This window comes from Macrotis lagotis, chromosome 1 (assembly GCF_037893015.1).
Source record: "Macrotis lagotis isolate mMagLag1 chromosome 1, bilby.v1.9.chrom.fasta, whole genome shotgun sequence".
NCBI lineage: Eukaryota > Metazoa > Chordata > Mammalia > Peramelemorphia > Peramelidae > Macrotis > Macrotis lagotis.
Window position 1 is genome coordinate 497,481,816 of NC_133658.1, and position 288,358 is coordinate 497,770,173.

Sequence of the window (288,358 nt, forward strand, 5' to 3'; positions counted from 1 at the left end):
TGTGCTACCTCAAAGGTTTTCTAATTTTCTCAAGAACAGTAAGCATCTCAGTTTCTTTTATAACTTCTTAGAGCATATGATTCTGTGCTCTGTACTAATGGAGTCTTGATAAATGTTGGCTGACTGATTTCTTTGTTCAACAATGTTTTTAATTCCACCCATATGTATTCAATAAATATTAGCTGACAATTTGGACAAGTTTCTTAAAACTTTTAAAGTAAGATATGATACAAGTACTTTATGTGTGGGGGTTATAATTATGCAATTAGAAACGTGGCTATATGACCTCTTGCAATCTAGTATTTGTAACAAAGTGATTATAAATATTTCTGTGGGCACCTTTTTAATCAAAAAATCTTTGTGGAGGTTTCTTAGGAGGAAATGGTCTTTGTGATTTTATTTGATTGTTCATGGCAGAAGTAATTATTTAGGATTGTTTTCCCTGATAATTTAAATATTTAACAAGTTAAATGTTGCAATAATAAAACATCCTTTGAAATACTGGTGAACTTAGACTAGAGAAAAAGTGTCAGTGATGATGCAACATATTGTAAAAAAATGTCCACACAGGATCCAAACAGCATATTACATTTCAATTCAACAGCTATTAAGAGCATACTATGGGGAAAGCACTAGATATAATTCCTGATCTCGAGAAAATTAACATCTAATGGGGAGCAGAGGTGGAGCAGATAAGATTTGTAGTTGTGAGCATATGAATAAGATACAAACAGAATGTTATAAAGGCAAAGGAAAATCAGGTAAAATGCCATGGGAAATTTGTGAAGGTAGAATACAATGAAATGTATATAGATTATCTGAAGAAATAACAATGATTCAATTGAACAAGCATTTACCAAACTCCTACTGTGTGTAAAAGCACTGTGGTGGACACCAGTTTTTAATTTAGAAGAGAAGATAGCCTATGATACAAGACTAACTAGGGTACCTAGGTGGTTTGGTGGTTGGAATCAGGAAGATCTGACTTCCTGGAGTTGGGAAGAACTGAATTCAAATCCAGTTTCAGATACTTACTGGCTGTGTGACTCTGGATGAGTCACTTAACCCTGTTTGCCTCTGCTCCATATTTGTAAAGGAGTTGTAGAAGGAGATGACAAAATGCTTAAAATCCAATATGGGATCCTGAAGTGTCAGCCACAACTGAAACTGCTAAACAACAACATAGCCAACTTCAATACAAAATTTAGCCTGATAAGTGCACAGGAGATACAAACAATGCTTTCATTGTTTGAAATGAGGAATGAAAGATTATTTTGACTGGAGGGAGTTAGGATAGATTTCATGGAGCACATGGCATTTGAGTTGGTTGGTATGGTTCTTGTCCTTCATTATCAAAGAACACCAAAATGACAACTCCATGAGACAAATTACAGTGTGTACAACTGTGGCTGATCAGATCAATATAAGCTCAGAATGCTCAACCACAAGTTGGGCACAAATAGTTCATGTGAATACCTGGTGTGGGTACTCTAAACTTATGAATTCACATTTCCTTTGAGCTGCTTCAAATCTGCCTTCCTCATATACTGCAGCACCCTCACTGAGGAGGGCATGCCATGATGGGTGGTCCTGTGCCAGTGTCTCCTAGGCTGTATAAACATTTCTAAAGTTCTTCAATGAGACCTTCAAGATGTTCTGGTATCACTTCTTCTTCTGACTCCATTGTGAACACATTTGGCCATGTGAGTTCTTCATAAAATAGTATTTTTGGTAAGTGCATGTCTGGCATCTAACAACTGTCCAGTCCATCATAGCAATCCTCTGTAGCATGTCCATCCTCTGAAGCAATGTTGGAATGCTAAGCAGTTTAGCTTGAGAAAGTGTCTGATATCTTCTTCTGCCAGGAGACCTTCAGAATCTTCCTAAGACAATTTAAATGGAAGCAATTCAGTTTCCTAACATGGTACTGATAGACTGTCCAGGTTTCACAAGCACATAAGCAATGAGGTCAGCACAACAGTTCTGTAGACTTTCAGTTTGGTAGTCAATCTAATACCTCTTTCTCTCCCACACTTTCTTTCAGAGTCTCCCAAATACTGAGTTAGCTCTGGCAATGCAAGTGTTTCTGGAACAGACACTGCCAAGGTAAGTGAACTTGTCCACAGTAGTCAAAACTTCTCCATTTGTTGTAATCGATGGTTCCTCTCATATGAATGGTATGGTGCTGGCTGATGGAGCACCTGTGTTTTCTTGTTAAACCAAGATTAGCACAAGCAGCAGAGAATCGATCCATACTTTGTTGCATCTCAGCTTGAGAGGCTGCATTGAGTGCACAATCATCTGCAGACACAAGATCATACACCAACATTCTCTGTACTTTGGTCTTGCCTTGTAGCCTTTTCAAGTTGAAGAATTTGCCATCAGTGCAGTAGCTGGCCTTGAGGCCATGTTCATCCTCACTGAAGGTGATAACATGGCTGAAAACATTATGCTATAAAGTATGAGAGCAAGGACACATCCTTGATTTACTCTGTTGGTGACTGGGAAATCTTGAGAGTATCGACCACTATCCAGAAGCCGGGCTTGCATACTGTCATGAAATTGATGTACAATACTGATGAACTTCTCTGGGCAGTCAAATTTTAATATAATTTTCCATAAACCCTTGTGAATGTTGGTATCAAAGGCCAGATCTACAAGAGTTGTTTACAGATGTCTATTCTTATCCTGGCATTTTTCCTGTAATTGTCAGGCAGCAAACACCATATTGATTGTTCCTCTACCCATTCTGAAGCCAGAATGGCTCTCAGAGAGGTGACCAACTTCCAGGCGAAGGATCAGCCTGTTGAGAAAGATTCTGGCAGAATCTTACCAGCAATGACTAAAAGAGAAATATCCCTGTGATTGTCACAGGACAATCTATTCACTTTACCTTTATAGAGATGGATGATGGGGGGCATCCTTGAATTCTTGTGGGATAAACTTCTTCATGCTGTATTACCTGGAAATTTTCAGTCAGTTTTTGTATGGATCTAGCTGGAATAAAATAAGCACCGGGTGCTTTGCCACTTGAAAGGAGTCTAATAGCATTCAAAACTCTTCTTCAGGGGTGGCTAGGTGGCACAGTGGATAAAGCACCAGCCCTGGAGTCAGGAGTACCTGGGTTCAAATCCAGTCTCAGACACTTAATAATTACCTAGCTGTGTGGCCTTGGGCAAGCCACTTAACCCCATTTGCCTTGCAAAAAAACCTAAAAACAAACAAACAACAACAACCAAAAAAACTCTTCTTCAGTTGAAATTTCAACTAGCGACTGTCTGACTTCAGCTTGAGGCATATGGTCAGTGACTTCTATATTCATTGTTGATGTAAGTGTTCAGCCCATCTCTCTAGGATCATGTCCCTATAGTTTATCATTGTGGATCCATCAGCACTGAGTTCTTGGTGTGCACCATATGTCTTTGGCCTGTAAATAGTCTTCAGGGCATCATAAAAGCATTTTGGTTTGTTACTGTCTGCATAAAATTGAATTTAATCAGATTTCTTACTGAGCCAGGAGTCCTCATCTCTCTAAATTTCTCTTGGACTTTACTTTTGATGGAATTAAATCCTACCTACTAAGAAATGGATGAACTATCCTGTTGGTAAGTCTTGTGGAGTTCTTGTTTTTCATTTAGCAGCTTCTGTATTTCCCCATCATTTTCATCAAACTAGTCTTGGTGTTTGTGAGTATTTTGACCCAAATGCAGTGCTGTACACCAGATCTCTAAAAGCGACCCACTCATTTTCTGCTCCACTGCTGCCAACTAAGTGTTGGCTCAGTTTTCCCTCCAAGTTAGCAACAAACTGTTCCCTCTCAGAGAAACACTAATCTCTTGACATTAATTCATCTAGTATTCATTTTGCCTTGGGGCCACCACTGAGGTTGAATATGAAAATTTAGCTTAGAGAGGATGAGTGTATGATCAATCCAGCACTCTGCACCACACATTGCCTTTGTCACTCTCATATCTTGATATCTCTCTTCTCCTTACAGTCACATAGCCAAATAGATGCCAACATTTGCTATGAGGGTGCATCAAGAAAGTTTTATTGCATTTAGGTAAATGGAAATCGGTGTTTGGGATGAGAAGGTCACAGGATGCATAAGTCTTCAGTAGTAGGTGACTATCCCTGCTGCTGTTTCCAACTCCATTCCTCCCAAGGACTCCCTGCTGTGTCTGGTAATCTGAGCCTACTCTAGCATTAAAGACAGCCAGAATTATAAACTTGTCCTCTTTTGGTACATTGATGATAAGGGTCTCTGTTCTTCATAAGATTTTTCTTTAACTTCATCAGTGTTTATCATTGTGGGAGCATAGCATAGCACTAATGATGGTGGCATGGCATTTTTCTGAAAATTACAGTCTCATTGTCATGAGACTGTCATTTACTCCTTTTGGTAGGCATTCAAGAATGTTGACCAGATTAGTTTTGATTGCAAAATCTACCCACTTCACGGCTATCCTTTTTCACAGTGACCAATCTAGGAAAATGTGTATCTCATCAGTGAAGAGAATATGGAAATGCCTCCTGTTCAAGCTGAGTAACACCTCATCTGTAACATATCAGAAAGTTGTTTGGAGGTCCTCAAATGCTAAGTGACTTGCCTATGACACTTAAGAGGTAGAGTTTGAATCAAAGGCCATTCTGCAATCCATTAAATTACAATGTGTTTCTATATATCATAAACCTGAACTTTTCATTACTGAATAAGGCTTGAGTGCCAATATAAGATGGTTGGGGATTTTGTTGTAATTTAAAAAAAAATTACAGCAGTTGGAGTTCAACAGTCTTTTACTTTTACTGGTTAATTGTTAGCTCATGGAGGGCAAGGACCATACTTTAAATTCCTCCTGTTTCCTCTCAAGCCATAAGCTTTCTAACTCAAAGCCATACACAGTGTGTGTTACAAAAATTGAAGTATTAATTTGAAACCTATTAACCAAATTATAATAAAACTATGGAGTTAAATTTTCTGGAGAAATAGCATGGTACAATGGGAAGATTTAAGTAAGAGATTCCGGTTTCTACTTTGGTTCTGCCACTTACTAAGTGATTTTTATTTAATTCCCATAATCTTTCTGGGTTTCAGTTATCCTGCTGGCAAAATGACAAGTTTGAAATAGATGATCTTTAAGATTCCTTTCAACTCTAATATTCTAAAAGATTCAATCACATCCTTATATAGTTTAAATTGTATTTCATTTTCCAATTGCCAACCATTTATTTTTCTCCTTATCATCCCCAACCTCACTTGAAAAAGAAATTAAATAACTAATATGGTTTGTCAAAGCAAATATTCATATCGATCATGATCACAAATGTCTGCTTCAATCTGTGTATTTAATCCTTCATGTTTCTGTTATGTCTATAAATAACATTTTTCATTCATCCTCTGTAACTGTGGTTGATAGTTGCATTGATCAGATTCTCTCCATTTCTATTTTGCTCTCTAGAATATTTTGCTCTAGAATATCAGGGCAATTTTCCTGTAGTAATTCTTTGAAAATGATGTCAAGGCTCTTTTCCTGATCATGACTTTCAGGTATTCCAATAATTTTTAAATTATCTTTCCTAAGTCTGTTTTCCCGATCAGTTGTTTTTTCAATGAGATATTTCATATTTTCTTCTAATTTTTCATTTTTTTGGTTTTGCAGTATTGATTCCTGATTTCTGGTATTCATCAATCTCCCTGAGTTCTATTCTTTGTCTGAAGGATTTGTTTTCCTCAGAGTTTTCTTATCTCTTTTTCCATCTGGCCAATTTTGCTTTTTAAGGCATTCTTCTCCTCAATAACTTTTTGAACTGTTTTATCCATTTGACCTAAGCTGGTTTTTAGCATGCAATTTTCTTCAGCATTTTTTTGGATTTCCTTGACTAGGCTGCTGACTTCATTTTCATGTTTTTCCTGCATCTCTCTCCTTTCTTTTCCCAGTTTTTCTTCCAACTCCCTCATTTGATTTTCAAAGTCTTTTTTGAGCTCTGTAATAGCCTGAGCCCAATTTCTGTTTTTCTTGGAGTCTTTAGATGCAGGAGCTTGTGCTTCCTCATCTTCAGACTGAGTATTTTGATCCTTCTTTGGCTCATATGCAAAATATTTCTCAATGGTCTTCCTCTTGTTTCTCTGTCTGCTCATTTTTCCAGCCTGGACCTGGTTTTGGGGTGCTTCCTGAGCTTTTGGGACACTCCCACAAGGGTCTCAGTGTGTGAGGCTCTGTCCTCCCTCCTGGTCTGTGAATGACCATAAGCGCCCCCCTCTGCCACAGGGCTGAGGTGGGGGGGGGCATTGCTGTTCTGTGGAGGGGCCTAGACTGTGATCAGGATCTGAATGTGGTCAGAGCCCCAGAGTCCTGTTCCAGGGGCAGAGGACAGAACTCTGCAGTCTCTCTTCACTCCCCTCCCTCAGCTCAATGGGCTCATGCCCTGGGGGCTCCTGCTTACCGGCTCCGCCTGCTTCTGTTTCCTGGATTTGGGCTGGGAAAGTCCAAGCTGCTGGCTGTGTGCCCTGAGGGCTGGGCTCCACGTGCTTGCTCTGGCAGAGGTCACTCGTTGTTCCCCGACTTTGTGCTTGGTGCTCCCTGGCGTGCAGCTCAGGAGACTCCCCCGCTGCTGTGAGCTGAGGCTCCCAGTGCCCTGCGGCTGCCTCCGGGAGGCTGAAGTTCTTTTGCTCTGGCGGGTCATCCCTCTGGCGCCACCCCTCCGACGCTGGGGGAGCAGAGCCTTTCTGCTCTTTTCCAGGTTACCTTGGGTAGGAGAACTACCTCATTGGGTCCCTTTGTGTGTTCTGTCTCTTGAAAGTTTAGTTAGAGTACTTAGTTTCAAGTTTTATCAGAGAGCACCTAAGACTGGATCCCTTCTTGTCGCCATCTTGGCTCCACCCCCGAGAATTTTCAATTTCTTTTGACAAAACAGCTTACTTTTAACAATAGAGAATAATACAAATATTTAATAATACAGAAATAATTACTTAGGACACAGAGTAAAATAAAACAACTTTTGCTCTATCAAATTTGACATACCTTTGAGAAGACATGTTCTTATGACAAGAAAAGCAAAATTCTTTTCAGTCATTTGAGGGATATTATTAATATTTCAAAATAATTCTTTTTTCCTCATATTGCAAATTTCTTTATACATGCCCCATGTTACTCATGAACAGAGAATGAAATTCACATTCAAGTAGAATGTTTAAGATCTCCATTTAAACTTAGAAAGTTGAACTTTTAGTGAATATGTTAGATAATCTAAAACTGATCATCAAGCAAGAATGAATTAAGGAAGAGAATATGATCTTCTGACCTTGAAATTAGAACTCTAGTTGCTAGATCCATTTTATTGCTTTAAGTATTATATCACTAAGCATAATCTACAATTCAGTCACATGAACAACTTTTAGGAAAAGTTTGACATCTGAATACAGACATGGAGAATATAATAATGCAATGTTTACACCAAGTGAATTTTAATGTTCAAAGCTCATATGCCATTATAGACAAACAACATTAATTATTATTAATCAATTAATATTATTAATTAGTATTAAATTAAATATCAATAATTAATTATTAATTCATTAATTAATGGATACTTAATCATTAACTACATTGCAAAAGTGATTTTTTTTCTAGAAATTAAAGATGCAAATGGTACTCCAGGAAATGAAATATATAGTGTTTAAGAATTTTGCTCTTAAAATTGCAATTAGTACTATATTAAAAAAAAACCCCAGTAAAGTTAATGTTTGAGTTCATTAGTTTAAATTTATATTTTTAATAAAAGATTCAAAGGTCCTGTAATATCAAACGTACATGAAGTTTTAGACAGAGAGCCAATCTGCACCATTAGGAGATTGCCCTGTCATCCATGGAGGAACATAGTAATATAGAAAGTGAAATGAAAATATTTTTAGTAGCATCCTGGTGGTACAATGGAAAGAGCATTGGGCCTGGAGTCAAGAAGACCTGAGTTCAAATTTGACCTAAGACATTTACTAGATGTTTTTTCCTGTGGCCAAGGAAGGCATGGAAAGGGCTGAAGAGAATTTGCTAGAATTATGTTAAAAAATAGTTCATATTTATCAGATAAGCCTTTATGGATTTAAGATCCAAGAAGCTACTGGTTGAGAGACCTTACTCTTCATTGGGTGGCATTGATTTTTCACAGATATAGCTTCAAAAAGATTGGATACTTGACATGGACAGTTAGATAAATAATGATGTAGCCATTTATCAGTAGGGGCAAATATCTTACCCTGAGACAAGAAAGTGCCATATTGCTAGTTGGGAACAGGTTGAGAGCCACTTGGATTATCCCAAAGGAGGGGGATCATATGACTCTGTGTCTGGTAAAACATAGTATCACCACCCAAATGTCCACATTGACAATTAAACCACTTCCTAACCTCTATTTTTTTTGAAACCAGCTTGAACCTGGTTGTTTATCATATATATCATTAATGAGTCCTGATGTGCCCCACAAATAACTATGTACAATGGGAAGCATCAGAAAAATTTCTTCATTGATCATTACCCCAAAGGGTATGTATGATCCTGATTCACAAGAGAGGAAACTGAGGAAGACAGTAGCTAAGTGGTCAGCGTAACATGACTAAATCTTTGAAATCAGGTCTTTGTGATTCCAGATCCAGTGCTCTATCCACTGTGCTATTAAACATTCATATTTCAATCTATGATGAACAAAAATTGACCATGTACTAGGACATAAAAACCTAATGATCAACTGCAGAAAGGCAGAAATAGTGAATACATCTTTCTCAGATCACAATGCAATAAAAGTTATATGCAATATTGGGCCAGGTAGATATAGACCCAGAACCAATTGGAAACTGAATAACATCATTTTAAAGAATGAGTGGATCAAAAAAACAAATTATAAAAAGACTTAATTATTTTATCCTAGATAATGACAATAATGAAACAATAGACCAAAACCTATGGGATTCACTCAAAGCAGCTGTCAGGGGATATATTATATCTTTAAATGCTTACATGAATAAATTAGAGAAAGAGGAAATCAATGAACTAAATATACAACTAAAAAATTAGAGAAAGAACAAATTAAAAATCCCCAATTAAATACCAAATTAGAAATTCTAAAAATTAAAGGAGAAATTAATAAAAGCAAAAGCCAAAAGCTGTTGGAATTAATAAATAAAGCAAAAGTTGGTTTTATGAAAAAACCAATAAAATTGATAAACCTCTGGTCAATTTGATTTAAAAAAAAAGGAAGAAGGAAACCAAATTGCTAGTATCATAAATGAAAAAGGTGAACTCACCACCAATGAGGAGGAAATTAAAGTAATAATTTGAAATTATTTTGCCCAATTCTATGCCAATAAATTTGACAATCTAAGTGAAATGGATGAATATTTACAAAAATATAAGCTGCCCAGGTTAAATGAAGAGGAGATTAAATACCTAAACAACCCTATCTCAGAAAAAAAATTCAACAAGCCATCATTGAACTCACTAAGAAAAAATTTCCAGGGCCTGATGGATTCACAAGTGAATTCTACCAAACATTCTATATAAACTCTTTGGAAAAAATATGGGAAGATGGAACTCTGCCCAACTCTTTCTATGAAACCAATATGGTGCTGATACCTAAACCAGGAAGAGTTAAAGCAGAGAAAGAAAATTATAGACATCTCTCCCTGATGAATATAGATGCAAAAAATCTTAAATAAAATCTTAGCAAAATGATTATAACAAGTTATCACTGGGATAATACATTTTGACCAAGTAGGATCCATCTCATGAACTCAGGGTTGGCTCAATATTAGGAAAACTGTTAGTACAATCAATTATATCAATCTATGATGAGAAAATGTCATCTCACAAAGACAACCCTTATTATGAGTATTCATATGCCTCCCTTATCAAATTCTGCAATAGATTTCCCATTTACAAAATGATATGCCAAATCTTGTAATTTCTACCTCTTATTATAGTTGACATATATGTCACTTTTTCTCACATACATAACCACTGTCCTTAACGGTTCTCCTTTCCTTTTTTCTAGATTACTTCTAAATGTGCTCACTGTTTCAAATCTCTCCTTCTTCTACTCTTTCACTCAACCACCAAAGGAATTATCCTAAATCAAATCTGACAACACTCTTCTCCATAATCTCCATTCTATTTTTCTATCTTTATTACACATTATTGCTCTTCAAGTACTGTATTTTATTGCCAACCTGGCCTTTTTCCTGTTCTTACATATGACTTTCTATCATTGTTTGCACACTTTTGCATTCCATTTCTTGGCATTCACTCCCCATTTCTGCCTCTTGGAATCCCTGGTTTCCTTAGGTTGTTATTTGGTCATTTTTCAGTCATGTTAAACTCTTCCTTCATGACCCCATTTGGGGTTTTCTTGGCAAAGATACTGGAGTGGTTTGCCATTTCCTTCTCCAGCTCATTTTACTCACCTTAAGTTTCATCTTGTACATGAAGCTTTCTCTGCAACCTGTTCTCCAACTCTACCTCATCAGCTTTTGCAGTTGCCTTCTCCATGTTACAATGCATCTGTTTCACATGTGGGTTAAATATACACCGGCATATGGTATCTATTTTGTATGTGCATTGCAGATATCTTTATGTAATGTATATATCACACACACACACACACACAAACACATATATATATTTATATTATATATAAAATTTCCCATGTTAGAATGTAATTTCCTTGAAGGTAGAGAATGTTTTTCTCTTGTCCTTATATATTAGTAAACATTGCCTCTCATGGTGCCTGGCATATAGAAAATATTTAATAAATGTTTACTAATTAATCAGTAAGGAAATTGAGGCTCACAGGGAGCAAGTGACTTGCCTAAGACCATTCTGCTGATTTTTATTCAGTACTGCAATTATTATCCCCATTTTATAGAAGAGATTGTGCTGACTTCACAGAAAGTAAGTGTCAGAACTAGGATTTGAATCAGATCATTAGACTCCAAGTTTAAACCCAGAAATATAGAGACCTGTGCTTTAGTTTTGGTCCTGCAACTTTACTACTATAACATATTGAACAAATCACTTAATTTGACTGATCATCAAGGACAATATTTACAAAAGTAAGATAATAATAATAATGGCCCTTTACTGCTACACAGAGTTTTTTCCTTCCTTTTTTTCCCTTTTTGAGTTTTTTTCTAAATAAAATGAGACAGCATATGGGAAATTGCTTTGTAAACTGAGAAGTGCTATAAACATATGAGGTGGAGTTAGAATGTCAGAATTAGAAGTTATCTAGTCCATGCTATACTTTGTTTCATTTATAAGGTGTATAGTCTGTGTGATTGTGTATGTTTGTGTGTGTGTGTGTGTATGTGTTGCCAATGTATGTTGTATACACATGCACATGGGTTTTTTTTTTCCTAAATGCAGCTTAGAAGGAGGTATGGATAGATGTCTCTGAAATATCATCCACCCCTCTCCAAGGAAGATTTTGATTCTTGATTAGAGAGAAACTGAAGGAAAAAAGTTACAAGCTCCTCTGCTCTTCTCAGAGAGTGTATTCTATCTGTCTACACCTCCCCCTAAATGATTTGATTCTGAGTTTCATGTTGCATTTTTGGTCATTGTTCCTTAAAGGAGAAGTATTGAAAGTTATGCAGCCTCAATGATCCACTCTTTCCAGTCCTATAAATCAATGTTGAGGAAGGCTCTGTCGAAGATGTCTCCCAATCTGCAGCTTTTGTATTACCTGTATTACCTTACTGCCATCATATTGCTCTTACCTGTTAGCTGTCACATACAAGCAATTGGGAAGGTGCTGAAGTTCAATGACGCATTCTCTTTTGCTACTTGGACCTATCCAATTGTCTTTGTCTAATTATGAAAATTATCAGTAAAACTAGTTCCATCTTGAATCCCTTACTGATCTCTCGTGATCTGCCCTTTAACATGTTGCTATCTTGATATATATTTTTAATAAATTCCTTTTAGTTCTCTGTCTCTCAAATTTTGCCTCATTAATAAAGGTGAAAACCTAGCAAATAATTTTCATTTTCTGGAGTGATTCAAGCTTGTATCCAAAAGGCTTAACTCCCTTCCTTACTGAATGTTACAGAACACTATTATAAAAATTAATAAATCGATACATTTATCCAAGCAAATAGCAAACAAAAACCATAAAAATTACTTAAATAAGAATATGCCAGACATTCTATAAGAAGCTATAAATGTGGCCTTGGGCAAGCCACTTAACCCTATTTGCCTTGCAAAAACCTAAAAAAAGGGGCGGCTAGGTGGTGCAGTGGATAGAGCACTGGTTTTTGGAGTCAGGAGTATCTGAGTTCAAATCCGGCCTCAGACACTTAATAATTGCCTAGCTGTGTGGCCTTGGGCAAGCCACTTAACCCCATTGCCTTGCAAAAACTAAAAAAAAAACAAACCTAAAAAAAAGAAACTATAAATGGTTGAACTCTAGAGAAACATGGAATGAATTACAGGATCTGATGCTGAGTGAAGGGAACAGAACCAAAAGAACAATGTACACATTAACAACATTGTGAGATGATCAACCTTGATGGAAGTAGTTCAGAGAACTAGGATAATCATAATAGACTAGCTATGACCAATATTATCCCCATCCAGAGGAAGAAAAACAAATCAAAATAAACACCAAAATAAAAAAAAACCCTTCATAATCTGATGAACACTTTATAAAAATTATCTCTTATGTATCTCTTTCCCTTAATCGTAATTTCTCATACTGAAAATGACTAATCTGTAAACATGTTTATCAAAAATATGTATGTACAATGTTAACCTGACTGTTCACCATTGGGGGGGGGTAGGAAGGGAAGGTGGAAGAAAATTTTGTAACTTAAAAATGTACATATGCATATATATATATGGATGAATATTAAAATAGATGAACTTAAAAAAAGAGAAAATTCATTGGAATTGTAAGTGGAATTTTTGGAAATTTGAAAAAAAGAATATTCCAGTCAATGCACATAGTGAATGAATTGTCCCACTAGATCAGCAGAGAGAAAAGGAGGAAGATACCCCAGGTTTGCCAAAATGGGGAAAGATTGTTCTATAATTTTCTTTGCCTGTTTTGGCTCTTTCTTATTGAAGTATCAGCACATTGGTATCATAAAAGGAATTTGGCAAAACTTCTATCTTATTTTTTTCAATAAGCTATGTAGAAGTGGAATTAATTGTTCCATAAATGTTTAGTGCAATTCACTTGCAAATCCATCTGGGTCTGGAGATTTTTTTTTCTTAGGGAATTTATTGATTGTTACTTCAATTTCTTTTTTTCTGATATGGGGTTATCTAAATATTTGATCTTTGGTTAATATATTTCTGTAAATATTCATCCATTTCACTTAGATTGTAAAATTTGTTGACTTACTGTTATGCAAAATAAACCCAAATTATTTACTTTAAAAAAGTAAATGTATGCTACTTTTAAAAGTCTTTTCTGTCTCTTTCTCTAGGAGTTTCACTTTGAAGTGGATTTGAACTGGATTCACATATATCCTTTCTTAAAGCCAAAAGCAAGAAGATCTCTTTTCTGCCAAATTCTCACCAACTTTGCTTCTCATGTATGCAATACAATCTCCTATAATTATTCTTTACACAAATGAGTAGTCTTATTTGAACAGGCAAAACTTGAACCCCAGGATAACCGGTAAAATGATTCTAGATAATTAAGATTAAAGGCCTTGTTAAGAGATAGCTACTAGTTGACTGATAATTCAGAGAAAAATCTTTGCTCCCTTTCCTGTAGTTCATATTATACATAATTGCAAATAGGTCACATTTAACCTTATAAGATTCTTGTTAAGAAAAATAGCTGTAACATACTTAAAATTTCTATCAAAAGATAAATTCCATATACATTTTAAAATGTTTCAACATCATGTTAGATTTTTAAAAAGATTTTGGAGGTAGTGGGAGATGATTGCTTGAGAGACAATGTGGCAACTTTGACCAAAGATAGCTCTGTATCCCAGAGACAAGTAATTTACTTTCAGTGCCCCAGGTAATTCTTTAAGACTACTATTTACAGAGACATTTGAGATCTTCCCCTCAAAATGATTTCTTATTAACTAAAACTAAGGAAAATTACTTAATCATGGATTGATATGAATCTAGGTGTGTGTGTGGGGGGGAGCAGCAGTATTGTTACTTATTAAAAAAATTTAAAAAGGACTCTAACCTGACTTTGCTATGATTGTTGATTATAGAGTGAAAGACAATGTTATATGTGTTTGATCTCTAATACTAAATCTCTTCTCATGGCATTCCTCCTATCATCTTACTCTAGCTTCCCCTTCTGTCTGGAGAAGGAGATACAACATAATAATATTGGAATATTTACCTTTCTGACTGACCTTCAAGAGAGGGACTTTTTGACCAATGAAAAGTATACTGTAATGGAATTTCCCCCAAACTCCAAATGCAATGTTAATCTAATTTTCTTTAGAGTGAGCTTTTCTAAAATACTTTCCTTAGCCCCATATTCCTGAAATCATAGCTAGAATTTTGGAGCTTCTTTGACAGATATTAAAAAGGAATCTAATTTATGGCATAGGAACATCTTGTTATGGAACCAAAAATGTGCATTTTAGTTAGTTGGTGAGGTATTTTAAATGATTGGATCCTAAATTCCTAGAACTCAGAACCCCACAATATTAAGAATATTTGAAATTTGCTTGTTCTGTTCAAAGCATCCCTATTGCCTGGAACTTAAGGGAAGAGGTCAACAAAAGGGAGGGAAGGAGGAAAATAGGCACCAGAGTTCAATTCACCAAACATTCATTAAATATCTACTTTGTGTAGAATATTGTGTTAACTCCTGGGGGTGATTAATGGCTTAATCCCTCACAGAGTTTATATACTAATAAAAGAACTTGACACTTCTTTCAAAATAAATATAATAAATATTAATGATAACTGATGAAAGCTATAAAATACTATTGGAGGCTTAAGGGATCAACAAAGAACCCTTTATCAGAGGTAGCATGTGATTTGAAATGTACAGGTCCTAGAGAAATTCAATAAACAAAAAGGTGGGTGGGGTGCAAATTTCGGTCAAAAAAGAACAATGTGATCAAAGTTATGGAGCTGGGAAAGTGCAGGACATATTCAGGGACTAGTAAATAGCTGTCTCCCTGGAGCATAAAGTATTAAGGAGGAAGTAATAAGAAATAATATTGAATAAGTAGAATGGCACCAATTTGTAGTGGATTTTAAATTCCCAGCAAAGGAATATGAAATTAGTAGGCAATGGAGAGTCACTGAAGTATATGACATGTTCAATTCTATGATTTAAAGAAAATTAAGAGGGGAGAAAATAGAAGTGGGAAAATTATAGATAAGACAGAAGTTAAAGGGAACACAGTTAAATATTCTGCCTCAAACACTGCAATTTGGTTGAATATTTTATCTTCCTGATGGATAAAAGTATATCTTCTGTAAGACTCAGAAAATTCAGAGTTCTGTTTTCTTGGGCTTTCACCTGCCAGTGGATTTCTTCATATAGTAATAATAAATTAAACAGTATGGACTTTCACTTGCCTAGAAAGATAAACTGGTATCTTATGGGTGGGCAGAAAGGAGAAATCTATTAATATTTTCCATAAGATTTTTTATGACGCCAAGTGCTAAAAAGCATGAATTCAAATGCTCTGATTACAAAATAATGAGACCATATATAAATCATTGTTATTGCTTTATATTCACACTTTGTACAGGGTTAGATTAAACAAACATTTAGTGAATTAATGAATGAATTATAAAGTATTTAATTGCTTCCTATACGCAAAGCATTGCGCTAAGGGCTGGGGGAAAAAATAGAAAAACAAGACAGACTGTTCTCATAGAGATCGCCTTCTAATGGGGAAGAAACCTAAGGAATGTTTTTAGATGAAATGCCTCAATAATTCTTAAGATGCATTAGCAAAACAGATGGTAATACATATTCTTTAATGTATGTTATTTTGATAATAATAATCTTTTTAAAAGTTCTGAACCATTTGGAAATGTCAAGAAATTTGGTCACAAGACCTCTCTTTTTCTACCTCTTAAGTAGTTGCTGAGGTAGAAGGTGCTGAGGTGGGAGCTGCAGAACCTGCAGAGGCCATGTTGCTAGGCCATATTTGCACAAAGGTATTTCCTTGGACAATGTCCCTGGGCAATGGTTGTGAGTGTCCTGACTTAAAACAGAAGACCCAGGACTAATCCTGGGTCTCTTGGGCTTAAGAGTCCTGGGTTATGTCCACAAGAGCAGAGGGAAAGTAGCATTCAAGGTGGTGATGGTGGTCTGCCCAATCTAGCACATGATAACTTCCATTTCTTTCTCAGGACACTTACTATAGTTTGCCTTATTGCTTGTGTGTGACCATCTGTTAGCAGGATTTGGCATCCATTATGAACAAAACACTGTGGCAGGCAGGTCAGAAAGGTCAGAAAGAAGCTTTTAATCTAAGGGTAAAAATAAGAAATATGTACCTGTTAGAATAATTATCAATATAACTTCAGGTAGAATCTCATTTATAGCTTTAAATGGTTTTAAAAAAATAGAATTATTATATTCAAAGTCCATTAGTTACTTTTATAGATGAGCAATAGAGATTTTAAATTTTAGGAAAATCACACAAGTAACAAACTGGAGTTTGAACTCATAACTTTGATTCTAAATCCAATACTCTTTTCATTATCTCATGCTGACTTCTATTCATTATCTCATTTTATTCCCATTATGACCTTGTGCAGTATATGAGAATTCTGTCTGACAAGATGAGGAAACTTAGGCTCAGGCTTAATTAGTTAAGATCTTAGACCTAGTAAATAATAGAGAAGGCTCTCAGGTCCTCCAGTTCTAAAACTAATGCTCATTTTCCATACCATAATGACACAATGTTATTAATGAAATGAGAGAAATCTTTATGTGTTGGGTGTATTTTGGAGGATCAAGGATAATTTTATGAAATAGATGATATTTGAGATTGGCAGAGATATGGAATAGAATATTCTGGATGTGAATGGATGTCAGATTGGGTGGAGAGGGGAAAGGCAAAACTATGAAAGTAGAAAATCATGAAATAATCATAGAATCACAGAAATCTAGAGTTAAAAGGGGCATCATTATCCCTGATCCCCCAAAATACACATTGCACATAAGAATTCACCCAGATCCAAAAGAAATCCCAACTCCATATTCTAGATTGATCCATCATCCTTGGCATAAAAAAAAGGAAAAAAGGAAATTATAGAGATTTTAAATATATCTTTCTTAAAAAGGGCAGCAACTCCAGAAAACAAGAGATTCCCATTGTACTGGAAGGGAATTTTGATTCATGACTTTATTCAAAGAAGAGAATGATGCTAGTGGCAAAAATACCTAAATCATTTTCTTTATCTTTTATGATCCAATTCCTTAATTTGTCTGGTCGTAATAATTCATAAGTTCTATGTACAGGGTAGCATGGGAATTTTTGGTTATCTGATAAGTTGAATCAGTTTAAATATAAACATGGGACTTCTCTGGAAGGGAATGAAAAGGGTTGGTATGTTGCAGTTACACCTGGCAAAGTCATCTGATATAGCAGTCTATAAAACAATTTATGTTCTTTTCAAGATCCTGGTTCCAGTGTGATAATTGGATGGAAATAAAATTTTATTATTGCAATATCATATATACCTGATACTATAATCTACTCAGTCGATAACTCTGTACTATTTAGGTGATGCTTTTTGATGTGACATAATAAACTGGATAGATGGCATAGCAGAGCGGATAGAGAACTAGTCTCACAGCCAGGCTCACTTCTGATGCAGACTGGTTGTGACCCCAGACAAATCATGTAAGTCATCAATTCGCAATGGTATCAAATTCAAATAGAAATGAATGCATATTGACTTAGAACAATTATGAACTAATATTATCTGTTATATATTATTCCTATTTATTTTGTTAAATATTTACCAATTATATTATATTCTAATGTGATTCTGGTGGCACTGAAGAGTTTTGCTGGCTTCAAATTTTCACCTAGTCAACTCTCTAAGATTATAAGGTATAGAGAAGATTTTTACCTACCTTGATAGAAAGAATTTCCTCACCAGAGAATACCCCTTTATTAGTGTTATCACATGCCTAGTCCCTATTTTTTATTGCTGATGTAGCAAATATTAGAGGATAAAACCACATAAATTCTATCTTGATCGAACCTATTTGTTCTGATATTTAAAGATGTGACCTAAACACTGTCCTAAGTTTCAATTTTATTTTACCAAATGACTGATAGACATTTCCATAAGGATACCCTTTTAGACATTCAAACTCAAATTGCACATAACAGAACTTAGATATTACCTTCCTAAATACAATTCTCCTTTAACCTTCCCCATTTCATTAGTGGCAGTACCATTATTCAAGTTACCTATATTTGCAATATTGATATCATCTTTTACTCTTCTTTCTTTTTCATTTCCATATTCAGTCACTTGCAAGATATTATCAGAGTACCTCTCTGACATCTCTAAAATTTCTCATTTTCTTTCTGCTCTCACTGAGGATACCTCTATCACCTTTTATTTTAATTATTACATTAAATTCTGAATTTATCTCCCTACTTCCAGACTCACCTATCTCCAAACTATTCTTTTCACAGATGCCAAATTAATATTTATAAATATTTCTAAATTAATTTCTAAAATTAATACTTCTAAATATTTCTATAATCAGTTATATAGATCTGACTATATAACTCTTACTCAAAAATCTCTGATGACAATCTTTTGCCTTTAGTTAAAAATGTATTTAAAACTCTCTACTATCTAGTACTGATTTATGATTATGATTCAAAACTCTCTGTTCTAATCAAACTGACCTTCAGGCTGGCTGTCCCTGATATCCTATATTATATATATATATACATATATATATATATTTGTCCAGGTGATCTTCCATGCCTAAAATGTACTTCCTTCTCACCTCTTACTCAAAGAGTCTCTAAAATTTCCTTTAATACACAGCTTATGGCCTTCATGAAACCTGCACTTATTTCTTTACCCTAATCAATATTTTCTTCCTATTTAAATTAATTCCTATTATTTTATATTTCTTTGCTGTCTACATATTTTATCCTTCCAGCCGATTGTAAGTTTTTTCAGGGTAGGGAATGTTTTGTTTACATCTTTGAAACATAGAGAGTGGGGGTGGCTAGGTGGTGTAGTGGATAAAGCACTGGCCTTGGAGTCAGGAGTACATGGGTTCAAATCCGGTCTCAGACACTTAATAATTACCCAGCTGTGTGGCCTAGGCCAAGCCACTTAACCACATTTGCCTTGCAAAAACCTAAAAAAAACATAGAGAGTGAGGAAATGTAGAACCTAACAGAGTAACTTTACATAGTAGGTAATTAATATTTGTTGAATTAACAAAGACTGAGATAGAAGACAATAATTGTTGGTGACTTCAATGCACTTCTTTATGATAGACAGATTTCACATACTCTACTCATCACTTTTCATTTGAACTATAGTAGTAATCTCCTCATTGGTGGCCCTGTTCCCATTCTCTTCCCTTCACAACCCCTGTACTTCCTATTGTAAAGTTGATATTCTAAATGCATGGGAAAGGTTTTAGTCACCTGTCACTCATCTACTCAAAAATCTTTGTGGCTCCCTATTATCTCTAGGATAAAATACATAATCTTCATTGTGGAGCTTAAAGTGCAACTAAACGAATTCCCATCTCCCTTTCTGGTCTTAAATCTTTCATATGTTCTCTATCCCAATCAAACCAGATAAGCATCCAAATGAAAGCGAAATTTTCAAATAGATTTCTCAAATTTAAGAAGTGCTTTCTTATGTAAAGAAAAGTAAATTACTAAAGTTTCTCCCAGTTGTTACCTTTGACATGTTTTTTTTTGGCGGGGGGAAAGGCAGAAAATTGCTTATGTTTGGAGCATATCCCTTCCTCTCCTGTTTCTTTTATCTTTCCTGATCTGCTCATTTGTTCAGACTCTATCTTACTTGAAATTGTTTTAAATTTTTATTGTATATACTTTGTTCATGAGGTTACATTTTACCTTCTATTTCAACTGATACTTCCACACCCTCCCCTCATCCTCATCTCCCACCTGTGGAATATAAATTATTTCATATCAAATATTGCTTCAATGTGTTGTCTTTGTATCCTAAACATCTGGAACATTGCCTTCTATATTGTAAGTACTGAATAAATGAATTGATCTGAATTTTCTCAAAGATTTTCATATATATATATATATTCTCATTTGTCTTATTCTTTCAGTGGTAGGAATAAGAACAGATCACTAGATAGATGTGCAAATTGAAACAGGGCAAGTTCAGTGATTTATCAAAGATTCTAAGTCCTTCAGTGGTGAAACAAATTGGTTTTCAAGTAGTATAACTACTTCTCTTGCTTTGTTAATTAGATAAAGAGTTGTAGTTTGAACAGCACCCTTGTTTCTTCCACTAAACTATTGGCTAATTTATTTTTAAAAATGGGCAATCTGCCAACTCACTCTATATTGTTTTGCCAAGGCAAACTATATATATATATATATATTTATGTCTTAATTGTCTGCAAAGTTTTTGGAAGCCATTCAACAGCTGGGATGCAGTCACTGTTCTATAGGAAATTATATTGCTAGGTATAGCAGAAATCTTAAAACAACTTAAAAGCATAGCAGATGATTGGCAGGGAATTTGCTTCACCCAGATCAACAGATAATTTATGATTATCTTTATCTTTATTATTATCCATATCCATATAGTCCTCCATTGACAGAATAATAATTCTATTATATAGACTTAATATAGTCTATATTGACTATATTAAGAATGAAAAACAACATGCTTTATTAAAATTAAGTGTCATATATACTGCAAATAAACTTATTTCTTTGTTGGATGGATAATTTATGCACCAGTACTGTGTAGAAATATAATTGCTCTGGGGGTGGCTAGGTGGCATAGTGGATAAAGCACCGGCCCTGGAGTCAGGAGTACCTGAGTTCAAATCTGGTCTCAGACACTTAATAATTACCTAGCTGTGTGGCCTCGGGCAAGCCACTTATAACCCTGTTTGCCTTACAAAAACCTTAAAAAAAAAAAGAAATATAATTGCTCTAGTTGAAGTCAGTAGTTTGTGACTGTTTAGTGCCAGCTTTATAAAGTAGTATGTGTAAGTTTTCCCCCAACCCTCCACCCCCAGGTCATAGTGACAATTACTTTTTAAGATAGTTCACATAGCTGAAGTGATTTCTTAGATGCAGAACAAAGAAAAGAAAGCTAAAGCAAATTTTCTCTATATACTTAATGATCATATTCCCTCCCTTTTCCTTGCTCTACCAATCAGCACTTATCTTTTCATAAAACTTCAGTCTTTTTTCATTCAACTCTCCTGCTCACCTTATAAACCACACTTGTGTATACTCATCTTAAAAAAGTAAACAAATAAAAGTTCTCTCAACACTATCAGTCTATTGCCTTCCACTGACAAACTCTGAAAGATCTCCACTTCTCTATGAGCTTTTCACTCCTGAACTCTTAAAATCTGGTAGTTATTACAACTCTTCTAAAAGGTTTTCTCCAAAATTATTAATGACCTTTATTATCATCAAAACCAATTCTACTTCATCTTCTTTAGCTTCTGATATGATCTCCCTTTTTAAATTACAACTTCAGTACAAAATTTTAACGTTAGAGTTTGGCAATTATAAATACTTGTATATATGCATATTTAGTCAATCAAATGTCTAAGTCACTGCATGTATATGGAAACATGGCATTTAAAATGTTAGGGGTCTTCTATGCTATAAGGAAATAGCTAATGCTGAAGTTTGTATATTGAACATCAGAAGTTATTGTCATTATTTTATATTATTGATTTTATTAACTCTTACAACACAACCATAATTGAACATTGCAACAAAAATAACAGCAAGTAGTGCATATGTTAAGATAATTACATTCTACTCATTCACTATTGCATACAAGAGTAAGAATTATAATGAAGAGTATTCACTGGTCCTGACTAAAAGGTTTAAAATTGACCATCATCTCTGAGATAATACTTCATTGCAATGGTGTCTACTTGAGATGAATTAGCATTTTTTACCTGATCCATGTTTTTTTGTCTCTTCTACTTTTCTTTCAAGCACTAACTTTTCCAACAAAATAGTTTATCTGATGAAAGAAAGCTATTCTCTGGGAAATTTCCTTGAAATTTAGTTATAAAACTTCCATTCTCATATAGTCCATTATAAATTAACACACTTTCATTTAGCACCTACTTGACCTCTCCATTTTTGACAATCTAACTTGAATAAGAATTGATTAGTACAGTTCTATTTTCAAGAATTAATATTTCTTTCTGAAAGCCATCTAGTGTTTTAAGGAACTAGATGATCATACATAGCAAGGATTCCGTTTTTTCATTGTATAAATAAACCATTGTCTTCATCCAAACCAAAAATGTCTTCAGCTTTAGTCCTGTCTCTTGATTATCTTCACCATGGAATATGAATAACATTAAATTATCTTGCATATATTGAATATTAGAAATTTGATAAATATTGAATAATAATATGATTTGTTAAGTGTCTATTATGTTTCAGACACTATGCCAAGTGCTGGGAATACAAAAAGAGGCAAAAAAAGAGCCCATGCCCCCAAGGAACTCACAGTCTTAGAGGAGAGATAACAAGTCAGATACATGATAAATAGGAAATCATTAGAGGAGGGAAAAGAGTAGAAATAAATGAAATTGGAAAAGCTTCTTATAGAAAATAAAATTTAAGTTGGGACTTGAAAGAAATCAGGGAAGCTGGAAGGCTGAAATGGAGCATAAATTATGGATTGCCAAATGAAATACCCAGAGTTATGAGATGAAGTGTCATGTTCAAGGATCAGCAAGGAGGCAAGTATCACTATTTCAAAGCATGGCAGTAAGTAAGCAAGAAGGCAAGAAAGGTGGGAGCAGAGGGAAGGTTAGTTATGAAGGATTTTAAATTCCAATGACAAGATTTTACATTTAATCTTCGAGGAAGGTTATAGGAAGCCACTGGAATCAATTGAGTCAAGGAGTGACCTGGTCAGATCTGCAGTTCAGGAAAATCACTTTGGTGACTAAAGAGAAAGAGACTTGATGCATACAATATGCTTGCCCTAGAGTAGCAGTAGTAGTATTACAGGAGGGAAGGGGGCTTATGTGAGAGATACTGCCATTGTGAAAAAAATAGCATATTAAAAGAAGAATTGGGGGACATTTTTAAACCTCTTTTCTTTGCATCAGAAAGAACTTCATAAATTTGAGAGATGTTTGAATATTTCTTTTCTATTTCAATGCTTGAGCTATATTTCCTATGTACCCAAATGTGGGTATTTCATCACAAATGAACATATGAGTCTGCTAGTAAATGTTTTACAACATGATTGGGGAAGGGGAGAATATAAGTACATTCACTTTTAAGTTGAGTGTGCATTTTTCATACTTAAGTGGTGGTAAAGTAGGAGGGAGGAAGTGGAAGCAAGGAAGGAATGAGTTCTAGCTTACAAACCTGATTATATTCCTCCTTTGCCTTCTTTGCTGTCTCTACTGCTTTTAGTCCCTCAAATATGGATTTCTTCAAAGTTTTGTTCTAAGACCTTTTCTTCTCTCTCCTATAATTTATACTTCTAATGTAAACTATTTCAATAATCTCTAAATTGTTCTTATAGTCTATTTGTCTTCCAAGTCATCCTCCATAGTACTGTGTTATTGCTCTATATTTTCATTTTAAGATTTGAGTCAGTGTATTTCTAAGAGGAAACATAGTAGGAAAGACTTTCTTTTAGGGTAGTTTATAATGTAATCATCTGATAATATTCTGCAAAGATTCTAGGGTCAGGAAAAATAGATCTTTAAGCACTACCTTTCCTTCTTTGTTTTTAGGACTGATCAGTAATGTTTGATAGGTTTCCTTTTCTGTTACTTAGTGCCCATCTGTTCCTCAAAATAGTAGAGAATAAAATAATAGAATTAAGAGTTAAAAGAGAGCCCAAAGATAAAGAAATCCTAAACCTGGACTCTCATTTTATAAAAGAAAAAAACAGGCCCATAAAGTGACTTGCCTTGTGTTATTTGTCTCAGGTAAGTAAATATACCAGAATTCAAACCCAGGTCCTCTGGTTCTAATGAGAGTTCTTTTACCGTTACTGTGTTAAAAGGGTTGAACAAGGGTAATTAGATGAAATGGTCCCAAAGGAGTTTTTCTCAAAATTTTAAAAATGTGCCTTGACAATTCTGTTGTATATCATCTACTCCCATTTTCCAAGAGCAGGGCAGATAGCCTGACAACAAAGTGGGAATTGATTATTTTTAAATTTCTGAACTTGTCTTTTAAGTTAATCTAAGTGAGACAGTATTTTTGTATGAAATATGTCCATTTTAACTATTTTTCAAATCAGCTCACCAAGTGCTTACTGAGATAGCTCCATTTCCTATGGAGAATACAAAGGAATTTGATACATGGACCTTATCTCTATGGTACCTATAGCCTAATAAGAGAAAATCATTTTGTAAGCAACAATATTCACATATGACTTAAAACAAGCTTTCTATTCAGAAACAATGGACCACAGATTATCAGATCTAGATGTGTATGAGGAGAATATATGAGGAGGAGCCCTGTTATGCTCCTGAATATATTACAATTGACAGATAACTTATCTAATCCAAGTCATTTATTTTACACTTGTGTCAGAGGCCCCTTGTCTACACAAAAAATTGGTACACTTTAAGAAACTTCACTTCTTTGATTTATCTATCTCCTCCCCCCACCTGCCCATATCTAAAAACTTCAGTGTCTGACATCACTCACTGGTTGATGAATAATTTTATATACATTTTAATGGATACAGGACCCACATTTGAATCCCAGTAGGAAAATATATGAAGGAAGACAGTATTTGCATCAAGAGAAAGAAATGCTAAATAGTGTATATATATATATATGTATATATATATATATATATATAATAGTTTTACATATACAAACATATTTGTGTCTAATAGTAGCCATCTCTAGGATGGGAGGGAGAGGGAAGAAAAAAAGGGGAAAATGTTTACATGATAACCTTATTAAACTTTTAAAAGGAATAGCAAGTTGCACATAATAAATTTACAATTTCATATGCAATCATCTTTTTATCATACTATGCTATGGAAATACTTATTTTGTTTCATAAATGAAAAATTTAAAAAAAAAGCAAGTTCTCATTAACATGGGACTTTTTCCTCAGAAAATGGAAAAGTTTTCAACTCCTTGACTATCCTGATAGTCAGTAGGCTGGCTGGGTTTAGTCCTTCACAGTGGAGTTCCTTCTTATAGCTCTTTTGTGTGACTGCACAGCACTGCTTATTTTGAGCAGCTTTAATATCCAACCATTCTCAACAGATGTCTTCTTCTGCTGTTCCCTGTCACTGTCATCTGTTTCTTTGCTTCCTGTGCCCTTCTTTGCTCCTAGCAGGTGGTATTTGTAGCATTTACTTCTCTATTTACTTCTCAGTGTGACTTGGAAATGATCTGAGAAGTCATCTGGTTCAACTTTGTCTTTGTAATAGGTGAGGATATTAAGGATGTGAAAGGTTAAGTGATCTTTCCAAGGTCATCCATGCTTTCAAGATCATCCATCTTATCCAAATGAGGTTCACTGTCTTAAAATCTTGCATAGTTTCATGCTGCCTTTCTGCTTCCTGAAACTATCTACAATTCTTTTATTCTGCTCTCTTTTCAGAATTTATTCCAGCTCATTTCATTTCCCAGGGATACAACTTTAATAATTGATCTAATAATTCATCAGGAAAAAGCATTCTGAGTTATTCTATCTCAAAAATCATTATCTCCAAACCCCAGTGCCCATGGTTCTTTAAAGCCTTCTTTAAAGCCTTCTTTTGTATACTGGTCTACTTATCCCTAGATCTCACACAAGAGTTTCAAAGGCTACTGGAAGGACCTGTTATTTCTTGTACTTTGCAGTAGTTCTTTTCTTTCCAATTCAAAGGATAATAGATTTTTAGCTAGGTTCCATGTAGACTGCTGATGTTTTACTACTATTTGAACCCTCCCTCCCACCCCAAATACATGGATAATTTGTCATCTGCTCAAGTTAGTGCTTCCCTGATGGTTCTATTTGATTGGGGGCACACTATATACTCCTTGATTGTACCTCTACTTATATTTTCTATGGGTAATTCATAGGGTTATTCAATTAGCTATAGGACTGCTTACCAAAAAAACTAGGCAAAGGAGTCATAGAACTAACTTATCTTGGAGAAATATTGCAATCCCTCTAGGTAGATAAAAGGGTGAAGACTGAGGTCCAGGAGTTGAAGTGGGTTACCTAAGGTCATCTAATTACTTATCAAGAGCTAGATTTCAGCTCACCTGTCTCCAAATCCTGTACTCTTTTCTACAATATATCCAAAGTGATTTTTTACTGTCATTCAGAGAATACTACAAACAGTTTGGAAGTCATAGAAATAATAGGTATTGTATTTGGTAGTTGTTCTAAGTAAAATTTTTAAATAAAAACATAAGGAGAAGGTATTGTAAATTAAGAATTCTCTAAACAGCATAAATATTAAGGAAATTAAAATTAATAAATATTTCACTTCTTTTAGGGAATAAATACACCTGCTCCCCATTGATTGTTGATGAACAATTTTATATACATTTTAATGGATACAGAACCCACATTTGAGTCTCAGGGGGAAAATATAGGAAGGAAGACACTATTTGCATCAAGAGAAAGAAATGCTAAATAGAAGTATATATAGAATTTTTTTTTTACATACATATATCTGTGTTCTATCTTCTCAATCATCACACCACTAAGTTAACATGAAATAACACCAGGAGTACCTGTTACTCAATATTGTAGCCTCTACTCAGTCCCTTAGTGGAGTTTTAGATCTAGAAGACTATTAAAATGCATGTATGAAGTATGATAAAAATCTAATAACATACTTATAGGACCACAATTCTGACTCAAAAAAAATCTCTAAAATTATTGTGACTGAATATCATGAGCAATTTTTTCCTTCCTACTTTATAATATCATTTACTTAAATGGGTTTCCTGAAAGGTGATAAATAACTTATCAAGAATAATTCATGAGATAGTTAATTCTTTCAATTTCACAGTATATTAATCAAACATTATTTTTGCTATTTGTTCTTTTTTGTGGTTGTTCATTCATTTTTCAGTCATGACCAACTCTTTGTGACCCATTTGTGACCCCAAATAGGGCTCCTTGGCAAAAATATTGGAAAGGTTTGCCATTTCCTTCTCCAGTGCATTTAGTATAATATATTCTTACTGAAGATTATTGATTTGGATGTCCTTTTGGATTCACATATAATAAGGAGGTGGTGCTAGAATACACAGAAAAAAAATCCTGCCAAGATAAACATCCTGAATTACCGTGCAAATCCAGCAGTATAAATGAAGTTCTTATGTGATTTTTTTTCATATTTCTGAAGATTTCAGGCTTCAGAAGTCTGCAGATTGCAATGGATCTCAAAGGTTTCTGTTTTGTGGCATTTGTCCTGATATTAGTGTTCTCCAGGGCAACTGGTGAATATGTTGGCTTATGTAAGTATCTCATTTTTTTTCAGTACACTGAAGACAGGAATAGAATTGGGAGAAATTATAAGGAATAAAGCAGATAAAGCAAAACAAGGGAGGTAAGCAGGGAGGTGTATACTATCTTTTTAAGTACAATAAGGAAATTAAAGTAGTTCTTAATTTCAAAAATTAAATAGGTAGTAGATTCAACAGACAATTAATTTTAAATGACAAACTATTATTTTCTTCTGAGAAAACTTTTAATCAGTGAAATCAGGAAAAACGGTATCAGCAAACAATGTATCAACCTCTATAGCCTGATATTAATGAGAGAATCTTGGAGACTGAATGTTTGGATGATGAGCTGTGCATAGTCAAAAATGTGGAGGAATAAAGGAATGATTGAAATTGGCTCAGCAAAACATAAAGTCAAGGTGAAGTTTCATTTGTTAAGTTTATGAAAAAGCAACTCAGATTACTATAGATTGCTGAGTAGAATAATATCCAAAACAATATTTGACATATACATTATATGAGAAAAAACAAGAGAATGAATAATAGTCTTATCTAAAATTAGCTTGAGGTTAAAACTATTACATGAAACACTTTTGGTGTTTGACATAAACACCCACGATCCTTAAAAACTATTTTTGTTTCTCTTTAGCCATTTACATTGAAAGAAGATAGTATTTTAAAGACTTGTTTGATGGAAATGATATATCATCATAACTTGAATTTTAGTTGGTGTTGGATACAAATTTCCTCAAAGAAAGAGAAAATAAATAAATAAATAAAATAATTTACATTAATTTTTATTTTTGTTTGAAACAGCTGGTAATCAGTGTGTTGTCCCAGCCAGTGAAAGGGTAGATTGTGGCTACCCTGAAGTCACTGCAGAACAATGCAATAATAGAGGGTGTTGCTTTGATTCCAGCATCCCTGAAGTACCATGGTGCTTCAAACCTCTCCAAGAAGCAGGTAACTATTAATGAGAAATTCTTTATGGGAAATGTTATGAAACATTTAAATATTATATTATGTGCTGGGAGTACAAATAAAAAGTCTAAAGAAACCTTATTCTGGAGAAGCTCATACTTCAATAGCAGAGAAATATATAAAGGAAAGTTGAGCTTCATGGCAGATGAAAAAACCAAGAAGTGAGGATCCAGGAAGCTAAGTGGCAGGACAGATAATAAAGCTTCATAGATCTTGGCGAGTAAAGGGATTCCCTGTCCAATGATTATTGGGATTGTGGTAGTCAGTGTTTGGATCTAAATGGATGATGGGAGGTAGGGGCATCATCAGCTTGGTCTAGTATTCTCAGGATAGAAGAGAAAATATTATCTATTTAAGTACTAATGTGCAAGTATACATTCTTGGATTTGGAAGGTAAATAGGAGGACTCATTGCTGAACAAGAATTTATTCTACAGTATCCTTAACAAGCAATCTTCAAGCTTTCACTTGAAAAGCTCCATAAATAGAGCCTCACCTGAGGCATCCCATTTCAATTTTGGGTAGCTCTAACTGGAAACTTCCTCTTGAGACCCAAACATCACAACACTTGATATGAAGTGCCACACATATTAACCTCTTCATTTACCATATGGTCTATCCTGTGAAGTTTTAAATGGAGTAATCATATTATTTTACCTTTTGAAAGTCCTTTTTGATTTTAAAAAATAATTTTTTTTTCAAAATCTTTCAAGTGACAGTTAGATGGAGTATTGTTTTGTTGGATGTTCTACACTGAAAACAAAAGATTCAGAGACTTCTAAATGTGAACAGTACCTTTGTGATTATCTAGTCCAATGCTCCCAGTTTACAGATGTGAAAAACTAAGGCATAGAAAAATTAAATGACTGGTTCAAGATTAGTCAACAACGGTTGTGGCAAAGTCAGGAATTTGTAGATTCTATATGTAATGCTTATTTCATTGGTAAATTTTGGGATATCTTACCTCTCCTATTCAGAGCTATTTAATTATTTACTTATGAAATTGATCTTTAGAAGAACCTTGATATGTTGCTAAATGGATGTTACAATTCCAGATTTCTTTCCATAAAGAAAAAAATACCATACATTGATATACCACTTTATACTTACTAAATGCTGCTGCATATCTTATTTAAGACTTATAACAACCTTAGAAAATAGATACTACAAGTATTATTACTCCATTCTACAAATGAGGAAACAATCACAGAAAGGTAAAGAAATTTGAATGAAGTTTTAAATAGCTAGGAAGTGCTAAAGCAGAGATTAAAGCTCCACTATTCTTGGAACTGCATATTTCCTTTCATAACCTAAAGTCTATCAATTTTTTTTTCAAAGCAACCAAACCCTCACAAAGCTATTGCCATTCCTTTCCTTAAACATACAACCAAGGTAGATGCATCTGGGGACTCTTTGCAAATATAGTCTTCTGGGTCAATCAAAAGTACTAGGATATATTTTCTAACTTCTAACCTCCACTACATACAGTATGAGCTAGATCAGTGCAGCCTGTCTGTGGGTTTACTAAATGCTTTAGTAAACAAAGCCAAGCCACCACAGAGCTCTCAATAAATGCAAATCAAAATACATTGTCTATTGTTTCAATAAAAACTTTTAATATAAGGTTGGATAGCCCTGCTGCTAGATGGTTGATAGATTTAGTATTGTTTCATAGATTGATCAACTTTTAATTAATTAATATTCAATCTATTACCTTTCCCTGTTGTTTTTCTAGCAAAAATGATGTTTCAATTTCAGCTAATTTTTGCCTCCTCTAGCCCAGGTTGGGGAACAAGCTGTCAACCAGCAAAGTCTAATGATAAAAGGTAGTGCAAGTGATAATTTGAGGGAATTGAGGAGGACATCCTTTATTTCATTTTTAATTTTAGTCTTTTTTGTAGAACCTCTTTGTCATCCATTGAGAGGCTACATTCATATTTCTAGTCCTATATCTCACCTAAGATTAATTATCATAATCTTAATCATCATCATCAGTCATATGCCATCTGTTGCCTTGCTTAGTATCTTATACTAAATGAAAATTCTCTAAGATTTTAAAATGAATATTATTCCAAGGTATAAAATATTATAATTCGGGGGCAGCTAGGTGGCGTAGTGGATAAAGCACTGGCCCTGGAGTCAGGAGTACTTGGGTTCAAATCTGATCTCAGACACTTAATAATTACCTAGCTGTGTGGCCTTGGGCAAGCCACTTAACCCTGTTTGCCTTGTAAAAACCTAAAAAAAAATAAAGTGTTATAATTCTCAAATAATATTTGAAAACAAAAAAAATTACTGCTGTTCTTTTCAGTGAATATAATTGTGAAAGTTTGCTTTAGTTCCTGACAAGTTTGCAGCCTGGTAAGAAGATAGTGATAATGCCACTCATTTTGTTCTTTTAATTTTTTTTTTATTTTTAGAATGCACGTTTTAATGTGAAGATGTCTTCTCCTGGATAACAACAGACAAACCAGTAATCCAATCTTTGTACCTGTACAATGTTCTCAGATGATTATTTCATTTTCTAATCTATCATTTTTTTTGATCAAGAGAACTTCAGTTTAAAAAGGTTTATGTTGAATATGTGAAAAGTATGTCTTAAAGAATTAAAATGGCATACTTAGCATACAGACAATTGTTTATTACTTGGAAGCTTACTTTCTTAAAAAGCAACTGTACTTTTACTCAGATTTTTAAAAAGAGGTGGTGGGGATTGTGTGGTTTTATTTTTGAACAGAATGCTGAAGTTTGATAGAAAAGATTCAGTCTACCTGTTCTTTATCTTTTTTTTTCTTGCTTCTTTAATTTTTTTCATGTCTAAGTATGCATTTAATATGGATTTTACCTTTGTGAATGGACTGAAATATTTTTGGAAGCTTAAGGGTATATAAATAATAAGTCAAAATAATGTCACAAACAATTAAATATCAAAACATTTTGAAGACAAACCTTTCATATTCATGCACTTCATCTGCATGGTTAAGAAAATTGTCATTGACCGAAGATGACTATTTACAGTAAGGCCATTAAGAATGCATATTGCTTAGTTTTCAGAATGATTATTGGAATATTTATATGTATGCACATATATTTATGAGTATTCCTATATCATATATATTTATATATTCATACCTATAAATATAATATACATATAATATTATATATATTATATTTGGAGGAGGATAAAAAAGAGAACATTCTACTAAACTAGTAAGTTGGATAATTTTTTCAAAGTTAAGTTAATTTGAAATATTTTTAGATATTTCCTAATTATAATAAAATTATATAAATATAATTGAATGAATAATCAAATATTGTGTGGTATACTCAAGAAGTCTGAAAAGCTTCTTAAATTCACCTATTTTCCAGCACTTAAATTTTAATTATTCAAAGAAATTATTAGAATTCAGAGAAGTAAATGTATTTTGAATTATTTTAATTCCAGATATTATTCTTGCTAAGCATTGCTTTTTTTTAAAAAAAAGATTCTAATGGAAAATTCATACTAAATATATATCATTTAAATATGTTTTTATACTACTCATAAGTTACTATATATATATATTATATATATGTGTGTGTGTGTGTGTTACAAAGAACTTTTTTTCACATTTGAACCTTTTGAAGTAAACTATTTTAATGAGATAAATGATTTTAATAACATCTTCCTTAAAACCTGAACTCATCCTCCATTTCATGAATTGGGGAACCTATAGCATAGAAGCCCCAATTCAGGAATGCTGTAGGCCAAATGCAGTGTTTTATGTCATATAAATGTTGATATTTCCTCATACTGATTTTCCAACTGCTCAATTTACTTGAGTACTTACTCCTTTACCCCACAACACCTCCACTAGATATGGTCATATCTTTGATTTTTTTTGCCCATAAATATTTCATATCCATCTTTATAAATTCTAAAATGCCTTCATCTAATGATAAACTTGCAACTCCAAACCCTGTTCTTCATCCTCATTGTGAATTCTAATTTCCTCATTTATCCATTCTTTGCCAAGCTCTATACTTGCTACATTCTCTTCTCTAAGCAACCTTACTTTACCTTTTCAGCCATCTTATATATACCTTACTTCCTGCCATATCCTCTATGCTGATCTCTGAACAAGTCATTCCATCTCTCAGATCTCTGCATTTTCTCTGACTATTCTCTGAATTTTCCATGAAAGTCTGAAATGCTCTCCTTCTTGCTTTACACTTACTCACTCTTCTGGCTTTTTTCAAGTCCTAATTAAAACTTATCTTCTAAAGGAAGTATTTCTCAATCTTTCTTAATTCTAGTCCTTCCCTCTAATATTTACTTCCTATTTATAACTATGTATAGCTTGTTCATACATAATTGTTTGCTTGTTGTCTTGCCCTTTTGACTATTATTAGTTCCTTGAAAGCAGGAACTACCTTTTGCCTCTTTTTGTATCCCTAGCACTTAGTATGGACCAGACATTTAATAAATATTTATTGACTGAATGACTGACCAACAATTAGAACTGAATGCTATGAAAGCATAAAGACCAAGTTTCTCCCCAAAGAACAGTTATAGAGAGTCATCTCTAACTCCTCCTTTACCCCACAATAGCTTCATATAGAGATGGTCATATTCTTATCTTTCTCATAAATATTTTTATTTATTCATTTTTGTAAATACTAAAATTCCTTCATATAATGTTAAACTGTTATCATTTGGGACTATGGATATGAAACATTATAGATAACATTAGTTCATTTAATGTGTTGGCAATGTTTACTAAAGTTTTAAAAACTTTATCATAAGGAAGATTACATTAGACAATGGATATGATAAGAAAAGGTATTAATAAAAGTTACTTTGAAAAGAGTCAGATGAAGATTGCTAATTATAGTAATAGCCTATTAAATTCCAGTAACTAGGTTAAGTACTGGGCCTACAAAGAAAGACAAATAACAGTTTCTGTTCTCAAGAACCTCATTCTCAAATAGAGATAGCAGTGGGTTCCCCCATCACTGTGAATTGAGTAATGTGAGGAAATCACAATAAGACAACGAAATATGGAGTTGTCATCCATGACTCAGAGGAGTAAGAATAAATAAATACATGTCTAGTGTTTCTTCCCTTTGTCATTCCTTAAGGGAGCCTTTAATTTTTACCAGAAAGTTGGTCTCTCTCTCCTCTTCAAAGAGAAAGGATGGTGGGCTTACAGCTATTTTTTCCCTTAAGTAGTATTACTCAAGGGGATATAACTTTAAGGTTTTAGCTAAATTTCTGATTTCTATTTTATAGGTTAAGATGAGCTCTAAGTTTTTACCCAAGGCTTAACTCCCTTCCCAACAAATACAAGTTTAATGAAAACATATAGCAAATAGGAAAAAAAAAACATTTATCCAAGTTGATAGCAAAATAGAAAGAAAAGAAAATACACACATAAGCATATATAACAGATACAGAGTAAAGGAACTTTTCTGATGTGAATGAATTAATGTGACTCAATCCAGAGAGAGAGAGAGAGAGAGAGAGAGAGAGAGAGAGAGAGAGTCCTGATTTCGCCTAAAAGAATATTATTCCAAAATCTGTAAGCTGAGACCAAGGACATGATTTAAATTATATATGTTGGCTTCTTTCCAGAGTATTTTCTTTCTTTCAGTTACCTGAAGAGAAATTAGAATCACTTATTTTCTCTCTTGAAGTTGGAAGCCAAAGGAAACTAAAGAGACTCTGCCCATCTCTCATGCAGGTGCAAAGCATTGATCTCCATCAATGAGGAGAGATTTGGGACTCATGTTTCAAAAGAAAAAAATTGAGGAAATAAGCATAGAGAAGAGGAAAATATTTTTTTCAGACAATACGATGGTAGATTCAACAATGAATGATGCAGAGAATAAATTAAACCCACCCAAATCATTAGTTGTTTTGTATATTTTCAATAAAAACTGGTAGGCAAAGATAGAAAATTCCCATTCCAAATAATGAAAGGCTTTATAAAATATCTGGGAGTTCACTTACTAAGGCATACAGAGGAATGGGCATGTTCTTGGGTAAAACAACAAAATATTCTTTACATAAGTGAAGAGAGATCTAAATAACTGAAGAGATTCATTGCATATGGCCTTGTGTTCTATAAATGCCACATTTTTGCTAATGCCCCATTAGCAAACTACTAATATGGTAAAGAACTTTTAAATGAACTATATAGTTTAAAAAAATAACAAAATTCACTGGTAGAATTAAAGATCAATAATTTCAAAGGAAATATTGGGGGGAAAGGAGAGGGATAAGAAAACTAGATCTTAAGCTACACTAGAGTGCATCAATCATTACAACTATTTGATTCTGTTATGATACAAGATCTAGAGGCAAATGAAAATAGCAGTGTTCATTAAACCCAAAGACTCCAAAATGATTCACCATCTGATAAAATACTGCTAAGAAAATTGGAACATAGTTTGGTAGAACTCAGTTTAAATTGAGACTTACAACATGTATTATACCACAATATGCTAGAAATGGACATTTGATCTAGATAGAAAAATGTCTCTTGTACAAGTTAAAGAAAAATGGAAGGATAAACAAATGAATGTTGGATATATAAATGTCTGTCTATGTCTATCTATCTCTGTCTCTGTCTCTGTCTCTGTCTCTGTCTCTACCTCTACCTCTACCTCTATCTCTATCTCTATCTCTATCTCTATCTCTATCTCTATCTCTATCTCTATCTCTATCTCTATCTCATCTGTATCTATATCTAATCTATCTCTATCTCTGTCTCTGTCTCTCTATCTCTATCTAATCTAATCGAATCTATATCTATCTATATCTATACCATCTATATCTATACCATCTCTATCTCTATCTCAATACCTATATCAATATCTCTATTTCTCTCTCTCTCTCTCTCTATCTAATCATCTATTATATGTATATATATATATATATATATATATGTATTAATGAATGAACAAGTATTTCTTAAGCAACTACCATGTGTGTGCACTGTGCTGAGCACTGGAGAAATAGATAGGAAAATCAAATAGTCTCTACTCCCAAAGATCTCATAACCTCTTGAGTAAGACAATAAATATAAAAACTTCCGGTTACAAATTCAAAAGAGGACACAGCAAAGGGTCCTTAAGGTACAACAGAAAGGCAGATGGCAATGTGTATTTTAAAATGTTCTTTCAAATGGAAAAGAATATTCATTTTGGATGTTGAGTATTTGATGATGCCAAAACTTTTTCAGGGAGACCTCTGCCAATTATAACAGAAAATGAGTTCTTATCCAAGCAAGAGATTTGTTTAGTCATTTAGTTGTGTCTAACTCATGATCCCATGGACTATACTGTCCATGGGCTTTTCTTGGCAAAGATAGTAGAGTGATTTGCCATTGGTCAGGGTCATACAGCTAGTAAGTATCTGAGGTCAGATTTCACCTCAGGTCTTCTTGACTCCAGGTCCAATGCTCTATCCACTGAACCATTTAGCTGCCTCAAACAAGAAATTACTAGAAAACTGGAAAGCTTTTGCACAAATAAATAAAATAAATCTAAAATTAGAATTAGAAATATTTTACTAGAGAAAAAAATCTTTCTGGTAAGTTTGTCTGATAATTAAAATATAGAAGAAAAAGTGTCATTCTTCTCAAAGGAAAAAAAAGTAAACCATCAACAGTCATATGAAAAATGCTCCAATCACTAATAATATGATAAATGCATATTAAGATATATGAAGTTCTGTTTCACATTCATTACATCAATAAATTTGGCAAAAATGGTAATTGTCAAAGTAGTGATAGGAGAAAAGGTACAAGATTAATGAAACGTTGATAGAGCTATAAATTGCTATAGTGATTCTACAAAGTAATTTGTAAATATATCCCCCAAAGACACTAAACTAAAAAACAGAGGGAAAGGACTCATATTTACAAAAATGTCACAGTAATTCTTTTAAATGTGGTGAAGAACTAGAAATTAGAGAAGATATTAGAATAAATTAGAGAAGGAAGCATATTTGAGGTATGCTACAAAAGTGAAATTAAATAGGCCCTGGCAACAGATGGAATATGGAGGGGGGATGGGGTAATAGATAGTGAGAAATAGAAGATAATAAAAAGGTTGTAAAGCCAGAGGGACTTGGAGGGTGTTGTCTTCTAAAGTAATTCAGAAGATGTGGTGGGGGGATGTTAGGAAAAATAATGAATTTGCTTTTGGATATGTTTAAAATGTCTGCTGGACATTTCAAATATATTAGATATAGTTGGAGATGAAAGACTGGAATACAGCAGAAAGTTGAGAGGATAGGTAGAATTGAGAATCATCAGCAGAGAGGAGGTAATTAAATGGGAACTGATGATGCACACACATACACACATGTGCGTGTTTGTGTGTGTGTATGTGTGTGTGTGTGTGTATGAAGTTGTATTGTAGGAGAGGAGAAGAAGGTACAGATTAATGAAGGAAACTCACAGTTAGATGACATGATCTGGAAGAGAATCCATCAAGGGAGACAGAGAAAGAAGGGTATGAAAGGTAGGAGGACGAAAACATTGTTCTTAAATCATAGAAGAGAATATCAAGAGGGAAAGAGTGTCCAGCAATGTCAAAGACTGCATAAAGATCAAGAAGAATAAGAACTTAATAAAGGACATTGGATTTGGCAACTAAGAGTTCATTAGTAATTTTGGAGAGAGACATTTCAGTGGAATAATGTCAGAAACTAGATTTTAAGGGACTTGTAAGGGGTAAAGAAGTGAGAGAGAGAGGAGAAACGTAGGGAACTATTGTTGACTTTCTTTTCAAGAAATTTAGATTCAAAAACCACAATAGAGACAGGATGATAGTAGGTATAGGGAAGGATCAAGCAAAGTGTTTTTGAGAATGAAGCAAGCATGGGTTTGTTTTTTAGCTAATAGAGAATGAACCAACAGATAGAAAATTGAAAATAATTGATTGGGAGGGAATGAGGGGTAAATCTATTGAACATGGGATAAAATGGCATCTGATGTTAACCTTAGCAAGTAGTAAGGCAATTCCATCATGTGAGACAAGAGTGAAGGAGGAAACAGTAGCAGAAGGCATATGACAGGAGATGGAGAAGAGATGAGGAAAGAGATCAAACATTTTACAAAATTTGCCAAATACCCATGCTCACTTACCTTTATTGGCTTTATAAGACAAAACAAAAGAAAGAGCAAATACAAAACTGATTTTTGTTTCATATAAAACCTGTTCCATATTTATCTCCAATCTACATGGAACTCTCCCCCAGAAATTTGGGACCTGGTTTCATCTTGATATTCCCCATTCTCTCAAATGAGAAATTTGTCCCACATAGAGTGAGTTCCAATTATTACTTCAGTGCAAAAAGCCATTCAACTGGGATCTATAGAAAAAATATCCCTCTCTCCATAGGATACATCAAAACAAAAAGTTTACCTTTCTATTCTGAGCTCCCTAAAAATCTCTATGGGCTCTTCTAGTATGAGCAGTCCACATAGAGGTCCAGGAAACTTTCTCCAGCTCCCTTTCTCAAAACATCCCAAATTCCCTCAGGGATCATCACAACTGTCAGGGAAAACCAATTGGAATTGTAAACTTTCCCATCAGAGTAAGAAGACAATTTAGCAAAGTAGCAAAATCTATGTTACTTGTTTAAGCATTTTCATCACCCTAAAAAGTTGTAGGGACTTGCACTTTCATAAAAAAAAATCAGCATAGTATAAAAGAACAATCTAAATATTTCTACTAGAAAGAAAAAGTATAGTGATTTAAAATTTTTCACAGTAAACAATACCAGTACTTATACAGGTTTCAATAATATAGAACTTATCAATATATACCAATTCTTATACAGAATTTATGGTACTATAGTAATCAGTATTTAAGTATTTATCATCAGTATTATAAGTATATAAGTCAGACAATCATCAGATGAAAAGTTCATGAAAGTAAAGCAATGGATCTGACATAATGAAATATCAGGATAAAACAAAAACAAAAAGCCTAACTGCATTTATTGTCTTAAAAAAAACCCCAAAACAATTTGTCAGATTCCTCTAGGATCTCAGAATCCCAGAAAGAAATAATGGTTCAGTCTTGTCAGTTTTAAAGATGTAGGCATCCAATTGAAGGCAACACAATCTTCCTTATATAATATGTGATGCAGTGTCCTTCATGTTATGCAAATTGGGTATGCTCCAAAATCCTTCAAGGGTACTTCTGGTTGGGCATTCCCAGAGAAGGTGAAATTGTAATTAATGTGATGGGAAACAGTGGGAGAGAAGAGGGCTCTTCAGTTTTTCTTTGAGTTAGTTGAACCTCATCATTTCTTCAGGTAATTTTGGTTTTCAGTTTTGATGGAAGAAACCAATCTCATTTCAGGTTGCTGAAAGGAAAAGACTGGGATGAAGTTAACATAAGAGGAATTGGAAATCTCCAGCTATCCCTAGCTTGCTATACTAGAGCTTTTGGGGAGTTTCCCTTTGACTGAGATCTCTTTTGGTTGAGTTGAATTATCCTGTTCCTTAACTCTGTATTTTGGCATATTTTTGTATTCTCTCTCTCTCTCTCTCTCTCTCTCTCTCTCTCTCTCTCTCTCTCTCTCTCTCTCTCTCTCTCTCTCTCTTTCTCTCTCTCCACACACTTGAACACACATTTTTTTCCCCTCTGATTTCTGTTTGTATTTCAAATTGGATAAATGGTTTTCTTTGCTAATATGTATTCATTGTGGAACTAGTATTTGAAGGAAAAGGATTAATGTAAAACTTGGGGTCATACATTTCCCAATAATGAACAGTGATCAGAGGGTTAATTTGAATCTGAAAAACATCTTCTAGACTAATACTAGCCAAGGAAGCAGCTAGATATAATTCTTGTTTGGTACCCCTTGTCTCTGAGGAGGGCAAAATAGGGCATTCTAGCACCCTAGTGTCCCTCAGAGAAGGGGGGGAGCTGGAAAAAAAGGTTAGAAATGTTTATTCTACCTTCCTTTAAGCCACATAGCAATGATTCTTTGCTACTTTTGAGTGGCAGCCCATTTCCATTTTCTCTTTGTCTGTCTATAAGCATGTATGTAGTGTGTATGCATGTGTTTGTGTACTTCCACCAAAGAATGCTAATTGCATTATGCCCTCTTCATTGGGCAGATTATTGCCACAGTTGTCAATAGATACTGATTTAGCTAATGCTTCTTTCATTTTCTTAACATATTGATTTTCTCTTGTCACATGCAAATTAATCTTTTAATATCAAGGAAAAGAGTACTGAACTGGAAGTCTTGAAATAATGTCCACTTTGACATGTCTAAATTTTAGCATTTCCTTACCCTCCAAGTGAAACTTTACAAAGGGCCCCTTCCCCAAGTCTCTAACTATATAATCTCTAACCATATAAGCACTGGTCATAACCATATTGGGAATTCACATCCAAGCAATCCAGAATCTTCATGTAGTAATCAATATAACTGTTTCTCTCTTATAATTTGTTTCTGTTTTGTTATATCTTTCTTCACTATGTTCCTCAAAAAAAGCATCAAAACGAACTCATACTCCTACCCCTTAAATTCTAACAGATTAACATCTTTTCCATTTTTCTGAATTTAGGCATCTTACTTATGTCATAAATTTAGATGGTACTGAACCATAGCTGTGTGCTATATATTCTATTCAAATTCTTAGAAAACTTTCTACCAGTGATAAATCTTCATTAATATGATAATTCAGGTCCTTTTACTAAGAGACTCTGTTAGTGGCTAGCACTGTGCCTGTAGTTATAATATGGGCATCTCGTAATAAATTCCTATAATCATTATTTTTAAAAGCCTGAAACTAAAAAAATAAATTTTGAAGTAATATTTGGTGAAGAAATATTGCCACCCTGTGGATAACAGTGAGATAACTTGACATTTTCTTTTTCCTAATACAAATGATTATTAAACACCTCCCTAACTTTGTGCTGCTGCTGGAGCACAGATGATAGCAAAATTGTGGCTCTCAATTCCCCTAAAAGGTGATAGAGAGTAAAAGCATTAATGTTGTGACTTCAGAAATGATCTTAATAATTTTTGAATGACAGCTCCATGATGTAAGGTGGAATTTGTACAAATTAGATTGACTTTATTCAACAAGTAGGAATCATCCAGAGTATATCCATCCATAGAGAGTCCATCTTATGGCTATGATCATAGGCTTGGGGAGATGGACTTTTTTACATAAGGACAAAGAAGCAAGGGACTTTATAGTTTGTTCCAGGTTACCTCATGGTTATCAGAAAAGCACACAATTAAAATTGAGGAAGAAGTTGCACCATCTGTTACTATGAACTTTGGCTATTGTGAAATTCAAAGAGCTATAAAAAAGGGCAGGACTCTAAAGTAGATAAGGACTTTAGAAAATGGAGTCATTTTAGTTACTTTGCTATCTATAGTTATTTCTAAACTTTATTCTTTGAATAATAACAACAAAAAATATACTAAGTGATGACATCCAGGCACTCTGTGTGCAGGTGATACAAAGGAAAAAAGTGACACAACCCATGATAAAAATAAAAAAAAAACCTTACATACCAATGGGGCAGATAACACATATAGGGAATATTTCAGTCTAAGCGGAATAAAAGGGCAAGTGGTAGCTGGTTTGATTATCATTCTCAGAGAGTGGTTGGTTTTGGGTAAGTAAGGGAGGCAGTCATATAAGGAAGATCAATGGGACTGCTGATCATTTAGGAGATAGAATGGGGGTCCTTTTTTGAGGATCCTCTTTCTTTGGCTATCACCTCTGTGCCCTTTTTCTTCCTTTTTGGTAGGCTGGAATTTTAAAGGAGAAGAAGATTCTTGCAGCTGGAGGTATAACAGGTTTAGGCCAGAATACTGGTGAACATTTTATTGCCTTTAGGTAAAATAAAGCTTTGTTCACTAGTTGTTCATGAGGACTATTACGCTTTTATTGCTTGAATGTCAAGTTGACTTGTAGCCTTTAAAGACTGTTCAATCTTTTACTGTTGTTCTGCCTCACTGTCTGCCCCCACAACTTCTACTCTGCACTGCCATCTTCCCTTTGGAGACCTATCATGGATCAGAGTAGGAGAGTTTGCATTATCCAGTCCAACTACCTCAGAGGACAATGGAAAGTAGTAAAAAGGACATAAGACCACAAGCTTTCCCCTGAACCCTAAACCCAATTGGAAAGTGTTGGCAAGATAAAGAGGCATACCATGTAGGTGGCAGAGAAGGAGTAGGCAAAAGGAACTGACCTAATGAGGAAACAGGAAACAAATTCTTGTAAATAATTAAGGAATTGTTCCCATAACCATCTGAAGAGAACTTTTGTGGGATTTTTTTTTAGTGTTGCCAGGGAGTGGGGGGGGGTTGGAGCATGGAAGAGCTATGTGACCTGGGTTTACAAGAAAAGGTCAAAAGAAAGAACAGTAACTTGAACAGGCTCCTTGATTGTCTTTGCCTTTTTTTTGTATCCCCAGGACTGAATTTTTTTCAAGCTTAGTAGATACTGCCCAAGTATACATTTGATGTAGGCTTCACAAATCCAGGTTAATCTCCATGCAAAGATTATGCACCACAGAAATACTTTAGTTGAAGGTAAATCTCTATTTATCATGGATAACCATAAATATATATATTGACAGAGCCTCCTAGAGTCTGACTGATATATATATGTATGTTCCAAGAGTCTTGGTGAAGATCTAAGCTATTAGGGCTTTGGAAATACTCCCTCTATATGTTTTAAGTGTATAAGATATGGGTAAGTTAGTATTTAGAACATTATGTACTCATATATGTATATATATATTTATTTATATTTATATTTATATGCTTTCTGTGGGGGAACTCTGCCTCAGTATGTATATACAAGGATAGGGATTGGATCACAAATTACATTGGTACAGAGAATACCCAAATAAGGATGTTCCTTCTGATAGTATAACTCAGAATTAGATGACTTTCATATCAATAATAAATCTTTTCCTATTTGTTGAAACTGAATTAATTTCATTCTTTTGTAACGATATTTAGTTCTTGCTAAGTCCAGGGAGTTCTCAAAGGAGGTATACTTAAAGCAAAGGTGCAAGGTTTTGTGCTGTCTGCAGGTTTTTTTTCTCCTTCCTTATTACTAATCCCTGATTTTCAATCCATTTCAAACCATTCTCCCACTATTTCCATTTTTTGCAATGATGCCACCAAAAATCAAAGTGTGTAAATAAGTGTCAGGTCTTACCAAGCATTTTGTGGAATTTCTCTACCTCTTCAATTGAGGTAACTGACATAGACACATAAACCGTAGTTATATCGATGATGGTCTTTTTGCAATATTCATGCTACTTGACCAGACCTGTAGTCCCTTCTGGACAATATGTGGTCAGAGGTGTTGTTATAGTCCTTTTAAGAAAGCAAGTGCCCTTAACCATAGGACCTATAGCATATCTAAACAATACCAACAATACCAACACCAGTAGCAACAGCAACAACAGTTTTTAGATCATCTATAAACTTTCATTGACAAACTCTTAGCAGTCTTCATGTAAGATTCTTGTTCAGCGATTAATGAGGGAATATTCTGATGGAAGAACTGAATCCTAATCATCTTAACATTTTTGTTATAGATGCAACCAGAATAAAGAAGGAAATTGGAGATAAATGGGAGGATGCAAAAAGCAAATAAAGGAATTCAGAAATTTAGTTTGATCTAATGACTAAAAGAAAATTTATTTCATAGGATGTCTAGCTCTTTTTTATTTCTGTACTGAAGATAAGCTTTTTTTTAGGTTTTTGCAAGGCAAACGGGGTTAAGTGGCTTGCCCAAGGCCACACAGCTAGGTAATTATTAAGTGTCTGAGACTGGATTTGAACCCAGGTATTCCTGACTCCAGGGCCAGTGCTTTATCCACTATGCCACCTAGCCACCCCTGATGATAAGTATTTTTAAAAAGACATCCACAAATATAATTATATTTGCAGCAGGTACAATGATAGCAGCTGCAAAAGAAAGGAGTAGGGAATTCTATGAAAAACTCTCTAAATTTAACTAACATATATTCTCATACTTGATAGTTTTCACAAAGTTGAGAAAAACTAAGAAAAGCATAAGAAAATGTAACAATCTCATACCTTTATGTTATGAACAATTTCTTGAAGAAAATAATTGATACTGGGCACAGAAAAAAGCAAATAGCACAAAATAGATTGTATTTTGACAAGAAAACTTTATGAATGATGTGTAACTTTTCCCTAAATCAATTGTCTGTATATAGTCAGATAATCTACTTGTCAGTGAAGAGATCAGAATTCATAAAAAAACAAGATGAGAAAAGGACAGGCTGATAAGAAATAGCTCTATCTTGAACCTCAGGTAATCAGTAATAAGGAATGGGGAAATTGGGCATCAGAAAATATATCAATAACAATTATAATAGTATCATATTCAAGTTAAACTTTGTAAATCTAATTTTTAATAAGAAGGTCAGAGTCCAGAAATTCCTTACTCAATAAATATTTGATTTTCTTATCAAGCGAAGAGATATGGAAGACAAAAGCAATAACTGCTTAGAATATAAATTCATTTGTAAAATCTTACAAAGGATGACAGATAATTAATTATAAGTACTGGTGTCCATAAAAGCAGAGAAAAAACAGTAAAGGGTAAAGCCAATTTAAAGAAAACTTGTGAAGAAAATTAAATAAGCAAAGTTCCAAGAGTATTTGAAATGATAAGTAAAGGAAGGCAACAAACAGAAGAAAGGTGGAAAAAAATCTGTAAAGATTACTATGAGAAACTTTTCATTTCAAAGTGGTCTATGTACTTATAGACAAAGTAGATATGGCATCAAGGAAAACAAAGATGGAAAAAAACAGCTGTAGCAGACCAAATATACATAGAGGCAATCCATGATGAATGAGGTACAATTTCAAGAGAACAGTAGATCTGATATACTTCGGAAAAGATGCCAATAGCATGGAAAATATTTTAGAATGTATTAATACCACCTCCCCCCAAAAGGCAATTGAGAAAATATCAAGAACTCAATTTTACTTGCCTAGTCTCACACCTACACAAAATATTTATCTATACATGAATCAAGAGGCCTCACTACAGTGAGGCTGTGTGACCTTGGGTAAGTCATTTAACCTTGATTGCCTTTCATCCAGGGCCATCTCCAATTGTACTGATCCATATCTGGGCACTGGACCCAGATGGCTCTGGAGGAGAAAATGAGGCTGGAGATTTAGCACAGCACCTTTCTCATTCAAATTCAGTTCATTTGTTTATCATGGCATCATCTCCCTGATGTCATGGTCCTCTTCAAGAATGAAGAATATCAAGAGAATCCTCACAATAAGAGTATTAGTAAGAAACAGGTAAGATTTCACAAGTGATTTGTTACAATGGACATCTTCATTATTCTATAATTAAAAGATATAGACCACCATACATACATATATTTACATATATGTTCACATATAAACATATTATACACACATATATGTATATATATAATTTACCTATAATAACTCATTGTTCATTTTGCTAGTTGATTTCCATTTCTCTGACTTAATATGCATACTTGGGCAAATATACTTCCTTTCCTCTCTGGGCTTCAATTTTTATATCTGCAAAATAGGGAGTTGCACCTTTTAGGTCCCTTATGGTTCATTTGATCCTATGAAGAATAATGAAGAATAATTCTGACTCAAATAACCATGAAAAGTCATCATCAAGACTTTACTTGAAAACTTGAAAGAGAACTCAGTATTTTCTGGAGAAATCCATTATGATTGTTGGACAACCTTAGTTAATAGAAAAAGTAGAGGGGGGTTTTTGTTTGTTTTGCTATTTTTGAGATGAAATTCTTTGGATATTTAGACAGAACTTGTTCTTTAAAAGACATTCAGTGATAAACATTGAAATAACAGGTTTTTTAAAAAATAAAATAAATTGTATTCTGAAACAAATTCTTTCCTTTAAAAAGGCCAAAAATAAGAAGTAAAAATAACTATATCACTCTACCCCAATTCCTAAAGTGGACTTTATATGTTGTTTATTAGAGTACACAGAAATAAAAACAGGAATCTGAAAATAATGTTTTATTTGGTTCTTGTTATATCATAAATGTCAGCTATTTTCAGAAAACAAAGCCAAAATTTCACATTTTGGAATGTGGAAAAATTCACATACAAATCTTCTACAGGAACTATACAGAAATATACAAAGCATTAATCATTGTTTTTAAGAACTAGTTAGAATGCCCCACATTCTACAGTTTTGCTCAGGAATATTGTTCAAGTGAAGTACATTGTTCAAGTTCATGTGAACTGCAAAGAAGCAAGGAACTAAAAGAAAAATATTTTATAAATGTTACTTTATATATTTTGTGTCTCTTATCTACAGTAGTGCAAATATATTACAGCATGCAAGCAGTAGCTTCTAAAGAAATGAATCAAAATTATGTATACAGTATCATAAAAATAGGTATTACACCAAAATATAGACTATTCACACCTTTGGACACTGATTTTAAAATATTACTTGCATTGACTTTTGCTTTAGAGAAATGAGGGGAAGGAAATATATTAAATAATTCCTAAGCAAGTGAAGGATTACCTTCCACACTAAGCTTAAATAAAATTATATATTTAGAAGCACCGGGGACAGAGTTCTGATATTTGAAGCTAGGAAGATCCAGGATAAAGCCCTCCATCTGACACTTCACCATTGTGTGACAGAGTAAGTCATTTATCCTCTCAGTCTTCTATGCCAGAAGTGTCAAACACACAGTTCATTTCCATCAGCAACATTCCACACTGAGGCTTGGACCTGATGTCATTGGGGAAATATTTAATAAAAGAAATGAAAATGCAACAGGACATTGCTGTTGTTCAGTCATTTCAAACTCTTTGTGACCCCATTTGGGAATTTCTTGGCAAAGATACTGGAGTGGTTTGCCATTTCCTTCTCCAGCCCATTTTACAGATGAGGAAACTGAGGCAAACATGGTAAAGTGACTTGCCCAGGGTCACATAGTGTCAGAGGCTGGATTTGAACTCAGGAAGATGAGTCTTCCTGACATCAGACTGGGCATTCTATCCACCATGCCAACTCACTGTCCATACAATAGGACATAGATAATGTTTAAGATTGTTTTTTTCTAAGTCAACATGCAGCTGGCAGGGTTCTTATCTATGGTTTCTATTTTAATGGACCACATCTTTAAGTGAGTTTGAAACCACAGTCCTAGGCAATCCTTTAATACTATAAGATACAATAAAGGTGCCAACTTGCATTGATGGAAGGGGCTTTTGCACTTAATAGTTCCCTATCGTAATGCATAGGTTGAGTTTCTCTCCCATGGCACCAGTCATTTAAAAAAGGTAAAGTATCAGATACCTTAAGGTTTTCCACACACAGTTTCCTTTTAAAAAGTGACCATCTCCTTTCCTTTTTGAGAGGATAGTCAATATATTACATTTTGCAGTAATTTTTTTTTATCAAACCCAAATGTTTTAGTGGACAAAACACTAAAGTAAGAAAAACAAATTTTACAGATACTGGTTTCTTGAACCTAGAGACCACCCCAGTGTGGGTTGAAAAATAAAATAAATATATCATTTTCAGAAGCATCTAGATGCTTGGTTTGTTTTAAGGAGCACATTCTTATCTCTAAGATTCAAGGGTTTAGGGTATGTGCATATCTCATATATATATATATATGTATGTATATATATATACATACAAACACATATATACAATACATGTATATGCTTGTGTCTGTTCTACACAAGAAAGGGCATTCTATCCAAAGGTGTTCAACATTTGAACCAAGTTCTTAACGTTCATAATGGAGAATGCAACCAGATGAATATAAAGCTTTGTCTAATAGAGTATAAAGATTATTTCTTTTAATTTCAAATTTGTTTAATACATATTAAAAAGTAAAAAAGATGGGTACTAGTATGGGCGGAATATATCTGGAAGTTAAGGGAACTGACCTTAGGTGAAGTCAAAGATCAATGAGCAAAATATGGAAGAAATGATATACTTTGATGTATATATATATATGAAAACATTCTTGGAGCTGTTTAAAACCACACCTTAAAAATGATTACACTTAAAGAATGACATCAAGGGAAAAAAACCAGTAACACCTTTTTTTTTAGCAAAATTAATTATTTCTAATGAAATATAAAATGAAATGTGCACATTAGTGATATATTTACATTCACATGCAAAACTTAGTGACACCTTTGAACTTCTTTTAAAAAGAGAATCAGTCATATTCTAATTATTCATTGCATATATACTAAAGAAGAAATAGTAGCATTATCATCCAGTGAAATGTTTGTTGAAATGTATCGTGCTTTGGTGGAATGAGGGGTATAAAATATCATGCCTTTCTTTAAGATTTGACTGAAAAATTAAATGTTCAATAATTGATCTAAAATACACCTGTCATGAAATAAGTAAGAACAGAAACTCTATAGTACCTACATTAGTTATAGTAAAAGGCAGTTGATAGGTCAGATTCAATGCTATATGTCACAGAAGAATCCCTATTAAATTGTTCACTCATAGTAAATAACTAAATCAAAGCAAAACCCAGTGACTGAAGGCTTGAACTTTAGTGTAGATTTCTAGCAAAATGAGGTTCTTTTGTGTTTTAACTCCTTTTTTTTTATACTTTACAATGGTATATAGTGAAAGAATCTCACCGTTTCATTATTTTTAATATGGAAGATATTTTCCTTTTATATTAACCATCACCCCCAAAGAAGAGGGTACAAGCCCCATCCTCTGCCCTCTCTAATAAACAAAGTAGCCAATGACCTGTGGAATCATATTTAAGCAGTTGAAGGAAATCTAGTCTAACGAACTTTTCTGACTGCTACTTCTGACACTAATTTCTTTGGTTTACAATATCATTTTTAAAGATGACTTTTGATACTCTGATATCTAGTTTAGCCACAAGAATTGGGTGTGAGGGGTAGGGGGAAGAATATGGAGGAAGAGAAGGAAAATGAAACAGCGAACATCAAACTTGTTAGTGCTATGGGAGAATTATCTCCTCTTTGAGGTCAATGTGGTAGGGAATAGCTGCTGAAATAAAACTACCACAATGCAGAAATTGTGAAGATATGACAAGCCTAGATTTTATCATACACTCAGATCTCAGAGGAAAAAAAACCACAAACCTGAATTCCAATCAGGATTCTAATAAAGCCTCATAATCAAATTTACATCAGTGACAGAGAAATAATTCTTTTACATACTGCATCCTTATTAATTCCTTTTAGGTCACAAAACTTAAAGAAAAGATAGATTCCAATGTTTTCCTCAATGTCATAAAAGTTAAACAAACTTAAAGAGAGTGTCATAATCTCAAACATCCCCTAAGGAAAAATTAAACAGATTTGAATAGAAAAACTAATCTGGTTACACATTTAAGATTGAGTTTGCAAAATGCCATACTTACAAAACCACAAGGTTACATTTTAAAGTCACAACATGCTAATTGAAAAGAAGCAATTTATAAGTCATGAAGACTTGGTCTTGAGGAATTTTTCCACAAATAAAATATTTTGGGAGGTTTTTAAGTTGAATTTCTATATTCTCTTCTTTCTCTTATTTGGTTTCACATCTCAAGAATATCGAGTCTTTCATTAATACTATTATTATTCCATGAGTCAGGCTAACTATAAATAGACATAATAGCCAAAAGTTTCAGGCCCCGAGATTTGAATAATAAAAATTAATAAAAGAACACAAAATTTAAAAAATTCCAATTACAGTAGTCCTTCCTAAACAAGAAAATTAGTACTCAACATTTGTATATTTTTTCCTTCCCATGTGAGAGTACAGATCTTAAGTGAGAATTGAGAATCAAGAAAGCAAAGGAAAATTATGTTGAAAATCATGGCAGGACAAGCCCTCTGCTTTTGCTGGCAGGGAGATTTTGAAGTAAGTCAGTTCAAACTTGATCAGAAGAAAAAACAAAACTAGTCTGAGATGGGCAAAGGGCATTATTTCTTAATCATCTCAAATTAATTTCACTAAATTTTTCTTTCTTAACTAATCCAAGTACAGTCAATCAGAAAAGTCAGCACTTTTAACCAAAGATAGAAATCCAACTATACAACACAAGAGAGTGATTTAAAAAGATTAAAAAGGAATGAATTTTCAAGATAATTTCACATGAAAATTCTGCTTTTGAAGATATGGAGAAAATAGGTAGTGATGGGATAAATAAAATATTCCCTTTAAACTATGAATTCCCTTGAAAGAATTTAGGAGGCAGCACAACTAATTAGGTTTTATTTTGTTTTTAAGGGATAAAAATAGTGTCAGGACATTGCTAATCTAGTAAATTCTGTTAGGCACTATGGGCTTTAGATCAACAATGGACAGATTTTCTTAGTATTTGACTGAACACTTGCCTAAAAACAGAAAGTTTAAGATATCCATATGTCAGTTCATTCACATGACCTCATAAGTAGTCAAAAAGGGATGGCTTCCTGAACACAGAGCATGTGAATCCACAAATAGTGAAACTAAAAAAATTGTGTTGCTGTTTTACCAGAACAAAATTAAGACTAGCCACTAAGTTTTTGGTACCTTAATGAGGTAGCTGAGATGCACTTGTGGAGTGATTTGAAGAAATCATATTCCTGGGATCATTGTGTTTTTCAAGGTCACTAATAGAAGGTCACAGGGCAGCAGAGCAAGAATGGTGCAGTGGATAGAGCACAAGCCCTGGAGTCAGGAGGACCTGAGTTCAAATTTGACCTCAGACACTTAATAATTACCTAACTGTATGACCTTGGGCTAGTCATTAATAACCCCACTGTGTTGCAAAGCTTTAAAAACACATTTATTAGAATTTCTTATATATTTAAAAAAAACTAAGTTCTCTTCCCATGAGCAGTATACTTTGAAACTTTCTCTAATTCCTACTGTTTTGGTTGTAGGGGGAGGTCATAGTCCAAATAAAAGGCAAACCAATAAGCTTTGGAGATCTTGAAATATTCCATTCTTTCACATGATTGGCATGGAATTTGAAACATTTTTCTTTTGGTAGAAGACAATTCTTTGAAATTCTAAAATTATCTTTATAATCAGACTAAGACATCATCATACTAATTTCAATAGAAATCATGGGAATCATCACATAGAGCAGAAGTCAGAATCTAGGGCAAGCTGAAAGGAAGCAATGACGAGGACAATGTAAACTCATTGAGGTTAGGTAATCTATAATTTTGTATTTGTGTTCATATTATCTTAACAGTCATGTCAAACTCAAATAGAAATGGATCCCTGAAGGTCACATGTTGATTTAGAAAACCACAAATTGACATTATCTATATTATGTTTTTATTTATTTTGTTTAACATTTCCCAATAATTAGGTTGGGAGTATTATGGGCTTCATGTGACCAATGGATCTTGACTTTGACATCTCAGCCTGACAAGAATCTAATAAATATTTATTAAATTGAATCAAACTTTTCTTCTGAGAGATTCATCCTAAATAATCTAATTGACTCCACTATCAGGGTAGAAGTAGGCTTAACAAATTCCCTACAATATCCTATATCACCTTGTTACTTAATAACTGAAAGCCCAGAAAGACCTGCTATTTTTTTAGGTTTTTTCAAGGCAAATGGGGTTAAGTGGCTTGCCCAAGGCCACACAGCTAGGTAATTATTAAGTGTCTGAGACCAGATTTGAACCCAGGTACTCCTGACTCCAAGGCCGGTGCTTTATCCACTGCACCACCTAGCCGCCCCAAGACCTGCTATTTCATATAGTATCATAGAGCCTAAAAGGTGGAAAGAAGCTGAGTCTGTCTAATGTTGCATGTTCACCTTTGAATTTCCTTTGCTCTAGTTTGTGTTTTGGATTAAACAAGGAATTAAACTTCTGGAATACTTCCAAAGGAGAAGCTTCTGTTATTGAATTCTTTTACTTGGGAAGGGAAGTATGCATTATGAAACTATTCCCTGGGGCCCAATCTACCAGTTCACTCTTTTTTCTAATCAGTCACAAGCTAGGACTAATTTTTATACTTTTCAACAATAAAATTTAAAATTTAAATTACTTCTAGTAAAAACATAAACAAAAAAGCAAGAACAGCCTATATTTGCCAACCCTGCTTTAGTTAATGTATACATTTATCATCTTTGACACTTCCAGATGTTACTTATGAGATTAATTTCTCATTAATTTCCTAGCCAACCTGGAACCTTTGAAGAGCTTTATCCTAAATGTACTTATTAAATACAGAAAAAGGGATTCAAATAGTTTTGAATAAAGATAAATTTAAAAGTTCACCAAAATGATTGGAGTAAGCCAGTTCAAAACTTTTCAAGCAAAATTTATAAATTTTACATCTTCTATCTTGAGAATAAAAACATTAAAAATAAATTATATACTTTCATTTCTGCCCTATTCCTAAATAACAGATCCTGGAAGATGACAAACTGGAACCTGGATAAAAACTTAAATTGGAAGAATCTATACATGTTTCATCCTTTCCTCCTAATTGGTTTAGTAATTTAGATCAACTTAGACACATGATAGAAGTACTGATTCCCTTTCACTACACCTTTGAGAATTAGCATTTTGAGATTATAATTGATTATAAAGAAAAAATAGTACTTTAAGTGATACATGGAAGAGTACCTCTCTAGGAAAAAAAATAGACCTCCAAATTTTTTCCCTCTTTAAAAAAATGAGGCAAACTTGTCCATTTAGGAAGACAGATGGTACTTTATAAGAAATATCACATTTGCTTGTGAAGGCAATATCATAAAACATTGGAATGACATACTTCAGCAAACCACACAAAAACAGAATGTTTGAAAAACTATACTTCAAATCTAAGTATGGAGAACAGGCTTACCCCTTAAAAAGATAAAGTTACTGAAAGCACATGAATAAAATATTTTAGAGGGCTTGAAGAAAGACTATTACTCCTTTCAAAAGTAGCTTGATATAGCTATGATCACATCGATATGGGCATCCCCTCCAATAGAACAGATAATAATACATTCATGTGTTCCTATCTTGTATAATTCTTACCTATGTCTTCCCATGAATTCTTCAGATGAGTTCTAGCTAAATTCCCAGGGGATCTTTCCCTGGAACTCTTGTTATTCCACAGAGAATAGTAAAGCACATATTTCTCACCACCTTATAACTTTGATTCTTTAGAGATTATTATATGCAATGATTTTCAATTATTATATGCAATGATTTTCAATTATTATATCATTACAAAAATAGATTTTGTTTCAAAGAAAAGGTTAGGTTTGCTGAATGTGCCAGTTTCTTAAATCTATCCAGTCTAGACTTTTCCTGCTTAGTTCTCCATCTAGCTTATCTATCTGCAGTGTTTGTTCAAGATACCTGTGCTGATGGACCTAGTTAATGGGCTAAGTATCCAATTGCATTTCATTTTCAAAATAGGTATTCCTCATCTGTAATGTCTTGATTTTTGATTTAGATCCCAAAATATTATCATAAGAATGAAATACCTCTTCTATTAGAGATTCTCCAAGACAATAATAAGAATCTTTTGTGTAATATATATGACCCTGTTCATGCCTCATTTGATATCTATAATCAGTAATTGTTGAATAGTTGCCACTAGCATGATATCTATGGATCTGGTAAAAGAGTACTGAGTTTGGAAAATTCCAAATGTGTTATTTGGGCTTACTCTCTCTAGACCACAGTTTTCTCATTTGTAAAATAAGGGAGTTGAACTTGTTTGCCTCTTATCTCCCTTCTGGCTCAAAACCCACAGTTCTAACTATAACAAAGAGATACTTTAAGGCTATATTTTGCTATACCAACCTAATGCTATACATATGAACATACATTCAGTTATACATGTAAAATGAATAATGAATAGACAAAGTGGGATCCTGTAGTCTTTGTACCTTTCTTTAGGTCAGTTATATAATTATAAAGATATAATTTGCTGTAGAATATCATTTAAGAAAATTTATTTCTACCTCATATTTCAGCAAGGGTTTCTTCCATATATATACATATATATACATATATACCAATTACTTGATCTCTACCCCTTTTTCAGATGTCTTGGGAATCTAACTCTCAATGTTCTCCATGTCTGAAGTTTTGATTATGGCTGATGACTTTTTTTTTTTAACACAGGAATAAAATGGCATTACTATATTGGAGTCAAGTTACAGTGTTGTCCAACTGTGACTGATCAGACAAATACAAGCTCCACCCAAAGACTCCAACCACAGGTGAAGCACAAATAGATCATATGAACATTTGGGATGGATTCTCTACATTTGTTCTTCTCACATTTCTTTTGAACTATTTCAATTCTGTTTTGCTCATAGAGCATATCACTTCTCTGATAAGGCCTCATCATGTTGGGTGGTCCTGTGCCAGAGTTTACCATATTATGCAATCAATTCCAATTCCAATTCCAAATCAATCAATTCTGACTACCATGTGAGTGCTTGTCCTGTGTATTTTCCATTAAATAGTCTTTCAGGTACATATACCTTTGGCATTTGAATAATGTGGCTAACCCATCAGAGTTGTGCTCTCTCAAGTAGATTTTGAACGCTTGGCAGTTTAGTTCAAGAAAGAATTTCTGGGGTCTAGGGGAGCTATAGCATGCACAGTGACCAAGCTCCAGTAAACTATATTGAGGGAAACTGAGGGGGTCTCATACTCTTATACTCCTCAGCAGAGTTAGAAGTGTGACTGCCCCAAGCATGTCTAAAGTTATAAAGGAGGTTAAAAAAATAAAACTTTAGGGAAATCATTATTTGGAAGACTTGATTGCTTTTGAAATAAAAGAAAACCTGAACAAAAGAGGACAGTACTTGACATACACACACACACACACACACACACACACACAAAGACACCTGGAGAAAAAGTTTCCAGATTGTGTTGAGCTAATTCATGGATGACAGACTTGACAATAAGGGTTCTTCAAAAGAAAATCTTCATATCCTCAAGCAAGTTATTATGAGAAAAGAAAGAGCAGTTCTCCCTTTCTCTAATTTTGCTTTGATCAGATTGTTCATGAGATCTTTGTATTTGCTTCTGCATTATTTCTCTTTATTTCTAAGGCAAATCTATTCTACAATTACGTATTTCAGGGTACTTTCCAGAAATAAGTTCATTCCTTAATATTAACAAATACTTTTTTTATTAGTCAAGACATATACATGGAACCCAATGCATAAAATGCAAAAGGATATCCATGTATTTATCAACTAATTCATTCCATATTTTCTTTCAGTAAATATTCAGGGGTTTTTTAACCCCCTTTCTAGGGAAGAAAAAAATTAGAGAAGGAAAAAATTAGTTTCGAATACTACCAAAATTACAAAACCTGGCTAGCAGTATTGGTATTTTGATATTCGAGGATATTTGAAGGTGTCACTAAGAAGTAATAGCAACCTGAGCACATTAGTTTTTAAAAGCATTATAAGTTATTGTCTGGCTGTAGATGAGCCAGAGGCACTATTTACTAACTCCCATTCAATCAGCAATGTAGTTTGCCTAACTTACCAACACATTGTTATGTTACTATATGAAACAATTAAATGAAAAGGCTTCATTGATTTTTTTTAAAACACTGGAAGTAACCTTGGAAATAATCTAGCTCAAATTCCATATTTTACAAATGAGTATATAGTGAGACTGAAAGAGGTAAAGAGACTTGTCTATTAACACAATACTTCACTAAAAAGATCTTGATTTACATTGGATAGCCCACCATCTTTTATAGTGGTCAGGAAATATATGTATAATATGTGTACAATACAATTGTTGAAATCTAATTTATCAGATATTCCCTGGAATTCCTGTAAGTCATATTTCCACTCCAAAGGATTCTATATAATTTTCCTACAATGTGATTGGATGCAAATAACCACCATAGGCCTCAAAGTTTCTAAAGTGAAATGGCAGTAGTGCCCCATGAAAGGGCTACAATAACTTCCCTTTTGTGAAATGCAGCTGAGATTCATTGAAAAAAGGGGTTAGTAAAATTAATCAGAAGTACATAATCTGCTCCAGAAAATACCCTTATAAATATCCCAACCACTTCCACACAAGTTACAATGATTGCTAATGAAATACAGTAAACATATGGTCTAGAATAGCAATTTTGCATTCACAGTCTTAACCTAAAGTTCACTTTTAAATTGAACCGTTAAATATGTTTTTCCTCTGCAGTGGTCTGATCCATCAAAGAAGCATACTATCCATAGAAGTGAAAGGGTTATTATTGTTTACCATTTGACACATGAAGTATCTGGAAGATAATTTTATTTCAGATGAGTTGGTCAAGTTTTATATTTATTTCCCTTGTCTTTTTTTAAAAGTTTATACTAAGTATGTTATGATAATTTTAAATATGTTTTAAAGGTATATGACTCAACCTGAAATCTTTTTTAAACCTTTCACAAATTCTGAACCTTAAACAACACCAATTTGTTACTCTGAGACTCCTTCAAATACAATTCTTTAATCTATTTTCCACAAATAATATTTAAAAGTCACATTTTCTTGAATGTTAATGAGTTTTGTACATTTTTGGCATGGAAAGTTACTTAATAAAAATAGTCTTAAGGAGACAAATCTTAGAAAATTGAAACTTTTTTTAAATAAAGAAAAATAAAGAGAAATACAACCCTGTGTTCCAGCTGCCTCTCTCCCCATCCTGGTATATATAGTAATCAGTTCCTGAAAAATTTCTCCATGAAGAAGTTGCTTTATAATTCCATGTCCAGGACCTGAAGTCATCTTGTCATAAAGAAGGATTTTATAAAGAAAACATCCAGTCATCAGTATTATTTTAGGTACAACATCCTTGAGTATTAAGTTCTGCTTTTTTTTTTTTAAAAGAACTCTTCTATATCTTCTTACTATTTATAATTATAAAGGACAATGGAGAGTTGACCCAACTCAACTGGACTGAGAAGTTGAATACTTGACATCCAGAAATGCAATATTGTTTTTAAGAGTTGGGCAAGATACTGACCTGAAAACACAAGACAGGTGTTTTAAACTGCAACTTCTAATTTTCTCCCTACTGGAATCTTTTACCTCTCAGCTCGGATTTTATATCGAAGGACAAAATAGGCAATGAGGCGAAGGGAAATGAAGAAAATCCCAAGAACAATAAAGTCCAAGTAAAGTTTGGCATTTTCCACATCCAATTCTTTCAGTATGGCTTCTGATTTCTGAAAGTGGCAAGTCTCTTCAAGGTCACAATGAAGATCTTCTCTATCCAAACCATATATGGAGAGAATGACTCCCTCAAACCCATACCTAGAAAGGATTGATTATAAAATGAAGAATTAAGCCATCACACTAGGTTAAACCACTTTGTTCATTACACTAATCTAGAATTTTAGAATTTTAAAGCTGGAGTGATGCTAAAATTCTTTTGTCTGACCTTATTTTGTAAATAAGAAAATTGAGGCAAAGATTATTAAAAAAAGTTACTTGTTACAGCTAAGTCAACCAAGCTGCTTGTACAGCTACATAGTGTCTGAACCTTCACTACAACATTGTTTTCCTGATAACCCAATCTAGTACTCTTTCTGTTACACTAATCTAACAGATTCTCCACACTTTTCTCATTTATTGGAAGGATAATTTATCTATATATTTTGTCTTTTGCATAGATTTCATTCTCTTTTCTCCTATTCCAAGTACATTTAACATTCTAACATATTCTGCTCATATATATATATATATATATTTTGTCTCTGCTCACAGACATACACATATTTAATTGTCTCTCTACTATCATTATTTGGGTGTCTTTCTCATCCTTCTATCATTACTTATCTTTCTTTTAAAGAAAATTCTCTACTAGTATAGCTAAAGTTGATCAGTAAGAATAAAGCAACTTGGTTTCAAAAAATAAAAAGGCTCTGATAATGGAACATAGCAGCACTATGTTCATGGAAAAGAGGTTGGGGTCTAGTAGGAAACAATATTGTATATATTATCTAATAAATTCAATGAATTAGAAGCTTTAGTTTAATTTTTTTCTTATAAGTGAGAATTCAGTTTGGAGATTGGATGGACCTTTTTCCCCCCCTTAAGTTTTCAATGGAACTAATTATTTTGCTGGAAATTGCTCTTTATTCTTTTCCTGTAACTATAGTTACTTTACTTTGGTTTCTTTCTTACTGTTATTGAGGAGTATTTGGAAATAATTTTTAATTTGATCATCTTTGGAACACTTCCAAGTAGATATCTTGGAGTCTTGGTTCTTTTAGCTATGTGATTTTGGAGAACTTTTCAATTACATTAATTTCTAAAATGAGGGCAATTAATTAGATTGAGATTCTTACTCAGGGGTCCATGGTCCCCAAGAAGTCAATGGATAAATTTTACAGAGTCTGTAAATTTGGATAGGAAGGGAAAAAAAACCTTTATTTTAATATACTTGGTTTTAGTTATAATTTTAAGAGTTTTATTTTATGAATTTAAAAACATTATTTTAAAAAGGAATCCCAAGGCTTTACCACACTGACACAGAGATTCATACAAAAAAGGGTAAGAACTCTTAGATTAGATGATTAAAAGCACTGCCAACATTCTACAATTCTAGGACAAAGTTATGGGAAGTTTTATATCAATCTATTTAATCTTCTTTATTTTATAAGGGTAAAAAACACCCCACAAGCATGTGGGCATTTGATTGGAAAAAGGCATTTCTATCTGATAAAATGAAGATTTTGATAGCTTTGGCAAATGCTTACAGCATTAATTATAGAACAACTGCAATTATAACAGTCATTGAGAGTTAAAAATAAAGACAAATTAATTTGTTTCCCATACATTACCTGACATAGGAAATATAGGACATCCACTGCAGATATGCTGGAATGGTATCAAAACTGACAAAGAATCCTGAGAAAAGGAGGACTGGGATAGCTGTCACAGGACCTACAAATGTTGCCACCTATACAAAATAGTAGAAAAAAAACCCAGAGAAAGCTGATTTTTAAGTACACATAGATGAAAATCAGATGTTTTAACTTTTTTTCCTTAACAATATAACAAATATGAAATATACATGTTAAACATGGAAGACATTATTCTAGGCACTGGTTATTTAAGAGAGACAAGAATGAAATGGTTTCATTTCTCAAAAGGAGACAATTATATACTACTTGGAAGGTAAAACATGTAAGAAAATATAAGTAGTTTGAAGGATATTGGTAAAGACTTTACAGAAGGTATGATACCTGAGCTGTACCTTGAAGAAAGAATCCAAGAGATGAAGATTAAGAGGAAATACATTCAAGGAAAAGGAGTTGCCCTTCTTTAAATGTACAGAAACAGAAAAGCTCCTAAATTAGGGAAATATTGAGAAATTTGACAAGTCAAACTAAAGATGGCAGAAAGAGAATAATATGAAATAAACTGAAATGATATATAAACACATGTTCTGAATTTATTCTCTGAACATCCACAACCACCCAAAGAATAGGTCTCCAGATTTAGTATGAGAACTTTGAAAGTTTTAGGGGATTTCAAAGGACTAAAGGAAAGGGTTTCTTTATAATCATGAACGTTCACTGATATGCTTTTCATTGAATATTAATTGATATCAAATAGCCTGTCCAACTTAGCTTTTCAAAACAGGTAATAGTAATGTGATATGATAAGAAGAGTTAATATAAAACATCCCTACTAAGGGCGGCTAGCTGGTGCAGTGGATAGAGTACCAGCTTTGGAGTCAGGAGTACCTGGGTTCAAATCCGACCTCAGACACTTAATAATTACCTAGCCGTGTGACCTTGGGCAAGCCACTAAACCCCATTGCCTTGCAAAATCTAAAAAACCTGCCCCCCCAAAAAAAACCATCCCTCCTTCCACCAAAATTACAGACTCTCCAATAATTAAAGGCAGAGTCCAGAGGAAAAGGACTCGAGCTTATAGAGTTCATTTGACAAAAAAACATAAACAGATTCTGGGAAGTCACCTGTTAGCATGCTCCAGGTGCTCCCCTTAGGGGTGGTATGAATTTCACCTGGGCTACTTGAAGGGAAACTCCACACATATTCAGGATTCTCACCAGGTATTTCTTTCAACACAGAAAAGTGAACTTTTCTTTCCTTTTTTCTTTTATTTATTGTTTTGATTTGAGGAAGAGGCCACTTGCAAAAGCTAAAATAGGCAGTGACTTATAAGAACATTATAAAATGATTTTTATTAAATTGGTTCATCACATATTTGGAAGTTTGGAAGACTGTCAGATACTAGATTTGATAATGAACTTTTCCTGACACTCTTAAAATTGAAGGCACAAGGGAAGCATTTAAAAGATGAATGCAAGAGATGAAGATTAAGAGGAAATATATTCAAGGAAATGACTAGACAGTTGGTAATGCAGTAGATAGAGTACTAGGCCAGCTCTCAGGAAGTCCTGACAGCCTCAGATACTTGATCTATGACCTTGGGCAAGTCACTTAACCTCTGCTTCAGCTTCCTCAAATGTAAAGGGGACTAATAACACCTACCTCACAAGATTGTTGTATGGATCAAAATATTTGTAAAAAAACACTTAGTATATAAATGCATATTCTCTTCTCACCAACTCCTTTGCTCCTTCCTTCAAGTCGTTAGATAGACATTTAGGATTTGATATAGACTTTACCAAACATATTAAGGACAACTGTTAATAATCTTGGGAGAAGAGGGTAAAAATGGGGATTGATTAATTAATCCCTACCTCCACTTAAAGTAACTAACTGTTGCCTTGCCATATTATATTACATAAGACTACATCTATTGAATCATTCAATCACTCCAAGTTATTTAACTATTACATGTCAAATCCCCTCATGATCTGCAGATTTTGTATAACAGAGGAACAGAGGTCAGAATTCAACCCAGGTATTCAAGTTTCTAACAGAATAGATAGAAAAGTCATTCCAGCCAGCCCTTGAGAGTTTGTTGCAGGTTGGAGAGAGGTAGAGTGTCCCCCCCCCCCCTTCCTCCTCCTTGTTCTGATCAGAGGTTGACCTTGTGAACTTCATAGAATTGGAACTGGACTTCTCATTAGTGTCCTGGCAGTGCCCTGGGAGAGCAGCAACTGGCAGCAGTGTCTTCATTGTGAACTGAGGATAAACTAGAAACATGGAGGGATGGCAGCTTCAAGATTCTACAAGTAAACCCAGAAGAAAACTACATCAAACCTAATCATGTCACCCCATCAAGTGAGATAATAGGTAATTTTGGATTGGGTTTTTGTTTTTTTCAGTAAAAGAAATGTATTATATAACTTCCTCATACTCTGCTTCAAGTTCCTCATCCATAAAATGGGGATAATAATCACCTATGTTCTTCCAAAACTGTTGTGAAGATCAAATGCAGTAATATTTGTAAAGTGGTTAGCATATTTGCCTGGTATATTCTAGGTACTTAATAAATGCTTGTTTCTTTCTGGCCCCTCTACTCTGGATCCAAACACAAAGGCAAAGTTTAATCATTAACCCAATTCATAAAGGAAAAGAAAATCAAGTTTCCTGTCTCAGAAGAAAATCTCAGTCTCTAAGGAGATCCCAGAATATGTAGAACTCTTTCCATGTAGCTTAAGAACCTGGAATAGATTTGAAGTCACCCCTCACCTATTAAGGGAGAAACCAAACTGTCCAGGTGAAAACACTTCCATGATTCCTTCAGTGAATAAGATCATAGAACTGTCCTAGGAAAAAATTTTCTAAAAATTCTTTTCTATGCAGGTATAACAAAATTTTGCCAGGGATTCTTGTACCAGAGGCAATCCTGTTTGAAGTCTGGACAAATTTTCTTTACATTCTGTATACTAAAGGTCACCCAGAGTTTCCCTCAAAGGATTTCTATTAGTGATAGTAATTCAAATGCAGTTTCTAACTGACCTCTCACTATAGCAAATAGCTTCCCTTAGAGTAAAAAAAAAAATACTCAGAAAAGTCTTCAAAAGATGGAGAACATTCCTAAAAGGGATTAAGTACTTAAAGGTTGATTATTCAGTCTCTGGGACATTTTACAGACTTATAGTCAGAGAAATTATCTAGAATCATGAATAAAAAAAAAATTTCTAAAACCATGTAAAAAGTAAAAAAGAAGTATATGAACAATTTTGAGTTAATATGGCATGCTTTAGTGAATTCTGCATTGGTATTTTAGGAATGTATAATAAATTCTTTTCATAATGCTTACAATACTCATATTGTGTAGCAATACAAGTATTAATAAGTATTAACAAATTAACAATTTAATTAATAAGTAATAATAGATAAGCATATAAGCATTTGAAAGTCATTTTAAAAAACTAGTTTGACTTATAAGAAAACATAATAGAACATTAGCTGCAGTCTAAGCAACAGAAGAAAAAAATACCATTTTTTCTAGTGAATTATGAAAAGTAGAGTATCAAATAAAAAATAAGAGTCCTAGTTGAAGATTCTCTCTAGTGGGTCCTGTAAGTGCAAAGGGCCCAATATTTATCTGGGACAGGCCCCATTATGTAACAGTACTCTGGACTTAACTCTCCCCACTCCCTGCTTACACTGGCAGTTCAGATCCCCAGAGTAGCTAGATTCTTATCTTCTGTGTCAAATTTGTGGTAGGCTGCAAGCAGTCACAAAAACTGTGATTCTTTTCTATTTGAGTTTGATATCACTGTTCTAAGGAACCCTGAAGGGCTGGAAGAATGTCTTTATAATTCTGTGGCTCATAAGCACCTGCTGGTGTGCTTCACTTTATCAATTGATATAAATATGACTGCCCTCTGACTTAATTAGCTGTGAATGTAAATGAGCATTTACTAAGTAAAGAAAAAATTTATCTAAAACATTCTTCCAAATACATCAGCAATGATGTACAGAAATGAAGGGAAAGGAAATGCAAACTTAGGGTGCTCATGTGCCAGAAGGGTAAACTAACAGAAACTCAAAATCCTGAAGCTGTTCTCCCATGAAATAAGCACTTTTCTCCTGGGATACTTGCAAAGTCATTAAACTGGCTTTCCTCAGTGTTTCTAGCTTGTCCTCAGTTTCTAATACAGATCCAGTTGCCAAGGCAAGATAGGAAATCCTAACCTTCCCACCCACCGAGGTTCACAAGGTCATTGTGGGCAAATTGGAGGGAGGAGAGGATGCTCTAAGCACTTCCCCCACAGTGCCAACTATTCCACTCAGGTGCTTGGAGACAATGGCTCTCTATTAATGCCTGCTAGACTCTTGAATGTCTAATTCTGAGATTACTACATTAAATAAAATCTACAATAATGTGGAGTGAGTATTCATTTATCATGATGACTTGGACTGATTGAAATGATTTGATTGTTTTCTTGTCTGATAAAGGCAATAGGGCTAGTTACTTTCTTTAAGGGGACTTGGGGGGAGTATTGACTTTAAATGATCATTTGACTCAACTCCCACACGTACATTTAAATTAGAATTAAATTATGGAGGATTCCCCCAAAATAAAAATGGAGCAGTTTATAATTTACACTTGAGGCAATAGGGAATCACTTTTTTGTGTTTTGTTTTTTGGACAGGGAACTAACATGTTTGGAATAAAAAATGAATGAATAAAAAGCATTTAACATGTCTCCCCTATTTGCTTAGTTCTGGGGATACAAATAGAAAAGTGGGACAGTCCTTGTCCTCAAATAGATTACATTCAAATAGAGGGGAGACTACACATATTTGAACAATGGTGGTCAGCTGTAACTATTGATTATTTTGTTGTTTCACATGTATTTTTATTTCTAAAGCAACAGTTGGAAAATGAGGTGCTATGTACTTGATCACAGAGAAAAGGAAAAGATTCCAAAGGGGGGGATAGGGAGGTGGGAGAATAGGGAGGTGATCAAATAGATGGGATGTGACTCTGGATGGGAGTAGTTAGAAAATAAATAAGTCTGTATGAATCATGAATTTTTTTAGCCATAGGACAGGAATTCCAAAGCTGAGTTGATTAACTTATAGCTCAAGAAAATTATTTTGGCAGCTGTGTGGAGGATGAATTAGAAGGGAAGAGACATGGAACAAATATTCCAGGTGAAAAGTGATGTAGGCCTAAAGTAGGGTGGTGACGGATTTGAGTAAAGGGAATAGGAGGGAGAGATATTGTGGAGATAGAATTTTTAAGATTTGGAAAACAGATATAAAGATGATGGCATGGAATAAGTTAAAGATGATGCTGAGATTTCGAGCCTTCATTATTAGGAGAAACTTTTGGTTCTTGATATAGGTTTAGGGGAACTGATGAAGGGCATGTTAAGTTCAAGATGCCTACATCTTGAAATCAGAATGGAGATGTCCTGAAGGCAGATAAAAATAGAGGTCTGGAAAAGTCACTTAAATCTGTTTGCCTCAGTTTCCCCAAATATATAATAATAGCAGCTATCTACTTGGGTTGATGTGAGGATTAAATGAAATGATATTTTAATATGTTTGAGACATTGTATGACATTACTAACAAATACTAACAAAATGTAGCTATTATTATTATTATTATTATTATTGTTACTGATGAGAAAATAAGAATTGTTTCTTCCCTATGAAATTCTTTTCAAAAAAGAAAAGAACTTTTCAAAAGGGAAATAAGTACATCACTTAGAATTTAAGTTATAATTATGTATTGATCAGAGTACTGAGAAAACAGCATTACTGTTTCATATTTTGTAGTAAAAGAAGTCAGAGTAATTATGTTGATTTTATGTGCAGAGGTTCATCTACTCTTGCAGAAGTGATGGCTAGAAGATTTAAAATGTCAATCTCCAGCTGAAATACTTTATTTTTGACCCTTTGGTGTTCATTATACATTTTTCAGAACTTTCCTCAATCTCATTTATAACAAAGTATTTGAATCTTTTCCTGGAAACTTGATTCTTTCATTGGTCAGTTTGATATAGTATTTCTATCTAGAAATCAAGCTTTACTTACAGTTTTCAAAAAGTTGAACTACAATGAAGATGTAAGTATTCTTTTGATAGGTTACCTATTAGGCCTTCTGATCAATTGTTTTTTGTTATCAATTATATTTTGTTATTGTTCAGTCACATCTAACTCTGATTCCACTTGGAGTTTTCTTGGCAAAGATACTAGAGTGCTCTGCCATTTCCTTCTTTAGCTTAGATTATAGATGAGGAAACTGAGGCAATTAGGGTCTAAGTGACTAGCCCAGAATCACATAGCTAGTAAAGGTTGGAGGCTAGATTTTAATTCAGGAAGATAAATCTTCTGGACTCAAGTCAGCACTATATCCACTGTGCCCCCTGGTTGTCCAAGGACAAAAGTTGATTTATAGCCCAGACAAAATAATAGATTGTTCTAAAGGGCATTTTAATAACATGGTTCATTTAGGTTTTAACAACATAATAGTTCACAAGGAGAAAACTAGGAAGTTAAATATAAAAGAGCAGGGCTTTCCTATATAAAAGAGTCTACTTCCAGAGGCCAAGGCTTGAATAGATCATTTACTTATGAAGAGGTCACTGAGATAATGAACTTTCCTTCTCAATTCAAATTGCATTCATTCCTTTGTCTCTAACTGCATATTAGGCTTATCAAGTTTCCATTCACCATTAAAAATAGGTACACCAAAAGTACTTGCCTTCCTGAGTTCAAATCTGACCTCAGATACTAAATAATTAATCACCTGTGTGACCTTGGGCAACTCACTTGGCTCCATTTGCATAGCAAAAAACAAAAAATGTACTTACCTAGATGCAACCAAATTATTTTATCAATTATAAGGTGGTCGTATTTGGCATGAGTTGTATAATCTTTATGGAGATCTTTTTTAAAGTTCATGTAGCCCTATGACCCTGATATTACTGAGGAATAAATTTTTAATAATTATTATAAATGCAGAGTCTTTTTTCTACTATCAACTGGTGATAAAGGAAATTTTACAACATCAGTTTCTTAGGAGTAATAAGAATTGGGAATTAAAAAATCAAGAAAATAGAAAAAATGACTTGGAAAAAAATTTACAAGAAATGCCTCAGAGAAAAATGCAGATTGGACACAAGTTAACAAAAACTGTTACAAAAGTTAAAATAGCTGTTAAAGAGGGAACTAAAGTTTTATTTAAAAAAACAAATAAGAACAGTAGAGGAAAAGAAAAGAAACAGCTGAAAAGAAAGTTAACAATTTGGAAAAAGAAGTACAAAAACCTTTAATTTTTAAAAACTGAAATTGGCCAAATGGAAGCTAATGATTTCATACCACATAAATCTTGAAGGAGAAATATCTGCCTACTTTTTAATATTAAGAAAATATTATTTGTGCCTAATATTTTCTGAGGGTTTTCTCTGATTCAGATTATTTTGCATATGACCCTCCAATGTAAATTTCAATTGTTCAACATAATTCCATTGTAAAATGTAAATTCACCAAGATAAGAACAATCTCCATCCTTACCTCTCCCTCTCCTCCAGCTTCCTGCCTCTCAATCTTCCTATGTGACTATCTGACCCCTGTCAAATAAAGAGGGTGAATCATTCTGACTCTTCCTAGCACAAGATGTGAACAAGACTATAAAAGTTTGACCCAGATTCTTCTCCATGCCCTATTCACTTTGGTCTAACATAGCTATTTTTTATGGCTACTTCCCTTTCCTTTCTCCCTTTCCCTTAGGCATACTTTCCTCAACCTTTGTTATTTAGTCTGTCCAGATAAAGTCTAATCGGTGAATTTTGCAGGTGTGTGAATTAAAAATCTGAGCTTTTACACCTCTGGGGTCAGTCCTAAGCTTCTAACTTCCAAGAACCCTGATTTTGGGACTCTTTCTCTGGCAGCACTGCCAAATTCTCCATCATCATCATTAAGAAAGGATAAAGCAAAGTTGAATCTCATTGGGAAAAAAACTGACATTGAAGAGATTATTTAAGAAAAACTGGACTTCCTGAAAGCCATGGACAACAACAAAGAATCTAGACATCATATTTCAGTCATAAAAGAAAACTGTCCAAATATCTTAGAACCAGAGAAGAAGGTAGAAAAACTCCTCGTCACCTCTGGAAAGAAACCTGAAAATGAAAACCCCCAGGAGTATTATTGAAAAAATCCAGAGCTTTTAGGTTAATGAAAAAATATTGTAAACTGCCAGAAAGAATGAAGTACTGAGTTGCTTCAATCAGGACCACGCAAGACAAGCTGAGAGTTTGGATTATGATATTCCAGAAAGTGAAGGAAGTAAAAGATCTAGATTTATAACCAAAAATAACCCACCCAGAAAAACTATGTATAGTCAGTCCTATAGGAGGGAAATGGATCTTTATTGAAATAGAGGACTTCTAAGCATTTCTGATGAAAAGGCCAAAGCTGAGTAGAAAATTTGACACATAAACACAGGAATCAAAAGAAGCATGAAAAGGTAAACATGAATGAGAAATTATAAGGACCAAGAAAATTATAATATTTTAATTCTTATATAGAGAAATGATACATGTAATCATTCTGAACTTTGTTTCCCAGGGGTCATAGAAAAAGTATAATTAGACAGATGTTTGAGTATGATTCTGTTGTGTTTGGATCATCCTTAAAGAAGGAAGGAATGAGTGGGGAAGATGAAAGCACTGAGAAAAGAGGGAAAGGAGAGGAAAAATAGGGAAAATTATCTCCTACAAATAGGTTGCACAAGGAACAATACACAACCGGGAGAGGGAAGTGGAGGGAATGAGCAATACTTGAAACTTGCTTTCATCTAAGCTGGTTAAAGGAAGCAAGTATATATATATATATATATATATATATACATATACATATATATATTATATATATATATACACATATATATGTATATGTATGTGTATATGTATGTGTATAGTTGGGTACAGCAATACATTTAACTGACCAGAGAAATAGGAAGGAAATGGATTAAAGGGAAATGGTAGAAAGAAAAAAAAGTAAATTTAGGAGGACAATAAGAGACAAAGTAAACTCTTAAAGAGGGGACAAGGGGAAAAAAAGAGAAGGATGCTTAAGAGAATAGGATAGAAGGGCATATGGTTAGCAATCAGAATTATGAGTGTAGTTGGGATGAATTCACTATAAAGTGAAACAGGACACCAAAGTGAATTAGAGAACCAGAATTCAACAAAATATTATTTACAAGAAACACATTTGAAACAGAAGGAAGAGTTAAAATAAAAGACTGAAATTGAAGCTACTACATTTCAAATGAAGTTAAAAAAGATCATGGGTAGCAAACACAATCTCAGCAAAGTAAAAAAAAAATAGATCTCCTTAAAAGTAATAAATGGGCAAAGTACATTTTGATAAAAGATACTATAGACACTATAGTAATATCAATATTAAACATATATGCACCACATGGTGTAGTATCTAAATTCTTGAAGGAAAAGTTAAATGAGTTAAAAGAAGAAATAGATAATAAAAATGATAATGGGGGGAACCTTACTTTGTTATTATATATTGGTTTTCTGATTGTTTCATTCAGCCATTACAAATGAATATATTTTCCCATGCCTTTCTGAATTTTTAACATTTGCCATTTCTTTCATGGCAGTGTAACAAGCCATTAAACCATATGTTCTGGTAACTTGGAAAGTTCATTAGTATTTGGAGTCAGAGAAATCATTGCTTACTAGTTAGGCAAATTCAGATAAGTCACTTAGCTTCTTTAAACTTCAATTTCTTCATATATAAAATGAGGGATTTGGAGTAAATACCTCTGATGTATTTCTTGCTCTCCGTCTCCTATTCAAGGCTACATTGTGCTACTGTGTTCTACAATTTGTTGAGTCATTACTTAATCTATAGGTATTTTTGGGCAAGTCCTTTAAATTTTCTAGGTTTTATTTCCTCACCTATAAGATGAGGTGGTTCCATCTACCACTACATCTATGATCTACTCTATTCCCAATTCTTTTGCTCCCACCCCCTGTTAAGGAAAAAAGATGCTCTTAAGAATCTTTTTGATATGTGGAACCTTTCTGTCTTTAATAAATAGGGGGGTTCATGTTGAGAATAGACATTATAACCACTTTGGGGGGAATCATGATTCCAATTTGTCTCCTGGTATGGTTAACTACATTCACATACCACCAATAGTATATTAGTTTCCTGACTTTCAAACTTCCTCCAATGCCTTTTGACATTTTTGTCAGGTAGATGGTTGTGAGGGGAAATTTCAGCCTTGCTTTGCTTTAAATTTTTTTTATTAATGATTTGTAGCATTTTTCATACAATTGCTATTAAATTGTAATTCTTTGAGTTATCATTTGTTTGCAACATTTCATGATCCATTGAAGAATGATTCTTAATCATATATATAATATATATATATATATTTTATATATATATGTATTTAGGTTTTTGCAAGGCAAATGGGGTTAAGTGGCTTGCCCAAGGCCACACAGCTAGGTAATTACTAAGTGTCTGAGACCGGATTTGAACCCAGGTACTCCTGACTCCAAGGCCACTATGCCACCTAGCCGTCCCTTAATCATATATATTTGTGCTAATTAACTATGTATCTTGACTATTAGATTAAAAAAAATTATTTATTTTAGGCAATGGAGTTAAGTGACTTGCCCAAGGTCACACAGCTAGGCAATTATTAAGGGTCTGAGGCTGGATTTGAACTGAGGTCCTCCTAACTCCAGGGCCAGTGCTCTATCTACTGTACCACCTAGCTGCTCCCTGACTATTAGATTTTTAAACAAATATTCTTGATATCAATATTTCCCTAAATAGGTGATTTGCTTTTATTTCAGCTACATTGAGCTTGTTTATGCAAAAACTTATTATGTAAACAAAACAATCTGTTCTATCTATTATGATGGCCTCTTGTTTAGAGATTTCTCTTCCTAGTGATAGTTGTGAAAGTTACCTAATCTCATTTTCTTATTTCTTCATAATGTATATATTCAAGTCATGCATTCTTTTTGAGCTTATTGTAGCTGATTGTGCAAATTACTACTCTACCTAATTTCCATCTGAATGGTTTCCAATTTTCTTTCAATTATTATTAAATAGCATTTTAATTTTTTAAAGTTTTTTTAAGTGTCTGAGGTTAGATTTGAACTCAGGGCTGGTCTCTATCCATTGTGCCACCTAGTTGCCTCTTAAATGGTATTTTTAAGAAATGACTTCTTTTCTTGTGTTTCTCCAACACTGGATTACTTAATTTTATTATTTCTTACTTTTCATTATTTTGTTTATTTTACTGATTTACCTTCTATTCTGAGCCATCAACAAATAGTTTCAACAGCTACTGTTTAATAATACAATTTGAAGTCCAAAAATACTATTACCCTTTTAAGGTTACCTTGTTCATTTTTTTTCCCTAGGGATTTTAACTCTTTTCTTTTACAGAAGCAATTTTGTTATTATTTTATCTAACTTTATAAAAATCTTGGCAGTTTGGCATAATACTAGTTCTCTAAATTAATTTAGGTAATGCTGTCATTTTTATTATATTAACAGGTCCCAACCTTGAGAAATGAATATCTATCCCATTATTTTAATCATTCTTTACATCTTTACAGTATTAATTGTATTATATGCTTTGTATATGTTGTAGTATATTAACTTTAAGATATTTTTACATTTTAGTTATTTCTAATGGGTTTTCAGTAGATTAATGAACACTTACTATGTGATCCCTTAAGTCCCCTTTTGCATCAGTTTGTCATCTGTAAGACAAAGACACAGTGAAGAAGCAAATGGCAAACTACTCCTTTGCTAAAAAAAAATCTCAAAGTCCAAGGAATAACAGTCAGCCATACTGAATGACTGAACAGCAACAATGACAACCTCTCTCTCCTAATTTCTAGTTTCACATATCCAAATGCCTATAGGTAATCTTGAACTCACCATCTTCAAAATAAACTTATTAACTTCCCCTTTCTCCCATCTTAAAAAAACCCAAATTTTCTTCTTCTTAACTTTCCCATTACTTTCAAGGGTACCATCATCCGCTCAGTTATCCAGATTTGTTAACTTAGATGTCAACCTTGACTCCTCATTCTCTCTCACCCTCTATATCCATATGTTGTCCAGACCTACTTTTCTATCTTTGTAAACCTCTCTTCTGACACTGTCATCACTATGGTGTAGGCCATCATCAGCTCAGATCTGTAATAATTCAATAATCTTTTGATTGGTCTTTTTTTGTTTTTTTTGTTTGTTTTTTTGCAAGGCGATGGGGCTAGTGACTCACCCAAGAGTATCTGAGGCCGTATTTGAAGTCAGGTCCTTCTGACTCCAAGGCCAGTGCTCTATCTACTGCATCACCTAGCTGCCCCTTTTGATTGGTCTTCTTGCATCACTTCCCCCTTGCCATCTTTTTCAAAAGATTCCTGCCTCAGTTACTTCTCTTTCTACTCTTCAATCTCTCCCTTTCTCTTGTTTTTTTTACCTACTCTCACATCCTTAAGAATTCCTTAGAAGACACATTCCCACTAACTTCTCATTTACTTATCAAACATTTGCATTGTAACTTACACCTTTATTACTCAACAAATCTATGTTCTTTAAAGTAACACTTGATCTATTGAAAAATATAATTTTCATAGTCCTTTTTTCTTCACCTCCCTGTAACACTGAATACTGTTAAGTACTCTTTATTTCTGGATGCCCTCTCCTCTTTGCATTAATGTGACATTATTTTCTCTCTTTTTCCTCCTAGCTACCTAATATTTCATTTTCAGACTCTTTACCTGCTTATCATCCATAGCATGCCTCTTAACTGTAGGTATGCACTGAAGTTCTATCCTTGGCCCTTCTTTCTACCTATACTTTTTCACTTATTGACCTCACCAAACGCCACGGTTTTAAGAAGATAACAACTGGCCAAAGAATAAGTTCATTCTTTGGCTTGCCTTGCTAGAAGACATGGAAGAAATTATGTGGATAGTGTAGAGCAAAGTTGAAATTAAAAAAAAACAAAACAAAACACCACTTAAGCAGTTCATCCAACATCCAATAGAATATGAGTCCATTTAAGTAAGGTGGTTTTTTAAAAAGTGATTTTTGTCTTTGCATTCCTAGAACACAGGAATCAACATTCCTAGAACATAGATTAATACAGAATACTAACTGATTTTGTAATGTCTAAATGTTTTAAGTATTAAGCTCCCAGGTGACTGGAATGGCAATTTTAAGCTACTTAATCTTATTTATGTTTTGATGTCAATGCACATTTGTGGATCTTGTATGTTTTAAGCATTTCTTATGGTAGAGACAATGAAATACATGATTTACATTACATATCTATTTGGTAAAACCTTAGATATATTAGGTGTCTTGGAGTTAGACTAAGATAGTGGAAGACTTGAACTCAAATCCTGCCTTGCATATACTCTTGCTGAATGACCCTGGAAAATTCATTCAACCTCACTCAATTTCAGTTTCCTCATCTGAAAAATGAGGAAACTCTCACAGAGTGTTAAGGATCATTTGAGATAACATATAGAGAGTTTCCCCCCAAAAAACCCTATATCAGTACTAGTTATTATTATTATTATCATTGTTTTTAGTGAGTCAAAATCTGAGATTTAAGTAATTTTTCCAAGGGACATAGAGTCAAGGACATAACAAAATAAGAGTTAAAAGTGCTCCCTTTGGAGGTCCCCAGATTTAAATTCAATTCATGTGTATACACAGGTCCAGCATGAAGAAGAAAGTAATGACATCTTTCTTCCAAGTTCCTCTCTTTGCTGCAGTCTTATGTTCAGCAAGACAGACTTTATTGCTGTTCCTAACACACAACACTTCAAGTCTTGTCTCTGTGCCTTTCTCCTGACTGTCCCCCAAGCCTGGAATGTTCTCCCTTCTCTCTTCCACCTCTTAAAAATCCCTTGTTTATTTCTTTTTCAAAATTTCAGTCAATTGTCACCTTCTTCTTTAAACTTTTTTAATACCTCTTCATCTTGTGGTGTGTATGATAGCTCCTTGAGAGCAGGAATCATATTAGCATAGTACCTAGCACAGAATAAGCAATGAATCAGTGCTTGTTAATGTATTGATAGATTGATTAAAACCAAAGAGGTCTTTCCATTTCCATAGGAAATTGAGTAAGAAGAGCCCAAAAGAGAAAATATTGGTTACAATCAGAAAACAGTAAAGTAGACTGAGTCAAATGTTAGGACTCTTTCTGGTAGAAGAAAAGTAATGTGTACATGTGTGGCAGGGTGGCACTGAGAATGAGGAAGTGGTTCTCTAATCTGTGGCACCACAGCAAAATACATATATCCAGAAGCGTATCAGTGAAGTTCATTCTTGCTACAATGAGGAAAATCTTCCCATCCTAAAATTCTATGTCTCAGTTCACAATAAACATAGAATATCTCCTAAGGATGATCTCATGAGATGATGAAAAAGGGTAAAAATCTCACATGTACAAAAATTTTCATAGCAGTTCCTTTTGTAGTGGCAAAGAATTGGAAACTGAGGGGATACCCATTAATTGGAGAATTACTGAACAAATTATGATATATGTCTGTGATGGAACACTATTGTTCTATAAGAAAGCAGGAGGGACAAGACTTCAGAATAATCTGACAAGACTTGAATGAATTGATAAGGAGTGAAATAAGAAGAACCAGAAGAATATTATACATACTAACAACAACATGGGGTGATGATCAACCATAATGAACTTGTTCAATTCAGCAGTACAATAATCAAAGATAATTTTAAAAGATTTATGAAGGAAAATAACATCCATATCCAGAGAAGGAACTGTGGAGTTTAATTGAAGACAAAGCTTATTATGTTTAATTTTTAAAAGTTGTCCTATAGTAATTGACTCATGAAATCCAACAGATGACACAGAGCCTTTAACCAAATACTTAACTGAAATTTCATAATAAGGTACTGTAAACACCCCATAAAAGAAATTTCTAATGTTTTCTTCCTTCCATTTATATTTAATTCTTCTCTCACAACATGATCAATATAAATCTATTGTTTAGTATGGTTATAAATGTAAAGCCTCTATCAGATTGCTTTCTTTCAGGAGCTGGAGGGAGGAGGAAGGAAGGGAGGGAGGGAGGGAAATAAATGTAAAACTCAAAATCTTGCAAAAAAAATGATAGGCTAAAAACTACTGTTGCATGCAGTTGACAAAACAAAATAAATATTTGGTAGGTGGTAGGAAAAAATAAAAAAGAATGATCTCATAAACTCAAACTATGAATTTCACTGGAGGTTTAGGAAGACTAGTCATGATTGAAATGATAACTATCTCAAATACCTAGCTGAAATATCAAAAAAAAAACTATAGTGTTGGGTTATTTATTTTTTATTTTATTTTTTTTTACTTTATACCTGTAATGATGTGGAGGCTGCACCAATCAGGAGACCCAGAGACTGAGCCACTAGTGATGTCATTGTCCCCAAGGCTGCAAATAGGACGAATCTCAAAGCATCAGATGGCTGAGAAGTCATCCAGTATACAATACTGCAATATGCTACTGGAAACATGATCTGACAAAGAAAATGCATGAATTATTCATATGGAGAAGTTTTATGTATATAAACTCATAAAATGCAACATTATCTAATTACATTATACTTCTATTTCTAGTATATTGTGCTCTGTGGCAATGCAGAATTAGTTGATAAGGAGCATTCTATCAAATAACTTTAATTTTAATTTTTTGCTGCTTGGAAATTAGGAGGCAACTCACATTTTCTGTTCAGAGAGGAAATTAAGAGAGGAAACAACACTCCACTGTGAAAGCTTGCTCTATTCTCATCCTTTTTTTCTCTAAAAAATCACAACCTAATGAGACTAACAGTTTACTTTTTCTGTAGAAAATAGAAAATATTTTCCTTCTCAAATAATACTATAATAATAATTTACCTGAAAGGGAACATCAGCCATGGTCTTGGCCAGATAGTATGCCTTTAGACTGTACCAGTAATTCAAATGTTCTCTAAGAAAAACTCCCATTTCAAGAGGAACTAAAAAGAATAAGAAAAAAAATTAGTAATGAATGCCGTATGACATGTAAAATATGATGGACTTATAGTTTCTTATCTCATTCTGTCCTATGACTCAGTATCATCTATCAGTGTTAATGTAGAAAAAGTTGCTATAGTACTCACACTATTTTGAATCTTAAGCTTGCCAGGTTTAACTGGCTATTTTTATTGATGTATTTTAAAATTTTTTAAAATTTCACATTATTTCTGAATATGTATATACTTTCTCTGCCCCAACTTTATGGATCATTCCTTTTAAAAACAATTTAACAAGATGAAAAAATGAGGCAATTCACCCAAACTAATCAACATAATGGCCATATTCAATACTACAATATTCCTTATCCTATCTCTTCAATGAAAGGAGGGAGTTGCATTTTAAAACTGATCTATGGGGCCAAACTTAGTCATGATAATTACAGAACATTCAGTTTTTCAGTCTTGCCATTTTATTTCTATTACATTCCTATGTATCCTGCACATGCTATTTTCCTAGTTCTACTTATTTCACTTGTCATAATTTCATTATGGTGCCTCTCTGAATTTTTCATATTCATTGTTTCTTATGTTGAGGAAATAATATTTCATCATAAGTATGTACTATAACTTGTTTAGCTATTCTCTAATAGTTTATTACTAACACAAAAATGCTACTTTGAATAGTTTTGTGTTGTATATATAGGACTTGTCTTTTTGGATTTGGTCTTCTTGAGAAATGGATAGAAAATGGTACCTTTACATTTAAAGTGTAGGGAAATAATAATCATTTTTAAAAGCACAATTCCAAATTGAGTTCCAAAATATTTGAATAAATTCATAATTCTACCAATGGAGGGTTAATTGTTCAATTGACCCACAGCTCTCCTCATTTTGCTACATGTAAAATAAAACTGCACAATCATTTTGATTTGCATTTTTAAAATTATTATTAATGGGTTGCAGCAGTCTTTAATATGGCTATTAACAGTCTTTGATTCTTTTATTGAAAAATTTTTTTAATGCAGTAAGGAAATAGTTTTTAGTCTTTTATATCTGTGTTAATTCTTGCTGGATATAAAACCTTTATTATGGATATTTGATGGAAATACATTTCTCCATCAGCAGATTCCTTTCTTAAACTAACTTGATTTTATGATCTCCTCTATTTCCCATTTAATCATGAATTCTCATTCAAAATATAATTGTAAAATATACCTAATCCCATTCTCTTCTAATTCATTTTATGATATGACCTTTATTGTTCAAGGCAAATTGCTAAAATATTTTTGATTTCCTAGATTTCCTTCTACATCATGACTTTCCCTTTCATAGCTTTGATATGTCATAGGTCAGTATAAAAAATTAAATGTGAATTTTGAGGGAGTTTTGCAGAAGCCCCAGATGTCATATGAAACCCAGCAGATGACACAATCTATGAACAAATATTTAACTAAAATTTCATAATAAGGTACTGTGAATACTCTATAAAAGAAAAAAGAATAAAAATCTCAAACTTCTTTGGCATAAAGGGAGGGTTAAAAATTTGTATGTAGATTTTTCAGACTGTGAGTGTGCCATGCCCCTAATCCTTGTGCCATCGAAAGAATAACTTACTGTATTAAGTCAGATGACAATGAGTACTGCTGAATCATTTAAAATGCTGAACCATTTAAAACTTTTAATTTAAAGGTTTTTTTTCTCATAGTTGAATTCTTTCAAGATTAGCTAAATTTTTCCTTGTCCCTTCCCTCCATCTATGGATCTGGAATGAGAACAAAATCAACTACATAATGTTGACTGTTTTCTCAAACTTAAAAAGTGGACTGTTTTCCAAAAATGATTATGTTCTCTGATATTTAATTCTAACAGATATTCCAACTTGATTAGAGTAAAATTAGTTTTATCAAGAGCACCATCAGCCCAAAGAGCTAGGCAGGACAGGTTTCATGGGCATCTAAGAATAGGTAGTTGTAACAATGTGCTTAACAGTGTATGATTTGAAGTATTTTGAGAATTATCTTTGCCACCAATGATAACTAGTGCTCAAAATTCCATAAGGAATACATTTCTTTTCACTAAATTAAGCATTGTACTGCCCTTGTGGTCCTTTTATAAAATTCAAATACTTCAATTTATTAAAATTATTTTCTAAGAAAATATTTTATATGTTTTCTAATAACAACTTCTGAATTTGGTAAAATTTTTGGTGCCCATTTTCACAACAGAAATGTTGCTTTTTTCATCTTTTATATAAAATAGAAATGTCTCTGCTATTGTTACTCACATGTAAGGACAGTAGGCATTAGTGCAGCAAACATGAGGAACAACATGGAAAAGAAGAGGAATCCAGAGTTGCTCAAGACTTTCTTCGCTTCATTCCCAATTCCTAAATATAGCAAGCCTATAAGAAGTCCAATTCCAATATGTGAAGTGATCCTTAAATGTGTCAATACCTGAGGAAAAGCACATTTTACGCATGTTATTATTGTTTAATTTTATATTAAACTAATTATACAATAAAAACAAACAAGTAACAATGAAAATTCATCTGTAGCTCATTGTACCATATAACATATTTCTTAGATTATCAATGATATTTGCCTTTTTTCCTCTCTGATACTATCTGTTCTGAACTGAGTCTGACTCAGCATCCTGATACTTTAAATTCCATATGGAAACAAAAAAGATGCATTGTAGGTCATTCAAAAGTTAAGCAAAGATTAATTTAGTTACTTAGTCATAGCAAGAGAAGGATTTTCAACATGAGAATACATTGAGGCTGCTTCAAATTGATTCAACTGAGCCAAGAGAACTTAATTGGGTTGTTCACTGTCATCTGCTAAATATGACAGAGGGCTTGAGCTCCATGTGACTGCTTTATACAGGCAGTCACTAATAATGAGCAGTCGCATGCTAAGACCTGGGAATGTGAAAAGAAGCAAAATACCTTCAAGGAGCTTATAATATAATTGTAGCATTGAGAGTTCCCAGTGAAGTTGTGTAGTATAAATTAGCAGTGGATTCAAAAAGTGATGTCAATAGACTATGCCTCAAATACATGAGCCAACCAACTCTCAATATTTTTTAAGAAAAAACTATTCTGACTTCATGAGGGCATCCTTCTAGTATTCTACCCCTTGATGGAATTCCTTTAGGTCTTCTGCTTTTATATTAGAGGACTTCAACTTATGTATTTCTTTTTTATTTGGTTTTTGTAAGGCGATAGGGTTAAATAACATGCTCAAAGTCATACAACTAGGTAATTATTAAGTGTCTGAGGTCATATTTGAACTCAGGTCTTCCTGACTCTAGTGCTGGTACTCTAGTCACTGTGCCACATAGCTGCCCCTCCTTATTTTATTAATTATATCCCTCCCAGTCTCAGCTTTGGATCACTCCTGCTGTTTTACCACCTTTGCTCCAATATAGCTGCTGACTGAAGGTGAAGAAAATCATGCAACTATTTTGATTGGGTCCACTGCAAATCTATGTTATACAACTACAACTGGGTCCTCAATGCTGTTATTAAATTGTAATTTCTTATAGGCAGGATTGTAATTCATCTCTCTATATTCCCAGTTCTTAGCATAGTGCCTGTAACATAATGAACACAATACATTTTTGATGACTGATCATTCTAGAGCACATAGTCCTTGTCATATACCCTGCAACACTCCCTAGAATGTGGATTGAACTAGATTAAAATTTAAATGGGGATTATTTAACAAAATAAATAAAAATACACTAAAACAGATAACACTAATATGTGATTTTCTAAGTCAATATGTGACTCACATTCTTACATAGGGTTTAATGGCCCCTATTTTTATTTGAGTGTGACACTATTGTTTGATAAGATCTTCCACTAGTTACAATTAACTTTAGGATTTTTACTGGCTGACCCTGATCTCTGATATTCAAGATAGTTGATATAGGTAATACTAAAGAAGGAAGAGAAAAACTAAAACAAAATATAATTTTAAAAAAATAATAAAAATGCAACTGTTTTCTGAAGAAATGATATGAAAAAACAAAATTAAAAAAAAATTTGACTTCCTACACACACACATACCTTGTTTCTAAAAAGCAAGACTTCTCAGCAAGGCTACTGCAGTGATGCTCTAAACCTTAAAAACTCTCCTGGGTTTGTACAATGACCACTGGGAATTTTATTGTCAATATTTTGAAGGGGTCTAGGGCTTGCTTGTCCTTTGTGTGACAACTGATTAGAAGCTGGTGGGAAGGGCTGACTCCTCCTTCAGAAGAGTTGCCTCCCTAGGTGATGATTGTACAAGCTAAACTGGAAGAAAAACTGGTGGTCTGGGGCTGATGCCCACAACTTCTTGGACCACTGGACTTTTCATAGTTTTTGATCTGTAGATATTGCTGGTGATGATAGGGAAAGTGGATTTCCTCTCTACAACGACTTCACCTATCATTAACGGCATGGGGGTGGAAGCAGGTGCTGCTGGGGGGAGGGGTACTGCTATTCACAAGGATCTTAGGCTCAGGGTTCCTAACTATCTCCTTCAGTGTCTTATGTGAGATAGCGGTCAAGATAATAATGGTAGTGGTGGTTTCTCTACTTGGAAAATACTCTCCTCATCTCTCTGCCTCCAAAAGTTCTGCTACTTCCCAGAGTGGACAGGATTTGTCTAGGTGGAATAGAAGGAGGAAGGCAAGAAGCTGTCCTATGAACCAAAGTTAATGATCTCAGGAATAAATCTCCTTGAACTTTTTGAAGCTCCCAGCTGCCATGATGTAAGAACATAATGACTAGAAACTATAGTCTTTAGAAGGGGCATTTAGGTGGCTCAGTTGATAGAGGCCTGGGTTTCATCTTCATAAGTTCATATCTGACTTCAGACACTTACTAAACTATGTAAACCTGGTTAAGTCACTTAACATTGTTTACCTCAGGTTCCTCATCTGTAAAATAGAAGGGAATGGCAAAACACTTCAGTATTTTTGCTAAGAAAACATCCAAATGGGGTCATGAATAGTTGGACATGACTAAACAACAACTACTATACCTATTCAAAGTATATAAAAAGGGTCCAAATGGAATTCTTTTGCATAAGAGCAATATAAAATAGCCTTACCGAATCTCTCATGATGCTGAGAAATGTTCTTTTGAAGAGGATACAGAACTGAGTGAGACAGCTAGCTGAGAAGCTATGACAACCTTCAGAAGAAATGGAGTTCTGAAGAAATAAAAGAGAATATAGAAAATCAAACTCAAAAATGAAATTTCTTTTCTTTTCTTTTTTTTTTTTTTGGCTAAGAAATACTGCCACATGCAAGAGAGTGCACAATATACCATGCAGTTGTTCCCACTTTAAAAAGCTGACATTACCTATTGTAACCCCTTTAATCATTTTGCCTGCTTTACCTCTTCAGAGGGCCGGTGCCAAAGGAAAGGGTTCAAGTCAGCATCACCCCCAAATTCTCTCTTGAATTCTGTGTCACACATACCCTCCCGCACGGCTCTCACCAGGCGACTATTTTGATCACCATATTCACCAGATGCAACCTCCATTACTAGATGAAATATTTAGAAATGAAGGTCAGTCACAGGATGCTAAAGAATATTCATAGATTATCAACATCATTTGTATGAAGGACATTTCATGACTACAAATAATGAGATTGTTATTATAAAGGAAGGAGGAAAAGTTATCTTTTAAAAGTATCTTTTAAAACAATTATAAAGCCTCCATGCTAGAATAAAATATCAAAATCATTCATAAGTAATAGGGGGTATTGGGAAAGTAGGCAAGAAGAGTTATTACCAATATCCCATGAGCTAGAGGATCTATTTAAACACATCTAAACAATCTGCAACCTTCTCCTTTCTTGTGGATGGAGGTTTCCTAGGACTCACTCCCTTTTGGGGGTGTGGTTTATCCTTTTCCAAGCTACTGAAGAGGAAACAAGACTTTCTTTTCAAACCAAGGGAAAAGTTTAAATAAAAATGCCCATATTTTATTTCCTTCTAGCCTAGGCTGTTTAAAGATATTTCATGAATGATCTCTAGTTTGAGGATCTTTGTCCAGGCTGTAAAATTCAATATTTCTTCCCTCATCTTTGTGCTTATATTTAGACAGTATAATTCCTAGCTCCTAAATCACATCTGAACCAATCTCTCTGTCTCTGACTCTCCCTCTCCCTCTCTGACTCTCCCTGCCCCTCTCCCTCTGCCCTCTCTCCTCCCTCTCTACATTTTGATGCAAAGAAGAAAGAAACAGCTTTGTTAGAAGGTATAAAGAGTCTAAGGACCATTTGATTCTCAAACACATTCTTGCTTCCCTGGAGCTGCAGTTCTGTAACTGACTCTCCTATTGATTCCTGATCACAGTATAGAATTAGCCCTCACCCTTGAGAGGCTCTTAAGATCCATCTTTTCTTCAGAACTACAATTATGAATTGCAATTTGAACTTGTGAATATTACAAACTGACTGTGCTATTTATCTTTGTGCAATGTCACAATACCCTAGGAGTCTCTGGCTAATGTAGTAGACAGGAAAGATGCTAACTCTTAGTTTAATTATTCCCTTATTGAAATTGGGTCCAAGCATTTCACCAGCACACTAGATTTTCTTTCTTATTTCTCTACTTACTCTTATTCTCATGACCTTTTCTACCCATAAGCCACCTTTACAAAGATTAGATGCAGGATGAATTCTGGGCAATCTTCTTCCAGATGAACTTGGAAACTCCTTTGGAAATTAGGGAATTATGGGGGGAAATCTTATTTGTTTCCCTCCCCACCAACTGCTCAATGTCTAAGCTTTTTTGGAAGACCTCCAGAAGTGGGATACATACATTGAAAGAAGTGAAATGAACTTTGGCAATTGCTTACAACAACCCACATATTTTTTAGTTAAGAAATTCTTGGTTTAATTACTTTCCCAAAGTCACACAGATACTTATTGGAAGATATAAGATGCCACCAAAATATCCAATGTCCTTTCCATTAAAATCACACTTTGTCTCCTTGTCTCACAAAGCTATCACCACATAAGAGACCTTCTCCTGCTTTCATGGACAAGAGTATTTAATTATTTTTAGGCAAAAGTGTAGCAGAGTTTATTTACCAGTCAACTTCCATTTTAGATTAAAAAAAAAAAAACCTTGCGATCAGAGCAGCATATATTCTACCTTGATTCTAGCAAAATAAGTATTTGGGAGTTATATGCCCTTGAAGGTTTAATCTGGATGAATCCTACTACAAACAGTTACTACTTCCATCATGTCATGTCATGTCATCACATCAAGTGTTGTTCTATCTTCAAGCACTAACTTGGACATTTATTTGGAGCTTAGATTCTAAATGTCAATTAAAAAGTAAATATATATTGCAATAAAATGAGACTAAACAACTCCACAAATTAAATTTTTTTGTGCCTTAGGTAACTAATAGAAACCCTCCTTGGGACAAATAGACCCAAGATTCCATGGGTTTGATGGCAGGAGATGGGAGCAGAGATTGTAAGATTCCACAGCTATTCTAGGAAAAATCACTCTATTCCCCAAGGAAATGATACACTTGATGACATCAAACAAAGAAAATCTTCTTATTGAACAATGATAATTTTAATCTTATATATTTCTGCAGTGATATCCGTAGGTGGCCAAACATGTAGCAAAAATTAATTAATTTATAAGCTTCTTGAGAGAAGGGATTATCTTTTACCTCTCTTTGTATCCCTAAGTCTTAGCATAGTACATAAGTATGTGGTAGGTGCTTAATAAATGTTTATTGCTTCACTAATTGAGTAAAAATATGTTTGTCAAAAACCCTATTGTTACAATCCCACCAAAAGATATTTTCAACACCAATAAAATATGTACATCACATATGCTACCAGTTTCATCAATATACTTGCTTCTAAAGAAAGCTCACCAAATATTTGCTTAAAAATCCATAGTTAACAGATAAGTCTACTTTCTTAATTTGTACTCTCGTTCCATATTACTTTCAACATCTTCAGCATATAAGACAATTTATTCAGAACCTCTATTTATATAAAAAATACACTAAATACCTATTTTATTGCGCTAAATTTGCTGTTAATGATATAAAAATATTGATTTCTTCTTTTTTAGCATGTGATGCCTGATTATAAAAATAATTTAAATTTGATAGTCTTTTATCAACGAATTTATTGCTAATAGTTTCATACTAAAGGGGAAAAATGTAATTTCTCTTTCCAATATTTATAGATTTCCAAAATTTACATATTTTTGTTGTAAGTACTAAGGTTTTGTGATAATCCTACTCTTGTTCCATTTGTAGACATTGGAAAGAACTTTCAACAGCTTTACTTTCAAAATGAACTTTTAATGAATGTATACATTTTATGTTTGTAACCAACAACTCTGGGAAGTAAATGCAAGATTTTGATGATTAAATAAATAAAAAACAGACAAACAACAAAGCAGTCTTACATGCCAAAGTAAAATGCCAAAGATAAGAATTATCTTCAGTTTTTTTGTAGTGTATCTGTATATTTATGTATATATTCATACACTTGTGAATATATATATGCACATTATATATGTGTGTGTAAATACAAGGCTATTTAGAAGATATAGAAACATATTTTCATGCATTGTGGATATAGATACACATATATATTTATACACATACATACATATACATACATCCCTTTGCAACTAAAATTCAGGTAATTAAATACAGACAAAATTGTTTAATGAATTTTTTAAATTAAGAAAATCTGTTTTCTCTTCCTCCTTGACCCCACCCCCCTAAGAGAAAGAAAAAAAATTAGTGTTATAAACATGGATAATCAAGTAAAAGAAATTCCTGCATTGGTTATATTAAAATAAAAACTTTCAGTTTCATGTTAAGCCTATCATTTCTATAAAGAGGTGGGGTAGCATCTTTTTTTTAAAATTTATTTTTAATTAAAGATATTATTTGAGTTTTACATTTTCCCCCCAATCTTGCTTCCCCCCCCCCCCCCCACAGAAAGCACTCTGTCAGTCTTTACTTTGTTTCCATATTGTACCTTGTTCAAAATTGGGTGTGATAAGAGAGAAATCATATCCTTAAAGAGAAGAGAAGTCTAAGAGGTAACAAGATCAGACAATAAGCTATCTGGTTTTTTTTCTAAATTAAAGGGAATAGTCCTTGCAGTTTGTTCAAACTCCACAGCTCCTTATCTGGATACAGATGGTACTCTCCTTTGCAGACAGCCCAAAATTGTTCCCGATTGTTGCACTGATGGAATGAGCAAGTCCTTCAAGGTTGAACATCACTCCCATGTTGCTGTTAGGGTGTACAGTGTTTTTCTGGTTCTGCTCATCTCACTCAGCATCAGTTCATGCAAATCCCTCCAGTTTTCCCTGAAATCCCCTCCCTCCTGGTTTCTAATAGAACAATAGTGTTCCATGACATACACATACCACAGTTTGCTAAGCCATTCCCCAATTGAAGGACATTTACTGGATTTCCAATTCTTTGCCACCACAAACAGGACTGCTACAAATATTTTTGTACAAGTAATGTTTTTACCCTTTTCCCTCATCTCTTCAGGGTATAGACCCAGTAGTGGTATTGCTGGGTCAAAGGGTATGCACATTTTTGTTGTCCTTTGGGCATAGTTCCAAATAGCTATCCAGAAGGGTTGGATGAGTTCACAGCTTCACCAACAGTGTGTCCCAAATTTCCCACATCCCTTCCAACAATGATCATTATCCTTCCTGGTCATATTGGCCAATCTGAGAGGTGTGAGGTGGTACCTCAGAGAAGCTTTAATTTGCATTTCTCTAATAATTAATGATTTAGAGCATTTTTTCATATGGCTATGGATTACTTTGATCTCCTCATCTGTAAATTGCCTTTGCATATCCTTTGATCATTTGTCAATTGGGGAATGGCTTTTTGTTTTAAAAATATGACTCAGTTCTCTGTATATTTTAGAAATGAGTCCTTTGTCAGAATCATTAGTTGTAAAGATTGTTTCCCAGTTTACTACTTTTCTTTTGATCTTGGTTACATTGGTTTTATTTGTGCAAAAGCTTTTTAATTTAATGTAATCAAAATCATCTAATTGGTTTTTGGTGATGTTCTCCAACTCTTCCTTAGTCATAAACTGTTCCCCTTTCCATAGATCTGACAGGTAGACTAGTCCTTGATCTTCTAATTTGCTTATAGTATTGTTTTTTATATCTATGTCCTGTAACCATTTGGATCTTATCTTGGTAAAGGGTGTGAGGTGTTGGTCTAATCTAAGTTTCTTCCATACTAACTTCCAATTATCCCAGCAGTTTTATCAAAGAGGGAGTTTTTATCCCGGTGGCCTGACTCTTTGGGTTTATCAAACAGCAGATTACTATAATCATCTCCTGTTTTAACACCTAGTCTATTCCACTGGTCCACCACTCTTTCTTAGCCAATACCAAACAGTTTTCAAGACTAATGCTTTATAATATAATTTTAGATAGGGTAGGGCTAAACCACCTTCTTTTGCACTTTATTTTCATTAAGCTCCTGGCAATTCTTGACTTTTTATTTCTCCATATGAATTTACTTACAATTTTTTCTAATTCGTTAAAGTAATTTTTTTTGGAATTTTGATTGGTAGGGCACTAAACAGATGGTTTAATTTTGGTAGAATTGTCATTTTTATTATATTAGCTCTACCTATCCATGAGCAGTTGATATTTGCCCAGTTATTTAAATCTAATTTAATTTGTGTGAGAAGTGTTTTATAATTGTTTTCAAAAAGATTCTGAGTCTATCTTGGCAAATAGGCTCCCAAATATTTTATATTGTCTGAGGTTACTTTGAATGGGATTTCTTTTTCTAGCTCTTCCTGCTGTTTATTGCTAGACATATATAGAACAGTTGAGGATTCATGAGGGTTTATTTTATAACCTGCAACTTTGCTAAAATTGCTAATTGTTTCCAGTAGTTTTTTAGATGATTTCTTGGGATTCTCTAGGTAGACCATCATGTCATCTGCAAAGAGTGAGAGTTTTGTCTCTTCCTTCCCAATTCTAATTCCTTTAATTTCTTTTTCCTAATTTCTGATGCTAACATTTCTAATACAATATTGAATAGTAGTGGTGATAATGGGCACCCTTCTTTCACCCCTGATCTTATTGGGAATGCCTCTAGCCTCTCCCCATTGAGTATAATGCTTGTTGATGGTTTCAGATAGATACTTCTAATCATTTTAAGAAACAGTCCATTTATTCCTACACTCTCTAGTGTTTTTAATAGGAATGGAGACTGTATTTTATCAAAAGCTTTTTCAGCATCTATTTATATGATCATATGATTTCTGATAGGATTGTTGGTAATATAATTGAGTATACTAAAGTTTTCCTAATATTGAACCAACTCTGCATTCCTGGAATAAATCCTACTTGATCATAATGTATTATCCTAGTGATGACTTGTTGCAATCGTTTTGCTAAGATTTTATTTAGGATTTTTGCATCTATATTCATCAGGGAGATAGGTCTATAATTTTCTTTCTCTGTTTTAACTCTTCCTGGTTTACGTAACAGTACCATATTGGTTTCATAGAAAGAGTTAGGCAGAGTTCCATCTTTCCCTATTTTTCCAAAGAGTTTATATAGGATTGGAACCAATTGTTCCTTAAATGTTTGATAGAATTCACTTGTGAATCCATCAGGCCCTGGAGATTTTTTTTAGGGAGTTCAGTAATGGCTTGTTGAATTTCTTTTTCTGAGATAGGGTTTTCTAGGTATTTAATCTCTTCTTCATTTAACCTGGGCAACTTATATTTTTGTAAATATTCATCCATTTCACTTAGATTATAAAATTTATTGGCATAAAGTTGGGCAAAATAATTTCAAATTATTACTTTAATTTCCTCCTCATTGGTGGTGAGTTCACCTTTTTCATTTATGATACTATTTGATTTGTTCTTTCTCTAATATTTTAGTTGCTTGTTTAGTTCATTGATTTCGTCTTTCTCCAATTTATTCATATAAGTAGAGCTATAATATATCCCCTGAGAGTTGCTTTGAATGAATCCCATAGGTTTTGGTATGTTGTTTCATTATTATCATTATCTAGGATAAAATGGTTAATTCTTTCTATAATTTATTTTTTGGTCCACTTATTTTTTAAAATGAGGTTGTTCAGTCTCCAATTTGTTCTGGGTCTATATCTTCTTGGCCCAGTATTGTATATGACTTTTATTGCATTGTGATCTGAGAAAGATGTATTCACTATTTCTGCCTTTCTACAGTTGATCATTAGATTTTTATATCCTAGTACATGGTCAATTTTTGTATAAGTTCCATGTACTGCAGAGAAAAAGGTATATTCCTTTCTATCCCCATTCAGTTTCCTCCATAAATCTATCATATCTAATTTTTCTAACAATCTATTTACCTCCCTAATTTCTTTCTTGTTTGTTTTATGATTCGATTTATCTAGATCTGATAGCAGGAGTTTGAGGTCTCTTACTAGTAGCATTTTGCTGTCTATGTCTTTCTGTAATTCTTTCAGCTTCTCCTCTAAGAATTTGGATGCTGTCCCACTGGGTGCATATATTCAATATTGAAATGACTTTGAGTATGGTACCTTTTAGGAGGATATAGTTTCCTTCCTTATCTCTTTTAATGCTATCTATTTTTGCTGCTGCTTTGTCTGAGATAAGGATTGCTTCCCCTGCTTTTTTTACTTCAGCTGAAGCAAAATATATTTTGCTCCAACCTTTTACCTTTACTCTATATGTATCTCTCTGCTTCAAATGAGTTTCTTGTAAGCAGCATATTGTAGGATTCTGGTTTTTAATCCACTCTGCTATTTGCTTACGTTTTAAAGGAGAATTCATCCCATTCACATTCAAAGTTATGATGACTATTTCTTTATTGCCTTCCGTGCTGTCTTCCCTCTGTTTGTATTTTCCCCCCTTTCCCCCCTTTTATTCATATTCCCAAGTCTTTTGTTTCTGAAAACCACCCCCTTCAGTGTGTTTGCCCTCCTATATCACACCTTCCCCTTTCTTTCCCCTTTCCTTTTTTCCCTTTTACCTTCCCTTCCTTTTATTATTCCCCCTTATTTCCCCCACTCCCCTTCCCTTTCTCCATCCCCCCTCCCTTTTTCCCCTTTTCATACTTGAAAGGTTAGATGTTTTATAAGTTAACTGAGTATGTGTAGGTTGACTTTAAGCCAAGTCTGATGAGAAGAAGATTCAGGTGTTTCTCCTCTGCTCCCTTCTTCCCCACTATTACCATAGGTTTTTTGTACCTCTTAGTATGAGATTTACCCCATTCAATCCTCTCCCTCCTCCCGTCTCTTTCCTGTCCCCCTTTTTAGGGCGGTAGTGTTTTTTTTTAGATCATTCTATCTAAGTCATAGAAAATTCTGAGTGTCTGTCCCTTCTAGTTCTGTATATTCTATTGAATAGAGTCAAAATTCCTGAGAGTTATTAGAGTCTTTCTCCCAAGTGGGGTTAAAGCCAGTTACATCCCATTAACTAGTAGTCTCATGGATAGGTCATGAATGTCCATCATTTCTGGCTAGGTGTATTCTCTCTGTTAGAGTTACATTTCTCAAGGTTTATGAGAATCTTTGTTTTTACCCCCATGCTGGAATATAGCCAGTTTCAACTAACTTACTGGATTGCATTGTTTTTCTTTTACTACCCCCTCTTTTTTTTAACCTTTTTATGTGTCTCTTGAACCTCCAGTTTGATGTCCCAATTTTCTGTTTAGCTCTATTCTTTTCATCAGAAATTTTTGGAATTCTTCCATTTCGTTAAATGTCCATCTTTTTCCCTGGAAGAGAAGGCTCAGCTTTGCAGGAAAGTAGATTCTTGGCTACATTCCAAGCTCCCATTCTCTTTGAAATATCTCGTTCCAGGCCCTTTGATCCCTTAAAGTTTATGCAGTCAGGTCCTGAGTGATCCTTACTGTGGCTCCTTAATATTTAAATTGTTTCTTTCTGGCTGCTTGCAGGATTTTCTCTTTTATCTGATAATTCTGGAGTTTGGCCACAACATTCCTTGGTGTTTTCATTTTAGGGTCTTTTTCTGGTGGGGATCGATGTACTCTTTCAATAACTATTTTGCCCTCCGATTCCATGATATCAGGGTAGTTTTCCATCACTAGATCCTGTAATATTAAGTCCAGGCTTTTTTTCTCTTTAATGTTTTCAGGAAGTCCTATAATTTTCAGGTTGCCCCTCCTCAACCTATTCTCAAGGTCAGTGGTTTTGTTGATGAGGTATTTTACATTTGCTTCTATTTTTTCTGTTTTTTGATTTTATTTAACTGACTCTTGCTGTCTCATGGAGTCATTAGTTTCTGTAGACTCCATTATTTTTTGGGGGGAGGAGTTTTCTTCATTAACCTTTTGCAACTCCTTTTCCAGTTGGTCAATTCTACTTTTGAAAGAGCTTTCCATTTGACCAATTGAGGTTTTTGAGAGAATTAATTTCTTTTTGCATTTGCTCATTTGCGGATCTGAGTGAATTATTCTCATTTTGTAATTGTCCAACTGATGATCTGAGAGATTTATTCTCCTTTTGTGTTTGTCCAATTGTACTTTCTAAGGTTTTGTTTTTCTTGTTGCAAGGTATTAATTGTCTCTCTCAAATTTTTAAGCTCCTTCCTTATTTCTTCAAGGAAGTCGTTCTGTGCTGGAGACCAGATTGTATTCTCCTTAGAGGTTCCAGGTCTCTCTGAGTTGGGGTCTTTCCCTTCCAGGAATTTTTCTATGGATGCACCTTTCCGCTGACCCCTCTTCATTATGCTAAGACCTTGAGTTGTGGGGGGGCTGGTTCACCTGGGCTTGGGATCGCTAAAGGCTTTACTGAGTGCAGTTTCTCTGGCTGGCCAGTAGGAGGTGCTGGTTGCCCTCTCTGGAGTGTCTGTGACCTTGGTTGAGAGGCCTTCTCCCTTTGCAGAAGGCAGGAGTTGGAACTATTGAATTCTTTTGTCTTCAATCAGTGGTGGGCTTTACCCTGCCCTGAGGTCATTCCTCAGCTGGGCTGGTCCTTTGGCTCACACACCTGGGCCTGAGGCAGAAGTAGTTTGCAATTGTTTGTTTTGGAGGAGGCCTCAGTGCAATGGAGGCGTGGACTCAGAGTTTCTCAGACTGGAGGAGCCCAGCGATGGTGTCTGCAGCTCTCCTGCACCAGACCTCTCCCCGCAGCCCGTCCCCAAGCTCCAGGGGGGGACAGCACCAACACCAGTGCCTCTGCTTCCCCGCAGACCCAAGCCCCTTTCGTCCAGCCCCATCATTGATCCAGCAGGTCCCGCTCTCTGGCCCTCAGATTCCTGGTTCCAATTCAGCTGTTAATCTGGCTGATCCAGGGCTGACCCTCCTTCTGACCCCAGACTCACCCACCCGAATTCGGCCAAAGCTGCTGCGGAAGAGAAATCCTGAGATAGATGTTCTTTCTCCTGGCTTTTCTTTCTGGGGTTTTGTGGGTCGGATTTCTTTTAAGAGGTTTGTTGCATGTGATAGATGGGGAAGAGATCAGGAGACTGTAGAACTGTGCCTGTCTTCTCTCTGCCATCTTGGCCGGAAGAACGGTGGGGTAGCATCTTTAAAAATCTCAAGTCCTCTGGAACTGTGATTGACTATTACTCTGAGCAAAGTTACTAAATCCTTCCAAGTTATTTATAATATTCTTTTCCCATTATAAATCATTCTGGCTCTACTTATTATTCTAAATCAGTTCATACCAGTCTTCTCAGATATCTCAGAAACCATACTTTTTACCACTTCTTATACCAAATTTTATTCCATCACTTTTATAAACAATAACTTGCTAGGGCTTTCCAATTGATGAGTACCCCTTTAAGTTTAAGAGTTGTTATAAAAAACTGAGGCATCTAGGTATCAATATACATCTGATATACTGGGCCTAGAGTTAGGAAGTCCTGAGTTCAAAACAAGCCTCAGAAATAATTGACCATGTGACCCTGGACAAGTTGTTTGACCTAGTTTACCTCAGTTTCCTCATCTGTAAAAGAAACTGGAGAAAGAAATGGCAAACTACTTGAATATCTTTACTCAGAAAACCTTGTGGGGTTCCAAAATGTCAGCCATGACTGAAAAATGAATGAACAATAAAAACATGTATCATGTCCCAATGTTATACTTTGAATGGCTTATTCTTGTCTTAGCCCTCTATTGATCGCTCATTCATGTTTATTCTTTTGAGTTTATCTTGACTCAGATTGTTAGCACTTGAAAGTTTAGATGCAGTTCTGATTACAAGTTCTCTATTTCATTAAAGAAAAATCCATTCCTTCCCAAAATAGGGCTTGCACAAACAAAATTAATGTGGCCAAGATTAAAATGAAAGCAGCAAACTGGGGAAGAGGGAATTACAGGAAAAATCTCTGATAAAGGTCTAATTTCTCAAATATATAGAAAACTGAGCTAAATTTATAAAAATATAAGTCTTTCCCCAAATAATAAATGAACAAAGGATATGAATAAGTAGTTTGCAGATAAAAAAAGCTATCTTTAGTCATATAAAAATGTTCTAAATCACAATTGATTAGAGAAATGAAAATAAAATAATTCTTGGGTACCACTTCACATCTATCATATTGGTTAATACAAAAAAAGGAAAATGATTACAGGAATTACAGGAAATGTGGGAAATTGGGGCACAAATGCATTGCTGATGAAACTGTGAACTGATTCAAATATTCTGGACACCAGTTTGGAATATGCTTATGCAATTGACCCAGCAATACCACTACTAGTTCTATATCTCAAAAGATTTTTTTTAAAGGAAAAGGACCTGTATATTCAAAAATATTTATAGCAGCTCTTTTTATAGAGGCAAAGAACTGGAAATTGAGAGGATGCTATCAATTGGTAAATAACCGAAGAAGTTCTGTTATATGATTGTATTGTACAGTACCACAGTACTGTTTGCTCTAAGAAATAACAAGGAGGATGCTTTCAAAAATACCTGGAAAAACTTACATGAACTGATGTGAAGCACAAAAAGATAATTTTACACAGTAACAATATTGAAGGATGGTCAATTGTGAATGTCTTAACTATTATCAGCAATAAAATGCCAAATATAATGTCACAATAGAGATATATTTTGCATGACTGCACATGTATAATTTATACCAAATTGTTTGCCTTCTCAATGAATGGAAAGGTGAAGGAGAATGGGAGACAATTTGGAACTCAATATTTTTTTTTAGGTTTTTGCAAGGCAAATGGGGTTAAGTGGCTTGCCCAAGACCACACAGCTAGGTAATTATTAAGTGTCTGAGACCAGATTTGAACCCAAGTACTCCTGACTCCAAGACTGATGCTTTATCCACTACGTCACCTTGCTGCCCCCTTTTTATTTGACTCTTATTGGCAGATTCCTAAGTTCCTTCGGAAATTTTCTTTTTTAGGTTTTTGCAAGGCAAATGGGGTTAAGTGGCTTACCCAAGGCCACACAGCTAGCTAATTATTAAGTGTCTGAGACTGGATTTGAACCCAGGTACTCCTGACTCCAGAGCTGGTGCTTTATCCACTATGCCACCTAGCTGCCCCAGGAACTCAATATTTTAAAAAATATCAAAAAATGTTTTATACGTATTTGGGAAAAAATAAAGCAAAGTACAAAATAAATGGGGATTAGAAAGAGTTGGACATGGCTGAAACAACTGAACAACAATGTACTTGTTACATGTTTGTTCTTTGCTCTATGAATTTTGACTATTGTAATTTTTTGCAATTACATCTTTGATTTGGGGGAGGGTTATTTGACTCCCCTCAAACTCTCCTAGGCTTTTTCTTTTCTATTTTGCCATTCCCTGACTTTCCCCAATTTCAGGTTTTTCTTTATCCGAATATTTTATTTTGAAAACTCAAATGGAAAATTATTTTCTACATTTATCTGTCTTCATTTAGTTGTGTACATTTAGCAACATCAGGTTATATCATCTACATGAATCTTTTTGTGATGAAGATGCTATAGCAATACTCAAAATCTCTTTCTAACTAGTGTCATTCTCAAGTCTCCTTTGAAGTAAGAGGCAGTGGATTCAGAAAAGTCTCTTGTCATTTCAGAGTGTCCTGGGGCTTACTGAAGAACAATTTAATAATTAGGATGCAAACTAATTATTTTTGATAACCAAGTACTGTCAGTTGTTTTTTTTTCACTTGGTATTAAAAAAGCTTAAATATTTATAGTTAAGAATACAGTGATACTATTGTTCTATTAGAAACCAGGAGGGATGGGAATTCAGGGAAGCCTGAAGGGATTTACATGAACTGATGCTGAGTGAGATGAGCAGAACCAGAAAAATACTGCATACCCTTACAGCAAAATGGAGGTGATGATCAAACCTTGATGGACTTGCTCATTCCATCATTGCAACAATCGGAACAATTTGGGGCTCTCTGCAATGGAAAATACCATCTGTATCCAGAGAAAGAACTGTGGAGTTTGAACTAAGACCAAGGACTATTAACTTTAACTTAGGAAAAAAAAACCTGATATCTTGTCTGATCTTGCTATCTCTTATACTTTATGTTTCTTCCTTAAGGATATGATTTCTCTCTCATCACATTTAATCTGGATCAATGTATACCATGGAAACAATGTAAAGACTGGCAAATTGTCTTCTGTTGGGGGGGTGGGGGTGGGAGTAAGATTAGGGAAAATTGTAAAACAAAATAAATAAAATCTTTTAAAAAAGAGAATAGAGTGATAACAACAAATTGATGTTTTGAGGGATTAAAACCATTACCCCATCCCTGAAAAAAAAACCTGTCTTATTAAATCAATAAAGGATATAAAGTATACCTTATCTGACTTCTTATTTTTTATAGAAGGAAGAAACAGAAACCTCTTTTCAGTTAGATTATTGAGCTTTGGACTGTTGAATAAAAGGGGACTTGAGCCACTGAGATCTTTGGGAGCAATAGTCCTTAGGATCTTATGAAAGAGAAAGGATCATTAAACAGGAAAGAGGGAATTCTTCACTTTACCATAGCTCCAAGCTTATTGTCCCTATCCCTTCTACTCAATTATAAGAGTATATATAGCTAGGGAGAGCAAAATTTCAAGGATAAGAAAATCATTTCTTCCAGATGTAGGGACTTAGGGTAAAAGTTCAAAAATCTTAAAATGTGGGAACTACTGTTCTGTGACTTCCCACTAGTAAAGAGTAAAAATGAATAAAAGAGAGGATTAAATTTATACTTACCAAAATCTGCTGGGTTGTGGTAAGTTGGACAGTTTAGACCTAAATCTCTCAAGTAAGGAACTAGATTTGAAACTCTCCCTCGGTATACGCATTGTCCTTGACTTAGGACATAAAGCTAAGGAAAAAAAAAGAAAGAGCATATGAGAAAAGAGAAGTAAAGGTGGTCTGATGTTCCTTTTCTCTTTGTAACAAAAGAGTTTGAAAGATCTTTTTTGTAAGATCTTTTTTTTTTTGGTACAGTTCCTCATCTCTACTTGGATTTCAATTTTCCATAAAAAGTATCAGTGTAAGTCTAAAGGGATAAATGACTCAAACCAGAAGATTGGGGAGATCAACTATTTTATTTTAACACTTTAATATAGATTTGAATTTTTCTTTGGAAGTAGCAATCCAAAGCTTTCACCCCACACAATTTTGTTATGATTTTGCATTTCACTTTGATCTAACTGAATTAATCAAATATTTGTCAAACTGCTCTGTCTTTAACATTTTTTAAAAAAAAAAATAAATGGATAAGTTTAAACCATAGTTATTAACAAAAACAAAGACAAAGCATCACCTTCTATGTCAACCAAAAAACCAATAAATATGAATGCAACCTAAGGAAATCAATCTATTGTATAAAATGAAGTATACCTGATCAAAGAGCTCAAACAGTTTAGCACTGGGTTGGTGGATTGTACAAATGATAGATCTGCCTCCCTGGGCCAAAGCTTTCATCAATGAGACAACTTGAAAACAGGAGGCACTGTCCAAACCACTGAAAGAGAAGAGAAAGGACAAGAAACCTGTGGATATCAGTGTCCAGAGAAGCAGAAGATTGAGTTGGATGATTAGAGATGAATTCTTCCCTCTTCTAGCTGTAGAAAGCTCAGTGGCCTTAAGGGCTATGATGCTGTGTTAAAAGAACCATTTTGCACTTTGTTTTGGGAATGTTATTATCTGACATCTTTATTGGCAAAATGCCTGGTGATTTAGAAAGATTAATCTAATCATGGGCAGAGAAAATTTCAAGCAATCCTAGTATAGGAAAGTGGGGAAGTTCTTTAATAACTTGCCAAGCAACAGATCTGCCTCCAACATGTATATTAAAAATAATTTCTGTTGTCAGTATGTGAGGGTAACATACAATCTTTTAACTTCTAGCAGTGGGTTACATGCAGAAAAATGTTTCAATGGATAATTAGATCTATTTGATGACAAACACACAAAGTCTTCTGTTTTCTAAAGAAAATGAAGAATACTGGGACAGTCAATTTCTTCAGCTCAGTCCTCAGACTAACAAATATTTCCTATTTTCCAAACATCTGTGTTTCTAGTTGTAGTTCTAGTTCTGTAGTGACAGGAAAAGTTAATTGACTGACAGGTGGTATCAACAAAATTACACAGGGTATATAAGACCTATCCTGACTTCCCTACCCCAGGATCTTCTCTAGTTGCTAGACCTGGACAAGACCTGCCTCATGCTCTCAGATTTCTTGGTTTCTAGAATCTTTTTTCATGGTTTGCCTAGAACCTTAAATTCCTGACCATGTTCCCATTTCTATTCCTATTTCGTCTTACTGTGTGGTAGATCTTCTACAATTTCATAAGATTAATCAGCATCTGCTATGGTATTGGACCTTGTGGGAAGAAAGCTTAATTATTACTCAACAGAACATTTTCCAACTATTTTTACTCTACCTGAACTCATTTTCTACTTCTAATCCTTTTTATACTCTTCCCACCCCAGTTGCTGATGTGCATCCCCAATTACCTTATCCTTTACTCCTATTCACATCAAAATATTCTCCAATGTCCCCAATGCCACTTCCAGATTTTCCTTTTATGTATTTTCACTTATGTGCTTCTTCTCTTTTGATGATCATACTAACCATGTTGATCATCCAATCCAGATACTAGTGACCTTCATCTGTCTATAATGAAGATAGTCTCCTTTCTTCATGACTGGCTCAAAGTCCCTCTCACCATTCTAACTTCTGTCTCATTCTAGGGAAATTTCAACATAGATACTGATGTTTTTTTTCAAATACTTTAATCAGTTCTTCAATCTGCTTAATTCCAAAGATGACTTCAGATATATACAGAGACAATCATATTTGATTTTTGTCATCACCCATAAGTGTTCACCTCTATGTTCACAAATTCCAAAATTATTTTAATCTGATCACAGTATTTTGTTGTTTCATTTTTCCTTTTGTCTTACAACTCTGAAACCTGTACTGATTTCCATTCCCATTACCCTTTAGCTCCATCCCAGACCATCACCACTATACTGGCTCTATTATTCTTTTCCTTTTTACAATCCCTTACTAACCAAGTTAATGTTTACTCTCAAGTCCTTTGCTGCATATCCTATCACTACTCCCATTTTATCAAATCCCAATCTTGAATTATTCTTACCATCTATCTCCTTTACTCCTATTGAGTTGTTGAATGAAGCTAGAGTAAATCACTAAACTATGTTTATTGGGTCCACCACAAATAAATGCTCTCTAATTTTAATAGGGTTTTTCATTAAAGCATGGCAATCATTACATTCTTCCTTAATTAATTCATTATCCCAGTCTCCACAAAGGCTTTGCAACTTTTTTCATTTCTCCCAGATTCTTGTCATACCTTCTTTGTTGAAGACCTCACCTTATACTTTCATTAAAAAATGATGCCATTCTCTGAGAGCTCCCTCTTTTCCTCTTCCCTATACCCTACATCATTCACACATCTATTTTCACTTTCATTTTTGTATCCATTGAAAAGGTGACCTTTCTCTAGGCAATGCCAATCCTTTCATGGAAGGAAATTTTCTTAACTTGGGGACCATGAATTAAAAAAAAAACTCAATTTTTTTTGATAACCACATTTCTATAATTGGTAGAGTCTGAAATTCTATGTATTTTATTTCATACATTTAAAAAACTTACTCTAATTTAATAAGGGGGCTACAAATTTCAGTAGATTGTTAGGTGGTTCATAAATATAAAAATAAGGCAGAGCCCCCTGCTCTATGTTCAAGTTTGGTCCCAACCCATCCCATCTTCTCCACTGACCCTCCCATCATCCCCATTCTCCTTATCTTGATCTCTCACTATCTATTATTTTCTTTTTTTGACACCTACAAGCACACCCAGGTCTCCCCTACCTTAAGAAAACCCATCTCTTGTTCTTACTTTTCTCCATAGCTACCATCTCAAATCTTTCCTCCCCTTCAAAACTAAACTCTTTGAGATGTTCATCTAACTAGTTTCCTTTGCTTCTGCAAACAAATGACCTATATATATGCTTCTTCTACATTGTACTAGTAAACTTCATTTTTTCTAATCCCAATATAAAATTGACATTTATTCTATTTAATTTCTTCTACAAATGTTCAACCCAGAGTTTTAGCCTTTCAAAATCTTTTTGAGGGGCGTCTAGGTGGCTCAGTGGATAGAGCACTAGCCCTCGAGTCAAGAGTGCCTGAGTTCAAATTCGTCCTCAGACACTTAATAATTACCTAACTGTGTGGCCTTGGGCAAGCCACTTAACCCTATTTGCCTAGCAAAAACCTTAAAAAAAAAAAAAGATCTTTTTGAATTCATATTCTGCCACTCAATATGTTAGCCCTCCAAACATCAACTGCTAATGGATAGGTCGAGCTAATATAATACAAATATAATAATATAATAATAACAAATATAATACAAATGACAATTCTACCCAAACTAAACTACCTGTTAACTACCAATTAAAATTCCAAAAAAATTAATGAGTTAGAAAAAGTGGTAAGTAAATTCATATGGAGAAATAAAAAGTCAAGAATTTCTAGGCATTCAATGAGAAAAGTGCAAAAGAAGGTGGCTTAGCTCTACCAGATCTAAAATCATATTATAAAGCATCAGTCATCAAAACTATTTGGTATTGACTAAGAAATAGAGTAGTGGACTAGTGGAATCAACTGGTTCAATAGGAGAAAACGATTATAGTAATCTGCTGTTTGATAAACCCCAAAAGTCCAGCTATTGGGATAAAAACTCTCTCTTTAATAAAAACTGCTGGGAAAATTAGAAGTTCGTGTGGAAGAAACTTAGACACCTCGCATTCTATTTAAGATCAAAATGGATACAGGATTTAGAATAAAAACAATATTATAAACAAACTAGAAAATCAAGGAATAGTTTACCTGTGAGATCTATGGGAAGAGAAACAGTTTATGACTAAGGAAGAGATGGAGAACATCACTAAAAAACAAACTAGATGATTTTGATTACATTAAATTAAATTAAAAAGCTTTTTGCACAGGTAAAACTACTGTAACCAAGATCAAAAGAAATGTAGTAAACTTAGAAACAATCTTTACAACTAGTATTTCTGAGAAAGGACTCATTTCTATAATATATATATATAGAGAACTGAGTCAAATTTTTTTTTAAAAGCCATTCCCCAATTGACAAATGGTCAAAGGATATGCAAAGGCAATTTACAGATGAGATCAAAGTGATCAATAGTCAAATGAAACATTGCTCTAAATTATTACTTATTAGAGAAATGCAAATTAAAGCATCTCTGAGGTACCACCTCACACCTCTCAGACTGGCCAATATGACCAGAAAGGGCAATGATCATTGTTGGAAATCTAGGATACTAATACATTTTTGGTGGAGCTGTGAATGAATCCAACCTTTCTGGACAGTAGTTTGGAACTATGCCCAAAAGGCAACAAAAATGTGCGTACCCTTTGATCCAGCAATACCACTATTGGGTCTATACCCTGAAGAGATGATGAAAAAGGGTAAAAACATCACTTGTACAAAAATATTCATAGCAGCCCTGTTTGTGGTGGCAAAGAATTGGAAATCAAGTAAATGTCCTTCAATTGGCTTAACAAACTGTGCTATATGTATGTCATGGAACACTATTGTTCTATTAGAAATCAGGAGGGATGGGAATTCAGGGAAGTCTGGAGGAATTTACATGAACTGATGCTGAGTGAGATGATCAGAACCAGAAAAACATTGTACACCCTAACAGCAACATGGGGGTGATGATCAACCCTGATGGACTTGCTCATTCCATCAGTGCAACAATCCAGAACAATTTGGGACTATCTGAGATAGAGAATACCATCTGTATCCAGAGGAAAGAACTGTGGAGTTTGAACAAAGACCAAGGACTATTACCTTTAATTTAGGGGAAAAAAACTGATATCTTATTGTCTGATCTTGCTTTCTCTTTTACTTTATGTTTCTTCCTTAAGGATATGATTTCTCTCTCATCATATTCAATTTGGACCAATGTTTACCATATAAACAATGTAAAAACTGGCAAATTGCCTTCTGTGGGGATTGGGGGGGAAGTAAAATTAGGGGAAAAATTGTAAAACTGAAAATAAATAAAATCTTTAAAAAATATGCTAGCTCTCCCTCTCAGTTCCACATCACCTGTAAATGTGCTAAGTGTATTATCTATATGCCTTTGGCCAAGTCATTTATAATCATATTAAACAGGGAAGCATCAAGCAGAAATCCTTGTAGCAACTGTACTTGGGATCTATACTGGCTTCTATCCAGTCTCCTTACAATTGTAACTTGTTTGGCACAATATGTAGAGGATTGAATTTGAAGTCAGGAAGATCTGATTTCAAAGTCAACTTCACATACCTTCTAGCTGTATGACTCTGGACAAGTCATTTAACCTCTATCTGCCTCAGTTTTCTGAACAATAAGATAAGGATAATAAAACTTATGCCTTACAGAATTATTCCGAGGATCAAATGAGATATTTGCATGGCACTTTGCCCATAGTGGCACAATGTTAATGCTTATTCTCTTCTCCCTTCCCTAATAACCAATTTAGAAAAGACAGGAGTATTTTTGAATAGGGATGAATTCATAGATATTTAAATGCAATATAGCAAAGTGAACTGATCGTTGTTTAATGTTAGTAGGATCTTTGCTGTCTTTCATAAAGGAATAATGTTATAACAGATTTTTCTAACATACCTGGTAGGTTCATCAAAGAACATGACAGGTGGATTGTTCACCAATTCCAAGGCAATGGCAAGGCGTTTTCTCTGGCCTCCAGAAAGACTTCCTGTTCTTATGTTAGCACAGGACAACAGACCCAAAGCTGTTAGAATCTCCTTCACCTAGGAGATTAATTCAATAATATAAATGCTAAGTTATCACATTCAAACTATAATGTTTATTTTAGTGAAGACATGGAAACATAATTAAATTACTCAAGTTATTTTATACACAGTGCCACATAGCCTTCTCTATTGCAAAACCTTCAAGTTATCCTTCTTTTAGTCTATGTAATTCTCTTATAATAGAGGTAAAGTATGTAAAGTTCCTGAAAACATTTGCAGAATCTACATACTCTCCATGTCAACACTGATGCACATTTATGAATTGTATATAATTCTTGATTCAGATCAATGACTATAATTTGATCAGTCATGCAAAAAATTATTCATATTAATAGACCAAAATAAAAATATGAGTCAATACCATTTAAAGACATCACTATCTGCTCCCTTAATAACCATACATTTCAGCCCACCCTCCTTCTGTCATCTTTAGGTTTTTCTATTCTATTGTTAACAAACTGCCCTTCATAATAGGGTCCTTTCTCTGAAATTTTTTTGCATATACCTAGAGGCAAATATATTTATTCCCTCCAACAGAATGCAAGGTCCTTAATGGTAGAACTTTCTTGTCTTCGTATAGCCAGGACTTAGTTGGGTGTCTCATATACAGTAGACATTTAATATACATTTTCCAAATTAAATTTACAATGCAATATAGATAGAAGTTGATATTGAAACCAGAAAGATCTGAGTTCATGTCTAGCCTCTGACATATATTGGCATTTACAATGAAATGAAATTTGGAAATGGAATTTACAAAAAGGCCTGTGACTCTTCATTTTCATCTGCAATAGGGTCACATCTAGGTATGTCGCAATGGAAAACCAGAGTCTAATAGTGTATTAGTTTGTCATTTCCCTTATTAATGTAGGCCCCTGCCAATCAAAGACTGCAGGTATTACTCTTCAAATTCCATTACTATATTTTAACAAGGAGATGGGTTAATCAAAAAGAGAGAACTCACTAGAAAAATTTTACTATTTTGGGTTTCTTAATTATTCAGGATTTGCATAAAATGTTACTTCAGTAATGGAATGCAGAGTACATTTCTAAGCTATATCTTAATATAGGGCAAAATAGAAAAAGGAATGCAAACAAGCCAGATTCTCATTCTTATCACTGAGACTTTTTTCCCCATGAAGATGGTAACAAAAGTCTCTTTCTTTACACTTTCTCTTTCCAGAATTTATTACTTTTAATTGAATTAAATAATTAAATTCTCTTCAGTAGGTTCATCTGGGAAAGAATTTTTCATAAAACTATATATCACAGCAATTTATGCTTTTATCTAATTTGTTTTTATGAGGGATAAGATGCTTCCTTAATTAAAATTTCTGACTTGCTGAGAGATGAATGCAAATTGTACATCTGAAATAGTAAATACAGTTTTAGAACAGCATTTACAAAATACTGAAATTATTTAATAACACTTTTAAAACATTTATTATTAGGGAGCCCTAATTAATAGCATTCACAGGCATAGATTTCACAGGCATAAGAAATTCTCAATCAAGGAAATTTTCTCTATCAGAATAGATCAATGATTTCTCTGGAATTTGTTATAATTTGCCTGGGATCACAATATGTCAGAGGCAAAATTTGAACTCAGATCTTTCTGGTTTCAATATCAACTTTCTATCTATACTGCTTTCTAAAATAATTAAAGAGATAAATATCTACTTAGTAACCACTATATGATACAAACTACTGGGTGTTGAGGATACAAATACAAAAACAAATAGTAATTTTACATTGCATTAGGAAGTGGAGGGAGAAAGTACAGAAAAAAATAAATGTAAAATGCATACAAAGCAAGCGGTAGAGAGGGGTGGAGAAAAATTGGTTGCTAAAGAAAAGGTCCTGCATAATGAGAGAAGGGGAATACCTGAACAAGACCAGACACCTTCTTCAATCAAAGAAACTTTCCAACCCTCAGAGATTTTAATTTCTGAAAGTGAGAATTATTCACAAATATCTATCTCTTATCTTGACTCCCTCCCCTCCATTTTTTATCTTGCCATACAAATTTTGTCTCTTCTAAAGGAAAGAAAATCCACAGTTATAAAAGACCAGTCTAGTGTAGGAATAGCTTTGAATTATGTTGATCTTTGGGATCATTATGAAGTAGAGTTAGATCCTACCTATATTCAATTTCTATGGTTCCTTTTTACTCCTTAAACAAACTGTGACTTAGCATTCCATCTCCTAGTCAAGCAAGTAGGTGATACAATGAATAGAACTCCAATCCTAGAGTTAGGAGGAGCTGAGTTCAAATCAGACACTTGACTCTTACTAGCTATGTGACCATGGGCAAGTCACTTAACCCTGATTGTCTTGCATCCAGGACCATCTCCAGTCATCCTGATTTATATCTGGATACTGAACTCAGATGGTTCAGAAAGTTAAGCACCTTCTCACTGAAATCCAATTTATTTACTTGTCATGGCATCACCTCCCTGATGCCATGGTCTTCTTCGAGAATGAAGGACAAACATCACCTTCATCATCGTCAAAAGTTAGAATATCATTTTGAAGATGGGTGATTGACCTATTCACAGTTAAAGGGGATTTTAGAAATCATCTGGTCTAAAACCTTCATTTTCCAAATCAGAATACTGAAAGTTGATTAATTTCCATATTTTTCATATTTATTGGATCTTGATTGCTTTTGTTTCATCAAAACTTAGGCTAGCCCCAGATAAGAGATAGAACATATTTTCTGCACAAATAAGATTAGATAGATTCTTTCAAGTATCACTGTCATCCTATTCCAATACTAAAACTCTTTAAAACCCTTTGTATCACTGTTCATAACAACCCCATCTTATTTAGGAGATTAAGGAATTTCAGGATATTCCAGAATAATTTACTTACATCTTATTAAGGAGATTTTTCTCTCTGATAATATGAATTAAAAGACATTAAATGAATATTTAGATGAAGATTAAAAATGCTTCAAAAGAATCTGCTATTAACCTTTACTTTTTAGAAATGCTTCAAGTGTTTCTTTTTTTATTGAATGTTCATCTTTTTTCATTAGTACTTATGTTCCAACTTTCAGGGTAGGTCACTTTGTCTTATATCTTCAGTTCCTTTAGTCTTTGAAAAACATTATTTAATTATCTCTTGTGGTTTCTTTCTAGTAAGTACAAAAAAATCTTTTGTTATTAAAATTTTCTTCCTTTATTTTTAAAAGTCTTTCTCCGGATTGCTCATAGAATTTGTTCTTTTTCAGTGGAGTTGTTAAATGTAAAAATTTTGTGTCTTTTGGAGGGGAGGTGTTAGATTTTTTTTTTTTGATTAGCAATTTTGCTTTCTGTGTCCAGAAGGTCTGAGGATCTTTCTTGTGTCATTTATTGGATATGTTGACTTGTATATTTCTGGGAGAATTAAAATCCATAAGATATCTGTAAACATTCTATCTATAAGACAATAAAATGTAATGCAATAAAATACAGATTTAATAAGAACCTATTATTACCCAGGCACTGTGCTAAGCATTGGGGAAACAAACAAATAAACAAACAAAAACAGTCCCTACCCTCAAGAAACTTAAAATCTATGAGGGGAAGACAACACATAAAAGCTGGAAAGCAGTCTGGGAGAAAGACCACTTTGGATACTCAGCACGGACTTGAAATCAAGAAGAACTACAGATTGAAAGTGGAGAGTAGATCAACATAGATATTATGCTTCCTTTTAATATTATTGCTTTTTTTCCCCCTCTTTTCTTTCAGATTGTTCTTTACTTTTGCAATTCCACAATTTGAAATTCCAATGAACTATCTTGTTTCTTTGGTGAAGTTTGCCATGATAAATTCAAGTTCTTTATTTTTCTATTTTGCAAGTTAAATCTTCTGTGCAGACAATACAGTTTTCGTTTAAAATTCTTATTTCTCTTTTACATTATTCAGGAACATTTGTTTTTGTTCTACGCTCTCTTCAGAATCCACAGAGTTCTATGGCTCACAAGGTATTGATTTATTTTTGTTTGTTTATTTTGTAATATTTATTTATAGATGCCTGGAATTTTGCTTCTTTTGTAGGACATCTTAGCAGTGTTATTAATAGCTTTCATGTTGATTTATTTGATTATGATCAAGGTTTTTAATGAGTTTTATTTCCCCTGAGCTCTTTAGTAATGACAGTTATTTTTCTTTATTTTCACATATTACTCACTTTCTGACTCTTTCTCTTTTGACAGTTTCCCTGGGATTTCAAAGCTGTCTCAAGCTCCTCCCATAGTGGGCCATTCATAGCTCATTAATTTATGTCTCTACCCCCAACTGACTTCTGGGATGACATAGCTGTCCCATTCTGGATGTTCAGTTCTGCATCACTGGCTTAAACAGAGTACTTACTACAAAACCACATTTAAGGGTTTTGTTCTAATTCTCTGGCTGAGCTTAATTGAAGTACAGAGAATTATGACTCCTCACAGCTATCCTTGATTCTGATGAAAAGTGTCATTTGGGTCTGGCAGGTGCTGGGGTGGGGGTGGGGAGGAAAGAGGGCATAGAATTGAGCCTATGGACTGTTGGCTGGTGTGACTTGCTGCCACAGCATGGTAGATGGTGTCAGCCTTAGTTTCTTCAGTGGCAAAATGGGGAAAACAATATCACCTATCTTATAGGATTGATATGAGTATTTATCAAATAAAAAAACTGCAAAATGCTTAGCCCAGTGCCTGAGGCAAGGTAGATGCTTCCATTTCTCATCCTTCCCTTTCTTGGGGGAAGCAAAAGTAGAGGATGGGGGATAGTGTTAATAGTGGTTTACAGTAGCAGCAGAAAATAATGTCCTTGCATGTGATCTGAGAGGAAAGTCCAAAGACATTCTTCCTAAATCTCAACCTTCTCTGTAAAAAGAGGAGGGAAGAGTGAATTCTCTCAGCAGCATGATATTAGAATCTTTCTTTCCAGTCAAAGATAAGTTTCCTATATAGTACCATTTCTAAGAGCTGTTCAAGTTCAAGAGTTCTGATATTTCAGAATTCTGGCATCAGACATTTGGAGATATAGGAATATATCATACATCATGCTTTCTGAAGAAAGAAGAGGGAAGTTCTCATAGTTGTACATCATCCTATCTGGAAAATAAAGTCAGGTAGTTTTTTGCATCGTGCAGTACTGATGAGTAAGTGTTTGCTTATTCAGTAGGTGCCACCATATGTTTGCGTTTCGGGGCCAACTGATTCTAAACCACCAGATAAAACCTTGTGGATATTTTTAGGACTCTCCAGAATCACAAAGAAAAATCCTACATCATTCCCAAGTTCATTTTCCTTCTGGGAGGAGCTAATGTTTTGTGTTCTATATTTGTTTACTGACTTCTGTCAGTTCACAGCATCTTATGTACTTTCTGTGAAATTAAATGAAAGCTATCCCCTACCCACATCTACGTTTTATACTGAATGCCTATAAGAAGCCTGAAAGATTTGTTACTCAGAGTTAAGCACAAACTATACGTAAGCTTTATTTTGTACATGATCCTGGATAAACTCCAGGTGGGGACAATTCTCCAGAGACAAAATGATCTTCTTAGAAGTTAACCCCAAGGATTATATTGTCTTGTGGACAGTCTTAGGGAAACCCAAAATTAATGGTTGCCATGTATCATAATATTGACTAAATACTGTCATCAGAGTACCTGTAGGAAAGAAAACAATATGAAAGCTCCCCTAAAAATTAGGAGAAAGGTAATTGAAATGGAATGTTATTCTCTGTCTTCTCCCCATGCCAAATTCAATCATTCATATGAAACAAGTTTCTGGGAAGATAAGAGATGACTACAACTCATTTATGAAACTAAAATTGTTTCTGATAGTTTCTAAAAAGTATTGGCTATCATGTAAAATTCCAGTTTTGTTCAGGAAGCAATATGAGAAGAACAAAGATAATTGGGAGAGAGAGAGAGAGAGAGAGAGAGAGAGAGAGATTGAGATTGGCCTTGGTTTCTAATTTTTTTTAAATACAAATTAATCTGGATGTGCATTTAGTTTTAAAGTTAAAATACCTAATAGCTATACAATTAACATTGAGTTTGATAGCTATTGATCATTTGAACTGAGAAGTAAATATCATTTCCTTTGACTTCTTTGCTGCTTTTGTGTTACAGATATTGGGTATTAAGAAGTCATCATGCTCTCTAGACATTGTTTTGTCTTTGGGCCCAAGTATCTATGAATACTGGGTAACAGCAAGGTATTGCCTATACTAACAAAAGACCTAATTCAGTTTAAAATGTTAATGACTCACTTTTAAGCTATACATACCATCTCCTTCCTGCCTTCATCCTTCTCTTGAAGTTTTAGATGAGCTGAAACCTGAAACAGGACAAAAGCAAACAGGAGGAAGTTATCTAAAAGGAGGTTGTAGTTAGAAGAATCACATTCCAAATAACAAAACCAAAACAGACAAAAGATTACATGAAAGGCACACACATGATTTAAAGGATAACTTGTGCCATTAGTTAGATCTACTCAATTGCCTTTCTTGTAATTGGATGATTAGAATAGGAAAAGGAAAACTACAGGAAGCTTGCTCCTTTCATTTAGTTTAATGTGCTTATTTCTTTATTAGGGTATAAAGTTTGTTATAGAACACAAATAAATATCTTGGGTTCCTAGACATCTTATTTAAGTGATCCTAATTTTTCAGTGAGGTAAATGGAAAAATAGAGAATTTAATTATAATATTTGTAAACCTAAGGATGTAACAACACATAGGAGACCTGTGTAGTCCCTGCTTTGCCACTATCTTGTGTGACCTTGGTAAATTTAACTTTTTCTCAATCCTTCTATTGACTTCTCTATAATCTTTGATACTGGTGTTCACTTAGCTCCTTGAAACTCTTTCCTCTCCAGATTTTGAGTTACCTCACAAGCTATCTTGGTTTTTCTCCAACCTATCAGACTACTCCTTCTCTGACTCCTTTGTGGAATCACATCCTTTAACTTTATGTCCCTCAGGGATCTGCCCTGGGCCCTCTTCTTTTCTTCCTCTATACTATTTAACTTGGTAATCTCATCAGCTCTCATGGGTTTAATTACCATCTTTAAGTGGATAATTCTCAAATCTACCAATCCTACTCTAATCTCTCTGCTGACTTCCAATCTTACAACTCCAACTGCCTTTTAGACATCTCTTATTGGATGCACAATAGATATCTTTAACTCAACATGCCCAAAACTGAACACACCATCTTTCCTGAAACTCATCCTTTTCCTAACTTGCCTATCACTATATAGGGTGACACCATCTTTCTGAGCCTTCAGGCTAACAACTTGAAGGTTTTCTCCTCTGACACTGCCAGCACTCTGTTGCAGTCCTTCAACATCTCATGTCTAGACCACTGAAATGGCCTGCTGATAGATCTGCCTGCTTCAAATCTCTCTCTACACAAATACATTCAACTACTAAGGTGATTTTCGCAAAACACAGTCATTTGTCCTTCTTATTAAATTCCAGAGGCTCTCTATAGCCTCAGGATCAAACATAAAATTTTGGTGTTTAAAGTTCTTCCACACCTCTGACCCACACCTTTCTAGTTTTTTTATGTTACTCCTCATCATATACTCTTTGTTGCAGTGGTACTGCCCTCCTTGTTTTTTTTTATGAAGACTACTCTGTTTCTCAGCTTCATGTATTTTTATTGGCTACCTCCTATGCCTAGAAGGCTATTTCTCTTCATCTCCACCTCTTGGCTTCACTGTATTTCTTCATATTCCAATTAAGATCTCATCTTCTACAGGATATCTTTCTCAGCTTCTCTTAATTCTACTGCCTTCCCTCTTTTAATCATTTCTTATTTATCTTGTATATTACTTGTTTTGTAAATACTTGTTTTTATGTTGATTATAATTATATTTAGAATATAAACTCCTTGAAGGCCCAGACTGCCTTTTGTTTCTTTTTGTCTCCCCTATTCTTAGCACAATGTTTATGGATTGACCAAGATCTTTGAGTGAATCTCATTTATTGAGTGAATCTCATTTATTATGATCAAATGCAATGTGGGTAAAAGTCTTTGGAGAATAAAAAATGTCCCAATGTCAAAGGTAAAGACATTTTATATTTATTTTAAAGGAAGATAGGATATATCCCAATTTTAAATGACTATAAAAGATCCTAACAATGGAAATAAAGTTACAACAAAAAGTCATTAATAATACTGAGAATCAAAATTAATTAATCATTCATAATACTTTTTAAGTCCCAGAAACTTCAGCATGTATTTGATTCAATCAAGAAGTGGAGCTCTGAGGTCTGAAAGTCTATTTAAACATGTCTATATTTTAAGTCACATAGCAGTCTATATGATAGTATAATTATAATTAATATTTCAAATATATTTATTTGATATGAATCTGTGAATTATGATGCCTGAATATAATAATATGAATATACTAGATACCTAAGTCATAGGTTAAATGGAAAAAAGGAACAATTTCATTGTTTTTCCCAAGTTATAAATACTCTCCTATCAGTCTCCCTCTTCTTCAATCATCTATATTTCTCTGTTCAAACGATATCTCTTCCTAACCCCTTAAGAGCAGAGATTATGCTTTCATATATTGTTTGTATCTTCTGTGCTTGTCAGCAAAGTCTTACACAAAGCACATAAATATTTAAGGGAGTATATTGTTAAATTCAGTGTCTACTATTCCTTTTTAATAGTTCACTTGAGGGCTATATGCCCAAATTCCCATTGATCTACTTTAGGCCCATACTGAAGTGATTTAGAACACAAACTTCATATTTATAATAGAGTGAAATGAGAAAAGTTCTTGAAGAACAGCTCCTTCAGAGTCTTCATATAATAGCTATGGGGAAGAATACCTATCAGGAAAAACTTGGAATAAATTCTTTTACTTTAATGAGTTAAGATCCTTTGGTATCTACTACTCTCTATTGTATTTATGTGTGAATATATATATATGTATATATATATATATATATATATATATATATATATATATATATATATATATACAGACACACACACACACACTTGACGATAGAAAGAATGTGGCAAAGTCTAAACTATAACGATAAAACATTTGATATACAGTTGTATGGATCTCAGGGGCCATGTAGTTCAGTCTCCTCATTTTATAGGTAAAAAAACTAAGACTCAGGGAAAATAAAAGACTTGTCCAAGGTTATAGGTTATAATCAGCCTATGGCAGCCAAGTGTCAAGTAGATAGAATAATGAATAATGAACTGTCAGGAAGACCTGAGTTCAAATTCTGAATTAGAAAAATACTAATTGTGTGACTCTGGGAAAATCACTTAACCTCCTTCTGTCTCTGCTTCTTCTTCAGTAAAATTGGGAAAATTATGCCACCTCACAGGGTTGTTGTAAAGATCCAATGAAGTAGCATTTGCAAAGTGCTTTGCAAACCTTAAAGTGCTATTTTAAAGTTAGGGATGATGATGAGGATGATGATGATCCTACCCTATTAAATAAAACTAAGTAAAAAGCCTAATTAAGAAGAGACCTCCATTATATATTAACATAATGTTACAATGGAGAAAGAAAATCTCATATCAAAGGGGGAAAATGAAAAAGGAATCACAACAACAAAGTAAGGGTACCAAGAACTGCTGACTGATCTCAAATAGGAGGCATTTAAAGATTTTCCCAATATCCATAATTCAATGTCAGTTAAAAATAATATGAGTTAAATATCAATTAATCAATTAATATTTATTAAGCTTCTAATTTATTAAGCATCTAGGCAATGTTCTAAGTATTAGGATACAAAAAGAAACAAGAAGCAACTTTGCCTTCAAGAAGCTTGCAATCTAATGGGAGAGACAATAGGAAAGCAAATATATACAAAACAAGCTATATACAGGAAAAATAAAAAGGAAATTAACAAAGAAAAGACATTAGAATTAGGAGGGATTAAGGAACATTTCCTGTAGTGAAGATGGGATTTTTAGTGAGGACTTAAAGGAAGTCAGAGAGGTGAGTAATGACAGTAGAAGAGGAAGAGTGGTCTAAGCATGGGGAAGAGAAAATACCTAGAATGCCTAGACCATTTTGTAATTGATCCTGGAGGCAACAGGGAGCCACTGGGCTTTATTTAGTTGGGGGATGTCATGATTAGACTTGTGCTTTAGGAAAAGCATTTGGATGACAAAATGGAGCATGGATTGGAATAGGGTAAGATTTGAGGCAGGCAGAACCACTAGGAGACTATTACAAAAATCCAGACATGAGGTGATAAAGGTTTGCATCAGAATGATGCAGGTCCAAGGAAGAGAAAAAGAATTTTTGAGAGATGGTAAAGAGATGGCAAAGGTGAAATCAATAGACATTGACTACAGATTGACTACAGCCTGAGGAATTAGAAGAATGGTGTTACTGGTGTTAGAAGAATGGTATTAGAATACCTGTACAGTAATAGGGAAGGTAGGAAGAAGGGAGGTTTAGGGGGAAAAAATAATGAGTTCCATTTTGGCCATGTACACATGTAGCTTACACTGCCTCCTGAGCAATTGTATACTATAGAAGAACTTCTCCACTCAGAGGCAGTAGTTATTCAGGAAATAAAGACAATATGAAATATCCATGATCTACAATATTATAAGGAAGAAAGAAAAACAAATACTTCCAAGGTCTTGAATCCTTTCACAGAAGACTCAAATAAAAGTAAATGAGAATAGCCAAATGAAAAGAGCAAGTGATCCAGGAATCAAATTTTTTCAAAGTTGTCAGAAAAAAAAAAGTTGGCAGGAAGTTAGCATAAATAGATGAGGAAGGGAAAGCAGGTTTGGGTAGGAATAAGGGAATATTAGTCTGCAGAAGACTGAAAGGAATATCCTAGGGACCCATTCTTCTAGGATAAGAAAATCTTGATGTAGTAACACAGATTAAAGTGTTAGTATTCTGCACCAAGGTTATGAATATCAGAGGAATGATCTTAAAATGTAGGAGAGCTCAGTTTGCTAGCAAATGTTGCTGTGGTGGTTGTTGTCTGTCCTTCATATTCTCAAAGAGGAATATGACTTCAGGGAGATGATGTCATGACATGAAAGTAAATTAATTTTAAGTGAGGGAGGGCTGAACAAAGTCATTAGTCTCACTTTATTCAGTGAATAATATAAATCCATGTTATAAGGCATAATAAGCATTCTAGTGCTATAGTCTCATCATCAAAGTATACGTTCCCTATAATTTATATTATGTGGTTATTCTGATCTTCCCCCTCTCCATATGTCATAGACATTTTTAAATGGTTCCAGTCAATTAATATGTATGGATGAGATGTGAGACAGATTTCATAGGAGCTAGAATAGAAAAAACAGTGGATCAAGAATCAGCTCTCTCTCACTAGCTATGTGACTTTGGGCAAGTTGCCTCTTTTCTTTGTGACTTTTCCTCATTTATAAAAGGAGAAGGTTGGACTATGTGAGTAGCCTATATTTCTTGGTATACAAGTATATAGTGTTGTATCTTTGTTAAATATTTTCTGATGATGACCAAAAAATCCCAAACACAAAAGTGAGAACATCAAGAAATCCCAGAACTGATAAATCCTACCATCATAGCCTCTTGCACAGTAATATGGGGAAGCAGCATGTCATCTTGCATGATATAGCATGAGACCTTGCGGAAACAGCGGAGGTCCCGAGGCAGCCCATTGATGAGAACTGATCCTTTCATCCCAGTCTCTCTAAAATGCCAACAAGGAAAGAAACCAGTTAGACAAAAGGCAAAATGATAAATATTCTTCCATTTTTCTTTTTGCTACTTAATACTGGAGAAAGAAGGTAAGGTGAGAAGATCCTTCTAGTTTTTGTTTTGTTTTTCTAACTGCATTATACAAAGGAATTAATGGTTTTAAATGACAACTTCCACAATTCAATAACCATTCTTATTAGTAAATCAGGAAAATGAAAAGCAAAGGAAATTTAAATCAAACTTATGTTTTAAATGAAAATTCACACAATTCAATAACCATTCTTATTAGTAAATCAGGAAAATGAATGGCAAAGGAAATTTAAATCAAACATATGGCTCACCATTTCATAATTTGTCATATTGAACTCTTCTTTTTCTGTTAAATAAATCCATTAAACAGATGAATGTGCATGCCTTTAAATGTACCTCATGAGGATGAAACAGATACTCTCTGAATTTGATAATGCTTTATGAGAATGATTGAAATGCATGATTCTGTATTCTTGCCAAAAGTTAGACCCAAAGATTTCTCATGAACAGCAAGTCTAGGTCAACATGTGAAGATAAAGTGAATATTGTTGAATTTTAACTTAGGCCCATCTCTGAAAGGAAAAAATGACTTGATCTTCTCTGGTGCTTTGACAGCTTAAACAAAGAACGAAATAGTGTCTTCTATGTTTTAAATTAAAGCAAATAGGAAATTACTATTAATTATCATCTCCTAAAGTCTATAGAGAACAGAAGGATCTGAGATTCCATGAAACCAGCCAAATTCTCATTTTTATTTCTATTCAGTATCTGAGTTGTTTAAATGCTGATTTCTTTTGTTATTAGACATTCTTTTCATGTAATTATCGATTTGCCATATTTCTTCTCTTTAAGAATTTATTCACATTCTTTAATTATTTATCCTTTAGAGAATGGCAGATTATGGATGCCAGGACTGTTTGAAAGATTTATTGCATCAACTTTTTCTAGACCGATCCTTTCCTTATTCTGTATGTTTTCAACTTTTAGATAATTAAATCTCTATTTTATCCTTGGATTGGGAGTCAGAGGACCTGGATTCAAATCCTAACTGCCTCTTCTTATCTGTATGACCTTTATGTGGGAATCTCAATCTTTCTAAGGCTTAGTTCATTAGCAGAGAGAAAGAAATGGCCTAGGTTATGTCTTTTGCATCTCTAAAGTTCAGAGACCTTCTAAGTCCTTTGCAAGTAGTTTTGCTATAAAAGTAGCATTATTTAGGGTTAGGAGTCTTTTGCATCAGGAAATGAACTTAAGCCATCTTTCGGTTCTTCTAGTTACTATTTTTCTAGTCACTACTGGGTGACTGGAAGGCATGTCACTCTCATGAGCCTTAATATCTTCATCTGTAAAATTGAGAGATTGAATAGATGACTGAAGTTTTCTTCCAGTTTTGAATCTATGATCCAAGTATCCTATTTGTCCAATAAGTATCAAAAATGATACTTAATAAATATGCACATAACTATATATAGCATAATTTTATTTTCTCTACATAGGACATTTACCAAAAGATGAGTTATTATATAGGATGTCACAGTGTAGTTTTAAACTATATAAGCTTTAATAGCTTAAATCATTAAAAACTGCTATAATTAATATTATATAGAATTACATAATATGCAATTATATTATAGTTTAAATATCTTAAAAGTGCACTAAATCCATTGGGACACTGTATATCAGATAGTTTTAAGAACTACACATAGGAAAATGTCATAAGTTAGAACTTATCATGAATTACCACAGTTCTGGTTGATGAAATGTGACTTTTATCTTTCCACCTTAGACCCCTCAGGCCCATCACACACCTGGTCCCTTCCATGCTATGCAATCTTCTCATTCACCTAGAAATGTCACCAAGTAATATGCGAAGAAAAAAAGGGAGGGAGAATGTTATATGAGATTGTGAAGTTCTACTTGACTTTTCTCCCCTTGTATACTTGGTGCTTTATGTTTTTTAAATTTAATTAAATCAATAAACTTTTATTAAATACCTTCCAGGTGCCATGAAGAGGGGCACAAGTGCTGGAAATAAGAATATATGTTTTTTTTTTTTAAAAAAGACCATCCCTACCCTAATGGAGAAAGACAGTACATAAAAGAAAATTGAAAATTTGGGGAGTGTATGGCAAATGGAAGAAGTTAACTAGCTTAGAGAGATGATGGAGAAGTCTAAAAGCAATGGAGTTGGTAGAAAACTGGAAGAAGATTGTGCCAAGTCTCTTTTTAAAATGGAGGTCCTGGAGTCTATAGCCAACCTTAATATCTTCTTAATCCAATCAGAGGTACAGAAAGTACTGATGACGAGTGATTACCTGCCAGATTTGATCTTGTAGGAAAATGAAATTTCTCAATGATGAGTTTCATGATGAAAAGATCCAAAGAAGTCCAAAAGTTCAGAATGGTTTGCATTTGAATTTTAAGCATTAATGATTGGGAATATTTTTGCATCTATTTGATAGTTGATCTTCTGCCTTTGAAAACTGTCTGTTCAAATCATCTAATTAATTGAGAAATGACAATTCTAAGAACCTATTTTTGTCAGTTCTCTATCAGGAATATCAAACTTTTCATGATCTTAACTGTGGCACCACAATATTTTTTTTAGTTTTTACAAGGCAGTGGGGTTAAGTGACTTGCCCAAGGTCTCATAGCCAGGTAATTATTTTGAGTCTGAGACTGAATTTGAACTCAGGTCCTCCTGACTTGAGGGCTGGTGCTCTGTCCACTTTGCCACCTAGCTGCCCTGACACTATAGTATTTGAATAGTTCCTTTTTGGTTGTTAGAAGTATTTTCTTTCTTCCCTTATCTAATCTAGGCCCACCATGCCATGTCTTATCTATATACCATGATATCTATACATCAACCTCCTAATCTTCCTACATGCAGATATTTATTCCTGAGATTCTGAGCTCTGATTGATGAAATTTGACTTTTTTTTTTTAATCTTTCCACCTCAGACCCCTCAGGCCCATCACGCACCTGTCCCCTTCCATGCTATGCTATCTTTTCATTCACCTAGAAATTAGATTCAAGTCTCTGAGATCTTTATCTATGATTGCTAAGTTTTCATCTTATCTTGTCTAACTTGGCATGGAACCTTCTAGGCACTTCTATTTAACATTGCTACTCATAGTAAGTTTATTAATTAGTCAAAAAGCATTATTATCTTCCAGACATTATGCTAAATGCTGGGAATTCAAGCATACTTTCAAATACAACTTTCTAACTCTGACTTTGAGAACAATAATGAAATTAAAGTCACATAACTGGAAAGAATATATCAATTAATTGAAACTCTTTTTTGTCCATCATTCTCCTATATGTATTAACAGTAAGTTGCTTAAAGTCAGGGATTGCCTTGATTGTATTTGTAGCTACAGTGCTTAGAAAAGTGAACAAAATATAAGGAATAAATAATAAATGCTTTGTTATTCATCTGTAAATTATTTTAGGTAGGATTGCTACTTGGGCACTTGGACAGTGCCCTAACAGTGACTAACACTTTTAGAAGTATCCAGATATGTCTTTGTTCCTGTAAAGTATTCTAGAAACTGTATTCATTAAATCTGGGATGTGTCTTGTTAGCTTTATTCTGATGAATTTATTTTTCCATATCTTCTTGCCATGATGTATGATTTTGTAGGCTCATTTTATATCTTGCTGCCTTCCTGAAATTCAGAGTTTAAATTAATTTTCAAAATATATTTTGTCTTTTTTATATATTATCTTTGTGATAATTACTATATTTAATTGAAAACTTGATATAAGATAATTCAATACTTCTGAATCAAGTTTTCCATTTGGAAAATATTAGTAATTTTGATTTCCTTAATTCTATACAAGTACAATTAATAATGTTAGCACTAACACTGATAGAATACTTAAAGATGTTCAAAATGTTTTATGTGATCTGATTTTTTTTATAATTACAAATAAAAGTTACACAAATCATCATTTTCAAAGAAAATATACCATCTGCTGATTCAGGGAAAGGAATGGACAGAAAGAAAGAAGAAAGGAAGGAAGAAAAGAAGCAAGGAAGAAGCAAAATATATGTTTATTAAGTAGCTACTAGATGGTAGACACTGTGTTGACTATTTTATAAGTATTATCTCATTTGATTCTTACAACAACTTTAGGAGATAGGTGCTACTGTTATCTTGATTTTATAATTAAGGAAACTGAGGCAAATAAAAGTTTGTATCCAGGATCAAAAGTCTAATTAAAGTCAGATTTGAAGACAATTTGAATTCCTGACTTGCAGTCTCATTGCACTATTAGCAGTCTCTAAAATATCTTGTCTTTCAATGTTTCTTTTACTTTTGTTCTCATTGGTAGCTCTCATAATCAAAATGCACTCCAACCCTTTAACATAAATTTTGTTCATTCTTTAAAGACTGAGGCCAGGATAAGTCCTTCTTCCTTACTGGATCACAGATTTCAGTATTAGAAGGCCTCTTAAAGATCATCTTGTCCAATCCTTTCACTTTAGAGGCAAGATAATTTTCCACAACTGATAATAAGTTTCTGAGACAGAATTTATATTAAGGGCATGATGTGAAAACCGGCATTCTTTCTCTTCTTCTACATTCCTCCTTGAAACCTCAACCCACAATGAAATAAATCATCTTCCTCTGAATTTGGGGCACTAACAGCCATATGCTTATCTCTTATTACTTTATTTTTCAGTCAGATTTAGATCTTTGTATCCCGTATAGCTCCTAGAATTGTAAGTGGTTCAATCAATATCTGTTTCACTTAACACTTAATCAATGGCAGTAAGTGTGCAATTGCAGTGGCCTAGGTAAAGCCCTTGCATGCTTGTTTTCAATTTTAATCACCTGTATCCTGCCAGGATGTTCATGAGAGTTGATTTTCCAGCTCCAGAAGGACCCATGATTGCAACAAGTTCTCCACTGCTGAATTTCCCTGAAATTCCTTTCAAAAGAGTCTTGTATCCTGAAAAAAGACATCACTATTTTATTATCTAAGACATAATATATATAAACTTAAAATTCCCATATATGCAAACAAATACACAGGAAAATATTTACCATATAAAAGTACATAAATCCAGAAATTAACTACAGGAATAGAGTCAATACTTCCTATGTCACCTGGCATCATGGTTTCAGCAACAGTATGGAACTGTGATTTCTTTTTCTTTTCTTTTCTTTTTTTTTTTTTTTGTCAAGGCAATGGGGTTAAGTGGCTTGCCCAAGGCCACACAGCTAGGAAATGATTACGTGTCTGAGGCTGGATTTGAACTCAGGTACTCCTGATTCCAGGGCCAGTGCTCTATCTACTGCATCACCTAGGCACCCCCGGAACTGTGATTTCTTTAAACCTATTTTTTTAGTAGAATTTCAGTGGTAAAAAAATGTCTCCAAAACTCTTCAATTTTAAGGAATTAAGCATGATCCTATAGAAAATTCTTCTTGAATTTATATAAAATTTCAACCCAAAACTATCTTAGTGAAAATATTTGAGGGGGAAAGGGTATGAAGAGGATTATATCATTCAGGATTAAATATAGATTTTATTATATAAATAATCTGAAATATTTTTAAAGTTTAAAATGAAAGACAGAATTTAAATATAAAACTTTCAGATTCAGAGTCATAATAGAATACAATATCATATCAGTAAACTATCCAAGATTCACAAAAATATATTCGACTTTCATGTGTAGGGAGGTCCATCCAAATGGTCATAAAAGAAACATATAAAATGTAGGGAAGTCACAAAATATTATTTTTCCATGTATATGGTGAAAGATTCTCAAAAACAAAGCAAATTTCTTTGTGTACCACTATAACAAAAAAAAGAAAGAAAACAGAAAAATAAGAACAAAAATAACACATTTGTATAGTGCTTTAAGATTTTCAAAGCATTTTCCTCACAGCAATCATTTGAGGTCCCCATTTTGCAAATCTGGAAACTGAAGATGACAGTGGCTAAATGTGTGACATCACTAATAAATTTAGCTCTAGCATTAAAACCCAGATCTCTTCTAATTCTAAAGCCAAATATCTTTTCTCAGGATCTTTAACCTCTTATTGTTCTTATTTATTTTTAAAACCATCCTTGGTCATATTTAGCAGCAATTTCTTTACATTCCACCATTTTTTCAGGCACAGTCCTACTTTGAACACAAGTCCCTAGGGCCTTGTTTAAGAGATGTTATATGGGGTGGAAATAAAAGACAAAGAACCGCTACTGCAATACTGACTCATTACTGAGACTAAGTGTTACCTGGGGGAGCAGAGACCAGTTAGCATTAAGACTTAGAGATAGGAAAAATATAAGAAAGAAAAACTAAAACTACTATGAACTGCTAAAGAACTAAGTCCAAGAACCTAATTATTAAATGATAACATAATACTGTAACTCTGAGTGAGGTTCCTACTTTCTTATTGGAAGGATACTAGTCAGGATTCAAAGCTGTACAAGATTAATTAGATACAGTGACTGCAGAAGGAAAGTTCCATAAACAGATTGGTTAACCCAGAAGGTATACTTTTAAATTCAAAATTTTTTGCTAACTAGTCTTAAGTTCTTTTCATATGTCTCTCTGTCACTCCCACTGACTCTGGAGAATAAGCTCTATATCCAGAGCTCACAGCCTATAATAAAGTTATCCTTCTTGCAATTACATTTCAAATACAAAAGCATACTGTGAAAAGCATTTTAGTGGCATAGTTGCAGGAGTGTATGAATCACCAGGGCAACTATATGGTGCTAGAGTAGTGGATCTGAAGCCAAGAAGATCAAATCTGGCCTCAGATGCTTGCTAGTTGTGTGACCTTGGAAAAGTCACTTAACCTTCTTTGTCTCAGTTTCCTCTGTACAATAAACTGGATAAGGAAATGGCAAATCACTCCAGTATCTTTGCTAATAAAACCCAAAATGGAGTCTTGAAGAGTCAAACATGATTTAGATGACTAAATAATAAATCTGAATCACCTATTTTTATGGGAAAATTTATTGTCTAAACCATTAAAGAATAAAAATACACTAACAATATAGTACAAAATTTCAGAAATACATAAGATAGTGTCCCAAAACAAAACATACATGAACAATTTTCCAGTTTCAGAATTATAATAAAATGAAACTGAAGAAAAAATTATCAAAGAAAAAAATCTTAGTCCAGCTAGTGTAGAAGGGAGACAATGGGGGAAATAGAAAAAAGACTTACTGTTCTCAAATAAAAAGATTGTTATTGTTTAGTCATGTCTGATTCTTTATGACGCCTTTGGGGTTTTCTTGGCAAAGATACAAGAATGGTTTGCCACTTTTTTTTCAGTTTATTTTACAGATGGGGAAACTGAGGTAAATAAGGTAAAATGACTTATCTAGGGTTACAGTGTCAGAGGCCAGCAATTGTCTGAGGTCACATTTGAACTCAGGGCCTCCTGACTCTAGGCCCAATGTGCCATCAGCTGTCCAAAATAAAAATGACTTGATTCAAATCCAAACTCTGGTGTTTACTATGAAATTAGGAAAACCATGTTTTCTATGTGAGCCTTAAGAAGCCAACATGTCTACAGAGAATCTTTGATGAAGCATGTTACTCAACTCTCTCCATAAAAGTAATGAACTCAAAGTAAAGAAAGAGTCATAGAGGGCAGCTAGGTGGTCCAGTGGATAGAGTATATAGGCCCTGGAGTCAGGAGGACCTGAGTTTAAATCCAAACTCAGACACTTAATAATTACCTAGCTGTGTGGCCTTGGGTAAGTCACTTACCCCATTGCCTTGCCAAAAAAAAGAACCATATATCATTGTTCGACAATATCATAGTGCAGCTGCATTTTGCTTAATTATGCTTTATTACATGGATTTTCCCTTTTCCCAATTTTTAATTTGTACAAGTTGAGGGACATGCAGAAGTAGTAATAGTAAATAAGAGGGCCACTATAGCACTTTTTTATGGACAGAAGAAAACAAAGAAAAGATCATAAGAAGGCACAGAGAAGAATACAGATTTGAAGTGATGAAGGATTTGTCATATACTTTTAAACAAGTAGTATGAAATAGAGATTTCTCATCTCATATATAAAGTACATTTTGTGTTCTGCAGTTCACATGAAAATGTTCTTTGGTAGGGGGGCATTTAAGTACAAAATAAAAAAAATTTAAAACTGTCCAGATTTATTGCAATCAGAGAACAAAGTGAAAATAGAAAGATCCCCTGAAAGAAACACTAAAACAAAAACTCCCAGGAACAGCAGGGCCAAGGAAAGGTCAAAGAAAAAACATTACCATCCATCTGAAAAAAAAGAGTTTAAGTACCAAAGATCCTCAGTCAAGGTTAGACAAGACTTCACAATCATAAAGGAAAGGATAACTTGAAATATGGTATTCCAGAAGCCAAAAGATAAAGGCTTACATATAAAAAATGCATACAGATAAAACTTGAGTATAATTTTTCCAAGTGAAGGAGAAATAAATAATATAATGAAGAACCTTCAAGTGGTCTTGGTGAAGAAATGAATAGATACTTTGAAATGCAAACACAGGAGTCAAAAGAAAGCTAGAGAAACAAAATCTTTTTTTTTAAACTGGGACTTTATGACGATGAAATGTTTATAACCTAGTGGGAGGAAAAAGAAACAAGGCTCTCCTCAGAACCCTTTTTAAAAAGGTCATAGAAAGGGCCTGGGAACAGTTTAGTTATATTTTAATGATATAAAGAGAATAAAGAAATGAGAAGGAAAAAAAAAGATTACATTAGAAAAGAAAGAGTGAGAAAGGGCATTTAACTTCACGAATAAAAGACTATAAAAATATTCAGGAAGGGGTTGGAGAATGGGCTAAACATGAACTTCCTCTTCATATGAACTGGACAAAGGAGAGTTGACTGTACACAGTTTAGTGTATAAATATACTAAACTCAACCAGGAAATGGGAAAGTGGAAAATCAAGGGAACGATGGGGTAAGAATCTATGCCTGGGAATTGGGAAAGGTTAAGAGAGCTGGAATATTGGAATGGAAGCAGATTGTATAAAATATAGATCCCCCTAGAGCACATTCCTCTCCTACAAAGAAAAAGTACATCATCAACAACTGGTAATATAACTAGAACAAACCAGAAGACGCCCAACAAATATAAAAACTTCAACTAAAGATCATTGAAATTGAAAGCAAAAATCTTTTGAATCAATAAATAACATTATAAGCTAGTAATTAAGAAATAAAATCAATAAACCACTGGCTGGTCTGCTCAAAAGGGAGAGGGAGCATGCACCAAATTTCCATGTGAAAAATGAAATAAAATAAATCACACAAAAATGAAAAAAAGAAGAAAAATATATATTGTCTGATTATACCCCTCCAAAAACTGATAATGTAAATAAAATAGATGAATAATCTAAAAATATAAAATAATAGATTATAAATAATCCAAACTTAAAAAGAGAAATTGAGTAAACTATAAATGGAGCCTCCAAAATGGGAAAAGTGAAATACTGGAATTTCACAAAATTACAATAATTCGACCAAACACTCAAAGAACAATTGATCCCTATGTTAAATAACCTGTTTGCAAAAATAGGAAAGGAAGTCCTGTCATTTTCTCCTAAAAACACAAATATGGACTAATCGAATTATTTTATAGGCCAAGATTCTTAAGAAATATAAATATAAATATTTAAATAAAATATTAGTGAAGACTGTAGCAACATAGTAAAAAAATAACTATATATTAGGACAAGGCATAACTTAAGCTAGGGATACAATGTTGAAAGCACAAAATCACTTGATTATATCAATAGATGTAGAAAAAAATCTAACACCTACTTCCACCAATGATACAAAAAAGTATAAACATAAAAGGACCTTCCCTTTTTATTATATAAAGAGTATCTAAAACCAACAGCCTCTCCAGACTGTACTACTGACCTATATTCACAGGACTTTCTCATCTATTCCATAGAAATCTCTTTGTCTCAGAAGCTCATTCCAGTCTGGAGTGCTCCCATTGGTAGACCTCTGACTCTTCTCCACAGTATTTTCTCTGACATATCCTAGAAATCTCTTCATCCTAGATGCTTACTCTACCCCTCACTACTTCTTACATTAGAAGTATCTTCTCACCCTGAGGTCTCTCCCTTAGATTGGCTGGTCCCTCCTGGAATGTCCCTTGTAAGTAGGAAACCCAGGTTAATCAAGTTTTAATTCCTCCCTAAACTCTATTGTTAATTTCTCTTCCCTTTTCCAACATTCCTATTTAGACTAAAATCGCATCCTATTCTGAATAATTTCACTTCCTTCTCCCTGATTTTCAGCTACTTTATTATCTTCCCCATTAGAATAGAAAACTCTTGAATTAGAAAAAGAATAGGAAAACATCTACAGTATCAGGGAGCACATAGACTCTCTTTTATTCAGCTTGCATTTGGGTTTCCAGCACTTTTCAGGAGCACAGTAAGGAGTTAATAAATAATAAAGTAGTTAATAAATGCTTGTTTTGGGGGGGCAGCTAGTTGATTCGGACTGGCTCAGAAGTTAGGGGACCTGAGCTTAAATCCAGCCTCAGATACTTGATACTTACTAGTTGTGTGACCCTGGGCAAGTCACTTAACCCCTATAGACTCAAAAAACCAAAGCCAAACAAAACAAAACAAATATAAATGGTTGTTGATGATTTGAATTGAGAAGAGTTGGCAAAGCTGAAATAAACTAGAAGATTTTTCAATAAGATGAGAAAATAAAGTAAGCATATCTACTATCATCCCATTATTTAACATGTTAAATGTAAGAAATAGCAGTTAAGATGAGAAATAGAAATTGAGGAAATAAGGATAAATAGGGAAAATTTTTTTGTATCAAATATCAGTATTGAGAACCTCAGAAAGGGTGGCTAGGTGGTGCAGTGGATAGAGCACCAGCCCTGGAGTCAGGAGTACCTGAGTTCAAATCCAACCTCAGACACTTAATAATTACCTAGCTGTGTGGTCTTGGGCAAGCCACTTAACTCCATTGCCTTGCAAAAAACTAAAAAAGAAATTGAGAACCTCAGAGCTTCAAGGAAAAATTTAATTGAAACCATTCTGGTGAAATAAAGATATAAAATAAAACCCATACAAATCATCAGCCTTTCCACATATTAAAATAATAATAATGTTTTGTCCTTCAATTTTGAAGACCACAACATCAGGGAGGTGATGCCATGACAAGCACATGAATTGGATTTGAGTGAGGGGTATTGTGCTAAGTCACCAGCCTCACTTTTTCCTCCAGAGCCATCTGGGTCAGGTGTCTAGATATAAATCAGAGCAACTGGAGATGGCCCTGTATGTTAGGTAATCAAGGTTAAGTGACTTGCCCAAGTTCATACAGCTAGTAAGTGGCAAGTGTCTGAGGTTGGATTCAACTTCTGTCCTCCTGACTCCAAGGCCAATGCTCTATCCACTGTATCACCTAGCTGTGCCATCACATATTAAAAACAAAGCCCAGTAAAAAAGAAATAGAAAAAAGAAATTCCATTCAAAATAACTTTGGCATGAATAAAATACGTAGAATCCACGATCTAATGAGCATGCAAGAACTATACAAATAACTACAATAAAATACTATTTACAGAAATAAAGGCAGACCTAAATGAGAGTAAAGATATTAATTGTTGAGGGTTGACCTGTGCCAATAAAAACAATATTACCTAAATTAATTTTCTTATTCAGTGGTATGCCAAACTATCAAATAAATAGTATAAATAAGCAGAAAAATAATTAACAAAATTCATCTGGAGCAACAAATATCAAAGTTCTCAAGAGAATGTAAAATATAAAGGAAGCAAACCTGGTAGTACCAAATGTCAAATTATATTTAAAAAAAAGCAATGATCATAATTATTTGATACTGGTTAAAAGGTCAAAAAAGTTGATACATGGAACAGATTAGGTAAACAGCATACAGAACCAAGGAACCATAGTAGCATAGTGTTAGATAAATCCAAAGACTAAAATTACTGGGCTAAGGACTCCTTGCTCAACAAAAACTCCTGGGAAAACTGACAAACATTGTGGCAGAAATTTAATATAGACCAAGATCTCATATTATATTCCACAACAAAGTCCAGATAGATACATGATCTAGTGATAAATTGTCATACCATGAACAAATTATAGGAACAATGAATACAACTTACCAATATAAATAAGAAATGAATTTATGATCAGATAGAGTATCATAGAAAATAAAATGGATAATTTTGCTTATATAAATTGAAAAGTTTTTCAAAAATCAGTGCTTTAAAATGGGAAGGGAAATAGTTAATTGTAAAAGTAAAGATTTTACAGCAAGTTTTTCTCACAGTCATGATATCCAAAATATATAAGGATGAAAATATATAATAATGCCTGTAATTCCTCAATATAACATAAACGTGCAATTGACCCAGGAAACATGATCATGTGATATCTTCCATTAATGAAGGTATCGTGTAGTCATCAGGGAAGGAGATAAATGATGGAAGTGATCCATGGCTGGAATTTGGAAAAGGATGAACGACAGGACACAGGGGCAAAGAATAAAATACTCAAGGATAGAAAGCAAGGTAGTCAAGCCAACAAGTGTCAGCCATTTGGTTAAGCACTAACTAAGCAAAAAACCCCCCAAAAAACAAAGTCAAGGTGCTCAGAGAGCTCACAATTTAAAGGTGGAATGTGTTTGTTATAAAGCTGAATTAATTAACATTTTCAAAAGAAGAATTTCATATCAATAGTAATCACATGATACTAATCCAACCCACAAATAAGAGAAATGAATGACAAAAATGTCTTGAGCTTCTACACAGCTATCTGAGAAATTTATGAAGTTCTTAAATTTCCTATATTATGGGTGAATGTAACTGTAAGGCGTGTTCCCCCACCTCCAAGCAAAATAATTCCTTTCTTATTATAAAGAAGCATATGTTTCATAGTCACAACCTGGTTTCATAGTCACTGGTTTCACCCTCTAAGCCTGTTTCATATATTTATGCTTAAGAGGTCACAAGTCATGGTGTGAGCTCACACTGTGTGTATATCCCAGATAAAACTCCAGCCCCCTCCTTTGTCCATAAATATGCTCTTCCAAAAATTGTATTAAAAAGCTTATTTTTCCCCCACTGGTTAGCTAACCTTGGCCAGAGAAAACCAGCCAACCTGGTCACTAAAGCTGACTTGCTAGTGGGTTGGGGGGAGCTCATTTGCCCAATGGGAGCCACAATCCAGTAGCCTTAGTGGGGTGATCCTATACCCCATTAAACATGGACAGCTCCTAGCAAACCTTTCTCATTCTTCCTAGCACTATCCCTGGCCCTAGACATTTACACCTGTCTTGACAATAAATATCAAGTATTGTGTATTGTTTCTAACCTGAGTTTTTCACAGAACCATTTCACATCACATTTTTGACATATTTGACTGATACAAAGGACAAAAGATACAAATAATAGTTGTCAAAAGAACAGAGACAAAGCACTGTTTGGGAGAACCTTGAATTGGTTCATATGTTCTGGAAAGCAACTTGATATTACAATCAATCTTCAACATTTGCATGTTTAACTTTTGAAACTTCAAGTATTCCTGTGATTTTCTTAAACATCATTTCTACTTTTGTATTCCTAGCCATGTACATTTTTGGTTAAGTGCAGTAGAGGTAGAGTGTTGGAGTGCTAAAAGTAATGTGGAAATCTCACCAGTTTCAGTGTCTTCTGACAAGCAAGTAACCTCTCCCTTGGTTTTCAGAGGATTGTCAAGGTAGATAGATTTACAATAGTGTCATAAAAATATAACATCCTCACAATGCCATTCAATACAATGGAAGGAAATATTCATATTAAAATGTTATAGTTTTAAGAATTTAATTTGCTTATACAACATAAGCATTATAGATTTCATTTGTTAGGAAAACAATGTTTTCTGAAATCAATTTTTAAATTGAGATGTTAACACAGAAGTCTTGAAATTCTAGGGAATTACTTGCAAGAAAAAATGTTTTGTATGTCACCAATTTTCTCTTATATACTGCATTTTATACGTTATTTAATACTTACTATGTTAGGAAAAAATGCATATTATAGGATTTTGAATGCTTTGTTATTAAGACTGTATGCAGACAAATGTATTTTCAGAAATCTCTTGTGAAAGATTACAGTTTTTGTTGGTTACAGAAACCTAATCTCCTATAAGTACAACATATCAACATTCATTTTTTTTTACTTTCACTTCATTTTTCAGGAACTTTATCCCTGCAAAAGTTGAGGATTGGCTGTTTGTGATTAAAATGTTCATTTGCTTTGACTCAGAGAACCCATTATTAGTCACTTACTCCAAGGAGGTCAAACACAAAGAAGTAACTTAAAACACCAAACTATCCAAAGAAACAAACAAATGGAAACTAAAAAGGTGTCCATTTTGGAACCAAATTCCACAACAATGGAATAATGTTGTGTTATAAAGGCTAATGTCATAGAATCATAGATCTAGAATGTGAAGGGACTTCAAAGGTCAAGTATTTAACAGATTACCTCATTTAACAGATGAAGAAAGTGAAGTTAAATGATTTAAGCTCACACAGATAGCAACAAAAATGATTTGAAGCCTAGTCCTGACTCCAAAGACAGTGTTCTTTTCCTATTCCACCCTGCTCCCAAAGATGCTGAACTTAAAGTTAGGAAGCAGTGGGTTCAATTTCTACCTCTGATATTCAATAGCTTTCTGACTTTAGGCAAGTCATTTAATCTCTCTGAGTTTTAGTTTCTTCATCAATAAAAATTGGAGAAATAATAACACCTACATCATAGGATTGTTATGATAACCAAATGAAATAATAATATGCAATATACATTTATATATTCAATCTGCAGAATTGTGACATTTCCTGTTGATAGTATGTCATCCTCTTATTTAGATAAACTACAGCTTACTTATCTATATCTTATGCTAGATACACAATCCCATATATGTTCTCATGTATATATGCAGAAATATATATAAAGACATAGACATATATGTATATATGTGTATATGTATATACATCTCTCTCTATATATATTATATATATATATATATATATATATATATATATACATATTTATTTGCAAACAAGTTTTGGGCAAGGTCAGATAGAGTACTTAGTAGGAAAAGATACTTTAAAAAAAAAGAAAGAGGATACTGGATACTTAAACTGTTACAAAAGAAAGAATTCATTCTTTAAGCATAGCCACTTATCCTGTACCAAAGGAAATCTATCTTTTTTTCTCACTTAGTTAATCAATATTTATTAAGCTCCTAATATATAAAGACAAGGAGGTGAGTTCCAGGAATTATTTTAAAGTCCCATGAGTTTTCCTTTGTAGCTTAAAAGAAAGGAAGGTACAGAAGGAGATAATCAGTAACTATAAAAGAGGCATCATTTAAAAAGACAAAATTAATGGCAAATATAGGACAAAATGGAGTTATATTTTCCCCAAAATTCAGTTTCAAAAAGGTACAAGTAAATCTATGCAGAAAAAAATCAACACCAATGAACTAGGAGCCCTTTAGCCCCATCCAAGCCTAAGGTCTTGTAAAGCCCCTGATAGAGGAAGGAAGGGTATTTGAGGTTTAGAATCTCCTCAGGACTTTTTAAGACCTCTAAGTATGTTATTGTAGGCAGGTCTAAATGGAAACCCATAGTTACCCAAATCATCTCTTGTAGTTAACACTATATAAATATCTTCCTCAGGGGAGTAAAAGATATGTCTTCTCTAGTGATAGAAATAGAGGAAACTGGAGTTCTTCATTATACAAGATCCTCTTTCAACAACTCAGTATTAGTTATATAGAAGGCAGGTGAAAAAAGAAGGCTATTGTGGATTAGAGAATCCTGAACAAGGCTTTCATGCCTATCTCTACAATTATTCCTTACTTTTTCTATGTTGTAGATTAGTCTAAAGTGAGTGGTATGGGACAATAGCTGAGACTAGTTAGGAGTTTGAAAATACTTTACTAATATTTTCTTTCATTTTTTTTTATCAACATAGTTTCTTCCAATAGTCTATCCCATTCCAAGACCCATCCAAATTCAATTCTAAACAATTTGACAAACATTAATCAAAGGCCTTAAAGGGAAAAAAAAGGCAAAAGAAAATCCCTGCTCTCAAGGAGCTTATAAGTTAATGGGAAGAAAACATACAAATACAAACAAAGCAAATAGATACAGGACAAAGAGGAAATAATTGATGAAGGAAAAGCACTGGAGTTGAGAGTTTGAGGAAGGCTTCTTGTTAGAGATGGGATTTTTAGCTGGGACTTAAAGGAATCAAGAAGAATAGTGACCAGATTGGAGGAGGAAGAGTGCTCCAGGCTTGGGGATAGTCAGAGAAAATGCCTGGAACCAAGAGATGAATTATCTTGTGCATGGAACAGGTAGGAGACCAGGGTTAACTGGATCAAAAACTAAGTACTGGACTCTAAGGTTTAAAATGTCTGGAAGAGCAGTACAGGGCTAGGGCTTTGAATGCCAAACATTTTGTATTTGCTCCTTGAGGCAATAGGAAATCAATGAAGTTTATTGAATAGAAAGGGCAAGTGGAAGGGGGACATAATCAGACTGGTGTTTTAGGAAAATCACTTTAGCAACTAAATGGAGAAGGGATTGGAGTGGGCAGGGGAAACCTGAGGCAGGCAGCCCCACCAGCAGGTTGTAGTGGTAATCGAGACAGGTAATAAGTGGCCCTGGAGTGGTGCAGCATCAGAAGAAAAAATGGATTTGCAAGATATTGCAAGGCTTGTAATCAAAAGATCTTGGAAAGAGTTTGGATAGGTGTAGAGATAAAGAGAGCCTCCCGGGATGACTTCTAGATTGTGAGCCTGAGGGATTGGGAAGATGAAATTGCCTTCTACAGTAATAAGGAAGGTTGAAAATAGGGAAGATAACAGGTCTGTTTTGCCTATATTGAGCTTAAGATATCTACTGAACAGCCAGTCTGAGATTTCTGAAAGGTAAATAGAGATGTGAGGTTGGAGGTCAGCAGAGAAACTGGTGGGGGGGGGGCGATAAGGTAGATTTCAGAGCCTTGGGAGCTGATAAAGTAGTAGTATAAGGAGAAGAGAAAGGGACCTAGAATAGAAGCCTGAGGGACATAAGGTTAAAGGATGTGATCTTGTGATCCAGCAAAAGAGACAGAGGAGAGGAAACTAAGAGAGTAGCGTCTCAAAAACCTGAGAGGAGAGAGAATCAAGAAGGAAAAGTGATCACTAGTGTCAAAGTCTGCAGGGAGGTCAAGAAGAATGAAGACTGAGAAAACACAGAAGACTGAGTTGATTCTGGCAACTAGAAGATCATTAGTAACTTTGGAGAGAGCAAGTTTTAGGAGAAGGATATCGGAAGTTACCTCGTAAAAGGATTAAGAAAAGAGTAAGAGGGGGCAGCTAGGTGGCGCAGTGGATAGAGCACCGGCTCTGGAATCAGGAGGACCTGAGTTCAAACGTGACCTCAGATGCTTAATAATTATCTAGCTGTGCGGCCTTGGGCAAGCCAATTAACCCCATTGCCTTGCAAAAACCTTAAAAAAAAGAAAGAATAGAGTAAGAGGAAAGAAACTAGGGGGACCTATTATAAGCTGTCTTATCAAGTTCAGCCACAAAAGATAGAAATATTAAGGGAGGAAGTCAGGAGAAACTAAATTCAAATCTGCTCTCTGACATTTTTTAATTAACTAGCTACGTGACCTTGGACAAGTCACTTAACCCATTGCCTTGCAAAAGCAAAAAACAATTATGGTGCAATAATAGAGATGGGAAGATCAAGTGAGGGATTTTGAGATTGAGGGAAACATAGGTATATCAGTAGGCAGTAAGAATGAATTAGTAGAGAAGTAGTAGAGATTGAAAATAAGTGCAAATGAGGACGACAGGGTTAATTTGTTGAAGGAGATGGGATCACTTGAACAGGTAGAAGAGGTGGCCTTGATAAGGAGTAAGATCATTTCATTGTGTGAGATTGGGTTGAAGGAGAAGACAGTGGCAGAAAGCATATGAGGGATGGAGGATGAGGAAAAGAGGAAATGAAGATCACAGGGAATAGCCTTATTTTTTTCCCTGCAAAATTTGAGGCAAGGTTATCAGCTGAGAAAGTATGGAGAAAGGAAGTCAAAGAGAAGAATGTAAAGGTCTGGAAGAGGTGCTGTGGAGACTTGGGATAGTGAGTTGATTGGGGAGGAGTAGAAAGATTAAGATTGCCTAGTAGCAATGTTGCAGTTGTGCAACATAAATTTGACTTAGTCAAAACAACTGTATGTTTTCTCCCCACTTTCATCTAGTAACATATGTAGAACCAAAGGCAGAAAATGGTGGGAGTGATTCAAGGCAAAGGCTTTACAAAGCATAAATGGCAATATAACAGAGGGTTAGGGACCGAAGAGAAGAGGTCTGTAGAGTTGACCTATTCACCAAGAGGTTAAGATGAGGAAAAAAGAAGAGAGTGGCCAGAGCAGAGGTGATAGCCTTGGAGAGAAGTAAGGGGATTAAGGAATTGCAAAGATAGATAAAGAATACCGTACTTTTCTCCTTCTTTGGTATGGGAAGGCAAAAGGAAAGGTTGAAAGTCCATAGACTATTTATATAAATGAATTTCAGAGTTCTTGAACTCAGAGATGGTGCATTTGTAAGTGATTACTAGATTAAGGGGATAACTGCCTTTGGGGGGAGCTAAAATGGGAAAGAGAAGATTTTTGGAAGTGAGTGAATTGAGGAACAGAGAAGTTAGGGTATTTGAGGAGTATCAGTATGCATGCTGAAATTTCTTAGTAAAGGGCAGGGATATGAAGAGAGAAAGATTGTGGGCCAGATACTGAAATCATTAAGGAAGGAAAGGTAGTGACCTGGAGGTCTGTAAACAACAGCTACCAAGATTGTGATTGTTAGAAGACTGGATTGTATTGACTTCAAAGGAAAATAGGTTGTTGGGGAGAGGGTCTGCAAGATTAAATCCTCAGGGATACAGCCAGTACATGCCAAAAAAATGGAACTTGAAACCAGGTCTTTCTGACTACACACCTAGCACTCTATCTGCAAGATGCTATCTCTCTCTACTATTTTCTCACAGGATTCTTATAAGAAAATTACTGTAAACTTTAAAGTACTCCACATATGCAATTTACTATTAGGTTTATCATCATAGAAAGTTCATGCTCCAATTTCAGTCTAATAATTATATAATTAGGGTTTCTGATTCTTTGGAACCCTATTTGGTTGGGGTTTTTTTTTTTTTTGGTAAAAATATTGGGCTGGTTTACCATTTTCTTCTCCAGTTCATTTTACAGATAAGGAAACAGAGGCATACAGGGTTAAGTGATTTGACTAGGGTCACACAGCTAGAAAGGTCATATTTGAAGTCAGGTCTTCCTTATTTTATGCACTGTGCCACCTACCTGTGTTTTTTACACTTAAGAATTATATACTCTATAACAATATTTTAAAATGATGAAAAATTAATTTTAAATCATCCCTAAAAGACACAAGACCCCCAAATTAAAGTCTGTAATAAAAATTATCTACAGTTTTCATTTGATCCAGTAAAAACTCAAAACTCTAAACATTATTTTACATAGTTTTCAAAATATACTGAAATTAAACTCCAAAGAATCAAACAAAACTTCTAAAGAACCATGTTCAGCATCTCACCCAGATGTGAATAAATTTCAACTCTATGTCCCTTCAAAAGTTTCTCAGAACATGAAAAAAAAAACCTGATAATGATTCTTTTTTATGAAGAGAGGAAAATACTAGATGTATTTTGCTTAGGAATCAATGCTACAAAGAAATTTTAATTTTTTAGAAAAGATATAGTAGGGGCAGCTAGGTGGTGCAGTGGATAGAGCGCTGGTCCTGGAGTCAGAAGGACCTGAGTTCAAATTTGTCCTCAGACACTTAATAATGACCTAACTGTGTGGCCTTGGGCAAGCCACTTAACCCCATTTACCTTACAAAAACCTAAAAAAAAAGATATAATAAATGTCAGCAGGAAACACTGTAAAAACAAAATATTACTAATCTTCACTTCATCTAATATCTAATTTCCCTAATCAGGGAAATAAGCAAACAATAATATTACTATTTAAGATTTATTGTTTCAGCTTCTTTAAATATGGCCATTTTAATGTCTAGAATTTGCTATGGCTATTTTCAACTGTTCATTTAAAACTTATGATAAGACACTTTCCGCTTAAGTTCATTTCAATGTCTAGAATTGCTATGACCATTTTCAGTTATTCAGTTTTTTAGGGTTTTTTTTGCAAGGCAAATGGGGATAAGTGGCTTGCCCAAGGCCACACGGCTAGGTCATTATTAAGTGTCTGAGACCGAATTTAAACCCAGGTACTCCTGACTCCAGGGCCAGTGCTCTATCCACTGTGTCACCTAGCTGCCCCTCAATTATTCATTTAAAACGTGTCATGATTGGATACTTACTGCTTAAGTTCCTAAAGTCATTTCCCATTTTATACCTTTGTGTCACAAGGCAACTTTTTCAACTTCTAATTATAAAATTTGCCCTTTTAAAGGAGGAAAATATGATTTTTATTTTTTCTGTTTTTGCAAGACAATGGGGTCAAATGACTTGTCCAAGGTCACACAACTAGGTAATTAAGTCTCTGATGCCAGATTTGAAGTCAGGTTCTCCTGACTCCAGTGCTGGTGCTCTATCCCTAGCTGCCTCAAAAAATATAATTTTTCATAGCAAAACTGTAAAACCTAAAACAATCTCAAATATATTTCATATTAAAAGCTATTGAGGAACAATGATTGTAATAATTTTTTTATCAAAATGATAATCCTAACTTTTAGGTGCTATTTACAAATGAATGAAAATAACATTTTTAACTAAAATTTTTTTAAAAACAACTATAAACATAAAAGTAATTATTCTGGATTAAAATTTTCATCAGTATAGTCAGTAAGAGAAAAATTAAGCCCATCAACATACTAAAAAAGAAACTAAAATTTCTACTTTTTACTGGCAAAGAGGCTAAACATTCTTGTTCTTTATAATCATAGATCACAGATTCAGAAGCAGTCTTACATATCATCCATATAATTTATATTTTTTTATTTTATAGATAAAAGAAACTGAGGACCTTGAGAGAAGTGACACACTCAAGGTCACATTGATAACAAAAGACATTTGAACTTGGGTCCTTGATATAATAGGCCACCACCCTGCCATGGATCATAGAATTGTAGAAGTGTAGTGCTCCTGACTAAGCAGTCTAAACAAACCCAAAGACTATAATATAATCTGTCTATTTTAGAGAAAAAGGAAAAGCCCAGGTTGGGGAAAAGGGAGAGATGGGGGGTGGGAGGGGAGAAGAGCCATGGAGAGAAGAGAGCTCTTATTACTTGGCATCCTTTTTTTCCCTAACTTAGCAACAGCGTAAAGAACAGCCAATTGGAATGAGCTTCCTCTAGATAATGCATCATAACCGAGGTTACTTTCGTGCATTGACCGAAAGTAACACCCTATGTAAGGCAGTGAGAGCAGTCCTGGTCTGAGCATGCGACAGACTGGCAATCTGCTGCAGTGCACCTGATCATGAAAGAACAGACCTTTTACTAATTTCTCTCTCCAAAGATTATCACAAAATTAAGAAGAAAATTCTATTTCTGGTGGTTCACAATTCAAACTTCTCAAAGAAGAAAATCTTTCAGGCAGTCTACAAATCAAAGAGGCAAACAAACATATGTTTTGTTTAAATGAAAGTTGCTTGAAAGCATCTGTAACCATATCCTAGCAGAGAATTAGAAGGTATTTGTCTCTTAAATCCATTTAGACATTTTGACAAATAGAGAAGAAAAAAGAATCCCAGCCATTTCTTTCTTGCTTTTCAAACAAAAGAAAGCAGGGAGCTATCACAAAAGAAAAAGGTAATTTGAAGAAAATTTAAAAAAATTTAAAAAAAGCAGGGAGCTATCACAAAAGAAAAAGGTAATTTGAAGAAAATTTAAAAAAAGGTCATGAGAAAAGGAAAAGGAATCTAATAAATCAAGCTAGGAGGAAGCTTTTGGTTATAAACCTCAGAGGTCAGAAAAACGAAAATAAAGACATAGGAGAGCTCTCTGAGGAGTTATTTAGGATCTTCAATTTACAAGAAGTTTATGTAAAGAGAAAATTCAGTTATGTACCTAAGTTTTGTTCAATATTTCCAAATGCAAATTTTCTAGGTAGGGATGTGTTTTGTTTTGTTTGTTTTGCTTTGTTTTTAGGAAGCATTTTTTAAAAATTAAATTTAACTTTTAATTTAAGGAATAAAACAAGCATGTCTATAACATGGCAAGACATAAAAATGATTGCAAATCTATTGTGTACAATTTGTTATACCTTTTAGAAATCTAATAAAATTATCATGTGAATTTAGTTTTTCCTTCTTTCTTCCTTCCCCCATCTTAGTCACGTCTACCATTAGATACAAATTTAGAATTTTTAATAAATAAAGAAGCTTTAAACATTTACTATGAGTCAGTCACTATGCTAATGAGGAAAAGAAAGTCAGTTTTTTGCTCTTGCTTCTAAAGAGTACATTCAAAAAGGGAAAAAACTACATATTTTTTTAAAAGCTGAAAAGCTAGGGAAGCATGGGAAAGAGAAAGGTACCCAACTGGGGGCATGATTGGTTGTAATTCATGCTCAAAGTGGACCAATGACATCAATATGTTGGGATCAACGTGCAGTGTGTCCAACTTGGTTGATCAGATCAACACAAGCTCTAAATATACTTCAGTTTGTGCACTGATAGTCCATATGAATGTATCTCTAAATTTTTGCATTTCACCTTTCTATGGAGCTACTACAATTCTGATTTGTTCATAGAGCATAATGCCTTCTTGGATGCAAGCACTCCATGTTGGGCAGTCCTATGCCAGTGTGTCCCATTTCAACAATCAATTCCAAAGTTCTTTTGAGAGACCTTGAGAATGTACTGACTGCTATCACTTCTGACCTTCATGTGAACATTTGCCTTGAGTTCTCTTTAAAATAGTCTTTTAGGCTAATGAACATTTTGCATTCAAATAACATAACCAGCCCATCAGAGTTGTGCTCCCTGCAGTAGAATTTGAATGTTTGGCAGTTCAGCTCAAAAAAAAAGACCTGTGTTCAGTATCTTATCTTGCCAAATGAGCTTGAGAATCTTCCTAAAGCAAATCAAATGGAAGCAATTCTGTTTCTTGGCATGGTGCCGGTATATTGTCCAGGTTTCCACAGCCATATGAGAATGAGGTCAGCACAATAGCTCTGTAGATCATCAGTTTGGTAGGGAGCCTAAAAACTTTTCTTTCCCATGCTTTCCTTGAGAGACTCCCAAACACTGAGTTAGCTCTGGCAATATGTGTCTAACAACTTCATCATCTAGATCTGTGGACAGTCTGAGAAAGTACACTGCCAAAGTAAGTAGACTTATGCATAATTGATGGTTCCACAAATGGATGGTGTGGTGCTGGCTGATGAAAAACCTCTGTTTTCTTGGTGTTAATTGTCATTCCAAAATTAGCATAAGTAGCAGAGAGCTGATTCATTCTTTGTTACATCTCAGTCTCAGAAGTTGCACTGAGTGTGACAATCATCTATAAACAAAAAGTTGTACACCAACTCTTCTTCCCCTTTAGTCTTGGCTTGCAGCCTTTTCAAGTTAAATAATTTACCATCAGTGTAGTAGTTGATTTTGATGCTGTTTTCATCCTCTTTGAAGGCATCTGACAACATTGCTAAAAACATCATGCTAAAAAGCAGGGAGCAAGCATACAGCTCTACTTCACTCCATGGGTGACTGGGAGAGCAGACAATATCATCCATTATTCAGAATCCATGCAAACATGCCATCATGGATCAGGCATATATTACTGATGCATTTAGTTCAGAAATCAATTTGGTGAGAAATGAAGAGATAGCTAATCTGGGTACCCCCACTTAAATGGAGATTCTGGGAGAAGTCATTCAATCAGGGGGAAGGGCCAAAGAGGCAGAGGAAATTTCCAATGTGGTTAATTCCAGACTAAAATAATCTTTCATTGTGAAGAGGCTGATTACATTTTATTAACATTTGTGGTTAAGATTGGTCCTCCTTTTTCCCAGTCCTGAACATTCATATCAAGTCAGAGACTGGATATAATATAGCCCCATAGAATAAAGTAGGAGTCATATTTTTGGAAGTGATGGGGAGTCAGATTTCAGGTCAATATAAGCAAGAATTTTCTGACACTTAGAATTGATCCAAAACAAAAGTGGTTACTGCAAGACATAGTGGGTTTTCAGCCATTTTCAAATAAAACCTAAAGTGCCATCTGTTAGGGACCTTGTATTGCAGGAATTCTTCCATTGGGTAGTAGGTTAAACTCATTGACCTTTGCAGTGCTGTCCAACTCAGCTTCTAATTTCAATCATGTCTTATTTGAAAACTGTCCCACTCTTCTGAGTCATTTTGGTATATCTCATTCTGAAAGCCAAGATACTTACTCAATTGGGCATGGTAGCCAACTATCACCATGTAAGAATTAAGAATCAAAAATATTATACTATTTTTCTTTGGAGGCAATAATATCATATTGTATCAAAATAGGAGTCTCACATTTTTTGAAACCATAATTTCATTAAAGTGCATTCTTTCTTATTCAATTTCTTTAATTGAGGCATAATAATATTGGTAATATAGTATTATTAGTATCAATTGATAATATTAATAATATCAGATAGAATTATACAGTTCTTTAAGGTTTGTAAAGTTCTTTACAAATATGTCATTTTATCTTCTTCAAAAAAAGGTAGGTACTATTATTATCCTAGTTTATAGAAGAGAAAATTGAAGCCAATAGAGGTTAAATGACTTGCAAAGGGTCATACAGGTAATGTGAGGTTAAAGTTGAAATCACGTCATCTTGATCCCAAGTCTAACATACTATTCACTATGACAACCTTACAAACTCAGATTTAACAGAGTGTATTTTGCCAATAACATACAAGCTATTGGTCACTAATGCTCACTTTGATTTCTTAAATCAATGAATTTTTTATTTATTGCCTTCCCAAAAGATTTAGTAAATAATTTTATGCCAATTTGTAAATAAAAGGAGGTCTTTTTTACTAAATAAAATATCACCTGTCTTTATTGTTTAAACTTGGTGAGTTTAGTTCTGCTATAAAAGATGAAAATGCTAAGTGTTCAATATAGAATCCTAGACAGATTATAAAGGGCCTTAGATGAAAAAGAATGGGGGAGAGAGAAGATTGGATGGTTGGATAGAGAGATAGATAATAGACAGAGATAGACAGACAGATAGATAGATAGATAGATGATAGATAGATAGATAGATAGATAGATAAATACCTCTAAGTTAGATACTTTAAGATAGGTACAAGGAAGGAAGAAGAATAGCAACTGAACCTTTTGCATTCAGAGGATGCAAAATCTAAGACTACAGTCAATAGTAAAATCCATGACCTCAAATACCTATATAGAAATGCTCAAAATTTAGACAAGAACAAAGAGGTCCCAATGTAAGGAAATAAAACCTCTGATTAGACTGTGACTGGATCTTGGGTCTAGTTGGTTATACTTTATTTAAAATAAATAGAATAAGTAAGGGGAGGATGGGATAAAATAGTCATATTAACCATATGAGAGGGAGGAAAGCATGATTGAAAACATTTAGGTGAAGGTCAGAAGTATGGGAAAGGAAATGACTTTTGTATCTTTCTTTTCAGGTCATCTGTATAGAAAGAAAAAGTAGATTTTAAAAAATTGATCATAAATCTAGTAAAGAGGCATGATATAGCAGTAATGGGAGAGAAATTTGATCTATGGATCTCCTTTTCATTCCCCTATCTCTTCCCCCCTGCCTCCATCAAAAATAGGGCATTGCCTTAATGATAAATCAATCTTTAAAAAGATGATCAAAACAAAAAGAGGAAATGCCATTCAGGATCTGATTCTCATTAATGAGCAGATGGAGTAGAAATGATAGAGTATGGAGGGGAGAAAAAATTTTGTTAATAAAATCATTTTTTAAGTGATGGGGAGGGTGAAAGAAATGATCACTTCTTCCTAGAGTTTGCTATTACAGGAAGAGAGAAAATCTGGACATATAATGGTATACCTTAGATGTGGAAAAAGCAAATGTCAACGGGTTCAAAATAAGAGGTAGATAAAAACCTAGGAAGAAAAAATGCTTCAGGGAAAAGTAGCCAGGAGGTATCAGGTATACTTAAGAACAAAATTTAAAGAGACAACTCCAATGAGAAGAAAAAATGGGATTTATTAGTAGAGGCAAACATGGATGCACAGGGAACTCACCAATCAATTTGGATTTTAAAAGGAAATATATAGAAGAAGGAAGAAAAGACATGTAACAGAGAATGAATGTCAGAATTTGTCACTGTTCTGTAAAAATAGTATGAGGAATGTTACAGTTTATAATAAACTGAGGCTGGTGAGAAAAGCTATAAACAAACAATTTTTAAGCTATGTTGGAAGAAATGAGAAGATTAAGAAGGGGTAGGACCTTTTCTTGGAATGGGTGAGAGCATGATAACCAGCAAAAGAGAGAAGAAAACTGCTTAATTTATATTTTATTTATTTTTCCTGCAAAGGAATTATCTTTTTCCTGGAAATAAAAGCAAAAATAATTAACAAGAAATTGATAAGTAAGTAAGGTAATAGGTAATAAGTAAGTGATAGATAAGTAAAGAGATAATAAGAGAACACCTATCTATCTTGAATTGAAATCATCTAGTCCAGGCAGCAGTTAGTGACACTACAAATAGAGTATTAGACCCAGAGTTAGGAAGATTCATGTTCCAGAGTTCAAATCTGGTCTCAGACATTTACTAGCTATGTTACCCTCTGTAAGTCATTTAATCCTGTTTACCTTAGCTTCGCCATCTGTAAAAATGAATGGAGAAGGAAAACAAAACATCAGTATCTTTGCCAAGAAAGCCCCCAAATAAGGTCATGAAGAGTTAGAACCAATAAAGCAGTCTAAAATCTAGATGTATTTCATTCTCAGATTCTGATTGAATTTAAGATGTGATTGTTGAGAATATTCAATGATAACTGCAGAGAACCTGTGGAAGTACTCCAAAATGAGAAGAGCAAATGTCCCATTAAAAAGGAAGGGAATAGAGACCACAAACAATAGTATTGTGAATTTGACTTCAATTCCTGGGGGCTTGAGGGGAATTCTAGAATGCATCATTAAACATCTAGAACAGTTTGTTTACACACTGTATGACAGGATCCAAATGGATTTTAAAAATCTAATAAGAGGAAACTCAATAGGAAGAAATGCAATGTAAGAAGGGCATAAAAATCTACTTCAAGGTTATAAGATATGAGAAGCATGGTTAAACAGCATGGTAAAACAGGGTTACATTTATATATCACTGTGATGGAATAGGTCTTGATGAGCTAAACTCGATTTAATTATAATTTAGAATCATTTATAGGTCATTGAACAGTTAACAAAAGGTTTGTTTAGACATGGTAAAGAAAGTACAGGATATTTGGAGTGGTTACAACATTACTTCAGGCAGGGGTATTCAGCTTCCTTGTATTAGTCATGATATAGTTCCATAGTCAGAAGCCTCAGACAGGGACCTGAGGATCCCAGGTGCCTTCCTTACTCGGGCAAACAGGAAGCCATATCAACAACCTGAGCCAGTCTCCTGAGTCAATTAACTCTCAAGGTGAGGTACAGTACCTCCTGAAGAAAAAATAGTAGTAATCTGAATGGGATAAGGCCTCAGAAACAGCTAGCAATTCTACCATCACAAACCCAAAAAGACCAAGACAACCTTGGACTGCTTTAAAAATGTTATAATTTCAAGTAGGACAGCAATAGTTGCACTCTACTATGTGTTCATTGAACCTTATATAGAATTAAGTATTCTATTTTGAGCACCATGGTATAAGAAAAACACTGATACACTTCAGATAGTGTTCAAAGGAGGATGGTAAAGAACTCTGAATTCAAGTCATATGAACACTAATTGAAGAAACTGGGTATATTTAGTCTGAAGAAAAGTCAGAAGGAGGATCGTCTTCACATATCTGAAGAGACCACAACACATCTATCAGAAATTGAAAATGTTCAAGGGTATGAGAGAAACACAGGTGCATTATAATCTACTAGTGGAGCAGTGAACTGGTCTAACCATTGAGCAAAACAATTTGGAATAAAGCCCAAACAGCATTAAAAATATGAATTCTTTTTGACTTGACAATGCCACCACCAAGACTATATCCCAAAGAGGTCAAAGAAAAAGGAAAATGACACATCTATCTATCTATCTATCTATCTATCTATCTATCTATCTATCTATCCATTCATCTAGATATATCTGTCTAGGTAGGGGCAGTTAGGTGGCACAGTGGATAGAGCACCACCCCTGGAGTCAGAGTCTTACTTTTTTTGGAACAAAAAATATGGAAATATGTTTTACATGATTTCACATATATAATTGATATCATATTGCTTGCTTTCTCAATGGATGAGGGAGGGAGAGAATTTTGAACAGAAAATTTAAAAAGAATAGAATGTTTAAAATATAAACAATAAATTGGATGCTAATTTAAAAAAGTATCCAAAGAGCTGTCATTTGAAAAAGAGATTGGACTGATTCTACATAGATACTAGAAGCATTAATCCTAGAAGGGAGAATCAAATGTCAGAAGTGGAAATTGCAAAGAGACCAATAGAAACTTGCTATCAGGGAAAATTTCTAACAATTAAAACAATCCTCCAAAAGAAGGATGAGATGGCAAGAACTGGGAGGGTTTCCCCCTCATTGGAGTTTTTCAAGCAGAGTTTAAATGACCACTTGTCAATTATGATATAGTAGGATTCCTTTATGTAAGGGTTTAACTAGATAGCAGCTGAGCTCACTTTCTTCTCCCAAATTATGCCATTCTGTAATCTTTTGAGTCAGAAAATTTGAGTTTGAATCCTGTCCCATGTACTTAATAGCTAAGTGATTCTGACCAGGTCACTTATCTTTCTGTACCTGTTTTTTCTCATTTACAAAATGGGTAAATTCAAGGGTTCTATGGTCCCTCTTAGATCTGAATCTATGATTCTATAATCATATCTGACATTTTATTTCAAAACTGGGCAGTTAAGTGGTACAATGGATAGAGCATTGACTTAGGAGTCAAGAGTACAGGAGTTTGAATACAGCCTCAGGCATACAACACATATAGCTGTATGACCTTGGACAAGTCATTTCACCCTGATTGCCTTGCATCCAGGGTCATCTCTGATCCATATCTGACTATTGGACCCAGATGACTCTGGAGGAGAAAGTGAGGCTGGTGACTTGGCACAACCCTCCCTCCCTCATATCCAATTCATCTGCATCATTTTCCCTGATGTCATAGTCTTCTTCAAGAAACGAAGGACGGACATCACTACAGATCTAGTGTTTTGTTACCAGTGGGTTCAAAGGCATTTAGATGTTTCATCTTTCAAAATCTGAGGACCAACCAAAAGCCTTTCTGTTCTAAATGGCCTCTGCTACTTAAAAAAATGAATCAAAGTGAATTGCTCGTGATCATATTGTTACTATATAAATATGAGAGATGGTTCAAATGAAGATATTGAATGATACGACCAATAATACTATTATACTTTTTTGAGTAATAATATTCCTCACTCAAATCTGGCTATTGTTATCTCTCCAGAATTCTGAAAGGTAGTGCATTCATCAAGGCAGTCATCATTTCTTTCAAGTTTCTAAAATAATTTTCTTCTTGAAAAATTGACTTTCTTTACCAATAGTATTACCAAATTTGAGATTCAAGTTGATAAAGGCAAAATTATCACAGTTTTTCATAATTCACTTGCATATAATATTTAATTCCATTTAAATCCCTTAAAATGGAATCAAACTTCCAAGTTCATAAGAGACTTCTCAAAAGGGCTTAGAAATAATTTCTTCCTAATTTTGACTAATTAAAATAGTACATTGCTGAGGAATGATCTTGTAAAGAAGAGCACAGATTTAATGAAATGATGAATCAGTAGAAAAGAACTAGACATGGGCAAGATTATGAACATAAATTTCCATTTGGTTAGCCACAAGCTCTGGAGTTTGATTTTCCTGATGAAAATACCTGCCCAAAAGGGTTTGATGGAATTCTAATGAATTTGGGTAGAAGGTAATATTCTCTTCTTGAGGTTCCCAAAAGAGATTTGTTAATAAACTTCACTCATTTAGCAGCCTATTATTAAAAAGCTGGTTGTTATATAAGGTAAGTTAATATCCCTCTTTTGTCTTGTTAGGGAGAAAAGAAATCAACTTTACTTGAGTAAGAAATGCAAAAGTATTTTTATAACAATTGAAGTACATTATTAAAAATAATCTAACAAATATGATCTGTCATTTTTAATTCCTCCAAATTAGGTGGGGCTTAATTATGTTTACCTTTTAAAATAATGAATTAACTAAAGAATTATATATTCTATATTACATGCATACATATCATTTAGACTCTCCTATTAGTTTGGTTCTCAACTTAAATACTTTAAAAATGTAATCTTGGTAAATGTATTCTGTTTCTATAAATAATGTCACTTACTTAAAAGAGATCAGACCTTACATACCAGATTCATTTTATAGTTGAATGGATACTTAGTGCAAATGTTCTCTTTAGTAAAATCAAACTCCCTTTTGCATTGTCCACTTAACTAAATGGATAGGAAAAAAACCCCTGCTTTACAGTTATTAACCTAAGAGGCAACTTTAAACTAATTTAAAGCTCAGTGAGATAGTATTTGACATATAGAAAATTTTACTGGCATTGGATTAATTGACACAAAGCATCTACCTGTTCGGAGTATGTCTATCCTATGAGTCAACACAACTAAGACTGTCAAATCTTATCAAAAAAGGGCTTCTACAATACCTCCATGATTTTTAACAGAGTAAGTAAAATCCTTATAATCTTGGAAGAGATTTAAAAACCGGTGAAAATATTTTTAAAATAACCTTTAAATTTCAAATTTTATAAAGCAAAGTTAAAAAAAACTTCTGGTTGTGAACTGAAATGATAGTATGTGTGGTAACAATGAAGTTTGATACTCTTCCAAATGATTTTGCCCCATCACCTTATGCTACGTGAGTTAATTCCTTGTGGGAAAGTAATTACTATATGAGAAGTATGTGAAGGTCTCCTTAGGGATTATTCTTTTTTCTCCTGAGCATAATTCCTTTCAGAATTATGTTATGTACTGGGAATACATTACATGATCTAGTTTTCTCTCCAAAGAGATCATTAATCATATGAAAAAAGCTTAAATGCAATTGAAAAAGCAATATGCCTCTAAGCTTTTGAATATTCAACTCAAGAGTTTAATAGAGTTAATGCCTGGACCTCTCCTTTCTGCAAAACAATACCTTTGATAAACAGATTTTTTTTGAGGTATTCCACAGCATTGGTTCATTGAATAATTTTATAATAATTATGGCATTTTCTTTCTTTGCAGAGCTCTTACTATCAGTAGGACCACTATCACAGATTGCTATATAAGGCAAACCAATTATCTTCCTGATATTTTCAATAGTATCCAAGGTAGATATGAATTTTGCAGTTGAAAAAATAAGGGAATGAAATTCACAAGGATTGGAATCTAAGTTCCAGCTCTTCCATAAACTAACTGCAAGACATTGGGCAGGATCACGTTATCTCTCTGGGCTTCTGGATCACATACATAAAATGAATAATGTTAACTAAATGCTTTTAATGGTTTCTTCCAACACTAAAATTTTATGGTTTTTTTCCATGATGTTACAGTCATAGAGTTTTACAGATAGGTTCCAACATAAGGGGCTGAACACCAGCAGTATATTTAACGTGCTGAAAGTTCAAAAAGATAGTCCTTAATCTAAGGAATCTACCTTAAACTAAACTGAGAGAACTGTAAATTGAAAATACATTAGAAAAAGGAATTGTATAAACTCTACTGATGAGAGTCATCTCATCATAAGTTTTCACTCAGTTGACTCAATTGAATTTGAAGGTATAAGATATTTAAAAAGATATATAATGTCCTGGAAGAAAGGGAAAGGAGAGATAGAATGGGGTAAGTTATTTCATAAAAAAGAGGCAAGAAATGGGGCAGCTAGGTGGTGTAGTGGATAAAGCACCAGCCCTGGAGTCAGGAGTACCTGGGTTCAAATCTGGTCTCAGACATTTAATAATTACCTAGTTGTGTGGCCTTGGGCAAGCCACTTAACCCCGTTTGCCTTGCAAAAAAACCTAAAAAAAGAGGCAAGAAAAATCTTTTACTTTGGAGTGGAAAAAGGGGAGGTTGGGGGAGTGAATGAGCCTTACTCTTATCAAAAGTGGCTCAGAGAAGGAATAACACACAATTTCAATAGGGTATATAAATCTACCTTACACTAGAGGAAAATAGGAGAGAAAAGGGATGGGAGATAGGGGACAGGGAAAGAGGAGGGGGGTGTAGGTGTTAGAAGGGTGGGAAGATCATGGGAGAGAGTAGTCAGATACAACACACTTTTGAGGAGGAATGAGATAAAAGGAGAGAAAGAATAGAATAAATGGGGGTAGGAGGGAATTGGATTGAGGGAAATACAGCTAGCAATAGCAACTGTAGGGGAAAAAATGTTGAAGCAATTTCTCTGATAGACTTATGATGAAGAATGCTGTCCTCCCAAAGACAGAGCTGATAGTGTCTGAATACAGACTGAAGCATCTATTTTTATCTCACTTTATTTTTCTTGAGGCTCACTTTCTTTGTGAAGGGGAAGGTTATGTATACCTTTACAATGTAACTATTGTAATAATATTTTAAAAAACATATAAAGAAAAAAAGAAAAAACTTAAAACTACTCCTACTACTGCCTCAGAGTCAAATGAGGCTATAGAGCTCTAATCTGTAACAAAAATCTCACTAGCTCCAAAAAATCTAACAAAAGTAATTACAATAGGGTCAAAATCTTAACAGGAACCTTAACTCCAGATTTCTTGGAACTATCACAAAAATAGGATACTTCCCTGATAACTATTTGGACATAGCTGCCAAGATATATCACATGGGGCTCTTAACTATCTAATTAAGATAATCTCTTGTTTTCTCTGACTTCAAAGAAATTTTTTTAATAGATTCATTTCCTATTTTTCCTACCTCCCTAGAACCTTCAACACACACACACACACACACACACACACACACAACCAGCAGGAACAAAGAATGTTTCTTAAAGAAAGGCAAGGTGAAATAATGAAATAGCATCGACTAGATTCAAATCCTATCTTTATCACTCTCTTGGGACTCCAAAGTAATTTTTCCCATCTTTTGTTCTTGGAGGTTCTTGGAGTTGAAAACATCACTCACTTTCCATACTTGACCATGTGTGATCTTAGAACATTAAATAACCCTTTTGGGTCTTATTTCTTCATCAGTAAAAAGAGGGGTTTTAACATCCAGATTTTACCCTAAGACCCTGTGATTCTACAAGTATGGTATGATACAACAAAATCAAGCCTCCTGTTTCAAATCCATCATTCTGTCTGCTATCCCATATTTTTATAATAGAACTAAGAATACTTAACAGTGAATAGGAGGAGTCCAATAGAGTATGCTAAGAAATTGAAGGAGTAAAGGTTCACTTTTAAGTCTGGGTGGAGTCTGGGTTTATTACAGAGTACACAGCATCTGAGATAAGTATTGAAAAGAAAAAATAAAAGAGGTAAACTGTGTAGAATGATCAGTCCTGATGGTTTCTCCCAATGTCAACAATTATGTCAGTCACTGATTAAACAGAATTTGAAATACCTGTTAAAAACATTTAATGACAAATATTAAAATTTACTTTTAAAAAATTCGCATGCCCAGTTAGTAAGTTGATTCAAAATGAGATCCTGCCCACCATTTCTAAATGTTTCAACTTCTGGGTTGGTGATTACATTTACTTTTATTTTAGTTAGTTAGGGGGAGTAAAAGTTAATTCTCCAATTGATTGATATTTTTTTCTTATTCATTGATATAAAAATATGTTTTAACAAGGCACTTCTAAACTTCCTTACAAAATATACTTTCTCCAAAAATGTCTAATTTATTGATAATTATATTTGTCATATAAAACCTGGACAACAGGCCAAGTTTTTATAGCTACAAATAAGTTTTATAGAAATACTATCTAATTCCAAAGGTCTAGGTATTTCAAGGATGATATAGACCCAGGAATAGAAAAAGCCTCTTGGAATTTCCAGATGATTTTCAATCATTTCTCTTGCTTTCATATAAAACCCTCTTCCTCAAATAGAAAAAAAAAATTAATTTAATACTAAAGTTTCAACCAAATAGTCACAACCTTAGACTTAAATGTAAAAGAATCCTTTTCTTTTAAAAAGAGGTTTTTAGTCCTTCACAGTGTTAGATAATAATAATTCCACCAAGTGGACATTCTAAAAATATATAGCTTTTCTCCTAGTCACAGAATTTCAAAGTTGAAGAGAGTTTAGCAATTATCTAGTTCAATTCATATTGAGAAGAAAAAGTTTCTAGAGAGAGTTTTTCTAGAAAGACTATATAACCAAAAAGTTCCAACTGCCAAATCCAATGGAATTTTCATAATGTTTATTCTCTTTAATCTTTCTTCTATATATGAAGTTATTGTCTTTCCTTCTTTCTTTCCTTCTTAATGTATTCTACTTTCATGGTTTCCTTGTCACTACTATCTCCTAGATTCTCATACTATCTATGAATACAACTCAGTATCCTTTGCTGGTTCTTTCTTCTTTTTCCCCAAAGATGCTAATTCTAATTTCTAATATCTATTCCTATTGCTTAAATATATAATAAATATAAAAGATGAAATTAAATAAATGCTAGCTATTATTGTTGTTATTTATTATTAGTTTGAAGGGGAAAGAAAGAAGGAAAGAGGTATCCAAATGCCTATAACATTCATCAGACTTTGATTCTCAAACAACCTGGCAAAATTATTCTCATTTTGCAATTGAGGAAACTGAGGCAGATAAAGATTAAGAGAGGGTCAGGGTCACACAGTTAGAAGTTTATGAGGCTGGATTTGAACTCAGGTCCTCCTGATTATAGGCCCAGTGTTGTTTATAGATGGTGTTTACTGCTCAACTTAGCTCAGGTGATTTCTAAATCTATATAACCTGCCTCAATTGCAGTTCTGAAAAATAACTCCACTTGCATACTCACTGAAATGAAATTCAAAAAGCTCAAAATGAAAAGTATTATCCACCCACACATACACTTACCAAAGTAAATTATTTTGATAATATTACTATCTTCCCTGTTAAATAGGATTATAACTTCATTCATCTTTGGCCTTTCTTTTTCCTTCACTCACAACATCCATTTAGTTGCAAAATTCTATTGATTCTACTTCCAAAATATCTTTCACATTTATCTCCTCTTCAATCATATAACCACCACTCCAATGTGCAGGTCTTCATTCTTTCACCTAAACTATTATAACAGATTTTTAACTGTTCTCCTACCTCTTACCCCCCCCCCTTTAATTTATTTTTCATACTACTGCCAAAATAACTTTCAGAATGCACAATTTTGGCATCTTTTCAAAGAATAATTATCTGGAAATGATTAATTCAAGAACCTTCACAATTTGTTTTTGATAACTTTTCTAATTTTATTTCATTTTATTCCCCTTCAAGCATTCTTCCTAATCATACATGGTTGCTCCCCCAATATTAGCCTAACCTCTTAACTTCAACACAATCATACAAGCCATCATTCATGCCTAGAACATATTCCTTCCACAACATCTCTTATTTCTCTTCTAGTCCCAGATCAGGTACCACCTCCTTAGTGAAGCTGTTCCTAATCTCCTCATTCTTCTTTCCAGTAAGCTGAAAATGATCTGTCCTGCAAAATCCCCATAATACTGTAGTGGGATCTCTTTCCATTTCTCTTATCACATTCTTCCTTATATGTTTCCTCCTTATTATACGTTAATAAGCTCCTTGAATGTAGAGCTCACATTTTTCATCTTTGTGTCTTTTGCACAATGCTTTGAAGCAAGTTATTTACTTAGATAAGTTCAGATTCCTGAAATGCAGAAGGCTAACACTAGACAAACAAAATGATGCTGATAGAAAATGAAGGCTTAAAAAATATACTGAGATTAAAACTAAGTTGTGTTTTTAAAGAAAAACAATTTTTCACTGGTGTCAATCACTTCTTTTCCTTTTTTCCTTTATAGATGTCAAGTTGTTTTTAAATTACTAGTAAAGTCTCCTGCACAATATCCTTCAACATGTATTGTAACTTCCTTTTAATTAGCATTCTCTCATCTACGGGAAAGAACATTTTATGGGAAGTTTACAAAAAAAATGCTACATTTATCAAGACATATAGCAAAATGAAAGTCAATGGTTAAGTCAGTCAGGGTGAAGAAAATAAAATATTAATCCAAGAATATATCTAGTTCATGAACCTGGAGAAAGTCAATGGTTAAATCAGTCAGGGTGAAGAAAATAAAATGTTAATCCAAGAATATATCTAGTTCATGAACCTGGAGAAAGTCAATGGTTAAATCAGTCAGGGTGAAGAAAATAAAATGTTAATCCAAGAATATATCTAGTTCAGATATAAATGAGGAAGAGACATAGGTAACATTTCTGAGAGAATTAAAAATTTATATCAGTTATTGATTCTCTTCAACTTCAAAGAAATTTCTCTGAAGTCCAACTTCTCAAAGATAAGCAAGGGTCAACATTCTCTATTTCTTTGGTCTCTACCCATATGATTTAACGTAATTAATTTTTCTGACATAAAATAGTTAAAAACTTTTAAAAAGATCTCTATCAAAACAAATAAAATCTTTTAAAAAAGATCTCTATCATAAACAAGTGACTGGTAGAAATTACTAGTTATTTTGAAAAGTAAAAATAAATTTTCTTTGCCTACTATTTGATATTAAAAGTGTTAAAAGGGGCAGCTAGGTGGCATAGTAGATGGAGTACCAGCCTTGTAGTTAGGAGTACCTGGGTTCAAATCCGGTCTCAGACACTTAATAATTACCTAGCTGTGTGGCCTTGGGCAAGCCACTTAACCCCATTTGCCTTGCAAAAAAAAAAAAACCTTAAAAAAGTGCTAAAAGATAATTTTAAAATAAGAAGAAATAATAAAAATTTATATAGAAATGCCCTGTTTCAGACATGTTAAAAAATACAATTATAGTACAAATTTTATAAATTGAAATGCTTATCAAGTTTTAATAAAAATGTAAAATAATTAAAACTTAATTTGGAGAGGTTTTTACCATTTTGGTGAATTTTTAAAATTTGCATTCCATTAGCATGAATTAAAATTCCCAGTTTTCATAATTAATATTTCTTTCATGAACACCAAAAGCTCATATATCTAAGTATATTTTGGGGAAGACAAAATTTCTAATTTTTTGATTTGTGATAAAGGAGAGTGAAATCTTTGGCCCACAGGAGTTGTTTTTTTTTTTCTATAATCTCCAGACTGAATTTAACTTTTTAAAGGTAAGCAAATAATAAATAAAAAAATGCTGACCTGAAGAAGAAAATAAAAGAATATATTTTTCAGATAATAGTTACTTATAGTTTCTGAGAAAGGAAAACAGCTAAGAACAGATCCCAAGAAGAAGTCTAATAACAGATGAATGAATATCTTAATACATCAAAGTTTTCTTTCTCATAACTTGACTATGACCAAAGTTTGAAGATACTCTAACCTTAATTTCCAAACACTGGAACATTTCATAGTAATATATTATAAAATCAGTTCAACCTTCTTCTTTTACCAATTAGAAAGTGAGACATCCAATCCTTTAATCAACAGATATACTCAACAACCACTATTCCATACTTTTTCCACTATATTCTGCATTCTCTATTGCTTCTTACTGAATATCAACAGATAAGCTTGCCTCACCTTTCTTCCTCCACCATGGTCCTTCCGGGACAGAATAAGAAAGATCTTTAAATTCAATGTTCACTGCTGCCCTTCTAGGCAACGAGGAGAAACGTTGTGCTTCAGTCAGATTGTTGTCCACTTTTTTCATGTGTCCATTCAACAGGTCAGTTTCTGTACTGTCCATACTATTTGAAACCACCTCATCCACTGAGACACATACTGACTTTGGCTCTGTTACACCTGAAGAAAAACTGCTGGCATTCTAGGAGGGGGAAAAAAGAAGGAGGCAATAAGATCTTGTAAATTATAGAGATGAAAGTAAAGTCTTAATAATTAGCAACTACCAAAATCAAGAAAATTCCAATGAAACTGGCATCTTCTTATAAACAATAGTGCATCTATTTTTATTTATAAAAAGGGTTTTATGCTGATTTTTGGTTATAATTTTTGTATTTTTTTAAGTCAAAATGTGAAAAAGTAAATTGCCAAAAATTTTATAGTAAAGTCATAATTCTTAACAAATGATTTTCTTTGAAGCATAAAACTGAATTATAAATTCTTTGATCATCTTAAAAATCTTTATTGACTAAATGAAATGATAGCTAGGGCAAATAAAGCAAATGTAAATCATAACCTAAATAATATTTATTTATTTTTTATTTTTTATATACCTGTTATTCAATTTCTTAAGAGTATTCCTATTATACTTTGTATTTCTCCATTATCCCATTTGATCCTCAAAACACTTCTTTCTCAGATAAGGAAACTAAAGCACAGAGAGGCCAGAGATTTAAACAGTCAATTTATTGTGGATCCATGGTGGATACTCAGTGGATCCACGGATTGAATTATTTTTTAACAACCATTTATCTCATGCTTCCATTTCCTTTTTGTCAAATTTAGTTTTGGTTTCCAAAGTTTTATTTTGATAATATAATTATAATTCAGGTGTCCAGGACCCAAAGTGTTTTTGTGATAAATAGCAAAAATAATTTTGTAATGTATCAACAGCCCTAAGAAAATAAATAATATTCTAGAAGTTATAAAAGCAAAGGAAACACAAGGTGTACATATAATTGAATTGGGTCCCCTTCTTAAAACTTTAGAGTAAATATAGTAGCTTCAAATTGGCATGTATACTTTTTTCATATTGATGAAGTTATTATTACTATACCAGGATAATTATTATATAATTCACTAACAGAAATTCAGCTTACTATCATACATTCTTACCATCACACAGCTTATTATCATAGTATCATACCTACAACATAGATCTAGACAAAACTATGTTGATGTCTGATCAAAATAGGATTCAAATCCTATTGGTTTCATTTCAGATTGTTTAAAAGTTTATTTAAAGGAACAGTTTTATATTGTTGTTGACAGTCAAATACCAAAAGGAAAACAGAGAAAAGATTTTCTAAAAGTGATCACAAATTCTATTTAACAATTTAATTGATAAATAAATTAACAGGGCCGGGGGTAAGAAACAGAATGACTTGAAGTTACCAAACCCAAATAGCTTAATTTGAACCTTGTCTCATATTTGTCCTCCCTCCCCATCTGTCTTTCTGTATCACATGTGCTCCCTTTTCTTCTCTCACAACATTCAAATTTGTTTCTCCTTTTCACTTCAGTAGCTGATAAAGTCCAGGTGAACTCTAAATTCATATTTTGATGCTATAATCTTGAATCTTAAATTTAGTTCTCATCTTATGTCTTTTGTCCTCTTCCTGGCTAAAATCTTTGAGGAAACATGTACACTGTGCTGCTATTTCCTCTGCTCTCATTCTTTTCTTAATCCTTCAGGTAATCTGTCTTCATCATTCAATTTCAACTGCTTTCCACAATGTTACTAATGACCTTTAAATTACCAAATCGAATAGTCTTTTTTCTCAGTCCTCAACCTTTGAAATTGTTAAATGCCTTTTCCTCCAGAATACTCTCTCTCTTCTCTAGGGTTTGGCTCTCTCCTGCTTTTCCTCCTATCCTTCCAGTACCTCCACAGTCTCTTTTGATGTTTCCTTATCCATGTCATGTCCACTGTGGGTATCCCTCCAGGACTCTGACCTAGACCCTCTTTCTTTTTTGTGCTATATGTTTATCTCAGTTCCTCATCTGTAAAATGAATTCGAAAAGGCAATGGCAAACATCTCCAGGATCTTTGCCAAGAAAATCACTAATAGGGTCATGAAAAGTTGGATATGAATGGAAAGACTCAAAAGCAACTAAAAATAAAAAAAAATCATCTTTGATTCAATTATTATTTTATATCCAGGCCTAACCTCTTACCTGAGCTCCAATCCTGCAACACCAATTATTAGAAATTTTGAACTAAATGCCCTATATTCTGTAAGCATCTCAAACTCAACATGTCCAAAATAGAATTTGTATTTCTCCTGGGCCCTCCTACCTCTTTCCTCTTCCCAACTTTCCTGTTATTTTCAAGGCCACCACCAATCTTCAGGCAGTGAGATCACTACTTTATATATATATATATATGTATATACATATATATATATATATATGTATGTGAATACAAACACACACAACCATGTACTTTTCTCTCAAATTATACAGCTACTACCCTAATTCAGATATTTCAGGCCCTCATTATCTTTTTGCCTGGACTATTGCCATAGCCTAACTAGTCTCACTTTTCTAATATATAGGTTAGAGCAAGTCATCCTTTAGCTCAATGAGCTCTTGTGACTCCTGATTTCCTCCAGGATCAAATATAAATGCCTCTGTTTGGTATTTAAAGCTTGGTCCCCTTCTAACTTTTCTAGTCCTCTTACACTTTACATAGAAAGTTTCTTGAAATGTGTGTTCCTTGAACATGACCCTACATAATAAAATAAAAATGGATACATGATCTGAATTTTAAAGACTAAAGCATAAAAATGATGCCTAGCAGAGAATATACTTTACATAACCATTAGTAGACAGCAATTTCTTAACCAAATAAAGATAGAAGTGATTACAAAAGATGAAGATAATTTTGGGGGGGGTTGGTAAGGCAATGGAGTTAAATGACTTGCCCAAGGTCACACAGCTAGGTAATTATTAAATATCTGATGTCAGATATGAACTTAGGTCCTCCTGACTCCAGGAGAGGTGCTCTATCCACTGCCACCACCTAGCTGCCCCAAGAAGATACTTTTGATTTTATAACATTGAAAACTTTTACATCAAGAACATTAATGCATCTAGAATAAAAAGAAAAAGTTTATTGGTAGAAAATTAATATCTTATTGGTACAAAATTAATATCTTAATATCAAGTATCTCTGAAAAGGTCCTGGAATCTAAGATGCATACATACAGATATTCATACATATATACATGCATATATACATATAGCATATAAATATATTCATACATCTATAGCTATCTAAAAATCATTCCCTATTAAAATATATATGAATAAACAATTCTCAAAAGAATTGTTAACTATTAATAAACCATATGATAAGATGCTCCAAAACTCTAACAATAAGAGAGATGAGAAAAAGGACAATCAAAATATGACCCTGAGGCTTTATCTTGCACTCAGAAAATTGGAAAAGTTAGCAAAAGGAACAGCTAATGTTAAAAGACAGGTATATTAACATATTTATGACAGAGATATCAGTTGATACAACCAATCTGGAATGTTCAAATAATGTAATTAATAAAATGTTTATTCTCATTTGCTCAGAGGTACTGCTGGAGTTCAATGAAACATCAAAAGAAACTGAAGAGGTACTGAAGAGATAGGAGAAAAAGCAGGAGAGAGCATAGTTCCACACAAACTCTATTGTGTGTATGTGTGTGTGTGTGTATAATTATAACTGCATATTTTTGTGTAGTATAAAAGAACTAGAAACAAAGCAGATGCTCATTGACTGAACAATAGTTAAAATATGGTATATAAATGTTATGGATGTAATCCCAAAACATAATGTAAAACCCATTACAACTTTGGAAGTTTCATGTTGTAAGAAACAATGAATGTAATAAATAGAAAGGTAGGGAATAGTTTATAAGAACTGATGAAAAGTGAAAAAACCAGATGTAGAAAATTGATATAACCAATAAAAAGGCAAATCTAAAACAACAATAAAATACTATTTAAACTGAATAGTGTGAAATTCTAATAAACAAACCTGTCTTCAAAGAATAGATAGGAAAAAGTTTTCCTACTCCTTTGCAAAAGAGTGATCCTCAATTGTGGAACCCTGCATATAACATCAGTCTTTTTCAATGTATGGTGACTAGTTTTTGTTTTGTTTTTTGCAAGGCAGTGGATTTAAGTAACCTGCCCAAGGGTCACACAGGTAATTATTAAGAGTGTGAAGGTGGATTTGAACTCAGGTACTGCTGACTCCAGGGCTGGTGCTCTATCCTCTGCACCACCTGGCTGCCCCTGGTGATTAATTTTGCTTAACTTTTTATCTTCCTGTTTATATAAGTGTCTGTGTATGTGTGTAAATACACATTTACACCTAACAACAATAACAACAACAATAATAATAATAATTTCTAATTCAATGTCTTTTCATAACTAAATATCCGTTTTTTTGGGTGCTATTAAAAGACCCCAAGACTTCTTGATTTAAATGTTTTAAAAGTTAATAATGCACAAACAAGAAATAAATTACTTGATGCTTTTATTGAATTTTTTATTTAAGAATCCACAATATTAAAAACAGTGACAATGAATCTTAATGGAATGTTTATCCAAGCGTTCAACTAGATAAAACTAAATTTCATGGGGCTTTGTTTGAAAGTTTAAGTTTGAGAGTTTTTGAATTTTTCATAATGTCAAGGTAGAATAATAAATGACCAGTCCTATGCTACATGTTAGGGAGATATATATATGAAAAACTAGAAGTAGGTTAAGCTTTCAAGGTGCTTACAAGATGAGGGAAGATAGCACATAAAAGGGGAAGAGGGAGGGAGAGGAAAGGGAAAGAGAAAAGTACCCAGAGTTTAAGCATGATGAAAAGTTCAAAGCAGTGCAGCTTGGTGAAACAAGAAGAGATGACGGGCCTAGACACCCTCCTTAATTGGAGGTTTGAGAGGAGTTCTCCACTCCATCCTTCACTCAAAGGGGTCCCAGAAATAGAGAGGACTGATGAGGTGTGAATAGCAAAGTTGAAGTGATTTTGCAAGATAATGAGGTTCCTTGGAGTATGATGAAGAATTACAAAAGAAAGCAGCTGGAAGAAAATGAAAGGATGCACCTGGACATATCTCTTGAATGCGTTCAATTTTCTTACCAGTTTTTAACCAAATATCTCCTAATTCCATTTCATATGCCTTACATCAAATCTTTTCTATATTGAGCTAGCAACCTTAGGCGTTAGTTCACAGTAAACCTGTTTGGAAATCACAGGAGATAATTGTACGAAACAGAGCATGCTCAGAAAATGAGCCTTTTTTTTAAAATCCCCATGAGCTCAGAGCGAGAGGTAACTGTAGGTCAATTCCTGCAGAGTACAGCTGACTTCAAATTCAGGATGTTATAGATGGGGGGGGGGGGACGTAAAAGAGAAGAAAGAAAAATAGGTGGGTGCTGTCACTATTGGCTAATAAACCTGTATCTAGGAAGCCTTTGTCAACATGTGATGGGAAGGGGGAAGAAAGAAGTAATTATTGAGATGGGGTAATTTCTATATATAGTCTGTATAAGTTGAAATTCAGACTATGAGAAAATGAACATTGATGTGTTAATTATAGAAACACTATTATGAAAGTTTGTTCAGTATAATGCACACACGATTTCTGCCCCCTCCTCCCTTTTTAGTATGTTTGTATAAAAGAAATGGAGGCAAGGGAAGATGGCTGAGAGAGTGCTTTTTGATCCTTGCAATGGGAAAACATTGAATAAAATTCAGTTTCTTGTCCTTTTGTAACCTAGCACCTCATTAAAATGAAAGCCTTCCCATCCCCACCGAATTCTTTATATGGTATATTCTGTGAGCAACATAAAAGCGTTCTTTTTTTAAAAAAAATATAGGATGTCCGAAGTTTACCTACAGAAAAAAAAGGTTCCTGGCAGGAATTAAGGTTTCCCCTGGCTTCCCTACCACTGTTTCCCAGTAGACATCACTGCTTTTAACCCCTTTAAGTCTGGGGGGGGGGGGAGATGATTTCTCAGAGGCAAGGAAAAGGTTCTATTTAGTTTTGGAGCGATATTTCCCAGAGCAAAGAGACAATCTGGAGGAAAGTCACAACCAACAGACACTGTTACTGAAGCCTTGAAGAAAAGTTTCCCATTGATAAACCGAGAAATTGGATCTACCAGCTTCTCCCAACTCCTCTCTTCTAAACCAGGTCCTTCAAGAACCTCTGCTGAGGTAGTGGGAGTTCCAAAGGATGTTGCCCTCCTTTAAAAGAAAGAAGCACTAAATCATAGAAACAACGGTGCCTTTTCCCAGGATCTTCAGACAATGTCTTAGGGACTGAAACGGGACATCAAAAGATGCCTCTGTCAGTGATGCACAATTCCTGACTTCATCATCCACCTCCCTACCTCAACTCCTCCTCCCCTCCCCATAACACTAACTCTGCTTCCCAAAAGCGGTGTCTTCCACACTTGGAGGAAGAGAAGGAGGAGATGGAAGGAGTAAAGAAAAATGACAATGACTGTAATTTGCAGAGGATTTCTTCACTTACCAGAGCCGTGCCCACTGAGAAAGCTGCCATCAGATATGCCATGCCCCGGGGGCGGTGGCCAGGGGACGACAGCGCCAGGCTCCTGCTGCAGGCGGTGGTGCAGAAGGTGGAGGCAGCCTTGGCAGAGGGAAAGAGGAGAGAGGAAGGAGGAAGAGGAGGAGGGAAAAAGGGAGGAGGGAAGAGGAACGAAGAAGGAGAGAAGAGGCACCTTTTCAGACTCCGGCTTATTGTTTACCAGGGCTCCCTTTTCCCTGCCCCCAATGCACCGCTCAGGGCTTCACTGTCTCCAAATAGGCTCCAGTGATTGGACTAACCAAGAGAGGGGGCGGGATTACTTGCAGGTAAACGTGCTCTTGTTTTCCTCCTTCCCATCTGTGTGATTCACTAGTCTGCTTTTCAGTTCTTCCTCTCGGAGTTTTTCCTTATCTTCCTGCCTCGCTTCTCCCTCCTTTCTGGGTCCCAGTCTATAGATGGGGAAGCAGGGAAAGGAGAGTGGGGGAGGGGACGACGATTGCATGGACAGGACAAGGGATGCTAGTGCTGGAGACCTTAGTGCTTGTTACAGCTGACCCTAATAGGGTACGTCTCCATAGCAATCCGCTTTCCGAAAACCTGCTTGAGATATAATGGAAGGTAGCAATTAGAGTATTGTGATCACATCTAGTTTAAGATAGACATTGAAAAGATAGAGTGTTCACGGGAGGGCGACTAGGATGATGAAGAGTTTTGTTGTACCTGTTATGTGAAGATGGGTTAAAGAAGCTGAGCATGTTTAGTTTGGAGAAAAGAAGCCGGGAAAAATAGGATAGCTGTTTCCAAGTATTTGAAGAACTGTCATGGGAAAGACATTAGATTTGGTTTTTTTAAAATTGTTTTTGTTTTGTTCCCCAGAGGACCAAACCAGGAGCATTGGTTGAAAAGAGGCCAATTTAAACTTATTACTTACTTTCTCAGTAAAAACTTCCTAAAATTACAATTGTCCAAAAATGGAATGGACTGAGAGGTGATAGGAACTCCTCCTTAGAGGTCTTTAGAGTCAACATGAAGTGTTGTAAGGGGAACTTATTTCATTTATGAGTTGAAATAAATAACCTTTGTGGTACCTTCTAAACCTCAAGATATGCAAATGTTACAGTTTCTGGAATGTGTGGTTTTAGATTGATAATGGTATATGTCAATATTCATTTTAACAGTGTTGTGAAGTAAGGAGTGCAAGTTAGTCCTACTTTATATATGAAGAAACTGAAGTTGAATGATTGGAGTTCTCCATGTTCACTAGACTAGTTAGGAGCCTGAACTTGAGTTCATGTATTGACTCCAAGTTTAATTCTCTTTATACTATAAAATCTTTTCTTACATTGGGTATACATATATATATATGCATATATGTATATATACATATATATATATATATATACATACACTATAAAACTATACTCAATTGTTCCTGCATCTTGAAGATTTGTCCCCAGTGATCAACTTTAGATGATCATTACTTTGTAGTATATTGTGAAGCCCTGAATATGTATATATATATGTATATATATATATATATTCAAATTTTTGCATTTTTCCTTTTAGTTTCTAAACTCTTCAGGAAAGAAAACTTTGCCGTGCTTTCAAGGTTTTTCTTTTTTTTTTATCATGAACCAAAACAGCAAACATTTCAATACACAAATAAGAGAAAAGTTAAATGTCTTTGCCAATGTGATGGATGTGAGGTAAAACCTCAGAGTTGTCTGAATTTTCATTTCTATTAGCATTGGTGATTTGGAGCATTTCTTCTTTTGAAACTTGCCTGTTCAGGCAGTTTTCAGATGAAAAAAATTAAAGCTATCTATAGTCATATGAAAAGATGCTTAAAGTCACTATTAATTAAATACAAATTAACACAACTTTGAGATACAAGCTCAAACCTATCAGTTTGACTAATATAACAGAAAAGGAAAATTATAAATATAGGAGAGAATATGAGAAAACTGGGACACTAATGTACTGTTGGTGGAATTGTAAACTGATCCAACCATTCTGGAGAGCAATTTGGAACTCTTCACAAAGGCCTATAAAGCTGCATATCTTTTGATCTTGCAATTTCACTTCTAGGTCTGTATCCTAAAGAGATAATAAAAAAAGGCAAAAGGACCCATATGTACAAAAATAATTATAGTAGCTCTTTTTATAGTGGAAAAGAATTGGAAATTGAGGGGATGCCCAACAATTGCAGAATGGCTGATTAAGTTGTAGTAAATGAATGTAATGGAATATAATTGAGCTATAAGAAATGGTGAGGTGGCAGATTTCAGAAAAACATGAAAAGATTTACATGAACTGATGCTGGGTGAAGGAAGCAGAACCAGAAGAACATTGTAAACAGTAATAGCAACATTATGATATTCAACCATGTGATGATCAACCATAATAGATTTAACTTTTCTCAGCAATACAGTGATCAAAGACAATTCTAAAGGACTTATGGAAAAGGTCATCCACATCCAGTGAAAGAACTATGGAGTCTGAATAGAGATCAAAGGATTTTTATTTGTTAGTTTTTTCTTTCTTGTGGTTTTTTTCTTTTTCTGATTCTTCTTTCACAACAAGACTAATATGGAAACATGTTTAACAAGATGCAAGGTGACCCAATGGATAAAGCACTGGCCTTGGAGTCAAAATAACAGAAGTTCAAATCCAGACAATTTACTTTTACTAGCTATGTGACCTTAGGTAAGTCACTTAACCCTGATTGTCTCCCATCCAGGGTCATCTCCATTCATCTTGATTCATATCTGGTCACTGGATCCATATGACTCTGGAGGAGAAAGTTGATGACCTAGTTCAGTTCACCTAGGAGAAGGTGGCTGGTGACTTAGTAAAGCACTCCCACACTTATATCCAGTTCATGTATTTGTCATGGCATTACCTCCCTGATGTTGTGGTCTTCTTTGGAAATGAAGGACAAACATTATTATTATACACGTATAACCTATATCAGATTGCTTGTTTCCAGGGGTGGGGATGGGAATGGAAGGAAGGAGCAAAATTTGGAACTCAAAACTTTATAAAAATGAATGATGAAAATTATTTTTACTTATGTTTGGAAAAAATAAAAATACTATAAAACGATGAATTAAAAAAAATTGAGAAAAAGAAAGTTGCTTATTTATATGCACTATAAAACTATACCCAATTGTTCCTGCATCTTGCAGATTTGTCCCCAGTGATCAACTTTAGATGATCATTACTTTGTAGTATATTGTGAGATCTGATATTAGGCATCTATCATTCTGAGTTCTTTTTTTGTTGTTGTATTCTTTTGCATTTTTGACATTTTGTTCTTCCAGATGAATTGTTAATATTTTGACTACTTTTTTAAAATAAATCTTCTTTTTTAGGTTTTTGCAAGGCAAATGGGGTTAAGTGACTTGCTCAAGGCCACACAGCTAGGTAATTATTAAGTGTCTGAGGCCGGATTTGAACTCAGGTACTGCTGACCCCAGGGCCGGTGCTCTATCCACTGCGCCACCTAGCCGCCCTGTTAAAATAAATCCTTGCAAATTTGACTAGAATGGCAAGCACATACATACATACATATATACATACATACATAAATACATATATACATGTATATGTATATACATATATATTAATTTGGTAATTTCTCTTGTATTACAGTGGAGGCCAGATGAAAAATTTCACCCACAAAGAGATAATTCTAACAGACTTTATTGCTAAAACAAAGGAAGAAAGAAAATTAGAGGGAGCTTCCTAGTCTATAGTGGGAAGTTAGTCAAAGGCTCAGAAACCCTCAGAGTTTGCCATTATATATAATTTGATTAAAAGGACTAGTATGATACCAATGATCAACTTCTCTGTTATCTATAGGCTAGTAAAATGATATTTTCAAAGTTATTTAATAAGGAGGGAGGAATAAGGGACAGTGAAAATAACCCTAACAATACTATTCAAGTAAGAAGTTGAAAAGGGAAACTAGGGCAAAACCATTTTTCACTGGTCAAAATCTCATTTATATTATTTTGCAAGGTTCAAATATGAACAATTAATATTTCTTTGATTACTTTAAATTTACTTTTACTTTTTTTAAAGAATCTTTTACAGATGTGATCATATAATTCCTGAGTGTATGTATATTATATATATATGTATATATATATATATATACATATATATATATATGTATATATATATATATATATATAATATATGTATAGCAGGTAATCGCCCAGGTATTTTATATTCTGAAATCACTTGGAGTAAAATTTCTTTTTCAGTTTCTTCTTACTAGATTTTAGTTTTCATATTTTGGATATTAATTGGGTATATTTTATACCCTTATATGTTATGGACATAAGATTTTCCAATTAATTTTAACTGAATCTCCAGAATTCTTTCAGTGAAATATGGAATCATTTGCAAAAGTGATATTTTGTTTCTTCTTTGCCTGTACTTCTTACTTCAATTTCTTTATCTCATTGCCTTTCCTACATATCTAGATATCAAAAAAAATAGTAATGATAATGGACAACTAGAGCTGTAGAGATTTTCCATTATAAATAATGTTATTTCTGGATTTTAAATAGAATTCTCCTTGTTTTGCACTCTCACAGCATTTTTATCTATCTTGATTACTTTTTACTTAGAATTATATTCGTTTATTAATGGTATGAATTCCTTGAGAATAGAGATGAACAATCATCAAATTACATATTTTGGCAAGCACAAATTTGAATGTTTCCTATCAGAGTTGAGAAGCAAGTACTATTTAACCATAAGTTCAGTGTATGCTATCAACCAAGGAAGAGTAACATATATGCAGATGCTACATAACACTAAAGCTGTGGTAATTTCCAAGAGACAAAAATAATTCTGAAGAAACTAAATCATATCATTTATTCTTGGATTCCAGACAAAGCCTCTACATTTCTTAAATTAAGAGTGATGAATAAAGAGTTTAATCTTTAGGTACTAAAGCTTCATTCCATGGAAGGAATTTGTTGAGACAATGGCAATGAAGTTACAGAGTAATAAACCAGTCTATGAATAATTCCACATATGATACTAGTAAGCAGAGGGTATTTTATAAGAAATTTTGTTGTATATCCATGAAGGCATTATATGATGGTTTTAGATATTTGAGTCACGAGTAAAGCTCTCAATCAGATTTTTCTGGTGCAAAAGGGTAAAGAATGTCTATAAGAAATGTGAAATTTGTGCCTCATATGTTCAAAGGAAAGTGCTACCAACTCACATTGACTACTGTGAGAGTGAAAGTACCAACAAACAAACGTTTGGAACATCTATGTAGTGATTTTTTTATTCTAAAAGAAGTTAGTAAGATCATAAACCATATTGTAGGCCCATTGTGCTCAGTATTCACAGGATTATACAAATAGGGTTTGGAAAAGATGCAATAGTTTTTTTAAATGTTTTATAGTAGATGTCCCTAGTAGCACCTATCCTGACCAAAGTAAAGGTGGGTTCAAAACCATACCACAGATTTTTAGTTCTGGTACTTTAATTAGGTGAGAATATTTCTCAATCAGAAAAAGACCTTAGAATAAAAGTGAAATGTCTTGTTACTAGATAAAGTCTATTTCAATTGGTTGATGCTCAGAACTTAATGGAAAAACACAAAGTTGGAAACTTGGAAAGCATGTTGTTGTTTGGAGTTAAACAAAATCATCAGCCTAATTCTCTCTAGATAAAAGTCAGAATGACTGATGCTGCCCAGGATATATTTGGATGATGTTGGCATCTTCAGTATCTGATCATACTCCACAGTGCCAGCTTCATGGCCATTGTAACAATTTTTTCCTCAACCAGCCATTTCACCATGAAAATCTTCATATGCCTGGAGTAGACATCCTCCCAAATCACTGCTTTGGGTTTGAGACCTGTCAGTTTCCACCAATCTGCAGTCCTATCTAAAAGGCAATTCAGAGTCCACACACACACACACACACACACAACCAGTGTCTTTGATGTGAGAGCTTGTTGAGTCCTTTTCAGATTTACTCATCTACTTTAGTGTCCACCAATCATACAACTCTCACCTGTGGTTCTAAAATCGTAGCGGGGTAGCAACAACACTCTGATAAAAATCATTTCGGCAGGTATATTGAATTAGGTTAAAGATAACTGACAGCCCTCAAAAATATCAGTGAGGGTTAGAGGAGAGCATACTACCCAAAGAAATATTGGCTTTTGAAGGAATCTATAAATCAAAATCATATATATGTATATATATATATATATATATATTCAGATAGACACAGAGGCTGAGCATTTTGATTTCACACTACTAAACATGCTAAGAATTATGGGATCAGAGATCTCACTGAAGTCAAAGTGTTTTCTGATGTGAGGATAGAAAATTAATGAACTTAGATTTAGGAGTGGTAGCGAAGGGAAGAGAATCTGGCCAGTGTATGAGGGTAATGACTTGGAAAGTAACCAAGGATTGGAGGGAATAGAGGTCACAGTGAAGACAAAGAATAGAACTGAGGTCATAAAACAAAGGGAAAGATGAAATGATTACTACTATAATGACATAAAGGAATTTTAGAATTCATGAGTATAGAAGTAGAGCACTTTTGGGAGATGTCCATAGTAAAGATATGACCTCCTCTTTGTATAGCTGAGGTACTGACCAGGGTGTATGGGGTCTGCTCTCCATCTTTGGTATTCAACCAGTCACCCAATGCTATAGAAGCTCTAGCATGTGCAGTGGCCAGACCCTGGTAAACCATTCAGTAGATAGATTGAGAGATAACTGAGGAGTCTCAAACCCATATAAAGACTTCCCCTAGTGGACTGGGGGATGAGAATAATTTGTTCCAATGGCCTTGAAGGTGGACTGAAGAAGGTGCTATGGGTCAGAGTTTGCTTGGAAATTAAAGACATTCACTGTAATCTGTGCCATCCCCAGTTGTCTTGACTTCTTATGTTTTATCAATGGACTTTAAAAACTTTGGAAGAAAAATTAAGGTTAAAGAAGTCATGCGCCATTGCCTTACTTAAATCCAATTTAAGCATGAGTCAAAAGACACCATCCATTTTACAATTTTTACCTATCTCAAAGACCTATGGTGACAGGCAAGTGATGAAGCACAGGTGCCAATACACTAGAAGCTGTAGTCACAACCATGTACACAGGTAGCCCAGTTCAGAGTCATCTTTTTACTGGACTGAATCAAATGGGATTTGGTAGTCCTCTGGGTTTCTAAGAAACCTTTATTTGGTACCAGTTATTATACTTATTAAAATTAAATGATTTATTTATTTTTCCAATTATAAGTAAAAATAATTTTCAACATTAATTTTTGTAAATTTTCTCCCTTCCACTCTTCCCATCCCTGCTCCAGGATAGCAAATAGTCTGATATATGTTATAGAAATACAATCTTGTTACATATATTTCCATAATAGTTACACTGTGAAAGAAGAATCAAAACAAGATGGAAAAGCCATAAGAATGAAAAAAAAATCAAATCTGCATTCATATTCTATAGTCTGGATGTAGATAGCATTTTCCATTGCAGATCTTTTAGAATTGTCTTTGATTGCTGTATTCTTCAGAAGATCTAAGTCTATCATAGTTGATTATCACACAGTGTTGTGTTTAAAGTGAACAATGTTCTCCAGTTCTGCTCACTTTACTCAACATCAGTTAATGTCTTTCCAGGTTTTTCTGAATCTGCCTGTTCATCATTTCTTACAGAACAATAATATTCCATTACATTCATATTTCACAACTTGTTCGGTCATTCATCAATTGATGGGCATTCCCTGAGAAATCTTTTTAAAGGACCATACTACTTACCTCCTGATGTGAGGAAGGGGATAGAAAAAGTGTCCTAAAAATTGTTTCACTCAACTTAACCTGGGTCTGCTTACCTTGGCAGGTGGGGAATCTACCCTCTTTTTGCAACACAAAATAATGTACAAAAACTTTTGCAAAGATGTTTCTATTCTCCATTGATACACTGACTGTGCATAACCTAGTGAACATAGATCATGCATAACCTAGTGAATAACAGGTAGACTTGATAAATGAATAGCTCTCATTACAAGAGAGTTCAGTTGGCATCACATCCTAATAGCTGCACTGAGAGAAACAATGTTGGCAAGTGAAGGCTAGCTTACCAAAGTTGGAGATACATTTTTTTCTGAAGTTGCCACAGTGGTGGGGAATGCCATAAAGCTGGTGTAGATTTTGCAATCAAAACTAATCTAGCCAATAATCTAGTTAAATATGCCTCTTAGAAGGAGTCATCAATGAAAATCTTGATAAAAATCAAAGAAAAAAATGTGCTGAAAGAGGACACCTTGTAATTCTGAGTGATTTTAATGTCAGAGTAGGCATAGACTATCAGACAAGACAAGGAATCCTTGAGAAGAATTGAGTCAGAAACAGTAACAGCAGTGGTCATTCACTACTGAAGACCTGTGGGCCTTATAATTTCCAACATTATATTGGGCATTTAATAGACTATGTCATAAGGAGAAGAGATCAACAAGATCTGAGTGAAGGAAATGTGTGGTGCAGATTGCTGGACCAGTCATAGATTTATCCTCTCTAAGCTAAAATTCAACAAAAGTGGTGACTTCAAGACAAGGCAAATACCAAAAGATTTAATATCAACAGATTAGAGAAGTTCTCTGAAGTGGAACAGTTTGTTGCTAACTTGGAGGGAAAGCTGAACTTTTTGTTGTTGTTAAATAATTTAATCTTCACAATAAGGTGAAATCCCCCCTCCCATTTTACAATTGACTAAGTCAAATAGGTTAAAATCTGAGACTGAAACTGAACTCAGGTCTTCCTGACTCTAGACCCAGGCTGGCCATCTCTTGGGTAAATCTTGGAGAGGCTGGGGGAAAACAGACATATCAATGTATTGTTGATGAAGGTGAGATTTGGTAGAGCCATTCTGGAAAGTAATTTGCAATTATTTCCAACCTAGGGCTATGATATGCCACTGGGACAGAACAGTGCTTTGAATTCATGAATTCATGAATCATAGATGTTGAGCTCATTTTTCCATGATAGCTAAAGAATTCAAGAAATCAAGGAAAGAGTCTTCCTACTATAGTCATATAATTAGACCTAGAGATTTTCAATGAGAAGTACACTGTGGGGAGGTCCTCATAATGAATCTCCCATATCTATGAAGAAAATCTAGTTCTTGAAGGACATCAGAAAGTTTACATGAGACTAAATAGTACAGAATGATGTGTGGAAGTTCAAATCCTCAGAAGAGCCTATAAATAGCTAGCATTTACATAGTGCCTATTTTTAGCTGAGAGCAAAATTCATAACTGAAATAATTTAGAAAGAAATTTATTAAATTGACCAGCAGAGGGGGAGAGTTAAAAAAGAGTTGGTCCACTTCCCCCCAAATGTCTATTAGTTACATATCTTATGGGATTCAAACAAAGGAGGAAACTAACTGCTTAACCAGTGTGAAGGCAGTTTTCAGATTAGATTTGATGGTTACTTGAATTGTATAATAGGAGAAAATTCCTTGCATCAGTTTTCGGATCTGACTGGGTTTCTAGTTAGCATAATGTAAGGTACATAACCTAAGTCTCAAATGAAAGTAGTTTCTAAGCAACAGATCTAGTTTCTCAGCCACACAGGGTTAGCTTCAAACAACTCAAGAAAGGTTTTCCATGATTTCCCTCCTTTGGGGCTTTAAGTTCAGCTTTTATAATGATCACTGAAGAAGTTAGCAGAAGCAGAGAGGTTAAGATTTGAATAAATAATCCAGGTCAGTGGAGACATCTCCTTTGCTCATCTTATCAAGAGCTTGATAGAATTCCTTGAAAGAGCAATAGAGATCAATAAGGGGTGAGAGAGGAATGTCCTGGGAGAAAAGGAAAGAGGGAAGTAGAATGGGATAAATTATCTTACCTAAAAGAGGCAAGAAAAACCTTTTATAATCCAATGGAAGAAGGGGGAGGTTAGGGGGAGTTAATGAACTTTTCTCTCATCAGAGTTGACCCAAAGAGGGAATAAATATACACATTCAACTGCAAATAGAAATCTATCTTATCTATCCTACAGGAAAATATGAGAGAAAGGGGATAAGAGAAGGTGGGGAGAAGTGGAAGGGAGGGAAGATTATGGGAGGGAGTAGTCAGAAGAAAATGCTTTTGGAGAAGAACAGGTGAAGGAGAGAGAGAGAGAGAGAGAGAGAGAGAGAGAGAGAGAGAGAGAGAGAGAGAGAGAGAATAGAATAAATAGTGTAAGAGAATAAGTTGGAGAAAAATATTGTTAGTAATAGTAACTGTGAAAAAATTGTGTTTTTTTTGTTTTAGGTTTTTGCAAGGCAAATGGAGTTAAGTGACTTGCCCAAGGTCACACAGCTAGATAATTATTAAATGTCTGAGGTTGGATTTGCACTCACGTACTCCTGACTCCAGGGTGAGTGCTCTATCCACTGTGCCACCTAGCCACCCCTGAAAAAAAATTGAAGCAAGCTTCTCTGCTAAAGGATTAATTTCTCAAACATATAGAAAAAAGAGTCAAATTTATAAAAATAAGAACCATTCTCCAATTGATAAATGTTCTAAAGGTATGAACAGTTTTCAGATAAGGTTCTCAATGCAATATATAGCCATATTTCTAAAAAATGTTCTAATTAACTATTGATTGGAGAAATACTACTTAAAACAATTCTGAGGTACTATCTTATGCCTATTAGATTGTCAAGAAAATGACAAATATTGGAGGCAATGCAGAGAAAATGAGACATTAATGCATTGTTGGTAGATTTGTGAACTGATTCAACCATTTTGTAGAGTATTTGGAACTATACCTAAAGGACTATAAAACCATGCATACCCTTTGACCTAGTATTGCCATTAATAGGTCTGTATCTCAAAAGAGATGAAAAACAAAGAGGAAAAAGACTTACATATAAGAATTTTTACAGTAGTTCTTTCTGGTATCAAGGAATTGGAAATCGAGGGAATGCTCATCAGTTGGGAGATGACTGAACAAATTATGCATGTGATTATGATAGAATGCTATTCTGCTATAAGAAATGATAAACAGAATATTCTCAGAAAAACCTGGAAAATGGGATAGCTAGGTAGCACAGTGGATAGAGCATTGGAACTGGAGTCAGGAGGATCTGAGTTCAAATCCATCTCAGAGACTTGATACTTAACTAGCTGTGTGACCTTGGGCAAGTCACTTAATCCCATTGCCTTGAAAAATCCAAAAAGAAAAAAAAAAGAAAAGCCTAGAAAGACATGAACTGATGCAAAGTGAAATGTACTATGTACAAAGTAATGGAAATATTGTAGGATGATATTATGAATAACTTAACTTTTCTTAGCAATACAGTGATCTAAGACAACTCTGAAGAACTTATGAGGAAGAATAGTTATCCCCAAGAAAAAGTTGGCATCTGAATACAGATTGAAGTGTACTTTTATTTTTACTTTATTTCTCTTAAGGCTTTTTTTTGGGGGGAGGGTAGGGGACAGAGTGCTTTTTTTCCCACAACATGACTTATGACAATGTTTTGCATGACTACACATTTATAACATTTATAATTGCTTACTTTCTTAAGGGGAGAGGGTAAGGAGGAAGAGGGAGAATTTGGAATTCAAAGTATTACAAACAAATTATTAAAAATTGTTTTTATGGAGGGAGGCTAGGTGGAGCAGTGGATAGAGCACCAGCCCTGGAGTCAGGAGTACCTGAGTTCAAATCTGGCCTCAGACACTTAATAATTACCTAGTGGTGTGGCCTTGGACAAGCCACTTAACCCATTGTCTTGCGAAAAAACTTTTAAAAAAAGAAAAAATTGTTTTTATAGTAACTGTATAATCATGTTTCATGGAAAGGTTTTTTAAAAACTTAAAATTCATAGTATTATGCTTCCATTAATGTCATAAAAGTTGAAGAAATTTATTTAAACACTGTCATAATCTCATATATCCCTTAAGGAAACAAATCTAATTAAACAGAGTCTGGGGGCAGCTAGTTGGAACACCAGCCCTGGGGTCAGGAGTACCTATATTCAAATCCATCCTCAGACACTTAATAATTACCTAGCTGTGTGACCTTGCACAAGTCATTTAACTCTATTGCCTTGTAAAAACAGAACAAAAATAAACCACATCTATAGTTAAACTAAATCAGATTACAGATTAAACTTCTTTTAATCAACATTTCATTTTAGGGTTTAGTTGTCTCATGTAACCACATCTAATATTTGAAAATGTTTTCACTTTGGAAAGTCTAGTATAGGCTTCATTCTCAAGGCAAATATGGAAGGCTGTTCCTGTTATAAAATCAGTTCAGATCTTGGAGAGAAAATCTTTTAATTATCCTTTTATCTTTGTTCTTAATAAAATACATTTGAAAGTATATATGTGTTTTCTCACACATATACATACATACATATCCTCATAGTAATTTTTAGAGAAAGCAATCTAATCTTGATTTTTTTCTCAAGAGTAACATTTACTCCTGTATTAAAATTTGAAACTTTTATATGTTTATTCCTTCACATTTGCTCTATCCCCACCTTTGTGGATTTGTTATCCTCAAATCATGAGACAATTTAAAGATCTAATCTTATACATCAATATATAGCTATTAGTGACCACAAATTCATAATAGTATAAATAAAAAACCAATAAGATTTTTCATATTTGCATTCCAATTTTAGTAACTCAGAGATATTCAGTATTTCAACAAAAGTATTCATTTCACATATAAATCTTTAGAGTTTCCCAGACCTTGTTATAGCAATTTACTATAAAAAGAAAAGTTAGGAACATATTTATAATAATATCAAGACTATTCCTTCAAAGGCACAGACTGACCTTACATGAATATAAAGCTTCCTCAACTCTTTTTGATTCCAAGTAAGAGTAGGGAAGAGCTAATTATATAGCAAAGTTACACATTATTCACAGGTTAACATAGGAAGGCTCAGTTTCCACCAGGTGGGAAAATCTCCTAATTCAAATAGAAATGCCACAATAAGAGAAAATGGGACAAAATGATCCTAATTTATCCTACCAAAATTATCTCCACAACCTTCCAAGGCATAGACATCCACCTGTAACATTTCTCAGATTGTAATATTTTTCAGCAGCATTTGGCATTTCCTTTTCATGGTGGATTACTAGCTCAATGATATTAGGTAATCATACCTAACATCAAAATTCAGAAAAATATATATAAGGAATCTTACTTCAAATCACTATCATAACTTAAATAGAGCTATTATCCTTGCTATTTTTCTCATGCAATAATAACAGATTTCCAGCAAGTTTTATATATCATAATATTTAAATCAATCTTGAAGCAGAAATCAATCATTAGAAATTAATGACATTCTATGAATACATACTCAATAAATTCATGATAAATCTTCCCAAACTCACAAAACACTGGCTATTGTAAGCCTTGAGTCTGAGAGATATCCATAAAGTTTTGTATATTAACCCCCAAAATCAAATAAAATACTTAAATCTGGAACTTTTCAACATAAAATTGACTCAAACTTATAATTTTAATATATGCTGTTACAGGTGAACTTTCATAATTTTTATGTAATCAGTTATTGGGACACAGTTTAACAACAGATTACAGAAACTTGGTAGAGCTGTTTCAAGTATGAAATTTCATAAATCTTCTCTACCATTCTAAAATCTGTGGCTACAGTTTTTTCCAACAGGATTCAGAGTTGGGTGCATTTTCCCCAACTTTCCCCACGATTTCTATGTCTAACATAGCAGAATCTCCAAACAACAATGGATATGATGCAAGACAAAAGATATTTTTGAGAAATTTGTAGGGAAGGTAGAGAAGAAGAAAAAGAGTTCTCTTCTGTTGGAGGCCAGCAAAGTGCAACCCTAAACAACAGTTTTGATTAATGGAGGTATGATTTTGTTATTAGGTTGTTCAACCATGTCTGACTCTTTGTGACCCCATGGACATATTAGGCCTTTCTATTCTCTACTACCTCCTGAAGTCTGCCCAGGTTCATGTTCCTTGTTTTCATGATACTATCTATCCATCTCATTCTCTGCCATCCCTTTTTCTTTTGCCTTTAATCTTTGTCAACATTAGGGTCTTTTCCAATGAATCTTTTTTATTCTCATTGAGCAGCAAAAGTTTTTAAGCTTCAGCTTCAGTACTTGACTTTCCAGTAAATAGCTCAAATTAATTTCTCTAAGTATTGACTCATTTGATCCTTGCTGTCTAAAGGACTCTCAAAATTCTGCTCCAGCACCACAAAAGTATCAATTCTGTGGAATTCTGCTTTCTTTATAGTACAACTTTTTTAGTCATAAATTGTTATGAGAAAAATCATAGTTTTGACTATATGAAACTTTGTTGGCTAAAGTGATACTTCTGCTTTTTAGTATGCTGTTAAAATTTGTTGCAGATTTTCTGCCAATGAGCAAGTGTCTTTTAATTTCAAGGCTTCATTCACAATCTGCAGTTATCTTTGAGTCCAAGGATATAGAATCTGAAAAGTCAGTTCCTTCTCCCTTTATATGCTGGGAATTGATAGGACCAGTTGCCAAGATCTTTCTTTTTTTATGCTAAATTTTAAGCCAGCTTTTACTCTCTCCTCTTTCACTCTCATAAAAAAGTTTCTTAATTCCTTTTTAACTTTCTGCCATTAGAGTGATATCATCTGTATATCTGAGATTATTTATTTCTCCAGCAATTTTAATTCCAGTTTTTGATTCTTCTAGTTTGACATTTTGTATTGTATACTATGTGTGTGTGTGTGTGTGTGTGTGTGTGTGTGTTAAATAATTAAGTAGTACTCCTTTTTCAATCTTAATCCAGTCAAATTGTTCCATGTTCAGTTCTGTTGCTTCTTGGTCCACGTAAAGGTATGAGACAAGAAAGATGATCTTCTACCCCACTATTTTTGAGAACATGTTACATTTTGTTGTGATTCACACAATCAAAAGCTTTAGTGTACTGTGTGGTCTTGGGCAAGCCACTTAACCCCATTTGCCTTGAAACCCCCCCCCCCCCAAAAAAAACTACCTAGTATAGTCAATAAATCAGGAATAGATCAACTTTTTTTCCTGGAACTCTCTTACTTTCTCCAAAATCCAGAAAATATTGGCAATTTGGTCTCTAGTTTTTCTGCCTCTTCAAAAACCAGATAATTTTCAGTTCATATATGAATGCAGCATAGCCTGTAGAATCTTGATAACCTTTAGTACTTATGAAATGGACTCAGCTTTTTAGTAATTTGAACATTTCTTGGCCTGGCCCTTCTTTAAGATTAAGACATAAATTGTTATTTTCTAATCCATTGGTCATTGAGCTTTCCAAATTTTCAAGTAAACTGAGTGCAGTACTTTAACAGCATCATCTTTTAGGGTTAAATAGCATCACATTCACTTAATTTTTTGTGACCAATACTTCCTAAGACCCACTTGACTTCATTCTTCAGATATTTGGCTCTAAATCAGTAACCATACCATTATTGTTATTAGTGTGTTATGTTCTTTTTTTGTCGAATATTTTTATGTATTCTTTCTACCTCTTATTTTCTTCTGCTTCTATTAAATCTCTACCATTTTTGCCTTTTATAATGCTCATTTTTGCCTGAAACATTCCCTAATTTTCTTTAAGAGATAACATCTTGGGGCGGCTAGATGGTGCAGTGGATAGAGCACCGGCCCTGGAGTCAGGAGTTCAAATCCGGCCTCAGATACTTAAAAATTACCTAGCTGTGTGGCCTTGGGCAAGCCACTTAACCCCATTGCCTTGCAAGAGAGAGAGAGAGAGAGAGAGAGAGAGCGAGAGAGAGAGAGCGAGAGAGAGATATCATCTTTTCCATTCTATTGTTTTCTATATCTTTGCATTACTCATTTAATAAAAAAATCTTATCTTTTCTTATTATTGGCTAAAATTATGCATTCAGATGGATATGTCTTTCCATTTCCCCTTTCCTTTTCCTCTTTCCTCTTTCCTCAGATATTTGTAAACCTCATCAGACAATGATTTTGCTTTTTTGCTCTTCTTTAGGATATTTTTTGTTGCTGTCTTCTATATATGTCAGACTTCTGTCCATAGTTCTTTAGGTACTCTATCTAGAGGATATAATTCCTTAAATCTATTATCACCTCAACTTCATATATATACATATATATATATATTATTATTATTAGGTCATACCTATATGGTCTTATAGTTTTCCCTACTTTCTCCAATTTAAGTCTGAATTTTTCAATACGAACTCATGAGCTTCTCTCATTAATCTGGGGTCTTCCTAATTAAATGAATGTAGGATGGATATTAGGCTACAACTACTTTAGAATTATTCAATCAATTAAACTGATAAAGGATCCCTTCTTACAATTCATATGATTATTTGCTGCCTCATTCCTTCGTATATGGTCATAGAATGGCAAACTAGTTTAATTCCTATTAGTCTGAGGAGGTAAGAGAAGTACAGAAAGAGAAAGAGAAGGAGAGAAAGTGAGGAGAAAGATCTGCTGGAGGAATGGCCAATAAATCAACCAAAAATTAATCAAAAAAGGATTACTCATTTATCTATAATGTAAGTAGCCTATTTCTAGATTTTTTTTCAAGGCAATGGGGTTGAGGCTTGCCCAAGGCCACACAGCTAGGTAATTAAGTGTCTGAGGTCGGATTTGAACCCAGGTACTCCTGACTCCAAGGCCGGTGCTGTATTCACTGCGCCATCTAGCCGCCCCCAGTAGCCTATTTCTAACCCACTCTGAGCAATTACCTAGATCAAGATGGTACACAGCTGCTTTTCTATCTGGACACACCAAGTACTCAGTCCTAAAATGTAGTCTGGGAGACTTGATTGTGATTTTATCTGAACCACAGTGTCCCTTACTCTTGTTCACTTACTTCCTGTGCAGAGTTGTCTGTCTAGGTCAAATCCTACCTCCTGAGTCAATCATGAAAGACCCTACTTCCAAAAACAATTGTTTTAACTAAGAATGAAATCCCTAAGTGACATAACTTAGAAAGAAATTAAGTCATCTAGCAAAGGGAGAGGACCAAAAAAGAGACAGCTCATTCCCCTTAAGTGTCTGTTAAGTTACACATCATATAGGACTCAATGAACCAAGGAAACATCAATTAAATGGCCAGCATAGAGGCAATTTTGAGATAAAAATGTGGATTTCTCGATACATATAATGGGATAAATCTACATTTATTGCATCAGTCATTGGATCTATCTGTATTTCTGGTCTGCATAATCTAGATTCTGAATTAAGCATTAAACAAATCTGGTCTGTAAGCAATAGAACTAATTTCCTCGTCACAGAGGGCTAGGTTGAAACAACGTAATAAAGTTTTCTTGTACAACTATGTTTCAGGCACTGCGCTAAGCATGCTACAAATATTATCTCATTTGATCCTTACAACAACCCTTTATGGATAAGGAAACTGAGACAGAGAGTGCTCATGGTTATACACCTAATACATGGATTTGAAATTAGGTCTTCCTGACTACAAATTTGGTGTCAAAGTTGTTTCCTAATAAGTAGTTCTGAAATAACAAATAATTCACTATTTTTTTATGAAATAAGGAATTAGTGGTCTTTCTGACCTTTACCACCACTCATAAGCAATGTGCACAAAATCTTAAGATGAGAATGTACTCATAGTACTTGATAGAAATTACTCAACTCAACAAAATAATAGCAAGTGTACTCTCCAGATAAAAATAATATTAGAAGAATTAGTTTAATGGATTCTGAATACCTATTCTATAATTCCTCTGGCTAAAGGAATCACACTACCAGCTAGATGGCCAGCAGAATAAAGATCCAATTACCTTGAAGTTGGATCACCTTGATACTACATACATACCCTTTTGGATATTACGCTTACATACCCTTTTGGACACTATTAGAGAGTAAAGAGATGACGCAATCTTGTATGACTACTGATTTTTGTCTCTACCCACTGAATTGTTTTCTATGTCCCAATTCAAAGAAATGTTTTGAGACTATTATATCATTTGGTATGCTGTTACAGCATTGAGAATGGTCTTTATCATCAGACGTTTTTGCTGCATTCGAAAAAAGCAAAACACAGAGAACTTCACATTTTGGACTAACTAGGATAATGTATGTTGCTATAGATTAGATAATATAATAGTACCAACATTTCTCTGAGGCATATTTTTTCCTCCCACTGATACAGAGAGGTTTTGGCAGGAAAAAAATGCTCCTCAGACTTGAGTCTAATATAGAATCTTTCTCCAATTCACACTCCTAAGTTAACAAACTGTGGTCCTAGGACAAGGCTATCCCTAGGATTTGGTTAGCTGTGACTTTCCTGAAAAAACTTCTTGGTCATCTAAGGGCATAATAAGTCTCAGTTACATGGGATCAAAGTCATTTAGAATTGATGGAACTGGGAGCCAAGATGGTAGTGAGAAGTCAGGAAGTTCTGGGCATTCTCCCTGAAACAACTTCTGGTTGTTAGGGGTTTTTTGTTTTGTTTTGTTTCTTGCAAGGCAAAGAGGTTAAGTGACTTGTCCAGGGTCACATAGCTAGGTCATTATTAAGTGTCTGAGGGTGGATTTGAACTCAAGGCCTCCTGTCTCCAGGGCTGGTGCTCTATCTACTGCGCAACCTACCTGCCCCCTGAAACAACTTTTAATGAAGTCTCTAAACAGACCCTCCCAAAAAAGAGAGTGAAACAAGATATCATGAAGGAACTTTAGAAAAGGCCAGTCAAAGTATATAGTCCAGCATAGGCAGGGAGCTAAGAAGCCATTGGGAGTACAGCTCAGGTGCTGGCTTAGCAAGTCAGATGTACAGTGGGTCTAAAGCTAGGGTTCCAACCACAGCTCAGAAGGCAAAGTTCAAGCTCTGAACTGAGCTCGGAAATAATAAAACAGTTGGGATGGGGTCCAGCAAACTTAATGCAGGGAATAAATCATGAGCACCTGAAACACTCTTCTCAACCAAGCTAACCTAGACACCACCAAAGGCCAAGTGTTTAAGCCGAGGACCAGATGCCCAACCCCAGCACAAAAAGCTTGGAACTATATCTCCTGTGTCCTAGGTGCAAAGTTAAACTATCAAAATGAGCAAAAAAACCAAAAAGAGAACTAACTATAGATAGCTATTATTGTTATAAGGATGATTAAAATAACATATAATAAGAGTAAGGCATGGGGCAGCTAGGTGGTGCAGTGGATAAAGCACTGGCCCTGGAGTCAGGAGTACCTGAGTTCAAATCCAGTCTCAAACACTTAATAATTACCTAGCTGTGTGGCCTTGGGCAAGCCACTTAACCCCATTTGCCTTGCAAAAACCTAAAAAAAAACCCAAAGGAGAGAAAGAAGAAATATGGAGAAAAGAAACAAGAATCATGCAGGGAAATTATGAAAAAATTGACTGAAGAAAAAAATTTTACTTTAAAAATAAAATTGGCCAAATGGAAAAAGAAATCAACTCCTTTAAAACTGAAAATGAACAACTGGGAAAGGAATCTAAGTAATAAAAAATAAAATTAACCAATTGGAAAAAGAAGCACAAAAAATTAACTGAAGAAAATAAAAAAAACTAGAATTGGACAATGGAAACTAATGACTCTATGAGACACTGGGATTCCATCAAACAAACCAAAACACTGAAAAAATATAGGAAAAGCAAAGTCCCTCTTAGGAAAAATGAGTAACTTGGCAAATAGATCTAAGAGAGATAATTTATGAAGAATGCCACGATCAGAAAAAGAGCCTGGACAATATTTTACAGGAAATTATCATGGAAAATTGCTCTAATATCCTAGAACAAGAAGACAAAATAGTCCTTGAAAGAATCCATTAATTACCCCCCCCAAACTCCAAGGAATACTGTAGCCAAATTTCAGAATTCTCAGCTAAAGGAGAATACAAAGCAGCAAAAAAAAGCAATTTAAATACCAGGGACAATTAGAATTACATATGACCATTTCTACATTGTAGGATCAGAGGACTGGATTCAATGAAATAGAGGACTTCCAAACTTACCTGATAAAAAGATCAGAACTCAACAGAAAATTTGATATTCAAATACAAGACTCAAAGATGCATATAAGTAAAATGGAAAGGGGAAAATGTTAGTCAATAATATTAAACTGTGTACATCCCTACATGGGAAGACAATAATTGTAACTCTTGAGAATTGTATTTCTCTTAGGAGAGTTAAAAGAAGCATACTTAGAAGGTGAGGTAGAAGGTAGAAGACTAACTTTGAAAGTGGTGATGCTTTAGCAGATACAGTACATGAGGACCATATTTCTATTGGGACAGTTAAAGGGACTGTATTTAGAGGCTGTGGGTATAAATGGCTCACGATGTGATTTTTGTTTTACATGATACTTTAGCTCATGAGGGTTATATTTTTATAGAGTTAGTTGCAGAGAGTGTACTTAGAAAGAGGGAGTGGGTACAAACATTAGAATTTGAAGTTTACAGCTCTTGAAAATTTTATTTCTAACAGTTGAGGGGACTATACTTGGACAGAAGCTGTGGGCATGAAGTGATTATGAAGTAATGATGCTTACAAATCAATCAGTTAGTCAATCAACCTTGAGGTCAGATAAAAGGAGTATACCTTGACAGAGAATGTGGGTGCAAGACAGTTATAAGACAAAACATGAAAAGAAGGATTACACTGGGAGAAGGCAAGGCATTAGAAAATAAACACACCACATGAAGAGGCACAAAGGATCTGTTATAGTAGTGGGAAAGAAGAGAGTGTGTGAACACTTTGTAAATCTTATTCTTAATAGACTTGACCCAAAGAGGGAATACCATACTTTCCCAATTTAGTTTATAAATTTATCCTACCCTACAGATAAGTGGTGGAAAGAGAAAGAAAGGGGAAGAATGAGCTGATCAAAGGAAGAGAGAAAGTAAAGATAAATTTAAAGTTAGAGTAAAAGTTAAAAAAGTAATAAGGGGAAAGGGAGAAGAAAAGGGAAGAGTGCTGATCAAGAGGCCAAAGAGGTCAGAAGCTAAACATTGGTGAGGAAGGATAAGGAGAAAGAGAAAAGTACAAATGGGGGAAGATAGATGGAGAGAAATAAAAAATTAGTGATCATAATTGTAAATGTGATTGGGAAGAACTCTTCCATAAAAGGAAGCAGATAGCAGAGTGGATTAAAAACCAGAATTCTAAGTATATTGTTGATAAGAAACACATTTGAGACAGAGAGATCCACCCAAGGTAAAAGGCTGGAGTAGAATGTGTTAGGCTTCAGCTGAAGTAAAAACAAAAGTAGGGATAGCCATTCTGATCTCAGACAAAGCAAAAGCAAAAATAAAATTAATTAAAGAGGATAAAGATGGATACTACAACTTTTTAAAAGCAAAGAAGGAATATTAAACAGAGGCCATGACATCAGGAAGGTAATGCCATGACAAGCATGTGAACTGGATTTGAGTGACGGGGATATGATGCTAAGTCACCAGCCTCACTTTCTCCTCTGGAGTCATCTGGGTCCAGTAGCCAGATATGAAATGTCTGAGGTTAGATATGAATTTGGGTCCTCCTGACTCCTGGGCTAGTGCTCTATCTACTGCACCACCCAGCTGCCCCTAACTATAGTAAATTAAAAAGGTTTTGCACAAACAAAACCAATGCAGCCAAGATTAGAAAGAATACAGAAAATTTGTAAACCATTTTCATAATTAGTGTTTCTGATAAAGGGCTCATTTCTAAAATATTTAGAGAATTGAGTCAAACTTATAAGTATAAAAGTCATTCTCCAACTGACAAATAATCAAAGGATGTGAATAGGCAGTTTCCATATGAAGAAATTAAAAATATCTATAGTCACATTAAAAACTGCTCCAAACCATTATTGATAAGAGAAATGCAAATTAAAAGAACTGGGAGATACCACCTTGCACCTCTCAGACTGGCTAAGATGACAAAAAAGGAAAATGATCAATATTGAAGAGGATGTGGGAAAACTGGGACAATAATGCATTATTGGTGGAGTTGTAAACTGATCCAATCTTTCTGGAGAGTATTTTGGAACTTTACCCAAAGGGCAATAAAACTGTACATATCCTTTGATCCAGCAATACTACTATTATCTCTATATCCCAAAGAGATCATAAAAAACGGGAAAGACCCACATGCAAAAATGCAAAAAAATATTTAGAGTAGCTCTTTTTGTAGTGACAAAGAATTATAAATTGAAGGAATGTCCATCAGTTGGGGGATGGCTGAACAAATTATGGTATATGGATGTTATAGAGTACTATTGTTTTGCAAGAAATCATGAGTGGTCACATTTTAGAAAAGCCTGGAAAGATTTGCATGAATTGATGATAAGTGACATCAATAGAACTAGAGAACATTGTATACATTAAAAGCAACATTGTGAGATAAATCAATTATGATGACTATAGCTCCTCTCAACAGTTCAGTGATAAAAACAACCTTGAGGGACCTCTTATAAAAATGACATCCATATCCAGAAAGAAAAACAATCTTTGGAGTCTGAATGCAAAGCAAAGTATACTGTTTACTTTTTAAAAAATTTGGTTTTTTCTTTCTTTCTCATGGTTCCCCACCCCCATAGTCCTAATTCCTTTTTCTCAACATGACTGATATGGAAATATGTTAAACTTAATTATATATGTGCTACTTTTATCTGGTTGTTTGCTGTTATGGGGAGGGGGGTAGGGAAAGGAAGATGGTAGAAAAATGTGAAACTCATAAACTTGCAAATGGATGAATGTTGAAAACTACCTTTGCATGTAATTAAAAAACAAAATTAAAATCAAAAAGGACAAGAACAAGAAGAAAAAACAAGAATGAGAACAAGAAAAAAAATCTGGATCTTTAAAAAAAAATTTTAAATTGATGGAATTTTGAAGCCCATGCTAGTAATATTGCCTTAGGGAAGGAGGAAGCATCCAAATAAACTAAGTACTACTCTAACCTTATTGCATATTTTTCCTGTGTTAGAATAAAATATACCTCCTTGTATCAAATTGTCACTAACTTGCTAGAGACTCATTTCCTCCTAACAAGGAAGCTGAACAGAGTACAGATGTTGACAGCTACCTTTTTCATAGTTTTAGCAGATTGTAACAGGATGACCTTAGGATTCACTATATGGTTAAGCTAGCATTCTGTAAATACTGAGGACAATGGGGTGATCTGACTTGGAATACCCACTCAGGCAAAGGGACAACTCAGTGGGTGATGGAGGATGCTGCCCAAGAGTGTAAATACAAGTTTCAACTCCAGTATTTCTAGTTGCTGTTGATTATTTTGCATCAGTTCATCTGACAGCATAATCAGACCAAAGTGAAGAAGCTCAGCACATTCAGCAGCTCTTGGCTTTCAAGTACTATGCAATCAAAGTTAAGGGGTGACTAATGACATGGGTGGCCATACAAGTGAAGAGATCTCTCTCCAGATAGACATGGGGGCTAAAGGTTCCCAACCAGAACCCACCTTGTGGTAGCTGACCCAGAGATTCGGATTTCTGTTAATCTCTAATCCTGAGACAAGAGGAAAACAACAGATTTGTAGTAGCTTGCAGAAATTCCAAACTGTGGAACTCTCACCAGTGTCAAGAAGTGGGAAACAGGTGGACCTTTTTTATTTTAATTCATTGTTATTTATCAGCTGTATTGCAATATAATTCACTTTCTCAGTTTTCAAATTTTCAATACATATTTTATTACAGTTCTTATGTTGGCCTTCTAAAATATATCACACAGTACAGCAAAATGCAAAAATGCATCAACCTAGAGTCTGATAACTATACTCACCACCTTTTTAATAAAACTACAGAGAAGAAAAATTTGTTTGAAATCAGCAAGACTATAAAAAGCTTACATTTTTACATAGTCCCATATTCAAGCATCAGCTGTTATGAAAGTAGTTATTTGTTTCCCATTAGTATTTCTTGTTAAGATCCAAATTTAAATTACTGACCTATAGAAATTTCCCAGCCCAAGTTTTCCAAGGGCTACCATGACCCACTTAAAATTGCTGTGTATGCCTTATCAGAGGATTTGCAAAACACAAGAACAGACCTATAAATCGGAGCAAAGAAAATGTAGATGTGAAATCATAATAGAGTTAATTATACAAGGTTCAAATGCCAATTCCATGTGCTTGGAATAAAAAATGTTCCACGTAGACTCCCATTATTCAGCAAGGAATAGTCCAGGTCTTTTCTTCTAGGTGATTGTGATTCATTAATTTTTTCACCCAACATTTACATACTGTTGAACCTGTTGTAACTTAATTTGTAAGATAATTAAAATGTTGAGCTTCTTAAACTTCACTTCTTTCCAATTTTTAATTAATGGAAAAGATTAAAATGTAAAAAACAAAAAAAAACCCAGGTATTTATAAGTTTGACCATAACAGATACTTCATTGAGAAAACAGCAAAATGTTGAGAACAGAAATCAGTCATATCATACTATATTATTGGTGTACAGCTAACTCCAAGCTATAGATAATCAGGGAAAAGTAAAAATAAAAATGGTTTAAAAGTCTAGTATTCTTCCGATTCTGCATTTACTATTAAAAACTTCTAAGAAAGGGGCATAGAACTTTGGGAAACTTTGGTGGTTCCAAGATCTGTGACACTAACATCAAACAGCAAGTTTTAGTTAATCATATATTTTACCACGATCTTTGAAGTTTAAATATCCAGTATGTTTGATAAAATGATCTAAAATGATGCATTGCCCCAAATCAAGAAAACAGAAGAAAAAGAAAAAAAAAATTGAACCGTTTAAACCCAACCCAGGCCAATTCAGTTGTCAGAATCTTCTTCCATCAGCAGTTCATCTTCCTCTGTATCACCTTTGAAATGAGATCTCTCTTGGGAGCTTCCACCACAGCAGACTGGGGCTCTCCTTCTTCTTCTTCACCTTCTATTATTTCCACAACAGGTTCTTTTTTGGCTCCCACTATAATGTTTTCAATTGTACTGGTGCCCTGGTCTTCAACCTGAACGGTTGCTGCAACGTGAATTTGCTTGGGCTGACTGGCCTTGCCCCGCAGCCTCTCTCTTAGCTTTTTGGCAAGTGGTGGGGCTGGAGTCACAGGCTTCACTTTTGGCATGGTTTCAGTTTCAACAAAAATTACTTCTTCATCCTCATTGTTATCCAGGGATGGTTCATCATTTTCATTATCAGAATGCCTCTTTTTTAGAGGGCATCTTCCTTTTCTTCCCATGCTTACCTCTCTTGGTTTCACCTCTGCTTTCTGCATCTTAGACCATCAAGACCAGTACAGTTGTCAGCATTCTTTGCCACCATAGCCTGGCATATGAATGTTTCACCACACTGAGAACAGCTAAGAGCCGGGACAAAGTTGAAATGCACAATCAGTTGCTGTTTCTAGAGGAAGGTCATGTCACAGTGACTAGAAGCAATAGGGTTTCTCTTCGGTATGTATTTGTGTGATTTTAACTGCTGTTCCTGTCTTCATGCATGGCCACACTGGTAACACTTGAAACTCTTCTCATTTTTGTGAGATTTTTCTTGGTGAAGGAGGGCATACCACTCACAAAACACAATATCACAATAATGACATTTCTTGCTCTGCTCAATGAGGGAATTCTGTTTTCGAAAATGGATACCCAAATCTCTCTTTTTTTGGCTATGACAATGTCACACTGTGGACAGTGAAATGTGGCCACATTCTTTAGGCGCTTCTCTAAGATGTGTATCTTCATTGTGCCACTCTGGGCAAACTGAGCATGACAAACATAACATTCATAGGGCTTTTCACCCGAATGTATTCTCACTCCACTTTTCAGTTTGAATGTATCCCTGCTGGCCATACTGGACAAATTACACTGGAGTGGATGCTTTCCCTTGTGAGAGAGAATGTGACCTTTCAACTTGCTGACCTCTCTAGCATAATCACACATGGAACTCTTGAAGGGTTTCCATGGGTGTGTTTATAGCATCAATGCTGCACTTGTTAACTTAAAAAGTTCCAATTGGGACACTTATAAGGACAAGTATCTGTGTGATCATTAAAGTGGTTCCTCAGCAAGGTGACTGTGTGGAAAGTTCTGCCACAGAGGTGACACTTATGTGGTTTTTCATGACTAAGATTTTTCATGTATCTATCCAAAATTTGAATGTAGCGGACCTGTGAAACCACATAGCTCACATTGGAATATCTTATTTTACACTTTTCTTTTTTATTTTTGTTGGCTTTGGAGACTTCATATTACCAGCAATCTTTTTTGCATTGACTTCTGATAATAAACCTTCTTGTTACTCTTCTTCAAAGTCAAACACAGAAATATCCACATCTTTGCCCTTCTCTATGAAATGAAATTTGCCCTTTTGGGTTGGTGGTTTTGTTTTGGGTTTTTTTTTTTTGGTTCCATTTGGCAAGTAGCTGATATTCTGGGTCTTTCTATCAATTGGGATTTTTCTTGGGATTGCATCTTCCCTTCCTCTAATGTCTCAACCTCACCATTGGCACTTTCTTTTACCACCTGGAAACCTTCAGGCAAAGGTAACATGTGATAAATCATGGGCTTGCCTCTTGGTGAGCCTTTCTTAGAAACCTCATTTTTATAAGCCCCTTGCAGTTCTTCTACAGAAGTAGTGGCCATAGTCACTACAAAAAAAGCTGAAGCTCCCCAAGGTCAAATTGTTCTTCAATGTTAACAATTTGAAGGGGCAGCTAGGTGGCGTGGTGGATAAAGCACAGGCCCTGGAGTCAGGAGTACCTGAGTTCAAATCCGATCTCAGACACTTAATAATTACCTAGCCATGTGGCTTTGGGCAAGTCACTTAACCCTGTTTGCCTTGCAAAAAAAATAAAAAACAATTTGAAGTGGTAGTTATCTGTGTGTCATTCACAGTAGTATCAGCTTCCTGAGGTACTGTACCTCCATGATTTTAGTCTTCAACTGAAATAGGGCAGGGTACCGTTCCACTGCTATGTACCAGTTGAATCACTTCACCCCTATCTGCTTGAATTTGTGATATATATATATATATATATATATATATCCTCATCCTTATTCCCTTCCTGGTGTCTCTGATGCATTTTTTTTCTATTTTCCTTTGATGAAAGTTTCAGATTCCTCCATGATTGCTTCAATTGCCTCACCTTCCATTTTCTTGCCCTTTTTTCAGTAACCCCATTCTAGCATTCAGTTCATGTTAGGAAATTATTTTTTAGATTATATTTTATTTATTTAAGGCAGCGGAGTTAAGTGACTTGCCCAAAGTGTCACAGCTAGGCAATTATTAAGTGCCTTAAGTAGAATTTGAACTCAGGTCCTCCTGACTCCAGGGCCAGTACTCTATCCACTGTGCCACCTACCAGTACCTATTATTAGGAAATTCTTCAAAGAATATGCTGAGACTGCAGTTTTACCCATTCGTCTTATTCTGGCTTTATCACAGATAGAGACAAAGCACATGTTTCTATGCCTGCAAAGTCAGCTTGTGGAAAAGCACAATATCCAGGTTTCTTAAATCCAAGTCCTCAAATATTGGTCCACTACAACATCTTGACCCTCTTACTGAAGATCCGCATATATTCTCTTAGGCCCTGCTTCTCCTGCCTGGCCTACTCAGACCTCCTAATTGCAACTGCCAGCTGCTTGAAAACAGGCAGCTCCAAGCCCAGTTTAATCACTTAATAGCCTTGGACATGAAATGGCAGTGACACAGAGCAATGCACCTGCCAGGTGGACCTATTCAATCAAAGAACTGGTAACTTTAGGAGAAGTTTGCAGAAAACCTTAAGCATACCTGGAAGCCCTAAGAGCTTGGTTTAATACTATAAATGATAAAAAAAATCTCAAAAGCTAAAATCTATCGTTCTATAGGGAACTCTCTGAAGATACAGTTTTACAATCAACTGTAATTCAGTTTATTAGAGCCCTTAGATGGGAAATGCTTTTTTAAGTGGTAAAGATAGGCACTTGATCAAATGTAACATGTTAAAATGAGTTTCCATTCTAGCCAGTTCATCAATGGGAAACTGCAAGGGAGAGGGAAAAATTCTCAAAGGAAACCAGTATGATAAACTGGATGTAGATGATCCCTTCAAAGTCTATTGTCTATATAGCGACAATTAGATCCTACTTCCTGGTTAGAGCACACCCAGAAGATTTCAGACCTTAATCATGGGTCTTCCCTACCAAATACCTTAAAGGTTCAGGCTGAAGAATATGTGAAATTTATATAGGAGATCAGGACAGTAATAGCTTAAGCAAGTACTACTGTCTGTTCAAATAGGTATTATGAGAATATAAATCCCAGAACTTGCAACCCTGAGAGTAGGGCAGAGAGCAAGGATATATGGAAGTTATATTGCTCATCCCTATAGCTTTACCTTACTTTGCAAATGTTGTGGACCAGTTAGCTCAGTCTCAGAGTGTTTGGTGTAAGGGCTCCCAAGTGACTTACAAATGTTATTTTCTCCTCCATATTCTCTCTATTCCCACAACTAAGCAAGTTATAAGGAATCTGCTTTCATGTGAGAAAGAGTTCCTTCTTTCTCCAGGGTTACCTAAACCCTCTTTCATATTGCCAGATTATGATGAAGAGTCTTGAAAGTGCTTTCCCTTCCTGAGGGCATTGAAACATACTACAACACTGATAAAATAATGCCGACAAGGACAGATGAGGACATGATGGCAGAGATCTTAATTCAGATCATGGTTCACATGAAAGACAAGGGGTGGGAAATCAATCCTACTCAAGCCCCAAAAAGAATTCCTGGAAGAGCTCAAAAAGGAGTTTAAAAATCAGAGACTTGCATGAACTGATGCCAAGTGAACTGAGCAGAACCAAGAGAACATTGTACACAGTGAGAACATTGAGAGATGATCAATGATGATGGATGCAGCTCCTCTCAGCATTCAATGATCAAGGACAATCCTGAGGGATCTGTTATGTGGAATGCAATCCACATTCAAAGGAAAAAACTATGGCATTTGAATACAGACTAAAGCAAACTATACTCACTTTTTAAAATTCCTTTTTTGATTTTTCTTTCTTATTCAAGGGTTTCCCCCTTCATTCTAATTAATCTTCCACAACATGACTATCATGGAAAATGTTAAACATGATTATACACATGTAAAACTTTTAACAGACTGTTTGCTGCCATGGGAGAGGGGAGGGAATGGAGGGAGGTAGAAAAATGTGGAACTCATAAACTTATAAATGGATGAGTGTTGAAAACTACTTTTGCATGTAATTGGAAAAATAATTTTTAAAAAATTAAATAAGATATGTAGAAGAAAAATTGAGAAAACATGAGAGTGATGTGAGAAGCACAAAAATGGGAAAAAGGTACAAAATTTACTGAAGAAAACAATTTCTTAAAAATAGAATTGGTCATATGAAAAAGGTGGTTAAAATAATAAATAAAATAATTTTTTAAAAGTAGAATTGAACATGGAAGATAATTCTTCCATGAGACATCAAGAATCAAAGTCAAAAATAGAAGAAAATGTGAAATATCTCATTGAAAAAACAACTAACCTGGAAAACAGATCCAGAAGTGATAATTTAAGAATTATTGGCCTACCTGAAATCCATGATTATAAAAAAAAGAATTTGAACATCATACTTCAAGTAATTATCAAAGAATACTAGTCTAGTATCTTGAAACCAGAAGGTAAAACTAGACACTGAACAAATCTACTGATCACTTCTAGAAAGAGATCGCAAAACAAAAATTCTCAGGAACATTATAGCCAAATTCCAGAATACCCAGAACAAGTAGAAATTATTGCAAGCAACCATAAAGAAACATTTCAAATATTGGGGAACCATACCTAGGATTACACAGGATTTTATAATTTCTACTTAAAGGATCAGAAGACATGCAATATGATGTTCTGGAAGGCAGCTCCAGGATTACAATCAAGAATAACCTGCCCATTGCAACTGAGCACAACCTTGGATATTGGGGGAGGGAAATGATCATTCAAAGAAATAGGCTTTCAGACTTTACTGATAAAAAGATCAGAGCTCGAGAGAGTTTTAGGAAGATGGAAAAATAGGTTATAAAATCCCCAGACTCTCCAGATTTCCTACACAAAAAAGAAAAAAAGAATCATCTCAGGGTGAATGGAGAATGGTAAACAAGAGTTGAGCAAAACAGAACAATGGTCCTCTTGGGACAACCCTAAAGATTTAAAGAAAGACTGGGGGACTAAAGTTCAGCTAGAGTAAAAAGCAATTACCTTCAGGCTAAAATAGCAAGTAACAAGCCCTGAGGTAGCTGGGTTAAGAGGTAGCCTTAGCTTCAGTCACAGGAATTCTCAGCTCCTAGACTGTGTGGGAAGTGGGGTGTCTGAGCCAGTAAAGAGTGAGGGAACTTAACTGATGAGAGATGCCCACCCAGACTCAGTCCTGGGCAAGAAGAAACCAGCACATGAACAGTCAGTGCAGAAGTAACAATTTGAGGATATGGCTAGCTGTGGAACAAGAGTACTTGGGCCAGAGGGGAGAACTGAAGGTATGGCCACTAAAAGGTTCTCAGGGAACAAGATCATTTTCAGCACAATAGACTGAGGAGTTCTAGCTGTGATTTAGAGGGGTGGGAGAAATCAGAGGTTGGGTCTAGGACAAAGCTAAAAAAATAGAAGGAACTGAGGCCAGCGGCACCCACCCTTATACCCCAGGACTGGAGGTGAATATAACAAGTTGTTTTAAAAAATTAAAGGAGCAAAGGAGAAAAAACTCCACCATAGACAGTTGCTATGGGAAGAGAACAGATAAGAGTTTGTCTTCAGAGGAGGATACTGATGCAAAAAGAGCCTCTCCTACTCCAAAGAGCAACATCAAATAGTTACTTGACTAAAAAGAATTCAAAAAAGATTTTAAAAATCAAATAAGAAATATTGAGGAATTTTTTTAAAAAATAAGAACAAGACAAAAGAGATCATGAAAGGAAAGGCAACTAACTGGAAAAGGAGATTCAGAATCTTAAGGAAGAAAATGATTCATTGAAAATAAGAATTGGGCAAGGGGAGTCAGCAAGGTTAAAGGAGACAAAGAAATAATCAAAATACATGAAAAATAAGAGAGTATGAAACTTCTCATAAGAAAAAAGCTTTATGAACACAATTATAAAGCACTTCTCACCAAAATAAAGTCAGATCTAAATAATTGGAAAAATGTCAATTGCTTATGGTTAATAATACAAATGACAATTCCATCTATATTAAATTATTATTCAGTATCATACAAATCAAACTGCCAAGCAACTGTTTTATGAGCTAGAAAAAAATAGTAACAAAATTCATCTGGAGCAACAAAAGGTCAAGAATAACAGGGAAACTATGAAAAAATGTAAAGGAAGATCTACCAGATCTAAAACTTTATTATAAAATGGTATTCATCAAAAGTTCCTGGTACTGGTTAAGAAACAGAATAATGGATCAGTGGATTAGGATAAGTTCAAAAGAAACCACAGTAAATTGCTGCAGCAATCTGCTGTTTGACAAACCCAAAGACATCAGCTTCTGGGATAAGAAATTACTAATTCACAAAAATTGTTAGGAAAACTAGAAAATAATATGGCAAAAACTAGGCATAGACCTCTCATACCCTATATAAAAATAAGGTCAAAATGGGTAAAGAATTTAAACATAAAAGGTGACACCATAGATAAATTAATAGACCAAGAAATACTCTACTAGATCTATGGAAAGGGATAAATTTATGACCAAACAAGAATTAAAGTGCATTAAAAACTGAAAAATGAATGATTTTGACTATATGAAATTGAAAATTTTTGCACTAATGAAATCAATGTTGCCAAAATTAGAAGGAAATCAGAAAGATGGGAAACAATCTTCACAACTAGGAGTCCTGATAAGGGTGTCATTTAAAAATATATAGAAAATTGCATTGAATTTATAAGGTTACAAGTCATTCTCCAATTGATAAATGGTCAAAGGATATGAATAGACAATTTTCAAATGAAAAAATTAAAGCTATATGTAATCATATGAAAAAATGCTCCAAATCATTAGTGATTAGAAAAATGAAAATTAAGACAACTGTGAGATATCAGCTCATACCTATCAAATTGACCAAGATGAGAAAATGGGAAAATGATCAATGTAGGAGGGGTTGTAGGAGAATTGGGACATTGATGCATTGCTGATAGAGTTGTGAACAGAACCAACCATTCTGGAGAACAATATGGAAATATGCCCAAAGAACAATAAAATTGTTCATACCCTTTGACCCAGCACTTCTAATTCTAATTCTATATCCAGAAGAAATCATAAAAAAATGGGAAAAGTTCCACATGTTCCAAAATATTCATAGCAGTTCTTTTTGTAGTGACAAAGAATTGGAAATTGAGGGGATGCCCATCAATTGGGGAATGGCTAAAGTTATGGTACATGAATGCCAATGGAATATTATTGTTCTATAAGAAACCAAAAATGGTCAGATTCTAGAGAAGCATGGAATGAATTACAGGATCTGATGCTAAGTGAAGGGAACAGAACCAAGAGAACAATGCACACATTAACAACAACATTGTGAGATGATCAACCTTAATGGAAACAGCTCCTCTCAGCAGTTCAGAGAGATAGGACAACAGTATTAGACTGTCTATGGACAATATTATCTTTGTCCAGAGAAAGAAAAACAAAACAAAACAAAAAACAACCCTTCAGAATCTGATTAACACCTTATAAAAATTATCATATATATATATATCCCTTAATCCTAATTCTTCATACCAAAAATGACTTATCTGTAAACATATTTATCAAAAATATGTATGTACAATGCTAACCCAACTGTTTACCCCTGAGGGGAGAGGGTGGGAAGGGAGAGTGGAAGGAAATTTTATAATTTAAAAATAAACATGTGCATATGGATGAAAAAAATTTTTTTAAAGATGTAAAAAACTGATCTGGGGAACAAATCAAGAAGAAGAAATATAAGAATAATCTAATTACCTGATAGTGACAATAAAAAAAATATTGATCCAATAATATAGAAAATAATTTACAAAACTTGTCCTGAAGTGTTAGAACAAGTGGGGAAATAGAAATAGAAAAAATTCACCCATCTTACAGGAATATCATAGCCAAATTCCAAAAGCCCCAGGTTAAGGAGAACTATGAGCAACAAGGAAAAACGTTCAAATACAGTGTACCCACAATTAGAATTACACAAGATCTAGTAGCAACTACATTAAAAGACCACAGGTCTTGGGAACCTATAGTTTCCTAAGAAACAATTGAAGAGCAAAAGAACTAGGGTTGTGGCCAAAAATATCATACCTGACAAAATTAAGCATTATTCTGAAGGAATAAAAGGGCTATTTAATGGATCACCATATTCATAAGACTCTGATGTAAAAAAAGATCTGAAACTTAATAGAAAATTTGATATATGAGATATAAGAGAAATATAAGGAAAAAATCAAAGGCAAATTTCAAGTGACTCAATCGGGACAAATTGTTTTATATATACACACACACACACACACACACACACACACACATAGAGATCTGTAAACCATTGTCATTAGCAATTACATAGTTTGAAAGAAAGATTGGGGGGCGGCTAGGTGGCGCAGTGGATAGAGCACTGGCCCTGAAGTCAGGAGTACCTGAGTTCAAATCCTGTCTCAGACACTTAATAATTACCTAGCTGTGTGGCCTTGGGCAAGCCACTTAACCCCATTGCCTTGCAAAAAAAAAAAAAAAAAAAAGAAAGAAAGAAAGATTGGTATACAACTGAGTATGGTTTGATTCTAAAAGATAAAATGGGGTAGGAAATGATAAAAAGAGTAATTATCTCATACAAATGAGGTACAAGAGGAAGAACTGATATAGAGGAAGGAGGACTGGTAGGTCTGGAAACCTACTCTCATTGGGAATTGGTAAAAAAGGGAATAAGACATACATTTAGAAGGATATAAAAGTCTTCTAAATTCAGAGAGAAATGAGAGATGAAGGGAATAAGGAGGGTACTGATTTAGAGAGTGAGAGAATAGAATAAGTAGATGGTATAAAAGGGTGTATAGATTAATAGAAATGGAGGTATAGAAGGGGGTGTAAGGGAGGGATTCTTGGAGGGGAGGTACCATATTTCCCTGTGCACGTGATACATCTTAATTTTGTGGCCAAATATATGAAAAAATGTATTATTAAAGTTATTGGACTAAGTTTTATTCATCATGAAATTCAAGGACCTGCTGCTCATAGCTTTCAGGCATCTTTTGGGCAAGTCTGGTGCATGGACGTATGCTTAGTCCATTTCTTTCATGAACCTGAAGCACCAATTGTGTCCTCCTTTGAAATCAGTCACTTCATTTTCATCATCAATTCCTCTTGCTTCATGATGAACCATCTTTGTGGACATGCTCTTTGCTCTTCAATCCATCTCTTCAATTCCCTCTCTAAATCAGTCCATTTTGCTGACTTGCCTCTCATGGCCTTCTTCTGCTTTGGTGTTTTCAGTTGGGTTTCTTCTTCCCGTATAGCCAGTCTCAGATTGTTTTCTCAGTTGGAAGAGGATCAAACTTACACTCAGCAGCACTATTTCTATTCACTTTTGAAAACTGGATCACTTTGAACTTGAATTCAACACTGTATGAAAATCTTTTCTGAGTCATTTCTGGGCAGAACGTGACAACCCATAACCTAATATACCATAATAAATGCAAAACAATGAGCAAAAGGAAAGCAAGCGTGGAAAAGTGGGAAATGCAAGTAAACAAATCTCTACAACTACTGTATAAGACGCTCCCAGTTTTTAGACCCCCAATTTTTTTAAAAAAGGGTGTGTCTTATACATGGGGAAATATGGCAAGTTAAGAAATAGGTGGGCAAGATAGTTGGTAGAAGTAAAGCAAAGGATTTAGGAAGGGTTGTTGCTTTCAGGAAATGTTATAGAAATGAGATAAAAATAAACATAAAATAAAGATCAGGAAAATAAGCATAGTATATGATCTTATATATAAGGACAGACTGGGCGGAGACAATGGTAATAAGCAAAGCAATGTGAGGAGGAAAAAAAGGGGAAAGGAGAGACAGAAGGATAAACGGGAAGGGGTGAATAGGATAGAGAGAAATATATAACAATCATAACTGTGAATATGAATGGAATGGAATCACCCATAAAATAGAAGTGAATGACAGAGAAGATTAAAAGTCAGAATTTGACAATATTTTGTTTACAAGAATCACATTTGAAACAAAGAGAGACATACAGAGTAAAGGTAAGGAGTTAGAGCAGCATCTATTATGCCTAAGTCAGGAAAAAAAAAAGCAGAGGTATCAACCATAATTTCAAACAAAGCAAAATTGAAAGAACTAAAGCTGTTGAGCAAAAAACAAACCTAAAAGCTAGTTTATGGGGCAAAAAGATACACTATTGGTTATTTTGATTTAAAAAGGGAAAAAACTAAATTTTCAGCAAAAATGTAAAGTATATTAGTCTCTAATGAAGAAAAAATAAAAGCAATTATCAGGAAATATTTTATCTAATTATTCGCTAATAAATATGACAATCAAAGTCAAAAAGATAAGTATGTATGAAAATATAAATTGCCCAGATAAACAAAGGAGGAAATAGAATACTTAGGTAATGTCATTTTAGAAAAAAGAAATTGAATAAACCATTTTAGAAAAAGAGATTGAACTCCTTAAGAAAAAGTTTCCAGGAACAGCTGGATCCATATGTGAGTTATATCAAACATTTAGAATACAATTAATTCCAATACTATATAAACTGTTTTAAAAAATAAGTGAAGTAGTCCTATCAAATTCCATTCATGATACAAATATTATTCTGATACCTAAACCAGGAAAAGCTAAAACAAAGAAAATTATAGTTAATATTCCTAGCTAATATTGATGCAAACTTTTAAATTAAATACTACCAAGGAAATTACAGCAACACATCAACAGGAACTTATACTATGACCAAATCGAATTTATACCAAGAATGCAGGGAACTATTAGGGAAAGTATCAGCATAATTGCCTTTATCAGCAACAAACCAATAGAAATCCTGATTATTTAAATAGATGCAGAAAAATCTTTTCTTCATCTTACTGTTTTTATTTTTCAATGTTACTTTTCCTATTTTTCTATTTTTTCTAATTACAGGCAAAGATGGGTTACAACATCTAAAAAAATTGTAGACAACATAAAATACTTTGGAGTCAACCTGGCAAGACAAACCTAAAAACTGTATATCAAAATAACAACACTTTTCATACAAATAAAGTCAGATTTAAACTATTGAAACAATATCCAATGCTAATAGGTAGGGCTGAGTCAATAGAATAAGAATGACAGTTTTGCCTAAATACCAAGTTTGCCATACCAATAAACTACTAAGAAATTATTTTATAGAGCTAGAAAAAATACTAAAATACATCTGAAGGAATACTGATGGTCAAGAATATCAAGGTACTTAATGAAAAAAAAATGCAAAGGAAGATAACCTATCCTAAGCAGATCTAAAAGTATATATTATAAAGCAGTAATTATCAAAATTATCTGGTGCTGGCTATGAAATTGAGTGCCAGATAAGTCAACTATATTAAGTACACAAGACATGGTAGTAAATGACTACAGTAACCTAGTGTTTGATAAACTTAATAAGTTAACTCAATAAACTGAATTTCTGAGATAAGAACTCAAGTTTTGACAAAAATTTCTGGAAAAACTGGAAAACAGTTTGGCAGAAACCAGATATAGACCAACACCTCACTCTATATACTAAGATAAAGTCAAAATGTGTGCAAAATGATGTGACACCATAAGCAAATTGGAACAAGGAAAAGTCTACCTCTGAGATCTACGGAGAGGGACAGATTTTCTGTCCAAAAGCAATAGAGAGCATTACAAAATATAAAATAGATAATTTTGATTATAATAAATTTAAAAAGTAATGCAACCAAGATTAGAAAGAAAGTAGAAAGCCAGAAAAAATCTTTACAAGTAGCTTTGATAAAAAAAATCTAATTTCTGAAATATAATAGGCAACTGAGTCAAATTTATAAGAATGCAAGTCATTCCCAATTGAAATAGATAGGCAGTTTTCAGGGGGGGAAATCAAATTTATTTATAGTCATATTAAGAAATGTTCTAAATCACTCTTTTTTTTTGGCAAGGCTATGAGGTTAAGTGACTTGCCCAAGATCACACAGCTACATAATTATTTAGTGTCTGAGGCAGAATTTGAACTCAGGTCCTCCTGACTCCAGGACCAGTGCTCTATTCACTGTACAACCTAGCTGTACCCTAAATCACTCTTGAATAGAGAAATGCAAATGAAAGCAATTCTGAAGCACTTCACACTTATATTGACAAGTATGACAGAAAATGCAAATGATAAATGCTGGAAGAGATGTGAGAAATTTGAGACATTACTACACTCTTGGTAGAATTGCAAATTGATTCAATTATTCTTTTAAGAAATTTGGAAGTATGCCCAAAGGGTAAGCAGACTATACATAGTCTTTGACCCAATAATGCTACCACTAGATCTATAGCCAAAGAAATTGTTAAAAAGTGAGATTGATAAGGACTTATTTTAACAAAAATATCTATAGGAGCTCTTTTGTGGGTAATAAAGAATTGGAAATTTAGGAGATGCCCATAATTTAGGAATGGTTAAACAAGTTATAGTATATGATTATGATGGAATATTATTGTGTTATATAAGAAATGACAGCCAGGATGCTTTCAAAAAACCTGGAAAAATTTATATAAACTGATGTGAAGTGAAATGAGCAGCACCAAAACACTGCACACAGTAACAGCAATGTTATATGATGATCAACTGGGAATGACTCAACTCTTCTCAGCAATATAAAAATCCAAGAAAATTCCAAAGGATTCATGATATAAGATGCTATCCACCTCCAGAGGAAAAAACTGAAGTAGAAATGCAGATCAAAACTTACTATTTTTCACTTTATTATTTGATTTTTTTTCCCTTTTGGTCTGTGTTTTCTTTTGCAACATTACTCAGAAATGTGCTTTGTATGATTGCACATATATAAACTATATCAAATTGATTACTTTCTCAAATAAGCTGGTGAGTAAAAGGAGGGAGAGAAAATTTGGAAATCAAAATCTTAAAAACGAATGCTAAAAACTGTTTTTACATGCATTGGGAAAATATGATTAAAAATGACTATTTCTATGGCGAGTTTCTGTTGACCTGGAAGAAGGGAGATATGTTAGTATCTTTTTGGTAATTTTGCTTCACTACATGTGGGGCGATCTTTCTATTTATTTATTTGTTTGTTTGTTTGTTTATTCATTTATTTATCTATCTATCTATCTATCTATTCATTCATTCATTCAGTAATCTATTTATTTATTTATTTATCTGTTTGTTTGTTTGTTTGTTTAGCCATGGTAGAAGGGAGGAATTCATCCAAAAAGCTTCTAAGGGAGAAAGACTTTGTATCATTCCCCTGATTTGATTCTCAAATGAGAGAACATTTGGCAATTGGGTAGAATTGGCATCACAGTGACATTCTTGGTATCACCTTGCAATCCAGGGCACATTATATGCCAGACGCTCATGATTTTGTAGCTGTTTTATTACAGATGCCTCTGATGTATGATGGAGAACTATTACCAATAAGGTGCTAACTGACTTTTTTTGTGTATAATTCTGGGAAGCAAAGATGTCACTTATTATAGTTTCTCATTGGATTTCTTAATTATATTCAGTCTTTGTTGAATATATTAATCTAGATTGTAGATTGTGTAGTAATATCTTAATGATAATAGGCTCTCCAGAAGAACATGACATGTCAAAAAAAAACCCTTCAAAAATTCTGAACACTATACAGAAACAATACAAGAAAAATGCCTTAATTTCTGAGTGCAGAAAGCAATTACCAATCAAGAGAATTCAGAGGCCACCTATAGAAAAAAAGACCATGCAGTAAACTACAAATTACATAATAGTTAAATTTAACAATTTCAACAACAAACAACAAATTATAAGAAAGATCTTCAAATATGAAAAGAAGGAAATCTGAATAATCCAAGATTATTCTGTACTGAAAAAAATTCAGAAGGAAATGTAAAGATAAATGCAATACAAAATGACATACCCTGAAAATCTCAGTCTACTGGAAAATGGGAAAAGATGACTATTCAATAAAGAGACAGTTCCTACAAAATAAAATCAGACAAGCAGATTATTCAGCTTGCAAACACCTTAAGCAACAGAAACCCAAGAAATGAAAGTAAAGAGTAGATAATGAAAAAAATTACCTCATTTATAGAGTCTATAAAAGGGAAAAAACTAGAAAGAGAAATACCATTTGGATTTTAAAAATAACAAACGGAACCATTAAGAGATTTTGTGCAACTGAACTTCAAAATGAGATGAAACATAAAAGAAGAGTGGAGGAGGAAGATAGAGGTAAATGTGTGATATGTGTCAGTCAAGTCAATGATAAGCAAAAAAAGGTAAATAACTCCTGTGATACCTTGACAAATACGGTACCGTTCAAGCTAGCTTTTGGGATCCAGGAAAATTCCACAGTCTAGAGTTGAGGATTCTATGACACTGGAAAGAAGTAAGAGGGACCTATAGCATTCTCAAAGGAGAATGGATGAGTTGGGAAAGAAGAAGATTAAAATGGGATAAGAAAGAGGGCAATCACTTAACCCCATTGCCTTGCAAAAAAAAAAAAAAAGAGGGAAATCAGCTTCTAGGTCTTGTGGATAACAAGATGGTAGACCACACATTTTCTTCCATTGTCATGACCCCTCAAATCTCTCCAAAACAGGAATTATGCCTCATAGATTAAGCAACTAAAATTATTTCCATAGTCTAGAATATATGGAATCTAAAAGAAAGGATTTTTTTTAAAAAAGAACCAAAACCTCACTCTGATACTGATCTAAATACCTCTACAATACCTCCCATGCTACTGACATCAAGGCTACATTAGTAGATACAGGGACAAAATATAGGTTCCTCCTCCTTATTTCCAGTGCCATAGAATCCTCAGCTCTAGACTGTGGAATTTTCCTGGATCCCAAAAGCTAGCTTGAATAGAGACCTTCAAGAACAAAAAGTTACTAGGGGCTGAAACCTGGAAGAACCAATGTCAGTGCCAGGAAAAGCAGTCTCTGAATTGGTGCCAGCAGGCTCTGAACTGCTAGTGCTGGGCCAAAGAACTAAGAAACAAAGAAAGTAGGACAGGACACCAGAACAGAACTCTGCATATTAGGGGAGCAATTGGAGGGAGGTTTGTACAACACTTCATCAAGACTGAGGGATGAGCACAACTTCCAGCTTAGGCTAATGAACCATGACTTAACACAATGTGGAAAGAAGAGACTGAGAACAGCCCCAAAGAAAACCACAGTAAGAAACAACGGAGTCAGAAGTGAGCTATAAGGAAAATAGGGATAAATAAAGACAAACTATCAAAGATTTCAGGAAGGAGAAATCTCAAAGACCTTGAACAGATGAATCCACGGGAACAAATAGTAATCACAGAAGGAAATAAAATCTCAGCATCTCGTACATGAGTTTAGGCATCTGTGAATAAATACTGTAAAATGAAGAAAATAATCCAGGACTTGATGAGACAGAGTACTTTGTGGAATTTGAGAAGAATATGGAACCACAACATGCTGTTTCTCAGTGATTTAAAAGAGAAATGAGAATTATAAGTGTAGAATTTATGTTCTGCACAGCAAAAATAATGAGCACGATACAAATTTTGAATCTGCAATGGCAAGTCTTATCAAGGAAACAAGAAAGAACAATAGATTGGGAATGCAAATACACAGAAGTAAAAGATGACCCAGAAAAGAAGCCAAAAAATTAAATTATGTTCATTATGCAAGCAAAATATATTAATCTCTAAGGCAGACTATGCAGAGCAACCTAAAGATCAAAGGTCTCTAGGAAGAATCTGACAGAAAAAAAAATTTTAATATCATAATGAAAGAATCATAGAAGAGAACTACTCAGATTTTCAGTGCATAGAAAATGGATTCCTATTAAAATAATTCAAATCAAAGACTTGCAGTGAGGAAAAAGTGATTCTTTTCAGAAAGAGAAGAACCTACAAGGGAGTAGCTCAGGAAGAGGAAGGAGAAGACTAAAAAGGGAAGGAAAGGAAGAAGACCTTATTTTGGAAGTGCGAGGGAGTTCTATTGATAAATATTTCTTTATGTGAAGGTTGATGAGAACCTTAAACTGGATGAAGCCTAGGGGATTCAGTGCCTGAAAAATTTACTTGTCTTGGGAAGTAGGGAGTTAGAACCACTGGAATCAAGTAGTACCTGAAGTAGTAGAGGATAGATTTAAGATTTCCATGTAAATGAAGGGTGGACAAGATAGGGGAAGAGGGAGAAGAGGGACAGCAACATGTAGAAATGTCCTGACATCTGCAATAAAAGTCATGGTTCTGAGAATAAAGAACAATGGAAAAGAGAAAAAAATAAGTCATAGGGTAAGCCCTGCCAGGCTGTAGCAGAAATCCCCTAGAGGGCAGAGGCTAGAATAGATAATTTAGAAACTTTGATTGTATGAAGAAGTCAGAAAAAAAGGGGTTCATAAATTAGAGAATGAGAGTCTAATGTAAAAGAGAGAAGATGGTTAATGAGAGAGAAAACATCCTTTAAAAAGAGATACAAAAAATTTTAGGAGAAAATAATGAATAGGAGAGAAAAAGGATACCTGACTGTGGGGTTGGGGGGAGGGGAGGAAGAAATATATAGCCAAATAAAATCAGAAGATAGGATCGAATATAAAAAAAAAATCAAAGAGAAAAGGACAATGAAGATGGAGAAGGAGTGGGGCTTGTGAGATACATGGAGTAGGGAGAGTGGTAGAGAATCAATGGGAATGGGATCACATTAAAAAAGATGAAATTAAAGTAACTGAAGGAACATAATATTGTATTTGCAGCAAAAGGGGGAAATATTAAGGCCTAAAAATAGATAGCTAGAGGAAAATTTAAATTCCTTTTTATAAGAAACCTTATAACTTCAAATGTGAATAGATTAAACAAATCAATAAAAAGAAAAGGAATAAGATAAGATAAGAAAACAAAATCAATTTTTGTTTATAAGAAACACATTTAAAAAACAAAGAAACAAAATATAACTGAAGGAACGGGGAAATTAATTCAAACAGGGAATCTAATTCAAAAAACAGGAATTAAAAAACAGGAATTAACATGATACTATCTGACAAAGTAAAAATAAACCATCAAAAAATTTAAAAGGATACACAAGAAAATTTAATTCTGTTGAAGGGAGCCATAGAAAGAAAACCAATAGTAAATAATAAATGCTTTTGCATCCAAATTCATAAAGGAAATTTTATTTGAGTTTCAAGAAGACATAGACAGTGACACAACAGTGACAAGAGACTTCAATATACCTCTATCAGTTTTGGAAAACTAATAGACATATAAAAAAAGGGAAAATATGAAACTAAAAATATTTCTGGAAAAACTAGAGTTAAAAGCCTTGATTTCTTCTAAATGTGATAGCTAATGAATATACTTCCTTCTCTGAACCATATACCAAATATAAAAAGTCACAAATAATCAATATATATCTTACAGACTATAATATCATAAGAACAGAAACTGGTTAAGGGAACTACAAACAACAACTACCACAAACAAAACATCAGCTCAAATGGAGACTTAAAAATGTAATTTAAATAATTAAGAACAAATCATAAAAACATTATTTATGAAAAAAAGTGATAGTTAACAATATACCAAAAATTTCTGGAAGGTAGTTAAAATAATTTCTGGAAGGTGGTTAAAGTAATCCTCAGTGGGTGAATCATATCTTTACAATATTATAGTAAGAAAATAGAGAGAGAGAAGACTATTGAACTAAATATCCATAAAAATTAGAACATCAAATAGAAAAAAATAAACACAATAGAGGAAATGTTAAAAGTTAGAGGGGGAAATATATAATCTGGAATCAAAAATTGAAATTATAAATAAAACCATAAGTTGCTTTTTGAAAAGGCATTTTATTAAAATTTAGATAATCTAATAAAAAAGAAGAGAGCAGAAAATTGACTCAAAAATATAGCAAATGAGCTATGAGAAATCACAACCAAACCAGAAGAAATAAAAAGAATAACTAGAAATATTACCCATTTATATGCCCACAAAAATAAGGACAAAAAAGAAATGGAAGAATCCCTTCTTTAAAGTACTCAAACTATAAGAAGACCACATGGAGATCATAAATAATCTTATTTCAAAAAAGGAAATAATTTTAATTGTACAGAAACTACAGAAGGGAATGGAGGGAAGAAAGAGACTTCTGAACCTGATGAATTCAGAAAATTCAATCAAATTTTTAAAGAACATTTAGTGCCTCATTTTCACAAATTCTCAAAATATGAAAAATAAGTGATTGTAACACAATCCTTTTATGAGAGAAATATAGCTAATATCTATACAAAGGAAAGATAAAATGCAAAGAAAAGTGAAGAGCAATATCATTATTGAAAACTGAATTACAATTTTAATCAAAATCTTATCAGAATACGGCAATTTATTCAAGAAATAATTCATTATGATCAAGATTCCCATAATTACTCATATTAAAAAACCAAAACATTCAAAAGAACAAAAACAAACATTTTAAAGCTGTGTCTGCTAAGCTTTTTATATATGTAATATCTTTTGGTTATCTCAACAATTTTGGAGGTAGGTACCATTATTATCCCCATTTATAGCTAAAGAAACTGAGGCATTCCAGGGTTAAATGGCTTGCCCAGGGCCACACTGATATCTGAGAACAGATTTGTATTTACTTCTACCTCATTCAGCACTCTATTTATTGCATCATCTAGTTGCACTAGTGGGAAACTCAATAAATATAATCACTAAACTATTCTCGGAAGGAAAAATATTTGCCATGGACAAAATAGTGCAAGGACTAGGAATACTAAATTTTGGAAAAGGATAATTTTTAATGCTGAAATTCACTTTTTCATTCAGAGTTATATATCAAAACCATTGCTAAAAGAAGCCAAGCTGAGATTATTATTATTATTATTATTATTATTATTATTATTATCAAGTCAAGTTAATAAGAATTTTCAGCACCTACTAAGTACCAGGCACTGTTTTCCTTCTGTGTTTTATTCTTCCTTGGTTTAAGTATCAGGACCACATTTGTGTCATAAATGATTTCAGATAAACTTCTCTCCTACTCAGTTTGAGAATAATGCCCTATGAACACTAATTATTCCTTAAATTTTTGATTGGATTCTCATATGAATCGATCATAACAAAGAAGTTATCTTCCCTTCCCTCACCCAGTTTTGTGTTTCTTTTGCATCAAGATCTATTTCCTTGCCTGCGACAGGGTTATTTATGATTCCTGTTTAGTCTTCTGATAATTTGGTTATGTTATATTTTTGAAATACATATATTTTTGACACATATAAGTTTAGAGTGCCCACCCCAGGTGTTCGCATGGACTATTTGTGCCTGACCTGTGGTAGAGTATTCCAAGTTTGTATTGGGTTGATCAGCCATAGCCAGACACACTGTAATTTGTCTCAAACATAGTGATGTCATTTTGGTCTTCTTTGATGACAAAGGACAAGAACCAAAAACTAACCATTTTTTTTTAACATTTTATTTATTTTGAGTTTTACAATTTTTCCCCTAATCTTAATTCCCCACCCCCACCCCAAGAAGGCAATTTGTCAGTCTTTACCATTTTTTCCATGGTATACACTGATCCAAATTGAATGTGATGAGAAAGAAATCATATCCTTAAGGAAGAAACGTAAAGTATAAGAGATAGCAAGATCAGACAATAAGATATCAGGTTTTTTCCCTAAATTAAAGGGAATAGTCCTTGGTCTTTGTTCAAACTCCACAGTTCTTTCTCTGGATACAGATGGTATTCTCCATTGCAGAGAGTCCCAAATTGTCCCTGATTGTTGCACTGATGGAATGAGAGAGTCCATCAAGGTTGATCATCACCCCCATGTTGCTTTTAGGGTGTTCAATGTTTTTCTGGTTCTGCTCATGTCATTCAGCATCAGTTCATGCAAATCCCTCCAGGCTTCCCTGAATTCCCATCCCTCCTGGTTATTAATAGAACAATATTGTTCCATGACATACATATACCATAGTTTGCTAAGCCATTCCCCAATTGAAGGACATTTACTTGATTTCTAATCCTTTGTCACCACAAACAGGGCTGCTATGAATATTTTTGTACAAGTGATGTTTTTACCCTTTTCCATCATCTCTTCACGGTATAGACCCAGTAGTGGTATTGATGGATCAAAGGGTATGCACATTTTTGCTGCACTTTGGGTGAAGTTACAAATTTCTCTCCAGAAAGGTTGGATGATTCACAGCTCCACCAACAATGTAATCAACTAATCATTTTTGAAAGCATTTATCAATTATGTGTTGTCAGTATTGCCTTTTTTCCCTTGGCATATAATTGTGTATGTTAGGTCCTAATATTTTTTATTCTGATTTTCAGGTGATTTCATCTTGCTTCATTTGCTATTTTGTTGATTTTTTTCTTTTTAAACAAATTTTAATAAAATTCCTTAAAGTCTACAAATTTTATTAATATTTTCATAAAACTGGCTTTTATTTTAATTTTTATTTGTTCATTCTTTTTTCCAGTTTATATCTTTCTCTTCCAATTCTTAATCTCTTCTTTTGTACTAGTTTTAAATTTTTCATCTTTCTAACATTCTCACTTTTTGAAAATGTATATTAAGTTCATTAAATTAATTTTTCCATTTTTTTAATGTATATCTCTAGAATTCAGGAATGTCTTTTTCTCTGAGGACTGCTTTAGCTGCATCCCAGAAATTTTGATATATAATGTTTCATCATTGTTTTTTTCAAATAATTACTAATTGCCATAATGTTTGTTTTTTGACCTACCTATTATTTAAAATTTTATTATTAAGTCTCCATTTGGGTCTCTGTTTTTTATTTTGTGTGCTTATATTCAACTCCTAAAACTGATTACTATTTCTCATTGCCTTGTGGCCTATAAAAGGATACATTACTGTTTTCTCACATTTGTTTGCAATACATTTGAACCCTAATATATAGTCAACTTTTTTTTTAATTTCCCTATTGTGTTGAGAAATAGCTTTATTATTTAGCAGTCCAATTTAGAAAATGTCTCTCAACTTTCATTTTTCTCTAGTAAATTTGTATGGTTTTATAGTTTTTCTTTAGTTAATCTTTCTGTGAAACTTATCCAAAACTGAGAGTCTCTTGTCACTATTGTGTTACTGTCTATATATTCTTGCAGCTGAGTTGGTGCTTTCTTTATAAATTTAGATTCTAAGATATTTATGCTGCATAAGTATGATATAATATTGGTTTGTTGTCTGTGGTTCCTTTCAGTATAATATAATTCTTTTTTATATTTTTATTGTTTGATTAAAATCCTACTTTTTTGAAATCATTTGATTCATAGGAAAATTTTTTTGGATTTTTGTTTCTATTTTCTTATGTCTTTGTTTTTTAAAGGTGTTTTTTGGGTAAGCAACTGATTATGGTTCTTCTAATCTAATCTATTACTTTTAATTTCTTTGAATATTTAATTTGTTCACATTTAACATTATGAGCCTCAAGTTTCTATTTCCCTCCATTTATCTCTAATGACATTATTTTCTTAATTAAGATATTTTCTCCTCTGCTACTATAAATACATATTTCAAGCTATTATAGATCAATCTATTTTAAAGCAACCCTATTCCCACCATCTCTCTTCCACTCACTCTCAAGGCTGACTCCCTCCTTTTTGTTACCATTTCCCTAGTTTTGCTCATTATGTCCTTTTTCTTTCTTGTTTTTATTTCTCTCTCCCGCTTTTATTTCCTCTAACTATTCTGGTGTAGCAAAAAGTACAGAGGGAGGCTGATGGACCTGAAAGGAGATAGAATAGACAATTCTTTCCTTTACTTTCTGCTCCTTTCTCCAAGGGAGGCTCTCATTCCTGTCAGAAGAGTAAGTAGGGACCCCTTTGTTCTCTTTAGAAAAAGGGGGTACTGGGTTGGAAGCATATCATATGATCCTTTAAGTATTGTTCATCTAAGAGTTATAATTGGGTTCTCTAACATCTGATTCCTTTGTCATTTTGGAGGTAAGGAGGGACCCAAATCTCTCCATCCTTCCCCCAATGCTGCAATTCAAGTTCCATAATGAACATACATAGCAAATATCAAAGAAATTCGTTTTTTCAAATTTTAGCAAAACAGAAATCAGAGAAAGTATACATAGTAATAGAAGATTTACCACACGACACAGGCTGAAGAAGGTCTCTCCCATTGGGAACAATATAACTCAACTCATCAAGAGAGAAAGAGATTCCAACTAAGGGAAAACTCACTGAAGTTTCTAGAATAATAAGCAAGAAGTAGAAGTATGATAGAAATTTCCTCCCCCGTCTTTTCAGTCTTTTTCTTTAGCAAATCTGCAGTGGAGTTGACCTCTTCCATCCCCCCCACCCCACCCCGGAAGACAGAAGGCAGGAGCAACCAAAACTACTCAAAGAAGACTTGAAGCTTGACAAGTTCCAAAGGTGACTGACTGAAGAGTCCCAAAGGGAATCTCCTAATTGAAAAGTTCCTAAAAAAGATTGACTCTGAAGAGTCTCAAAGGAAAGTCAAAAGAGGCTTTCACTGAGAGAATCCTGAAAAGGGTTAGGTAATCCCAACCTCTCAACTCTCTTCACCTCCACTCCCCAACTCCCCACATAAGTCAAAGACTTCATTTCCACCAATAAAGAGAGAATCCTATACAATTGGTTTTGGAACAGGTTATACATGCATTAGCCTCCTTCCTATCTTCCCCACTAACTTGTTTTGTTTGTATCTTAAATTTCACTGGCTGGGCCTTTTTCTAAAAAAAAAGATTTCTTTCCCTCTTCTTTTCAATCTTCTTTTTTCCCTGTCTTTCCCAGAGTTTTAGTCTTTGTTTCATGACCTGTATATTTATTTAGTTCTTTATTCTCTCCTTTCTCATGGGATTAAACTTTTGAGGCATCTATTTTAGGTTTCTTCCAAGAGTTTCTGTTATTGTCATCTAGATCTTCCCTCCTGTATTCCCAATCTTTCCCCTCCTATTGTGCCTGGAATTTTCCTACTATTCTCCTCGTTATATAATTAATTATTGACTTTTGTCCTTCCCTTGGTTATTTTTTCAATAGTTCTTTCTTGGAGCCATTATGTCAATTGCCTCCAATAACTCTGATTTCCATTTTCCTGAACAAGATTTCTCTAAGCATCACATTTTTGATGATAATATCTTTCTCCTATAGGAAAATATCTTAGTGAAACAACTTCTCATCTTTGAAACAACATTTTGCTCTTTCTTTCCCAGGTTTACCATTCTACATCTCTGCCCCAAGAGATATCTTGGGAGACAGAATTGATATTGAGCTCTTTCCCTTAAGTTAACAGAGTGTCACACAGTTCTGCACATCTGTCCTGCCTCAGTTCCCTCTGTTCCTCAGTCTCTGACTGAGTTGCTTCAACATTGATCATTACCACTCCTTACTGCTGTCACAGACTGAGAAAATGGTTTTTTTTTTGTCTTTTGGATCTCTGAAGGACATCTTGGGGGTATGGAGTTGAGTTTTATTACAAGCTAGGAGTATGGTAGATGGTGAGAAAGGGGGTACTAAGTAAATTGGTCTTAGGGATTTGGGATTGAGTTTTTATTTTCATGGTGTATTAGACTGAAAAGACATATTTGTTTTATCTCTGGTGCACCTAGGTAACACAATAGATAGATCCCAGGACTTGGAATCAGGAAGATTTATGTCAAATCTGGCTTAAGACACTTAGCACCTGAGGATCCTACACAAGTCATTTAACTTTAATCAGCCCCAATTTCCTCATCCATAAAATAACGACAGCATTATTGTAAGAATCAGATATGATCTGTACAATATTTATATATATATTAAGCATTTAATAAATATTATTTAATTAATTTTTAAAAGGGAGTAGATGGCCCTTAGCCTGTTTCCACACATAAAGTATAAGTCTCTGAAAAAAACTAAAAAAGTATATAAAACAAAAGACAATAGAAAATAGTAGATGTGAAGAAACATGTCAAAAGGATTATCATTTTCATGCTGATTGATTTGATATGTGTGATATATACTAATATATACTAATCATTTGGATTTTTCAGAGCTTCCTTTTCACAGGCAGATTCTGGGTCTGGAAAAACTGAAAACAAATGGACAGAAGTCATCTATCAATCAAAACAGGTTCTACCCTGAACTGTGCTTGCCTGTTTGGTGAAATGTATCAGTATAACTTGTGTTGTACTGTAACTCCCCAAACTATACAATCAACCTTCAAGACTCTTACCTGGATAGTCACCAATGATATTGTCCTGAATGTTGGACAAGTCCAAATCTGATTGTTCTATGATTCACCTTTCAACTTATGATCACATATGAAGTATTTGGCTCCACAAGAACAAGGTGGAGCTCCAAAAAGTGGAGTAATTCCACATATGGCAAATTGGTTCCTTGCAAAGAAAGTAATCAACACACTGCTATCTGATTTACTGGTACTTTGTCTCTGGTCTGCTTTGTCTTACTCAGGTTAGAGAAATGCAGTAAAAATTTGGCTAAAACTGAAATATTATAAACAAAGTAAAGCTTGAAAGTTTAGGAGTAAAAGACACTATCAAGGATTTGCATGACAGAAAAATAAAATGAGACTATCTTAGTGGTGCTGTTCATCCATGGTGTTGCACTATGATCTCTATATGAAGAAGAAATTGAGAAAGACTTCTAGTTTGCTGGTGTGGGAGAAAATACTTTATCGTAATAACTTTTATTGAGGGAAAAAAATCTTCCTGTACTAGAAAGACCAAACTTGTTCAGTCTAAAATGTGTTTATTACTTAACCCAAGGCTCGTTTCCATGAGGAGAAGGGACTTTTTTCCAATCAGGAACTGGCTGATATTTTGAGATGCATAAGAGAGATCATAGCTTATAGTGAAAAGCCTCCATTTTCTGAACAGTCTCTATTTTCTAAGGAAAGTATGAAGGGAAAGGACAGAAAAAAAGATGCTATAGAAACTTTGAGGAGAGAAAAGTAGATTTGGAATATCACCTATAAGAGGATTAGAGAATTAAAAGGATAACTTTCTACAGTGAAGTTTAGGTAAATTTAGACAGAATTAATTTTAGTAGGTCCAGTTCAGAAAGTTATGTGACTTTACCATTTCCGTTCAGCAGCACATGAGTAGGACAGTAGTAAACTAGAGTCAATTTGACAAAATGTGAGAGGCAACAAGACAAGCAGACAAAGAATTCTAGAGTAAATGATAGTTAATATAATTTTTTTAGGTTTTTGCAAGGCAATGGGGGGTAAGTGGCTTGCCCACACAGCTAGATAATTATTAAGTGTCTGAGTTGTAGTTGAACTCAGGTACTCCTGACTCCAGGGCCAGTGCTCTATCCACGGCACCACCTAGCCACCTGCTAAGGATAGTAAATATTGACCTGAACTCTAGGGAAGAAAGGAAAGCAAACTAAGATCAGAGTTGATAAACCAGAAAAATCTTAAGAGAAAGAGAAAGGAAGTTATGATGAAGACAAAAAGTAGTTTATTAGGAGTGAGACAGAAGGAGAAATGAAAGATATGATGTTACACATTTTTGTGATTTTCAGAGTTTTTATTCATAGTAGTGGAATACTATTGGATAATGATGAAATTCATTGTATACCTATCTCTGTATATATCTGGGATAGAATGGAAAAATTGTTGATTGGACTTGAGAAAATTAAGGAAAATGACATGCTAGGGTATTTGAGGAGACAGTAGTTATGATGAAATCTCTTAATATGAGAATAAGTATTTACATGGAGAAAATGACTGTTAATAGAATATTGAATGAGGGTAGGGAGAATGAATGATGTATGCCAATAAAGAAATAGATGTTGGAACTGGATTGGGGGGGTATATTTGCAAGAAACTCTCAAAGGAGGAGAATTAATTGAATGATGTCAACATAGGAACAGCTGGAAGTGGCAAGAGAACAAGTACGTGGGAGAGTATGGGACAAAGTGCATTCTGTTCTGGAAAGGATGCTCAGAGACATAGTGTCATCTGGGGAAAGCCAGGTTCGTGAATTCAATATTAACTACTTTGAGGGGAAAAGTGAAAAAGAGATATTACTCATTATCCCCATCACTACTACACACAAATTTTTACTCTGCCATACTACCAAATAGAAGTCTAGGGAATAATAGAGTAAAAATAGAGTATTCTTATAGACTGACTCTTTTGACAGTCATCAATTATCCTGGAGTCATCTTCAATTACAGAAAATAATCAGGGAAGATCCCTGTGTCATCTCAGGGAAGATGCCAATGAAAATGCTTACATCTATGAGAAGTGCTTTTCACTGGACAAAGATCCAAGCCCTGTAGTCTCATCAAATTGATCTGGGATTGCCTTAAACAATACCCTCTTGCACACATTTAAAAAACATGATTAAATCTGATTTTAAATTATAATACACATCAACTATAAATTTAAAGCTATCAACCTTAAAGGCCAACTATAAAAAAAATCAAATTCTCCATTTGTAAGAGGTTGATTTCAAATTCTTCAAGATATATACCAAATATATGTTTTCCAGTACTGGTTCAATATCTCTGATGGGTGGTCAGTGGCACAAGGTGTGGAGAAAAGTAATATGCTTTCTAGAGTCATTTCACACCCCAAGTCATTCTTTCTGGTAAAGTAGCAAAAATCTCCCTCCATTTAGTGGAACTGAGTCTGAAATGTTTCATCAATTGCTAAATATTTTTCATGTATATAAAGTCCCTAGAAGTATTGTTAGTATATTTTATTAGCTAATTCACTGTTCCCAACTAAACTTAAAGAGGTTCACATCTTATAGAGGTCAAATAGCATGTGTTTGGTCCTTTCAGACTTGTCCTACTCTTTGTGACCTCATTTGGGAGTTTTCTTGGTAAAGATAGTACAGTGATTTGCCATTTCCTTCACTTGCTCATTTCACAGATGAGAAAACTAAGAGAAACTGGGTTTTCCCAGGGTAAGAAGCAGTTAGTAAGTGTTTGAGGTCACATTTGAACTTAGGTCTTCCTGACTCCAGACCCAGTATCTGAACCACATAGATGCATATATATATATATATATATATATATATATATATATATATATATATATATATATATATATATGTAGTTAAGGTTTATTTTTACATTAAAACTTCATCATTTGTGATGACTTACACTTGATTCCTGAGCCATTTCATTTAGTTAAGGAAGCCTCCTCCCTTTATACTATGAACTTTTTTACTATTACTGCAGTGCCTAGATTATCAGGTTATGTGTACATTCAACTAGCTTCTCCTGGTAGAGTGGTTATTCCATGTTCAGAAGTAGCAGCAATGATTGGAGAACAATAGCAGATCTACTTACCACAAATACAACTAAGTATTGTCTTTCAATAGATGCATTATGCATAATCTGCTTAATTCTTGGCATCATCATGGTTCAGATCTGGCAAGACCAATCATGTTTTTGTTTCTGTCTTTGTTCATTATTAAATAACAAGAGGCTATCTTTGGAAGCTATTCTCAAACTAGTAGTCAAAGCAAAACATATCCCTTCTCACGCCCAAGTCCCAGGTTGAATTATTCTATAGTTTTTCAATTAAATTAAACTTACATTTACATAGTGTGATTTTTGTAGAAAATATTTAAGCACTTAACATTTATTAATTTATATAAAATTTTGGTAATGTTTATTGCTCTCTTGGGTTTTTAATATCTTTTTCATTTCTGAGTATATGCCTATCAACATACCAGGCCATTCCTTGTGACAAAGACTTAAAAAAAGGGATTAAAAAAACAGAACAGCAAAATTAATCATCATTGAATCTGACAGCATATGCAACAAATCATAGTCACACATCAATTAATTTAATTCAGTTAGGTTCAACATAACTTTTACAAGTGACAGAGTGAATAGGGAACAAGTTTTAGAGTCAGAAGACCTGGATTCAGGTCCTGCCTCTGACACATTCTAGATCTGTGATTTTGGGTAAATCATTGAAGTATCCAGATAGCTCACTGGATAGAAAGCTGGACCTGGAGTTAGAAAGATCTGGGTTTAAGTATGGTAATACCTAAAACAAGTCACTTAACCTGTCTCAGTTTTCTCAACTAAGGAAAATGAGAATAATAATTGTGCCGACCTGACAAGAGTGTGGTAGAGATCAAATTCAATATCTGTAAAGCCTAATTTAGAGCAGATTCTACGTACATGCTTATTCCTTTATTCCCTCTCTATTTAACCTCTTAGTGTTCCAAATAAATCCCATTAATTAAATTGCTAATCTACATTGGGGAAGGAAGATTACATGCTGGGAATTCTATACACAGATAAAATTCATCAATAAAGACAAAAAAAGTTCAGTGCATTTGTAGATAACAGAGATATATGGATGAAAAGTATATAGCTCAGGAATCTTTCCATCTAATTTGGGAACATGAGGTACTCATACACATGATGTGTAGGATAGAGATCAAATGGAGAAAGATGAAAGATTAGGACAGGAAAATCACTTTAGCTGTGCAATATCACCACTAGCTAGGCTCTTGCGGCTGTTTAGCAGACTTTATATTCTACATTTTTGGCTTTCTATCTCATTCTTCTCAATGATTGATCCAAAGCTTTCTACATACTCCATTAAATACATACATTTATAGCAGTTGATTTAGTTTAAAACTTCAATGAAGAGTTTGACATCATCCCATATAAATATTCTCAACTCATCTCTGTCACTCAAAACTCCTCTAAGTCATCATAGTCAATTCTCTTTTTTCCTAGTCAAAGAAGAAATATTAACCATCCTCTTTATTTAAACTACTTCTTTATGTGTCCCTATCCTAATTTCTCTAATCTCTTCTAGAACCTTCTGGATCCAGAAGAGTTGGTCAGAGCAAAATTGTAGCAAAAGTGTGAACGCAACAAATTCTGTTCTCTTTTATTCTTTCTTAGTGGCACTCCTATCTGTTGCCCTCTCTTAGATGGTAGGAACTTCTCTTTTTAAAACTTACTCTCAGGCAAAGATCTGAGTCATATACATAATCATGAGAGTTTTAATTGACATGTTTCTTCTCTCAGAGATGTTTGGATTCTAAGCCTTATATGTCTTGTAGAATTGGATGTTCCTATGAAAGGAATTTTGGACATTAATGAATGAGGAAAGAATTTTTGGAATTCCAATATAGCCCCTGAAATCATACCATATTTGGTATTACTGTTATAGTTAAGCCTTGCCAAGGGCCTGGGTTGAAAATATTAACGATAAGACATGAAAGAAAAGCTAAGAGGAGGACAACTGTATTTCTTCTGATCAAGGGCAAGTTGAAAGTTTTCATTAAAATTCATCCCATATAGTGAAGGGGTGAATCATGATGTAAAATACTAAAAATATTGAAAAATTTTTTAAAAAGATTAGATCCAAAGCAATAACCAGGGAATTAATTGCTACTGGGTTTCTTATGATTGCATAAGTAGCAAAATTATATGCTGGTTGCTCAAGGATTGCTGCTATTATCTAATTTCAAGCTCACATTCTCTGTATAAAATAAGGACTGCATCAATTAACAGTGAAATCAGTCAACTTATAATGCCAATCTTAGTTAACTGTGGTAATAAGTCAGTTGCTTTGCTTCTATAATGCACAATAATTGACTGTAACATAAAGAAATACTATTGTGGTGGCAGCTAGGTGGTGCAGTGGATACAGCACCAATCCTGGAGCCAGGAGGACTTGAGTTCAAATTTGACCTCAAACACTTAATAATTACCTAGCTGTGTGACCTCTGGCAAGTCACTTAACCCAACCTTGCAAAACCCACCCCTCCAAAAAAGAAATACTCTTTACTTACTATTTGTGTCACTTAATGGCATATTGTAAGCATCATCCTGAATTGCAGGAAGCACTAATGCAACCCATTTTCTTCACTTATCTTATTGAGAGAGAAAAGACTTATTAAAGGAATGTATAGAATATTGTCTTATTTTCATTACTGATATAGAAATATAAATGAGAGGAAATACTGCTCGATTCCAATGAATAATGTTACAGATTTCTAATGAAGAGAGAACCTAAAAATATTATGTCTAAAAATAGATAAAATTTAGATGGGGCTTCATTTGAAACCTTTAAAAGGCCTTACTATGATGTCTCCTCATAGGATGAAAGTGACCTTGGGTCCTCAGAAGCTATACCAGCAGAGACTTCAATATAGCTTCTGGAACAGATCAGTTTAACTTTCCAAAATAACTAAACATGAAGAAGCTTATCCTTTATGATAAATTATTTTTAGCCAAGTCAACCTATAAAACAAAGAAAATACAAAATTGTATTTTTTGCTTTTGCAGAGATGATGGCAGGTAGTAGAAAGAAATCAGACAGTGTTAACTCTAATTTACTCCTCTAAAATATTTCCCCTTTCATATATTTAATGCTGAAAGGAGCAGAAAAAATATTTTTATAGAAAGAATCCCTTGGTAATGCATGTAATATTATATCATGCCATTTGGTAATGCTGTCAGAATGAACATTTTGCTTCCTTAAAGGAGTAAAAACAATTACCTAATAAAAACAATAAAATAGTAAATATTTCACTAATAAAAATGCTAAAATAAAATAAAAAAATAATGAAATATGTGGGGGTGAAGATTTTTGGATAGGGCAAATGAAGAACAGAGTAATGATAATGATGAAAGCTGTAAAGTGTTACTTCCTTTGTATGTGAACAATTGATGATTTAAAGGTGAAGAAGAAATTTTATTTAATAAAGTTAGAAAATATGACTACAAAATTTTCAAGGACATAAAATGAGATGGTGAACTGTGTTTAGGACTTAGAGCAACAGAGCCTTTTCTCATTTACATATAATTATTTTAAGATTTAGTTCAGTAAAATGTAGAAAGAAAAAGCTTATAACAATTCAGAAAGCAAGTTATGATAAAATAAGTTCTGTTGATTCCATAATGGAAATTTAATTAGCTGTCATCTTTAAAGTGGAAGATGAATCACTGTGTGTTAAGAGATTCTGATAGAAGTCATTGAAATATGAGATAAGACACTGACACTACACATGTGCTGGCCCTTATACTCTCATGGCTGTACAATAACAATAGCTAGCTGGTGGGTCTGCCTGCCTCAGATCATTTCCCATTCTAGTTCATTCTTCATTTATACACTAAAGTGATTTTCCTAAAACACAGGTCTGATCATGCCACTTCCCCTAACTCTCATCTTTACGCCATGAAAAAATTTATGCCATTTAAAAATTTTTTTAAATTTTTTAAGGATCTAGATTTATTTTATACTACTACAATAATTTTGTTATAAGAGTAAACATAACCCCCCCCCCAAGATGATGAGAAACCTCAAGAATAGTGAGAGAGAGAGAAAAAAATGTGCTTCAGTCTGTGTTCAGATTCCAATGGCTCTGTCTCTGGGGTGAGTGGCTTTCTTTATCATACGTCCACCAGAGAAATTGCTTCAATATTTTCCCCACAGTTGCTATTACTAGCTGTATTCCCCTCCACTCTATTCCTCCCCAATCTCATTTATTCTATTCTCTCTCTCCTTTCATCCTGGCCCTGTCCAAAAGTGTGTTGAATCTGAGTACCCTCCCCCACAATCTTCCCTCTCTTATATCACCTATTCCCCCCCCTGCCCAGCCCCCCATTCCCCCTTATCCCATCCATTTCTTCTCACTTTTTCTCTAGGATAAGATAGATTTCCTCACCTTATTAAGTGTGTATGTTATTTCCTCTCTGAGCCATTTCTGATGAGAATGAAGGCTCATTTATTCCCCCTTGCCTTCCCCCCTTTCCACTCCATTGAAAAAGCTTTTTCTTGCCTCTTATGTGAAGTTTCTTAGCTTCTTCTTCATCTCCTTTCCCTTTCTCCCAGTATTTTCCTTTATCACCTATTTACTCCATCTTTTTACTATATAATACCATTATGTTCCACTCCTTCCTATGTCCTGTCTATATTTGCTCCTTCTAACAGCTGTTATAAATGAGAAAGTTCATTGAGTTATCAATATTTTCTTCCCATACAGAAATACAAACAGTTCAATATCATTAAGTTCCTCATAGTTAGTCCTTCTCATCCACCCCCTTTACCGTTCACCAGAGTCCTGTACTTGGAGATCAAACTTTCTATTTAGCTCAGGTTGTTTCAGTAGGAAAGTATGAAAGTCCCCTGTTTCATTGAAAGTCCATCTTTTTCCCTGAAAGAGGATCTTCAGTTTTGCTAGTAGTTGATTCTTGGTTATAAACCAAGATCTTTTGCTTTCTGGAATATCATATTCCAATCCCTACAAGCCCTTAATAGAGATGCTGCCAGATCCTGAGTAATCCTGACTACGGAGGCTCAGCAGTTGAATTGTTTGTTTCTGGCAGCTTTTAGAATTTTCTCTTTGATTTTGGAATTTGGCTATAATATTCCTGGAAGTTTTTCTTTTGGGATCTCTTTCAGGAGGTGATTGGTTAATTCCCTCAATTTATATTTTACCCTCTGCTTTTAGAATCTCAGGGCAATTTTGCTTTATTATTTCTTGAAAAATGAAGTCTAGGCTCTTTTCCAGGTCGTGACTTTCAGGGAGCCCAATAATTTTTAAATTATCTCTTCTGGATCTATTTTCAAGGTCCGCTGTTTTTCCAATGAGATATTTCACATTTTCTTCTAATTTTGGGCCTTTTTGGAAGAGTTTTATTTGTTCCTAATTTCTTGCAAAGTCATCAGCTTTCTTTAGTTCCATTCTGCATTTGAAGGAGTTATTTTCTTTAGAGAGCTTTTTTATCTCCTTTTCTAGCTGGTCAATTCTGCTTTTTAAGGCATTCTTCTCATTTGTGTTTTGTTTTTCTTTTTCCATTAGGCCTTTTAACATATTATTTTCCTTAAATGTTTTTGTATTTCTTTCACCAAGTTGTTGATTTTGTTTTCATGATTTTTCTACATTGCTCTCATTTTTCCTTCCAATTTTTTCCTCTACCTCCCTTAATTACTTTTCAAAGTCTTTTTTGAGCTCATCCATAGTCTGAGCCCATTTTCTATTTCTCTTGGAGGTTTTGGATATGAAAGTTTCGATTTTGTCATCATTTGAGTATGTGTTTTGATCTTCCATGGGATTAAAGTAATTCTCTATGTGAAAGATTCCTCTTTTTCTATTGTTTACTCATTTCCTCAGTCCAAGATTAATTTACAGCACTTCCAAGGTTTTGGGGTTTTATTTTGGGAACACCCCACTGGGACCTTTATTCTTCCAAGGTCTTATGCTCTCTTGCCTTTGCTTTGATATGTAGATGACTACAGCACTCCCTTTTGCCCTGGAGCTGTAAGGAGGGGCCCTGCTGAAAGATCTCAGTATGGAAGCTCAAACTTCAACCTGGATCTGAGTGTGGGCAAACAGCAGAGCCCTACCTCAAAGGAAAGCAGAAAAACTTTTGCAGTCTTCCCTTGACCCCTTTACCATCTGTGGGCCATACTCTGGAGGTACAGGCTGCTTTCTCCAGATTTTCTCTGTAGGTTCAGTGGACAGTGTTCCCTCACTCCACACTCATTCTGGTGTAGCAGAATTCTCTCCCAGCCCCTTCAAGCTGTTCCCAGGTTGTGCTGTGACCATGGTATTTTCCAACTCCCAGTCCTGGTGAAACATACCTTTCCTTCTGAACTTTCTAAATTATCTTGGACTGGGGAAATGTATCACTCAGTTTTTCTGTGGGTTCTTCCCCTCTAGTCAAAATTTTACAGCTTTTGGAGTTTGGGGGGGGGAAGGAGTTCCCCGGGAAATGCTGCCTTCATACCCCCATCTTGGCTCCCCCTCCCCACCATATACATTTTCAACAGATTCTTACATTTTCCAATTGCCTGTAAGTTCAAATACATATGAGAGTAAGTCCCAAGTGGGGTGAGGGCTGTCCCCCCAACTGTAAAATGGTATAATTAAAAAAAAGGCAGAATAGATATCTGTAGCTTGTTGTTCCTCACCTTTTTTAGAAAATATTTTATTACTTATTAGTATTGTTTGAATATAGTTTTATGTAGTTAAAAAATGGCTAGTACAAAGTTTATGGTAGAAGTCACCTGACCTCTAGAAGCTCAGGAAGGCAAATGACTTCAGGAAATGCTTCAATTCCACCTAAGTCTTATTTTATGTCCAAAGTTTGTGTTTTGGGTTCCCAAAATTTTAATATTTAAACCTACCTGCTAATTATACATTTCAAACTACCCTACTGCCTATCTCTGATAATCAGATAAATTTCCTTACACCTGTGTCCGTACTCTTTATAATGTAGTCCCACAAAGCCTGAAAGAGAGAGCCACAACTTTTTCCTGGTTCTCTTCTTTGCAAATAATAAAATACAATTATTTATAAAACTATTTTGGCTTTTGGGGTTAATACACTCCCAATTATTGCCAGTAATTACTGTGCCAGAAATGAGATTCTTTGGTCCAAGTAAATCAAAAGATTCTCCAAGAGCACAAACATTAAGTCATTGTGATCTAAGAATTGAGCATGGGAGCACCTAAGTTGCACAGTGGATAGAACACTTGTCTTGGAGTCAGGAGGACCTGAGTTCAAATCCAGACTCAGATACCTAATAATTACTCAGTTGTGTGACCTTGGGCAACACACTTAAGTGTTTTGCCTTGCAAAAAACAAATTGAGAAGAAAGAAAAGAATTGAGCATAGGTAGGACCCAAACAATGTGAGATCAAGTCAGACATGTTGACAAACTGGTGAGTCCCCTGGGGTTCAGGTGAAACACAATCAAGTCACCAGAGTAGACAGATTAGAAAAGAGTACTCTGGGACTCCGATGATGTTTGTCCTTCATCCTTGAAGAAGACCATGACATCAGGAAGGTGATGCCATGACAAGTAAATGAATTTGATTTGGGTGAGGGGATGTTGTGCTAAGTCACCAGCCTCACTTTTCTCCTTTGGAGCCATCTGGGTCCAGTGGCCAGATATGGATAAGAATGACTGGAGATGGTCCTAGATGTGAGGTAGTCAGGGTAAAGTCTCATAAGGTCACACAACTACTAAGTGTCAAGTGACTGAAGATGGAATTCAAACTCCCATCCCCCAATCTCTAAGGCCAGTATTCAATCAGCTGCATCACCTAAATGTCCCTCAGGCACTCTAGAAAATAAGGGACTGTGTTTAACTAAGGTCTCAGATGGGTTAGAATTAATTAAGTTATTCATGACTTGGTTCAGTTACCAGAGGACTCTGAGGACAACACTACTATCAGTTAAAATTTAGTTTTTTTCAGAGCTTTCTCTCTTTTTTCTTTCTCTTCCTATATTTTTTATCAGTCCTCCTATGAAATTTAAGTTCTTAGACTAACAAGCAGCTGCCCCCATTTCCTAGTAAACAGTGCATTATGATCCAGAATTCTCAACCAAGGGGCACCCATTGATCCTTATGACCTTCCAAGAAGAGATCCCTTTAAATAAGATGTTTGCCTTGACTTGTCCTGATCCTCATTTACTTAATTGAGCAATCTTGATGAACCAGTCCTACCAGTCTCTCACCATTAATCCTGTATTTTTTCACTTAGGACAATCCAAGGTCAGAGAGGGAAACTCAAATTTGGCAGACAGTGAGTTGTACTTTGATGTGGACCTCCATTTCTGAAGTTCTCTAGTGGCACAAAGTTGTATTTATCTTGAAGAATTTTTAATCCAGTCCCCATAACTGTATATAATTGTAGAAAGGGAGTTTAAAAGGATTGGAAAGAATAATGAAGTCATATACCTAAACAATTTTCTTAACTATCTGTAATATTAAGCAGACTTACTTTTACTAATCTTTTGATTAGACTTTCATTGGGAGATAATGAGGAAAACTGAAATATATATTTTTTCTCTTTCTCTGCACAACTTGGCCAACTTAGAGATTGCAGAGACAGACAAAAAAACAAAGGAAATCTCTTTTCCAGTTTATAGAAATTTGTGGTATTGTAAACTAATTGGATACTAAATTTGTGACCAAAATGTATTATCTTCACTGTAAATTTCCAAATTGTAGTTTTCAAAGTTCCTTTAAACAGGTGAAAAGGCATAATGGGTTTTTGGGAAGTTTGCAGTCAGGATTAAGAATAAGCACAAGGGACATGTCTCTATTACTCTTTCCCTCCTTCCTGGAGAGTGATAGATGCATTGTTTTATGAGGAAGATGATTCAGGGATCAGAGATAAGCAAATGTGAAACTAGTTTGAAGTGATTCAAAAGCTTTTCATCATTTAAGTAAATTAGTAGCAGAGTCATCTAAACAAAAATCACTATGGTATTGGAGAAGTAAAAGCTTAACTATTAATTGGTATTGTATAAGGAAATCTATATTGGAAAGACTTGGTAGAGCATTAGACTAGAGTATGATTGGGAAAAATAGAGAGATGGGATAGATTTCTAAAAAGTAGTGAAGATAAGTGAAGTATTGAATCAGTGTAAATTTTGAAATTTCTGAACTTTAAAGTCTACTGTAAGAGAAAAAAACTGCAAGAGAGAAAGTTTAAGCATATAGAGGTCATCGAAGAACATTAAAAAAAAACCTTTTGCACTGCCCTTGGCACCAGAGGGCAACTTGAAGTAAAAGTTTGGAGTTTTGAAAAGAGAAGTTTGAGAAGCTATCTTTTTTTAATATCATTGTGATAAGGACATGAAAAACCTTTTGGAGAATGTTGACGATTTTTGATAGACAATATTCTATCAAGTTGCAATATTTAACAAATAAAAGCTACAGAAATACATTTGCAGAATGGAATCACTTGAATACAGTATACTAAAATTCTTTCTTTGAAGATCAATTGGAGGGGACCTTCCAATATTTAGAACCTTATAGGTTCCAAAGGAAAGGAATGAGCATGTGAGACTGCTACCATAATTGAAACTGTTGGGGCGGCTAGGTGGCTAGAGCACTGGCCCTGGCCTCAGACACTTAATAATTACCTAGCTGTGTGGCCTTGGGCAAGACACTTAATCCCATTGCCTTGGCAAAAAAAAAAAAAAAAGTAAGCCAACTGAAAGCAATGACTTCGGTAATTTGAGGTCCCTTAGCTACTGATACTTGGAAAAACTGAAGTTTTAAATGTTACCATTTGTGATTGTAAATCCAGATTTGATTTGGTTGAAATTTGTTTTGAAACTAAATTATAATATGGTCTTATTTAAAGTAAGTTTTGTTTCCCAATTCAAATAATTGTGGTACATCAGAATTTAATGCAAAATCCATTTGATATTTACCATTAAGGTGATACGTTTGGAAACTGCAAGGATCAGGAAAACCTGAGTTCAAATCCAGTCCCAGAAACTCTATTTGTCTCACTTTCCATCTCTATAAAATGAGGATAACAATAGATCTACCCCCTAGGTTGTTGTATCAAAATGCTTGGCACAGTGCCTGATATTTGGTAAGCTCCATATAAATAGCATATAAATAAATATATAAATAAACATATAAATGCTGGCCATTATTATTAAGAATAATTACTCTATATTGGTTTAAATGTGATTGGTATAGAATGACAAATTGATAAATAATGAGATGATTTTTTTATATAACCAGATTTGGACATGAATTCAATTAATTGATGTAATTTGACTGTCAAAAATTTTGTTATATTTTAAAAATCCATAATGTATATGTTATTGAAAGGCTTCCTGTTTCTCTTCTAATGTGATTTATGAGAAATCATATAAAATGCTATCAATTTGAAAAATGATACCCGGAGGGTGATATAATTACATATTGTTAGATTATGAATTATGGATTTTAAGGCTTAAGTATTTAATTGACATATTTTGCTTTAAAATGGAAAATAATTGTTTCTCAGTATTGGTGAGAAAGGAAGCAACACATAACCAGTAAATTGTCCTTATCAGTGTGGTACTTTAAAAGGACCTTGTTTTTGAGCAAGGTCATGAGATCTAACTTAGTTTAGCCTTTAGAGTCTGATTAACTGGTTAACCCATGGAGTCTGATTGTTTCCTTAAGGCATGTATGAGATTATGACTTTGATTAAGTTTGTTAAATTTTTATGGAAATTTGTGGTCATATGCATTTTCGTCAGCTGTAGCTTTCAATGTCTAAGAAATCTCTTTGTAATATGCAGGAGTTTGGCACCTGTCTGAGCCCTATCCCTTTTTAAAGGAATGCTATCAAACAAACTCTAGAGAAGATAGCTAATTAGGAGGATGTCTCCACTGAGTTGAGTTATTTTATTGAACTTCCTTTGTAACCTTTACTCAGCTCTCTGTTTATAAGAATGTTGAGCTTCAATAAGCCCCCAAAAGGAAATATTTTATTATGTATTATTTATTAATATTGTTTGAACCTAGCTTTATATGACTAGAAACTTATCTAACTCAAACCTTATGACAGGGGTCAGGCTTAGATTCAAAGATTCTCAGGAAGCCAGATGCTGAATGCTTAGGTTCCAAACAGTCTTGTTTTGGTTCTACACAAAGCTTGTGTTTTGGGTTCTCCAAATTTGAATGTTTATACTCAGATAATCAGATAAATGTCCTTATTCTCTTGTCTGAACTCTATGTAATGTAACCTTACAAAGACTCAAAGCCTGAGGCACACCTTTTTTCTGACTCCTTCCTTTGCTAAATGATTTAATAACATTCTTTCTAAAAATATTTCAGGTTTTGGGATTTGTTCTCTTTTTACAACTACAAACACTTTATCCAAGGAAGATTTTAATTCTTGCCAAAGAAGCTTCAAATTGGGATCAGAGGTCACTACTCTGCTTTATTTAGTGAAAGGGAGTACTGGGTGAGAACTAATCTATCTTAAATAAATGTCAGTCTAGTTAGGGTATATAATCAAGTTCAAAACTAACTTTCTGATTCCTAATTAATTGTGGAGGAGGAAAAAAGGACCCCTAAATTCTGTATCCAAATATTGACCCCTTTTCCAAAATGAATGATCACACTTGAAATCAGCAATGAAACTCATTTATCTAAAAATAAGAAAACAGAAATCAGAGAATCTATAACAGTCCATAACAATGAAGGAATTCTCCCATTGGAAGCAAGATAACTGAACTCAAATAAGGAAGATAGTATCTTTGATTTTATCCAAGGAGAAATTCCCCAGTCTCTAGTGTAGCAAGCTGGAGATAGAAATAAGATGTGAGTTCTCATATCTTTCTAGCCTTTTCAATCAGTCACTTGAAATGGGACGGTCCTCTATAATATTTCTTTCAGAAGTTGCAATCCAGAAGTACCCATAGTGACAGGAAACTCAATGAATGTTGAAAAGCTCTACAATTCTCCCACTTTCACTAATTCCATGCAGAGTAGGGCATTCATGTCTGCCATTGAGGAGAGAGCAATATCCTAATGGATTTGGGGACAGGGATTGCAAACAAAATGCACTACTTGGCATTCAAAGCCTTTCATACCCTAGCCCCTTTCTACCTATCAAGTCTTTCTATACCTTACTCTCTAATATGTACTCTTCTGGTCTTCTAACTGTTTCATGAATAAGACACTCCAGTCCTTGGTTCTATGTATTTTCTCTAGCTGTTTTGCTAATATCTTTTCCATCCTCAACTTTGCCTACTTTCCCTACTAGGGAAGTTTCCTTTATTTCCCAACTAAAATTCCATCTTCTAGAGGTAGCTGTCCCAGACCCTCTTATTTCTAGTCTTTGCTGTTAATTATTTCCTATTTATCCTATTTGCATGTTAGATTATAAACTTCTTGAGGAAAGGGATTATCCTTTGCTTCTTTTTGTTTCCCCAGAGTTTTTTTTAGCATAATACCTCCCAAAAATGCCTTTTCCCCTTTCCTTCCCCTTCTGGTAGATAGGGAAAACCAAAAAAAAAGGGGAAAAGGAAATTTTTCTGCTGCTTTGCAGAATTTAAGACTTAATTGTATAAAAATGAATTCTTGCTTGTTCAATTAATAAACTTCAGCTATTTTTTCTGTGACATTGTTTGATAGAATTTGGTTGTTAAGTGAATAACTGGTTGGGGTTGTCCAGTTAGGGTATAAAGGGCATTCAGGAAAAACTAGCCAATTCTGTTGTGAAGGGTTTGTTGAGTCCTTTTCAGAGCTGCTCATGTACCTTTGATGTCTACCTAGCACTCAACTCTCACCTGTGGCTCCAAGAAGCTACAGTATATGCAGTAGCTACTTCCCGGTAAAACCATCTTGGCAGATGAGCTAAATCAGCTTGAGGATAGCTAACAGGCCTCAAACCAGTAGATGAGTTAGGGGAAAGCAGAATGGGTCATTGAGAACAATTTGTTTCAATGATCATGAAAGTAGCTGAAGCAGGCTCTGTGGATCATTTCTAGCTTTGTGAGATATGGAGGACAACAATCATCTACAGCATCTCAGGACAATACTAGTCATTCTGGCTTTTGTCTTTCCATTGGACTTAAATGACTCAGGAAGAGAAAGTGAGGCTAATGATATGCAACTCTAATTCATTTAAATCCAATTGACAGTATTCCCCAGAGTTAATCAAAATGAAGAATTTTTTTGTTCTCTGATTGAAAAGAAATTGCTTTCTACATTAAATTATTTCAAATTTTCACCATATTAAAGTTGATTGTAAGTTTAAAGAACACATAAATAAAACCTTGATTCTAGTATAGAAGAGAATTTAGCAAGGCAGAAAGAGAACCAGCAAACAGGCAATATCAGAGAAGCAGTTTTGTGTGCCATTAAATGCACCTAAAGAGACCAACAACATTTTAATTCAATGGACAGAGACTTGGGAGCCTATGGATTTTAATTGTTTTCCTGGCATGTTTCTGTTAAGTTTGTATCCATTCTCCACCAAAGATAACAAATAGATCACTGAGAAAGTATGACCCAAGTTTAAGTGTAAATATTATAATGCATTTTATTACTTGTTATGAAGATATGATTATCTGTTGTATTATTTATTTTGGGTGCTAATTAAATGTTTATGTTTAAGAACTAAAAGTGTCATTATTAGTGTTAGTGGGTGGTTTGTATAAATCAAAACATATCAGTGAGGGACTCAAAAACTAAAATGATGAATAGCATTTCCCCTAACAATGTTAATCCTGAGCCCCAAGAGAATGAATGTTGTGTGTGTGTATGTTTGTGTGTGTGTGTGTGTGTGTGTGTGTGTGTGTGTGTGTGTGTGTGTCTAAGAATCAGACAATTTTGGGGCGGCTAGGTGGCGTAGTGGATAAAGCACCAGCTTTGGAGTCAGGAGTACCTGGGTTCAAATCCGGTCTCAGACATTTAATAATTACCTAGCTTTGTGGCCTTGGGCAAGCCACTTAACTCCATTTGCCTTGCAAAAATCTAAAAAAAAGCCAAAAACAAAAAGAATCAGACATTTTTAGGTCATCTATAATCTTTGTTCTTGCATTAAATATACAACCTCATCCAGTGATCAATTAGTGGTCATGTTCCTGGAAAAACTGAATCATATCAATCTCAGAATTCTTGATATAAATGAAACCAGAAGCAAAATGTCCCTAAAGCAAAATATGACTGATAGGAGTTAAAGAAAGAATTTCTTTGATTTTATCTTGTGTCAACAAGCAATCTTTTTTTCATGCTTAGAAGGACTGTTAATAAAAGTATATACAAAAAGACCACCAACAAGAAATTAGTTATCAAAGATAAAGAAGTAGAATGAGTTTTTTTTTATTTTGTTTAAAAGACAATTCACTGTGCACATTTTATTTATAGTTTTGTACATTCTCTTACTATTAATGGGACGGTTTTTCTATTTAAGCCATTTTAACCAAAGTAAAATATAACCTAATTAATGTAAAGTGTTAAAATATAGCACAAGATACAAAAACATGCATACTATACCAAGTGAGGAATTTGATTATGATTATGAAGTTACATTTTTAAAAATCCACAATTATATTTAGGAAATCAAACAAATATTGATTAAATATTCAACTGAAATGCATATATTTGTATCAAAGTTCCAATGTCTCAAAAACTATAAGAATTACCCAAGAAAGCTCAAAATTAATGTTTTTTCCACATTTATGTCATATTTCCAAATCTTTCACCAATGTTACATGAGCAAAAACCAAAAAAAATCTAAATGAAATCAGAATAATTAATTTGTCAAGTAGGGAAACAAATAAATTTAGCATCCATCACCATAGATTATAGCAAAAAAAATACTGTAAAAAGAAAAAAAGAAAACTGCTAGAAAATGTTATGCATACAATACAGTGTACAAGAGAAGTAATTCTCTGTAAGGTAAAAACATGCAAGTTCTTTTCTGAATATTGTGGGTAGATAAATGTTTTTTATAATAATAATGCTTCTATTAAGTTATTACAGAGTGGGCCAGGAATACATTTCTGGATTCTGGATTCTGGGATTCTTTGATTGGGATATTAGTTACTCTAGTTAAAATAGAAAAAAAAATTGAGCACAGAAGTACAAGACAAAAGCAAATGAGAATTCTCATATATCTTAGCAACATTTAGATGAAAATCCAATTTAAGTGCAGGCCACTCTGCTTATGAAGAGATTTTGGTACCAGCTCAGAAAACCAGCATGAGGGTCCCAATCCCATCTCAGAAGACAAAGTCTGAATACTGGTGCAACAGATGAGTCTGTGTTGGGAACAAATCTCCAGCCAGGACCAGATCTTGGCCCCAGCACACTTGATACTATACCCCAGGAGCAGAGTTCAACTATCAAAATGAACAACAAAAAAAAGTCTTAATCATAGAAAGCTACTGTTCAGGCAGGGACAATAAAATGACATCTCAGAAAAGAAAAGCAGTGACAAAATGTCTACATGGGAAACTTCTGGCCAGAATTAAAAGGCCAAGAAATTAAATGGAAACTTCACACTTTTATATCATGAATATTTTCTTTAAGAGAAGGATTGACATTAATTCTCTATCTACTGCATGTGGACTAGGTGCCATCCCCTCAGAGTTCTCCCTCCTCCCTTGTGGGAGCTGAGTGGTCCCTTGCCTCAGTCACTAGATTAAGCTGATTATGCCCATATTAATTCATTTCCCCCCCCCCAATCATAAGCATCCCAACTTCACTGAGTCATTTACATTAGTTTTACAGAAGGAACACTTACTTCAAAAATATGGAAAAAGCAAAATAGAAACATTTTCTCCAACATATCAAGGGCATAATCTCTCTTGTCTCTGAGGAAGGCAGGGGGTTAGGTTGAAAGTTTAACTCATTTGCTATAAAACTTTTGTCCCATTAAATCCCAAATCAAAAGTAGTGTTCTCTCTAGCCCCCACCCTGTAATCCTCCTCTACTTGCCTTCTGGCATCCTGCTTGCTCAGGGCATCCCTGCTGTCTGGGTACAATATCTTGCCAGTTTTCCTGAGCTCCTTGATCTCTAGGATTCCAGCTCCCAGGATCAAGAACTCTACTCCCTCCACCAAGAATTGAAAAGGACAAAAAACATATCTCAAGCTCAACAAGACCTGGAAGGAAGGGAAGAGTACCCTTAGACCTTCCTCAATGCTACATAATCCTTTAGTTCTTGGATGCCACTGTGTAGTAATGAGTGACAGTGCCTTAGAATGTAGATTTAAAGATACAGGTAATTCTGACTACACAGTAAATTGAAAAGCAATGACTCCAACTACTTGATAGGTTCCTGGAGTGCCCAAATCTCTATCTTAGGTTATCTGGGTAGGCACCTTTTATAGTGAACACTGGACAAAGCTAGCACCAGATAATGTTAGCAAAGAAAGAATTAATTGTATTTTTATCAGACAGGAAAAAAATTTTTTGATATAAGAATAATTCTTGAATTTTATATCTGTCTATAGTCAGACCATTGACTTTTCAGACAAAAACATCAGATGAAATACAAAGCTAGAAAAAAATGATAAAATAGTATGACCTGGAATTAAAACAACTCAACCTTGACCTATTTAAACAGATAATAGACATTGAAAAATGAATAAGCAACAATAGAAACTATATTGATGCCTACATATAATTAAGTTTGAAAACTTTTTTCATTAAAAAAATTTTAACCAACAAGTTTTTTCTTAATCCTGTTAAAATTTTTTTTCACTATATCATAGTATTCTTCTCACCCTGAAAATCCACTGCTTCTCTTTGACCTCTACTTCTTATTGGTCAGTACCTTCCAAAACATCCATTTAAAGCAATGTACCTGGTGATATAGTGCAAGGAGTACCAGGCCTAGAAGTAGGAAGACCTAAGTTTAAATCTGACCTCAGATTTGTGTGACCCTGTGTGCCTCAGTTTTCTTGTCTAGAAAATAATATGAAGAGGAAATGGCAAACCATTCCAGCATCTTTGCCAAGAAAACCCCAGATGGTATCAGAAAGAAACTGATATGACTAAATGAACTGAACAATAAAAACTTATGCCCAATATTTCAAAACCTTCATTCATTTTTGGCACTATTTCCTAGTATACTTTCTCCACCATGTCACAGTACCTTTCTCATCCTTGAAGTTCACTTCTCTTCTGAGTTCTTCTCAGTACTTTGGAAGGACACTCATTCCTTGGATCCTTCTCCTTGTAGTTTCCTTTCCCTCAATGGTAATTCTTTCTAGTATTTCCTTATTAAATAAAATGCCCAGACCAATAATATTTTCTCCTTCAGCCCACTCTGGTTTCTTTCTCTATGAACTTGCTTTAACTTTCAATATAGACTCCTTACCCATTAGAAAATTATAAGAATTATCTCAATGAAACTGTCTCTTGTAAAACTGACTTCATTTTGAGACTTAAATTCAGGGTGGCTAGGTGGCACAGTGGATAGAACACTGGCTCTGGAGTCAGAAGGACCTGAGTTCAAATCTGACCTCAGACACTTAATAATTACCTAACTGTGACCTTGGGTAAGTCACTTAACCCCATTGCTTTGCAAAAACTTGAGAGAGAGAGAGAGAGAGAGAGAGAGAGAGAGAGAGAGAGAGTCTTAAATTCCATTCTCCTGTAAACTTCACCTGCTGTTCAAATGTGAGAATTAAGAGGCATTCTGATTCTGCAGCCATTTTTCCACCATGTTACTGTGGTTGTCTCATTCTGGAAGTTTATTGTGAAGGCTTCAGTTGAATTTCCAAATGTATACGATACAACAAAAAAGTTAGTTTCCCCAGGAACTATGATTTTCACCAGAAAATAAAGAATTCAATTATCGATTGTATATATAGACATTTTGTACTGCTGCTAGTGAAATGACTGTACACAGTAATCTCTATGTAAAAATTACAAACAAACTTATGTTATTTACTCAGGAGGTTCATGAGAGAAGGACCTAGCAACAAGCTAATAGAAAGGTTTTAGATTTAGAAGTTGAAATCTGCCTCTTTCTGACCTTGACCCTGTGATCCATAAAGGGTGGAGGAGTAACATCCACAAAGAAGCTAAAATAATACTTTATTGAAAAATGTTTTCAGTTTTCCAGATTGAGAGTATTATGGGGCTGTAATGCTGGTATGAAACTCTTTAATGGTAGAAATGAATAATTTGCTTTGCACAAGGGGTGGACAGAATTGTTGAAAAGCAACTCTTTGGAACTCTTCAGGATCAGGTTCTTTTTGGGAGTCTTCAAGTATCCAGTTACTTGACTTCTAAGCTCAAGAAGGAAGATGGAAGAGGCTAATCTCTCTTCAGATGGTCAAAGGAAAATGTCCTTATTATCAACTAGCTACATTAGTGACTTTCTTCCCCCCCCCCCCCCCCGGTTGAATTTTCCCCTCAGTTCTTAGCCGAACTGAATTATCTTGTTATTACTTGTCTTTCATTTTCAAAGAAGACCATGGCATCAGGAAGTGATGCTATGACAAAATTAGATTAGAATGGAGGAGTGCTGTGCTTACAATCACCAGCCTCACCTTCTTCTCCAGAACCATCTTGGTCCAGTGGCCAGATATGAATCAATAGAGATGGTCCTGGATGTGAGACAATCAGAATTAAATGACCTGTCCAAGGTCACACAGTTACTAAGTATCAAGTGTCTGAAGTCATATTTGAATTCAGGTCCTCTGAATTGACTTACTCCCAGTAGGAGAGCTCCTTTGCTCTGTATTGTCTGTATTGAAAACCTTCTCTTGTTTCTATTTTTCTATGATTTGGATAGATGAATTTCTTTGCTTTTCTCTGTTCATTGTGGAACTGGTATTTGGTGGGAAAAGGATAAAGTTTGGAGGTTTCATTCCTCCCTAAAATAACAAAGCAGCCAGAAGTTAGATTAAACCCCTAGATGATGTTTTCATGATTAATAATAATAAGGGAGCAGATGGATAGACTTCTAGTTTGATAACTCCTCTCTTCTTTGAGGAGAGCACAGTGGCCTCAGGTTACAATGTTCTGCTTCTACTCCTGGAAGGAATGAAAGTCTCCTTTGAGAAGGATGGGGGTATTGAGGAAAAAAAGAAGATAGAGATGTCTATTCTGTCTCCCTTGAGTCACACATTGGCTACCTTTTCCTTACACGTGGAGACACACCCTTGCTACACTAAATTTTAAGTACATATTTTCATGTGCTATGCAAATTATAATTGATTTCTCATAAATTGAATGTTTTGAGGCAAGATATATCAGTCTTGAGGGTATGGGGGAAAGCTACAGGGTAAGAAATCTGTTTATGATCTACAGAATACTCTAAGAGGACACCATTACTAAATTTGTATCCACTGCATCTAAGTCTTTATATACAATCTGTTAAATAAACTGCATTTTTTCCTCAGCAAAATAGTGAAACCAACTTCTTGCTTATGAAAGCATTTGTGTGCTTGCAAATTATTCAGTAGCAAGAATCACTCAAATATTTTCATATGCAATATGTAATTCTAAATTGAATCGATTATTCAAAATTCCATGTTGTAAAATTATATCAACTGAGTTTAGATTTTTTTCTTTTTTATCCTCTTTTCAGAAACTTTCTCTATCTTCTTGATATTGGGAATGACCCAAAGACCAAAAGATAAAATTTTTTTTTCAGTTAGCTTTATGACTTCCTCCCTTAATTATTTAAACAAACAAACAACTATTTGTTAAGCTTCTATGTTCTCTTCTAATTAAATCAATTTAATTAGTTTATTTCTATTTAATCATTATCCTCTAATAATTAATTCCTTTTGCTTTTATTCAGAGATTCTTGATTAGATTTATTTAAATTGTCTGCATTTTTTTGAAGTTGCTCATGGTATGTAAATTGGATTTTCTTTTTTTTTTTCCTAGGGGACAGATGAACCTTTTCTTCCATTAAGAGGAAAAGGGAGGGAAAGAAAGAAAGTGGGGTGGGGAAAAGAAAAGTAAAATCTAACATCATTATTATCTTTATTTCTAACAGAATTATTTTTAGTTTAGTACATTTTAATAGGGGCCATCACAGAATAGCAAAAAGATAACTTACTTTGGAGCCTTGATGACTTGAGATGAAGACTGGCAATGATAATCTGGATAATTCATGTAACCTGAGAAGTTTTCTTATCAGGGAGCATCCTATAACACTGAAATACCAGATTTAGTACCTCTCCTTTATATCTAAATAAATATCTCTTTTCTTGGAGATGATAGTATTAATAATTTGGGCACAATGTAAAAATGCAGCTCCTTTTTCAGATAACTGTATGCAAGACATAATTTTCAAAAAGGAAATTTGAATAGTGATCTCTTTTGCCAATGGAAATAATTACAGATGCATAGAAACAATGTTAGGTGTACTTTAAAGACATTATTGGAGGGCACAGAGCATTGTTCAAAATATATTTTTTTAAAAAATACAAATAATAATGAATTTACTTTAGCTGAAGTAATTAAGCAAATGTAGGAGAAAGAAATCAAAATAGTATTGAAAGAAAGTGGTTTAAGGATGCTGTTTTCTGGTTTCTTTGAATCTATGTTCATTTGTATAACTTACCTCCATTTTCCAATATATTATTTTCATTTTCCCCTCTCAGAGAGAGGGGACACCCAAGGAAGGGAGGTAGATATATTCTCATATCTCCTTTGGGACATAACATTTTGCTATTCACTTGCTTGTTATTATTTCCATTTCCATTGTTATTGTCATTACCTGGTTCTGCTTACTTAACTATATATCAGTTCATCTGTCTTCCCATGCTTCTCTATTTATCATATTTATTGCTTACTTTAGCACAACAATTTTCTTTTTTTGGGGGGGGGTTGCAAGGCAATAGGGTTAAGTGACTTGCTCAAGGTCACACAGCTAGGTAATTATTAAGTATCTGAGGCTGGATTTGAACTCAGGTAATCCTGATTCCAAGGCCAGTGATCTATCCACTGCACCACCTAGCTGCCGCAACAACAATATTCCATTACTTTCATGTGCCACAAGCTGTACAACTGTTCCCTGCTTCATGGGCATTTACTTTGTTTCTAGTTCTTTGCTAATATAAAAGATGCTGTTATAAATATTTTGGTATATATATATATATATATATATATATCTACAGTGTGTATCATATCCATATAATACATGTACATGAGATTTTTATATCATTTAACTCATTTTGACAGATGTCTAGCAGAAGGATCTTTGTGTCAAAGGGTATGGATATTTTCATTATTCTCTTCCATAATTCCCAGGAAAAAGAGAAAACATGGTTTAACGAATGGAAAGTGGGTGATTTCAAAAGAAAAAAAAATCTTAGTTCAAGTCCCATATTTTATACTCTGGACAAGTCACTTAACCTCAGACTATTCAAGGTAATTTGCAGAAAAGATACTAACTTGCACTGATGAAAGGGGTTCCCTCATATGGACTTCTCTATACCAATAAAATCATGGTTCTAGTCCTTATTGATTTCTAATTCCATAATTCATTCCAATGAAGTTGAGCTAATCTCTATCTCCATCAACAGTGAAACCTATTCTTAGCAATGCTTTATTAATATATCTGTTTAATATTGATAAACCCCATCTTTTGTCATCTTTACCAATTTGTAGGGTTTTAATTTTTGAATATTTCTCTTATCAGTGATCTTGAGCATTTTTCCTTTCATTGTTAAGAGTTTCCAATTCTCTTTTTTTGAGAATTTTGTTCATATGGTTTGACCATTTATCCAGTGGAGAATGGGTCTTAGTGTTTTATATATATATATATATATATATATATACACATATATATGTATATTTTCATGAGTTGTATATATCTTGGATACTGATAAATCCGCAATAATTTTTCCCAATCATCTGCTTCCTTTATCCTAGTTGTATTAATGATATTTGTGCAAAATTTTCAAGTTTCATCTAATAAAAATTATTAGTTTATCTTTTATAAACAGTTTCATCCCAGGCTTGGATAAAAATTCTCTTCTTTTTGGGGGCAGCTAGGTGGCGCCCTGGATAGAGCACTGGCCCTGGAGTCAGGAGGACCTAAGTTCAAATCCGAACTCAGACACTTAGCTATGTGACTTCATGAAAGTCACTTAACCCCATTGCCTTACAAAGAAAGAAAAAAAAAATACAAAAATTCTCTTCCTTTTTAAGCATAGCTACGAAGGGTAGTATTTAATTTTCTTCTAAAATATTTTACATATATTGGGGGGGAAATTGTGATATATAGAATAAGACATTGACATTAACTGAATTCCTACTAAACTGCTTTTCCCCCCAATAATTCTTTTCAAATTTGGAGGATTTTTTCCCCAAAATAATTACTGTGCTTAGGCTAACTAATATATTGAATCCAATTGTTTCTGTTTTGTCATTCTCTGGTATGTTCTACTAAGTTATTTTTCTATTTTTAGTCAGTATCAGATAGTTATGATAATTACTGCCTTAAAGCATTATTTGAAAGTGCTTTTATTCCCATAATTATTTTTTATTTCATTTTTCCTTGAGATTCCAGACCGTTTGTTCCTCAAAAAAATTAATTATCTACTTCTCTTCCTTGATTGTATTGTAGTTTCACTGAATATGCTTATTAATTTATGCAGTATGTAGTATTACATTTTTATTACATTAGTACAATGAAAAATGAATTGAATATATTTCCATTTATTTAGCTTATTTTTATGTCTTTAAAGAGAGTTTTTAATTATATCTATTCAACTATGAATATATCCTTATAAGTTGATGCCCTGATATATTGTGCATTTTGGAGCTATTTTGAATGGCACTTCCTTAAAATTCTATTACTTCAACTTTGATTTTTTTATTGCTATATAAAAATGTTGATTTGTGTCAGTTAAATTTTTGGAATTAATATTAATTCCATTAGTTTGTATTCCTCTTTCTTTGTTTTATCCTTTCCTGTTTAGGTAGCAGGAATATATTTATCTCATAATCAAGGAGTTTGGTAAAGTAAGAATTCTTCTATACATACATCTGACAAGGTCTATTTTCTTTTTTCCTCTTTAATTATTCCTATTGCTAATTCAATTTTCTTTTCTGAATTTGTTTCTTTTTTCATGTTTTGTTAATTTAGGTATTTTCAAACTTTTACAAGTATTCCTACATTGATTTTAAATTCTTTTTTTGGTGTTTAATTGCATATAGTTAATAGATTCTGATAAGACTTTTAAATCTCTTTCATATTTTATTGAATCATTTTTTTTGTTTTTGCAAAGCAATGGGGTTAAGTGACTTGCCCAAGATCACACAGCTAGGCAATTGTTTTTAAGTGTCTGAGGCCAGATTTGAACTCAAGTTCTCCTGACTCCAGGGTTGGTGTTCTACCCATTGCACCAACTAGCTGCCCCTACTGTATCATTTTTATATGAAATTAACAACAGATTGGCATTTTGAGATTTGTAATTCACATCTATCTATCTATCTATCTATCTATCTATCTATCTATCTGTCTGTCTGTCTGTCTGTCTGTCTGTCTATCATCTGTTTATCTACCTATCTATCTATGCCTTCTCAGTCTAAAGAGTAGTTTGGAGCTATCTCAAGTTTTGAACTAGAAGAAAGAATTGAGATCTTAAAGAGATGCATATAAGAAAGAGAGGAAGAAGGATGTCTGTGCCTCAAGAGCTGAATCTGAAAATATCAGAGGCACAGGGCAATAGCAAAAGAAGGAAGAAAAAGCAAGACTGAACTATTGTCTAAGAAACAGATTTGTCATTAGCTTCTACAGGCATAGTAGAACAGAAGACTTTTGCTAAAGCTACTAGTTGCACTCACTTCTTTGAGGTCTGAGGAAATTTTTAAGAAAAAGATTTGCTCCTTCAACTCCCACTCCTAATGTTTGTTCATTAATAAACATTGTAATACATTTAATTTTTTCAAGATGAAATTTCCAGTAACCCTAATTTTTGCTTCAATATAATGAGATAAAGCTTTAATTAGAAATCAAGAAAAATTTTAAATTAGGGAAAGACCCAAGTATCTCACCTAGATGTTAAGAAATTTCCAAACTGGGTCTCTTTAGCTATTGTGATAGATCTGATGATATTGTGTTTACTATAATTCCATAAAATAGAAGAGGAAAGAACCAAATGGACTCAAGGAGTTATTTTACTGTTCCCAGAGGAAAAAAAAATAATTAAATTTTGTTAATGTTTCCAAAGAATCCATTTCATTTTTGTCAATTCTGTAATCTTTTTTGCTTTCTAATTTTCACATTTCAAATCTCTTTTAATAATGTGAATTTCAGATTTTTTGTCTGATAAGAGATTTGTACTTTCTACTTTCTTGAATTAACCAAATGCATAATAAATTTTGTTTCAATCTTTTATTTTGCTTCTGTTTGTTTATTTTGTAGATAAATTTCTTATAAAATAATTGATAGCTATATTTTGTCTTCTTATCCATTTTGTTATTCCATGTTTAGAACCTGGGATTAGAGTGTGGAGCCAACAGAAGAGAAAGCAACTTTAGGTAAGCCACTGAAATGGAATTTTTGCAATGAGGAGAAGAAAGAACCTTTGTCTCCACATTTTCCCCTTTTACTAGAGAATGACCTTATAAACTTGAAAGATCAAAATATTTTAGACTTCCCACGAATATCCTGGCAATATCACTAGAGTAATAATTACTTACTGATGTGTCTCAGTTAGGAACCAAGGATAAACTAAACATAGTCATAAAAGGATTTTACCATGATTCCATCAGGAAAATTAAAACATACTATTAGCTGAATTTCATTTTAATCCCATAAACTTCTTATAATGATTCTAACAATCAGCTATAATTTTCCCCTTTACCTATGAGCCCTCTAAGATTGAGCCCACTTTTCCTTATATAATTGTGACACAATGTCTCAGACTTTTAAGAATGGAAAATTTTAAAAAAAATTATCAACTATTCTTACTATAGAACCTTAGTAAACATCTCTAGCTAAATGCTACTCTGACTGACTAATGAATATCAATTGATAAACTGTGGAGGGAACATAAGAAACATCATTAGAAAGAAAATACCAGACTCTTAAAGTTATTCCTACAATACTAAATTTTCCAGTAAAAATAAGATTTTGGAACAATTGTTCCAGAGGCACTATTACAAGTATATAAAGAAATTCAATTTCATTTGTAATATTTTTTTAGAAATTTGAAATATACATGTTGATGTTTATTTAGCTGATCATTTTAAAAAGAAAACATTTTAAATGAATAGCAGATAAACCTAATTAAAGAAATTTTCTATTAATATGCATAATTTGTAAATTGGTTTATTTTGTGAATTATTGTTTATTTAAACAACATAGTAAAAGAGTAAAACTTAACCAAGAAAAACAAGCCTCCCAAGCAATCATTATATATATATATATATTGACCATATAACTCAATCAATAGTTCTCAGGTAATTTCTGTCCTGCTTCTTTGTAACATCAAACTAATTTTCATGGTTCTATTTAGTTTTGACATTCAAATTTTCCTTCCCTTTATTTACCATAACATCCCCTCATCTTTTTGCTTTTTTTTTTAACCATTCTCTATCTTGCTTAACAATTCTTCATTAATTACCAGTTAATCTTCTCTCCTCAAATCCTTCTACAATCCCTTTGTTTACCCATTGGCCCCTAATACTGGTCCCTCAAATGTTGTCTGTGATATTTTACAAACCTTTGAAAATATGTATAACTTTTTCCCTCTGAAGTGCTTACAACAAAAGATACAATTTTGGGACCATTTTTTGAAGTCTTGCTACACTCTTGATATTTAACCTTGATAGCTTCTTTTCATCATCTTTTTGCCTCAGTTTTTTTAATTGTAAAGAATAATTGTTTCTACCCACTGAACAAAGGTGCATTTTGCCAACAACAAAAATATTTTAAAGTTTTTGAGATTACTGGATGGTTGCAATCCATAAAAAACAAGTGTGAGGTATGTTTTATATGTAAATTACACTATTAATAAAAAGAATAAAACCAACTAATTAATAAAATATAATTATAGGATATAGTCAGAAAGAAATTTAAAGGGTTAAGTATTATGAATTATTTATTTATTTATTGGTTAGCCAAGAACATTCAATGGTAGTTTTCACCAATCTTTTTTTTTGCAAGGTTTTGAGTTTTACATTTTTCTCCCTCCCTCTACCAACTGAAAGTAATCTAATATAGGCTCTACATGTGTAATTCTAAACATAAATCCAAGGTACCATGAACTTTAAAAAATATATTAAATTTGGATGCCTGGATTTCTACTTAATATCATGGATTATAAAATTTGAACTGGGAGGTCTTTCAAAGGTATTCTAGTTCAATACCTTCTTTTTATAGGTCTACCTATGATTACATGGAAGAAAATATCAGGGACAGTATTTGGAACAAGATCTTTTGACTTCATAGGCACAGGATTTTATATGTGGACTATGGAGCAACATGCAACGAGTGGTTAACAATTTATTTTACTGCAATAGGATTTTATGTATTTAATTTAGCCACAAATTATACCTTTTGGATTTCTAAACTCTCTGAGAATGCGTATTAAAATTCAATTTAATGACTTATCTAAAGCACAGAAAACTGGAGTGAATGGAAACACTAGAATTTTAAAGTGCATTTTTAGAAGTTATGCAGCATAAAGCCATTGCAAACATGCTAGATCTGAATGCAAAGTATCTAGGCTTTAATTTGGACTCTGCCATTTATTCCCTTTATAATTTTGGCAAAATCACTTTTTTCCCTCTTTGGCCCTCTTCTATGTATAGGATGTATATGTTGTTCAAGCAAGTTATATGTATATCTACATTGTTTTTTTCTAAAGATGACTCATGAAGAAGTTTTGATAGATATCATGTATTTTTCCTATCTTTCTCCAAAGAACTTGCCTGAAGGGGAGCAGAAAGGCCACATAGTTGGCTATTTTCTTTTCCTGAGAGAAAGGATTCAATAACTATAATTTTATTTATCTGCCATCTTAAATATTGCTAATTGTTCAGTCAATGCAGTTGTGTCTGTCTCTTTATCACTCTCCTTGGGGAACTGAAGCAAACAAAGTTAAGTGACTTTCCTGGAGCATAAAACAATAGTGCATGAGGTTATATTTGAACTTAAGCCTTCCTGATACCAGGTCCAAAATTCTATTCATTGTACCACCTAGTTGCTTATTGCTAGTCTAGGAGAATTAATTTTTTCTCAGTTTCAAGTTGGGCTTTTTTTGGTCACTTTCCCTTAAAGATGTAATCCAAGTTAATATCTAAAGACTCTAAATACACCACAAACTGTAAGTGGTAAATAAATCCATTTAAAATAGAAAAGTATGTGAGACTATATCACAAAAGAAACAGAATAAATTAACTTTCCCATTGGGAAATCAAGAGAGAGAGAGGCTTTCATCTCATCAAAAGGGAAATTCCCTAAAGTCTTTTATGGAGGCAAACTGGAAATTACATTGAACTGACTTTTCCAAATGGACTAATATCTACTACTATTTTCCAAATGGACTAATATCTACTACTATTTTCCTCTCACAAGTGTAAAGTCCATGATTCTTCTTTACCTCCTTAAAAAGGGAAAGCATTCCAGGGACCCCTATTTCCCTGATACAACTTTCTGGTCTCTGAAGATATGAAAAGTCCCAAACATGTGGTCAGAGTCTCTTTGACTTAGTTTCAGAAATTCACACAAGTTCACGTAAGTCAACATGAATCACCATATCCTGTCCTACTGATCAAATATGTTTCAATATGGATATATCCAGAGAAACATATGTTTGTTGTAGTAGGTCCAAGTAAATCTCCTTTTGTTAACTATTCAAACATACAAAGGGCTTCACTTTGTCACAACATTAAACCTGCACTAAATGAATTCTGGCATTAGCACCATTTCTAATACACCATGTATCTGATTTCTAAAAATCTATTCTTTCTCTTCTCAGTTTCTTCCCAAAGGGAGACTGGAAGAACATGTTTTCTTTACAATCAGGAAAGAGTAATATCAAACCTTTTTTTGTTTTAATAACTACCTTTCAGACAAGAATACAAGGTAGTTACCAAGCTCTCAGTCAATGGGAAAAGTCTTCAGCAAATGTTCTTGCACTGAACCTGAGCTATATGTAAAATGAAGGAATTGCTTGGACTACATGAGTTCTCAGATCCTTTCTAGATCTAAGAGAAGAGAAAAACAAACCTTTGAGTTCACATTCTGAGGAAGTTATGCTGGCTTATGAGTTTTACACATACTCTTAGTGCCCTCTACTGCTCATCATAAGTATGGCAATACCACAAGGTTCACTTAAAATAATTCATAGACTCACAGACCTAAAGAAGGTTAGAACTAAGAGGATGTTTAAAGATCATTTTGTCCAACTCCTGAATTTGAGAAGAAAATAAATTATTTGCTGAAATTATGCAATGAATCAGTGGTATTTTCAGGATAGATAGATTTTCTGGGATCATGCTATTTCTATTTTTAACATACTTCAAAATTAAATGAATAAATCTAATTCTATTCAGAGAAATTATTTATGAATATAAACAATGAGTAGAGTATTACATAAATGTTTCAACAATAATCCTGGGTTACATGTAAAAGGAAGGGATGTATTGGACATATCTGTTTCTATTTAAGAATGTCTATGTCTAGAGATGTACTGGTTAAAAGTTTAATAACTTGCATATATATATACACACACACATATATGTATATATATATATATATATAAACACATGCACATATACAGATATAAATTTACATGTAGAAACATATACAATAAACTTTGGAATTTAATTTGCATTATTAATATTTTCTCTACTGTTTTATTAACTTTAAATAATCAACAAAGCAATAAATCATGCTGATTTATAGCAACTGCCAAATTTTGAAGTTTAAATGTTTACATTGGAAATTTAAAAATTGACTCTTGTAAGCTGGTCTAAGTTTACTCCAGTATAAATATGCCACATTAGACTAAATTATTCATTAATTCTAAAGAAAAAGGTCTTAAATTAACATAGAAATAGTTGGTATATTTGACCTAAAATAAACAGAAACTGTGAAGCTCATACATCCCTAATGTGTTTCAGGCACAAGACCTTTATATAGAAAAAGAAAATTAAAGAGCCATCTTGAATGCTGATTACCCACTTCCACCAATAAGCTACTGGTCATAGTGCTAGTACTTCTCCCACTAGTTTTCAATGCCTCTGGTGTCCTATTTAGAGTCCTAACTTTCATCTTTCTTCTTCAGTTCTTTCAAGATTTCTAGGAATTTACACTCAATCTCAACCAGGTAGGAAGAAAGACTTCTGGATTGCCCAAAGAGCTAAGGGAGAACAGAACATCTATGTAACAGAAAAATAATAGTAGACCCTCTTCAGTTCTGGATCCAGTGCACAGGAAGCTGACCCTCAAAAAAACTGTAACAGGTACCAGTTGACAATTCTATAAATTATATTTCAGAACTGGATCATAAATCTGGTGAAAATTAGGGAGAGAACCTATACCAAGGAGTGATGTCCAGGACACATAATAATTGTATGCCTAAAAAAAAAAAAGAGAGAAGCAAGCAGCAATTGGGATCAAAATTTCAGATCCATCCCTCTGGTTATTCTAAATCTAAAAATGAATGACCAGAGGAGGGAGCTCAAATGAAGCAAGAGCCCACAATTCTGTCACTCTGAACTTGCAAAATCATCTAGCTAGCTAACATCATCTAACAGCAGTCCAGGAGTGCTCCAACCAGAGGCAAATCCACAGTTGTATTAATTAGAACCAAATCCAAGTCTCACTCTATTGCAACTTGTGTCCTTGGCTACTGCACTTTTGTTTAGAGTATTCAAGAAGCAAAAATCTCTTCAGGTTTGGTATTCTTCTAAGAATGTTTCAAATACCTCTCTATTTTTAAAAATACAACTTTTCATTTGTAATTAAGATTTGAAGGGTAGATCCACTGATCTTCAGCACACATTATTTCACTTCCTTCTGCACTTTCATTTTCTGTTGAGTGCAAAATAGCCCTGCATTATCCTAATTTTGTTTTCCTTTGTATTTGAATATTTTTCTCCTGACTTGCAGAACTTGTTTTTGAATTGAATTGTTAAATTTAGTCAGAGTATGTCTCAGTGTTCTCTTTTTCTTTTTTCTTTTGGTAGCAATCTATACCTTCTTTTATTCATTCAACTGGTGTTTCACTTTCTGTGTTCAGAAATTCTGAATAGTAATCTTATTTTATTTCTTGCATCATGATGTTCAACTATTTTGACTTGTCTTTTCTTCTGTGATCCTTAGTTTTCTTTATACATATTGTCTTCAAAGTTAGTATGTTTTGCTTAGTGAACATATTTTCTTTAATGTTTCTTCTTCTTCTTCTTCTTCTTCTTCTTCTTCTTCTTCTTCTTCTTCTTCTTCTTCTTCTGCTTCTGCTTCTGCTGCTGCTGCCACTTCTGCTTTTTTTCTTTTGCTTCTTATATTTCTTCTTCCTGTGTACTTTATTCTCAATATATTGTTTTCTCTTCTGTTTCTTTGGTGGGTTTTGCCATCAGAGATTACATTTTTTTCTGTACTGCTCATTATTTTTGCTGTGCAGAACATAAACTGCTCTAATAGTTTTCATTTTTAAACCATTCAGTAATATTACATTATGTGTCCCTGTTATTTTCATCTGTGGCATGTAGCATTCAATAATTTCCCTTCATTTTATAGTATTTATTTAGTTGCCTGGATTTGTTTAATAAATCTGGAGGCTATATTTATTTCTGTTGGTTCCTATTTTCATTGTTGATTTATCTGCTTATGTTCAAGATCTTTTAGTTTTCTCTCCAAATATTTAGTGATTTCACTCTCCCCCTACCATTGTTTTTCCTTTATTGCTTAACTTCTGATTCCCTTCCCTCTGGTGGTTATTTCCTTGGAGGCTCAATATCAATCCATCTTACCTTCTTCTGTTGCTGGGCAATTCACAATTCATTAGCCTAGGTATCTGCATCAAGTGACTTTTGAATAAACAAAACTGGTCCCATCTCTATGCTGGACTCTTTCCCTCAGATTCAGAAGGGTGCAGCATTCACTTCCACATCCAATGTCCTATCCTCTTTCTTCTATTCTTCAGTTCTTTTCTCTGCACCAGCACTTCACTTATGAGGTTGATTTGGATCTCTGAGGTTCTGGGGTGGGGGAGAAGTTAGGTAAAGGGTGGATTTATCTCTATTTCAATCCTAATCTTGTCCCCTGCTTCTTTTCCCCCTTTCCTCCCCTTTCTGAAGATCCTTTGTAACATAGAATGTGATTGATGCATTACTGATAGTCTTTCTTCAGAGAACCTTTCGTCAGAGAAGCCTAGAGCACTTCCTCAGTGCCAGCTATTAGAAGCAGCTCAATCAGACTTCCATAGACAAGGCTATTGGAGGGCTGACTTGCAGTTAAGAGGTCCAACAAGTTTCTGTTCCTCGAATGCTACCATGGTATTGATTGGATGTTATAACCTGAATACATTTTCACATGTAGAGCCTGGATCTCCATGGCACTGGGAAAAAGGGAGAGGAACTAAGGTGCGGAATTGGGTTTGGTTGCAAGGTGATATGTCAAGTCTTTGAGTTTTGTTGAAAATCTATGATTTGGAAGTTGGATTTTACTGCAGGTCCCAGTGTTAGGTCCTTGGGCGGACTAGAGAAGTCTTACTACTGGTTATGTAAGAGGTAGAGGAGGGGGTTGACTGAGTTCAAGGAGGATATCAGTTCATTTTTAAAAACTTCTTTTGAATTCCATATTCCTAATTGCTATTATTTGGTACATAATTCCAGTTTTGAAAAGGTTTAAAAGCCTATGGAGATCAAAAAAACCTAGTCCTCACTCTCAGAGGTCACATGACTCAGAAATCTAGTCATTATCTTATATCTGCTCCATTTTAACTTTTAGCAACTTTGCTGTTTGGACAAGGTTTTGTAGGTGTTACATACAAGGAATAGACAAGTTATTAATTTCCTGACCAATTCTTTCTTTGCTCTCATTTCTTTGTTATTTTCCCCCCAGCACTCATTTCATTTATTTTTAAAAAAAATTAACTCTTGCTTTATCTCTTCCAGAAATTCTAGTTTGATTTTTGCCCATACTGTGATGTATTTTTAAGGATTTGCTTGTAGCTGTCTGGAAGTCATTCTCTTTTGTTCCCTCCTTCCCTCCTCCCCATCACTATCTCTGTCTCTTTCTCTGTCTGTCTTTCTGTCTGTCTGTCTCTCTCTCTTTTTTCTCTTTTTGCCTTAAATGGATAGATCAATATATCAATATACATGGATTAGTCACTTTATATTTGACTTTAGACTTGATATTGTGTTTTGACTGTGCATTCTTATAGAGAAGAGCTGAGTTTATCTTATTACTTCTTTTGGGAGGATATTTTATGTTTTGTTCTTCATTTTCAAAGATGATCACAACATCAGGAAGGTGATATCATGCTAAGCACATAAGTTGTATTTGAGTGAGAGGGTGCTGTGCTAGGTTACCAAACTTACTTTCTTCAGAGCCATCTGGCTCCAGTAACCAGATAGGAGTCAGGACAACTAGAGATGGCCCTAGATGTGAGGCAATCAGGGTTAAGTGACTTGCCTAAGATCATATAGCTAGTAAGAGTCAAGTGTCTAAGACTGGTTTCAAACTCTTGTCCTCCTGACTCCAAGGCCATTGTTCTATTTGCCACTACACCACCTAGCTGCCCAGGTAGGGTATTAAGCATTTTAGGAACAGCTCAGGTAAAGTACATACAAGCTTTCATTTCTCACGGAGTGATTTCATTCAGAGCAAAGTCTGAGCCCTGTCTCCTCCATCTGAGCTTTGTAAATTCCTGACCTGAGTTTGCATCTGAACTACAGTAGACTATTGCTGTATTCAAACTTTTCCTCAAATCTCTCTTTATTCACATTGATGGAACTGTAGAATTCCTTTTGGTTTGGACTTCCTTACTTAATTATTCCTCTTAAGACTTCAGAATGAGATAAAAACTGAAGCTGAGACCCTTTTTACTCTTAGTATCTAGATAACACTACTTCTGAACTTGCTTTTCTCTCAGTACAGGTCCTATTATAAGAATTTCACACCAAGATGCAAGTACCTTCCTCAGTATATCCTGGATCTGTGACTATTACTGAATAGTGGGCAACAAAGCTCTTGGTACCAATTTCCATTATGGTACCTTGGTATAGATTTCTTACTTCCTTTTGCTATGGTACACAGACTTTCTCTTAACATTGGAGTGCTCCTGACCAGACTCCTTCACCCAAAGTCACTCTGTCTCCCTATGACAACTGGACCAGAAAAATGACTCCTGTTTTTTTTCCCTAGAATTTCCTCTATTGAGACATGATCTGACAGATCTCTTTGGTGAAGTTTTTTTTTGTAGAGTTCACTGTATGCTTCTCTCCTGGTATGCCTCTGAGAAAGACAAGAAAAACCTTGAAAGACTTTTAGTATGTAGATAAAAGCAATGATAAGCCACAAATTCAAAAAAATCAGCAAAACATCTCTTTTCCTGACAGAGATGATAAACTTAAAATTTGGAGGAAGACATTTTTAGACATTGTTTTGTCAGACTATGAAGATTTGTAGAGGGAGTCATTTGTTCAGGGAGGGAAAAGTGTTAGGACAATTAAGTAAAAGAAAAAACTAGATATATAAAAAAGCCATCAATATCAGTGTTCTTGAATATTAAAGTTAACTTAAACATCAAGACTGTCAAGCCCCCCCCCCAAGGGAAAAAAACCTCAAGATTAGAAGGCTTTATAATGAATTTCATCAAACTTTCAAAAAACTAATTCTAATATTATATAAGATATTTGAATTTAATAGAGAAAGTTGTAGGCATACTAAATTCTTCCATTAAAAAATATGGAATTGATTCCTAAACCAAGGACAGTCAAAGCAAGTAGGCTACAACATGTCAGAAATATATTATGACCAGGTTGAGTTTATATCAGGAATGCAGAAAGACTATAAATATAATAAACCATGTTTATAACAAGAATAGCAAGATTCACTTGATTATATCAATAGATGTAGAAAAATGTTTTACAAGCTATGGCATCTATTCTCATTATCTACAAAGAAACCGAGTAAACTTAAACCTAAATAGGAGTTTTCTTAATGTGATAAGTGATACCTAACTACAAGCAATAATTAGCATTATATTTAATGGAAATAAACTATTGGCCTTTCCAAAAAGATCAAGAGCAAAACAAATCCATAATCATCACTATTATTTGCTAAAGAACTAGAACTGCTAGTTTTCAATATTAGAAAAAAATAAAGAGAATAAGCATAGACAAACAGGAAACAAAATTAATACTCTTTGCATTGAGATGTTTTATTTAGTGAACCTCATTAGTCAATCAAAAATTAACAGAAATAACTAACTAGTAAAGTTTTAGAATGTATTTATGAAATAAATTCCCAAATCATTAACATTTTTGTCTATTTTCAACCAAAAACCCCATTAATTGCTAACACATTTTCAAGAAATAGAAATAGAAGAAATAAAAAGAGAAATTACATGTAAAATATGTATAAAATGTATAAAATATTTGGTAGTCTCCCTATCTGCCAACTCATGAACAGGAATTACATGAATAGAATTATTCAACAATCTACACAAATAAAGATAGACCTAAATCATTGGAAATAATAATTGAAGGAACTGAACCAATATAATAAGAATTACAGCATTTTTGTTTGTTTTCAGATATGTCCAACTTTTCAAAACCCTGTATAGATTATTCTTTTTTTTTTTTTAGCAAAAATATTAGAGTGGTTTGCCCTTTCCTTCTCCAGTGAAGTAAGGCAAATAAAGGTTAAGCAACTTGCCCAGCATCACACAACTAGTGAGTGTCTGAGATCTGATTTGAACTCAAGTTTTCCTGACTTCAGGCTTTATTCACTGACATACAAATAGTTACCAAAAAAGGGGGTGGGGCAATAATCAAAATTATTTGGTTCTTATTAAGAAATAGTCTATAATTAGACCAGATTAGGGACACAATATAAAGAAAACAAAAACAGCAATTGCATGTTTGATAAAACAAAAATCCCTCACTACTGGAATAGATTAACATTTTCCAGGAAAGTAACATGCCTCCATATTTGCATTGGAAAACTGCAAAATGTGCAGAGGGCACATCAAAGACATTTGTACAAGATACCATGAAAAGACTGAGATATTTTTGTGGCTTGAGAAAAACGTTTTTAATCAAGCTGTAAATGATATATGCTCTAGGTAGATCTTCAGAGATAACAAAAAGTGATTTTTTTTCATCTAGATTGTTCAATATCTTGGTGACCAAACTTTGTGGAAAAATTGGGTCACAAGCATTTCAGTTTTATAGATTTTTCATAGTAGCTTTATATTTTTCTTGGCAAACCATGTTTCTAAATTTCCAGTTAGCGCAGATATCTCCAAATTTTTAGTTAGTCTATAAAACCATCTCTGGTTGCCAGACATAGGCTGCTGCTTTCAAAATTGCTCATCAGATATAATTATTAATTTTAACATTACTATTGTCATGAATAATAAGATGAATAATAAACACATATGAATTCCCTGGTTGCAAAATGTTTTACAATAGCATTCATTTGTTACTTGTTATATTATAACATAATTATATGGTGTCTTAGCCAAATCTTACCTGTAATGCTTGGCTTCCAGGGTTGGGATACCCAACGCCCATTGGGTTGGGTGAATGTAGCTTCAATCTTGTGTCAGCTTGCCAAAGCACCCAACATCTCCAGCTTGACTAGTTTTTTTGTGATGTGGTAGATTGACAGAAGATTGGAGTAAGGTAAAGCATAAAATCCTGTAAACTGTCTTCACCTCTTAAAGAATTGGTTGAAAAATCAAATTAACCAGTGGTTTATTACTTTTTTTTCATAAAACTAGCTCCAGTTTCTTTCTGACTGTAATATTTTCTCCTTGAGCAGCTAGATGTTCCCTTAGTAATTATTCACTTAAGATCTTCCCTTCTATGAGTAATCTTTTTCTCTTATTTCCTGAATAAAGGTCATACTCTTTGTCAGGGAAAACTGTAGCAAAAGAAGCAATAAGTAGCCCTCACTTCCCTTTGTTGTCAGCTACTCTGGTCCCATCCAAGTAAAGCAAAAAAAAAATTCTCTTTGATTTTCCTTACTCTCCTGAATTCCTATCTAAGGTGCCTAATCTTTCCCATTGCCCTTGCTTACCTCATTTCAGACAAATTCTATTTTTCTTCATATTAGAAGCACTTTTCTTTTTGTCTTCAAAATTTCAGTCTAGGGCATCTCACACTCACACAGGGATGATTTCTTCTGGAAAGCATCAGTAATGTGCTCCTGGCAAAGAGGCTGAAGAATCTGCTCCTGAAAAGGTGAAGGGTCCTGTTCCGCCCTCTGGAGCCTGAAGAAATTCTGTTGCTAGTTCTGATCTACTAACCATATGGCTAGGATGATGCTTTTCAGTTTACTGTGGAGCAAAACCTGAGATACTTTCAAAGGACATTAACCAACCAAATCACATTTCTTGGTCTAGCTTTTTCCAGTGTGGGTGGGGTTTGAGTTGCTGGAATTTCCTCTCCAGACAGGGACCTCAGACCCTCTTTCACTAGTAGCTGGCCTAAAGTCAACAATGTATGACTGGGCTGTTACTGTTGTCTACATTTTATCAATTTTCACTTGCTTTTAGGTGAAAAAATATTAAAGATGCTTATGTCCTTATAAACTTTGGAAAGTCAGAATGGTGAGCCACCAGAGTTCCATGACATAAAGCCTCTGCTAGGATTTGAATCAGAGAGCCCCACAGGAAGATTTCATGATGAATTTTGCTTCTAGCACAGATGCTGAGAAGCAATGGGACCAACTAAAGTGACCAAGAGGAAGCTACATTGATTCATCTTTGGAAGTGAACTTGGCACTGGATGTGACATTACATTTATTTTAGTCTCTCCAAGAACCAAGGTGATGTAGGGGAAAGTTTTCTGCCCCCCCCAAGTTGTGGAGAAATATTTATACTAGTATTCTTGGTATTTTATTTTAGAACATATTCCTTTGTAAAAAGTTAATTAATATTAATTGCTCAAATGGATTTGATGCACATATCACTGGCAGTTAACAGTGAGGACAATACCCCCAGAATGTTGGTTAAAGTTGATCTCATAGAAGAACTCAAAGGAGATCTCATAGAAAACCCCTAAAATCTCAGTGATATCCTAGGACCCTGAGAAGGAGATGTAGTCAGCAGAATCTGCTAGTATGTATATACGGTGGAAGGGAAACGGTTGAGAAAATAAATAGTCTCACTGCAGTAACATGTTAGTCCAAGGCATTTTCCTATTATTCCTTTGAACCTCTTGGAGTGCCTAACTTACAGAGTTCATGTCAGATAATGCCATGGATTCTCCTTCTTCAATCAAAAGCTCTAACAAGGAATGGGAACTGCCCCCTGCCCCCCCCCCCCCCCAGGTTCCCATATCAAATTTTGGAATGGCAGAGCCAACAAAAGGTCAGACTAAGATATTTTCCAATCATAAATAACTTCAGAGAGCTGCAGGAGAGATCAGTGACACTGGGGAGGGAGCTAGCAGGAGCATCAGTGGGGCTTGGTGGTGGCTGTAACAGTGTCAGTCATAACAATAGCAGCTTCATAATCCCTCTGTCAAGAGACATAATCCTTCAGACAACTTGTCAGAAGCAGATTACAGGCGACCCTTTGCTAGCACTAGTGCCTAAAGCTGATTGAAAACACTATTGCCTATGTACAAAGTTTTGGATTGCATTTCCAGGGCATAGAGGAGCACTGTTGATAAGTCCAAGGAAATAGAGGCCTTTAGACCAATTGCGAAGTTAAGAGGAGTATTAGCATGGGTGGCTGCAGGAGAGCAGGGGACTTGGCCACAGTTCTAAATGTGGTAACTCCTGAAGCTAAAGGGGAAAAGGTAAAGACCAGAGTGCAGACCAGAAAAGCAGTGACCTCACCTCTCACTGGATCACCCCACCTTGGAAGCACTAAAAATTTATAGATTCCTACACCTAACTCTGAAAATAGCAGAATTAAAAAGATTTTGAAAGTGTCTCCTCACCCTCAGATGAGTAGAACACAACTGTAAAATAATGCTCAAAGTTAAGCAATAAGCTAGAAAAATAAACAAACAAACAACAACAAAAGAACTTGATCATAAAAGCTACTATGTTGGCAAGCAAAACCAAGAAATAAATATAATAAATTAAAAAAATCAAAAATGTGAAAATAGCTACAAGTAAAGATTGAAAGAAAAATGTTAATTGAACCTAAGCTAAACACAACAAGGATTCCTGGAACAGTTAAAGAAAGAGATTAAAAAGGTTCATGGAAAATTGGGGAAGAAATGAGAGTAATGTAAGAAAATTATGAAAAGACAATACCTTAATAAAAGAGTCACAATAATACAGGAGTTTAACACTTAAAAATAGAATTGCCCTAATGGTAAAAGAGGCACTAAATTTAACTGGAGAAAAGGACACCTTATAAAGTAGAACTGATCAAATGGAAAAAGAAGTACAAAAAGTTTACTCAAGAAAATAATTCCTTAAAAATTAAGAATGGGGCAGAGATTATTAGGCATGGCAGGGAGCCTTCAGAAGGAATGGGATTTGAACAACAACAACAACGGCAATTTGCTACTTGGAGATTTGTGCATCTCGAGACTGTCTTATCAACAACACCATTATCCATTTATCTAAACACAATAAAATTTCATGGATGCACCTATGTAGCAAACATTGGCATTTTATAGACTATGTCCATGTAATACATCAAATAGAATATGTCATCATTAATTCATTATATCATTAGAAGGAGAAGAGACAAATAGGACGTAAGAATGAGAAAAGTGATATGTGAGGCAGTGCTGAATTTAGGAAGATGAGTTTGGAGGAAAAGTCCCCTATCTTCAGGGATTGCAACCTCTCCTCTGAGACAAACTGAGGCTGACCTACCCAGCTTGGGAGTGTTTGAGTCTAGGAAGTATTTGAACTCAGCTCTTCCTGTATCCAGGTTCAGAACTCAAGCTACTCTGTCACCTATCTCCCTCTAACTGTCCCTTCTCTTGAGGAACTCACAATATAGTGTGGAAGACAAAATAAAGACAACATAAAAATAATCTATGTATGTATATACATATATTTATATATATATAAATATACATATATATATATATATATATGTATGTGTAAAATAAATTAGAAATATTCTTCAAAGGGAAGGCACTAAAAAGACTTCCTGTAGAAGGAACTTAAAAGGAGCCAGGGAAGCCAGGAGGTTAAATGAGAAGGGAGAGAATTACATGACTGTTGAGTCAGTGTGTCTTGTTCAAGAAGAAGCAAGGAAACAAGTGTCATTATTGATCCAAGATGAGGTTTGAAGGCTTTGTAGGAGATGTCATTGTTTTTCTCTGATGCAAAGATTTGGCATCACCCACATGAACTTTTACTATTTATATCCAATAATCAGTTCTAAAGTCATTTAACAGTCTAGTTCATCTAGAACAATAATGTCAAACTCAAATACAAATGAATCTCTTTTGGCCTCATATTGATTTAGAAAACCACAAATTAACATTTCATATATATATATATATAATATTTTAATTTATTTTGTGAACATATTCCAGGTAAATTGTACTATACTTCTATCTGAACTTGGCCTTTCACTCTGAGATTTCACTCTCATCAAGAAGACTGAGAGCCTTAATACCAAGGGATGGGGAGCTAATAGTAGCAGCATCCAAAGCCTCTATCATATGCTCTTTTATTTTTATTTTCTTTGTCCCTTACTGAACATTAAAGGCTTTTCCCGGGTTTGAACATTTTTATTCCATTCTTATCTAATCCCTATCATCTAGATGGAATGCTTTTCAGATTCAGTAGAACTGAAGGTTTTTTGATGTCCTTGCTCTGGTTATTCAGTGGTTGACCCAAAACTTCAGGGTCTGTGGACTGAGTCTATGACTTTGCTCTTAGGTAAGAGAAACACATTTGCCAAGTAGATTCGAATTCCTTCTTTTTACACAATATACACCCTTAGGCCCAATTGAACCATGTCTCTGAAGAACCACAAGCCCAAGTCAGACTCTATAATTGAAGTCTCTTCATGGGACTTGCCTGGTTGAACTCCTTCCCTAGTGCCCATAGGGCTCTAACTTTCTATGCTGTCTTTAGCTGGGAAAATAAATGGCTTTGGTTTTTTCTTGCATTTTCCAATCATTATACAATCTTGGATTATTTTGTGTGTATTAGTTTGTGTATTTGTGTGCATGTGTGTGTATGTGTGAATGGGAGACCTCCAAAAAAGAACTTTAAAATCATATGGAGAAGGAAAAGAAAAATTGGAAAAAGTAAACAACTGCTTAAAAAGTAGAATGACCAAAAGGCAAAGACACTACAAATTTTAATTGCAGAAAACAATTTCTTAAAAGTTATAATTGCACCAGTAGAAGCTAATGACTATGAGGCAAAAAGAATTCAACAACAAAATTCAGATGAAAAAATGGAACAAAATATTAAATGCCTCATGGGAAAAACAATTGACCTGGAAGGATCCAAGGAAGACACAATCTAGGATAGTCAGAAGAGACAGTATCATTATCATTGGACTACTTGAAGGTCAAAATCAAAAGGAGGACCTGGACATATTCTTCAAGAAATTATCAAGGTAAACTGCCCTGATGTTGTGGAACCAGGAGATGAAATAAGAATGCAAAGAATTTCCTAATCACCTCAGGAAAGAGATCCTAAAATAAAAACATTATAGTCAAATTTCAGAACTCTCAGGTTAAGGAAAAAATAGTACAAATAGCTAGAAAGAAGCAATTCAAATATTGGGGAGCCACAATCAGGCTAACAGCTGCAACATTAAAAGATCAGAGGTCATGGAACTTGATATTCTGAAAGGCAAAGGAGCTAAGACCATAACAAAGAACTACCTACCTAGCAAAATTAAGTAAAGCACATCAAGGGAAAAAATGGTCATTTAATGCAATAGAAGAATTTCATGTTTTCACAAAGCTTTCATAAAAATGACCCAAAATTTGACTTCCAATAGCAAGAACCAAGAGATACATAAACAGGGTAAAAAAAGAAAACATAAGAATTCAGTGGAGCTAAACTATTTGCCTCCCTACATAGAAAGATGGTACTTGTATTTTTAAAAACTATACCACAGATTGTACTAAACTCAAACTAGACTCAAAAAATTTCTAGCTGAATAAGTCAACCTCTGTTTTGCTGTTTCCTCAATTATAAAGTGGGGATAATAATAGCACATTTGGCTCAGATTGTAGTGAGTATTAGATGAGATAATATTTGTAAGTTACTTAGTAAGTGCCTGACACATAGTGGACACTTAAATGCTTTTGTTCTTTCCTACTCTGATGATAGATCCTGTATTTATTTAAAAAAAATTTTTTTTTAATTTAAGGTAATGGGGGTTAAGTGGCTTGCCTAAGGTCACACAGTTAGTCATTTATTAAGTGTCTGAGGCTGGATTTGAACCTAGGTAATCCTGACTCCAGGGCTGGTACTCTATCCACTGTGCCACCTAGCTGCCCTAGATCCTATATTTCTACCCATTCTGCCTGCCTGCTATCATTTGGGATTACCCCAATACCCCACTTTGTTGGGGTAAAGTTGGTAAAGTGAGTCACTGTCCACTCTGCTCTGGGGCAGAAACAGTGCCTTTACTGGGTCTGATGTCCCTTGCTGGTATACTTTTATTATCTATTTCCTCTTGTAACTTTCTTCTTTAAGCATTTAGATGGTATACCATTTGACGCATATATGTTTAGGACTGATCTTGCTTCATTGTCCATGGCACCTTTTAGCACGATGTGATTTTCTTCCTTATCTCTTAATTAGGTCTATTTTGCTTTTATTTTGTCTGAGATCCGGATTATTATCCTTGCTTTTTTTTCACATTATTAGATTCTGCTCCTGCTCCTTACCTTTACTCTGTGTGTGTCTTTCTGTTCCAAGTGTGCTTCTTATAAGCAGCATATTGTAGGATTCTGTTTTTTTAATTCATTCTGCTATCTGAAGGCATTGGATTGGAGGATTCATTTCATTCACATTTATAGTTATGATTATTACCCATGTATTTTCCTCCATCTTATTTTTCCTCCTCTTTGTCCTCTCCTTTCACCACATCAGTGTTTTACATCTATCTGCCACCTCTCCTGTTCTACCTTTATGTCAGTCCCCATCCCCACCTTTTATTTAATCTTCTCCCCTCGTGTTTACCTATTTGATAAGACAGGTTTATATATTTGACTGGTTGTGTATATTATTCCCTCTTTGAGCCAATAGCAACAAGAATAAGATTCAAGTAATGGTCAATGCCCACCCTTTCTCTCCACTGTAATAGGTCTTTTGTCTTTTAATGTCAAATAATTTACCCCATTTCATCTCATCCTTCCTTTTGTACTCATTGTATTCCTCTTTCGCAATCCTTAATTTTTTGTCATTTCCTCAAATTATACCTCATATCTATGCCTTCTGACATGTATAATTGGGGTAGAGTCAAACCCTTTAAGGGGTAGAAAATATTTCAGGTACCAAGGTAAAGAGTGACCATTACAGAAAGAATCCAGTTCTTTTGTGTTTTCCCCTTATTAAGTGTGTCTTATTGGCTTCCAGACTATTCACCTAAGTTTTTGTTGCCTTTCTTAGAAGGACCATTTTAGCATTGGGGGTTTTAACTGTCTTTTGGACAATTCTAGGTTTTAAAAGGAAGTTATCAATATTTCTTTTTAAATTTCTTAATCATTTTTATAACTGATACTCATTTTATATTACTGCTGATATGTATGAGAGAATTGGGCCCTTATGTGGTTTTTTTTTCACAATACTGTCTTAACTGGAACTGTCAATCATATTTATATTTCAAAGATTTTTTATCTCTGGTTTTCTCAAAATAATATCTTAGAAATATTCAATTCTGATTTTGGTGCATATCAATTCTGATTTTAGTACATCCCTCCCCCCCTTTTCCCTGAAACATTTAGATTGATTTTTTTTTAGGATAACTTATTTTTTGGTGCAGGTCACATTCTTTTGCCAATGTTTTCATTCTTTGGTTAAGTAGGTTAAGTAAGCTAATAAAAATTTTATAATGTTACTTGATACTATGGTTATCATCTCTCAAATTTCTTCTTAAGTATTCATAAACATGAGACTTTTATGTAGTCTGTAATTTGGGGGACTCATTTTGGTAATTTTTTTACTTTTAAGTCATAATATTTTATATTTAATGATACTGGTGGGGACAGCTAGGTGGCGCAGTGGATAAAGCACTGGCCCTGGAGTCAGGAGTACCTGGGTTCAAATCTAGTCTCAGACACTTAATAATTACCTAGCTGTGTGGCCTTGGGCAAGCCACTTAACCCCGTTTGCCTTGCAAAAACTTAAAAACAAATGATACTGGTGCAGAGATGGGTATTGATACTGGTGCAGAGATGGGTATAAGGGACTAAAGTTTATGAATATATACTATATATGTGTGCATACATATTATATGTAGTGTATATATTGATTTGTCAGGAGTAGAATTTGTCATTTATGTTTATTTTTGCATTGAATTCACTAAGTATTGAAATATGTGTTGATTTAAATAAAATTTAAAAAAAAAGAAAAAAGAAATATATGTTGATTTACTTTAAGAGTTTAAATACTCATTTTAAAAAGAGTATTAGAAAATATGCCAGAGGTAGCAATACAGCCCAGTACTCCCCATAATTTCTCCAGTAAAGTTAAAAAGAGTTTCAGACTTCTAAAGAGAATTCCAAAAAAAACCCCTATAATGTCTCATCATTCAAATTCAAGATCACAGATTCAACCTGACAAGTTATCAAGGTAGAAAAAGTAAGACAGGTTTGGGATAGCTTTAGATCTCAGATTCAGTCTCTGGGCTCAGACCAGAGCTATACTGTGAATTCTATTATTCTGAACCCTCAGAGCCTTCCAGGTAGTAAATTATGGGTTAGCAACAATCTCTGAGACAAGGGTTAAGTTTTAGTACCAGGCCTGGACCAGATTCTAGATCCCGAAGAGTCAAGTAGGGCAGGAAATAGTACATACCCTAGATCAGAGTGCTTAGGGTCCAATGAAAATTTCTTCTCCTGAGTGATCATTTGAAACCTGAAAAACAGAGGGCTTAATACATAAGCATGTTTCTATAAGACCCTAGATAATTCAGACCAGGGTTGGGACAGTACTCCTTTAAAAAAAATTAAAAATTGTTTTTATCTAAGGCTTGCCCATGGTCACACAGCTAGGCAATTAGTAAGTGTCTGAGGACAATTTGAACTCAGATCCTCCTGACTCCAGGGCCAGTGCTCTATCCTGTGCACCACCTAGCTGCCCCCTAAGACAACAGTCCTTCTAAAAGAGTATAGAACTAAGACAAAGTTTAAATGTAGAAAGTAAAGCTGGAAACATAAATAAAGAGAAATCCATTATAAAGAGTTGTTACAGTGAAAGGGATGCCCAGGACAAAAACCCCCAGTAGATGAAAATAGCTCCAAAAAAATCAATCAATAAACATTTTCTAAGTGTGGCAGACTCTGTACTATACCACTGTACCAAACCTTGAAGATACAAAAAAAGGGAAAAAAACCCAACTCCAAAACACCTCCAAGGAAGCATGAGTTTAAAATAATTTTAAAATAATATTACAAATTTTAGTGGATGTTAGCAGAAAAAAATTGGAAAAATATCTCTGGAGAACCTAAAAGGAAGATTAACAGCTCAATACAAAAGATATAAAATCTCACCCAATTAACAGACTTCTTGAAATTTAGAATGAGTCAAACAAGAGTTAATAATTCCTTGAGACAATAATAAATATTAAAATAAAGTCAAAAGATTGCAAAGAGAAAGAGAAAAAGAAAGGTATTGCCTATCAAAAACAACTGAAAAAAATCAAAGAGCAATAATTTATGGACCATTGAACTACCTGAAAACCAGGAATAACAACAAAAAAGAGTTGGCATTATATTTTTAAAAATTACAAACTATGACTATCCAGACTTATTAGAGTAATAGAGTAAAATGAAACAGTCACTGAAATAATCCACCATTCACTGCATAAAAAAATCCCAAAAAAGAAAACTTCCAATAAGTCAAAATCCAGTTTCTATGTCAAACAAACTAAAAAGTATGTGTGCTATAAGCATTTGCATTGAAAGTGCTTAAGTAATAAGTAATCACACTACAAAGGAATGGAGAATGCATAGTATGATATTGAAAAAGACAAAATATTTAGGCATAGAACAAGAATATCTTACCAAGCAAAATGCAATATAATCCTACCGGGAGAAAGTAGACCTTAATTGAAATAGAAGATTTCCAAGGAGTCCTGAAAAAAAATGAGTACTAAATACGTATATTGAAATACAAATTCATGAATACAAATTCGTCACTTGTGAGTGGTGAAAATCATAAAAAGATATATGCAAATGAGCAATATGAAGATATGACATAAGAAAGAAATATTTATATTCAAGTGGTTGGGATAATACCAGTGTACCCTTAAAAGTCTACTGTCATTAGAGGCATTGAGAAAGTTAAATAAGAGAGCCTGGATGTGTTTTGTATGTTTATTATCTTTTAAAAAGAGAGGGGGAAATGGTGAGAAGGAAAAGGATATACTAAGGAAGAAAAAGGAATGCAGAGTGAGAGAACTGCATAATAGTTTACAACAAGAAGGCTAAATAAATGAGTAAAGGAAGTAAAAGGTGTAGCTCTTAAAAACTCCTTGTCATTCAAACTGAATTAAGATGAGTAGAACTTATACACAGGTGCAAACCACACACACACACATAAAGAGCATTCAGAACAACAGAGAAACATGAGGAGGTATTAGTCATAAACAAAGCAAATTCTAAACTCAGAATAGATAATCTAAAAAGAGGTTTAATAGGAAATGCAGTAGGACAACAAAAGCTAACTATATCAAGCACTCCCACCACTCTCTTCTTATTTGTGAAAAAAATTGAAGTAAAGAAAATAAAATACATAAAAGAATAGTTTAGAGGAAAATACACAATTGATGATCATTACAGTGAATATGAATTGAATTAATTCATCCATAAAAAGAAGATAGAAGAATGAAATGCAAAGCAGAATTCATTAGCATATTGTTTGTAAGAAATGAACTTGAAACTTAAATATTGCCACAGTCATACTAAGAGGTTGGAGGAAAATCTGTTGTTCTTCAGCTTAACTCAAAAAAAAGGATGCAGCAATTATGATCTTAGACAAAATAATAGGAGAAATATTCTTACTTTAAAGAGATAAGCAAGTAAACTACATTTTGTTAAAAAGTGATAGAGACAATATATTATAATCATTTGGTGAAAACAGCAAAAGTGATATCAGTCTCTTTAGCTGTTAGTGTTCTCTTCCTCTCCAAAATTTACTCATTTGACTGAATAAATATTGTTTCCCCTTATTAGGATGTGAAAATCTTACATCTCATGTAAATTCCTAATGTTTAATACAGGTCAAACCTGTTTAAATTCACAAAATTTTCCTTTATATTCCTAGCATCTAGTATTATCCCTTTTATAAAGAGCTTTAATAAATGCTTGTTTTAACAAAATTAAATTGAATGGTTTCTTTCACTGTTGTCATTTTTCTCACTTTTTTAAGGGTCACTGGATAAGGATATCAACAGAGAAGGCTCTAACATTTAGAGTATAGATAGTTTATATTTATTGAGGGTCTAAAATTTTGCAATTTCTAGTACCTTCTTTCCCTTTTTCTACCCCTCTTACACTAACCATCTCTGTACCAACAGAAAGAGCATTTAGAGACAGTTTGTATTTTTCTTTGTTTCAGAAATTGCCATAGCCTAAGAATTAATTACCAAATAGCCAGCCTACTTACACTAGGGTGGTTCTTATAAAACAATCATAACCTGTTGCCAGTATTGTACATGAAAGTTTTTATGTATTTTAGAACCTACCAGAAATTGTATTGAAAACCTTTGAGAATATGGGTCACTTCTGTTATATTATGAAAATAGCTAACTTTTTATCGTTCTCTCTTAAAATTTTTCCATCTTTTTTTCTTCTTTAATTGTCATTTTATGTCTTTTTCTCTCTTTGAAAAAAAAAACACTTGTGTGGGCCATTGCTTGAATTCCAATTACTTTAGGCAGTTTCCCATATAGGAATTTTAAAGGAGGTCCCATAAATAGAGAACTAGACCAGTTATTGAGAAGGCTTCAAACTCCTGAGTCAGCACCATGACATCATTTATAGGTTATTAGTCATTATTAATATGGAAACCTGAGTATGTATGAACTATATAGCTTATTAGGTCAACATTCAATAATATGTTTAAAAATATTACAATTTGTCACTAGCATTATTTGAGTCAGATCAAAAGAAAAGACATATACTAGACACCAGGGGAAAAGGAAGATTGATTTTTTTTACCATAGTCTCAGTTTTTATCCTCACATTAAATTTTGTATAAAAATACACCAGAGTGTCACTGTCTTTTTTTGAGTATAGCACCCACAGAACAAATATCTTGACTGTCTCTATTAACCTTGATTAACTTTAACTGGGTGGATATTAAGGGAATAATCTCTGACCCTTAGCTCTTTCCTTACTGACCTTGAGTCTTAAGGCATGGAATTTTATTCTTTTCGGTCAGATAACCAGTGGGAGGATGCTCTCCCCACTCCCCAACATCACTGGACCCAGCCTCATAACTTAGAGTATCTCAAGCAAGCCTACATGGAGTCACTTCCAATTTGTGCTTCCTTTGGAGCAGGATCTTGTGAAATCTCAAAAGGCAGCTAGTTACCTTTCTTCTCTCCCATGACAACTGAGCAGTGGTGAATTAAGTTCAGTCCTAACATCAATAGCAGCAAACTGGCCAAGAGAGAAAGAGCTGTAAGAGAAAGAAATTGCTGCAACAAAAGAGACCATTTGACAATGATAAAGTTGTATTAATTACCAATCCTGTTTAAATGTCTCAAAAGGTTTGAATAGTAACCTTTCAATAGACAATTTTTATTACTCAGTATTCTCTTTCTCTAAAATTAAAACTGACCATTCCAAACCCGATTTATGTTTGAATTCTGGATACTATTTTTTTCTTTTCTCTTTTTAAATCTTCTTGTGGAGAGCCTCTTAGATTAGAACCAAAAATAGAATTGTCACTCAGGAATCTGAGGTGGGATAGAGAAATTTCTATCTATTCATTTAAAGACTTATTGCCACACCAATAACATTAGAAGAGTTAGCTTATAAAACTGGAAATTTTTAATTGGAGTCCTGTGGATCACAGTTTCCTCTAAAAAGAAGGCAAATTATTAAGAAAGATTAAGGACAATGAATAACAAAGGTTTCTAGTCCCTCAGTTTAGTGTTACCTGGTTTGTTCCTGTTCTAAATAAGTATAATTTTAAATAGCTATGATATAGTTTACTTTCTAGAGTCACCATTTTCCCAACCATATGACACTCATAGTAAAGAAAAAGAAAGTAATTGATTTTCCCCAGATTTTAAAAAATATTTGATGGAAAAAATTTTTAAGTTTATTTTTTTCCTTGAGGTAAAAGTGTTCTTGATAATTAGTTTGTTAATTTATAACCATGCAGTCATTATGGCTATGAAAGTCCTTAGAGTTGATATAATTTTGGTTAAAAAAAGGTAAAAAAACATGAAAAATTTTCCTGATTGGATCCTCTACAAATTAATATTATAAAACCTCAACAAGGCCTTCACTGCTGCTAAGCAAATCTATACCTGACTTATCAACTCATTATCCCATTCTCCACATCAATTTTACACCTTTTCATCCATCCTCTTGCCTCCCATGGCTCCCCCCTCCTTCATCCTCTCAGCTGAGATGATATTTTACAGAAAAAATTGAAGACACTCGTCATGAACTGTGTATTTGCTTTTCTTCATCTCCTATCACTGAGGTGCCTTCTGCCTCTTTCCTTTATTCACACTTTTTCACATGATGAAATGGTTTTAATGTTTGCCAGGGTTAACCCCTAAACCTGTTCATACTATCAATCTCATTCTTTTCCATCTCCTACAAAAGATTGCCCCCTTCTATCATTTTATCTCTTTCACTTATTTTTAATCTCCTTGCTTGATCCTTCCATTCCCATGAACTATCTTTCTCTATTTCTATTCTGTCATTGTAGCTAAACTCCTTGACAAGGACTCCACTTTTTCTCCTTTCACTTTCTCCTCTCCTCTCCACTCCTTTTTTCCTTAAACTCTTTACAATTTGGTTTTCCATTACTATCATTCTATAGGAACTGCTCTCTCCAAATTACTAATGATCTTTTAGTTGTCAAATCCAATGACCTTTTCTTAATCCTCATTCTCCATTTCTCTGCAGCTTTTGAAATTAATGATCATTCTCTCCTTGATACTCTCTTCTTTCTAGTTTTTGGGATATCACTCTTTCCTGGTTTTCTTCCAATTTAATTCCTTCTCAGTCTCCTTTCCTGGATCCTCATCCAGATCACACCTTTTAATATTAGGGGTCCCACAGGGATCTTCTTTTCTGTTTCTATACCACTACATTTGGTGACCTCACTAGTTTCCATGGATTTAATTACTGTTTCTATGCTGATGATTCTAAAACTTTCCTATCCTTCCCAACCTCTCCAATTTGATTCTTAAACTGTCTTTCAGAACTGGATGGCCATTAGACATATGGAATTCAACATGTCCCAAACTGAACTCATCTTTTCTCCTTATTCCCTCCTCCATCTTTCTTTTGCTGTAAAGGGCAACACAATCCTTCAGACTCCCAGACTTACAACCTAAGAGCTATCCTTGAGGTTTCACTCTTACTCTTCCCCCACCATATTCAAGCTATTGCTAAAGACTCTTAATTCTTCTTTTGCAACATTTCTCCAATACACCCTCTTCTTTTCTCTGACTCTGCTATTTCAGGTCCTTATCACCCCACATCTGGATCATTGGTAGATCTGTCCCCATTCCAAAATCTTCCAATTATCCACCAAGCTGAGAGAAGATAGAATCATGTCACCCTCATACTCCATAAACTCTAGTGGCTCCATATCACCCGAAGTATCAAATACAAAATACCGTTTTACATTCAAAGTCCTTCATGGGGGTAGCTAGGTGGCACAGCAGCCCTGAAGTCAAGAGTACCTGAGTTCAAATCTGGCCTCAGACACTTAATAATTACCTAGGTGTGTGACCTTGGGCAAGCCACTTAACCCCAATTGCTTTGCAAAAACCTAAAAAAAATTCCTTCATAACCTAGCCCTCTTCTACCTCATGAGTCTTCTTACTCCTTACCATCAAACATATACTCTTCAATCCAGTGACACTGGGCTGCTAGCTGTTCATAGTTATAAGACACTCTATCTCTCAGTTCTAGACATTCTCTCTGCTTGTCCTCCATACTTGGAATATTCTCCCTGCTCCATTCTATCTTCTGACCTCCCTGATTTCCTTTAATTACCAAGTAAAATTCCATCTTGTACAAAAGGTTTTTCCATCCCCTCTTAAGTCTAATGCTTTCCCTCTGTTAATTACTTCCTATTTATCCTGTATAAGCCTGCTTTATATGTACAGTCAGTTCTCAACTGAATCAACATTCAAGCCCATTTAACGTTCCCAACTTCAAGCTTTGACATGATTTTATTAGTAACCTCATTTTCACTTTTGTTGGCAACTGTGCACATTCCCAGCTATGAACAATAGAGGAAAAACATGAGAGACAAGCGCAAGTTTATGGAGCTGATGGTATCCTGCTAGGAACTTCACTAGTCTTGTTTACTTTATAGCTCTAAAGTGATCCCTGTGCATTCATTGAATATTTTCATTGTTTGCCTTTAAAACTCAAATTTTGTGTCACAACTAAATCCTCAAAGAATAGGTCAAGGTCTTTGACCTCTAAGCCCAAGTATAGAAAGTTAATGATCTGGCTTAGTGAAAAAATAAATAATAGATCAATTTCATGCCAGTATCTGTAGCCTATTAACGCAAATTTGGTATAAATTAATTGATGATTTGGTACATCTAAAAAAAGGAGAAAAATATTCATAAAAAATGTTTTTGAATCCTCTCCAGAAAGTGTTAAAGTTACCTCTTATGTGTAAGATGAAAGAAGTGGAAAAAAATAGAAAAGTGACTAAGTTTGTGGAAAAATAAAAAGTTGGTCACTTCTACTCTCTCCGTACTCTCCTACTGAGCTATCCCTGGCTGAAGTTCCAAACTGACATGGGCTCAAGACTCAATCTATGGCATCTGTATTTCATCAGGCAACAGGTTAACCGCAGAATAAAAAATCGGCAGGTTGTTCCTTTTCCCTTTTTACTTTGGGGTCTTTCTGACATTGTTGCCCCTGCCCCTTCCCATCCTGTCCATCTAGCATTGCTTCTCTTCTCTAATACATTTCAAAGATTATTACAAACTTACTATGCTATTAAAAGTACATATTAGCAGAATTAATATTTTGTTATTAAAGAATTATTTGCAAAAAGTTTTCAGCAATCTCTATTAAAAGTTTCTTACAGGTTCAATGTATCAACATTTAAGTTTTGTTTTTTACTTTTGTTCAGTTTTCTGGAAATGTTATCTCTCAAAAATTGAGCACTTACTGATTTTCTTTGCATGTTGTCTCATCAATTAGATTGTAAGCTCCTTAAATAAAAAATAAAAACTTTTATCTTTTTTCATATCCTCAGAGCTTAGCAGCATTAGGCACATTTGTTGATGTTAAGTCATAACCATAAGTCTCCGTGACCCTGTGTACAATAGCATGCTGATATTATCTTGGGGTTTTCTTGGAAAAGATATAGATGTGGTTTGCCATTTTTTCTTTAATGGATTTAGACAACAGATGAAATGACTTGTCCAAGTTCGGACAGATACTAAGCATTTGAAGCTGTATTTGAACTCAGATCTCCATAACTACAGGTCCAGTACTCTATCCATTGAACCATCTAAATGCCCCACTATTATAAATAAGCAATTAATAAAAAAAATCTATTGAGTACTCTCAAATTCATTTCTATTAAAATCAATAAATATTTAATAATATTTTAAATATATTAAAATGATAATAAATTGCTACTGTTCTAGATCTTGGGAATGAAACAAAATAAGAAGGAGGAGGAAGTGGAGGAGGAGGAGATGGAGGTGGAAGAGGAGGAGATGAGGGGTGGAGGAGGTGGAGGAGGAGGAGGAGAAAGAAGAAGAAGAAGAAGAAGAAGAAGAAGAAGAAGAAGAAGAAGAAGAAGAAGAAGAAGAAGAAGAAGAAATTAAAGGAGAGAGAGAGAATTCTGTGGCTATGTCAAAGTATGTCAGAAAACTTATGGCTCTTCAAATTTTTTCACAAAAAAAGACAGAACTCACCTCAGAGGGAACATAGAGCAGCAGAAATAAACAAGTAAAGTAGTTGTTCTTCTAGGACAACCTGAGAAGATCCAAGGAAAGACCTAAGTGAACCTCCAAGTCAACTCTGCAGAATCAACAACCACCCCTGGAGCAGTTTGGGTTGCAAGGAAGCCTCAGTCTTATAAACTTTCAATTCCTAGACAGTATGGGGGCTTGACAACTGAGGAAGAGAATGCTGAAAGACCTTTCACTGTCAAGAGATGCTAAGCACATCTTTGAAGACCAGACATATGTCAGGCTGTAGCTGAAGAGGAGAAGGTAATTGCATACACTGGTTGGTACAGTAGCAGAGAGGTGAGGACCCTGTTGGCAGAAGAGCAGAGTCCCTGGTTTCATTTCCATAGTTTGAGAGGACAGCACTGGAGGGGCTACAGGGAGCAAAATCAATTATGGGATAGTGTAGCTGGAGGTCCAATTCATGGCTTAGGAATGGAGAAGAGAGAGTCTAAGGTTAAGCCCCAAAACAGAGTTCAGAAAATAATAATAAAAAGGACTTGAGGCTTGGGCCTTCATTCTCCATAAGTCAGGACTTGATTACACTAATTGCTGCTAAAATGCAAAATAAAATTTTTTTAAATGAATAGATAAAGGAGAAAGCCAAAAATAGATAATTACTATGGAGACAGAGAAAATTTATGTTCATATTCAGAGGAAGATAATGGAGCTAAAAAAGCCACTTGTTGGGCAGCTAGGTGGTATAATGAATAGAACACTGACCCTGAAGTCAGGAGGACGTAAGTTCAAATCCGTCCTCAGACACTTAGCAATTACCTAGCTGTATGACTTTGGGCAAGTCATTTAACTCCATTGCCCTGAAAAAACAAACAAAAAATCATTTATTTTTCAAAAAGGAACATCAAATGGTCCAAAGCACAAAAAATAGGATTTGGAAAAACTTAAAAAGTTTGGTTTTTTTATTTTAAATTTTTAAAATTTAAATAAGAGAAAGAAAAAAGTGAGAAAAAATAAGAGCAATCCAAGAAAATCAAGAAAATTATGAAAAGTTAACCATCTTGAAACAGAGAGTTAAAAACTTAAGGAAGAAAATAATTGCTTGAAAACTAGAATTTGGCAAATGGAAGCTAATGATGTTCTAAGACACCAAGAAATAACAACACAAAATCAAAAGAATTGAAAAGTAGAAGAGAATGTGAAAGAACTCATGAGAAAAACAACTGATCTAGAGAACAGATTGAGGAGAAATAAAAATAATCAGAACCTGAAAATTATGATTCAAACAAAGAATATTGATACATTTGGCAAGAAATTATAGGGGGAAATTGCCCTAAAGTTTGAAAACAAGAAGGCAAAGCAAAAAATAGAAAAAAAAATCCACTGATCTGGCTTCCTGAAAGAGATATCAGCAAGAAAACCTACAGACAGGTCAAAGCTAAATTTCAAAGTTCCCAGGTTAAGGAAAACATATTGAAAGGAACAAGGTAAAAAAGAACCCCAATTTAAACATCATGAAACTACAATAAGGATTACAGGAGACCTGGCAACTACTGCAGAAAGGACCAGGGTACCAATACCAACTATAATCCTGAATCAGGGGAAAAAATGGACGTTTAAGAAACTGAAAGATTTTCAGGTATTTCTGAAAAAAAAAACAACAGAACTTAAGGGAAAATTCAACATGCAACATCTAAAAGAAATATAATGTAAATACTAAAGACCAATTATAAGGGACTCGATAAGGTCAATTTATTTACTTCTTATATGTGCTCTGACTGTCATCAATATTTGGGTAGTTTGAAAGAAAGGCTTGCCCTGAACTGAGTATGATGGAGTGATTCTAAAAATTAAAACTGCATAGAGAGAGATAAAAAGGAGTAATTATCTCATACAAATGAGGTATAAAAGGAAAAATTGAAACAGAAGAAGTTGGGAGAGGGAGGGTAGAGAGAACTTAAATCTTATAACAGGAATAGGTTGAAGAGGGAACAACATTTACATCTAGAAGGGTATAAAAGTCTTCTAAATTCAGAAAGAAATAAGAGGGCAAGAGGATAGGTTTTGGGGAAAAGTATAAGGGAGGGACTTTTGGGTAGATTAAGAAATAGGAAAGTAAAATAGTGGGAAGAAGCAAATCATATGACTTAGAAAGAATAGGAATAGGGTGAGAAGAAAGGTGAGGAAACAGAAAGGGAAAAATGCACACGTGTATCTTAGAATATGAATGGGATGAATTTATCCATAAAATGGAAACTGAAACATTAAAAATTTGAATTCAACAATGATTTAAAATGAGAGATGCAAAAATAAAAGATGATATATAGAATGTATTAATTCTACTAATTAATTTATTTTAAAAGTAGAGATATTCATCATCACCTCAGACAAAATTAAGGCTAAATAGATTTATTCAAAAGAGAAAAATAGGGAAGCTACACATTATTGAATATTTTTAGACATTTAAGATAATTAAATTGTATAAAATGCCTGAGGGTATACCTGCCAAAACAGAGAGAGGAACTATATGAACATAAACTTAAAACACTTTTTATACAAATAAAAAAAAATCTAAATTATTGAAGAAATATTCATTTTTCATGGGTAGGTAAAGTTAATATGATAAAAATGATAATTTTGCCTAATCTATTTATTCAATGCCATTCCAATTAAATTATGAAAAAATCTTACTGAATAAGAAAAATAATAACAAAGCTCACTTTGAAGAACAAAAGGTTAAGACCTTCAAAGAAAACTGGGGGAAAAATATGAAAAAGATTCAGATTCAGCAGTTTCAGACCTTATGCTGATTATAAGGTGAGAGCAAGGTTTAAGGGTAAAGTGGACAATTTTGATTATTTTAAAGTATAAATAAACTCTATGCTGCTAAGAACAGAAGAAATGGAGAAATTGGAGGAGAGGGGGACTTTCAGAGACAATCTCTCAGATGGGTTGTGACTGGTTTGGAATATTGCTGTGGTTTGGGAAATGGTGAACTGGTTGATTTAGAAAAACATAGAAAGACTTGGACTTATAAAGGAAGATGTTATCCACCTTCAGAAAAATAGATGGCAAATGGAAATGAGCATAGTATGGTCTTATAAAAACATATATATTTATGTATGTATGAGTGCATATGTGTATATATATTATGCGTGTTTATAGATATCAATGTATATACAATATGTGTGTATGAATATACATGCTTTTATATATCTCTATAGATACAGATACACACACACACACACACACACACACACACACACACACACATATCCATACCTAATAGTAGCCTTCTTTAGGGGGAGGAGGGGAGAAGGGGGAAAAAAACAAAAAAAAAAGGACACAGCAGAGAATAAAAGAAAACCTACAGGGAAACAAAGTAAAGCTGTGCAGTTTTAGAAACAATGTGTAATATTAATTATATGGGTTCTCTTGAAATGAAAATTTATTGTTTTAATATTGAATCCTCTCTTATAATCTATTGCACACATGGCAATGGTATTTTTTCTTCTTTTCTCATTTTGTTATTGAAGTTTAAAATATGTTTAAAAATTTACAAAAACAAAAAGAAATTAGAGAGAGTACTTATAGAAAGAGAATGCAGAAAATTTCTGAGTGTATGTGTATTAAAAGAAACCAACAATAGAAAAAACAAATTATATAAAGCATTAAAATATATTTTATATTATTTATGTGATGAATAACAAAACAATCACATCAGTGGCTTGCAAATTAATAACAAAAATTACTGAGTTAATTAGTTGCTTTTTTTTAATATCCCAGGACTTTCTGGCATAATATATTATATTGGTTGAGGTGCAAAAATTGATATGCCAAAAAGTCTCAAGGATTTAAAAAAAGAAGCAATTCATCATCAACTCATCATCAGCTATGAAAAAGCCACTCCAAAGTATAATAACATTTTCACTACCTTTGTTGAGATTTCAAAGCTTTTGATTCAATTCTGTACTTGTGGCTTAGTCATATATTGCAAATTTATAAAATAGAATCAAGCATAGTAAAACCACACTCTTCAAAGACCTTGTAATGGTTTTTCATTGACCATAAAATAAAGTCCAAGCTTCTCGGCACTCCTGATTCTCCATGTGATGGTCCTAAACAACATTTCCAAAATCACTCGTCTCCCATATTCTCCTTATGAACAACATAACCAAGTTGGATGCTTTCCCATCTCCAAGTCTTCATTCATGCTACTCCTTCATTTTGTAATGCCTATCTCTCATTTATTCTTCTTGAAATCATAGTTATATTTTAGGACCCTATTCAAATATAGTCTTCTTCATGAAATATTTCTTGAGTAGGAATAATAGGAAACAATTTGGGAAAAAACTATAATTGTATTTTCTTCATATTACTCTTATAGTTTTTGTCATTCTATTTTGGATAGCAATGATTTGTGTACTTGGTACTCTCCCATCTATATGGTAAGCTCTTTGTACCTCCATCTCCACTCGCACCCCCATACTAGTTTAATTTAATATCTATGGAATTAAATTAAACTTAACCCTTACATAAGAAGGAAAAAGATGGCTTTCTTAGGAAGTTTAACTATAAAAAAGAGAGTATGATAAATTAGCAGGAATGGATCAAGTGAGGGTATTTTGAGAATATGGGGGACATTGGGAAAGTCTTTAGACAGTAGGAAATGAATCAGTTGAGATGGAGAGATTGAAAATATATAAAAGAGGGGGAATGACAGAGGGGGAAATTTGTCAGAAAGACAGGAAGGAATGAGATTACTTGAACAAGTAGAGGAGTTAGCCTTGGTTAGATATAAGACAAGAATCAGAGGTGAAGAAGACTCCTCAGAAGGCACTTGTGTGATAAAAAGATGAGAGAGAGATGAAGGATCTCAAAGAGAATGGAAACTGTTTTCTATAAAATATGAGGCAAGGTCTTCAGTTGAGAGAGTGAAGTGAAGTGGAGTCATGGTGGGTTTGAGGAGGGATGCAAAGGTTTGAAGAGTCACCATGGAGAGTGTGATAGTGAGTTCATAAGGAAGTATATAGTGGGACTGCCTAGCAGCAATGAGGGTCCATATGAGATTATATGACAAAAATATTTTTTTTGTCAGAATAGTGACATGATTTTCTCCACCCTTGTTCAGTGGAATAAGCTTAAGCATAAAAGATGGGAATGATCTAAGGCTGAACTTTGGCTGGTTTTAATTGGTGATATGATGAGTAGGCTAGGTATCAAGGGAGGAAGACAATACAGAGTTGAATTGATTCACCAATGGGTCATCATGGAAAGAAGAGGAGAAAGTAGCTAGTATGGTGAGGTGAACTGGGAGAGATTTGAGAGGTGAAACAGACCACAGCAAGGATAAATAGTAGGGTTATGTAAGGGAAGGCAGAGGGAGATGTGAAAAGTCAATAAGTTATATTTGGATAAAGGAATTTTAGAATTCTTGAACACAGAAGTGGTATATTTGTACATTTGATTCAGGGTATAATCATCTTTGTGAGTATCTGAGGTAGGGTAATGGAGTAGATTATTGGAGGAGAGGAGGTTGAGGAACTAAGTGGTTAGTGTTTGAGAGAGAATAAATATATGTTGAAATCAATAATATGAAAGTAGGAGTTGGCAAAGAGATAAATTGTAAGCTAGGTATTAAACTTGTTGAGAAAGGAAAGCCAGGCTTCAGTATGAGCAAGTAGGTAAAAAAGAGATGGAGATCAATAAATTTAAGATAAAGGAAAATTTATTGCCTATGGAACAATGATTACAGATAGCAAAGTAGATCTGGGTGAAGTTAGAATGCAGCTTTGGGGTGGGTGGATCAAGGAGAAATTTGAATGAGTAGGAGATATTCAGATGAAGATCTTCAGGAATTTAGTCTCTAAGAATGTCCATCTTTAAGTAGAGAGCACCACTCCTCTACTCTGGGAGACCTGAAGGCAAAGAAAGAATGATTCTTCTTTGTATGAGAAGTTCTCTACATCCCAGTTGGTAAATTAGGCCTTTTGTACCTTTTGCATCAGATGAAAGCAGTTGTTTTAAGATGCCTAGCCTTTTTTTCAGGGGATAGGAGACCCATGGTCTGAAGTTGCTGCTCCCAAACTCCCTAGAATCCAATTTTATTCAATACAATAAAATTTACTTTACGTTCTTGAACTCTGCCTATAATCTGACTATGTGGTGCCTAATAGATCCTATGGGTGATCTAGACTTTACAGAACTTCCCAGTTGTAAGAAACTTAGCATTTATTCAGAGTTGGAAGTAGAATTACAAATTATCTGGCCCAACAAATAGTTTAACTAAATTCGCAGAGGAGTCAAAATGTAAGCCTAAGCCAATGTTCTCCTATAAATGATGAATTTAGAATGAAGCACAATAATCTGAGACATGGCATAAGAGGGGGAGAATATAACTAAGAAAATAAGCATTAAAGATCTAATAAGTACACTCTTCAGAAACTGGATAGTTGAGCACTGATTGACGGAAGATAAAAACAAAACAGTCCTTCATCTCCAGGAGCTTATATCAAATGTGATCACAAATAAACAAATGTAAAATATATGAACAAAAACCACAAAAGGTAATGAGGAAGTCAGGGTAGTAACAACTAGGGGAACCTGGAAAGGCCTGTGGGAAGTGGGCATGATATAAAATTTTTAGAATCCATATTACTAGAAGACAGGAAGGGTTTTTATAATAACCTGAAAGGGACAAATAATTTTCATAAGCTTTCTTCATTGTCCTATGCCTTATGGTAAATCTCAAATCAGTATCCATTCTATCTATTTTAAATGCAAACCCATTTGGATACACACTACACTTTACTCCATACCTGTAGGACCCTTGAAGAAAAATTTGGAATTCTAAAAGAAAGAATTAGTCTATAGTGACTTCAGCTAATGAAATTCACTCAAATAAAACTATTGCTTTATTCTGTTTTAAAAGCTTAGAATATCCATCTCTCACTATTTAAAAATAATGGGAATACAAGCTTATTATAATCATAATCATTGGTGACACTTTGCTTTCCTATGACTTTTTATGTATGATTCACAAAGAATTTTATAAATCATAATTCAGTGCTCATGCCATTCTTGATGAACATATCCCATTATTTCCACTTTTAAATTATCATCATTTAATGGTACCAGAGCTAACTAAAAGTTATTTTGAGTGCTTATGGCTATAAGATTTTTTTATGTTATAATTCTGCCCAAAGTATAATTTCTAAAAGAAAACAATATTGGAAATTTTTGTATTATGATTACATCTCTGAGCAACCCAAGGGCAGACACTGATTTGGTGGGAAAGGCCAAGTAAGGAAAGAAAACCTCATGAACTTTTTTCACAACCTTGAAGAAGTAATGAATTAGGAAAGGTTAGCATGGGATCATTTTATGGGTGTGTTTTGCAATAAAGAATAATTATTTTGATGACTTATTCTAATGATGTATTAAACCAGATAATTTCTTCTCTCTAAATATCATTTCAGATTATTTGTGAAAGCTAAAATCGTGGGAAAATTTTCTTTTCAAATTGAACATTAAAGACTATTTGAGACTTTCCTAGATTTTTGGATTTTTTCACTTAGCATTGTAAAAATCAAATATCTCATACTTTATTTCTTTACATGTCTACAAAAGACAGTTTTAAATACACAAAAGTTGAATGAAAAAAATAGAAAAGAATAATGAATATTTAAGTAGGAGAGTGTGTGTTGTTCATATAAGTTATGAGAGTTTGTATTCATTTATATAGATGTGACTCACAAGAAAGCATGAATATATTTCTCTTCTGCCTGTTCTTCTCCAAGGGAGACTTCTGAAAGGAAGGGAATAGGAGATTGAGACCAGAAAGATGACCACTATGCTCTAGTCAGAGAGGAGGCACAGTGTTAGAAATATATTTATCCATCTTTTTCAATAAATATTGTTAATCTAGAGGAAATAACTTTTAGTTTCTAGCTGTATTCTTTATTGATAGCCCTTAACAGGAAGCAGTGCCCCAAGCTATATATATATATATATATTCATTGTTTAACTCCCTTTCCACCAAATGCTAGTTACACAAAGACCACAAAGAGTAAATAACCAATAAACCCATTTATCCAAGTTGATAGCAGAGAGAAATCAGAGCTGTTATACAGATGACAATATTCAGACAATACTAAGTGAATGAGTTCTCCTACTAGCGACTGTCTCATTTCCACCAAGAGAGTCCCAGATCACACCCAGATCTTAAAAGGAGTTTGGTTTTGTTTTTAACCTTGCACTTTATTTTGGGCCTGATCTGTCTTTGTCCTCACTACTGATTCAGAGCTGGTCCAAAGAGCTATAATAAGGAATTCTGGCACCTGGAAGAAATTTATTTGTAAAGCAGGAATAAGGACAGAATAAATATAAAGTGGCAGTATGGGAAAATGTCAAGATATGACCACTGTGCATGACAGAAGTAGACCCAAGACAAGGATTATGGGAATTGAGGAAGTTAAAGAAGTGAGATGTCAAAGAGTTTGTAGTAGAAAAAAAAAACTTGCAGAATTAGGTAGTGAATTTATTGGTGACAAGAGGGAAGTTCTGAAAGCTGTCCTTTGTGATGCTGATGAAGATCACTGCAGTTTTCTTAGCTTCTATAGTATTCTGTTAGTTCACAGTGCATTTGAATTTCACTAGAATACTCATAGTTTTTGGACAAACTATTATGCTTCCCCTAGTTGACCTTTTGAAGCTGTTAGTTTTTTAAATCCTAGCATAAGGCTGTACATTTATTTATCCCTGTTAAATTTAATTTTATTGCAATCAGTCCAATGGATTACAATCCGATAATCTTTTTCATAAAACTTGCATGATTAACTTAATTGTTTTGTTAAAATCTAGCTAAGGAAAAAAATAAATTTTTTAATCTTTACAAATAATTATAAATAAAACATTCCCTTTGTAACCAGCTAGTATCACTATGAAATAAATTCTGACTGGATACTCATTCTCTTTTGATTCCTTCCTCCCAAGAGGAAAGGGATAGTACAGATTACTTCCAAGACTCTGCTCTTACTTCCAAGACTCTGCTCTTAACCTCCCACTGGATAGACCAGGAACAAAATATTACATTTTATCCCTATCCTACATCTCACCCACACACCACCCATCCCTCTATCATCTGAGACAGATTTGCCAAATACCCCATGATCTAATATATTTGACGCTAGTTAAATCAATGTCTCACTTCACTTTAAGTTAGGATGAATCATTATTAGCACTCACCTGCTATTTAAGAGCTTATAAAATTATTAATCAAATCCTAAACCAAAAAAAAACCTATTCTCACACATTGCTCTCAGAGTGCCCAGCTGATAACCTGCTATTTTGGCAAAGACTAAGATCTTCCAACTATCTATAGACATCCTCTATATGCTTTCCCGGGTTTAGAATAAACATATAGACATACAGTACAAAACAAATATGAACAATCATAGATTTATTGCAAAGAGTATATTATGGTGGCACAGTGGACAGAACACTGACCCTGGAGTCAGGAAGACCTTAGTTCAAATCCAGTCTCAGACACTTAATAATTACCTAACCTAGGGCAAGTCATTTAACTTCACTGCCTTGAAAAAACGAACAAAAGAGTTTACGTATGTTTTTGTCCATGAAGGTCATGTGTATACACATAAAATTGTCAATGTTGCTCACAGGGAGGCAAGAATAAATATCTCTAGAATCTCCACTCCACATCTTCCTCTTCTATTTGATCCCTTAAATATTGTTAAACTAGAGAAAATAAAATTTTTAGGGTCCATCTAAACTTCTAAATCACTAGCCCTTAAAAGGAAAAGAATGTCCTAAGTCTTGTATGCAGAACTTAACTCCTTTCCCACTGAATGCCAGTTACAAAATGAACTGGGTGGTAAGTAGTGAATAAATCCGTTCATCCAAATTGATTGCAAATAAAAATAAGAGGAAGTATATCTATGCAAATTTATAAACCAAACAGTATACAAAAAAGGATAAACTCTCAATAAGTTCAAAGCTCAACTGAAAGAAACAGGGTTCCAGACCACATTCAATGGGAAATTCCTTAAATTTTGTAGTTTTGTAACCTATTGATAGGGACAGGATAGAGGGATTCTATGGTCTATAAGAGACCCGAAGAGCCTTTGGAACTGTTTTCTTTCTCTTGAAGATATGTCATAAATTCAAGATCTTTCTTCTCTTAAGATTTTGCCAGCTCCATGCCTCTCAAAGGTATAGAGCATTGAATAGTCAATCTCCACCAATGAGAATAATCCCATGCAAATGACCTTACAAGCTAGAAGTTATATTATGCCAAAGAAATACACTTATATTTTAATTTTCTAAAAATTAATTTTTTAATGAACACAAATTTGCCTTTTTTTCTTCCACCTCCTTCCACACTAATTGAAAAAGAGAAAAAAAACAAAATCTCTGTTGCAAGCCTATATTATGTTTGACTTTCCTTAGTCATATCCAAAAAAAAAATAAAGTCTCACTCCTTCCCATCTCCTCTGCCTCAGGAGAGAAGTTTCAACATGGGTTTCCTCTGGAAATCTGAGTTCTTAATGAGGCAACTAGGCAGAACATTGGATAGTACATTAGGCCTAGAGTCAGTAAACTCTAAGTTCAGATCTGAACTCAGACATCTACTAGCTATGTGACCCTGGGAAGTCACTTTAATACATCTGTGTTTCATCAGCTATGAAATAGGAATAATCACAATCTTATTTCACAAGATTGTTGTGAGGACCAAGAAAGAAAATATTTGTAAAGCCAATGACACAGTTCCTGGAAATTTATTTCATATACATAATATTCCATGGTACTGCATACTACAGTATTATTGTCATTATCTAAATTGTTCTCTGGTTCCTGCTCACTTCACTCTACATTAATTCATGTGTCTTCTCAAATGTCTCTAAAACCCTCCTCCTCAGTAGCTATTATATAATTGTATTAAACCAAATTTATATTTTTTTAAGTTATTTCCCATTTAGTGGTCACCCCCTTAACTTCCACTTCTTTGCTACTACAAAAAGGGCAGCTATAAAATGTTTGGTACATCCTTAGTCATTTGTGCTTGTGACTAATCCTTCCTTTAGTATTCACTCCCTTTTACACCTCCACCTCCCCTCTCCTTTCTTTTATCCTCTTAAAGTATTTCTCTTTCTTTACCTTCTGTATTTGTATGTGCTTTCCCCTTCCTTTCATCAATTTAGATGAGATTGACATTAAAATAGCAACCACTTTTCCATACTTTCCTCCTTGTTTGTATGGATTTCTAATTATGAATCTTGATTGTGTGAGATAATCTCCTCCATCCTTCCTTCACCCTCCACTGAAGTATGGGTGCCTCACTTCTAATCTTTTCCTGAAACATAACAGAAATACTCTAAGGCCCTCTGTCAATTAAGCATTCTCTATGACCTCTGATAATGGTTAGAGAGGTCACACATAAAATCTCCCAACATTTGAATGTAGAGAGTTTATTGTGGTTTAGTCCTTTGTGGTTGATCATTCATGTTTACCTTTTATGTTTCGTTTTATTGCTATGTTTGCACTTTAAAGTTTCCCAAGAAGCTTTGTCCTTTGCATCTTATATTTCATGAAGGATCCATTTTTTCCCTATAGGATTATATTCCATTTTGTTAGGCAATTATTCTTGATTGTTGATTCTTTGCCTTTTAGAATATTTTATGCTAAGCTCTCTGTTCCTTGAAAATAATGACTATTAATTCATTTGTGATACTTTTTTGTAACATTTATTAACAATAATATATGATAACGTTTGGCTGAAGTTTCACATAAATTAAAGAAATATATTATTTAGCATTCCCATTTAGAAGACATTCCAAGTGTGTAATAATTTCTCCAGCAATTTGTTCAATTCTATATTTTCCCTTTTGCTTATCTTTCTGTTAGGTGTAACCAAAATAGAGAGGGACATTGGAATTATATGTCACTATTGTATTATTGTCTATTCTCTGGAGGAGAAAATAAAGCTTGTGACTTAGCACAGCCTCCCCTCACTCAAATCCTATTCACATGCTTGTCATGGAATTACATCCCTGATGTCATGGTTTTCTTGAGAACAGAGGACAAATAACAACTATCTAGGAATTCTTGTAAGGGATTTAGTGTGAATTTAGATACCAAGGCATTGGGAGCACATATTTAAAACTGATATTGGTCTGTTGCCAATGATTCAGTATCTGTAGAAAAGTTTACTCCTTTTCATGTTTTGAACATTTGCTTTTGCTTTGTGTGATAGCACTTCTACAAGGCTTGCTTTCTTTATACTGCATATGTATATCTGTTAAATTTATTTCTTTAAAAAAAAAAAAGCTCTGACCTGGAGAAAGAAATGGCAAACTACTCCAGTATCTTTGCCAAAAAAAAAAACAAAAAAAAAACCCGAAAACCAACAGAACAACAAAATAGGGCCACAAAGAGTTTGACATGATTGAAACGACTGACAACGATAAAATTATTAAAATTATGAGAGTTTTTGCTCTCTTATCTAATATGCCACTCCTTCCCATTGTATTGTATTGTTTAATCCATTCAAATTTAAAGTTACAAGAGACAGGTTTGTTCCTTTTATTTCAATTTGTTAATTCCCCTCCCCCCCAAGTTATGTTTTTCCCCCTCCTTTAGATGGATAGAGAACTGAACTTTGAATGAGGTAGACCTGAGTTATTTCTGATCTCAGAAACTTACTAGTTGGATGATCTTGAACAAGTCATTTATTCTCAGTTTTCTCATCTGCTAAATGGATATCTATAATAGCACCTACCTCCCAAGGTTGTTGTATCAAATGAGATAATAATTATAAAGCGATTAGCACAGCACTTGACCCATGGTAAACATTATATAAATGTTAGCTATTGCTATTATTTTAAAATTTTTATTGCTATAAACACAGTTCTATATTTCCTCATTTATTTTAACAATCTTTTTTAAGATGGTTTCATCTTTATTACTCATGTGGTACCTATATTGAGTTCTCTCATCTTAATAATTTCTATTGTTCCCCGAATATCTTTATTTCCTCTTTTGTTATAGAAATGCCAAGTCCTACAGATGATAAAGAGGATATTGCCCATGGTAATATTCTTCCTTTGTTCCTATCTTTTTTTTAGTTTTTTTTTTTGCAAGGCCATGGGGTTAAGTGGCTTGCCCAAGGCCACACAGCTAGGTAATTATTAAGTGTTTGAGGTTGGATTTGAACTCAAGTACTTCTGACTCCAGGGCTGGTGCTCTATCCACTGTGCCACCTAGCCACCCCCTGCTCTATCTCTTTAAAAATATATATATATATATATATATATATATATATATATATATATATAGATATATATAGATATATATAGATATAGATATATAGATATATATTCTCTTCTAGGAACTCTCCTCCCATCACTGAAAAGTTTTTGCTCTTTCCTCACCTTTTTCAATATTACAGTATTTATCAGGATTTGTTTAGCCTTTGACTTGAAAAGAGTAAATCACATTTTCCAGTCTGTCTTTTTCCTTTCTGTTCTCCTTCTATTCATCCTCCCATTTTCTTATTTAAGCTCAAAAAACAAAACAATTTTGATTCATCTGTAGTCAGGGCATGTTGTGAGATGATGTTTGTGAATTTTCAGGCTTATTTCTTCATTATCACTTCTACTTGGCTTCTTCTTTCACTCTTGCTTCCTTATATTACTTATATTAAAAAATCACTTCTTAATGATCTAAGTTAATACATTGCTATTGTTGTTATTGTTTCTTGCTGTATTTGCTTATTCTTCTTGTATTTTTATTATCTAGGTTGTTTGAGAAGTAAATAATCTTTTCAAATCTGGTTTGATTTTCTTAGATTATTTTGAATATTCTTGAGTATTAAATATCCATTTTTTTCTTTGATGATTAGGCTCAAAACTGTAGAATAATTTTTCTTAGGCTTCACCTTGATTTTAATTGATCTTTGGATCACATTATTCAATAATGTATTTTCTGTTAAGTACAACATAGTCTTCAAATTTACTTTTCATTATATTTGAAAAGCTCTCTTCTGTTCACTTGAAGAATTTTTTGTTTCTCAATTGAATTGTTCAATTTTGCCATAGATGTTTTGTTGTTTGTAGCTTTGGGTTGTTGTTTTTCTTCTGGAGGTGATATGTTAATTCTTTCCAATGGTATTTTGTTTTCTATATTCAGAAGTTCTAGGCAGTTTTCTTGTTTGATTTTGTTCAGATTTTTTTTTAACTTGCTATATTCTGGGAAACTTATAATATTTAAAGATGTCTCTATACATTTTCTTTGAAATCAATATGATTTTCTTAATTAGAGATTGCTTTCTTTTAATGAGATTGGTTTTTGCTTCTCTTCTTCCAGATTGTCCTTCACATCCATGCATTTGTGTCCCCAATCTGTTGTCTTCACTTTTTTTTTTTGGTGGCACTTGCCACAATGGATTCAAGATTTTCAATTCTATTAAGACTGAATTTCAAAATGCATATTCTCCCATATTGGATCATTTATGATTTTTTTCAGGCTAGATCTGTCCCAAATAACTTTTGGGTTACAAGTATGGCCTACACACATACATGCACACACACACACACACACACACACACACACACACACACACACACACACACCCTATCTTATGCCTCTGTTTCTCAATTTGCTAACCCAGCAGCATAGAGAACTGACATGTTGGGAGCATAGATTTGAATTATTACCAGCATAAAAATTTTCTTTCCTATTCTCTCTTTTCCTTAGCCCTGTCTGAGTTCTGTTGTCATTCAGAATTCTGTCACACAGCTATCACAGTCTGAATAAATTTATATCACTTGGAGTTTGTATTTTGACGACACTAAGAGAAAGGGGGAGTGGGGGGCAAGATAAGATGTGAAAATGGATTCTATTGCAAGCTATGCATTGACTTAGGCAACTTGTGGTAGGGAGCAGATGCAGTGGAGAGCTTGTGTTGAGTGTTTGCTGTTTAGGGATTAGAGATTTTCTCTGGTAGTTATGCAATTTGCTAGTTACATAATCTATTGTTATTCTTTGTCCCAATGAAAATATTCCATTGATTTCCTTTAGCAACATTCTAGAATTAGAATGGTCCATGACTATAATCATCAAGGAGAATTTCTTCAAAATTACTGAAACATATAGCAATAGCAAAATTACTGAAACAGACCTATAATAATTAATTATGGATGACATTATTAATTTTCTTATCACATAATTATCAGATTCTTGACAGTATCTACCACATTGACATTTAATACAAGACTATTTGTTGAGTACATCTTTTAGATTTGTTGGCACAGAAAAAATCATTAGCTATTTCTATCTAGAAGCAGAAATGCTATATTTGGACTCAGAAGACGGGTTCAGTAAATACTCTGCTGCTTATATTACAAGTTAGTTAGCCCTTATGGGTATTATTTCATCATCTATAAATGAAATGAAATAGTTGGACTGGATTACCTCCGAAGGAGTATCTATTTCTAAATCAGTGATGCTATGTTTTACAAAATCTCAGATGCAAGAGATTTTATGTGGTATGTGTTGTTAAGTTGTATAATTTTTGTTTCTGAACTATTACTTAATTTTAACTTTAATTTTGAGTTGACTACATGATTATGTAATTAAGACTGGCTTTAATTTCAAGTTGAAATGCTTTCTCTTACTTAGATTCTAATAGGTTAAAGAAAAATATTGAAATATGAAATATCTTAGCAAAGATATAACCACAATTGTCCACGTACTCCATATCTTCTAAGTCTTCATGCCTTCAAGGCATCCTTATATTTGACCAAAATAAGGTGTGGGGTAATGAGAACTGCACCACTCTGGTGCAGAGAAAGAGAGAGAGAGAGAGAGAGAGAGAGAGAGAGAGAGAGAGAGAGAGAGAGAGAGAGAGAGAGAGAGAGAGAGGAGAGAGAGAGAAGGGGGCATATTTAAGAGATATTGTGAGGGTAGAAGAGTCAAGTGAGTTTTTTTTTGACATGGGGAGAAATGAGCGTGTTTGTGGGCAGGAGGGAATGAGCCCAGTGAAAGAGAAAGGTAGGAAATAAGTCAAAAATTGGGAATGACAAAGGAGGAAATCTCTTTTGGAGAAGAGATAGAATGAGTTCACTTGAACCAAATACAGGAGTTAGCCTTGGTAAGCATTACATGAACAGGTGTGAAGGAAAAGTAAAGGGCAAAACACATCTGAGATATCGAAGATGAGGAAGAGGGGAAAAGGAGTTCACAGAGAACAGTCTCATTTTTTTCTGTAAAATATGAGACAAGGTTCTTAGTTGAGAGAGTGGAGAGGGGGAACCATGGGAAGTTTGAAGAGAAATGAAAAGATTTAGAAGACTTGCTATGGGGAGTATTGTAATGAGTCCATAAGGGAGCTATAGAAGATTTGGTTACCAGTAGTGAGACCCAGTTGAGGATAGGTAACATAAATTTATAGTAGACTCAGAATGATTATGTGATTTTCTCCAACTTGTTCAGCAGCATGTATGTTGATGCAAAGGCATCATATGGTGTTAATGATCCAAAGTGGAAACTTGTCTGAACTAGCTTTCATCACAAGTAATAATTACTGTAAGACCAATAATATTATTAGATTTGTCAGTTCTACTAAATTATACTTTCTTATTGCTAGAAGATTAAAATAGTATTTAAGAATCGTTTAGGTGTATGGGATGTTCAGGGAAGACTAGCACCTCTGGGATAAGAATTTGCTGAGTTCTTTTTCGGTCTGCTCATTTACTTTTGTTGTCCATCTGGCACTTAACTCTCCCCTGAAGCTGTAAGCAGTTCTATGTATAGTAACCACACCCTGTATACCAGCTTATGAGCTGGGTTAAACTAACAGAACTCAAACCCATAGATTAGTTAAGGGCACGTGAAGTCTTTTTAGGGTTTTTTTTAGGTTTTCTTTTTGCAAGACAAATGGGGTTAAGTGACGTGCCCAAGGCCACACAGCTAGGTCATTATTAAGTGTCTGAGACCGGATTTGAACCCAGGTACTCCTGACTCCAGGGCTAGTGCTTTATCCACTGCACCACCTAGCCGCCCCTAAGTCTTTTTCTAGCAAAAGGGGCAGATGAGAATAATTTGTTCCAATAGCCATTAAAATGGCAGACAAAGGTTCTGTGAGTTGTTTAGTTTGGTCAGATATCAAAGATGCCAAGGTCACTCACAACATCCCAGGCTATGTCCAGTCATCCTGATTTTTGTCTTGCCATTGGACTTTGATTGCTGGAAGAGAAAGTGAGGCTGATGACTTTGAGCAACTCTGCTTCACTTAAATTCAATTCACATACAAATCAAGAAATTACCCCATGATATCATTGGTTGTCTTTGAAAATGTAGGACAAACAACATTACCTGGGGAACCTCTTTACATCAAGTAGTACCTAGGAAATGGATCTTGTAGGAGGAATACTTTTTCAAAACTGTCCTGGGACCAAGATCTATGGAGATATGGGATGGAATGAGATCACTTGAATAAGTGGAGGGTTAGCCTTGTTTAAGCAGTAAGGCCACTTCAATATGTGAAGTAGATATGTAGGAAAAATAAGTGGTAAAAGGCATCTGAGTTATTGATGACACTACTAACAACTGATATTTCAATCAAGAATACCAAGATACTTTGTCAACATTAGTCTAGTACAGACACTTTGAACAAAGAACAAATTTATAAAATAAACTGTTGCCCAAAAGAAAATGACTTTCTGGGATAGTTAAACCAGAAAAGACGGAAGTTGGGTATTGGAGTTGGGTATTAGGAAAGGGCTAGATCAAAAAAATTATGATATGCCAATATTTATTATTGTTTAGTTTTTGTTTTTCTGTAGTGTTCAGTTCTGTCCAATATTATATCTATCTATGGAAATGCTTGTCAGAGAATTTGTTCTCAGGAAGCCTGGGAGAAGTTTAACAAAAAATATATAAAAATAATAATCACAACTGATGCTGAGCGAGATGATCAGAACCAGAAAAACATTGTACACGCTAACAGCAACGTGGGGATGATGATCAACCTTAATGGACTTGCACATTCCATCAATGCAACAACCAGGAACAATTTTGAGCTATCTGCAATGGAGAATACCATCTATATCCAGAGAAAGAATTGTGGAGTTTGAACAAAGATCAAAGACTATTACCTTCAATTTAGAAAAAAACCATTATCTTATTACTTTTTGTTTTTTTTATAGTTTTTTATTTTTTATTATCATTTTGTACAAATGTTTTTCTTTACATTAATAAAATATACTTGTTTGCAAGTAAACAAAATACCCCTCCCCCCATGAATATAGATAGACTTGCTTGGGCAAAAAAGTAAAGGGGGGAGAAAAAATTAAAATTAAAAAAATAATAGTAATAATTGTAGGTATGGCCAGGTGGTGCAATGGACGAAGCACCAGCCCTGGAGCCACGAGCACCCGAGTCCAAATCCAGCCTTGTAAACCCAATAATCACCCAGCCATGTGACATGTAAGCCACCCGATCCCCACTGCCCTGCAAAAACCCAAAAGAAGAAGAAAAAAAAAGACCCAAAATAAAGTAAAATAGTAATAATAGTAGGGGTGGCTGGGTGGCAGACAGAGCATTGGCCCTTGAGCCAGGAGTACCTGGGTCCGAATCCGGCCCCAGACACCCAATGATCACCCTGCTATGTGGCCCCAGGCAGGCCACCCAGCCCCACTTGCCCTGCACCCTCCCCCAAATAATAACAAAAAATGTGTTTCAGTCTTTGTTCCAACACCATCAACTCTGTAGGGAGTGGATCACATTCTTTATGATAAGTCCATCACAAAAGTTACTTCCATATTTTTCCAACGTTGCCATTGCTGATCGCAACTCCCTCCTTTTTTATTTCTCCAATACCATGTACTATATTTTCTCTCTCCTTTCACTCTGACTCTGCTGTAGGGTTGCTGAGTGGCGCAGCAGACAGATCCCTGGTCCTGGGGCCAAGAGGCCCTGAGCCCCCATACCACCCCTTAGGCCCAGAATCCATCTGGCCCTATGGTCCTGGGCAGGCCATCCAATCCCAGCCCCTTGCAAGAAGTAAAAAAAAGAAAATGTGTTATATCTGACCACTGTCCCGCCATGGTCCATCCTCTCCTCCTTTATTCACATCCTCACCCCTTCCCCCTGCTCCCCTTCCGTCTTACTCCAGTTGTCTATACCCCATTGAGTATATTTGCTGGGGAAAAAAAACCCCATTATCTTATTATGCAATTTTGCTATCTCTTATATTTTATTTTTCTTCCTTAAGGATATTATTTCTCTCTCACTTTCAACTGAGATCAATGTATACCATAGAAACAATGTAAAGACTAACAGAATGCCATGTGTGGGGGGTGGGAGGAGGGAAGCAAGAATGGGGAAAAATTGTAAAACAAAAAACAAATAAAATCTTCCTAAATTAAAAAAGTCACAAATTCTATTTCCATATCTATCTATGACAAAGAGTTTTAAAATTTCCATTCTCTTTGGGCTTTTATCTATAAGGAAAATCACATATTCAACTAAGGCTTTCCATATAATGTGGAATTTAACTAAGACCTCCAATGATTTAAGTGGTTAGGGGTAAAAAAAAAAAAAGCTTTGGCTAAGTTTTAAGATAATCATAGCTAGTTTCAAATTCCCATTTAAATCCTTTCTGTCTTATTGATCAATTTGCAACTTGAGCTTATGCAATTTTTTCCTTCTCTTTTCTTTTGACATGTAAACCTCTTTGCTCTTTATTAGCCTGCTAAATTTGTATATATATTTTTTAAATAATCTTTGAAATTTTTCCTCTCTCTTTTGATAGATGTAATTTCTAGTCATGTCTTTCCTTTTTACTGGTAGAATTGAAAATTTTAAATAAGCACTTTATCTGGTGCTTAATAGACATTTTTTAGAAAGCCTGAGACTATACATGCCAAGCATATCTATCTATCTACTATCTATCTGTCTATTTACATACACACACATATATGTGTGTGTGTGTGTATATATATATATATATATATATATATATATATATATATGAAAGATAAGTTATTAAAAAACCTGTTGAAGCAGGTTCTATTTATGAATCCCTGGATAGTTCCATAGCAGAAATTTAATTTTTATTTTGTAGAAAATAACCAAAATATTTTGAAATCAAGAAAAAGTTGATATAGCAGCTCAAGAGACCAAACTAATCTATATCCAAGAATGAAACTAGAATGGTAGATTCAAGACAGTAGGAACCTAAGAGAGGGAAAAAATATTCCATTCTTCCAATTCTTTTTCACAAATCTGAGTGATGGATTTGTGAAAATAAGATCCATGTTGATATGTTTTAAAATTTGAGAAAAGTAGGTCTTGAACTATATCTAATATATTAAAGAATTTTCTGCCCTTGCTGCACTTTGGGCCCTTAAAAGTGCTATGTTACTTTAGGCTCTCAGTTTCTTTACCATGACTTTTTTCTGAGTTGTAAATCAAGTCCACCAATAGCTGTGAGAGGAAGAACAAAAAAAACCTGTGGTATGCATGACAATCATTATTATTATCTAATAATATCCCCACTCTTTGGATTTATTAGATAATGAAAGAGTATGCAGGGGACAGGTAGCACACTCACCCACACACTCAGATCTCAGTTCTGAGTTTGTTAAGTGTATGCTGTGATATTGCATAATGATGTTGCAGTGTCAGTATTGTGGAAGCATTAATACATCACTGTCTCAAACAATTTCTTTCTGTTTAAAATACTCCTATATTCAACTGGAGATATGGGAAATAAGTAACGTTTCATTAATATTTGTTTCTTGGGATTAAGGTACTAGATTAATTCAAACTACAATTATAAAATCTGCAAATCAATTTGGTCAATTCAGATGACATATAAATTATTTTCCTGAGTTATTTCTACTTTTTAATTAGATTAAAAGTATAGGTTATTAAAAGGAGTCTTGGTTACAAATGCAATTACATGGAACTTGTTTGTAATCTGTTTTGAATCATCAACCCATGCTAAGGTTGTATTATCCTCTAAGTTCTCCTCTAAATATCTTACTTCTAATAAATTAAACAAAATAGTTTCCTCGGTTGATATTAAAAGCCAGAATCCACTTGAGAGACTTACCTTTGTGGATTTTGCTAGAAGATATGGAATTATCAAGAAGATATAATTTCTACTACAAGTCCTATTAGTTCTAGAACAATCACTAGTTATAGCACATTTAAAACATACAAATGATATGGTTCATGTATATAATTACTCCCAGTGAGAAAGGAGAGAGTATGTAATCATAGGTCCATGACACTCTTGGGAATACAGTCATATTGATGAATAAGAGTATTATGAGATGAAATTTGGGTCTAAATGACCTAAGCTTTGAAGCTCTATAAACTTCTGATTCTTGGAACAAAGTTCAATACAGAAGACTCATAGTTATTAACTAAACTACTAAACTTTCTTTATGAGTTAGTCCAGGCAATTAATCCACAGATTAATGTGGTGTTGTGAGGCAAATTCTTTTGAGCTTTGAGAAAGAAGAGAGGCTAAATAATATGCTCCACCCATTAGCAAGGAAGTATAAAAGCCCTACTGCCAATGGTGTCAGTCATATTTGGGGTGCTTACTCTTTGTAACCAAACCAAACCTTCTCTCCTGACAACATGCAGTACAATTGCTCCTCTAGGAACTACTTACCTAGATTTCGTGGAGAACAATGCAACATTCCAGTTGTCTCTGCTGTATCAAGGGAGGCAGAGTGCCAGAATGGTATCTATTTACCCAGTTCCTTTCAGGGTAGTTCTTGGCTCCTAGATCACTGTCAAGAAACCTGCTATGAACCCCAAGGCTGCCAATCAAGTTGTTATCCAAATATTACCTGCTCCTCTGGTGCTAATCAAGTACCTGCCTGCCAGCCAACAACTTGCTATGCCTCCAGGCCCATCCAAGGTTCCTTCAGTCGACCATGCAACTTTGGTTCCAGTAGCTGTCGACCATTTGGTGGTGTCTCCACTGTCTGCCAGCCAACCTGCAACATCACCAGACCTTATGCATCCAACTGTCGTCCAACTTGCTGAGCATTGAGGACCTAATGATCAAGATCCATCAATTCAGTTTTAGGATCTGCCTGCATGCTAACCAATCTACAACTGATTATTACCTGTGACCTTTGCTTGAAGTACTTCTGACTGCCAGCTATCCACAAACTCCCCTTGGACACCTATGATTTTCTTGGCTAAGTGATGCTTACCTTAATGGCTGATCATTAAATCTTTATAATCTTCAAATGTTTTCAGACATTATCCATGTAAGCCCATGTTTTAATGTTTTTGACATTTCAAGCTTACTTTCTCTTGTTTCAGTTTCTTGCTTTGTATTTCTGAATAAAATTGCAATAGTTGTCTTTGCAAACAGTCTCAAAAGAGTTCTTTATCTGTATTATCTATGCTTATATGTATATTCAATAAATTACCAGGTGTTGGTAAGTTACTTGCCTTGCTGAGCACATGGTCCATCCTCAGTTGATACTTTGGGTCAGTTGATTAAAGAATGTGAGCTGCTTTGAGATGCCCTTCACTGCCCTTCACATGGTGAAGATATATTGTAAATCAAATAAGGTAATTATATTGAAAGGATTCTTGCCTTCTTATGTCTTTAGTTCTTAGCTTTAAGTCACCAAATTTGGTTAAACAATAAAGGTAATGTTGAGGGCAATTATATAGTAAAAAAATTATCTAATCACTTGGTCCCCAATATGAAAAAAAGGAAAACTCTTGGATATCAAAACATCAAAATTTATTCCATCAAAAAAAAGATCAACTAAAACTGTTTAAAACAACCATGTAGAAGAGCTTCTTTCATTAGATACATTAACTTCTCATGAAGATGATCTCAAGATTAAAACTTTCTGCTTTAATAAGAATGGAAAAGACTTGCAGGAAATGATAAAGAGTTAGGTGAGTAGAACCAAGAGAACATTGTATATAGTAACAGTAAGATTTTTAGAGAATGACTTTGGTGGATTTCTGGGCACAAAGATGGCAAAATAAGCAGTAAATTCTCATAAGTCATTCACCTACAGATCACTGTAAAATAATATTCCAAAACAAGATCTGGATAGCAAGTGTAAGAGAATCTTTTGATCCAAGAAACTTGGAAGATCAATAAGAAAAGTCTGTTTCACTTGGTTAAAAGGAGAGCATAGGAAAAGATAGGAAGAGACCCAGAAAGCCAGCAACAAGTCCCACCTCAATAAATCAGTAGGAGATCTTAAGCACCAAAGCAGTGGAACAAGCTAATGCCAACACCAGTATTCCCTTGTGCCTCTGCATAGACAGAGTATTAAGCAGACTCCAGCTCTGAGAGCTGCCACATGGGTCAGCTTAGTCCCAGGCAAATAAACAACATCCTGTGACCAGACTAGCAAGTCCTTCAATGTGGTCCCAGGGAAATGCAGAAACACCTCCCTGGTCTCAGCACATGCCAGACACCAGCACTGGGACCCTGGCTCAGCACCATGAAAAATCTTTACCACCTCCAGTTACACAGTCACCCTCTCCTCCACCACCTCAGCACAGTGCCAGATATGATGGTCCCCCAGTACAACACCAGTTAAACAACCAGAACCAACAACCTGAGATAATGCCAAGAAGCCTGAGATAATGCCTCTTCCACCCTAGAAGCAGAGCTTATATTTAAAAGAAAAGGAAAAGGTCAAAAAAAGATTAGCAAAAAACAAAAAAAAAGGAATCTAACCACAGAAAGTTATTATTGGCATAGGGAAAAATCAAGACAAACTCAAAAAGAGGACAAGGACAAAAACCTAAAGAAAAACAGGAAATGATCTCAAACCTGAAACAATTTGTGAAAGAGCTCAAAAAGAAATTTAAAAATCATAAATGAGAGGAAGAAGGAAAAATTGGAGATAATGAGAATAATGCAGGAAAATTAAGAAAAAAGTCAACAACTTGGAAAAAACTGCTTAAAAAGTAGAATTGGCCAAATGGAAAAGAAGATACAAAAATCCAAAGAAGGAAATAACTCCTTAAATATACAATTGGACAGAAAAGAAAGGAAGTACAAAAACAACTGAGGAAAACTATTTCATAGAAGTTAAAATTGGGCAAGTGGAACCTAATGACTCTATGAGACATAAAGAACCAACCAAACAACAATAAATCAAACAAACTCAAAAGAATAAAAATAGAAAAAAATGCAAACATTTTTAAAACAACTGATGTGGGAAAAGGATCCAGGAGAGACAATGTCAGAAATATTGAACTACTTGATCAAAAGGAGGATCTTGACTATATCTTTTAAGAAATTATCAAGGAAAACTTCCCTGATATCCTGGAACCAAAGGGCAAAGTAGGCATTGAAAGAATCCACTGATCACCTCAAGAAAAGGATTCCAAAATAAAAATTCCAAGGAACATTGTAGCCAAATTATAGAATTAAGATTAAGGAAAAAATATTGCAAGTAGCCAGTTTTTGAATATTAAGAAGGCACAATAAAGATTGCAAAGGACTCAGCAGCTGTATCATTAAGGATCAAAGGTCATGGAGGTCATATTCTGGAAATCAAAGAAGCTAGAACTTCAACTGAGAATCATCTACCCAGTGAAATTAAGCATAATACATCAAAGGAAAAAAATGGTCATTCAATAAAATAGAAAGATTTCAAACTTTTATAAAGGAGATGATCACAATTAAGCAAAAATATGATCTTCAACTCAAGAGAAGCCTAAAAGGTATAAAAAAGGAAAAAAGGAAACATAAGGAATTCAATGGAACTGAACTGTTTATATCACAGTTGGGAAAATGATACTTTTAATTCCTAAAAATTGTACCACCAGTAGTACAGCTAGAAGGATTATACACTGAGGATTTAGGTATAAGATGAATTTGAGAGAATGACATAAAAAGTTAAGAGATGAGAAAGAGAAGTACACTGAATGCAGAAAGAAGGAAGAAGTAGAATGGGGTAAATTATTTCACATGAAGAGATGTGCAAAACCTTTTGCAGTGGAGGGAAAGGTGGGCATCACTTGAATCTTGCTCTCATCAGTATTGACTCAAAAAGGGAAGAATTTTTAATTATTTGAATATAGAAATCTATCTTACCCAACAGGAAAGAAGGAGAATAAGAGATTAAGTAAAAGGCAGGAGAGAGGGCAGACCAGAAGAATAGGTAGACAGAAACAAAACAATGTAGAGAAGAGAAAGGATGAAAGAAGGGAGGACAAACAGAAGGAAAAATAAAATGGAGGGGAATACACAGTTAGAAATCATAATGGTCAATATAAATGAGATGAACTCTCCCATAAAACAGTAGCAGGTTTCAGAGTGGATCAAAAAATCAGAATCCTACAATATGTTGTATACATAAACACTTGAAGAAGAGAGACATAAACAGAGTAAAGGAAAGGGGCTGGAGCAGAATCTATTAAACTTCAGCTGAAGTGAAAACAAAAAAAAGCAGGGGGAAAAATTCTGATCTCAGCCATAGCAAAAGCAAAAATAAAACTAATTAAAAGATTTAAGGAAGCAAACTAAAGCTTGTTTTAAAAAAAGGTACCATAGAAAATGAAGTAACATCAATACTAAACATATACACATCATATGATATAGCATGAAATTCTTAAAGGAAAGGTTTGGTGAATTACAGGTTCATGATCAAGTAAGAGATAGAGTAATACAAAATGTAAAAATAAACCATTTTGATTATATAAAATTAAAAAAATTGCACATATATAAACAATGCAATCAAAATTACAAAAAAATAGAAAACTGGGAAACAATCTTTATAACAAGTATCTCCAACAGAGACCTTATTTCTCAATAGAGAGCTGAGTAGGACAGCTAGGTGTTACAAGTGGATAGAACATTGGACACCTCCTGGAATAAGGAGGACTGGAGTTCAAACTTGATTTCCAACACTTGACTCTTACTAGCTGTGTGACCTTGGGAAAGTCATTTAACTCCTGATTGCCTCCCATCTAGAGTCATCTCTAGTTGTCCTGATTCATAACTGGCCACTGGATCCAGATGACTTTGAAGGAGAAAAATGAGGCTGGTTACTTGTGACTTAGCACAGCATCCCCTTCACTCAAATCCAATTCATGTGCTTGTCATGGCAAAACCTCTTTGATGACATGATCTTCTTCAAAAATAAGGACAAACATTATAAGAGAACTGAATCAAGGTTACAAGAATTCTTTTGATTAGAGAAATGCAAATGAAAACAATTCTGAGGTAAAACAACTTCACACCTATCATATTAGCTAATAAGTCAGACATGGAAAATAATAAATATTTGAGAGAATATGGGAAAATTGGGACACTAATGCTTTGTTAGAGTTATGAACTAATCCAACCATTCTGTAGGGCAATTTGTAACTATGTCCAAAAGGCAGCCAAACTATGCATACATACCCTTTGATTCAGCAATACCACTACTAGGTCTGTATCCCAGAGATAAAAAAAAAGAAAGGACCTCCATTTGCAAACATATTTATAAGCAGCCTTTCTCATGGTGGAAAACTTTTGGAAATTGAAGGGTTCTCATCAATTGAGGAAATTATTGAATAAATTCTGTTCTGTTACTACTTTGTAATAAGAAACGATGAACAAGCAGATATCAGAAAAGCCTGGAAATGTTTGTATGAACTGATGCAAAGTGAAATGAGCAGAGTCAGAAAAAACATTGTACACAGTATCAACAACATTGTGTTATGATCAACTAGGAATGACTCAGTTCTCAAAAACACAATGATCCAGCACAATGACTTTTGATTCAATAGATACCCTAATAAAATTTCTTCAGAAATCTAATGGGAACAAAACCACAGAATTTGAGATCTAGTTTACTGCTGCATGAAAAGAATCACCAATATAATATATTTAGTAAGTATCTGCCCAATCTCTGCTTAAAAGACATTCAAAGGAAAATAAATTACTACCTCTCAAAATAGTCCATTCTATTTGGGAGTAGCTTTAATAATAATAATAAGTTGTCTATGACATTTATCCTAAATTTGAATTTTTGGTAACCCTGGTTCTGCCATCTGTGACCAAACACAGTAAATTTAATCTCCCTTCCACATGAGAGCCCATATATTCTCTATTTCCATCTAAATGCATCAGTTCTTTTAACCACTACTGCTTTTATGACATAGACTCAATGCTCTTTGCCCTGCTAGATGCTCTCCTTTTGTATTCTCCAGCTTTTCAATGTCTTTCTTAAGTAGTAGTACCCAGAACTGAAAATAATACTCCAGATGAAGTCTAACAGGG

At 34.2% G+C, this 288,358-nt stretch overlaps 3 protein-coding genes and 1 pseudogene across 3 annotated transcripts; 2 read left to right on the forward strand and 2 right to left on the reverse strand.

Annotated features, from left to right (window-relative positions):
• Positions 1-27,533: 27,533 nt before the first annotated feature.
• LOC141506815 (trefoil factor 3-like) lies at positions 27,534-31,265 on the forward strand. Its single transcript, XM_074213917.1, has 3 exons — positions 27,534-27,661; positions 28,466-28,612; positions 31,050-31,265. Exons 1-3 carry the CDS (start codon positions 27,580-27,582, stop codon positions 31,061-31,063), a joined length of 243 nt encoding a protein of 80 aa, XP_074070018.1. The 5' UTR covers positions 27,534-27,579; the 3' UTR covers positions 31,064-31,265.
• A 14,430-nt stretch (positions 31,266-45,695) lies between these two features.
• Positions 45,696-156,513, reverse strand: ABCG1 (ATP binding cassette subfamily G member 1). Its single transcript, XM_074213916.1, has 15 exons — positions 156,226-156,513; positions 149,579-149,822; positions 116,481-116,598; positions 111,465-111,597; positions 106,185-106,235; positions 99,762-99,907; positions 94,420-94,543; positions 93,784-93,898; positions 79,973-80,121; positions 79,683-79,784; positions 76,865-77,033; positions 74,480-74,580; positions 73,942-74,100; positions 58,480-58,598; positions 45,696-56,947 (listed from the first exon to the last, which is right to left on the reverse strand). Exons 1-15 carry the CDS (start codon positions 156,265-156,267, stop codon positions 56,719-56,721), a joined length of 2,001 nt encoding a protein of 666 aa, XP_074070017.1. The 5' UTR covers positions 156,268-156,513; the 3' UTR covers positions 45,696-56,718.
• A 23,449-nt stretch (positions 156,514-179,962) lies between these two features.
• LOC141520525 (transcriptional repressor CTCF-like) lies at positions 179,963-183,362 on the reverse strand (annotated as a pseudogene).
• Positions 183,363-282,695: 99,333 nt separating this feature from the next.
• KRTAP11-1 (keratin associated protein 11-1) lies at positions 282,696-283,315 on the forward strand. The gene has a single exon (XM_074232104.1). The coding sequence runs from the start codon at positions 282,727-282,729 to the stop codon at positions 283,138-283,140; it is 414 nt and encodes a 137-aa protein (XP_074088205.1). The 5' UTR covers positions 282,696-282,726; the 3' UTR covers positions 283,141-283,315.
• The last annotated feature ends 5,043 nt before the right edge of the window (positions 283,316-288,358 follow it).

Excerpts from the sequence above, each read along its gene's own strand:
- LOC141506815 (XM_074213917.1), top strand. The coding sequence starts at position 27,580 with ATGGATCTCAAAGGTTTCTGTTTTGTGGCATTTGTCCTGATATTAGTG. Across the intron at positions 27,662-28,465 it reads TGGTGAATATGTTGGCTTAT|CTGGTAATCAGTGTGTTGTC; the intron begins GTAAGTATCTCA and ends TGTTTGAAACAG.
- KRTAP11-1 (XM_074232104.1), top strand. The coding sequence starts at position 282,727 with ATGCAGTACAATTGCTCCTCTAGGAACTACTTACCTAGATTTCGTGGA.
- ABCG1 (XM_074213916.1), bottom strand. The coding sequence starts at position 156,267 with ATGGCATATCTGATGGCAGCTTTCTCAGTGGGCACGGCTCTG. Across the intron at positions 111,598-116,480 it reads AACATCCTGGCAGGATACAG|AGAGACTGGGATGAAAGGAT; the intron begins GTGATTAAAATT and ends TTGGCATTTTAG. Across the intron at positions 56,948-58,479 it reads TCCTATATTTCCTATGTCAG|GTATGGGTTTGAGGGAGTCA; the intron begins GTAATGTATGGG and ends AATCCTTTCTAG.